This window comes from Daucus carota, chromosome 6 (assembly GCF_001625215.2).
Source record: "Daucus carota subsp. sativus chromosome 6, DH1 v3.0, whole genome shotgun sequence".
Taxonomy (NCBI): domain Eukaryota; kingdom Viridiplantae; phylum Streptophyta; class Magnoliopsida; order Apiales; family Apiaceae; genus Daucus; species Daucus carota.
In genome coordinates, this window is record NC_030386.2 from 29334322 (window position 1) to 29609485 (window position 275164).

The following is a 275164-nucleotide window of genomic DNA, read 5'->3' on the forward strand; positions in this document are numbered from 1 at the left end:
AAACCAAGTAAAAGGTTATGACTTCTAATATTTATGATAATATATTTAGATTTTATCAAGTTTATTTATTATTTATTCTTAATTAAAAAAAATAACTATATAATAAAATATAAATAATAAATAAACTTGATAAAATATAAATATATTATTTTAATTACTAGAAGTCATAACTTTTTAGTTGGTTATGATAACACTAGTTGAAAATCCGCACGTTGCGGCGGCCTATAAAATTATATTAATAATTCAATATTAATATTTGTAGAATGCAATAATTTTGTGGTTGTTTATAAAAAGTATATTAATGATTAAAAATTAATATTTGTAGGATAAAATAAATTTTATATTATAAAAATCTTGATGTAATACAAATACTAATACATAAAATTGCAAAATTGGACTATAATTCATGGTGAAAAAAATGAAAAAAATTCTACACGTAATTAACAATAAAGCACGATGAATCTTAATTTTATTTGTGTTTTTTTAAAAAGTAATCATGTTCTTACATTGTCACATTCCTCCGAATTTTTTTTGGATTGATTGTGCACAAAAACATCTAACTTAAAACCGTGAGATAGCGGTCTATAACTACCTTTGCTTGTAACAACCTTTATTTTTTAATACCTTATGAACAGTCTTCACTTAAAAATTGCTTGAATGGAGCAAATAGATATGAATAATATTTTCCTATGTACAAAGTAAATCATATAAAAATTAACAATAACAAACATGTTCGATGAACAAAACAAATATTATAATAGAATAACCAACAAACATACATCACTAATAGTTAATTTATTGATATCATCCATTAAAGACTATATTCTTCTCCCGTGTTTGGATTTGTCGACTCCCACATAACGGTCTATAACTACCTTTGCTTGCAACAACCATTATTTTTTATAATAACGTATAAATAGCCTTTACTTATTGTTGCAGAAGAACGTCACCACCGATCTAGAAGTTGAGCAAGAGAACTATCACCACAGAGAGGTAGGGTTGTGGTGTTGAGAGAGTAGGTCGTGTTTAGATGATCCAAACCCTACAACCTATAGGCGTATTTATAAGTGTAGAGAGACTTTTGTGTTACTCTTTACCATAATTAAATAATCTGAAATAAAATTTGATTAAAACTTTCAAGCTGCTATATTCCATAAATAATCTGAAACAAAATCAGATTCTGAGCTATTATATTCCATAAATAATCTGAAACAAAATCAGATTCTGAAACTTGTTTCTAATATATCCTAAAGTAAAAAAGGTAGTTCTAATTTTTGATATTTTTCATCCAAAAATTCCAGAAAATTAGAAAAATAGAACGGAACGATGTGAGAGGCGCCACCCACACGCCCCTCGCTTCTCCTTTATATAAGTATGTTGATTTAAAAATAATGTGTAAAACTTTATAAATAATATTTTTACTACTTGAACTCATATTTCAACGTACTTGTTTGATATTTATGGTGACTTTAGTGATCATTTTGATACCGTTTTAAGTTCAGTGACCAATTTAATACATTAAGTCCACTTCAGTGACCAACTTGATAATTAACCCTATTTGTATGTCATGAATAATAAAATCCAATAATATTTCAGCGAATATGAACTCTGGATCATGTTCACTTTATTCGAGTAGGGTTACGAAGGAAAAAGAAAATGAGATTTAAATCTGAACATCTATACCGTTGTTTATAACCAAAATTTTATCTAATCAATGCTTTCTTAATATGCGTAATTTTTTCAAAAGAGACATGTATTGTGGGACGGAGAGAGTATTTGATTGGGGTTTATTTAATTCTCTCAGCTTCCTCCATATCTGGGGGCTTTCATTCAATTTCACCCCGGGAAAGTACCGATTCTTTTTTTTCTATCCTCTTATTTTGAAATCTTATTTTTCATTCAATAAGTTCTCAATTTATTTTCAATTTTGTTAATCTCTTTTTCTTGTGAGAGTTGGTTTGTTGTGCTTTGATATGTTTTAATGTTTTTTATTACTGAGGTTATAGATCGGCACGATTTTCATGATTTTGATTCAAGTTTGAAGATTATTATGGGATCATATCGTCGATTGTTCGGGATAATCAGGTGAAACCAATCGGATGGAAACAAGTACATATATTCAAATCATTTTTAAATCGCTCAGTTGTCTCTCGAATAAGGAAGGTTCAACAGCCATATTTTTCGGCGTCTGTCCAATTTTGACTGTATTTGTAAATGTCGCCTGACTTTTTATTATTGAATATTCTTTTTTATCAAAAAACATAATTAAATTTTCTAAATTTTAAAAAATAAATATTTTAATCAACAGGATCGTAATAATCTTTTATAAATCTAAACTAGCTTCACTTAAAATTTTAAAATCACAAACACATTTCCTAATCAAAACTAAGGGGTATATTCGATAGAGATTTTATAGGATTTTTTATTTATAAATTCGAAGGTTTTTAATTAGGATTGTTTAAAATTCATTAAAATCTTGAAATATTAAATTGAGATTTTAAATCATGTTATGAAATTTGGTGGTATTCAATTCAGATTTTAAATTATGCATAAAAATCCGATGGTATTCAATTAGGATTATTTAAAAATTATTAAAATCTTATAATATTCAAATACTGATGGATTTTTTGAATTTCGTAAAATGATGAATTTTGTGAGATTGTTCGGTGTATATTAAGTTTTTTGAAATTTTACCACAATCTATGAAAAAATTGTGCTAAAATCCTAAAAAGTCTATATCAACTCTGCGACATATTATCACGAATCCATGCAAAATCGAAATCGCATACAATTCATTAAAATTCATAAATTAAAAGAAATCTATTAAAGAAATCTATTATATCAAAATTCGAGTTAAATATGCCCTCAAGTATTTTCAGAGTCAATTTCAAAAAATTAAAAATAAATTCATAATATTAAAATAAGCGTACATCCTGCTGTATGACGCCCAGTACTTTTTACTTCTATGCAAGAAGAGTGAAGACTCATCAACCACCCCAAAAAATATTCATAACAATATCCCGCCAGGCAGGCCGCGCCTCACAATTTTAAAACCCCTCACCCAATTTTTCTTAATTTTGGCCTCACTCACCCCCCACCCCTACTTCCCTCCCAAACTTCCCGCCCACCCCCCTCCCCTCTCTCTCTTAAATCTCCGCCCCCTCCTCCTCTCTGTTCACTCAATCTCTCTTCTCCATCTCTCTCTCTCTCTCTCTCTCTCTCTCTCTCTCTCTCTCTCTCTCTCTTAATCTCTCTCTCCATCTCTCTCCGCCATGAACCGCCGCATCCGCCGCCTCTCAGACGAATCCTACCTCAAATACCTTAAACCCGGCGCCCTCGCCAAACTCAGAGACTCCCGAATCAACGCCAGATCTCACCGAATCAACACCAAGCCCCGCACGCAATCGCTTCCTGCGTCTCCTGTACGTCTCCCAATCGCTCAATTCACATCTGACGTCATCCCTTCATTCGCCGGCAGAATCTACGGCGTCAGATGCCCGCAAAGGAAGAAGCTTGTCGCCGCCAAGTCCTTTTACTTGCCGCCGGCCAGTCCGGTGCTTGATTCCCCCGATCCGATACTCGATCTGTTTACTGCTGATTATTTAGTTGCGCATTGAATCAACTAGTTTTCGATTTTGTAATTTAGATCTTTCTTTTTTTCAATTTGTGGTAGAGATTTGAGACGATTATGTGAAATAGATGTTAATTACAGAGGGTTACATTTTTATATAATAAGAACAAAAAAAATCATTACATGTTCCGTTGATGAGATAGATCTGTTTAATTATATTTCTGCTATTGTTTATACATGTTCTATAAATTCATTTCTCAATTTATAATTGAATTACCAATTATCGTGATAAATTGTTTTACGAGTAATCATTAATCATGATAATTCCCTGCCATATATGTTATTTTAGAACTCTCAAGTAGGCTTGCAAATTTTATTCACTATATAAATTTGTTTGCCTTTAAATCTGTATATATTTTGTGTTAATATCTCGTTTATTGATTGCATATCTATTTGTATATATAATGTAGATGTTAATATTTCTGTTTGTTATAATGAAAACCTTGTTCCATATATGTAATGTTAATTTGTGGCTGTGGCCTGTGGTTGTTATCACTTGCAACTTTGTTGATAGATGTTCCAAGGTGCTCTGTTCTTGGTTCTATTGGAATGGAACACATTTCGAGTCTCAATCTACATTTTTATCTTTACTTCTATGCGGTACATTGCTTACCATGACTTGAATTTTAGACACACTTATTTGTTGTCATGACCAGTATGCTGCTGCTTTTATCGAGTCTCTGTTCTTTGACCAGTACTTGTTGTACTCCCTCCGTCCCCCTCAATTGTTTACATTGGAGGGGGACACGGAGACCAAGACAATGTATGAAAAATGAGTAAAGTTAGATGAAAAGTGGGTAAAGTGATGGGACCCATCAATATTTAATAATAGATTTGAGATAGTGGAGGAAAGTAGTGGGTGTAATAGTAGTTTTTATTGTTAAATATGAGATAGTGGGGGAAGATAGTGGGTGTAATGATTGAAAAAACTTACTATTTATGGTAATGTAAAGAAATGAGAGGGACATCCCAAAATAGTAACTGTAAAGAAATGAGAGGGAAAGAGGGAGTAGTGTTTCCAGACTTATAAGAAGCTTGTCTTCTGGACTCGCCACAATAGACTGTAACTGGGAAGTTTTGAGTGTTTCTCTTACGAGACACATGATTGCTTAATGAGCCTTTGACTTCATCTGATTCATGAGTCATGAGGGTGCTCACCTTGCCTGTTGCCTACTCTGATGACCCTTGTTTGCTTTTTATTGTATCCTGTTCATGCCGGATGTGATCTGAAGTTCCAATTAACCTTCATTGCTGGATCTTTTGCAACTAGACTGGATATCAGCTCTTGGTTAACCGGGCCTGGGAACATGTACTTTTATGAGAAAGGAAAGCTTAGCATAGATTATAAATGTGAGACAGGGTCAAAAACTATCAAGGTAAGACTACAAGATTAAAGCCAGATGATTTAAAGCTTGGGCTAATCTAAATAACACATCTGTTCAAGAGACAACAAAAAATGTATAAATGATCCAGGGGTAATCTCATCAAGGGAGACTTGTTACCAAAGGAGGGAATGTAATACTTAACTCCGACCAATCACTTCATGATGAGATGAAGATGATGCTGTGAGGATGTATTAAAACTTGTCTGTAGAACTGAAGGCCGTATGGTGGTGAATTGCTGCTGCTAGCGCCTAGCAAAGACTTGGTGAAGAGCTCCAGAAGCACGAAAATGTTTCGTGGAGAAAAACTGTGACAGCTAACTTTATAAGGCGTTATCTAGACATACTAAACACCATCCTTAACTGTTAATTTATCCCAACACCATCTGTATGCATGTTCTCCAGAGTAAACCATGGGCCAAAATTATATAAATACATTATACAATGTATTAATAAACATATCTTGGGTTTTTCATTGTATATTACCATTCTTGGCTGAGGCTTATTTATCCTTGGCCTTGTGCTGAATGTATCCTGATCTGCTTGTATTGGCCTTCAAATAATTCTGGTTTATGTTTGAATTGAATCTTCACTTGATAGTGTACACTAGTGGCTAGTAAGTTTTGTAGAGCACCTGGAGGTTGAAGCAATTGTAAAACCTAACTAATTCTATTTAGTATAACCTCCTTAAGGTATCACCTACAATTTCAATCATATAAATGCAGATTGTTTGTTGTGTGTGAGACATACTTAGGTATATGGGTGAATACTTATTGTTGCTAAGAGTGGAGAAAAAGTTTTGAAATTGGGACAATCTTGAATTCTTGATTGTGGTTCCAGCTTCATGACATTCTATCTGTTGAACAAGACATCAACTCCATTTCATAAAGAAGACTTCCCGAGTATAATTCTACAAAGAATGGTCCATCTTTATCTTGCCAAATGACCGCTTAGAATATAATGTAGTAAAGCCTTCTGTCTTGCTACCCTGAGATTCCCCTTCAGTCCTTCACCATATAATTAAATTTATCATAAAAGCTATGCTGAAATCTAAAAACTTTTATCTAATGTGAAAGCAATTTTGCACTGTCCTTGAAATGATTGTGTCGAAAATATGTCATTACTTAGGATTAGAAGTATGTTGATTCTAATATAATTGCCCTAATATGTCAAATGAGTTATGACATTATCACCAAATCAACAATTAGTTACATTAAAACCGAGTTATTGAGTATTGATGATACCTACTACAACACTACAACAAACTGGGCATTTTACAACGGATTTCTTGGTTTTTATTTGCGCGCCGAACTTACGACGGAAAAACTGTATCCGTCGTAAAATATGGTCGTTTTCAGGCAAATATGAGTGAAATATAACAAATTTTTCCCGCTTTTAGTTCCGTCGTAAGTATTCCGTCGGAAGTTAAATATTTTAGATGAATATATGTATTTTTAGAACTGAAAATAAATGAAAAATAAAATGTTTTGAATTCCGTCGGAAGTTAAATATTTTAGATAAATATATGCATTTTTAGAACGGAAAATAAATGAAAAATAAAATGTTTTGAGTTATAGTTAAATAATTAGATAAATATATGCATTTCAGAACAGAAAATAAATAAAAATAACATGTTTTTAGTTCCGTCGTAAGATATTTTAGATAAATATATATATGTGTGTGTGTGTGTGTTTTCAGAACGGAAAATAAAGGAAAAATAAAATGTTTTGAATTCCGTCGGAAGTTAAATAATTTAGATAAATATATGCTTTTTAGAACGAAAAATAAATGAAAAATAACATGTTTTTAGTTACGTCGTAAGTATTCCGTCGGAAATTAAATATTTTAGATAAATATATGTGTTTTCCAAACGGTAAATAAATGAAAATAAAATGTTTTGAGTTCTGCTTTTAGTTAATAGTTTGTTAGGCAATCAATATACTTATATAAAGGAGAAACGAGGGGCGTGTAGGTGGCGCCTCTCACATCGCTCCGTTCTATTTTTCTAATTTTCTGAAATTTTCGGATGAAAAATATCAAAAATTAGAACTGTCTTTTTTAGTTTCGGATATATTAGAATTAGAAGTAAGTTTCAGAATCTGATTTTGTTTCAGATTATTTATGGAATATAGCAACTTGAAAGTTTTAATCTGATTTTGTTTCAGATTATGTTCTATTTTTCTAATTTTCTGAAATTTTCGGATGAAAAATATCAAAAATTAGAACTGTCTTTTTTAGTTTCGGATATATTAGAATTAGAAGTAAGTTTCAGAATCTGATTTTGTTTCAGATTATTTATGGAATATAGCAACTTGAAAGTTTTAATCTGATTTTGTTTCAGATTATTTAATTATGGGAAAGAGTAGCACACAAGTCTCTCTGCACCTATAAATACCCCTATAGGTTGTCGGGTTTTGGATCATCTAAACACAACCCACTCTCTCTCAATACTTCTGGTGATAGTTCTCTTGCTCGATTTCTAACTCGGTGGTGCCGTTCTTCTACAACGATAAGGGAAGGCTGTTTATACGATATTAAAAAAATAAAGGTTGTTGCAAGCAAAGGTAGTTATAGACCGCTATGTGGGAGTCGACAAATCCAAATACGGGATAAGAATATAGTCTTGACATGATATTGATGGATGATATCGATAAATTAACTATTAGTGATGTATGTTTGTTGGTTATTCTTTTATAATATTTATTTTGTTCATTGGACATATTTGTTGTTGTTAATTTTTTATATGATTTACATTGTACACGGGAAATATTATTCATGCATTATCGTTTGCTCCATTCAAGCAACTTTTAAGTGAAGACTGTTCATGCAATATTAAAAAAATAAAGGTTGTTATAATGGAGAGTAGTTATAGACCGCTATATCACGGATTTAAGTTAGATGTTTTTGTGCACAATCAATCCAAAAAAATCGGAGAAAGGTGATAATGTAAGAACATGATTTCTTTTAAAAAAAACACAAATAAAATTAAAATTCGTCGTGTTTTAAATTGTTAATCACGTGTAGAAATTTATTTTCATTTTTTCACCATGAATTATAGTTCAATATTACAATTTTATATATTAGTATTGGTATTACATCAAGATTTTTATAATATAAAATTTATTTAATCCTACAAATATTAATTTTTAATCATTAATATGCTTTTTATAGACCGCCATAATATTATTGCATTCTACAGATATTAATATTGAATCATTAATATAATTTTTATAGGCCGCCGCAACGCGCGGCTTCTCAACTAGTTATCAATAAGCGTAAACTTAAGTAAATTGTAAAAGCTCAAATGCCTACATTAATCTACTTGTCATTGCATAAGTACATGTCATCCCATATATTGTATTCTTAACTTCTCTGAAAATTACCAATGGATTCTGTTGCTCATAAAATAGTTCATCATTTCCTCACTTAATTTGCATTTTATGATCTTTATGTGAATATTTAACACTCAATTTTCTGTACATATCCCTTTAATGATTTAAAGCTCGGTTACTAATTAAGTATGCAAGCTATCTGGTGATATATTGTAGTTACCTTTTCAAGTTGATACACTCTTTCCTTTGAACAACTAGGATAAGCAATTCTGATTCTGCCTTGAAGTTTGCTTTGAAGTTTAGTCCAGATCACATAAAAGAGTACAAGTATCTGTGATTGTATTCTTAGGTTTTCTATTAGTGTAGTTTCATCTATTTGTGGTATTTTTGTATATATGGCTTAAAATTAAATAGCAAAATGATAAACGCGGCTTAGAACTAATCAAGTAAACCTTATGTTCCACTTGAAGCAATGACTTGTTTAGTTTTGTCGTGTTTTTAGGTTACTCCACTGATTTCCATGCATGTGTAAATGGATCATATCTTCCATTATAACCACCATATTCAGTCCAATACCTAAAACTATAGCATAGATTTGTATATGAAAAGAATTATATGTACCATTTTGTAATTTTGATTCTTATATACCGTGGACTACTGGGGATTGAGGATTCAGAATTGTTTGCTGCAGAAAGGAAATAGTGCTTCTGGAGTAAAAGGCTGTAAGCCTGTAAAGAATGGTCTATTTTCATAATTCCAAGTTATGCGCAAGTGCATAAAGTATTGTACCTTCTTTGTCCCTTGCTTTTCTACAAGTTTTCCGACTACTTTGCTCATTCATGATAATTGCAAATGTGCAATGCTTCGCTTCTGGCCGAACAGTTTTTCCCAACATTTTGAACAATAAAGTGGTCTGAATTAATGGAAATTAATCAACAATTTGTTAGCTTCCAAGCCAACTTTATGGGCATGTTCGAACCTGTGCGCCATACATACAGATTAACCCAAACTCATAAGAAATTTGCATAAACAGGCACTCCCTCCGTCGTATACGCGACACACATTTTAATACTCTTATAAAATATAATTATATAACTTATTTTTAAGATTTTTTTAATAAAAATTTAACATTTAAATTTTATTCATAAAAGAAAAATTATAAAAATAAGATACGTAAATGACTGGGACGAGGGAGTAGTGTCTGGAAATTAAGACGTGTCCGGTTTGACATATATGCACTCTTAAGCCTTAACATACAACACCTATTGTCTTTAGCATCAATCAATTATTTTGTTTCAATAATTAGCTGATAATTTTGAAGTTATATACATCAATTACATGGTCAGGGATTAATATATTGCACAAATATACATATATGTTATCATTGAGTCCTTTGGCACTAGCCTTCTTGATCACCATTGCCATTGTGCAAGTAGTTCTTCATATATCTGAGACCAACACCTCCGGTTCTTTTCATACTTGCACCGAGCTTGTCCAATTTTTCATCTGGTAGACTAAAAGTACCAATTTAACTATATCCAAATTCCAAAGTTACAAATGCTGTCAACCAACACCAGAGACGAGTACTAGTACAGAATTAGAACTGATCAAAACTTAATGAATAAAACCATAAGCTCACAATATGTTTAGCGAACATAACATTAGGAAATAAATTATTAATCAAAACATATTGTGCTTATAGTACATATATGTTTCTCCAGTATAATACTTTTTATGTTTTGTAAATAGAACATTAGAATTATATTATTAAGAAAAACATGTTCCGCATGAAGTACATATATAATATCGAATAAAATAATGGTATCTATATGATATCCAGAGAGAGACACACATAAATATATAAATAATAGAGAAGTGAGATATATGAAATCATATCTCCGATCCGTAACAAAAAAATTATATTATATAAAGTATAATTTTTCGATAAAATGTATTAATTTATTTGTTAGCTCGTGCTTTGCACGGGTTAAAAACTAGTATGCTTTTAATATCGAAAATGATCGATGGTTAATCCTTACCGATTGAATAAAATTTAATGAATTAGAGTAACATGTCTTTATTTTAAGGAAAATGCTTGGTGCACATAATTGTGTACAGAAACATGTACATAATGACATGTGGTGGATTTTAATTGGATGGCCCCCCTGCATTTACACCAACCACCCCAATTAAAACCCACCACATCACTTGCCACGTCATTATGTACAAATTTTCTGTACACAATTATGTGCACCTAGCACTACTCTTATTTTAATTAATCAGACTAACATATATCTTTATATGGAACATACTGCGTGAACATGTTGATGAAATTGACAAGAATTTCACTCGAGACATGCTTCCAACGCTGCTGGCCGTGTATTATATGCGCCACATAACATGTTGATGAAATTGACAAGAATTTCATTCGAGACATGCTTCCAACGCTGCTGGCCGTGTATTATATGCGCCACATAATCTTGGGCTTGAGAAAAGGAAGCGACACTTCACTTGTAACAACCGTTTATCAACTTCATTCTGTATATGCAGTTCTATATTATTTGTGAGGAAGGGATCAAGATGTTGTTGAGTGTACATCAATCACCAAATGAGGTATTACGGAGAGCATTTTCGAGATCTGGCATGCGGAAGTATTTGAGAGAACAGTCAGAGACATAGATCCTTCCGGGAAACTTCTCTCGTCAAAAGCCTCTTCTTTGCTATTTAATGTTTTCTTTTAGCCCTGATCATAACTGTCACATGCATACAAAATCTTGTTTTTGGTGATAGAGATTTCACTGACGGTGGTTTGAATGGAAATAACTGCTACTCCTGCAAGATTTCAAGATGTTGCCGCTCACTCCCTCCGTGTTCCTTTCCTTTGTGTGCGGCCAAGATTTAGTATTATGCGTGACAATGGATCATCACGAATGTTAGTTTGTCGAAGGATTTGGCAAGCTTTCACGCAATTCCAAATAGTTTTGGCGCGGTACCCGTATTCTTGTGGTGGGATATTTTGAATTTGTGTCACCATATAATCTGCAATAGTATTACATGGGGGTGGGAGATGGCAAGAACGAGGCTCCGTTGGATTGGTGGCGGTTAGTGTATTGACTGTTGTTACTTTGGCAGCGTAGATGAAGCAGAACCGGATGGATTACACAGGAAGGAATCAAGTTAATTCAAGAAAGTGGGCAAATAGTGGCGATTCTTATCCAGTTTGAAATCTCTGTTTCAGAGCATTGTCACCCATAATCGATAAACGAGAATTGTTTAGGTAAGTCCCGTGTGAAGAAGGCCATGGACTAAGGTATTATATTAATATTATATCACAAACTATTTTATTTATCGTGCACTAAGCCGGGGGTATTCACGAAAACATCCTCTCTACTTTAAGGGTAGGGGCAAGGCTGCGTATATCTTACCCTCCTCAGACCCTGCTCTAAATGGGATATACTGAGTATGTTTGGTTTATATATCTTTATATAAAATATTTATCTGATTGAATTTATAAAAAAATTATTTATGAAATTGATTCATAATAAATAACGAATATTTGAAAATACAATCGTTAAAATTTGAAAATAATAAAATAACATAATTTTAAATATAGCTAATCATTTTAGCTTGTAGGATGAGAGGACATAACTTACCTGTCATCTATAATTACCGGTTCCACGTAACCTCAAGTTAGTATATAACTACAACAACGGTGAAATAAACAAGGACATAGTTTCAATTTTCAATCAATCATGTGTCTCCATCTCAGCCTAAAATCTACTTATCTCTCAAAGAATGTCGGGGACTAGATTTCATGATCCGAGCTATACAGGTCTTTTTTGGGAAAATTAGGACTTATGAACACATACGAGACTTTATTGAAACCTGCACGATCAAATGATGAAGCACAATATGACTTCGTAGAAGTATGCACGATCACATGATGAAGCACAATATCACAGAAAATAAGTCAAGTTGTATTGTACAAATCCATTGATCATCTCACCTTACAAGTTTTTTCACACACTGATCAAACTACTTGTCTTGATTCAAGGTCATGGGGTTATACGCTATGTGTTATTATATAGCCAAATCATATATTTTTTGGAAATAAAAAATAACCTGCAATATCAAAATCAAAGTTATAAGCTTAATACAAAGCAATATTGATATCTGCGGGCACCTTCAAATGATACGACTAGGATTTTTAACATCAAATTCATTGATCAGACATTTATATATTTTCTTGAAATGAAAAACAACCTATAATATCAAAACCAAGGTCAAAATATTAATACAAAGTAATCACAATACAAAACAATCACTACAACAGATCCAACTTATTACGATTGAAGGAATGTTTCTGTCACTTTTCCATCGTAAATTTATAAAATCGTCTGCAGCAAGTAGTTTTTGTTAGAAGTTAGACACAAACTTCGTAAGCCCTTCAAAGTGGGACTACTCTAGAATGTTGTTGATTTTATTAATAATATTTCACCAAGGATAGATATATAGTTGAATGATTTATTTCAAATTTTCCCATAGACGTTGGTATAATTGAGTTATCATTATATTCTATATATTTTGATTCCTTTCGTATCCACAAAAATCAATTTTTATCGTATTATTTTGTTTCAATGGAATGATCTAATTATTTATTAAATTTAAATTAACAATATAAAAGTTTTTGTTGAAATTTTGGATTCATTTAATAAAAAAAAAAAGAAATCGGGAGCATCGGTATCATTCTACATATTTTAGTAATTAAGTTAAAATTAATAGTTATAAAAGTTTTAGTTTAAATCTTAAATTCATTTAAAAATAAATCTGGTGCATTTATATCCTTAAAAATAATTTAGAATTTTTAACTTGTAATATAATCTTTTTAACACCACCTAAATGTTAATTTCATATTAAATACCTTTTTATTATAGTAATTATGTTAAGAAGTTTATAAAAAAAATCTATTTGAAGGATATCAAATATTCTTATATGGAAGTTATATAGTTATGTTTAATTACTATTAGACAATATACAAAATAAGTTGTGAAATTATTATTTTAAAATTAAAAATATTTGAAAGAATCATTTTTTCCTAATTACCCTTCACCAAGCATAGTATATGAATATAGTATTATATATTTTTATAGGGTATAAATGTCTTTTCACAAACTTGCCTTTACACAAACCCTAATTTTTGCGTATATAAGTAACATGTTGTTCTCATCGCCCCACGCCCATCCCCTAAATTGACTAGTTTCATCCCAGAGTCTATCACCATCTTAATCGGGTCCTCTGTCTCAATCTCAAAATTTATAATCATCGGTGTCTCTCAATTCAAATTTTAGGTATTTGTTTAATTGAAATTTTATATATGTGATTCGAATTTTGGGCATTTCTGTTCTAATTCAAATTCTACATAGATCTGTTTCGATCTGAGTGTATCTTAGATATCCCTAGTCTACACTCTTAAGATATCCCTAGTCTAATTCAAATTGTGCGTATATCTGTTTTGATTCGGGCTTTTTCAATCTCAAAATTTACATAGATCTGTGATTGAACTCTTAGTCTCAAATAATAGTGTTTCAAAATTTTACTACATTTCTTTACAAGCGATTTAACTAAAAAAATGTTATTTTTCATGAGTGGTTGTTCCATCCCTATCATTTTTTTATTTTTTATTTTTGTGTGTACACAGGTTAAATTTGTTGCAGCCTCGACACTTCTCCAAGCAGACTTCTCCAGACAGAATTTCATTTTGGTAATTTTACTTTTTATTTTTGACAGAATTTCATTTTGGTAATTTTACTTTTTATTTTTGTGTGTATACATGTTAAATTTGTTGCAGCCCCGACACTTCTCCAAACAGACTTCTCCAGACAGAATTTCATTTTGGTAAGTTTTAGTATATCAACATCTTTTTATCAAAATAAAATTTCAATTTTCTAAGATTGATAAATTATTAATTGACTATCTATGTTTGAGATATAATTTTTTAATTTATTTTTGAATCTTTAAATTTTTTTTTATTATACAGGGGTTGTATTGGTTGGATTTACATATAGTAAATATAAAATGTTTCTTAACAATTTTTTGTAAATATTATTTTATTTAGGCTTTCTAGTTATGTTTCATTCAAATTGGTTTCTCGTAATAATTAAATTTTTTTTATAAATGAATTGTAATGGAGTGTATAAACTCGATCTCTCTAATTATAATTTCCTATGTAGATTATTATTTTTAAAGATCATTATTTAATTAATATATATATATATATATATATATTCATAATTATGCTGGCAAGAGAAATATGTATGTCAACATTTCACTTTTAATATAGTTCTCATTATTTTAGCATTTTAATTTCTAATGTCTATATATTTATATTTTATACTTTTTCCAGCATGATGAAATTAATTATTATCCATATCAAAAACTTTGAAAAATAAGATTTTTGATTTTAATAAATTGAAATATTTTTTTAGTCTATTAACAACCTCAAATATTAATTGAATTAGTAATTAATGATATAATTATAATATAGTGATAAAATATATGTAAAATAATTTATTATACGTTTATTATTGCAACTCAAAACCTTAAAAGAACTTGGCATCACACTATATTCACACTATACAAGAGTGCATATTTCTTTTTCTTTTGACAATATTACAGGATAATGAAACACAAGAGAGATCCCGCATGGAAGCACGGCACTAGTGTTGATGCTCAGGATGGAGCACAGGCCAAGAAGGGAGTAAAGGTCAGGTGCAACTACTGTTTCAAGGTGGTGACCAGCATCACAAGACTAAAATTGCACTTGGCCAAACTAGGTGGAGGTGTTAAGTCTTGCCCATCTGTACCCGAAACGGTGACTGCAGAATTCGTCAGATGCTTTGAAAACCGTCCGTATAGAAGTGCTGTGAAAGCTAGAAGGAATCATGACATGGGAGAGAGTGGTCATGCTGGAGGTCAGTCCAGTGCTCAAGCTGAAGGTGGTGGGAGCCACTACAATGCTGCTTTGCCACTTCAAAATTTTGTGGATTTGGATCCCGAACCTGCAATTCACACTGGAGGTATGCTAGATGCTTACAATTTTTTCTCTTCACCTAATATTACATGGTTGGTGAGTACTGAGTAGGAACTTAGAGATGGGATTAGAGCGGTGATTTTAGCTTTGCTGTCTTCCTATTTAGTTGTTTTGTCTGCTGACTGATTTTTATTAATTTTTGCATTTTCAACATTAACTATTATCGTACCCTCCAGATCTGTAGTGCAAGTATATAACACATTCTTTGATTATGAGCCAGAAACCGTCCAGAAGAATCTTCAGTTGGACGAAAAGGCTTTCAAGGAGTTTCAGGAAAAGGCCAAATCTGAGGAGGAACAATATAAGAAGATTCTGAAGACCACCCAGCAGCAGCTTAAGGAGAAGGCGCAAGAGGTGGCAGAAAAGAACTCTGAGTTGGAGATCCTGCAGGCTAAACTCAACGCCAAAGATCAGGAGTTAATAGCTAAGGATGATGAGATGGATGCGCTCAGAGCAGAAGCCATAGCTGCTGAGGCAAAACGGTACTTTCACGGAAGAAATGAAATCATCATCAAGGCGAAAGAAGTTGGTTTGAACCACAAGCTGCTCCTGCCTTCCTCTTATGACCCTACGGAAAATATGGAGTGATTCTTATTTTCTTCCACCCTTTGTATTGCCATGCAACTGTTTCTCAGAATTTCTGGTTTTTGGTGACTGGCATCAAAAATTTTAGGTAACTACTACAGTTTTTAGTTCTCCTTGCATGCAGTCATTTAGCTGCCTATCTCTAGATACTTTTGCAGTACTATTTGGGTGCCTTCAGGCATATTTTTTCGACTTGCAAGTCTAGAAAAACAGGATTAGACATCACACTTTAGACATCAGTTAGAAATACCCCCGATGTTGAAAGTATTTCTTAGAAGTAAAGGAAGTTTAGAGAATCCTATATTTTTGTTTCTTAAGTACCAGATTTGCTTCTATAATTGTAATAGTCAACTCTGCACTCATTTTTTATTTAAAATATATTGGCTTTTGTATTTATTTTATGAATGTACTTAAGTTTCCACTCATGCAAGGCAATATTATATACTCAACAAATATATATAATTAAGTTAGGGAACCACTGTTTGGATTAACAATTTGTCTATAGTTGGTGGCTTTGTTCATGAGCACACCTTGTGAAGCTTGATTACTAATGTTTGCAATTTGGTCCTATATCATTTCCTGTTTACCACATTATGCTGATATTAAATATGTTTATGATTACAGGAATATACAGACAGGGGGATGTTGGTCAGGGCACATGTTCCCCTGCGGTTTACAAGCCTCCGCACCCCAGTGAGGCAAATGTGTGTACATTTGAATATATATTTGAGGGGGACACAATGGAAGAAGTTTGTGAGAGATCTTTTATAATCAAATTGTATAGAAATTTTTGATCGACATGCTTTGAATATATGTTCTATGCATGTTTTTGTTGGAGATTTTTTAAATCAATGTAGTTTTGATATTGGATGGTTTGGATTATGTAGTTGGTTTTTTTATTTGATGAATTAGATAATATACTTGACTGGTTGAATGCATGTTTTGTTTTGATTTTCATTTTTGTTATATTGCTTTTTCAGTTTTGGTATTTTGGTTTGGTAATATGAGTGTTTTAGTTTTGGAATTTTGGCAGAATACAAAGCAGGTGATTCATGGCTTAAAAATTAATATACATATATACATCGGTTATTTAAAGAAAATGAATTAAAAGACAAACATAGACACCAACCAATATAAAGTAGCTGATGTAAGGTAAGTAAATATACATCAGTTGTTAATAAAGCTGATGTAAAGTATAACTATAGATACCGGTTAAAATAAAGTAACTGATGCTAAAAATGCAATACCACATCAGGTTCTTAATTAGAACCGTTGTGAAAGGTGGTTATAGACATCGGTTAAAAACCGATGTCTAAGACCCCTACCTTTTACATCACATGCGAAGACATCGGTCCTATTTTCAATAGACATCGGTTTTTAGCCGATGTCTAAGCCAGTTTTTGTAGTAGTGTTGAATGATTAATATAAGTATTTTCAATTATTTGTAAGCTTGGCGAGATGATAAGATACAAATTTTACTAGGGTTTGTCTAGTGTGTGCCCATGGGCACATACTAAGCGCAGAATTTTATATGTTTGGAAGATTTTGATTGGTGTGGTTGTTGCATTTGTAGAGGGTCCATCATTATTAAGATACAAAAACCAATCAAAACCTCTCAAACTTATAAAACTCCGCGCTTAGCATGTGCCTATGGGCACGCACTAGAAAAACCGATTTTACTAATTGAACAAGGTGCATAAGAGGCGCAGCAGTAACACAGGTCTATATAAATATATATACTGGAATTGAATCATCTTCGGGATCATATCCTGAGAGGACTAAAGCACCCATAGGAGTTAAAACCTATAACTAACTAATCTTCTTATAAGTTAGTGAAATAAACACTGAAGTTAAAAATAGTTGGTAGATATCACTCTCTTTTTATGATGTAGCTAGATCAAGTATTTTTGGTCAAAGTGAGCATGCATGTATAATATTTTTTAAACTTATGAGAACCAAAAGTAATTGTGTGAATCATTATTTCCTATAATAGTATCACATTTTTGCTTTAAACATTATAACTTTTTTCCATAAACCCTAAACTTTGCATATAAACCTCGCTTCTCTCTTCCTCTCCTAGCTAGGTTGTCTAATTTGATTTTAGAGTCTATCTCAACCTCGAATCTGCCTCAATGTTGAAGATGGGTGTCTCTCCATTCAAATTCTACATATATACTACCTCATAGGGGTGATCGCGGTCCGGTTTGGTTCGGGTTGGAGGTAGAACCGGAACCAAACCATATATTAGCGGTTTTTTAAAATCTGAAACCAACCCGCGACCCACAAACCAATTAACCCGGACCAAGCGGTGCGGTTTTTAATGGTTCGGTTAAGCGGATTGATCGGTTTATGACTAAGGCTTATAATCAGAAATGAGAATTCATGAATAATACTAGAAAATAGAGGATCATTTTGTCTCAATTTACATAATTTCACATAGTTAAATTAAAATACAAATTTTAGTCTAATAAAATGCATAAAGTTGAACCGAAGTCGTGGATTACTGAATTGATATGACACTTAGTTGGTATTGATAAGGTAAGCAACTAAACAACCTAGCAAGTATAAACTAAAAAATTAACATATTTATGTAAAACTAATATTTTGTATATATATAATATTAAATATTTATATTTTATATATATACATGCGGTTCGGTTTTATAACGGGTTGGTTTAATATAAAACCGAAACCAACCCACAAACCACGGTTTTTTAAATTAGTCGAACCGAAACCGTAAACCTCATTGCGGTTTCGGTTTGGATCGGATTAATATCGGATTGGTTTATGCGAATAAAAATACATATAAAGAATTTAAATATCATCTTATATGGGAAAAGAAGAGGTGTACAATAGCATCGTAGTGATATCAAATACCAAAACAATCAAACATGACCACTATATCCTGTTGAAACAACCATATATATGGATGGTAATATGTACACAAGATGCCCATGCTGGAAACGTTATTTTCATGAAGACTCGTGAATTTGTGTATCATAAAAAGGTAGTGATTTATATATACAATATGCATGAACAGAGAGTTGCACATAAATATATTAACAAATAAGTATTGACTTCTGCGATATGAGATCACATATAATAATTAGATTTGATGAGATGAAACCTGGTCTTATGGACTTAATTACACAAAATAATATAAAATAAATTTAGAGAAAGTGAGTATACACCGCTACAAAATAATGCTTAAGAGACGCTGCTTAGATAACGTTTTTATGATGTGTTATGTAAGTTATGTGCTTGCATAACGTTTTTGTGAACAAACACTATGTAAGTATTATAAAAAATACAAATAAAATGAAGAAATAAATTAGTATTAGCGTATGATAAATGAACGCTATGTAAGTATCAATTTCCATAGCGTTTAGTGAAACGATGTAGAAGATTATGTTTTGTAAGTAATTATTGACACTCCAATAGAGTTTTTAGGAAAACGTTGTTTAAGACAGTGTATTATAAGTATCAACTTAGATTTAATAAAACGCTATGGAAGATAATATTTTTTAAATAATGTATATGTATTTTTTAAACATCCTCAAGTTCTTTGACCAAGATGGAGATTTTTTTCTAAAAATGCTAAATTATATGAATATTAATTTTAATTCTGTGTAATTTTGAGTAAACATTTTTTAAGATTTAAAGATTTTTTTTACAGAGGCAGAGTTATATATTTGGCAAATAAACAATAAATCAAGAAAATTTATAGTTTTAAGAAGTAAAAACACTACAAGAAACTAGTTTTTAACGAGCGACTGCATCCTATCACTGAGATTCGTCGCTGAAAGTTGTTGCAGAAAATCTGGTCGCTGATGTGAACTTTTGCGACGACTTTTGGCGACCAAATTGCTAGCTAAGGCTTTCAGCGACCGAATGGATCGCTAATCTGAGTCAACACCGTCTTACACTTATCCACGTTTCCGCGACTAATTCAGCGACCGCAGCCGGTCGCTAAAATTTGCGACCAACTTCAGTGTCTCTAAGTTGCAGTCGGTCGCTAAAATTTGCGACCACTTCAGCGTCTCTAAGTTGTCGCTAATCTGTCGACTAACTTTAGCGACAACAGCCCGTCGATCTATAGAAAGAAAGACAAATGAGTTAGGAACAAGAAGAGGGCAACTGATTTCTGTGACCATTATTTGCGACCGACTGCGTTTGCAAATTTCAGCTACTAATTTTAGCTATTTTGCGACAACTATTGGCAACTATATGTTGTTGCTATTTGTTCTAGGATCATTTTATTTCTTGTGATGGATGTCGGTCGCTGATACCCAATTTTAGAATTTTAATATCTTTTTTATTTCATAGAATTATCAAATATATTAAACACAGAATGAAAATGTAATTACACATTCCATTCACATAATCACATCTTACTGATTGTTTATTTAGTTGAGTAATTAACTAATAAGTACTACTTACTAGTACTACACTACTGCTACATAGTCAAGGTGAAACTTTATATTCGGGGCAAAAGAAGCTCCCAGCCATGCAGTGTACAGTGAGGTAGTAGTTCTGATTTTTTCTTCCTTGATTACTTGCTCTTTTTTAGAATCTATTTCAATTACACTACTCCTTCGCTTTCATCACATTTATGAGAAGAATGAGTTGTTTCTATGCTCACATTTTACAATCAAATAAGTTATTTAGTTATACATATCATTCATATGTATTCATCTGTGAATATCTGAGCAAAGGGAAACAATGTTGCAGAGAGCTGCCAGCAACGCGTATTCGTGGTGGTGGGCTAGCCACATTCGAACCAAACAATCCAAATGGCTCGAACAAAGCCTGCAAGGTAATCAAGATTTTAGATTATGCTAACTTGAATATAGTTTGGATAATTTTACTTTACTGATAATTATTATGGATAATTGTTACGAAGAATGCAATAAATATTCTTCAAGACAGTGATTAATTGAGATATCTGGTTGATTTGTTTTATGTTTTAGAGATGGAAGAGAAGGTGGAGTACATCCTGAAGCTCTTTCAAGAAGATGGAGATTCTTTTATAAAGAAGGCAGAAATGTACTACAAGAGGAGGCCTGAGTTCATAGAATTTGTCGAAGAATCCAGGCATGCCTATCGAGCTTTAGCACAAAGATATGACAAGTTATCTACAGAGTTACAAAATGCCAATACCACTATTGCTACTTGTCTGCCAGATCAAGTTCATTATTCTATGGACGACGATGATGAGGATTATAATGTCAAAGGTCACAAAGCTCCAAAAGGTGTCGGGCCTCCAAAAGGCGTTGAGCCTCCAAAAGGCATCCAACAGAGTGCACCGCCTCCAAATGTGCCCAAAGTTCCTAATGCTCCAATCAAGTCCTTGAAGGGTATTATAAGTGACGCGTCAAAGAAACTGTCTAAGAAACCAACAAAACCAACTTATGCGCAGATTAAGCCTAAGCCTCCTCCCAAGTCTGGTTTGACAGAGGCTGAAGCCTCTGAAGAGGTTGATAAGCTTCAGAAAGATATATTAGCATTGCAGACTATGAAAGAGTTTGTGAAGAGTTCTTATGAAAATGGATTAGAAAAGTTTCGCAAAATTGAGAGTGAGATTATGGAGAAACAGGACAGGGCTAGTAAATTGCAAGATGAATTTGGTATAACAAGCGTGATTGAGAATAACGATGCACGGGATGTGATGGCAAAAACAGCACTCAAGTCTTGTCAGGATACGTTGGCTCAGTTGCAGAGTCAACAAGATAAGTCTAGTGAGGAAGCTGAGGCAGAGACTAAAAGGCTTGAGAAGGCTCGTCTAAGAGTGAAAGAACTCAGAAAAAAGTTTCTCCCTGATGAACCTTCTGATAATGAAACCTCTGATCAGCACGATGATCCAAAGGCACTAGGTGGAGAGTCGACAAGCATAAACCAGGAGGTTGGCCCCCAGCGACAGAAATTGGAGGAAATTATAGAGACCATTAAAAAACTTGATGAATCTAGTGGCTCTATCACAGTGACAGAACTAGCTGAGAAGATAAATGAACTTGTGAATGAGGTGATCCATTTGGAAAGTTCAGTTTCGTCTCAGACTGTTCTAAAGAACAGACTTAAAACAGAAGCGGATGATCTTGAGTCACACATACAGCACTTTGAAGATGAGAAAGAAACCACGAAACATGGACCACCAAATGTGAGTGAGAGAGTGAAAGATTTGGAAAAGAAACTAAAATCAGTTGAGGTTTTAAACCAGAATGTTAAGACTAACAACAATAACTTTCGAACACATTTGTCTGTGGTCCATAGTAGCCTTGATAAAGTATCCGAGAAGCTTCACACTGTAAAATCAGATGAAGAAGGAGAGCAATCACAAGAAGCATCAGATAGCGAAGACAAGGGACCAGAAAAGACTAAAGCACATGACATACCAAAGGTTCAAAGAGAATCACCTGATGAGGTTGAAGGTGGAGATATAAATTCTAATAAACCAACCACTACTGATATATCAAATGAAGATATTGATCCTGATGACGAGGCAAACTTGCCACAATTGCTCTTGAATGGCGTGGAAGATAAAGACAAGATTCTCAAAAAAGAGTACGATACAATTATAAGAAACTACAAAGAAATCAAAAAGAGAATTCTCAATGAGGAGAAGACTAGTGATGCCCTCTTTCAAACAACAGTACAAGTCAGAGTACTGAGGATTGCTGTTGCTAAGAGGGACAAAGAAATTCAAGCTTTGCGCGATAAGTTACAAGAGAATGCACCTGAAGCAGGAGTCGCGACAGTAGGTGAAGATGCACATACTCATCCAGAAGATGAAGTGGAGGAAGAAATCAATAGTTTGATAAATGAATCCAAACCAGAATCACCTTTTGAGAAGAAACTCAAGGATCAGATTGACGGGATCCTGGATGAGAACCTTGATTTCTTCTTACGGTTTAGTACCACATTTCATCAAATACAAAAATTCAAAAACAGTATAACAGATTTACAGGATGAAATCTCCAAATTTAAGGCAAGGGAAGCGAAGAAAGCAGAAGGAAAACCTGATCAACTTGACATTGAATTTAAATCAGATGTACGCGCAGTATTCAGGCATCTCAATGAAATAAAATCCGAATTAAGAGTATGGTTAGAACAGAGTGACTCACTCAAGGAAGAACTTCAAACCAGATTTTCTTCACTATGCAGTATTCAACAAACAATAATAGCAGCTCTGAAGGAAGGTGTTGAAAAAGACGAGATCGCGTTCACCAGTCATCAAGCAGCAAAGTACCAGGGTGAAGTTCTGAACATGAAGCAAGAGAACAAGAAGGTTAATGAGGAGTTGCAAGGAGGAATAGATAATGTAACTTCACTCCAGACTGAATGTGAAGATGCAATAAAAAAATTGGACGAGGCATATGGACTAACAGAAAATGCTGCGAGGAATGTTAACAAGCCTGGAATTCCATTACGCTCATTCATCTTCGGGAATAAAGAAAAGAAGAAGAAGCCTGGACTGCTTTCCTACATGCATCCGAAAAAATGAAATGTAAAGAAATTAAATTATGTGTATGTTTAGCAACAATCCAGGACAATATTTTCAATAGAATTCCGTTTGTACAAAAAGATGTAGCACTCTCTTAGTCAAGAACTTATACAATTCAACAGCTTCTACTAGAGCTTGAGCTAGAATACTAGATGAACATTTTTTTACTCTTTTTTTTTTTGTAAACGAAACAATGTCATTGACAGTAACTTTGGTCTTAACCTCATACGTTTTTAGCTGAATGCTTTTAAGCTAAAACTTGTTCGTCCTCAAATCCGGACTTGCCTGGACCAAGAGGACTTGACTGAAACTACTTTAAGCTCAACTACATTGGTGCATATCAGCAGTGGCGGATCCAGAATTTTAGCTAGGAGGGGGCTTTATTAATATTAAAAAAATTGCCGAAGGGAAGCACTAAAGACTGAGGTTTGGAGGCAGGAGGCAGCAGAGCAAAGAGAGAGCGCAATTTTTTTTAATCTTTTCACTTCACGACATCCAAGTCTCGTATATATAATATATAATGTAAATAATTTAGTTAATGGACTGGGCTCACTGTAAAAATGAATGCACTAATTTTTGTTGGAGCGGGCTCATTGCATAAATAGACAGATTTTAAAAATAAAATGAAGGGGGCATGGACTCAGGGTGGGCTGAAGCCCCCTTCTTTCCCGCCACTGTGCATATGTATCATCACCCCACTCACTCCTCCAGAACACACATGTACAACTGTGTGTTTGGTCACAGAATGGAATGAAAGATGAGTAAATATAAAATAAAATATTATACTTGAGTGAGAAGTTTTGAGGAAAAAATGTCCAAGTGTGTGTTGGGACATGTGGTTATAATTTAGTATTAAAAACTATTTATCTTTTTTTTTCATGTATGTATAGTACAGTATATTATTAGAAAAAATATTTTATATTTAAAATTTAGAAAAAATATATTAGTAAAGCTGTGGATTCGACACTATTTTTAGCCATTTTCCGTATAACGGATCAAGATGTTACAAACACTCCCTTTTGATCGTGGTCGGTGAAGCTTTTGAATCATTTATAACATTCCAAATCCACAATTAAATGTATACCTGTAAAGGTTCAAATATTTATTAACTAATCGGATGTGGGACAGACCGATATCTTGATCCATCGTCGATCACTGAGCTTCAAGTTAGATCTCAAGAATACAAATATGTACAGTATAGTATGCACAATATAATTTCAACGCTGAAGCGACAACTTTCAAATAATCTGACAGTTTAAAACTGCTGAATATACAATCCACTTGTATTATTTATTGCACATAATACAGTATAAAATAAATTGTGTAGACAAATTTCACAGGAGAGTGGTGTCTTGACCTGTCAAGCCAGAATACAGGGACCGTTTGGTTCATGAAAGCAGAAACTGCTTTCTTTTGACCCGTTTGTGTAAAGAAGTAGAAGCACTTTTAAGAAGCTGAAAATGCTAGCTTCTCTCACAGCTTCTGCTTTTTTTCCAAATTCTACTCCACTTCTTTACTATAAGCAAGAAGTCACTTCTTTTAACCTAACTCAAACGGCCCCACAGACTATTGTATCTACTTGCCATCAAAGTCGGATTCACCGATCGATCTAGATGCCTTCGGAATCATGATCTTTTAATTTTAGATCTTGTAATTTTAAACTTAATTTTAATATATTATAATATATATATAACATACCTTTTTACTTAAATTTTTTAAAATAGTAATTTTATATGCACGGTCAGACATATTCTCTCAAAAAATTATGTTTGATAACAAATATTAAATATTAATATTAAACAGAGTACATATGCAAAAACCTTCTATTAAGCCGTATCAATTTTATCTTCTTTTATATATGTGACTTAAAAAAAACTAAATGTTGTTTAATATTTTGAACATAATTTAAAATATTTTTTCGGATTTTTCAGTTACTTTTTTCTAACTAGAGGATATGAACAATAAATTCAAAAATTCAAAAATATTGAATAAAATATATATTTTGCATACTTTACATTTTCTGAAAGTAAAATATTTGGAGGTTTTTGATTGTGTGTAAAATCCCGGCTTCTAGGCTATAAATTAAAAACAACTTATTCGTGTTTGTGTAAAACAACTAGAATATGTTAAATTTTGTTTCACAACTTTTCAAAACAATTTAATAATTTTTTCTATTTTTTTCATTTTAAACTAAAAATCACTTATTTTAGTTTTATCCCAGCGACAGCTAAATATACGAACCGTGTAAATTTGATTATGTAACTACACTAGCTGATGGTCTTCATGAATATCCGTGCTTAAATAGGCTAGTTGTGAACTGAATAGATGTTCTATGAAAGAAAGCAAGGACTTGCAAATTATATGAACTTGGTCCACAATCCAGATAACAAGGTGAGGTTGCGTAGATATATTTAGTTGCAACCTCTATTTACTCAATCTGCTTATAGACTGTGGGACAGTGAAGATGTGTCAGCTAGCAACTAAATTACTACTCTACTCCTATATACAGCTCATACTGTCTCAACATATTGGCAGTGTGCATATTGAGTCGCCATATATAAAACAAAGTCAGTATTTGCATGGTTACAAAAGTTAGTAAATTAAGATTAATCAATGAAAATATTAATTATGAATGAATTGCATGATTAGAAATTAATAATAAAAATAAATCGTATTAAAAATTGGATATATAAAAGCATAATAATATTATTTAATATTTAATCCAATTTATTATATCTTATATTATTTAAGAAGAATTTATCATAATTATCAAATTTTAAAAATTAAATTAAGAAGTTTCTTATACTAAATTGATTTAATATTAATCGACTCCAGCTCGGTAGGTTCACAGGCCTGAAATTTGACGAGACAATTTTAGAACTATGGTATCAGTCTAAACTCTCCATCCGATAACAAATGTACTCCGTTTTATACGTGGTGATTCAAGTGTTTAGAGATTAAAGTGTTTAGAAAAAAAATAAAAATTATGAAATAAAAATTAGTATTTTTAATTTTTTTTATAAGTGTTTCTCGATTTTTTATCCGATATCAGAAGCGGTGTTTAGAAAAACTCTACCCAAACAATCACCTTATATCGTATTTTTTGAAATAAATATGAATTTGGTTAAATCTAGTAATTACATGTGTATCATTTATATTGACCATGTGCACATGGGGATGGGAGCAGCTAGAAGTTGCAGACTTCTGTCTTTAAAAAAGAAAAGCAAAGGTCTCATCTTTGGCCAAGGCACAAATCTTGAGCATCTTTTGCTAGCTCTTTCTCTGTAGATTTGAAGCCTATCTTTGGTTCCACTAGTTAAAGATGGTGGAAGTGACAAGCTGGGTATGGAGTTTAGTGGTGGTTTTGTTGACAGTATTGGCAAATGGAGAAGACCCTTATAGATTTTTTACTTGGAATGTTACTTATGGTGATATTTACCCTCTTGGCGTTAAACAACAGGTTCTTGTACTCTCTCTCTCTCTCTCTCTCCCCCTCTCTCTCTGTGTGTGTCTCTCTCTCCCCCTCCCTCTCCCCCCCTTTCTCCCTCTCCCTCCCTCCCTCTCTCTCTCTCTCTCTCTCTCTCTCTCTCTCTCTCTGATAATGAAATATGGTAGAGCTGATGAATTGATGTGATTTGGTTGTGCAGGGGATTTTGATAAATGGACAATTTCCAGGACCACAGATTGAGGCGGTCACCAATGACAATGTGATTGTGAGTGTTACTAACAGTTTGGACGAACCCTTCCTCATTTCTTGGTTAGTATACACTCTTCCATACCCAAATGTTTATCTTCAAGTGTTGAAACTGTGTCAGTGTGTTCTATTGTTATGTGTAAGAGTGTTATGACAAGTCTGGACTTTGTAAAAATCTTTGCAAATGGTCTGCTAATACTTAACTGTGAAGGAGTATAATGATATCCAGGTTCAGAATTTGGTCGGTGAAATAAATGAGTCGAGAGTTCAAGCTTGACCACGGGCTACCATATATAAGTATTAGGTAATAGGAGTATATGTTATAATCATGGAATTGAGCTATGACACCTACTTTATAAAGTCTAGAAAGCATGATAAAGTAGCAACCACATATGCATGACTTGATTTCGTAGTGATTGGGAGATGGAAGATAATTTTGGAAATATTAACAGGGGATGTGAATTATGTTCAAGTGTTTTGAGATGCACTAGTTTAGTATATGAGATGCACCGACCCTAGATAAGGAAAGAATAATGCCAAAATTATGCTAAGATAAATCTTGAACAGGAATGGAATACAGCAGAGAAGAAACTCATGGCAGGATGGCGTCTATGGCACCAATTGCCCCATCCCTCCTGGCCAAAATTTCACTTACATTCTTCAATTCAAAGATCAGATTGGGAGCTTCTTTTACTTCCCTTCCCTTGCCTTCCACAAGGCTGCAGGCGGCTTTGGTGGCATCAAAATCTATAGCCGTCCTAGAATTCCTGTTCCTTTCCCTCCACCTGCGGGAGATTTCACCATTCTCACCGGTGATTGGTTCAAACAGAACCACACTGTAAGATCATAAAACTTACTTTTAACTGGTATACATCGTTCTAGTTGTGAGTAAATTTCATTTCCTAATTAAAAGTAATCTCCCTGTATTTCATAGGATCTGAAAGCAATATTAGATGGTGGACATGATCTTCCTTTTCCTGATGGACTTCTAATTAATGGTCGTGGATCAAATGCATTCACATTCACAGTAGATCAAGGTAAGTAACTTACCGTTGTAGTTCTTATAACTTGGGTAAACTAAAATATATTGAACATTTCTGTTTGGTGTGAACTCATAATGAACTTTTTTTGCCAGGCAAGACTTACAGATTGAGAATATCAAATGTCGGGCTTACCGCTTCAATCAATTTCAGAATTCAGGGACACAAGATGCTATTGGTTGAAGCAGAAGGGACCCATACTCTCCAAAATACTTACTCCTCACTTGACATCCATTTAGGGCAATCCTACTCTGTATTGGTTACAGCTGATCAACCGGCGCAAGATTACTATATTGTTGTTTCAACTCGTTTCACCTCTCCAGTGCTCACAGCAACATCCATTCTTCATTACAGTAACTCAGCAGGAAGTGTGTCTGGTCCTCCACCAGGTGGCCCGACAATTCAGATTGATTGGTCCCTTAACCAAGCTCGGTCTATTAGACAAAATTTGACAGCCAGTGGACCAAGGCCTAATCCTCAAGGCTCTTATCACTATGGGTTGGTTAACACTACACGTACGATAAGACTAGCCAATTCTGCGCCAATCATCAACGGTAAACAGAGATATGCTGTGAATAGCGTCTCGTTTATTCCTGCGGACACCCCACTTAAGCTGGCAGATTACTTTAACATTCAGGGAGTTTTTAGTCCAGGAACTATTTCTCCAAACCCCACCGGCGGTGGTGGTTATCTCCAGACTTCTGTCATGGCTGCTGATTTTAGAAGTTTTGCCGAAGTTATATTTGAGAATTCAGAAGACACCGTGCAGTCATGGCACATTGATGGGCACTTCTTCTTTGTTGTGGGGTAGGTCTCATTTGCTTCAACCTTTCAGACATCGGGTTTACAAACTTGCTTTATAAACAGATCTAAATACTTCATACATCATGCTTCACACGATAAATTATTTCCCTGTGGTGCCAAGTGCTAACAAATTAAATGTTGAAATATAAAGTCTTGCTTTAACTCATCTATGAACCTAATGCTGTGAACAGGATGGATGGTGGGCAATGGTCAGATTCTAGTAGATTAAGTTACAACTTGAGAGACACGATCTCTCGGTGCACTGTCCAGGTACATTGTGCATCTTTCATATCTAATGTGTTAACTATGTTCTGATTTCAAAAATGTAAATATTTATAATTTATTGGTTGCTTTTATTAGGTATATCCAAAGTCATGGACTGCACTTTACATGCCAATGGACAATGTTGGAATGTGGAACATTAGGTCTGAAAACTGGGCTCGCCAGTACTTAGGCCAGCAATTCTATCTTCGGGTTTATTCACCTGCAAATTCATGGAGAGACGAATATCCTATTCCCAAGAATGCTCTTGTCTGCGGCCGTGCATCTGGACGCAAGACTAGGCCTCTTTAGAAAACATAAAACAAGTTTTGAATTATTCAAGAACCCTATTTTATTCATAGGAACCGCCACGAAAGGGTGACTGGTTCAGTTTATTATGCGACTACAACATGATTCCAGAGAAAATATGCAGCGGCTTAGAAGCTCTACTTGAGCTTCTCTTTAGTTAACATTTACTTTGTTAGAAACATAATTAAACTGGTTTCTCTCCATTGCAAAATGTAACCTTGTTTTTATTACATGTTTTGTGTTTGAGAAGAATGGGCCTGATCAAGTATCATCTTAGCTAGTTGCGGCTGCAAGGTTTTTATATAGTATAAATAGTGAAGGGCCTGAACTAACAAGTTTTTTTAAAGACAACAGCAATGCAGAAAATTCACGAAGTTAAATTGATGATTTTTCTCAACAGTCACAATGTAATGAGGCATGTAAATATAATCAAACCTTTGTTTTCTAAAAGGATGAGTATACGATGATATAGTTTTACTAGTTAAAGGGTCTGTTCGGTTTGGAGAAGCAGAAGTTGCTTCTAGCTTCTGATTTTCTTTACTCGTCTGTGTAAATAAGTAGAAGCACTTCTAAAAATATGAGAATACTAGTTTTTATGTCAGAAATTCGAAATTCTACTTCTTTTTCAAACACTTTATTAACTTATTTACTTATCACTTCTACTCCACCACTTCAATGTAAGTAAAAACTCACTTTTTTAAGATAACCCAAGCAGTCCCGTAATCACACTTGACTTATTTGGAAAAACAGAACGCTGAACGCTTTTGCAAAAATTGTTATTTGTTTGGTCCGATCTTCTTTAGCTTTTTTGGGAGCTTTGTATGAATACTTTAAATCGATAACTTTGACAGGTCACAGCAGGCTTTTGAGAATACAAGTGTTAGCCCAAGTGTGTTGGCGTTTGCTGGATAATGAATTCCCAGCTGCCGAGCTGCGTTCTAATGTAATTTTTTCTTCTGCTAAATAGACACCAAATTTTGTGCTAATTATTCTTGACATGAATTTCTTTTGGTGAACTTTGAAATCATATAAATATACGTTCTTGAAACTTTCTAAATACCTATTAATTTTCAAGTCTTTCAAAAGGTATTAAATATTTCATATATTGTTTTATATATTTCACATATAATGCATTTCTTATAATATAAAGATAATAGTTCACGATGCTTTAATTGCCTACTTTTTCTTAAAACCAAAGAAAAAATTAGTTTAAACTTTAACAATTTTTTTAATATATTCCAAACTTAAATTAAAATGAAAAAAAAAAAGAGAGAAGAATATTACTTAGAAACTGGGTAGATTAAATCATGTTCCCCCTATTCTCCCAACGGTTCCAACTTCCAAACCCAGATCACATGCAAAGGGCAGAAACATGCATGCATGCACCAATTTAATGGCAATTATTGGCAAAGCCCTTATAGTTGGGGGCTATGTAGTTTCAACTTGCGAGCCTAGTGGATCATCGTAGACTCTATATAATGGGCTTCCATTGAATCAGCAGCAGAAACACAACACAACATTATAATCATGAGTACTCTTATTTCACGTAGTAGGGTCTATGTGCTGCTGCTTGTTTTTACCATTGTGTTGGAGTGCTTGAGTGTACAACTTGCACTTGGAGATACTAAGCTACATAAGGCCACATGGGGTGATCAAGATGACTGTGGATACGGAGGGGAATGTGAGTCTAGGCCACTTAGTGGTCGTCATCGCGGTGGTGGGCTTGGTGGGGGTGGACTGGGTGGGGGTGCAGGTGGAGGATTTGGGGGAGGTGGAGGTGCAGGCCTTGGAGGTGGTGCTGGACTAGGTAGAGGGGGAGGACTTGGTGGAGGACTGGGAGGCGGTGGTGGTGCAGGTGGAGGTGGAGGACTTGGAGGCGGTGGTGGTGGAGGACTTGGAGGCGGTGGTGGTGTAGGTGGAGGACTGGGAGGCGGTGGTGCAGGTGGAGGTGGAGGACTGGGTGGCGGTGTTGGTGGTGGTATAGGGGGAGGACTTGGTGGAGGTGGAGCACTTGGAGGCGGTGGTGGTGTAGGTGGAGGACTGGGAGGCGGTGGTGGTGCAGGTGGAGGTGGAGGACTCGGAGGCGGTGTTGGTGCAGGTGGAGGATTTGGAGGCGGTAGTGGTGTAGGTGGAGGGCTTGGAGGCGGTGGTGGTGCAGGGGGAGGGCTTGGTGTTGGTGGAGGACTAGGAGGCGGTGGTGGGCTTGGTGGTGGTGGTGGGCTTGGGGGAGGTGGTGGTTCTGGTGGAGGGTCAGGTCAAGGTGGTGGATTCGGAGCTGGTATAGGTGGGGGAAGTGGGGCTGGACTTGGTCTTGGAGAGGGTGGTGGTGGAGGTTCTGGCGGAGGAGGTGGTAGAGGGATAGGTGGTGGTGGAGTTGGTGTTGCTAGAGGTGGTGGTGGTGGTTTTGGAGCTGGAGGAGGAGGTGGTAGTGAAGGTGGTTATGGTCATGGTCAGGGAGGAGGATTTGGGGCAGGAGGCGGCGTAGGCGGTGGTGTTGGTGGCAATGGTGGAGGTGGAGGAGGAGGCGGTGGTGGGGGGATCCGTGGCGGTGGCTTTGGTTTTGGAGCTGGTGGAGGTTTTGGCGGTGGAAACTGAAATTTGAACTCTTGCATGGGAGCAAGTGAGCAAGTGAGCAACCGGCTGTATTCATCTTGTAGACACCTGCGCTGCACAATAAATAAATTTAATAATAATCACATGTGTTCAAATTTGGTGTACGTAATTATTGTACAAAAATTTGTATATAATGACGTATTATAACTTTTAATTGGAATGGACTGTATTCATATTAACCATCCCAATTAAAGCATTCTAAATCAATTGCCCCGTGATTATATACAAATTTTAAATTTTATATAGACAATTATGTGCACCTACTTTTATCATATTCGGTTTGCATTTATGTTACACGGTAAATCTGAGTTAATTTCTTATGATATTTTTTCAGTAATATTCAATTGATTATATAAAGTCTGTGCAGACTATTATTGGTTAAAAAATTAATGTACATGAATTTTAATTTTTCCTTTTCTAATCCTTGAATTATTTTAGTTGTATATTTTCTTAACTACGAGATATTATATCTGAAACTAATCTCTATATATTTTTGAAAATCTCGACTAATTTATAACAGTTTTAGAAAGAATTACAATATAATATGGTCAAAATCAAGATTTAATGATCAAATAATATGTTTAAGATCAAATAATATATAACACAACACTTCAATGTAAATTAAAATTATATCATAAAATACACATGTGATCTTAGACATACTAGTGTCTATACATATTAAGAAAATAAAAGGACAAGAAATTTCAACCAAACAAAAATGTCATTTTCATCTGAGTTTAAATAAGATAATAATTCTTTCCTTTCTTCAAACGATTTTCTTAACATTGCCAACGAGGTTTTGAAGTCGAAACAGAAATCGATGATGATGTTGCAGGTGAAGATTTTGCTTCTTAAAATCAAGGGCATGCAATTGCAGTTTTATCCAAAAGTTACACCGAACCCTCACTCGCTTTATCTATGTCACCGTGTGTGTGCGCGCCCCGCTATATCCTATATATGTGCGTGTTAGAGCATCTCCAATAAACTTTTTATTTGAGCTCTTAAATTTAAAAATTAAAAATTCATGCCAAATTTTGAGCTCCAAGAGACTCTTAGAGGCTCTTTAAAAACTTAAGAGCCTCTTCTCTCTTCTCAATTGTAGGAGCCACTAGATAGCTCTTAACTAATATTTTATTATAAGTTTGTTCCACTTACGCTCCTTCTTTCCACTTTCTTTTGTCTTTTTATGAGTTCAATGTACTATTGATAATATAAAAATAAATAAATAATGGATATAGGGATGGGCACGGGTCACTTCGGGGGTGGGGAGTGCTATCCCCGACCCCGATACCTGAATTCAATACCCCTACCCGACCCCGTCCCGAACCCCGAACGGGGACTATTTTCCTCCCCGATCCCCGCCCCGAACAGGGAACGGGGATCCCCGCGGGATTTCGGGGAATTTTATTTTTTAATAAAAAATAATAATTTTATAATATATAATATACTTTTTAGTTAAAAAACAACCTACTAACTCCTAATATAGTAATAAAATTAATATTATTTTATATTTTCAACGTCAAATCATATTAAATTTGATTTCTAATATAAATAAACAACAATTTAAATAATAAAATATATTATACTACAATATATTTATAATCAATCAATAAAAATAAAGATTATTTTTTACTTTTAATTATATTGTAAAGTTCATCTATTTCTAGTAATATATTTAGTATAATATATATAAATATATTATTATTTATATATATATATATATATATAATCGGGGTCGGGGATCGGGGTGGGGAGACAACAATCCCCGACCCCCGCTCCGCCCCCGAAAAATTCCCCGAATCCCCGACTTGAACGGGGCGGGGATCGGGTCGGGATCGAGCGGGGCGGAGTAAATGCCCATCCCTAAGTGGATATAAAGAACATTGTTGGAGTACATGTACACTAAATTGCTAAGAGCTAGTAATTTATATTATATTTAAGAGTGATTCTAAGAGTCTATTGGAGATGCTCTTAGTGTGTGCATGCATTGTGTTATTCTTTTTAGCATTATTAAAACATAAATGTAGTCGGTAATATTACGGTGATATAATATGTGCCTCATCTTTGTATGTAGTACTTTATATGTATCCTAGGTAGTTTACCTTGAAGGATGAGAATTTGACACGCATTTTAAATATCCTAAAAGATTTAGTTTCATAAATTTTTTTAATTTTTTTCTGAATAAAAATTTAATGTTTGAATTTTTATACATAAAAAGAAAATCTTAAAATTAAGTTATGGAAATATGTTTCATAAGAAATAGGAACCTTAAAATACGTGCCAAGCGATGAAAAAGAACTATAAAGAAATGAGAATGATGGGGAGTAATAATAACATAAATGAGAGGTAAATCGTGAAGAATTATAATCAGAATTCAAAAAATTCATTAAATCATCAATCTGAAATCAATGATTTCAAACAATTTATCATCTACGATCAATTCTCAATCAAAATCAAGTCAAGTGATACTATATTTTTGTGGAATTTAACCACCAATTTAGATTTCATATAAATCTCAAATCAAAAAATTCTTTGATTGTCTATTGTCTATTTTTATTATAGTATTCGTCCTTATTTTATACAATAGTATAAATAATTACAGATGACATGCATCTAACTTTGATTTTTATGAAACAAATATATAATATCGACAATAGACAATCATAATTTTTATTTTAAAAAAAAATAAAATAGTTTATGAAACTAAATCTTCAAGGAGTCTTAAAATACGTGTCAAACTCTCGTCCTCCAAGTTAGCTACCCAGGGGACCTGTGGAAGACAGACATATATCAGATCACCATAATATTGCAGACTACCTCTATATTTTAATAATGCTAAAAAAATAACATAATGTTAATAATCTAATCCGAACCTATACGGTAGTGACAAAAAAAAATCCGAACCTAACACTAATGACAAAAAGAAAAAAAAATTATAGTTTAGTAGTAAATTTCTAGACACACAATAAGTTAGGTGACGAAAAAATCTATTTTCACATACATACATATATATATATATACATATATATATATATATATATATATATATATTGTATGATAGCTGGTAGGCACCTTCATATGTGAAATACTAGAAATATATAATGCATGACACCTTCATATGTCTGATACACTGGTACATATAATTTTAAAAAACAATAAAAGATATTTATCAATTCTTTCTAGTTTATAAGCGAATTTTTCTATGTGCATTTCTTAATTTATATTGTTGTTATTCTTATATAAAATACTGCAAAATTCTTAGACAGCTGGTAGGCACCTCCGATCATGTGTGAAATTCTAAAATTATACAATGCAAGACAACTCTTACGCACCTTTATATGTCCAATAGACTCCTTCGTCCAATTAAATTAAAAAAAGTAAAAAATATATCTTCCTAACTGCCTTACTTGCTTTTGCACTACACATTCCATTCTTATCTCTTCCGAATACATATCTGTACTTCGCATTTATTAAGATTTTCTAAATTTCATTTTCCATTCTTTCTAGATAATAAGTTTGTTTTTTTTTGTAACTGTATTTCTCAGTTTATATTATCATATAATATTGTAAATTATTATATAAGTACTAGACAGCCGTTAAACTATGGCCTTATTTGGAAGTTAGAGGTTTGAGGTAAAATTAGAGGTTTGAGGTATTTTAGAGGTTTGACCACTAAAATAAGCTAATATTAGTGTTTGGTAGTTAGCGGATTGAAATAGAGGTTTGGATTCAAAAAGCTAATTTTGAAAAAGCTACTTTGAGGAGCTTTTTGGGTTAGCGGTTTTGGTTTGTGTCAGGAAAAGCTAATCAATCAGCTATTTACCAAACAGTTTTACGAGAGACAACTAATTCAATCCGCTAGTCAAAACATCTAATTTAATCAGCTAGTCAAAACAGCTAATTCGATCAGCTAACAGCTAACCGCTAACCGCTAATTCCAAAATAGGGTCATAATAGATGACAGCTGTTAGGCACCTTCATATGTCCAATATACTCCTCAATTATATCAACTAATAAGAATAAAAGATTATTTTTTGCTCACCGTCTCACTTGGTTTTGCATTATACATTCCATTCTTATCTCTTCCGAATACATATTTGTACTTCACATTTATTAAGATTTTCTAAATATGATTATCCATTCTTTCTAGATTATAAGCGTTTTTTTCGTAACTGTATTTCTCAATTTATATTATTGTAAATTATTATATAAAATGCTAGAAATATATATATAATACTAGACAGCTGTTAAACACTTCATATGTAAAATGTTGAAAATTATATAGTAGAAGACAACTGTTCGGCACCTTCATATGTCCAAGACACTCCTCAGTTATATCAATTAATAAGAATAAAAAGTTATATTTTTCTCACCGCCTCACCTGTTTTTGCATTATACATTCCAGTCTTATCTCTTCCGAATACATATTTGTACTTCACATTTATTAAGATTTTCCTCTAGATAATAAGCGTTTTTTTTTTGTAACCGTATTTCTCAATTTATATTATTGTAAATTATTATATAAAATGCTAGAAATATATAATACTAGACAGCTGTTAAACACTCTATATGTGAAATGTTGAAAAATATATAGTAGAAGACAGCTGTTAGGCACCTTCATATGTTCAAGACACTCCTCGGTTATATCAATTAATTAGATTAAAAAGTTATTTTTTTGTAACCGCCTCACTCGTTTTTGCACTATATATTTCCTTGTTATCTTTTCTCAATACATATCTTCACTTCTCATTTTGAACACACCCCTCATACAAAGAAAACCCTAATTCTTCGCTGTCGATTTCAGATCCGATGAAGCGCCATTTATGTGGTTCTGGACTTCCGATCGAAGGCAATTAACTTTTTATATCTGTTATGTTTACTTTTTACTCGTTTTTTGATATCATCTTCGTAGATCCTCTATAATTATTTAATACATAAATGATCTCTATGTGAAAATATGTGATCTATATACTCATACACAAATTTTAATGTTTACATTTTTCCTGTTTGATTCAGTATGTTTCATTTGTTACCATACGTAGATCAAGAATTTTATTTGCTATATGTGTATTTTATGTTAAGTTTATAGTACATCCGTGGGTTATATGTGTTTATTTCATGTTTATATGCATATCCAAATGTTAGATTGTTAATCATGTTAAATATCAAATTAGTCCCTGTGATTGTATTTATTTGTGATTGTATTTATTGATCTCGACAAGGTATAATTTGAATTATTAAAGTCATCAAAAATTGTCAAATATCGAAATATGTATTTGAAAATTAAAATAGTCTTTTGTTGCGTTTTCGCATTTTTTCTTGCTACCAAAATCGAATGAAACGTTGTGAATTTTACTATCCCGAACAATATATTCATATTAAAAAAATATTTACTATTTTTTAAATTTTGATAATTATTTTTCTTTGATTTAATTGAAAAAACATCAAAACCAATTTTTTTATTTTTGCAGGATACCATCTAAGAACAAAAATTTATCTGTAATTTGACTGATCATTATTTCTCATAGATTTTTAATAATTTTCAATATTATTTTATTTTATACTAATTTAAAATTCATAAAATTAATATTTATATAATATAAATTTAATTGATTTAAGTGATACCGCGTCGAGATCTATGACGGATTGATATTTAACCCGTTTTTAACCGGGTGAACGATACTTATATATATTGAATCCGTATGTTTGCGGGGTAGAGAGGTTTGTAACACGAAGCGTCGCTGTGTGTATCTGAATTGTGAAAGCTTTAGGTTTTTGTTTCCCCGAGGTTTTAGTGGTTTCACGAAGTCTTATTTTCACACGAGCCAAACATGCCATTATTCTCTCACACTCTGAAAGCCTAATTCTGGGATTGTAGGGCAGATTATTACTTGTTCATCTTTGCTTGATATATCTCAACTCGAGGCCTCTGATTTGATTAGACGTTTAATGACTTATTTTGATAATAAGTACTTTTCTGTGTTAGTAAGTATTTCAAGTAATTGATTCCTAAAATGTCAAGCGATGAATATGAATTTTCAGGAAGCTCAGAGGACGATAACAACAAGGATCCTGATTATGACGGTGTTAATAGAGCAGGTATAATTTACATACATATAACTTCTCACTTTGTGTTTTTCTTTTTTCTGGTTATTTTCAAGAGTTTTTTTTTTTGTTAACGTTACGTGTTTATCGTTGAAATTGTAATTATGTTTTGCATTTTGTGATATGTAATTAGGGCAACAGTTTAGTGTCTAATGTTGTAGTGGATTTTTGTGAAATAGGTCAAGATTTTTTGAGTATGATAGAGGAGAATGATGATGAGGGTGTGAAGTTAAATCAAGATAGAGAAGGTGTTATTGATTTGAGTGATTATGAAGGCATTGTCTCGGAGTCGGATCCTGATGATGAGGTTTCGAAGAAGAGGAAAAGGGTGGCAAAGAAGAAGGAGGTGGTTAGGAGTCGGAAAAGGGTGGCAAAGAAGAAGGAGGTGTTGGCAGAAGGTAATATGGCGGGCTTAAGCAGTCATGGGGTGCAAGAAGTTCCTGAGCTTGTGGTTGATGGCGCTGTTGAGTATAATATTAGGAGTAGGAGGAAGAAGAAAGGAAAGGATAGGCCAATATTGTTGTGGGAGGTATGGGAGGAGGAACATGAAAGGTGGGTTGCGGCTCATAAAAATGCAGACACTGATTTGGAGAATCAGAACGATGTGGTTGCTGAGACTGTTGAAGGTTCACCTAATTTGATAATTCCTTTGCTGAGATATCAAAAGGAATGGTTAGCTTGGGCGTTAGAGCAAGAAAAATCCGCAGTAAAGGGAGGTATTCTTGCTGACGAGATGGGTATGGGCAAGACAGCCCAAGCAATTGCCCTTGTCCTAGCTAAGCAGGACTATAATCGGACAGTTTGTGAATCAAGTGGAGCTTCATCCCCTCTAAATGCGTCTGAAGGGTTGCCAGAAGTTAAGGCAACCCTTGTGGTATGTCCGCTGGTTGCTGTCATCCAGTGGGTGAACGAGATTAATCGATTCACCTTAAGAGGCAGCAACAAGGTGCTAGTATATCATGGTGCCAATCGGGGAAAGACTCTTTATGAGTTTTCTGACTACGATTTTGTAATTACGACATATTCAATCGTAGAGGCGGAATATAGGAAAAACGTGATGCCTCCTAAACAGAAATGCATTTGGTGTGGAAGATTATTTTATGATCATAAGATTTCTGTTCACCAGAAATATTTTTGTGGTCCAACTGCTGCTAGAACTCATAAGCAGGCAAAACAGATGAAGCTTAAGAATGCTGGACCAGCTGTTAACAGATCAGAGAAAGGCAATGGTACCGAGTCGGTGGATGAAGGAAATGAGACTCTAAAAAAAGGGAAGCAGTACAACAAGGGTAAGGCATTTGGAGCTGGAACTTCTGCCAACAACCCAGAAGGAGCTGAAAATGGAATGTCTAACAGAAAATCTACTCTGCACTCTGTCAAATGGAATCGCATTATATTGGATGAGGTGTGTTGATAATTATTAATGTTAGAAGATATCTCATATTTGGCTTCTTTGATTGCTTATCTTGTGTGTGTATAGTTAATTCTTGTCATCAGTTTTTTCCGCATTGCTCTGAATCCAGATACTGTGGAATGAATTATGATCCACGCAATCATTTTTGACCTAATTCTAGCTTATAGGTGTGTACCTTCTTATCAAACATGTAATCAAGTTTCTGCTTAGGAATCAAATGAAGATGATATATGATCAGTGACCGTTGTTATCTGCATCATGCTAATTCTGCAGGGCAGTAGCCAAGTGACGTTATCCTAATTATGCAAATTGCCCTTAAACTGGAAATGGAAACTATTGCCAGAGCATGATAATGCACCTACTCATGCGAGGGCGAGGAAGTAGGATCATATTATATAAATCACTTATCATGTTTAATTACCTTATATATTCTATGTTCTACTTCTGTAGCTTGTAGCAACTAGGCTGGCAATATTAGCTTGGACATATTATTCTTAACTTACAAGTCTAACTGGACCAGGAGATATACATTGCAAAACTCTCTAAGTTAATCAACCATTACTGCCTTCGTCAGATGGCAGATTTACAGTAGTATCAATATTTCTTGTTATAATGCTATAAAATGTTATAAACTTGAACTTGTGTTAATGATTGCTTGGACATGAGGACGTGATTTGTCAGTCTCTTCATGAGCAAGATCAGTAGTTCTCTTCTATCGGCAACTTGTTGCACAATAATTGTAGGATTTTTATCATTACTTGAACAACTTATGTTACTCGTACAATTTCTGTGCTGTATTTCAAAATTTGACTTTGTTGTTTATGGATTTGAAATAAGTCAAAGTTGAGGAATGTGCTCTTCTACAGGTCTTTTTTGGTTTCTTTGAAGGTGTTCTATAAAAACTTATCCGTTAACTTTTTGAATAAGATGTTTGTATCCTCTGTTACAGGCCCATTATATTAAAGATAGACGCTGTAACACCACAAAAGCTGTTCTTGCCTTGAAGTCCTCCTTCAAATGGGCTTTGAGTGGCACTCCCCTTCAAAATCGTGTTGGGGAACTTTACTCTCTTGTAAGATTCATTTACACAATTTAGCTTGATATAGTATACAGTTACGTTAATACCATCCCCATTTAAATGTAATTAATTTTATTGTTTTTGTTTTGCACAGATCCGCTTCCTCCAGATTAGTCCTTACTCATATTATTTTTGCAAGGACTGTGATTGTCGAACACTTGATTATAGGTATGGTTTAGGATTTAACTGTCTCTCTTACAAGATATGTTGCTATGCTTGTACTCCAGTAGCCCATTTTATCTATCACATTACCCTACCTAGACCATGCATCCTTTAATGATCAAAGTTTGCAGATGCCTCTGAATTGGCAGATTGACAACGTGAAAACATTGATAAACTGATGTCAAATTCTGCTAGTTACAGGAAATTGCAATAAATAAACTTTATACGCTATTATCTTAGTCCATCATATCTTCCTATTCAGCTCAGCTATGAATGTTGCTTTTGCATGCTATTAACTTATAAATAATGGAATGTGTGATGACTATTTACAAAACGTTAATATAAAGTGGTATATAGTATGTGGATACTGGGTAGACATATACATACGCACATATAATTTTATAGACTTCTTTGTTTGATGCAAATCACCAAGTAAATGTAATTGAAGTTACTCTTAGAAGGGTCTTATCAAATTGCATCTGTGTCGGTCTACTACTAATTAGGTCTCTTTTTATATATGTATATACATATGTATACACACATGTAGACATTTTGTTTGTATGTGTATTCAGTTGTCCATGTAGACATTTTGTTTGTATGTGTATTCAGTTGTCTTATATGTTATTTTATAGTGCTTGGTGGTTACCCTCCGCGAAATTTACTATGGGACTAAGGGTCACATGAATTTATGTAGTTTCATTAGACAAGCATTGGAATGCAATTCTGTATTTGTTGCAAGGAATCCTGATAAGAAGCTTAATAATTTACCTTTTTATTTGTAATTAAATTAGTGTTGGTTTCCAACTGAAAATGTATAGTATTCATATATCTCTTCTGTCTTTACTGTTTAAATTGTGGCAAGTCTCATATATTTGTGTTTAAAGTTTAAACTAATGATAAGAGAGAACTTAAACTTGTAAATGCTTTTAATGCTTGATCATGATGGAGCTCTATGCTTCTGTCTTATGTAATCTTATATATGTGTTAAGGTGTTCATGATATCATCTCTTCTATGTCTTGCCTTGCAGTTCGAATACTGACTGTCCAAATTGCCCACATAAATCTATGAGACACTTCTGCTGGTGGAATAAAGTAAGTAACAAAATTTATGTCTCAAATCTTGTCTTTTCATTTCAGAATCTATTGATAACTTTTTTTTTTTAACCTTTTTATCAATATGAAGCATATTGCCACACCAATACAAGCCCAAGGAAATATTGGATCTGGCAGAAATGCCATGATATTGCTGAAGCACAAAATCTTAAAAAGCATTCTCCTTAGACGTACTAAAAAGGGTAGAGCTGCTGATCTCGCACTTCCTCCCAGAATGGTATGTTTTATAAGTTCTTATTACTCTATGCAAGTTCATTTTGATATCATTTTTGCTGTAGTTTCTCATGCGATATTACTTTTTCATTAGATTTCATTGAGAAAGGACTCGTTGGATGTCAAGGAAGAAGATTACTACACAGCATTGTACAATGACAGTCGGGCACAGTTTAACACGTGAGTCAACTGCTTCATTCATAAGTAGTTGAAAAGATATATTTAATGACTTTTAATAGTGCTTCTCTTTTTCAAAATTAGTGGTCATTGGTTATATGTATCATATTCTTAACTTTTTGCACGTCTCATATATTTTGTTTAGTCTGTATTTGACACACAGTGGCAGTTTCCCTGAACCCCCATTTACCCGTGCAAACCATAAGTCTGGATGTCTTGGCATGGCATGGCAAAATAGTGTTACCAGTGTTTGTATAGTGACATCTTTGTTTATACTAACTTCTCCCCGAGTCGTAATATTAGTTAATGAGCTTATCACATGTGCAGATATGTCACAGAAGGAACGGTGATGAATAACTATGCTCATATCTTTGATCTCCTCACACGCTTGCGACAGGTGAAGTATTTACATGTTATTCAAAAGTGAATTTGAGTCTTGTACTTTTCTAATTATATTGTGATAACCAATTACTGATTATAATAACAGCTTTGTTGGATCTCGAATAGTAGGAAGAAGAAAATCATATTATAGGCTTCTTGGCTTATTCATTTCTATTAAGACGATGTATTTGATTGGTTATTTAACTTGTGAGTGTCTTAAGATAATCAGTAACTCTTCCTAATTTACAGAGTAATTCAGAATAATGATTGAGGATTATTATTTACTAACTAATTAATGTTGGTCGAGCAGATTATGTGTTATAGATAGATGTACTTGATCAGTTTCTTTTGTCTTTGGTTGCTTAAGATTTTCAGTTGTTGAATGCAGAGTCACTAAATTTATTCATACACTTGCTTTCATGTTTTTGGTGTGTTAAAAGTCACAAAATTACTTCCTAAGTGGTCTGGTTGACCTTAGGCAATAATTACCTTGTCTTTGGTTACAATTATGAATAAACAACAATTTATGTGTGGGGTGGGGGTGGGGGGGGGGGGGGGGGAGTTTTTTGGTTGAAGTACTTTTCTGGAAGTCCATAGTTTAAGTCATATTGTGTACTGTGTCAATAATTATGTTTTTTGGGGGGTTTTATATCGAAGTGGCCACGATTTTCGTCAAAATATTTTGCATAGCTATTCGATCTTTCCGGGACTCGTCTTGAGTACTCAAATCACTATATATCAATCTGTTAAATTTTGGAAAAAAGATTAACAAGATTGGAGATTTTTTCCTGATAGATATGTTTTAGACATACGCAATTCAGGTTTTCTTGTTTGATCCCTAAAAATCAAGTACAAGAACAAATTCACTTTGGAGGTGTTGAGTGAATTTTGTTTTTAAAAAAAAATTCCATGTTAATATATGTGTGTTCTAACATGCTTCTGCATATATGATTGTGATTTACTTTAATTATATGAGCCACGTGTAGTGCACTTCGTCTTGTGGCTAGGATTTTTCTAATAGTATATTTTCTAGTTTCAGTTTAGTGATATTTATAGTGATTAGAGTGTTTAAAATGAGTCCTCGTTGAGATCGGGTAGCTAGGGGAGATACTTTAGCGAGAACCGTGGCCATTTTGATTTTAAATTCGTTTTGTTTGTTTTATTTAGGTCACTATAAACAGTGAGTTTATTTTCTCAAATATGCATTTGCTATGTTGGTTATATGATTTTGTTAGCCATCTTTCAGTTCTAATCTGTCTTCCTGATTAAATAACAGGCGGTCGACCATCCCTACCTTGTCGTATACTCTAAAACTGCCTTGAGCAAGAATTCAAATGTGGGGAATGCTACTAATGGCGAAGTGAATACAAGTCAGGTGGATGATAATAATGGGGAAGTGATATGCGGACTGTGTCATGATTCAGTAGAAGATCCTGTGGTGAGTTAATGGCATTTTTATGGAATATAATTGTCTTGTGTGCCTATGTATTAATTTGCCTCAACTACATGTACATAGAAAATTTGCAAGTCTACCATCAATTTAGTTTAGAGACACTTCAGTGAGAAACATGTTAGAGAAACAAGAAAATCAGGATGAAAACACTACACAGTTGCTGCAGTTTTGTGTTCTTATAGTTCTATCCTTTCAGTTTCAAGCTATTTATAAGTATGAACTTGAAACAGATCTTCATAGTAAGAGTAGAACTCAATGATGCTTCTTTACACTTGATAGAAGAAAAAAAGATAAAGAAAAGGCTTTTTTTGGTGAATGGGCTGTTTGGTGCCATGACTAAGAGACACTTTAATAAAGAATTGTGGTAAACTGTAAAAAATTTCCATTTTTCTAACTTTTTATAAACTTACAATTTTGTTCTGTGGCCATTTAGAATATATTTCCGATATACATTGGCCCAAGAGCACATTAGGCCTCTGCAGATCTATTTTCTTTTAATTTGCTTATGGTCACTTAAAAAAAAATTTAAATACTCACATGCTCTTCTGAGGAAATTTTTAGTATATTTGTTGTTGCCCTTGTTTTGTTGTTGGTAATAATCTTCTGTCTTCGTATAAAAGTTTATGTGTTAATATCTCCAGGTTACTGCATGTGGACATCCCTTCTGTAAATCATGTTTGATTGGCTTCTCTGCTAGTGTGGGACAAGTCTCATGCCCTGCATGTTCGAAACCACTTACTGTGGATTTCAGTGCAAAAAATGATCATGGAGGACAGGATGCTAAATCAGCCATTAAAGGTTTTAAGCGCTCAAGTATTCTCAACAGAATTCGGCTTAATGACTTTCAGACTAGCACTAAGATAGAAGCTTTGGTAAATTATTCAATCTCTTCTTAAAACATGTCCATTATTCTGTATCGTTTATAACAAATATATTACCCTGTGGTTTTGGTCGTTCAAGAGCCTTCTGGATGAAGTCGTTATAAGCTGCTAGTATATGAATGTATCTAGTCCTCAATTTACATTGTTCATCTTAAATTTAGTTTTCCTATCCATTCGCTACTTCCTGAAGTGATGCTTTAACATGCCCTAAAATATTAGCTTCAATACTTAATCCATTATACTGAAATGCCTGTCCTAATATGTATTTGTTTTTAATGTGTAGAGGGAAGAAATTAGATTTATGGTTGAGAGGGATGGTTCAGCAAAGGGAATTGTTTTTAGCCAGTTTACCTCGTTTTTGGACTTGATACATTATTCCCTGCAAAAGGTGGGTGGTAAATACAAAAGATTTTTTATATGTTTTTTTTTTCAATTTCTGCTTCTTTTATCAAGCAGACTAAAATATTGTTTGATGTTGAAATGTTTTGCAGTCTGGAGTTCAGTGTGTTCAGTTGGATGGATCTATGTCTATGAATGCAAGAGATGCTGCCATCACAAGATTTACTGATGATCCAGGCTGTAGAATATTTCTCATGAGCTTGAAAGCGGGTGGCGTTGCCCTTAATCTCACAGTAGCATCACATGTAAGCAAATCAATTTTTTGCTGAAAATCTAGTTTCACCATTTAGAACTAGAAGCTTAGTACTTTTTTTTTGCTTTGATCCCACTGAAAAGGGAAAGATCAATCTTAATTTTATGAGTGTACGTGCTTTGAAACTTATGAATCAAGTTGCTTGCAATGGTTGATTACACATTAATGCATGTTTTGGTCGTTGGCCCTTGCAGGTATTCTTGATGGACCCTTGGTGGAATCCAGCCGTTGAGCGGCAGGCCCAAGATAGAATACATAGAATAGGACAGTTTAAACCTATCAGGCAAGTTTTTTTGTCTCTGTAGTAGTTCACATTATGACATTAGTCTACTACCGATTTGTTGTTTAACTTTAACAAATATGTTCTTTGGTTTGTAGGGTTGTGAGATTCGTTATAGAAGGTACAATCGAGGAAAGAATTTTGAAGTTGCAAGAAAAAAAGGAATTGGTATTTGAAGGGTAAGATATCTCTTATCACAAAACACACTTAACTTTGTCAAATCAAATCTTTATCTGAATCATATAATTTCATTGTCCTGTATTTTACAGAACTGTGGGTGGCTCGGCAGACGCTTTGGGGAAGTTAACGGAGGCAGACATGAGATTCCTTTTTGTTACATAGATGCTGCAATCACATGGAAGCCTTTTGCATATTTTGCTTAAATTTTACTAGTTACTTCTTTTCTAGTTCTCTAATCGTATAAGAACCAGTCAAACATTTTGTCATAATTATCATCTTTCCGTTTAATACTCTGAGTCTCTGACAATAGCATATCAAATGGATGGAGGTTTTTAAAATATCGTTGAGATTTACTGGAAGCCTTGTTTACTATTAATAGGGAGGTGTCTTCCTTGCTTCTATTCAACTTTCTGCTAGTATTTTATTAAATATGATCGCATTCAGCATCTTTGCCTGGTAACTTTCCAGAATCTTGTCCTAAATGAAATGTTATGATTTACGTTTTACGAAGTGTATTGTTGTCTAGTGAATGTCTTTTGACGTTTGATTCAAAATATTATTGACTTATTAGTTAAATTGAAGTTTATATTCATATTATACATATATTTTTATCACTATTGGGTGTCTGTATATTCTTATATGACTAATCATAGTTGTAATTGCCTAAGTTTGAGTTTTTTTATTTTATTTTATTTAATCTTATTGAAATATTACAACTCAATTTTGTACCTCTTTATATGCATAGAACTTGTTATCATAGTTGTCATTAGTCAAATTTGTTGTCTTTTTTATATTGTCAAATTGTTTTTAATCATTTTTCTTGTTATACAGTCAAAAGTCATATGGTTTGGAGCGAGGAATTGGGTTAAAGGGGTCGTTTGGTTCGCGGAGTGATATGAGTTTGGAGTGAGGAATCGAGGAATCGGGTTAAAGTGTTATGGGTTTAAGTTATCATATCTGATATCATGTGTTTGGTTGATTGCAATTAATATATTCAATTTTTTTAAAAAATTATATTAGTTATTTATATTAATTAAAATATTAATAAAAATTATTTTTGTTATATATTTTTGCATTATTGATTATTTTTATAATGAATATTAATATTTAATTGCTTAAGTGAAGAAAAAAAATGAAATATAAAACTGATACCATATCCTCATTTCATACCCACCTCATTTTTTGGGTATCAAAAACCATACCTTATGGGTTTGGAGAATGAGTTTGAAAATTTGTTTTCTTTCAACCAAACACCAAGTATGTGTTTGGTTTGGAATTGACGAAAACTTCAAATTTGTGTTCTTTTTAACTAAACGAGTTTGGAATGAACGAAACTTCAAATTTGTTTTCTTTCAACCAAACACTATGTATGGTTTTGGAATGGACGAAACCCATACCTCGCCAAATAACCCCTTAGTTTTAATTTTCCATTTGAATTGGTTTTATTATAGTTTATACATAAAACTGGAATCACGCCAAAAACGACTTGATTTGTGAATTTTCATTTTAAGTTCAAAATAATTCTATGAACTTCGTTTTTTCTGATTTTATCGATTTTGAGTTGGTCTAATTTATTTATTCTATTATGTAATTTATTGATTACAATTATTTATACAAAATATTTATCAACTTTAATAATAAGTTTTGTTCAATTTTATTTTGATTTGTACTTAAAATCTAAACTCAATCATTTAAAATTGTCTCAGTTTATAAATTTTCATTTTCACTTCGGCTCGATTTTATGAAATTCAATTTTTTTTATCAAAATTTACAAATATCTGTTTGATTTATATATTTTTGGAATATTACTCATCCATGTTTATTAAAATATTCCCACATTGTTGATTAATCATATAAACTAGTTATTCTCGGTATTTTAATTTGTTTTTTTATTTTTAATATTTTTAAAATCAGATCATAATTTGAAACTTTCTTTCAATAGTTTTGATACTAAAATAGGTAGGTAAATTTTATTTTGATATTTTGAAAAAAAATATTCTGGAACTTGCTTCCAATATATTTGAAACTTAGAAAATGTAGTTTTTATTTTTGATAATTTTCATCTTAAAATTTCAGAAATTAGAAAAATAGAATGGAGGTGTATGAAAAGCGCGGTGCCCCTCGTTTCTTCTCATTTATATAAGTATATGGATATATTGATCGATGATTGTTTTTTGGAGGGTCAAATTTACTAGAATTTGAGCAATATTATATATACATTAATAATTATAAACTAGATAAAATTCATCAATTTGAAAATTCTAATTACTTTTAATTTATTTTAATACTCCCTCCATCCCATTTTAAGTGTCCTGTTTTGATTTTCAACAGTTAAATTGACTAATTTTTGACCAAGTATAAAGAACAAAATCGTTATTGTTTTAAAAAAGTAAAAATTATATTTTATAGTATATTGTATATACTTTATAATGACATAATATTTTTTATTTTTCAAAATTATATTATATGTGTAAATCTCAGTTAGAATTTAATTTGACAATTCAAAAGTTACACTTAAAATGCGACGGAGGGATATATAAGTTTAACTTTTTATGAATTTAAATAATAAAAGAATGATTTGTAATATCTGAGCCAATTACGACAACTAATTACAAGGCAGGTATATCTTTTTCTTTTCCATGACACGAGGTTGTTCTCTCGACATCTGATAAATCTCTCTCCCCCTCCCTCTGTCTCTCTCTCGCTCTCGCTCTCTCTCTCTCTGCTTCTTTATACTAGGAACATAGTGTAGAATCATACATACGATGATAGAGGACGTACTAGGTAAATTGATATTGTTGGAGGCCGCAATCCTTCTCGCGCTTTCTTACAAAACCGTTGTTCGAAAGCCCGTGAAGCGACTTCTAGAAGATGTTGAAGCTGCTCATCTATTACTAATTCCTTTGTTCATCGGCGCCTCTTTATTTCTGGCTTTCACAATCTCAGCTCTTATTAAAAATCATCTCCGGTGGATTGATGAAGCTCCCATTGATCACCAGCTTGTCCAAGCCCATAAATTGCTCCAAGCTTCTCTATTAGGTCAGTTTTAATCCCCATCTCTCTATATTTGTGTATTTTTATTTTTGTTCAGTAACGTTTTTTTATTTCTTAATTGCTGTCGGTGGTCAATTAGAAGATATCGTTAAGTTATGCATCTATGGGATGGATCGTGTAGGCTTGAATATGTTTCCGATTGTTTTGTTAGTACAAGATTAAGGGGGCATTTGCCGAATCTCGACATAGTCACTGATTGTTGATTGAGCTGAGTGAATCGTTGTACTAGTATATAAGCTAAATTAATAATTTGCTCAACTATCTAAGTGATAATTCATGTTGACTTATTTATCTCAGGGGGTTTGAGGAATAACATATATGAGTACGAAAAATCCACTTTGTGTTATCACATGTTTCAAATTTTCTTACTAAATATACTAAATGTAAGAATTACATCTATAACCTATTGTTTTAGAAGTACTGAATTAATTTAAAGTGTATAACCCCACAAGTGCGCTCTAGTAAAGTTTGTTGCATAAATACGTAGCTGTGTGTTTTCATTTATGTATGGTCATAAATATTAGATACAGTGATGTAAGGTAGTTGTTTATGCTAGGAACACGATTGAAATTTATATTAGAATATATAAATTCCTATATATTGAAAACTGGGGGATCCTTTATATTAATCCTTTCTATATATCAGGGGACTTGTATATTAGTTATTCAGTATTGTATCAAAAACATTTATGGATCAGTTACGTGTCTTTGTTATATGTACTATGATCTTTGTTTTTGGACTTGGTTAGAAGTGCCTAACGTGGATGTGTAATGTGTTGGCCTCTACATATTTGAGATTTTAGAAATATTTACCAGTAAGGTTGTTTTGTTTACATATGAGTACCTTGGGACTTGGACTTGTTGGAAATAATCCAAGAGTGTAGTTGTTTGGTTGACGAAAAAGAAGGTGAAAAGGATTGTTTACAATTTGTGGAGAACCAACTTCCCATATGCTAATAAAATCGTTTTCTAATTTCCTAGGAAATTCAGGTAGGCTTCAGACACCAAGGAATTACGACTTCTGATAGAAAATCAATTTCTTTTATGTGACCCAACAAGCACTAAGGTTATCCGGAGTGTAAATGTTCAAGTCCCTTTTGCCCCTATACAATAATCATTAATTATGCATCAAAAGGCTTCAGCCTTGTATTACAAAATATCTACTGGAAGCTTTGCAGAAATGAGAAAGTGTGCGTGCTTAGTATTCTTATCCCTACATTTCTTTTCCTTATTTTTTAATTATGAAATAAAGGTTATATAATAATTAGTCTCATTAGATTAATGGGAAGCTTTTAAGCAATTCACTTTTAGATTTTTAGAGATTCCTGTGATGGAAGAAGATAACAATGGGGATATAACCTAAGTAGATGTGAATTATGGATTAATAACGTGAAGTAAATTTTCAGAAAGATTCTAGCCAATTGTTTTGTTCTAATGATTTATTTAATCTGGAAAACGTTTAGCCAACTGTAATGACTAACTAAATAATCTCATCGACCAAAGAATCCAGTCTAAACCTATATTGCCCATTTCTGAAGTCATATGCCCATTAGAGTCTGTGTTTAGAACTTTTTACATCCAGTAACACAAGCTCTGTAGAGGTTAAAAGAAATATTTGCCTAAATCATACAGTGTCTACAGTTTACTTCCCTGGAGAGATAATAATTGTCTGAGCTCTGTCTTTCTATTGTTTATATTAACTTCTAGTTTTGGTAACTAGTAACTACATTTGGTCACAGTGGTAGTAGAACTTCTAGGATGTTTAAACTTGTTTACAACTTTGGAGATTTTCACATGGCAGAAGAATTTGTTTAATTTTTTATGTATTGTAGCCTTGTAGGTTTATTTCTGTGTGTGTACAAATATAATAGAGAAGAGAAGAAGGATTCAACATGAAATCATATATATAATTATTATAATCAAGTGGTAGGGGTTCATATAATCATCTCTGTCAGCTATGATTTAATATCAAATTTGAGCCTTCATGTTATCCTTCATATGTAATATAATATAGACAATATGTTCTTGTGATGGCAGTTCGTTTTTGTTAACAATACAAATATGATTTGAAGGTGTAAATACCAATTTAAGTGTTACAACAGGTCTAGCCCTGTCTTTGATTATGCTATTATCCATATGGGGCATATGGCTACATTTTCCAACTAACGTTGTACAATATTAAGCTCTGTTCTTATGTCCAAGGTTTGAAAGTTTTACTTTCGGAGTGAGGGACAATAGTGTACGGGTCTTTTTGCTTGTAAAATGTGCAATAGCTTGCAGTCATTTCTCGATACGTTTGTATATAGTCGAAATCTTGAATCACTTGTTGCTTGAGGAAACATGTGTTAATTGAGTGTGTGATTTTTGCCTTGGTACTTTCTGCCTTTCTTTGAGTATCTTATATATAACTAGATATGTTTGAATGATTTCGATTATGATGCGCATGCGCTTATATCTCAAATCTGCATACTTGCACAGCCAGGCTGATATATTCATATACTTTCTTTATTGAATTTGTGAGTATGCTAAGATCATACCCTTGTTTGTTGATAAAGTATCTCATGAATATTCCTAGGAGCAATTCAGGCTGTTTAAGCAACTACTTCTGAAGATGGGGGATTTTAAGAACAAAGAAGTTGTTAGAATAATCATTTTTTTATATATGAACATATCTCTTACATGAAGTTTGAGTGCAGCTTTTTTGTAAATTAGTCCTTCTTTGTTTAATTTCTGTGTTAAGCACGAGTAAGAGGATACCGTGCGGCATATTTCATATGCGGCTTTTAAAGGTGATTTGCTTTTAGACTTTTACAATATATTAGGCATCTCGTTTGAATAGTGACAGTCTTGGTACTATATCATATGCTTAATTGAAGTTGTAGTCTAGAATGTTGCACTAAAACCATCGGAATAACATTTTTGTGTTCTCTTTTACAGACTTATCCAGGTTACTGTAATCATCTATAAATCTTTTCAAAACTTGAAGCCGAAGTTAATATTATTTATATAATTTGCAGGTATGTGTTTATATCTTTCAATGTTGATATACAAATTCAATCATCTTATGAGAGCAAGAACTTCACTTAACAAGGCATTAAAGGTTGAAGAAAAGCAACTCGAGGACTGGAAGCATATCATTGCAGTACGAGCCTATAAATTAGAGTGCAAGGTTGGTAGACTGGAAGCAGGGCTTAAGGAGCTGAAATTCGAATACCTGAGAAAATCTAGGGAGGCTGAGGCTAAAGCAGCTGTTGCGTCAGAGCTGAAAAAACAGTGTGAAGGATTTAACCTCAAGCATGACCGTGAGCTCGAGTACAATCAGACCCTCCGTAACCAGTTGCTGTCAATAGATCAAACATTGTTAGAGGATAAACAAAAAATATCAAGTTGGACTGGTCTGAAAGAGAGCATTTTGCGAGATGGATTGAATCTGTTATCCCCATGGAAAATCCTTGAACCCAGCAACAATGTATCAGAAGAATGTTCGGATAACAATCCGGTGACAACTAACGGATGTTATCAGACTTTACATTCTGGTACTTCTGCGCCATCTTCACCAAGACACCGCCACAGGAGACCAGTCTATCAGACTAGTTACTGATCTATATTACCATGTAACAGAACTCTCTACATAATTCACTCAAAGTCGCTGTCTGCTTCTAGTAAATGTGAACGATGTAAACGGTATTGTGAGCTGTTTGTGTGCCAACAGCCTAACGTTGCAATCTAGTTACAAAAGTAATTATCTGATTAAACAGTCCTTTAAACCTTTCTCACAATAATTATATTTATCCAAAATATTACAACCAAAACATTTATGGTTCTAGATGTCGTTGATGAAATGTTGAAATGTTGTTCATCAGTGACCGGGTCAAGATTTGTTTTAGGAAGAAATTGACTAAAGATCGAATTACGTTAATTATAAAAAATTCAAAATTTAAAATTGCAAATTGCAAATGGTAAATTGAAATTAATTTAACAAAAATGTAAGCACATAGAATGTAGAGTAATGCTTTAGAAGAAAAATTAATCATAAATTTAAGATGGATACTATGAATATTATATTATTTTTTATTAAATCATATAATATCCGATTGTATTTATATGACAACTTAAAACATGATTATCGTTATACCTGGAATAGTTATTATTTTTATATTATTTAGATATGCTATTTTGATTTTTATAAAATCAATAATATAATTGAAAATATAACTATTAAGTTTAAATTTCTAATCACTGATCCAATTAATTATTTGGGTTAGTAATTAATTTCTGAATGTGTCTTTTCACGTGAACACAAGTTATTTTTTATTTTCACGACACTAATATTAAGATGGAAATGAAAATGAAAATAATATGTTCACTTTTTTTTTGACAAAATAATAACCAACATTGAAATAAAATTCAAGAAAAGTGGATTGAAATTGGTGTCGACGGCCATTTAAAGTCTTAAAGGCCCAAACCACGTGTTTACACCAAACCCTTGCACCCAAACACAAAATCAAACCCCGTCGGCAGTGCACAATACACGCTTTATACACACACATAGACTATACTATCTGTACGTATAGATTCTACACATACATCTCAATCTACTAGATTCCTATTTCCAGAATCTATTATTACACATCCTACAAGGCTTATACTAGGGTTAATTTTCCTGTCTTTTGCATCGGGAAGCGTGCAAGACGATAAGTGAAGATGAATCAGTTGTTGTTCTCGTTGGTGCTGTCTGAAATGGCCTCGATTATGCTGCTGTTGTTCAGAAACCCACTTAGGAAGCTCCTGATCATGGGAATCGATCGCGCTAAACGAGGGCGGGCCCCACTGGTTGTGAAATCTGTAGCCGCCACTGTGTTTGTGATAATGATGTACTATGTTTATGCTGTTAGAGAGATGCAGAGCCGGCCTGTGGAGTCTCTGAATCCTACTGATCAGATTCTGCTTGCTAATTATATGCTCCAAGCTTCTCTCATGGGTACTGTTTTTCGTTTTGTTAATTGTGTGTGTGTGGGTTTACTTGTGCTTGTTTGTTTGTTGATGCTTTTATGGAAGTTTTTGTGTTTAGTTAAAAAAAAATAAAATTGAAGTTCTCTAGGGATATTACTAAATGGCCAACTGGATACAAAGTAGACGAGTTATGATTCTTGGTGATCAAAATTCAGATTTGTTTTTTATTTATAGGTGCTAAGAACATCTGCAATGGAGTTGACTATAATGATAGACTAAAATGATAGAAAATGCTAATTATGTTAATTTTGCTAAGCCATTAAGACATTGTGTTTTGATGGAATGACTGTATTGATCGGTTATATTTTAATATTTTACAAATCATATGTTTTTATTATTTTAGGTTGTTATAAATAGAATGTATTATTTGAATATGGTATTAAATGATGTGGAATCGTCTTACAAGTCAATAGAGGTTCGACAAATATAGCCAACATCCGGAGGTTTTTAGTTAAGGGTTATGCTCTAAGGAGTTTGGTGTAATAATGCGGCCTCCTGTATAATCGTCTTTTTAAGAAGTAAATCTTTAACAAACAACAAAATGAGCAAAATTTCCACTTCTATAAATGCGTAAAGGTTTATAGTTTTCGTACGAATTCAAGATTACAGGTTTACAACTAAGACACCTGAATCTGCATCCTAGTCATTACTACTTACTTTACCGCCGAGGTTTACGTCTAAGACATTTGAATCCACATCCTAGGCATTACCACTTACTTTGCCGGTGAGGTTTTTTACTTATTATAGGAGTGATTTGTATTATTTATTACCTCCGAGAATTCTTCATGTTTTCCCTTTCCAACTATTGTACTATCAGTATTGTTCAAGTCAAGTCATATTTTTATTATAAATGTATATAATTACAATGCTCTATGGTTGTTTTCTGTGTTTAAACTGAAGCCAAATTTGAGATGTTCTACATGGCATAATTTTTTTACAAATGCTTGTTGGTGTACGCCGACCCCCTTTACTTCCATTTTTGTTAAACAATAAGTATGGTCTCCTTCCAATATTCATTTTCTACCTGAATTCCAAAAATGACGGATGATATATATATCATTTGTTCCAGTGATGTGTAATTAGTATACAGGAGATTGTTTGCATATATATTTGGATTATTTACTAGCTCAATGCCTTGTCTGGCTAGTAAAATTAAAGGGTTCAAACTTTATGGTGTTTATGTACCAATATTAGGGGAGTATATCCCTTTTGCTAAGTTTTTGAGGTGACATAATATATAGTTATCACTTCAAGTTCCTGGTGGCATAGTTTGACCTTCTTGTTGGAGAAAATGGTGTGAATATATCGTGTTTATATTTTAATCTTTAGTTACCTCAGCTGATCTTTGAAGAGCCGAAAGATCTTTTGAGATAGGAGAACTTGATATTGGAGTAGCGTACTTAACAAAAACAAAACCGGACATTTAGTAGCACATTAAATTAGCGAGGTGCTTCTCTGTTAAAATACGAGTAGATTAGGCCTCACAGCACCAGCCAAACTTTCTGTATGCTGTTCTGTTTTGTGGTATGTCCTATTAATTGGCCATTATCGAATTTTAGCAAAAATACAGTTTAAGGCTATTTAATGAAATTTTGATAGAACCTTATATATATGTTACAAGAAAGTAAGATGATTGATTTATTGTGTTAATTTGTGTTTACAAATATTGACATAGAATTTTCCATGCATGCAGGATTCTCTCTGTTTCTATCTTTTATGATAGATAAGTTACACCATTATATTAGGGAACTTCGCCTCCTTAGAAAAACCATGGAAACCGCAAAGAAACAGTATCGTAGTTTCGATGATAGCAAAAGTGGCGGAGGAGAGGGAGTGCAGGCTTTAGGCGAAGAGATTTCTAATTTGAGGGCAAAGATCAAAGAGCTGGAATTTAAATGTGAAACGAAAGAAAAAGAGGTAAAATCTGCTGAAACAAGTTTAGGGGCCCTCAAAAGTCAATCTGAAGGATTTCTCGAAGAACACGCTCGTTTGCAGGAAGAGAACCAAAACTTTCGGAACCAGCTGCAGTCTATTGATCAAAATTCATCACATTCTGATGGCAAGAAGAACATGTAACTTAAGTTAATACCGTATGGCAAAAAGTGGAGTTCTCTATATCAATGTAACATATATTTAGATTTTGTATTTTGAGACCGCCTGTAACCAAGAATGGAGAGAAATGACTAGCTTTACAGTGAGATTATGTATTTCAGTGCAAAAACTAATGGAGGAAACATTATGATGTTTGTCAATATCAAAGTGGCACAAATCTGCTGAGGTATTATTGTGTGATCAACTTTATATTGCCAATCTCCTTCCAGTTCATATTAATCAGATTATCTGCTTTATTATATGTAGTTTGCTGAGTTCGAATCTTTTATTTCATGTTGTTTTGCCCAACATAAGAAGGAGATTTCTTCAGGGCAAATAATTCTACAAGCATGTTGGGTACACATTCTCTAAACTAACATGTACTACTCTGACAATTACTCTAAACAATACCGGTATTTTGTAAATCCCAAATTTTGTCCTTTATCTTTGACAGTCTATTAAATCACATTTGCATTTTGCATATCCATTCATTGATTGCATACTATTATCATTATTACTCCTATAGCAATGGCCGCCAAGCTCGCTTTGGTATTGCTTGTAGTCGCATCCATATGTTCTCACTCTGAAGCCTCCAAGCTCAGAACTACCACCATGACCTTATACTTCCAGGACTGGTCTGCAGGGCCAAACGCCACTGTGATCCCCATCACGGGCCTCCCCGGTCGCCTCTGGTCCTTCTTCAGCTTCGGAACAGTATTCTGCACTGACGACCCTATCACTGAAGGATTAGACAAGGCGTCCCCTGAAATTGCCAGAGCACAAGGCATATACGTGACTTCTGCATTAGATGGTTCCAACACTCATGTTCTGATCTCAATTGTTTTCACAAACAGTAAATACAACGGGAGTACATTAGAAGTGCAAGGAGCTAGCCGTCAGATTGATAACGTGAGAGAAGTCGCGGTGGTTGCAGGTACGGGGAAATTCAGATATGCAAGAGGATACGCGACGTTTGAGACTGTTTATCTGGACATGTCACTTGCATACTCAGTGATTCAGTGCAATGTTACCGTCAAGCATTACTAGTGCACTACCTGGCATCTTGTAATAAACCTATAAACCAAGTTATGGGGCACTACTGCTCTTATGTGTTTTATGTAATGTTCAATTGCAGAAATTTAAAGCCCTGAAACTCTTAAAATGTTGAATTACATAAAATATCATCTTTATATCCTAGTTCATTGTCATTCCTTTTCACCATTTCCGTGTTTCAGCCACAACTACCAAGTACTAATCCAGCTTGGACTTATTTGTGACCTGATCTCATGAGAATTGCGTGGTACAAGACCAAAATATCATTAGGTGTGAAATGGACTTTTTGGAATGCGCAAGTTACTTATTTCTGAGGTGCCGACACATTTTTACTCATTAGAGATTGATTCATCGATAGTCTCTCGAAACAAAAAAAAAATGTTATGTACATGAGCAAAACCATCACATTTTTTTTCCACACTACTCCTACAGCTAATATTTTTACCTAAGACATTTAATATCCAGTATTAATATCTCCTAGTCCCTAACAATACAACAACTTTCCAGCTCAATTTCATCACCAACCATAGCTGTTCTTGACCCACAAGCTCCTTTTGTCTTCATCTCCATCATTGTTTCCTCTGATTGTGATCCAAGTTTCCTCCCATGTCCACTTCGGCACTCTTGAATTTACCGACAGACGTTCAATTCTCTGATCAGGACATGAATCCAAACACCTTGATTGGACTAAAACTTCTGATTCTTCGTCGATGAAATTCCAGACCCCTTGATCAAGAATGCTTGTTGGAGAGCTCGTATCCAGTTCTTGATCCTGCTTTCTGATTAAGCAGGACTCTTCAAGAAACGGGTGTTTGAGAAGCTGTTGAACCGTCCACCGCTCATTTGAATTTCTCTTTAAACATTTGCTAAGAAAATCTTTTGCTGTTCGAGACAAGACTTCAGGGAAATCCGGAGATTTCCCAGAATATGCAATTTCGTAAAGTACTGACATTGAGTCAGTACTATTAGGCCACGGTGATCCCCCGGTAGCCATTTCAATAATTGTGCAACCAAGTGCCCATATATCAGCCGCAAACCCCTGCTCTTCGCCTCGTGCCACCTCTGGCGCCATAAACATTGGCGTGCCACCAATTGTCGCTCCTACAGCCGAATTTACCCACTTGGCGCAACCAAAATCAGCAATTTTAGCACCCGCCTTGCCTATCAAAACGTTGGCGCCTTTTATATCACAATGTGCCACGCCGCTTGAATGAAGGTACTTTAGGCCTTGTAGTATTTGGTACGTGTAACACTTGATCATCGCCTCGTCTAGCTTACCACCTTTGGTCCGAATCACATCACTAAGCGCTCCGCCTGCAACATACTCCATCTTAAGATTATAAAAGAGCTTATTATTTTCACTAGTAATGTCACACCCCTTGTAGCTCACAATATAAGGACTTGACAAACTGCACAGAATACTCTGCTCTCTCTGCAACAACTCAGATTTTGATAATTCCACCGATTTAACCGCAAAAATGTCGTTACAGCCGCAAGAACTAGCCATCGAGACGGTGGCAGAAGCTCCGCGGCCAATAGTCCGGCCTCTCCTCCAGTCCATTTGTCAGTTCACAGAATATCTGCAGTGAACAGAAGTTTATTTTGAATGAATTGTGTCATAGTAGTTGGTTATAGTAACAAATATAAATAAGAAGAGTGGGCTTGTGTTACCTTTGGTTGGTTGGGTAGGAAGTGTATAGGTGGCCACTCTTACACTTTTGTGGATGATTCTTTTAACGATGTGGCAAATTTTGGTTGGGGAGTTGGAAATTTAGGGAGGGAGTGCTTGGCAAAATGAGAAGTGGACATGTGGTAACATAAAAGTTATTGAGTGTACATTTGTTAGATAGTTTGGTGAGGAGGTTAGATATTGGAGATTGGATTCAATATCTTTTGGATGGTTAACTTGGATCCTTTATATTGGATGGAGTGATCACAGCAAGGATAACATGAGAATCTATTTAGAAGATTGAAGTGGGTTCGATTATTTATTTATTTATAATTTAAATAAAGTGGAGGTGCCATTCTATTGGTTTATTTGAAAAGCTTGTCAAAACTGGTTTTTAAAAAGTTGTTATATATCTCATATACTTTTTTTAAGTGATGAATTTGTTTGCTGGTTTTATGTTTTACGAGCATCTCGGATTGTCTTGACTAAGTTGGACATGTGATAAAATTTATCAAAATGATAAATTATTTTAATTTGATTATATTGATTAAATTGATCAATATATTTAAAAAGTTATAACGATGCCCAGTATGGCCACGAGATATTAGATTTTTTAAAAATTATATATATATTATTTTTCAAGCGCTAATTATATATTTTTAGCCACGAGGGTCAGGAATACTCTTTTTTTTTTTTGCTAATAAATACTATTTTTTTAATATTTAAACAGATATAAAACAGATACTCATTTCATTTATAAGGTATACAAGTTTAAACTGTAGAAAAGAGAATAAATATAAATAAATGGCTAGCACCGTCAAAGTTGCAGATGTTAATCAAGGTTATAGTGCATAAAGGTATGTCGGTAAGCCCACAGAAAAGCAAGATGATACTACTGATTAACAGGGTCCAAGGCACTAAATATGTGATTCGTTTTCCAGAAGGAAAAAGTAATGTGACCAAATCTGTTGAACAGTTGCTATTTCGTGTCTTTCCTTGATCTCTAATTTTAGATGGTGTAATTAGCGTAACATTATGGTTCCAAAATAATCATCAAATTATGCCATTAGTCAACACAAAATCAAGGCATATCAAACACTAAGTTAGACAAGCAAAGAGCGGGAGAGATTTAAGTTGCAACTACTAATCTCCAAACTAATCAACTCCGTTCATATATACCAGATTACTAATACATTCATACTATTCCGGGTATATTTATAATTTTTTGATTAATTCTAAAAATGAATTTCACAAACTTAACGATTATATTTTGATTCGACTAAAAATTATTGATTTATCCGGAAAATTTCCGATAAATTATGAATGATAGGTCAACAAATTACTTCCGATTGTCGATTTCCACGCCTGTGTCTAAAATTGAGGAACGCTCATCAAACATGTTAATTTATGAATATTATTTTCATCGCTTTTCTACTATGTAAGTTCTTTTTTTATTAACTGACCTTGGATATAAAACTTTTTGTTTATATGCGCAATCTTTTCGGGCAAAAATGTGGATTCAAATATTAAAATCTGAGTACGTTTACAATTTTTCAATATTAAAATTTTCAGAAATGTTATGTAAAATTTTAAAATTTTCCGTCCAGTTGAACAACCCAATGTCTATTCAAGATGTGAAATCAACTAACATAGTAACATCAATCAAATCGTAGTTAAAATTACAATTATCACCTACTCCCTCCGTCTCTAAATACTTTTCCTGTTTGTACTTTTCACGTTTGCCAACACACATTTTTAATCGTTAATATCTTTCATTTCGTAGTAGCATTAAAAATAAAAACTTCACTGTATTAAAGTACTCGTGAATACGAATCTAACAAGATCATTCATGACTATATTTAGTTTTATAGATTAGATGTAAATTAGTAATTTGTCTCATGTTATGAACAGTACCGACATCCCAAATAGGAAAAGAATAAAGAGACGGAGGGAGTAACATATAATTATAAACATATTAAAGAACAACCAAGACAGATCAATAATATCTTTATTAATTCCTTTAACTGCAGCTATCAGTTTCTGTTACTCACAAATCACAATAATCTTCATTAGAAACATATACTAAGAGCAACTCCAAGGGGCTCTCTAAACAAGCTCCTAAGTCTAAAATTTAGGAGCAAATCAAAATTTAGTGCTCCAATGGGCTCCTAGATACTCTTTAAAAATTTAGGAGCCTACTCTCTCTCCTTTCTTTTAAAAAGCATCTAGTAGCTCCTAACTCAATATTTTATTATTTTTCCTTCAATCTTCTCTCTCTTTTAGTTAACTTTTTCCTCTCGTTTATATAAAATAAATATAAAATGTGAATAAGGAGCCAAATATAAAGAGTAGCATTGAAGTTCTCACGTTTTCTGATGTATTAACTTACTAGGAGCCACATTTTATATTATTGTTTAGGGAATGATTTAGGAGTACCGTTGGGGATGCTCAAACAATATGCTTGCGGAGAATCTGTGATGCGTGGTTTGTAAGGCAGCTGGTCATCACGAAAAGGTTAAGTCACGTGTCGAATTATAGGCCTTTCCATTTTACGTAATAAACTTGCTTTAATCTTGCTTGCTCATTGGAGCAATATTCTTTACTCAATAATAACTCCACATGTTAAATATAGATACTGTGCCCACATTTTGCATCAGACGCACGCTCTTTCTAGAATAATATACGTGGCTGAAGCACTGATCACTTTACATTTTACACAGCTACTCCCTCCGTCCCAATCAATAGTATACATTGGGGGACGGAGGCGCGACACGGACTTTAATGCTTCAATATAATATAGTTCTATAAATTATTTTTAAGATTTTCTTTTTATGTATAAAAGTATAACATTTATACTTTTATACAAAAAAAGAAAATCTTAAAAATAAGTTGTAGAACTATGTTTTATAAGCGCCTTAAAAAGCGTGTCGAGCAGTGAAAAAGAAACGTATACAATTGACTGGGACAGAGGGAGTACTAATTCTTGTTATTAATCTTTTAAGTTGATTTTGATTTTACATTCTCGTCGGATGCGTTTGGATTGTGGTTTCGATTATATTTAATATTGATTCATGTTATTGTGGGAAAAAATATTGATTTTAATTTAAGATGATTTTAATTCTTTTGATGTTTGGGAATGTGATTCATGTTATGGGCTTTTGCCATGCCCTGAGGCCTGAATATTGGTTGAGCCAACTAGCATCCAATTTAAAAGGGCTTTCAGTTTGGATCTCATTATTCAAACAAGAAAGAACGGAAAAAAATAAAATAAAGAAACGCTCTCTCTCAAGTTTAACCAAAATATTGATCACAAAATGAGCTTTTATGTTAACTTCTCCATTTCTTCAGCGATAACTGAAATGACAAAATAATCAACCCTCATTGATCCTCTAAAAGCTTGGAATGCTAAGTCTAGTGCTGCCATACTTGCTAGTATTGTTGCTACTAGTTACCCTCCATTGTTGTTGCTGGTAGTTGACTGTGACACATTCACATTGCTAGAAGGACTTCCATTTGGATGAGATCCTCCACCAAAGATGGATGAGATGGCCGCGGCTAGAGCTGCAGTAAAATTTGGATCCGTCGTAAGTGCATTGACAGTGTCCGTCAATGAGTGGTCTAGTGGAGGAGCCTGCTGGCCTAATTGCGACGTGCCAGCTTCCATATCCTGAGACATTTGTAGGCCAGAAAATTTTGATTGATTATATAACGCTTGGCCGAATATTTGAGGAAGCAGGGCAGCAGGGGAGACGCCTGACAGGGGATTTTGTTGCGTATTGTTGAAGGGTAATTGGAACTGGTTTTGTGGCTTTTGGAGTTGCAAGGGGTTTGGATTTTGTGTCAAGTCTAGAGTGACTGTTGGAAATGGTGCAGAAGCGGAAATAGTGGCCATGCTACTGGAACAGGGGAGGAGAGTTCTGGCAAGTACATTGGGGTTCATGATACCATCTGCGCTTGGCATTGATCCGGAGAGTAGCATTCGTGCTGCTGATGATGTTGTGGAGGCCATTGCCATCGCGGCTGGAGGCAGAGGGTGGTTGTGATTGCCTTCATATGTTGTTATGAGGATGCTTCTATCTTCAGCACATCTTTGTACCTAAATGCATAGATAACATTATTATTCATTTAAAAGATCGTATCGTAAATTGTAAGTTATGCACAAGTTAAGGCTACCTGCTTTCTAACTGGGCATCCTGCAGCCATGGTACATCTGTAATAAGCTCGAGGGCATGGATTTCCTTTGGCGATTTTTTGCCCATATTTTCTCCATTGACACCCATCCGTCATCTGACATTAAACAATGCACGTATCGTATCGTGATCAATAACATACTTTATAGATAGACAAACTCAGCTTTGGTAGAAAACTACAAGTGCTTACCATAGGTGCTTCTGATCGTGCTCTAACCGAGACTCTAGCTTTCCTTATTGTCGCCTCTGTGGCTTCATCAACGCTTTTGGGAGGATTTAGCCTAGACACTTTATTCCCTCCCATCCACATGTTGTGTGATCCTGGATCCGCATCATCCTCTTTAGACAAATTATCCGTGTTACTTGGATCACCGCGCTCAGGTGAAGAGGCACGATCCGTCTCCCCACTGATTTGGCCTCCTAGTCCCAGATTGATGAATTGTCTAGGTACCATACCAGCACTACTGTTCTGTCTTGCTACTTCAGCTTTGCTATTAGGCTGATGATCACTGAATTGTTCCAGTTCTTGATCAGCTCCTTTCTGACCTTGCTGTTGCGTGATTGTCACCAGATGCATCTGGAGCGTGTTGTAATTGTTTGTCACTTGATTCAGCAAGTCCTTCAGTCGACGATTTTCAATGTTGGTACGTTCCAAATCTGCCTGAAGTGCAGCTACCTACAATAATATCAACAACCTTATATCGCGAATAAAAAAAAACAAATTTGTAAATTTCATGACAAGATCATGGATAGTTAATTACCTCATTTTTCGATCTCTTGTCTTCTGCATTAGGAGATATTCCATCATCCACTACCGAATGATCACTACACGTGTTCGTCGTAAGAAGATGCAGACCAGTCTGTATCCAATGCAACTCATTATCGCAATGTATATTACCAAAAACAAAATTAAAAAATCATGCAAATAAAAATTGTAAGATTACATTGACGTTGGAATCCAAGTCTGCAGGAGGAGAGAAGCCTCTAAGATTATCAGCATCACTCGTGTTATCCGTCACCTTGGACTGCTCATTCTCATCTCGAATTTTATTATTCGCGAAAAAGTCCATCTCATCAGGCCTGTTCTGATGATCAACTGTGGCGCGGTTAATATTAACAGCAAAATGAAAAGTCTCTGCAGGTGGAGACGAGTCCATAACTGACTTGATCAATTTAATTTTCTATGATAAAAAAAAAAAACGAAACTCAGAATGATCAATGGTGAGTCCACTAGCCATTGGCAAGGACAAATTTATAGCAAGAACCAAACAAGTGATAGAATGAGAGTCTTGAAACGGTAGTGCAATGGACTCGGCTAAGAAGGTGGAGACTGAGATGCAGAGAAGACCAAATACAAGGTGAGTGTTTAGATTTGTTTAAGAAAATTATTTGGATTCGGTATTATAAAATGGAGAAACGGGGTCTGATTATTTCTCTTCCTTCTTTTTCTACTTGTTGTGGTCTATTTTACACTACGAGGTCTACACTTTAACTTCGACGACTACGCCTTCCCTTGTCAATCTCTCCTTCACTTTGACTCGAAGAAAATAAGACAATCTCTGATTACATATGCTTTGTTGAGTGCCAGATAAATAGAGTATATGATCAGTGCCCCGGTCTTCTAGTCTTTGCAGTTAGACCTGCTGCTATTTTTTGCAAGACTAGCTATTTATATTTCTAAAAATAGTATAAAGTTTTTACTTATTACTAAAATAAATTAAAGATTTGTTTAAGAGTGCTATTCAAAATTGATGTTCTCTCGGAAAAATGATGGTAACAAAAAGTGTCGTTTAAAATTCTGATAATTGTTTAATTTTTTTTTTGATATTTGTATATTTATTTTTGGTGAGGTTTGATAATATAATTTATGACAATTTTTGATAAAAGGTGGAAAGCAAATTTTTTCAGAAAAGACCTGCAATTATCTGCAGCTCTTTGGAAAATTTAGATTTATCAAATAATCTTTCATTTGCATTGTTGCTCCACTAACATAGTGATTTTTGCGTAATTTTAATGTCCAAATAGCGCATTAATTTTGCATAATCATAGAATATTATACTTGAATCGGTATAATCATAAAATATTATACTTGGATCATATCGATTACGATGATTAGCAATTTTTTAGCAATAGATGTTATAAATTGAACATATTATTTATAATAAATATTAAACGTTATGAAGGACTTGTTTTAGTATTTTACTTTAATAAATTATTTTTTTAAAATGTGTTTTCTCAATATATTTTTTAGAAATTTGTTTTCTTCATATTCTTTGAATATATATGTTAAATGTGTTTTCTTGATATTTTTCGAATATCTTTTTAGAAATCTTATTTTTAAAAATAAAATTAGCAAAACAGTCAAATAAATATAAGAAGTATGTGTCCGACCATGCTCCGGTACCACCCTTGGTTGGCAAAAAAAATCTGAAACCGTAGCCCACCATTTTTTGCATACAATCACTTTAGTTTACTCCCAGTTCAGCTGTTTACCCCTAAAAGAGCTATTTCAATGAAAACAATGTTCAAAATATACAGAAATAGCATATCTCTTTATATTATAGCTCCTGATGCGTGATTTGTACAGTAAAGCCCTGCCTAATTCTTTCACCCCAGACTTCCAGCTTATTACAAAAATGCCACCGCTTTGTTTCAATGCAGCCACGTAAACTACTTACCCCACGTGCTCTCTTGCTGCTGTGTTCTGTATATTTTATTCATTACACCGTACTAACCCGAAGCTTATGTTACAAGCTTAGGTTGTTTTCATGTTTTGTTAAAGATATTTTACTAATTTCAAATTTGAAAACCCAGCCTCCTCCATTGCTGAACTCCACCACGCCACAGACCTGTCTTCGTAAGAGGGAGTTTCTTCTGCAGCTCTGCGCAAGCCATGAACCAGGTTATAGTCGTGTATATGCTGCCTTCTTACTTATTATTTCTTGATCTGTTTTTTAAAGCATTTTGCTTGGTTTACTAGCAGGATGATGATGATCGTTCGCGGCGTTTATTCACTTCTGAGAATATGATACAAGGTTCCGCTACTTCTCTACCGTATTTGTTATAGTTTTTCGCACACACTATAACCTAGCTTCTAACAACGATGTCCGTTTTCAGGTTATATGCCTCTTAAAAAACGAAAAAGAGGCGCGAGGATGCACAAGGATGTTAGACCCCATTATCACTGATGATGGAGTTGATTTCGTCTATACCTGTCTAATAACTTTGATCTATTTTCAGCGGCTGAACTTCGTCCGGAATCTGTTTGATGATTTGCTCAAAAGAACAAGATTGATGAATATATCATTATTCAAGTAACTTTTGTGTGCGACTATGTGAGTTTTGATTAGTAACTAGACTGTTTTGTATATGCTTATACTATGTTTTGGGTATCTCCAGTTTTTAAAATTGATCCATGGAGTTTGGCTTTTTTATGATGGTTGTTACAAGACGTAAGATAGCTATATATATTTTTAATGGGAGTTTGAGTGTGCTTGGCCAAACATGTTGTGTTCATTTTATAATTCATGTTATAGCCTCATATTGTTTGTTAAAGTTTTATTTACTCCACTGCTTCGTGATGCTCTGATTTGTGGATTGTTGCAAGCATTGTGAGCTCTTTTGTCTAACTGCAAGTATTTTCCTATTGTTTCAGGTTGATGCTTTTATGGACCAGTGCTACAAGTTCTTATATGTACATGGATCCATGTATTGAGTTAAGTATTACTTCTGTGACTTATTATTGTTATTAGCAGTCATTCTGATTTTAATTTTTAATATTGTGTGGTGCTTGCATTTGATATTTAAGTACCAATGATGTTTATATTGAAGTTTTGGCGTTGAAAATTATAATGGGAAAGTATTGTGGAGAGTTGATATATTCTGTATGAAATAAAACAATGTAGAGATGTATGCAGCATATTACAGAAGCAAATGTAGTCCTCATGTAACCAACTTTCGAAGCCTCTTCCCGCTTTAGAAAACAGAAACAAAGGAGATGTATGCAGCACATAAAATACAAAAGATGACTTCCCAGGATAGTTAAACAAGGGAAATAAATAAATTATCTTTCACATTTCAGTATGATGCAGATAAATAACCTATGTGATGCATATTGACAAAGTGGTATATTAGAAAGTGTAATTTATTTCTAATTAATTTATGCATCAACAGTTTCACACCATATAATATTTTTGTGGTTTACTAGATATATAGGCACAATAACTAGCATTAGTGACCTGGATTTTGTTTGATGGCCAAACTCTCATTGGCGTTGTGGTAAAGGTTTGTCCATATAAGGAGCAACTATCACAGGTAAAATGACAACATCTAAACTTTTATGAACATATATTTAATATGTACAACTGCAGTTTGTACCTGTTGCCTCACCTTTTTCTCATATATATACTTTGAGAAAATCTGCATCCATCATGCTGTTGAGGATATGTATAAGTCTTTAGATCTGCCCAAGAGTTCAATACTAATAGTTTGTTTGATATAATTATTATGAAAATTTCATGCTCTGTTCTAATGTTTCCCTACTGACACGCGGAAAATTGTTAGTGTGAAAACTAACAGTTGGCATTACTTCCATAGCAATAATGTGCTTACATCAGAGAGGACAGTTGACATCTTGTGATGCGTGAATCACTTGGTTTAATGGCTATTTAATGGTCTTTTGCAGCAAGAATACATTCGAGGAATCAGTGCTTGGAATTTGAACTTGGAGGATTTGAAGAACCAGGCTGCCCTGCTATGCTGGTGGTTCAAGATACTATTATCAACTCACCATAATTGGGCAATAACCTTCTTGAATGTGCCACGTTGTTTGTAGATCCAGGACTATGTTGCCATATTGAACATACAAGGATCCAGTAAAGTGGAAAACAAAAGGATGTGTATGATGAAGTTGGTTTTGCTGTGGATAATCCACCTCCCGGAACAGTTAATCAGCCAGATGTTGCACCTCATTACCAGGTACCATGACTACCTCTCTGTTGCCGGACCTGTTCCTTTTTCCTTTTTTTTATCTACACTTACACATATATGTTGTATTTGGATCATATTAATGTTTGCATTTGGTTTCTGAAAATTTAATATTTTGTCTTTATGTCCTCAGGATGGGCTCAGTGATATCCATACTATGGAAGATTCACTTGCTGCATTCCAATGAAATCTCTACAGGCCCTCAAGTACAGCTTTACCTCTCGCTCGAAGCCTCAAAATTATGATACGCAGCAGCAAAGAGTCCTGTTGCTTGAGATTCACTGTCTTAAAAACTACAGAGATGCACGGCAAAAGTATCCTGTGAAGTCCAAACTTTTACAAAATAAACACGCCTTCATTCATCTCCTCTTACCGGAGATTTCAGTATAAATGGCAAGTGGTGTAGGGCTCCATGATTCTGTGTTGTCCAGACACACCAAAAAATTTGCCTAAACTTGAATGAAGTTCTGTGCTAAAAGAAAATGACCTCTGAAGATGTAAGATATAGACAAGTTAGTTGGACTTTAGGCAAAAGACTTGGGATTGTTAATATTATTTTGTTATTCAGGTGTTTGTCATGTACTTCAATACCTCTTATTGAGTTCACTTGACAAGTAGAGACAAATAAAAAAAATATTGTCTTAACTTTAATATAATGAACACTTGATACAATGTGACCGAAAAAAAAAACACTTGATACAAGCCTTAATCGAGTTTTGACTTTTAATAATTACATTAAACTAAATTTAACCGAGTTTTATGTATAGTATTTAATTAAAAAATGTTTATTATAAGTACAATAACTTTTCTATAAGTTTTTAAATTATACAATAAATTTTTGTTGAATTTCATTTTTATTTTACCACGAAATATACGTAAATTATTATTTATCATAAATTTTTGAACCGTAAATATTTGATTAAAACGTGAATTGTATAATTCTCGAACATAAATTTTATTTAAGCGCCAACCTTTATAAATATTTAAATTATACAATATCTTTTTTGTTCAATTCAACTTTTATTTTTCCGGTAAATTTTATTACATTATACTGTTTTCTTGGAACTACGAAATCTATGTAAATTATTATTGATTATAAAATATTCGATTAAAGTGTCACGCATCACAACTTGGTGACGGCGACGAGTGCTTATAAAAAATAACTTTTATATATTAAAAGATATTACGTAATTGTCAAACATAAATGAATTCTGTTTAAGAATTAAACTTTATAAATATTCAAATTTTACAATAATATTTTGATGAATCTAAGTTTAATTTTAGTAATGAATTGTTAGTACATTATACCTTTTTCTTGAAACTACGAAATATTTAAAAATTATTATAATTTATAATTTTTTAAAATATACATTAAAATACGAGAGTACTTGATAAAAAGGCTTTTTATATATTAAAAGATATTATATTTTTATATACTAAAATATAAATTATTATATTATATTTTATAATTTTATAATTATAAAATATTTGACTAGAGCGTGAGACATCGCCGCTCGGCGACGCCGAGGAGTACTCGATAAAAATCATTTAAAATACAAAAAGATATTATATAACTCTCGAATATAAATGAATTTTATTTAAGAACCAATCTTTTTAAAATATTCAAATTATACAATAATTTTTTGTTGAATTTGATATTTGTTTTAAATGAAATTTTATTACATTATTATTCTCTTGAAACTACGAAATATATTAAATCATTATTGATCATAATTATTTAAATATAACTTATTTCACTGAAATATCAGGCGTCATTTAGCTATTTAATTTATTTTGATCATAAATATTCGATTAAAGTACGAGGGGTCGCAGCTCGACATAGTTGAGAAAAAACACTTTTTATATACTAAAAAAACAAAAGCAAATTATATATATACAAATTAATTATTTAGCTTTATTAAAATTATCATCCAAATATAAGATAATAATTTATTTTTATTGAAAATTTATAAATTTTAAAGGCCCAAGCAAAGCGGGCATAATTTTCTCGATATGCAAGAGTATACATCAACTACAAACACCATGTCGTAGCTCAACTCAGAAAAATGTTAGTGGGTGTTTGGCAACGGCTTAAAAGCCAGCTTCTGGGTTTATAAGTTAGAAGCACTTATTTCGTACCGTTTGTGTAATAAGTCAAGAAGCACTTATAAAAAGCTAGGAATGCTAGCTTTTGTTTCAGGGCTTCTACTTATTTACCAAACACTTTAATCACTTATAAGTTTTAACTTGCTTCTAACTTCTATTCCACTTATTTATTTTAAGCAAGAAGTGCTTATTTTAAGCTCACCCAAACGGCCTCTTAGTATTCCTTTCAATGTCATTTGCATTATGGTGTGCTCTGTTTCCTTCTAATGTATTACATAATAGGCTACAAATTCCTGAGTTTGTTGAGAAAGTCTTTGCTGAAAAGCAAAAAACGGAGATTGCACTGGTGAAAGTTGCTATGATTAAAAAATTTGGGAAGGAATACATCGAGGTCAGCTTCTTCAAACAACTACGCTTTTTTTGCAAGAATTTTTGGTTTATTACTTACAAACATCTTCTCACTATACAGAACAAGGTCTTAACACATGTGAGAATAAAATCTGTCGATGAAACAACAAATTGGTGTTACTTGGCTTGCACTGGATGCAGGAAAGAAATAAAAACGGAAAACTCAGTACACGTTTGTGAGGCTTGCAACAGGTTGGTGCCTTACCCAGAGATAAGGTGAGTTGCCCAAACCAAACATTAAACTCCAATGTTGCAGTACCATATTGGTAATTTATACAACATTATAACCAGTCAACTTCACTATGGGTTGCAGATATCGCATTTCAGTTCTAGCAGAGGATAACACTGATGAGGTACACATAATCCTGGGAGATAGAGAAGTCAGGACACTGATTATGAAGAGAGTTAGGAACCTTTTGGAGGAGGTTAACAAACAAATCTAATAAATTACATAAGTCCTTTTGTGGTTTTTAATATAAATACTAACTTTCATATAAAACTATTTCTAAATTAAAGAATCAGGGAAGAATGGAGATGCCACAAATCTTGAAAGCCTTAGCTGGAAAGGAGTATACAATCTTACTCAACATTAAAGAAATAAACATCTCAAGGTTCTTTCATGTGTACTGGGCATGCCAAATATGCAATGGATTCCTCCACTGGGAAGCCAAAAATGACCATCCGGCAGATCAACAAAATGCAACATCAACCCAGGTAAATTCATACAAAATCATTGTACACTCATTTCCATTAAAAGTTATGGCAATATATCTAAACTCACTTCCTTATTACTCAGGCTACGAACCCTACAATCACTCAAGCCACAGCCTCCACAAACTCGGGACAGCCGGTGTTGGATCTTGACCTCGCATCAAACTAAAACTCCAAAATTTGAAGAATATTAAATTTCAGCATTTTGTTTGTAGCCAGATCATTGATTTTCAATTTGTAATGATTTGACTCTATCGTTTAGGTTATAATTATCTGAAGTGTGCCAAAGTATGCAACCATCTGTATGACTTAAGAACTAATATATGTAACCACCCATGTCGCAAACTTTCTCAAATTGCATTTCATTGTAACCAAACTCTTTAAATAATAATGTGCGACAATGTATGCATAGCAGTACTTCAGTGAAAAAGATAAAGCAAACGAAGGACCTTTGCAGAGCACTGATGCACTCAAACTACATATAGGGTAAACTACCCCTAAAAAAAGTAAAAAATGGCAGGCAAACCACGTTTTATTCACAGACAATTACACTGCAAGTCTGCCGAAAGGTAAATAATAGAGCAAAAGTGACTTAAAGCGAAAAAAATCTCTTCAATTATAGCAACCATCCAAGGAGAAAACAGTAACCACCACTAAGACAGTGAAAGAAATGCACTTAGCCGTGCCTTTAAATTCAGCTCTACTCCAAAGAAAAAATGCACACCAACATGGCTGCACTACCATACCAAATGATCTCAAACCTACGCCCTCAAACAACACTTGCATGGAAACTCAAAATCCGAGTAACGAGATTGTGGCAAGCAATCGATAGCCATGGAGATACACTAGGTATACACTGTATTTTCGTCGATGAACTGGTAAGTAATCTTTTCTTCAGCTAGCAATTAGTCAACCTCCAGTTTTGTTAGCTTGCTTATGCCTCTTATCCACTAACAGGGAGGCCAGATTCATGCATGGATTCCTGCACAAATCATGAATCAAATTCAGAATTTACTTACTGAAGGAGAAACCTATAATGTGCATAATTTTGTTGTTAGGCAATATGGTGCAATGCAAACAGATAGATGCTTTGACAATGATGTGTTCATCCAGCTTTATCATTTGACTGAGATATCGGTTGCTGAAGGTGTGGATTATATCCAACGCCATGTCTTTAACTTCACTGAACTTTCAGCTATAATTGATGATACAAGGGAAAACAAATTTCTAATTGGTAAGTCATTTCTATTCTCCACAAAGAGTTTAATAAAAACCAGTGTAGATTTTCCTAACTGCCCATTTTGTTTTGTAGATGTTGTTGGAATTCTACAACAGAGGCAACCAATCACTAGCTACAGAAACAAATATAATCAGCTAAAACACAGCATTCATTTTACCATCAACGATATGCTGTTTGTGTTCATCTTTCTACGCTTGAATGTTATACAATTCTTGCATGCTTACCACTTGACAAATGTTATCAAACTCTTAACAGCGGCTCTGCAAATGTAATATTCTACGATGAGATGGCACAAGCTTTTGATCAAGGAGTCCGTGATGCTACCCAACATCCTATCATTGTTATCATATCCAGTGCTAAACCTAGATTCATCCAAGGTATCTCTAAAAAACTTACATCTTCCTGTTTTGTAATAAATGTACAGGCCATTGTGACACTAATTTCTTAGGTGAGCCCAAGTTGACAAACTATCCGGCTACAAGATTTTTAATAAATCATTATCATGACGCTGTAGAGGATCTTAGAGACGCATTAAGGCTATTTGCTTCTACTGCATTACATAAAGCAACAGTATAGTCTACGAGCTATTATAAATTTATATCGATTTTACAAAACAGGTTGGCAAATTGGCATTTCCACTGATGTTCTAAAATCAAAGGATGCAAACGAAGGCCTATACTACCTCAAATGTCTTCCAACCCTGCAGATGCTATTTCTATTAGTCGACCATTTCATTCAGCTTATGTAATCTATGGATTTGTAATAACGTTTAGTAACTCTGTACTTTCGAATTGTAACTCTAAATTTGGTCTGCATGCAAGATTAAGATCTCTGTACTACTCATAACAAAGTGGTGCACTCTGTTTTCGTCATTTTATTCTCAAAGAACAAGGCAACCAAAATTTGTTTAATTTCAATTCTACAATTTTAATTGCCCAGCAAGGCGGGCATAAATACTAGTCAATTGATATGCATTCAAATATTGCACGCCAGATGTTCGTTCAATGGCCAAGGCACCTGATTTTTTACTACAAATTAACTCTGTTACTTCATCATTTTTCCCCCTTTCTGGGGATATTTATACTCTCTCTGTTTTTTTTTATATGACACTTTTGACTTGTGCACGTGTCTTTAGGTGGATTGACCGGGTAGTAAAACTTATTATTTTTAACTGTTTTTTTTTGTAAATTAAAATTTTGATTACATATTTTTATTCAGAAAAAGAAAATTTCAAAAATAATACTTTTAACTACCCGGTCAAAACAAAAGTGTGTGCCAAAAAGTCAAACGTCATATATTAAAAAACAGAGGGAGTAGTTGTTTTTTATTGCATAAGGATGGGACCACCGCTATAACATCGAATCTGCGTCAGTTAACTGGTTGTTGGAGTTTTAAAGGATTGTCAGCTCTATGAACTGTGTGCTACATGCTTCATATGCTCATTTGCATTCTAGAGATGAGTGGCTTCTGTTATTATTTGGTCACTCTCCGTATCTATTATTTCTAACAACTTGAATGTACGTACATTATCGTTTTCCCTAACAAACTTTAGGCTATTCAGCTTGAAATTGCTTACTGCCTTTGCGTGATCATCCATCTCAATTTTTCTTATTTTGCCAATGCTATCAGATTACTCAATTATTTATTCAAATCTATGACTACCACCGTGCTAGATCTTACATATTACCACCTCTAACATAATATATTTATATATACATATGTACCTGTATTGGTTGCTAACTTGCTTTTGGTTAATCTCTTCTGTAACTGTTTTTATGTACGTAGGTATCTAAATTTTGAACTACCGAGGACAATTTGATTTCTTCATTGTAGACATTGAAATGTTTATGAGAATTTAATATGAAGAATGAGTATTGTAAATGTTGTTGAACTTTGATTCCTGTGATTTACGAGTGGGATTTTATGTGTACAGCATACAAGTGAACCCTATAGCGTGTCCTTTTCAGGAACGGTGAGATCATCACTTACATCATATTAATTTCGAAATGTTTTAAGCGACATTAGCTTTCGTATTCCCTTCTAGTCCATTCGTACTCACATCTTTCCACTACTCCTAGAGTGGTCCAATATCAATTATTGGCTATAAAACGCCTCACTCATCCAGTCCTAGACATCTTCTAGGTGGGGTGTAAATTTGGAAATGAATACAATCTTTTTGTATATATAAACTCCAGAATCCAACTTTGCTCCTCTAACTTCATTTTTCTGTGTTTGGTTGCTCCACATATAGGCACAAAAGTAATATAGTTGAACAATGGCAAACCAAAGCTCTCTACCACTCTACGAAAGAGTAAACCTTAAAAACAGCAAATTTCAAGCAGTAGAACTTCTGCTCCTCTTCCTTCTCTTCTCGCTCCTCACCTTTCACTTTCTCTCACTAAAACAATATGGGACTCCCGCCCTTATTGCCTTTTTATGCGAGTCCTTCTTTACCTTCAAATGGATTCTCGTTCTCAATATTAAATGGAATCAAATCAAATGCATGGAATATCCTGATCGTCTCTTGAAACAGTTAGTGTAGTATATTGTTTCTGTTATAAGTCATTCTTATTGATTAACTAACAACCTAGCTATAGTGTGTGCATGTGTGTGTGTGTGTGTGTTGCATTTATAGGAGAAAGGTTAAACTTTATGTATTAAAAAGAATACATTTCTATCTTCATGATCTTTATATAAGCTTTAATGCCTTGTAATTATCATCTGTAGGAAAACTGAGCTACCAGCCGTGGACATGTTTGTTACAACTGCCGATGCTGAACTAGAACCACCTATACTGACTATGAACACTATATTATCATTGTTAGCAGTTAATTATCCAGTTGAGAGACTAGCATGCTATATATCAGATGATGGCGCCTCACCTTTAACATATTATGCTCTTGTTGAAACCTCAAAATTCGCCAAGATTTGGCTTCCATTTTGTAAGAAATATGATATCAGTGTTAGGGCTCCTTTTCGATATTTTGCTACCTCCTCCAAACCATCTCAAGAAGATTCCTTCGAGTTTCAGCAGGAATGGAAAATGGTGAAGGTAATAACACATGCATATTCTTTCTTCTTTGAACTAATTTTAGCCATTTATATGCTTGCCTTACTCTTTAACTGTCACTAATACAACAGAGAATGATTTGTGCTAGAGGATTGCATGTACCTTAATATCAATTATTTGAATGCATTGTTTTGTAGGATAAGTATGAACTGTTATGCCAAAAGATTGAGGATGCGTCAACTACGTCTGCTCCTTGTATAGATTTTCCAGAGATGGACAAAAAGAATCACCCTGCCATAGTAAAGGTAATATATCACCATCCACAGACACGCCTATATATATATTCATTCAGCATGACCAGGGAGGGAACTTCATCCGGGCCAAAGGTGGCCATGCCCTTCCCCAGGTTGTCCTATTATCGATATTAACTGTTATATTACAAAAATTGTAACTTGTGGCCCTTGTTGAAGTAAAAATTGGTGGATGACGACTTTCTTGAGCACTGTATGTTTATATCTTTTAAAAGAGAAGCAGTCAAGAGTTTTAGCGCAAAATAAATTATTGATGAATTTCGGTGAATAACTTTATTTTGGATTTCTTATTCATTGCTTTTGTGTATCTGATCCATTGAATACAACACTACTTATGTGTATATATCACAAAAATTTATTTCGGTCCCCTCTATGAAAGAACTCTGGCTTCGTCCCTGAGCATGACTAACCTGTGATTGCAAATATTTTGTAAAAGATAACCTAGCCAGCTTGTAGTTAAATTTTAAAAAAATGAATGTAGTGAACTTAAAATTATAGACCTGGCTGTATGTGTAAACTTGTTATGTTTACTAGTATATAATTGGGACAACATCTCAAAATATGTGAACATTGAAGGATCAGAATAAGTTAGCTTATTGGGTAAACATATTGCGGCTATTTGTATATGGTGAAATTGATAAGAGTAAAATGCAACCCGTGTACCTCTGTTTACACACTCGTGCACTTTGTGTACCTCACGTTTGGAAACTAGCAAAGTGTGTACCTCAGTTTTGAAGATTCTAGCAGATTGTATACTTCTGTTAAAGGATAACTAACTCCGTTAGTTTGCTAGGTATACAGAGATAAAGAGAATGGATCGGTAGTGCAGCTTTGTGAACTGTGGACAGTCATTCAATTCTTTTATATTTTGTTTTCACTTTTACTTTTTTGACATATGTTTCTTCATTGTTTAATTAATTATTTGATTATATATCACGTATTAATGTATTAGTACATATAGATTTTAATCCCGTCCGAATTATGGACGAGTATATAGTTTGAAATTTATTATTTATAATTTTAATTTTAATAACATCTTTTTAATGGTTTAGTATTAATATATTGAAATTGATTAAATTATATTAACTGACTGATTACTCCCTCCGTCCGCCTGAGTAGTATACATTGGGGGACGGGGACGCGACACGGACTTTAATGTTCCTGCAAAGTGTACTTGTGCAATCTATTTTTAAAATTTTTCTTTTCTGAATTAAAGTTTGGATGTTATATTTTTATACTGAAAAAAGAAAATCTCAAAAATAAGTTACGGAACTCTATTTTCTAAGAGCATTGAAATGCGTGTCGAGCGGTTAAAAAGATCCGTATATAATTAAATGGGACAGAGGGAGTATATTTTTTCTTAAAAATTTAGCCTTTTACACTTCGGATCAAACTTCGGATCATTTCGGTAACCCAAATTCAACCCCAAAAATAATTTTTTTTCTGTGTTAATTTTGGTTCAACCCGAATCCAACCCGAACCTGAAAAACTGCATCCTGAATTCCTATTTTACGGATAAAATTCATCGGATTTTCGGATAGGGTCTCATATTGCCCCCTACACGTGAGTATTATTTTTTCAACATATCTATTTTTAGTATTGTTTGATATAACATATCGGAATTTCTAGTTGTCGTCATCGACACACACTAACAACCACATTTTGTTGAGGTGGAGGGCTTTTTTTGGCCAAAACCTCATTAATAATAATGGCCCCCTACAAATGCACAAAAAACATGACCAGTAAAAGTCCTCCACCTCAACAAAAAAGTACTCCCTCCGTCCCCTTTTACTTGTCCCTTTTGAAAAAATAACGCATCTTAAGAAAATATTAGGTGAATATCTTGTTTTCATACATATCCCTAATAAATGTAATGAATTAGATAGAATTGTGTATATATATACTAGTCAAACATTGGAAGTTGTTACATTTTGAAAAAACATACAAAAAGTTGCTTTGAAAAGAGAAGTGGACAAGTAATTTGGGACAAAATTTTTTTTCAAAAAGGACATGTAAAAGGGGACGGAGGGAGTAGTTGTTAGTGTGCCCATGAGCACACACTAGAAAGACCCCTAACATATTTCCGGTATATTCTATTTAGAATTAGAATTGATTTGTATTTTAAAATTTCTTTAAAGTATAGATTCACAAATTATTTTTATTTTTTTACTTTTAAATAAAAATTTAATATTTAAAATATTGTTTAGAAAAAATATTAAAAATAATTTATAAAATTATTTTATATATATCCTAAAATACGTGCAAAATACTAAGAAAAAAGTATAAAAAAATGGGTGAGAGAAAATGAGTATTCCACGGGTTCTAGTATAATTAAATATACTAAACACATGTATATTTACGGTAATATTAAAATAACATAAAATAAAATACTACATAATTATATGTTAATTAAAATTTTAAATAAAAAATATTAAACATATGTATATTTCAAGATAATGTTAAAATAATAATTAGTATCTTACCAAACTACACATTTTTTTTCAATTTACATGCTAATTAAAATTTTAAAACTTGAAGGTCTGTAATTTTTTGAAAAACTAAAAATAGAATGAAGCAGATGAAATCTAATTATTAGCCTAATATTAATCAATACTAGGCTCATTTTGTCTTCGTACAGACACGCAAACCATACTACTAGGGCTGTTTAACGAACCGAGCTGTTCGCGAACAAGCTCGAGCTCGGCTCGTTAAGAGCTCGTTCGGCTCGGCTCGTTAAGTTAACGAGCTCGAGCTCGAACACAAAAAATTGTTCGTTAAGTAAACGAGCTCGAGCCGAGCTTTTAGTATGTTCGGCTCGAGCTCGGCTCGAGCTCGACTCGAGCTCGTTCGGCTCGAGCTCGACTCGTTAAAGCTCGAAAAAAAGTAATATTTTCGTGTTTTTTTTATAATTTATATATGTTATTGAACTCAGAATTCAACATATAATTAATATATATATATATATATATATATATATATATATATATATATATATATATGTATGTATATATATATGGAAAATGTTCCACAACCAAAGGTGGATAACTAGCTTATCCATCCAACTGATCTCTAGCCGTCCAAAATAGGACAATCAACGCACAGAATTCAAAGTAGATCCTGGATAATATGCACACTAAAACAGCGTATACGCAACTTTAAAAAGCGTATACGCTATGTAAAAGAGCGTATACGCTATATAATCTAGCGTAGGGACAGGTTACGCTTTTCAGTAGATCCACATACGCTACATTATATGGCGTCTAGATCCACACAGCTTCAAAAACTAAAAACATGACCTCTTCTTCCTATACACCATTTTTAGAGCATACAAACCCAATACACACAAAATACACAAAATACACCTATATTGGAGCTTATATTCGAGTTTAAAAGCTAGCTTGGATCTTTATTGGAGTTTAAAGCTTGAAATTTGAAGCTTATAGCTTGAAGCTCGGAGCTTGGAGCTTTATTGGACTTCTTTATTAAGGTTAGATTTCATATTTTCATGGCATCTTTCATCTTTTCTAAATTAACATCCCCTAGTAAGCCCATTACACCTAGTAAACCTAGAATTGAGATTGAAGAAGAAAATGATAGTGATGCTAAAAAGACCCCAATAGTGAATGTTGATGATGTTGATGATAGTGATGATGATGTTAAGGAGGTTGTGGAGGAGGTTGGGGATGATGATGTTGAGGAGGTTGGGGGTGAATGTTTTGATGATTTTTGTGACAAACAAAATTCAAAAGATGATGATTTGAATGAGAGTTGTCCTTGTGTTGGTCAATTATTCGATAGCTTAGATGAAGCGGAGATGTTTTATAGGGATTATGGTAGACGTGTTGGTTTTGAGATGATAATTAGAACCACACATAGGCGTGTGAAAAGTAAGAGAATTTGTTCGCGTTTGTATATATGTCGGAAGGGTGGTCGAATAGTAACAAAGTCGTTGGATGAAGAAAAGGATGTTCACAAAAAAAAGAGAAATAGGGATTCTATTGGTAGAACGCATTGCTTGGCGCGGATGTACGTTGTGCATAGGGAAAAATTGAATAAATGGGAAGTGACATCGGTTTATTTAAAACACAATCACACGATGATTTCAAAGGATGAAGTGCTTTTCATGCAACGGCCAAGGAATATAACTCCCGTTATTCGGCAATTGATTATAACATTGAATAAATCGGGTATTGGGCCTTCAAAAACTTTAAACGTGTTAGGGGAGTTAACGGGTGGCTTGGAGAATATTGGATTTGGTAATCAAGATGTTCGGAATGTATTGCGTGATATTCGACATTATGTGTTTGATTCGAGTGATGCTTTAGAGGGTTTGGCATTACTTCGAGAATTGAAACGTAATAGTCAAGGTGAATTTTTCTATAAAGTTGACGTGGACGAGGAAAATCGTGTGCGGGCCATGATGTGGGTTGACCCGAGATCAGTCAATGCCTACAAAAATTTCGGAGATGTTGTTGTTTTTGACTCCACATATCGTACTAATAGGTATTGCATGCCGTTCGTGCCATTTACGGGGGTAAATCACCATTATCAGTCGATTTTGTTCGGATTTGCCCTGATAAGGGATGAGACCGAAGAATCTTACTTATGGGTGTTTAAGAGTTGGTTGGAGGCTATGGGGAACGTGGCTCCACAAACGATCATCACCGATCAAGACATTGCTATTGGAAATGCTATTGCCGAAGTTTTGCCTAACACAAGTCATCTATATTGTACGTGGCATATAAGTACAAAATTTGGTGAAAAATTGTCGCATTTATATGCAAATCATGATCACTTCAAAGAAGATTTCAACTCTTGCATCTACAAGTCACTAACGGTTGCACAATTCGAAGATAGGTGGGAGGCATTAGTTGAAAAATACGATTTGATGAACCATTCTTGGTTACAAGATATGTACTCCGTTCGACACAAGTGGGTCCGGCGTGTTTACACTAAACTGCACTTCACAACCGGGATGACCACTACCTCCAGAAGTGAGTCAATGAATTCTTTCTTCGATGAATTTGTCAATGCTAGTACCGGTTTGAAGGAGTTTATAGAGAATTCACAGAAAGCGTTGGAGAAACAATATTTACGTGAAAGAGAGGCTGATTACGAAACAAAGAACAAGGAAAGATCCAAAATAACATCATCATCATTGGAGAGTCATGCGGCATCTATTTACACAAAAGAAATGTTTAGACGTTTTCAACACGAACTCAAAGAAAGTGGAGCTTATGTCGTGATTGAGAGAGAGAGGAATCCAATTTACAAGCATTACGAGGCATACAAAACAACGGTCCAAGAGGAGTATAGAAAACACTATGCTTTGTTCGTCACCGAGAATGGCAACATAAATTGTGTTTGTCGAAAATTTGAAAGTTCGGGAATGCTTTGCCGTCATATTATTCGATACTTGTATAAGATGCAATGGTCAGAGATTCCAAAGCAGTGCATCACTTTGAGATGGACAATTGAAGGCAATAAAAGAGTTGGAGCCTTACAACACAAGCGTCCTAAAATTGGTAATTTCCTTGAATCACAACCCGCCCGATACAGTACTTTATGCAAAGCATTTCAAGATTTAGCAGCTCGCGGAAGTTGTTCAATAGCGAGATACAATTATCTCATGAGTGTGATTGAAAAAGAATCGAATTTTATTGAAAATTTTCCGAATGAAAGTGGGGAAAAACGTGCGCGTGAGGAAGAAGATGATGCACATGAGTTCGGGGATGACGATGATGACGAAAATTTCAATGATTTGAGAAATCCTATATTATCTCAAACCAAAGGTCGTAAAAAAGAAAGGGTGAAAAGTGGCATAGAGCGCGGCAAAGCGAAAAAAGGTCGAAAATGTAATTTTTGTGGTGCAATTGATGCCCAACATGATTCAAGAAATTGTCCCACAAAATTAGCGACAAATTGCTAATTTTATTTGTATGCCGATGTTTCTTAATTTCTTATGAAAATGTAATTGATATTATGCTTGTTTGCATTTGGTATTTTGTAGAATTTTATTTGTTTGCATTTTGTAATTTTTGTGGTGCAATTGCTAATTTTGTATGATTTTAAGAGTAAACACAGTGCAAATTGCTCTGTTTTTAAGAGTGCACAGTCCCTACGCTATATAATATAGCGTAAACACAGTGCAATTACTCTGTTTTTGTCCCTACGCTATATAATAAAGCGTAGTGGCTGTTTCAAATCCACTTACGCTATATAATGTAGCGTGGTCAAGCATCGGAAATCGATGCTTCGCTTTCCCATGTTTGGGAACTGACTGCTTGACCACCATCTCCATCCTATATAAACCATCCATCTCCATCTCCATCTCCATTTCTCCATCTCCATTTCTCCATTTTCATTTCTCAATCTCCATGGCTACAAAATTCTGTTTTGGTGAAGAGGAAGCTACCAACGAGCACGCTACTAACGAGCATGAAGAGGAAGTAAATATGCTTTTTGCCGAGATGGATATGTGCTTGAAGGAAATAGAGAAAGAAGAAGAAGAAGAAAGGGAGGCTGAAAAGAAGAAAGAAGAAGAAGAAGAGGCTGAGTTTCAAGCCCTTCTCGAGGAAGAAGGGACCACTTACGAAGAAGCCATGGCGGAGTTCCGGGCTAAAATTCAAAGTGTGTTCGATTCTTCCGACGAGGAGGAGAAGTAATTGTAATTGAGGATGAGGAGGAGAGTTATTGTGATCTATTCTAAAAAAAATTCAATAAAGTTTGTTAAATTTGGATAAAGTTATTGTGTTTGATTTCAGTTAGATTTGGTTTTTTAAATTTGGATAAAGTGTATTTTTGTCATGTAGTTAGATTTTGTCTTTTTGTTGTCGGTAGATTTTTTCATGTAGTTTGATTTGGATACGAGTTTGATTTGGTCAGATTTTGGTTTTAAAAATCAGAGGTTGATCTGGGGATGAAACGTGAAGTGAAGTTGTGTGCTGGTTCGCTATATTATATAGCGTAATGCTCTGTTTTCTACGCTACATTATATAGTGACAAAAAAATCAAACTAAAAGCGGATCGTTACCTCGGTAGGGAAGTCCTCGATTGGAGGAATAGGATCCTGACGAGAAATTGGTACATTATAATAATCAGCAAAATCTATTACCGGCCGATAAACAAAATGAGGTGCACTAGGCTCGACATCATGCTGTGCACTGGGCCCAACATCATACTGAGGTGCACTGGGCCCGACATCATACTGTGTAGTCTCGAAAGGAGAACTTGTAGGATGTTCATAGGCTTCGTACTCTTTGAAGAAATCACTCCCAGACGGTTGACTCGATGACTCCGTGGTCCTTCTTGCCTTCCTTTTGGGCAGCACATTCTTGAAGTCGGGCCTCTCATAAGTCGGACCGAAAGTCTCTAACATGAGCTCGTCATAACCCCTGACAAATGTCGGTAATACGGAATCATGGAAAACCGGGGGCATCTCATGCAGACAGAGCTCGCTCATACCTCGAGCAGTCGTGATGATCTATACAGAAAATAATAGAAAGCCACCATTTATCAACATATACACAATGCAATAAACTCAAGATGGCAGTAAAATGGAAATGCGATATTTAAACATACCAAATCCATCGCCTTGGACACGTCGCATTTGTCACGGGCTTGTTGGTACACGGCCGGATTTTTCGTGGCCCTCGATGGCGGTATAATCTTTAGCTTCGTGATATTGTAGTACCAATCCATATAGGCTTCCTCCGAAATCTCATTCTCCGCTGGCTCCACAATACCAACTCCATTTTGGACGAAGTTATTCCACATGTCTACATACTGCTGCCGGTAGAATGGATGCACTTGCATGAAAGGATTGTCATTGGTATACCTCAAACCTCTCATGTCTGCAGGGGGATCTGGAGGTATACACAACGGCATATCGAATTGCCTTGGGACCCTTTCTGGGAGCTGGTACTCTACATCCTCAAAGTAATGGAGTGGTACACGGGCAATGCCGGCAATTAGAGCTCTCTCGAAATGCGCATCAGGCCTCCGATAGAAACGTGCATATGGCCTCCAACGCACCCAATCCAAATAGAAATTATCGAACATACCTCTGTATGCATCGATGTTGTGATGAACGTTGTAGAACTTTGACCTCCCTGCAGAGACTGGAGCAACAGCCCATGCTAATGCCCTAGGCCATATCATCCTCGTATTTTCTGCTATCAAAGGTTGTCCCGGGCGCAACCTCTCACGAGACCATAGCATCAAAACTGTTGTACAACCGGATATGGACCTGACATCCTTTCTACTAGCCTTTTGCAAATTCCTATATAGATATGCAAGAACTGCAGCCCCCCAAGCATATCCATAAATTTTGCTCGGATCCTCTAGAAATAGGATCAATCGAGGGTGGACGACATTGTTGGACTTGGTAGGAAACAGTATTGCCCCACACAAGTAGAGAACATATGCCCGAGTGTATATCACCATCATATCCCGATCTGTACTCGAAGGGCAAGTACCATACTGCGCTCTCAAAAATTTCAACTTCACACCACCACGGTCCAAGGCAGATTTCCTTTGCTCCTCTGTAAGTTCTGGATCGTGCCATCTTCGAAGCCATGTACTCCTATGTGGAATATCATCATCGGATCTAATTGGCTCTCCAACCACTGGTAGACCCATCAACATATATACATCTTCAAGGGTCACAGTCATCTCCCCGAAAGTGAAGTGAAAAGTGTTGGTCTCGGGTCTCCAACGCTCCACTAAAGTTGTGATCAAGCTAACATCATTCTGCATAACCGACTTTGGGTTTACAAACATCCCAAATCCCCATTGCCGCAATAAGTGGACTTGATAATCATGTAAATGCCATTCGCCGAGATTAGATGTACTCTGACGGATTGTTAGCTTTTCTCTTAACCCCCCGTTCCAGATTGTTGTGCTTATGTGATTAGCTTGGTCATAGAGCACAGAATTATCGACTGGGCCACAATAATCATTCGCCATATCTACAAATAAAATTAGATCATGTTATTATTCTCAACGTCAACAAACCAAACTCCAAATTAAATTCCAAATCAAACTAAAATATCCAACTTCATCAAAATCTACACTATCAAACTCAAAATCCAAATAAAATCTAACAAAAAATTCAACATCACCAAATTCTACAATATAAAACTCCAAATCAAAATCAAATTCCAACTTTTCCAAAATCACCACTACTATACTCAAAATCCAACAAAAAATCCAACAAAAAAATTCAACTTCACTAAATTTTACAATATTAAACTCCAAATCAAAATCAAATTCCAACTTTTCCAAAATCACCACTACCATACTCAAAATCCAACAAAAAAATTCATCTTCACCAAACTCTACAATATTAAACTCCAAATCAAAATTAAATTCCAACTTTTCCAATATCACCACTATCATACTCAAAATCTAACAAAAAATTCAACATCACCAAATTCTACAATATTAAACTCCAAATCAAAATCAAATTCCACCTTTTCCAATATCACCACTATCATACTCAAAAATCCAACAAAAAATCCAACAAAAAAATTCAACTTCACCAAATTCTACAATATTAAACTCCAAATCAAAATCAAAATCCAACTTTTCCAAAATCTACACTATCATACTCAAAATCCAACAAAAAATTCAATTATAAAATTCGACTTTACCAAATTCTAAAATATTAAACTCAAAATCAAACTACAAATCCAATTTTACCAACAATCTAACTATCAAACTCAAAATCTAACTATATAACCAACAAATTCGAAATCAAACTATCTAACTAACAAATTCGAAATCAAACATATACACACACATATACACACACATATACAAGAAATACTCACCTTTTGCTGCTAGGATAGCGTCGATTTGGGTTGAATTAGGTTGAATCGCTCTCAAAATCGCCTTCAATCGATCTGGTGGTTGTGTTTTTGAATTAGGTTAAGTTAAGTTTTCATCCACAATACGCTTTACAGTATAACGAGCCCGGTTCCGCTGGAAAAAACCGGTCCGCTCTATTATGTAGCGTACGTTTTGTTGCTCTGGGTTTACGCTACATAATACAGCGTATACGCTGTTTAATATTTTAATCCTTTTTTTAATCTTGACCGTTAGCTGCTTAATGGACGGTTAAAAATGAGGTGGATAAAATTAATAATTTATCCACCTTTGGTTGTTGAACATCCCCCTATATATATATATATATATATATATATATATATATATATATATATATATATATATATATTAGTGATGTAACCAAAATTTCGGAAAATAATAATTTTATATGGTTTGCTATTTTAACAGACAAGTAGAAGGTTAACTAGTACCGCTAACTAGTGTTTAATCCTAATTTAGTGTTTCAATATTTTAAAAAACATTTCTTACCGATCCAACCGTATGGATGTTAATATGATCTATATCACTCATACTAACGGTAGTACACAGTTTGTACAGTTTGTAAAACTACAAGCACACACTTTGCTAGATATCATTTTTGAGGTACATAAAGTGCATCAACCTCAAACTTGAGGTACACACATTGCATATTACTCAATTGATAAATAGAAACATCTTGCAGATAATAGCTGAGGAGGAAGGTATGCCCCATTTGGTGTACATCTCGAGAGAGAAGCGTCCAAAGAAGCCACATCATTTCAAAGCTGGAGCTATGAATGCTCTGGTACATAAAAAACCAAAATTCAAAGCAAGATAGTGTGAATATAAACACACTAAAATCAATCATCTAGCATTCAAATATTATTATTGTCATTTATTTTAGATGTGTGTGTGTGTGTTGTGTGTGTGTATTACACACATGCACAGTCATGAACAATGATATGCATCAAATGCTTTTGCACTCTCCTTTCCATTTAGAACAAAGTTAGTCTTTAGAGGAAATTACTCAATATTATCAAGTTACTTTGATGTCAGCTTTATATTATAAACTTCTACTTCTACAAAAGAAACAAAGAACTTTTTCTTTTGTCAGGAAGAAACAAAGAACTTTAAAATTATAGGAAATGTTGTCTTTTATTCATATGAAATAGAATAATTTTAGTGTTATTCTAGATCAAAATCTTTTTACAATAGCAGCTCAGGAATATCGTATAGTGTTGGGCCTCAGCCCACTAGACTAGAAGCCCATTTACGGGTCCAAGGACATGTGGTCCAAAACACACATAAGTATTAGACAAGTAGTATAAATATAGAACATGTATCCCCAAGAAAGGGGTTGGAATATTTGAGAGTAAAAGGATATGTAAATGGGGAAAACACTATAATCCCCAACATTTGGCGCTAGAAGGAGGGGACTCTAAAGTATTCCAACAGAAGATCGCAACCAAAATATGGCTGGAAGAGAGGAACAACGAAGGAGGAGCTCTAGATCTGCTCCAAAAGCAAAATCGACGAAAGCCATCAGCTCACCTGAAGTCGAGCTGCCTAGTACTTTAAAGCCTAAACAACTGTTCATTGAAGCCACGCCGCAAGGATCTGTTGCCGTTCCGGCATTTTCAGACCCTACGGGTGGTGGAAGGAGGCGCGGTCCCAAGAGAACCGTGGTAACTCCACAAGGCAAGCACGTATTAACAAGTGACGCACGTCTTCACCTGGAAAAAATCAAGGCTCAGCGATTGCGAGCCCAAGCTGAAAAGGCTTACGAGGTGGCTAACCTCGAAGATGAGCTTCTAGCTCTGGACACTAGGAGGCGCATGCTCGCCTCTAGGGTACGTCAACAGAAAGAGATTGCACGTCTGGAGGCGGAGATGGGAACTGCCTCTCAGGAATATCAAACAAGAGATGATGACGAGATCTCATGGAGACCATCAAACAACAGTGAGTACTCGACAAGAGCTGACTCGGCTGGATCATACAGCTCTCGTCACCGTAAGAAGAAGAAGACGCCTGATGAAGAGGAAGAAGCGGAAACAGGATCTAACCCTAAGATGAACGCTGAACTCACCAAACTCAGGAGAGAGGTCGCTCAGTTAAGAGAACAAGTCAAAACAGGCTCAAGTAGTCTCGATGTTCCATCTGAGAGCCCCCTCTCCGAAGAAATTGAGAGTTACATGCTGGACAAGAATCTCAAAATCCCCAATATAGGTCAATTTGACGGGACGACGGCCCCGTCTGACTTTATTAATCAATTTGATGGTAGAATGAGTTATTATGGGCACTCACAGATATCTCGATGCCGCTTCTTCTGCACTTGTCTTAGCGGCACAACCCTCAAGTGGTTCAACAATTTGCTTCCATGCTCTATCGTCTCTCATATTTCATCATCTCATCGGCTCACCAGCTCTAACAGCTCTTGGAGCGTCCAATTTTTGAAGTGCCCCTCTGTGAGGCGTCTCGCCTGTGAGGCGCCCCGCTTGTGAGGCATTTCGCTTATGTTGCGTCTCGCTTATGAGGCGTCTCGCCTCTTCACTCCATCAGCTCTTGGAGCATACAAAAACTCATATCTCCGATCGGAACGCTACTACCGGAAACGAGGATGAGCTCTACAAATCGCCGCCAGATCCGGCGGCGAGAGAGATGCTCCCTGTTCCCGAGAAGCCACGTCTTGCAAACAAAACTTCTCCTTCAAATTTCTTCTCCAGGCGTTTGTTTGATGAAAACGACGAGATGCAGGTCAGTGAGGAAGAAGGCCCGACGGCTTCTGACCCCGCTGGCTGGATAAAATGCCGTTGATCACGACGATGCCATGACCGGAGGAAAGGATGAAGAAATCTGCCGCCGGAGAGAGCACCAACGAGACCTCAACAAAGACATTTGAGATCTCCAATGAAGAAGCTCTGTTCCTGTATGCTCTACATTGCTTGACGATCTGTTTTCAGATACTTTTGTCATTGTTGTTGAACTAGGCGCCACTACGATAGCTGATCTATGCGCTACCACGGTGGGTGATATAAGAGCTGCCAAGCTAAGAGATCCGACGCCACCAAGTTTGATAGAGACTACATGAGGAAAATTAGATCTAAAAGAGGAACTAATATGGAGTGAAGGCTGTTTGGAGTGAATGTTCTCAGATCTGATCGAAAAGGAGGCGTGGAGCCATTGAACCGAGATAGTATTGAAATTTTCAGAAAAGTATCTAGCACAGCCCTCAAGTGGTTCAACGATTGGCCTCCATGCTCTATCGTTTCCCGTAGTTCATCGGCTCATCAGCTCATCGGCTCACCAGCTCATCGCCTGTTCGCTCCATCAGCTCTGGGAGCATACAGAAATTTAAATCCCAACGGGATCCAAAGGAAACAAACATACATCCCGATGGGAATCCAAAAAAAAAAAAAATGACTCTAGAATTCGCCTCTTTGCTCCATCAGCTCTCGGGGCATCCTTGAAAGTAAAAGGCATTGCCTCAAAATGACTCCATATTTCGCCTCTTCGCTCCATCAGCTCTTGGAGCATACAGAAATTTAAATCCCAACGGGATCCAAAGGAAACAAACATACATCCCTATGGGAATCCAAAAAAAAAACAACATGAATCTAGAATTCGACTCTTCGCTCCATCAGCTCTTGGAGCATACAGAAATTTAAATCCCAACGGGATCCAAAGGAAACAAACATACATCCCTATGGGAATCCAAAAAAAAAAAAAAAAACACAAAAAACAACATGAATCTAGAATTCGCCTCTTTGCTCCATCAGCTCTCGGAGCATATTTGAAAGTAAAAGGCATTGCCTCAAAATGACTCCATATTTCGCCTCTTCGCTCCATCAGCTCTTGGAACATCCTTGAAAGTAAAAGGCATAGCCTCAAAATGACTCTATATTTCGCCTCTTCGCTCCATCAGCTCTTGGAGCATCCTTGAAAGTAAAAGGCATAGCCTAAAAATGACTCTATATTTCGCCTCTTCCCTCCATCAGCTCTCGGAGCATCCTTAAAAGTAAAGGCATAGCCTCAAAATGGCTCCATAATTCGGCTCTTCGCTCCAACAGCTCTTGGAGCGTCAAATTTTTGAAGTGCCCCTCTGTGAGGCGTCTCATTTGTGAGGTGTCCTGCCTATGAGGCGCCCCGCTTGTGAGGCGTCTCGCTTATGAGGCGTCCTTAAATACAGCTCTTGGGGCGTTCTTAATGGCTCTTTGATTGTCCAATATATGAAGCATTCTCAATTGCTCATTGAGCGTCCAATTCATGAAGCATCTCAATACAGCTCTTAAAGCATCTAGCTCAGCGAGCGTCCTTCAAATGGTAGACAAAGCCCTACAACGGGTCTTAGGTATCACGCCTCCTCACTGCATTCTTTCACTAGCTCGGCGAGCGTCCTTTAAATGGCAGGCAAAGCCCTACAACAGGTCTCAGGCAAAGCCCTACAACAGGTCTCAAGCATTACGCCTCTTCACTACATCGCTTCACTAGCTCAAAGAGCGTCCTTCGAAGCCCTACAACGGGTCTCCAGTATCACGCTTCCTCACTACATCGCTTCACTAGCTCAGCGAGCGTCCTTCGAATGACATGCAAAGCCCTACAACGGGTCTCGGGTATCACACCTCTTCACTACATCGTCGCTTCACTAGCTCAGCGAGCGTCCTTCAATTGGCAGGCAAAGCCTTACAACGGGTCTCAGGTATCACGCCCTAAGGCTTCATCTGCCCAAGCACATCACCTTCGAGATAAGCCCGCTTTGCGCGCAAACTAGAATGTGAATCAAGGCATCTACATTAACTTCATTATCAGTATGCAATAGTTCACCAATACTTGCTTCCAGCTCCTCAACTTCACAGCTTCTATTGCCTCCCAAGTTCAGTACATGTTTTTCTGCAAATCAACAGTCCTCGCCACAACGGTCACAATCAACCTCATCACCTCATGTGCCTCCTTACAAAAATGGCTCACAGCCTCCACGCCACAATGAACTTGTCAAGCAACAAAAATTACATGCGGTAAAAATGCTTTCTAAAACAATCTAATCCACATCTAAAGATCTGGAACTACTTTGGAGGGGGACTAATGTTGGGCCTCAGCCCACTAGACTAGAAGCCCATTTACGGGTCCAAGGACATGTGGTCCAAAACACACATAAGTATTAGACAAGTAGTATAAATATAGAACATGTATCCCCAAGAAAGGGGTTGGAATATTTGAAAGTAAAAGGATATGTAAATGGGGGAAACACTATAATCCCCAACATATAGTGATATATGAAACGTATTCTTGCTGCACAGACAAGAGTATCAGGATTGATGACAAATGCACCATTTATACTAAACGTAGACTGTGATATGTATGTGAACAATCCACAAGTTATTCTTCATGCTATGTGCATGTTTCTCGGCGTCGACAATGAAAGAGATTGTGCATTTGTTCAATTCCCGCAAGAATTCTATGACGGCATAAAAGATGACCCTTTTGGAAACCAATATGTTGTTTTGGTCAAAGTGAGTACTACTTCATGTCTATAATTTACAGTTTTTTTTTTTTTTTGATTTAGTTTTTTGTTTGCTTTGGCAATTAACTTACATATAGCTTCAGCTTTCTTAAAATTAAATATAAAATAAATTGCTGCACAGAGTTATTAATTATTTTGTATAAACTGTATAGTTTTTAGGGCATGGACTGGCAGGAATTCAAGGACCAATGTACGGGGGAACAAATTGTTTCCATAGAAGAAAAGTTATATACGGGCTTTCACCAGATCATAATATTACCACTGGTATGTAAAATAGGTTGTTGGGGAAGCCACCAATTATTTCTTATATTTTTACATTTGGTCTCATTCCCTTATGCCTTTTCTCTTTATCAAGGTGAACTCAGTGATCTGGACTTGCGAAGAAAGTTTGGAAAGTCAAGTATGATGAAGGTATCAGCTGCCGAGATTCTATCAGTGTCACCATCGTCTAAAGGTGCACTTTCGAGCTTCGTCGAAGATGCACACTGTGTTGCAGGTTGTGACTATGAATATGGTACCTGTTGGGGGCACAGAGGTACTTTAGCTTTTCTCTACAAAATTTCCATTAAGTTCTCACTAAATCAATACTATGCTTAAGATATGCGTGTAAGACATTGCATTTCAAACTCTATACTATTATAAGAAAACTTAATTTGAGAATGATTCATACAATTTCCATAGTATATAAGCATTTGTTTGTCAATATCATGGCTTTAACTTCCTTTTAAATTTACTGTACTATCCTGATTTTAAATCAAATAATAGGTTGGATGGAGATATGGTTCCCAAGCAGAGGATGTCCTAACCGGTCTTGAAATTCATAGAAAAGGATGGAGATCTATGCATTGCACGACTGACCCAGCATCATTTCTGGGATGTGCTCCATCCACTGGACCTGACACAATGATCCAAACAAAAAGATGGGCCACTGGGCTTCTTGAAGTTCTATTCAGCTCTAAGAGCCCAATTACAGCTACCATTAACGGAAACCTTCAATTCAGGCAATGTCTTGCCTACATGTGGGTTTTGAGTTGGGGTTTATGGTCAATTCCTGAGTTAGTCTACTCTCTTCTGCCTGCATATTGTATTATCTCAGGCTCACACTTCTTGCCCGAGGTAAAATTATTTCACAAGCAATATACATATTGATTTGATTTCAAATGGTCCTTCTATTTAATATTTAGGTGTAACTTTGGTGAAAAATATCAGAATCTTAATATTTTATAAATGTTATGACAATGCAGACGTATGAACCGGCTATTGTCATTCCAGTCGCAGTTTTCTTGATAGGTAATATATACACACTGTCTGAGTACCTTAGAATCGGCTTGTGTACTCGTGCATGGTGGAACAACCAACGTATTGCAAGGATAAATTGCACGTCATCGTGGTTGTTTGCACTTTCTACAGTCTTCATGAAGCTCATAGGTTTATCTGAAAGCGCATTTGTACTTACAGCAAAGAACGCAACCACAAACAGTGATGAAGTCGTGATGAATAAAGATGATGGCAAATTCACTTTCAATGAATCTCCAATCTTTTTACCCGGTACCACTATATTGTTAGTTAACTTGACAGCTCTGTTGTTCGGGATAGTAGGTTTCCTAGCGACCACTCCCCACAGCAACGAAGTCAGGATAGGAGAGTTGCTGTGTACTTTATGGGTATTTCTATATTTTTGGGTGTTCTTTAAAGGATTGTATGGGAAAGGGAAATACGGAATTCCATCACTGACTATTCTCAAGTCTGGAGTACTGGCATTAATGTTCACCCACTTCTGCAAATTGTCGGAGAAGGCTTGACAGGCATGAAGTGATAGTTTTTTGTGGGTTATAGATGGTACTATTAAGTACTATTTATGTTTTACAATTTATTAGAGAGTAAAACGGGGAAAAGATTGGTGGCCTTATGAGGACTGAAAGCGTATAAATATATCATTCTGCAAGTAATTGTACTTACTTTCAAGATTTATCTTAGCCGATACTCCTCTGTATAAAAAGGGTCACGAGTTTTGTCTGGATGAGTACTTGCAATTGTAAATGCAATTCCCTGTGACCTGTCTCAGCTTCTGGGCATCTGGCGCTGCAAACAGAGTCTTCTGTTTCGTAATATGCAAAGTAATCTTACTAGCTGGGAACTGATTGCATCTTTATAAAGATTGATGTATTCTGTGTAGGGCATGTAACTAAGCGGCCAATTTTTTCCGTGAATTATATGGAACGGTACGTAGAGACGTCATTGCTTGCATCATCTTGATTCTTAATGAATGCATATCAAGCTCCCTAATGTGTTAATGACTCGATGGATATTGAGCTTTCCTGATGTGTTAATAGGTTGATGCATATTAAGCTTCCTTCTTGACCTCACATATGGATCTCTTTACACTCCTTCACTGTGGTCCATTATCAATAATTGGCTTAGCTCACTTATTGTGACCCTTCTTGAAAGTTGTATAACAATTAATGAGAGTTGAATAAGAGTCTACATTCATTCATTTATTAAGTGGGAAAATATTATCTAATTAATGTTTTCTTAACATGTGTAATTTTTTCAAAAGAGACTTGTATTGTGAGATGGAGGGAGTAGTACTTTTTCCTCCAAATATGCATCACAGATTCACAGGTAATGATCAGGCAATGCCATGTGCACATATTAGAATAATCTCATAATGACTACTATGTGATCTACTAAAATAATATACACTAACCTTCTAGAGCAGAACTATATCTCTGGTAGTCGGTGGTCCTTAGGGCCAGGTTAAAGTATGAAAAATGTGGTGGGCCAGGTAAAATATATAAAAAAAACATAGACTTCCGAATAATAGGATCATGGATAGCATTATAACATGAGTCGCTTGGTATTTCAGGTTGGACCGCTATTACTCCCTTCGTCCCACCCACTTTTTTACATTTGAGTTAGGTACAAAAGTTAAAAGAAGTGTATAAAGTATTGGGAAAGTGTAATAAAAGGTGGGTAAAAGTGGCAGGACTCATAATAATCATGTATGATGAGTTTTAAGAAAAAAAAAATTTAAAAAGACCTTGTGAGAATAAGATCATATATAGTATACAAATAAAATTTTAGGTTCACATATATGATTGAATTTAAGAAGACATTAATTTTTCAAAACAAAATCTGAAATATTATATGACTACACATACTAATTAATAGTTTAATACTATATTTGTAACATAAAAAAAGTATTGTAGTAATTCATACACTTCATGATAAATTTCAATATTTTAAATATATTAATATATAACTATATATAGGCATATATAGGCATATATGTTGTATGAATATATTATAGTTAAACTTGAACAAGATAATAAAATTTGTTCATGAAAAGAGCACAAACCTTTTTAAAGCATACACTTCACTGAGAACATTGTTGATCATTGCATCACCATCACGAACGTCATGAAAGATGGAAAAGAAATTTGGATGTGAGAAGCTACCACATTCATTGTCTTGTATGCTACCCGCTGAGCTAACCAAATTGATTTCAAATGTCTGCCAAATTGAAACTACGTCTGCTCATTGTTATCTTTTTAAGCATTTCTTGAAAGATCTGCACCACTACTTGTGCTTGCAAAATCATTCCAATCATCCCAAGAATCGTTGGGTTTATCAATGATCTTACCGCTTGGTTCATCTCCAGAAAGATTTACAGCGATACTCGAGCTTGTAAAATCATTCCAATCATGTTTGTCAATGATCTTACTACTAGGTTCATCTCCAGAAAGATTTACAGCATTACTTGAGCTTGCAAAATCATTCCAATCATCAGATGAATTGTCAGGTTTATTAATGATCTTACTACCAGGCTGATCACCAGAAGGATTTGCAGCAATACTCGAGCTTGCGAACTCATTCCAATCATCAAAAGAATCATCAGGTTCATCAATCATCTTATTGCTATATTTATCTTCAAAAAGATTTATAGCATTACTTGAGCTTGCAAAATCATTCCAATCATCAGAAGAATCATTCTGTTTATCAATGACCTTATTGCTAGGTTCATAACCAGAAAGCTTTACAGCATTATTTGAGCTTGCAAAATCATTCCAGTCATCAAAAGAATTATCAGGTTCATCACTGATTTTATTGCTAGGTATGTCTCCACGGGGATTTACAGCATTACTTGAACTTGCAAAATCATTCCAATCATCAAAAGAACCCTCAGGTTTACCAATGATCTTATTGCTAGGTACCTCTCCTGAATGATTTACAACAATACTAGAGCTTGCAAAATCAGTCCAATCATCAGAAGAATCATCATGTTTATCAATAATCTTATTGCTAGGCTCACTTGTAATGTCCTTGTGCCACTGGTTATCTATAAACCAATCTACACCTTGAGAAGCCGGATTTTTGGCATTATTTTGTGAGATTCCATCTGTTGCCTCAGCAGTTACACCCAAAGGTACAGAATGCTGAGACACATCAGAGTCTAAATTTTTCCAGAGGTCTCCTCGCATCCAGTCATCAGACACATATTGGGTATGCTGCAAGTCATCCTCAAGCCTTCCACGATTTTCATCCTTTCTAGCTCCAAACACTGAATCAATATGAGAAGAAAGATCAATATTGCAAGCTGCAAAAGGATCATATGACTTTGAACTCCCGTCTTCATTTGCAGATTGAAAGTCTGCTGGCCATCCAGAGAAAGAATCACCCCGGCTATCTTTGAAAGACTTGACAGCCGAGTCTGCAGAGTGATCATTTGAAAATAAAGTAAAATCATCTTGAGCAGAGCCAAAGCCAGAAATAGAGCCTTTGTTTTCTACACTGTTAAGCTGCTTTTCTGTAATTGGTTGTGTAGAAGAATCAGAGTGAACATTCGTTTTCGACCCTAAGAAGACACTGTCCAGATCAGCTCCGCTTAAATTAAAAGAGCTGCTGCTTTGTTCAGATGTCTCAGGTGGTACACTTGCGTCAGGCATTTTTAACTCATCTGGCCCTGTCATTTGTAGATCGTAGAGATGATGCGAAGAAGTTTCTTGGTTTGGTGCAATGTGTCCTCTATTTGATTCAGATTCTACAGAAGGGGGTTCGGCAGTATCCTGCGCCAATTATGATACTGATATGAGAAACAGCAATTCACCAAACCACACAAAATTAGACTTCTTTTTGCTGCTAAATCACAAATTTCAAATTTAATTATTTTTCCATTAATACATATTTATTTTTTAAAGATTTCATATGACGGGATAAAACTTACTCCAATCACAAACAGAAAATTAAGTTAAAATATCAAATAACAGAACCACCAAATATTTGGCCTGCACAGCTGTGCAATTTTGCTCCGAAAAGAGAAAAAACCAACAGAACTCATTAATTATCTTAAACACAATAAGAAATTTTAATTAATGACCAAATGTCAGCTATATAATGGTTACTACAATCTAAAAGGCAAGGCATTTGGTGCAGAAGAAGTCCTCCATAGAGATAGAGACATAGAAGAGCATCATCCTAAAAAATGTATCAAAAACATGACAAAAGAAGCAAAAAATAAAAATGATAAGGCCGAGAACAAACAAGGGCAGTCATGGGGGAGAATCATGTTCAGCACATATGTGGTTACAAGAAATAAAAGCTAATGAGAGGCTCAAGCTTGATTTAGATAACCTCCAAAATAAAAAAAGCTATAATGAATTAAAAGGAACAACATAAAGAGTGAAACATGTGAATTTGCATTTCAACTATTATATGTTAATTCAAGGTGTTTCTACGCATCAAAGATGCAAAATGAAGTCAACGGAATGTTTTATAGCCATTTGTGCCCCAGAGCTTGGGTCCTTAGGCTGTCACATATACGGCCCTAGGTTCCAAGTTACCTTCTTCCTCAAAGAAAGCAAACAAAATTTCAAACAACCAAATGCTCTTCACTATCCTAGTTATCATGAATCCATAAATTCAAGTGATCAACACTACACCACAAACTCATTAAACACTGAAGTAACAACATAGAAATATTGAGATCTCTGCAAGGGACCAGCCCAAAACTTATGCTAGGAGGCCCAAACCCGATAAGGGCAAGAATGTAATTGACTAATCTAAAGAAGGAGCTGGATAATAGAGGAGGAATTAGGGATATGTTTTTTTATGTCTTTTGTGTAATGAAACTCTAGGGCTTGGGGGAGATTGCTAAAGGGCAATACATTAATGGGTTACAGGAAGAAATCAAGTCGGAAATTCGACTACTGGGACCAGTCAGTTTAGACCAGGCCATGGACCTCTCCATTAAAGTAGAGGATAAGTTGCGTGCAACGCAGAGCCGTTCTGGCAAAGGGAATGGGTCCAGTTTTAAGGCCTCGTCATCTATCTACTCAGGTACATTGTTTATCCCTCCTAAGTCACCTTCTAGTTTATATAGTCCATCGTCGCGCTCACTTTCTGTGCAGTCCCAATCTGCCACTTCACCCTCTAGTGGGTTTCCTAAGGACTCAACTAGATTGCCGGTAGCCAAACCATTTGGGGAGGTGCGCCGGCTCACGGATAAAGAGCTCCAGTTAAAAAGACAAAAGGGAGAATGCTTTCGTTGTGATGAGAAGTGGGCGGTTGGGCACAAATGTAAAAAAAAGGAACTCAGTGTCATTTTACTACAAGAGGATGGAGAGGAGGAGGAGGAGTCTCCACGGTTTGATTCTGAGGGTTTCGTAGTTGAGGCAGAAGATGGGCAAGGCAGTGAACATTCGGTGATATCCCTCAATTCGGTTGTAGGCCTGACCACTCCTCAAACCATGAAGTTACGGGGCACGATGTCGGGAACGGAGGTGGTAGTGTTGATTGATCCAGGGGCCTCCCATAACTTCATCTCCATTGATGCAGTGAATAAGTTGGGTATTCCGATCACGTCGACTAAAGCATTTGGGGTGACATTGGGTACGGGCGAGGCGGTGCAAGGGCAAGGTGAGTGCAAGCAAGTGGTTCTGGAACTCCCAAACCTCACTGTGGTGGAGGATTATCTGCCTCTACACCTCAGAAGTTCTGATGTGATTTTGGGGATACAGTGGTTGGAGAAATTAGGTACCATGACAGCTAATTGGAAGACGCAGACACTGGTATGCTCTGTGAATGGCCAGAAAGTAAAGATACAAGGGGAACCATCGCTTAGTCGCACACAGATCTCGCTGAAAGCAATGTTACGTACGCTACGAAAAGAGCGTAATGGATACTTGGTGGAGCTTAATCATATGGGGGTGCAGGGTACAGTTGAGTTGAAGGAGGCAGAAAGAGTGGCGAGTCCTGATTTCCTACAACCAGTGTTGCAGAAGTATGCTCGAGTGTTCGACATGCCCAAAGGCCTTCCACCTTCTAGAGGGTCTGAGCACAAAATTATACTCAAGGAGGGAACGAATCCAGTCAGTGTTCGGCCTTACAGATATCCGCAAGTGCAAAAGGACGAGATCGAATCTTTGGTTCGAGATATGCTCGCTGCTGGAATTATTCAGGTGTCACACAGCCCGTTTTCCAGCCCAGTCCTTGTCAAGAAGAAAGACGGATCCTGGCGCTTCTGTGTTGACTACCGCGCCTTGAACAAAGTCACTATTGCGGATAAATACCCCATTCCAGTCATCGACGAGCTGCTTAACGAGCTTCATGGCTCCAGATTTTTTACCAAGCTTGACCTCAAGTCCGGGTACCACCAGATCAGAGTAAGGGCGGAAGATGTGCCCAAAACAGCATTCCGGACACACGAAGGACACTACGAATTCCTCGTAATGCCTTTCGGGCTAACCAATGCGCCGGCTACATTTCAAGCATTGATGAACACGATTTTCAAGCCGTTCCTTCGGAAGTTTGTCTTGGTTTTCTTTGACGACATCCTCGTCTACAGCCCGACACCTGATTTGCATGTCCAGCAAGTAGAAACTGTGCTCCGATTGTTGGCAGAAAATCAGTTATATGCTAATGCCAAAAAGTGTGATTTTGGCAGAACCGAGCTTTCCTACCTGGGTCACAGAATATCGAGTGAAGGGGTGTCGGTTGACAGCAGTAAAATTCAGGCGATGCAAGATTGGGCCATTCCCAGATCGATTAAAGAACTTAGAGGCTTTCTGGGCCTCACGGGCTACTACCGCAAGTTCATCGCGGGGTATGCTATGATTGCACAACCCCTCACGGAACAACTGAAGAAGGATCAATTCTGTTGGGGGTCTGAGGCGACTGAGGCATTTAACAGATTAAAGTTGGCCATGATGAGTACTCCGGTGTTGGCCATGCCAGACTTCAATAAATCATTTGTGCTAGAAACGGATGCTTCGGGTGTTGGGGTGGGAGCAGTATTACTTCAAGAAGGGCATCCTATATCCTACTTCAGTAAACTATTAGGCCCTCGAGCTCAGTTAAAGGCCATTTATGAAAAAGAGTTAATGGCGATAGTCTTGGCTGTTTTGAAGTGGCGGCATTATCTTTTGGGGCGTCATTTCCTCATCCGCACAGACCAGCAGAGTCTCAAATTTATCATGGAACAACGGGAAATCAACCCGGCCTACCAGAAATGGGTGAGCAAACTACTGGGCTACAACTTTGAGATTCAATACCGGGCTGGTCGAACAAATGTCGTAGCCGACGCCTTGTCCAGAAAAAATCACGAACAGGCAGAGTTGGGGGAGTTGCTAGCATCCAGTGGGGTGCATTGGAGCAAGTTCGAACAGGTCCTCAAGAGTGACCCTTTTATTCTGAAACTCAGCCAGGATTTGACAAACGGGCAGTCAGCTCCGAAAGGGTATTATATGGATCAAGGGGTACTGAAGTACAAAGGCCGTTTAGTGATCCCTAATAGGCCAGAATTGGTGCAACCTCTATTGATGGAATACCATGACTCACCGCTGGGGGGCCACTCCGGCAGCCTCAAGACTTATAAGAGGCTTGCAGCAGAATGGTTTTGGCCGGGGATGCGTCAATCCATCACACAGTATGTTCTGGCCTGTTCAGTTTGTCAACAACAGAAGCATTCAACCCTTAGCCCAGCTGGATTACTTCAGCCACTGCCGATACCAAATCGAGTATGGGAAGACATTTCCCTCGACTTTATTGAGGGCCTTCCGAAATCTGAAGGTTTTGACTCGGTGTTAGTGGTCGTTGATCGACTCACTAAATACGCTCATTTTCTGACTCTTCACCACCCGTTCACAGCCCTCACAGTAGCAGACAAGTTTGTGAAAGAGATAGTACGCCTGCACGGGTTTCCTTCGTCGATAGTGTCTGATCGGGACAAGATATTCTTGAGTGTCTTTTGGAAAGAACTCTTCAAGCTACAAGGAACAGCCTTATGCAAGAGCACCGCGTATCATCCTCAATCGGATGGACAAACGGAGGTTGTGAATAAATGTCTGGAAACCTACCTTCGCTGCTTCATTAATGGGAAACCGAAGAGTTGGGCGAAGTGGATTTCGTGGGCAGAATACTGGTATAATTCCTCTTATCATGTATCTACAGGCTTTACCCCGTTCAAGGCTCTGTACGGGCGTGATCCACCTACTCTGACTCGCCTTTCCAGAGACCAAACTGCAGTCTCAACATTGGAGGATCAGCTGCTTGAACGTGATGCTGTGTTGGATGATTTGAAGGCTAATTTGATTAAGGCCCAACAGAGAATGAAATATCAGGAAGATAGCTCAAGACGGGACCTAGAATTTGCAGTGGGTGAGAAAGTGTTTCTCAAACTTCAACCATATCGACAACAGACGGTGCACCAACGTTCCTGTAACAAGTTAGCAGCCAAGTTTTATGGGCCCTTTACTATTTTGCAGCGGGTTGGTAAGGTGGCATACCGCCTCCAGTTACCAGAATCTTCTAAAATCCATCCCGTGTTCCACATCTCGCAACTGAAGAAAGCCGTGGGAGCCTTTGTGGTGGCAACTACACTTCCCAGGCTTTTGAATGATTCCTTACTGGCCGTGGGTACTCCAGAAAAGGTGCTGGGGATAAGGCATATGTCTGCAGACCGAACAGGAGAGGTTGAAGTGCTGATCAAATGGGAAGGGCTGCCGGAGTATGATTCTACCTGGGAAGCATTTGTTACTTTTGATCAGATGTTCCCGGACTTTCACCTTGAGGACAAGGTGGCTCTTTGGGCCCGTGGTGATGCAAGGGACCAGCCCAAAACTTATGCTAGGAGGCCCAAACCCGATAAGGGCAAGAATGTAATTGACTAATCTAAAGAAGGAGCTGGATAATAGAGGAGGAATTAGGGATATGTTTTTTTATGTCTTTTGTGTAATGAAACTCCAGGGCTTGGGGGAGATCGTCGCTTCTCGAAGTGCGGCACTTATCTTGTAATCGTTATTTTCCGTTTAATCAAATAGTAGTATTTCGTGGGGTTTTGGTGTTGATTCTTAAGTAGTTCATAGCAATCTCTTCGTCAATAAATCATTTATTTTAAAGGTTATGTATTATATGCTCCACTTTAATGCAGCGTATGTCAAATTTGTTCAGTAGTAATTATTACCTGTGGCTGCTTAAAGATAATATGTACTACTTTGTAATTATTACCTGTGGCTGCACAAAAATAATATGTACTCCCTCCGTCCCAATCAATTCTATACAGTTTCCTTTTTGGGACGTCCCATCATTTCTATACATTCCAAATATAGTAACTTTTAATAATATAAAACACTATTACACCCACTTATTTATTCCACTATCTCCATTCTATAATAATATAAACACTATTACACCCACTATTTTCCTCCACTATCTCAAATCTATCATTAAATATAAATGGGTCCCACCACTTTACTCACTTTTCATCTCACTTTACTCACTTTTTACACTTTTTCTTGGTCTCCGTGTCCAAACCAAATGTATACAATCTACCGGGACGGAGGGAGTACTACATTATTGTGAAACGAGAAAAACCGTGTACCACGAGCTGAAATTATTATATTTTTAATCAGATAATATATTGTTCAACATGTGTGGTTTATTTACCATCATAAATATTTTGAGTAACGCAATTCTAGATGGTATTTTAAGGAGATACTATATTGGAACAGCATGTGTATTCACGCATTAAGGTTTGATAATTGATGAGGGTACAGAAGAGAATAGAAATGATTTGTATCCAAAATATGGAATGTAAGGAACTCAAGCACTTGACACAAATAAAAATTAGCACAAATGTATAAAGGTGGTTTCAAATATACTTTGTTACTAATATATAGACACACCTCAGGTAACTCTTTTACATGACTCTGTTCATTGTTGTTCCTGAAAAAGAAGTGAATATGATGTTAATGAAATCTCCAAATGAAAGGAACTCATCAAACAAAACTGACTTTCGGTCAATAGTTATATATCCACTGGAAAAACAATGTAGTGTCAAAACTGAGAGTACATAGCATTTATCATACAACAGTGGTGCAGCATAGATCTAGTCGTAAATGCCTTATTTACGTGAGGAAAGAGGACAGCCTCAGGAAAGGCTGCTTTTAGAACACTAAAAAAAAGTAGCATAGGATACTACTGGTAGACACATACTTAAACTAACAAAATTAACAACAGAAGCACAGACCAAGAGAATAGGTGGCTCAAAAGGTACAATATTCAAACCAACAAGATATAAAAACTTTACTTTTGGTTTTTCAAGTATATACCACAAGAAATGATCATTCTGCAGATTTTGCATTTTCTTTCGGGTGTTTTATTTTCAGATATCAAGAATTTAACTAAATTTCCGTGGGACATCTCTGCATGCCCTCTGCTTAGATGACTTTCATGTATGAAAGAAGCCCTTCCTTTCGGTATTGTATTAAGGTACAACTCATTAATGTGAAAGTTCTTATGACCAAATATATATATATATATATATATAGATAGATACATACATATATCTGTATACATACATACATAGGGGAGGGTTCTGGTACAAACTTACAAACTTACAAACTTTTTTTGTTCAACACATATATAACTTGAGTTCAGCATTTTTTAAGAAATTTTGTTGAACATCGATTAAAATTGTGTTGGAGAAGTACATAAACTAATTTTTTTGTGTACGAACTAAGTTAAAAGTATTATATAACCAATATTTATCTTTCTAGACCCTACCCAAACCCCAGAGGTATAGTTTAAGCATCTCTATAAATATATTCAACACAATGATAATTAATGTTCTACACCCAGTGTTGAACCCCAGTTGCAAATGTGTTGAATGCACGATTTATCTATACGTTATTTTTAAAATTGTGATGTTTTTTCAATAATTTTCAACATAAATACTTTCTATAACTAAGGACTAACAGGTTGGGAGAATAAAAAAAATTCAAAAAAAAAAAATTGTAAGTTTATAACTTAAAAAGTTTTTATTTGATCCTATCCCTACATATGTGTGTGTGTGTGTGTGTGTCATGTACAGCTTTTATTTAAGACTTCAAGCAGTATTATATAATAAGATGAACTCAACACCCCGGAAATCAGCATAAGATGTTATCACGAAGACTACTAGCAACATACTGATCCACATTAAACTATCAAAGCCAAACTATTCAATCATTGGTAGCCAGTCACTAGATTTTGTGGGCCGTATTAAAGTATAAAATACATACTCCCTCCGTCCCAATGAATTGTATACAGTTTCCTTTTTGGGACGTCCCACCAATTGTATACATACCAAAAGTAGTAACTTTTATAATATAAAATAACATTACACCAACTACTTTCTTCCACTATCTCCATTCTATAATAATATAAACACTATTACACCCACTACTTTCCTCCACTATCTCAAATCTATTATTAAATATAAATGGGTCCCACCACTATACTCACTTTTCATCTAACTTTACTCATTTTTTACATTTTTTCTTGGTCTCCGTGTCCCAGCCATTTGTATACAAATGACTGGGACGGAGGGAGTATAGATTAGTTGGCCTTCAAGACTAGGTTATAATAATCAATATCTGGACTTCTAAGAAATCTATGCTAGACTATTGAAGCCGAACTATTACATCTTCGATAGTCAGTGGGCTAAGGTATGAAAGATTTGTTGGGTGGGGTTAACATCATAAACAAATATGGAATTCTAAAATTAAGATACTCTATAGTTATATAATATGGATCGGTTGGTCTTTCGTGTTAGATTAAATATTAAAATTATGGGAACTTAAATAAAAGGATCTAAGAATAGTTGAAAAAATTCCCTTTAAAATAAGATGATAGATGGTATATAAAAAAAATATACGATATAATTTACACTGAATAAAAGAAAGGGATGGATTTTATAAAAATAAAATTCTGATTAGTATAAAATCATATCAAAGACGTACTACACATTGATCATTTTGTAGCTTACAAATTTAAAGTATTTTAAAATCTACTTGTCAGCATGTTTCAGTTTGAATTAAAGTGTTAAATACTGATATACATGACCGTGCGAAGACCTGTGCTTGCATTAATAAGACCGTGAAACTAAAAGGAAGAAATAAAATATTTACATGAAAAGAGCACACACCTTTCTGAAGCATAAACTTCTTTATGGATGTTATCAGTCACTGCATCACCATCATAACCGCCAGGTAAGGCAGAAAACAAATTTGGCTGAGAGAAGCTGCCTAATTCATCGTCTTGTGTATTACCAGTTGAGCTAAACAAATTTTTTTCAGATGTCTGCTCACTTGAAACTGCTTTTTGATGATTGTTATTGCGCAAAGCATTTCCAGAAAGATCTAAATAATTACTAGTGCTTGCAAAATCATTCCAATCATCAAAAGAATCGTCAAACTTATCAATGGTCTTACTCCTAGGCTCATTTCCAGAATGATTTACATCATTACTAGACGCTGCAAATTCATTCCAACCATTAAACGAATCATCAGGTCTATCAATGATCTTATTGCTAGGTTCATCACTCGAAATATTTACAGCATCACTTGAGCTTGCAAAATCATTCCAATCATCAAAAGCATCATCAGGTTTATCAATGACTTTATTGGAAGGTTCACCTCCAGAAAGATTGGCAATATTACTTGAACTTGCAAAATCATTCCAATCATCAAAGGACTCATCAAGTTTATCAATGACCTTACTGCTAGGTTCATCTCCAGAAAGATTTACAGCATTACTTGAGCTTGCAAAATCATTCCAATCATCAAAAGAATCATCAGGATTATCAATGATCTTATTGCCAGGTTCACTTGTAATGTTCTTTTGCCGCTGGTCATCTTCAAACCAATCTGCACCTTCAGAAGCCGTATTTTTGTAATTATCTGGTGAGACTGCAATTGTAGTTTCAGCTGTTGAACTGAAGTGTGAAGCCTGCTGAGACACCTTGGAGTCCACATTTTTCCAGATATCATCTTGCATCCAATCATGAGATGCAGATTGAGCAGGTTGTAAGTCATCTGAAAGCTTTCTGCGATTTACATCTTTGCCTGCTCCAAACACCGAATCAATGTGAGAGGAAAGATCAATATTGGGAGCTACAAAAGAGTCATATGATTTTGAACTCTCTTCTTTATTTGCAGATTGAAAGTCTGCTGCCCATCCAGAAAGGGATTCACCCTGGTTATCTTCGAAAGACTTGACAGCCGAGTCTGCAGAGTGAGCATCTGAAAAAGAAGTGAAATTCTCTTGAACAGAGCCAAAGCCAGAAATAGAGCCTTTGCTTTCTACACCCTCAAGCTGCTGTTCTGTGATTTGTTGTGCAGAAGCATCCGTATCAATATTTCCCTTTGACCCTAAGTACACATTGTCCAGATCAGCTCCACTTAAATGTAAAAAGGTGCTGCTTTCTTCAGATCTCTTGTGTGGCATACTTATTTCAGGTATTTCCAACTCATCTGGCCATGTTATTTGTAAATCTAGGAGATGACGTAAAGAAGTTTCTTGGTATGGTGTAGTGTGTCCTCTGCTTGATCCGTGTTCTACAGTGGAAGGTCCAACAGTTTCCTGCACCAATTATAATAATGATATGAGGATGCAATTCACCAAATTACAAAGATTGGACTTCAAAATTGTTTACATAAAGAAACATTTTATCTTTTCGAAAAAGGTCCCCCGACAAAGAAGTGATTAAAAGCTCTTTATATCATAAATGGATAATTCAAATCTAATATAAAAAACACAAGAAAATAATTAGTTAGAACACCTGTAAAAGTTGAACTCTTGAGGGAAACTAGACACTAACAAAACTTGACATATCTTTAGATTGCAGAAATTAGTTGATTTGGTCAGCATCATAAAAGTAATTACAATCTACAAGTTATTTGGAGTAGAGAAGTCTTTCAGAGAGAGAAAATTTTGAAATACGTTATACAGTAAGGTTAGTCCTAAAACATAGTACACCAATCCCTATGAAAATTCAAGAAAAAATATTTCAAACTGCTCCTAAGAATGAGACCACCAAAAAGCAAAGGATTATAAATAAAGCTAATCATCACTCTTTATTATTCAATTGGAGGGGAACAAAATCTTTTTTAAGAACCTGGGTACCTTTAAGAGTTATATAAAGGGAGAATCATGTTCAGTAAACATGTCCTTCTGAGGTACAAAAGCTAAAGAGAGACGCAAGCTAAATCTAGATAACCTCCAAAATCAGAAATGCTACAAGGAACCAAAAGAAAAGATTGAAAGGCAAGGATCTGCATTCTGCCTTTTTTCTATTAGCTCATACGTTTCTGAGCATCAAAGATGCTATATTAAGTCAAGGGAATGTTATACCATTTGTGCATCAGAGTTCAAGAATTAGGTTGTCTGAATATAGTGTTAACGCATTCTAAGGTACCTTCCACCTCATTGAAGGCGAACAGAATCTCAATCAACGAAATACTCTTCACTGTCCTTGTGATGCAGGACAATGGGTCAAAAAGCCCAAAGAAAATATTTGCGAGCAATACAGAAGGCTTTGTAAGCCCAATAATTAGAATATTCAGAAAGTGTCTATTATTTAGTATTGTTATAGCTGTGATTATTATGCGTCTGGTTGTTTCACAGAAGCAGAAGCTGCTTCTGGCTTCTACTTTCTTCACCCGTTTGTGTAAATAAGTAGAAGCACTTTTAGGAAGTTGAAAATGCTAGCTTCGCTCTCAGTGCTTCTGCTTCTTTTCCAAACACTTCATTAACTTATTTACTTCTAATCCACTTCTTTACTTTAAGGAAGAAGTCACTTTTTTTAAGCTTGCCCAAACGGCCCCTATATCTTCAGGATAAAATTATGATGTATTATCCTTTTGGTACATGCATTTCAATAGGAAAGTAGAATAGGTTTATTTTATATATGATATTAGATTGTAATAGAGGCAGAATTTTATGATTGAATTAATATACTAGGTTGTTTTATGAATATCTCTTGTGAGAGAATTCTCCCATAAACTGTGAGAGAATTCTCCCATAAACCCTAATTATCCCAAGATCAAGCCCAGCCTCCATCACCTTGCAATCTCGAATCCATGGGTTCGAGTAATCAACACCCCACCAAGAGCTTAAACACTATGAGAGTCCAACAATGTCCTAAATTGATGTCCCAAACCAAAATTTAAGGCATTTGGAAAAAATGGGCGCTCCATCAATGTCCTCGTGGCGCCTTTAAACACTAGGACAACCAACAAGTACCTTGATTTTAAAGCACCATTATGTTTGACCTAAACTATTTTTATCAACAAAATATTAGTTTCCCTCCATTTCAATACATCTTTCTTCTTTCATATTTTCCCTTCCCTCCAATGATAATTCAAATATATTACTACTTTCATATTAGTACACGATTAAAAGGCATGTTGTTGGAATTCATATGTCCTAAATTACTAGAACACTATTTTTACTATATTTGTATTTACAAGGCATTTGTTAGGACATTGTTGGACTTGTCCTTAGCGATATAGGACATTATTTTGGTACATGAACTCCAACAACATGTTTATATTTGTGCCTTATTATCAAAATAATAAAATATTTGAATTACTATTAGAAGAAAGGGAAAAGATGAGGGGAGAGAGATGTGTTGAAATGGAGTGGAGCTAATTTTTTATTGATGAAAATGGTTTCGGACATGCATAGTGGTGCCTTAAAAATAAGGCACTTGTTCAATGTCCTAGTATTTTAAGACACCACTAAGACATTGTTGGATCACTCATTTCTTCCAAATGCCTTAAATTTTGAAGTAGGATATTCTTGGACTAGCTCAGTAACAATATAGAGTAAGTCCAACAATGTCCTAGTAAGTGCCTTGCAAATATAATATAACAAAAGATAGTGTCCTAGTGGTTTAGGACATTTTTTGATGTATGAACTCCTATAACATGCCTTATAATTGTGCATTATTATTAAAATAATGATATATTTGAATTACTATTGGAGGACGGAAAAAAAGAGAGATGTGTTAAAATGGAGGGAATGAGTTTTTTATTGATAAAAACGATTTGGGATGTGTATCCTAGTGTTTAAGGCACCAATAGGACATTGTTGGAGCATTTGTTCCAAATTCCTTAAATTTTAGTTTAGGACATCATTTTAAGACATTGTTGGACTTGCTCTCATAGATTATAAATATCTCAGGAGAAGGAAAAGGAGATAATATATCATCAACAACCAAAATATGAAAACTCCATCTTCAACTCCAGTACCATTATGAAGATCATCCAACTCACTCACATCACATATTATAGAAGCAAAGAAAAAAGTGTGAAAACTAACCCATCCCCCCCCCCCCAAACAAACCCAAAAAAGAAACAGAAACGTGATCCTTTACCCTCAAAACCCTCCATATCAGCACCACGCCTTAAAACCCAAGTTACTACAAAAATCAACCTAAACCAAAAACAATAAGGCCAAAATGAAACCCGCCAAAATGCACAAAAACTCCCAGTCAATCTCGATCAATTCACATAATAAACCCATCAAACTCACAAAAATAAACCAAAAGGATAAGATCTTTCGCCACAATCAACTACAACATACATCATAAAATACAACAATAATAAACCCAACACACACACATATACATACATATAGGGTAAATGCTTACAGATTGATCCAAGTCCAAAGAACGAAGCAACCACTGATAGCCAAAAGTGGAAGTAAAAGAAATGGGGTGAGGAGGAAGGTCTTTATTAATCTGTTGTTTGCCACAATATATACAAATCACTGAATCTTCACCTCTCAGAAGCTTGGCTTTACAATTCTTGCATCTCAAGTGCTCAGGGGCAGATGGGTCCACCGCAAAAACAGATGCATCGAAAGAGGGGAGAGATGGGAGAGATGGGTCGTCGGGATTGTAAGCGTTTAGGCCGGCGGCGTTGCGGGCGGCGATCTGAACTTGGTTGATCAGATCGGTTGGGAGCTGAAATGCCATGTTTTTTGTGTTTGTGACACTGAGTTGTGTCTATGTATAATGTGTGTATATCAGTTGAGCACAGTTGCGTTTCGGACCTCTATAACTCTATTCGGGTTTTATGTATATTGGACACTTCACTTTGTATTTATTTTTATCTTTTCTTATACTTTTAATTTTAAAGCTAGAAGTTCATTTTTTTATATCTTATTTTTAAATAATTGAAATTCGTTTCGTGAAATTTTCGTATATTTGTTTATATTTTAGAAATTAAAATTAAATATTACTCCCTCCGTCCCACCAAATTCTTTACAGTTTCCTTTTTGGGATGTCCCATCCAATTCTTTACATTTCAAAACTTACCAAAAATAGTAAATGGGTCCCACCACTTCCCAACTTTTCCTTCCTTTTCACACTACTTTTACTCCCTTTTCACACTACTTTTACTCCACTATCTCTCTTTTATAAATTAAAAATTGATGGGTCCCGCCACTTCACCCACTTTTCTTTCTCTTTTCCACTACTTTATACATATTTCTTAACCTCCGTGCCCAAACCAAACGTAAAGAATTGGCTGGGACGGAGGGAGTAAATTATTCTAAAAAAAATTGACGAATTTCGATCAGAATTTTAAACCTTACTTTAAAATTTAATGAATTCAATTAAGATTATTTGAAATTTATTAAAATATGATAAGGTGTGTACTTATTATCCGAATAATACATTTTAGGGGTTTTTTCATGTATACCCATACTTAAAAAAAATTATAAAAATACTGTTAATTTTTAAAATAAATTGAAACAATACTATATTTCAAGAAAAAATTGCAAAAATACAGTGGTTACATTTGCAAACATATTTGCAACTCCTATCAACCCAACGTGCAATCACAAATGCAAATTTGAAAAAATCTGTTAAAAATTATATTTTAGTTGCATAATGAGTTGCAAATAGTTGCAAAGGTCGAAAAACAACTCCCTCCGCGAGGCCAACATTAATATCACAAACGCAGCCAGAAAAATCAACTAAAAGCAAATCCAAAATCAACCAAAAACAACTAAAACATTATATGTATCTATCTTCTCTACTGTATGACTGCCATTTTCTTCTTTCTCTGCATTTCATTGTTTTCCCGACCCCCACCTGGTTGTTCTTGCCCCGCCTCTTCATCACCATCATGTCATCTCCCAATTATGCATAATCCACTATGTTGCGGATCATTATTGCGCCATCAAATCACTGTCACGACGATTACAACCACAACAACGATGTCGGTGTTGTCAAATTCGGGTAGATTTGACCCAATGAAAGTTTGCGTGTCCTCAAAAATCAGCACTAAGTTGCTATGACCATCACCACATTTTGTGTTGCCTTTATCACCTCCAAAAAAAAAGGAATGGATGTGAAAAGATTTGGACTTCTGTTAATATTCAAAGCACATGGAAGTCCTCTGTACAACTTTAACAAATAATTACCCTTTTTTTGCAAGCGTTTCTATTAGTTTAATAAAACAACCGTATATTTGCAATGGAAACGAAGAACTATATACCTGCAATTAATATGTCAAAGATGGGTAATTATGTATGTGTTCTTTTTATTTTATAGTGTGCATCCATCATGTGGGCACTAGCAGCATGAGGGCATTTCAGAAATAGTAAACCAAAGATCGCTTAATCATGTGAATGTTACATAGTGTACAAATAGATTATGGACTTATAATTTGTAGATATAGATTCGGTTCTTTATAATCAACTTTTGTTCTATGACTTAATTTTTTTTTACAATAGATACTACATAGTATACAAATAGGCCATGGACTTGTAATTTATAGACATAGATCCGGTTCTTAATAATCAACCTTTATTATTTGTGAGAGCAAATATTAAAATAATACGTTCTGTTATTTTCTTAATATCACTGGTGAATAATGACTATTCTAATATAACGATCACAATGTTGTCGTTGATAATCTAGTATCTCAATTCATCATTGTTATGATTACATTTGTTCTTTCCCACCATCACATCCACCATTATTTTAAAGAATTCAACATTCAATCGGTGAAAGTTCAACATCATCATTGACATCGTTAATATCTTCGAACTCGAATTTTTAAAATTTGCCCATCAACAAACATAACTTGTTGTTGATGATTTTTTTAGTACAATCATTTTTATAAATTTTACGGATTTGTATTGAGTTTTTGATGATTTGGGGTCAGAGATGAGATAATGTATTATATGGTTACTCAATAAAATTAGTTATATATATAAATATATTTTGTACAGTTATATATAAATATAAATATTTAATATATCCAAATAAATGTATATGTGTATATATATTCCACAAAATTATACTAACAATATCCTTTGAACATATCGATTACGAAAATTAACTAAATACATAAAATTATGGTAATTAAATGAGTATAAGTTTTATATTAAATACACACGAGTTAAGTTCTATGGAGTACATAAAAACATTGGAGTATTGGAGTACAAATCAAATTATTTTTAGTTTGATCCTATATAATATCTTTGATTATCCAAATTTTGATATAATCTATCATTTATAAGTTGTCTTGCACATAATTGTCAATTAATCATTAATATCTTTCAACTTTAACAAGTATTAAGATTATTGTTCAGCTTATTAGTTATATTGCAGAACATATAGTCCTATGATTTTTAAAAGTAATTATTCTACCATTTGATCACGATGTTTATGTTGCAGAACATAATGTGCAGGTTGTCAAATATTTACAAATATTATTGGACAAAAAAAATTAAAATTTAGATGAGTAGATTACATTTTATCAAATTTTGTACTCCAATACTTCAATTGTTTTTGTACTCCATAGAACTTAACACATTACAAAATTACTCGACTCGGGTCTAGAAAACCCCACGCAAACAAATTGATTGCGGCTGTCGGTGGTGACTGTATTTTAATTAAAAAATGAAAAAAGCAGCAGTGAGTGCAGGCCTAATCGAGTAGTAATAGTGAGTCTCCTCTTCCTCATTTTTCTTCAACTCTGTCTTCTGTTTACACGTTTTCTCATCTCTTTCTCCTTCTTTTCATCAGAGAAACAGAGAGAGAGAGAGAGAGAGAGAGAGGAGATGGCACTGGTTCAGCAAAGATCATCATGCAGGTCTGCAGTGGTTATACAAGTAACATTAGGGGTTTTAGCACTCTGCTTAGCAGGTTACATAGTGGGTCCCCCTCTTTACTGGCATTTCATGGAAGGTGTTGCTGCCATTACACGTTCCTCACCTTCTTCTTATACTTATTCATCATGCCCTCCTTGTCATTGTGATGATTGTTCTTCTCAACCCCTTGTTTCTATTCCCCAAGGTACCTTCTCTCCTGGATCTCTCTTCCTTGTTGCATAATCACACAAAAGCAATTATATTTTATTGAAATTCTGCAATTTAATCATTTGGGTATTAGTATATTACTTCAATTAAATGGGATCTTTTAAATCCAACCAAGAATTTTGCTTTTTCTTGTTTTCTTTTTGAATATTTGATCATATGTTATATCACCATGATTTCCTTTTTACAAGATTTGAAGCAAAGATCCAATTAGCCGATTTTTACTAGGTTGACCTTAAAGTCCAATAGTTATAATGTCAGAACTTTTGCTTCCTACTGTATTCTTGTGCCTAGTTGATCTAATTTATCAGGTTGCTATTTTCGGTGGTTTTAGATTTAATTATAAAATCAATGTATCGCTGATGTCCATGTCATACCGTCATACCTCTTCCTTCTATCTATCTTGTCTGTCGAGCCTGGATCGGTTTTTGATGACATAGCTTCATTTACCTAAATGAAGTATGAGTAGTGGCTCCCATTGATTTATGGCGAGCAGCATTTGTCTTGCTGGAGGATTGACTATAATATACTCAATGTACAACTAATATTAGGTATGACTAATAGGGTGTAGTTAACAATTAATAGATGTCGGACCAAAGCTGAATTGTTTCTTTAGGGTAAGTGGAGGCAAAACCCCTGTGTTTTATGAAACAAAGGCTCATTTGACCAAATTGGAGAAAATCAGTGAAGAGTCAAAAAGTAATGGGCTTTATATATACATATGCTAAATAAAGACTGTATGTGGGAAACTCAGAATGCATCTTATACAATAAATTTTTTAAGAGAGATCCAAAGTACCTCAGTTTTGGAACCATGATTAGCAGGCACCAGTATTAAAAGACAAATTTTAAGTCATGGGGGGAACTGGAAGAGACGCACAGCAGTTTCTGAAAATTAAAACCTGATTTCATCCACCAATTCTCTAAACAATATGGCACAGAAGTTTCCATACTATACCATCTTAATGAACAATCTGGCATTGTCATTCGGTTGAGGAATAAAGCTTATATAGCTTTAACGTCTTCTTGTATGTACATATGACAGTGCTTTCTTCACCTTGCTCTGGAGTTATTTGTGATTGGCCAGGTGCTTCGAAAATAATTGATTGTTTATTATTATTATTTTATTATGCCTATTAGAACAATTGATTTTATTAGTTATAATAATATGCATGAAAATTGTAAATTAATAAAGCTTAATATCCGTCTATGTATTAGCAAATACTTGTATTATTGATTTTTTATGCAGATGTTAATACTGCAGATTAATTTTGTTATCCTGATTATCTCTGTCAGCCTAATAGTCAAATAAGTGCTTAGTTCTGATTTTCTTTACCTGTTGGTTTGCAGGGCTCAGCAACAGTTCATTTACAGGTTAGTTTACGTACATATAGTGTCATAGTTACTTTGTTCCCTTCTTAGTTACATATAGTGTCAGAGTTACTTTGTTTCCTTCTTAGTATATTACTAAGATTTCTTACACAATTTTTATGCTTATATGTTGTGTTCAAAGTGTTGCATATTTCCAAATAGTGAGTTTGCATACTCCTGTCCGACTTAACAAGTGATTCTGAATTTCGGAAAAAAAAACATCATCCTGAGAAAGAAAATTACTTGTATTATTAAGATGATTTGTTTTTTCACAAACCAAACAGTTCAGTAGTTAACAAGCCTTCTGAACAAATCAGATACTGAGAAGTGCAGATTATGTTTGAATCTCTAAACAGTTATCAATTATCGCACCTTTTAGTATTTCTGCAAACAAATTAAATTATTGCAATTTTTCACCATCATGTGGCACTGGCAAAATTCATAGATGCTCAGAAGCAGTTTAACTAGATCAATCTAATATGCTTTGACTTTTTCAAAATTAATCTTCAATTACCTGACCTAGTGAATGAGCTAAGCAATTTCTTAATTTGACATTGGTTTTGGACCAATGGTGCAAGTCTAATAGCTTCTATTCTTCTTGTTTTACCTTTTTTAAAATATGCAGATTGTGCAAAGCATGATCCCTCAGTTAGTGAAGACACGGAAAAGAATTTTGCAGATCTTCTCTCTGAAGAATTAAAGCTACGGGAAGCTGAATCTACAGAAAGTCAGCAGCGTGCAGACATGGCCCTACTTGAGGCCAAAAAGTTAACATCCCAATATCAAAAGGAAGCAGACAAGTGTAATTCCGGCATGGAAACATGTGAAGAAGCCAGGGCAAAGTCTGAAGCTGCTTTATTGGAACAAAAGAAACTGAGTTCAATGTGGGAGCAGAGAGCTCGTCAAAAAGGCTGGAAGGAGGGCGCTGCCAAGTCAGGCACCCAAGCTCAAGGAAAAGTGCAATCTATATGAAACACTTACATCCTGCACATAGAAATGCTGGAGTTTGGTAATATTCAGCGTTATTATCAAATTCCTGGCTCAAAGTACACATGCTTCTTTGCTACAAGTTAATACTGTTTACAGCATAGAGGCCTCTTCCACGGTTTTCTGATTCGGACAGGACATTCTGTGCAAAGAAGCGCAGGTTGCTATTAATTTTCTCTTCTACAGCCTCTTGTTTGAGAGACCTCATTTTATGTTTTGTCTATACCCAAATGAGAACTTAAGATTCAATTGACTTGATTTAAAACGAGTTATAATTTTGCTGAATATATTAATGAATGACAACTATTACAATGTATACTTGGACTTGATTAGTTTACAGTAGTGAAATTGCAGCGCACAACTGTTCTTTTTGTGCATTAGTAATGAGGTGATTCGCCTGGTGTTTGAGCCAAAATAAAGATTACAACAGAAAATCATTCCAAGTTGTACACAGAATGACAGGTGAGTAGCATTGATGTCTTTTTACAGGGGACTAGTTCTTTAAATGGCGCTGATTATTAAGAAGGGGATTCTCATGTGAACTTTTTTGAATTGATTATTCAAAAATGTACCAACTATGTGAGTGTACAATATATGCTGGAAATAAACCACAAATACATATCCAAAAGCATACAATTAATTTGTTTTACATTCTGTCCTGTTTCCAAATCAAATTGTGCAAGTGACCAAAGAGAATAGGAAGTTATCAATCAGAAATTTGCCAATATCAGGGGCACCAAAATATTCACAACTTTGTTCTACTGTCCCTTGTCCTAATTACAGGTTACAATATGACTTTATATACATATATAGATTCTCCAAGCTACAGTTTCCACGACACCCGCCAAAACCAAAGGACATGAGGGCAGCGCAAGGTGGTGGATGCATCTGATATATCATCGCTCTTGTGGAAGGTGGATGCTCAAATCATCCAAACTCTCATTGCCCTGGATACTCAGTCCGTGCTCATTCGCTAGGTGGAGCAAAGATATAAAACACAAGTGTGGTGAGATGTCCTCGAGTGATGCAACTGCCCGGCAGTCATCAGGAAAGGTAGCCAAGGTGTGCTTGAAAGATATCGTATTCCCCTGTGCCTTGAAACAGGAAAAGGATGATGATAATACAGATTTTGCCTACTAATTGATGAGCTGAAAAAAGAAATGCATTGCAAGGACAAGGCAATGGCAAATAACAGAGATAACAGAAGCACGTGCTGACTAATGTGATTTCTCATACTATGCTTTCAGCAAGCAACATATTAACACAGGTCATTTCAGTACATTGCTGAAATACTGTGTTTTCAAACTTGCGCATCTTAAACCCTTTTATTATAGTATATCCTTAAATTATTAGACTTCAGTAATTTGCCTATCATACCATTAATATTAAATTCTTTATATCACCGGAGCTTGTATAATAGTCAAAAAAATGATGCCACATATGCACAGTTATCGAATATAAAAATTAATAAAATTAGCTTGCTTGAACCTACTGCACCTGTGATTGTTGCAGAGACTCCCAAAGAGTTTCTTTTAGTGCCTGAACATCAACTTGTTTGGATCTTCGGTCATACCGAACTTCAATCTTGTTTACCTGTGTTGGAAGGTAATAATATGATTTCATTAGATAAAAAACTAGGGTCGTTGAAATATTATATCTTAACACTCACAGTATCAGACACATGGATATACTGGTCAAATAGTTCGAGAAATAATACAATCACATTTTTATTAAAATTGTTGTTGAGCACAGAAGATGCCAAAGGATTTTAATCAAGTCAGCCAATGTGGATGACTAGAAAAAGAAAAGACGAACTAGGTTATATGAATAACTTTTTAGATCCATAGGATATAAATTGAGAGTACTTTTGTGTGTATTCTTAAAAATGGATGTTTGGTAGAACCGCCATACTTGTTGTCAGTAGATTAAGATAGCTGAAGCAATACTAGAATAGAATATAATGTAAACATACCTGACGAGGCTGAGAGACAAGTGCATTTGAGTCGTCAACGTCACCACCATTATTTTCATCACCAAAATAATCAGCAAAGCCAGTTTCATCATCCCATGATGGCATTTCATTGTAGCCATCCGTTTGATGACTCACTTCAGCTGAAAACACAACAGCATGGATGATCTATATATTAACATTCATCCAGTATCATTTTACAGGTTTGTCAGTGGAACAACAGTGATTGCCTGTTAAAGAGATAATACATGCTCATCTGCTAATGAAAAAGGTAGATTATGCTTTGTGAGCTAGTTCAGACACCGCATTGTAATTCGTAGGGATCAGTAGCCTGCAGATTCTACTACACACAACAACATATACTATCCCATGTGTCATGTTAAAAACTAGCATTATCAATTTATCACATATATGAAGCATGAAATAAGCGGTTTGCAACTATACTGAGATTTAACAGCATGCAATTCATAATGTTGAACAAAAACATGAACCGTAAAGATTAATTGCTTTGGAGATTAGCTATGTAAAAAGACAAAAGGTACCCCCACAGTAGTTAATTTACCTGAAAATTTTCTTCTGCTCCTCCCAAGGCACTATAAGCAGCATCAAAGCAGCATATTAAAATTTATATAATCTACAACAGATAAGGATATTGCAAAACTGGTTATTAGAAAGGAATATATATTACCAGAACATTAGGTAAAAGAAATAACTTGACAAGACTCTCCGGTTGATAGCGACAATCTTCTGGAAGAGTTGTGTTACAAGGTTCCCTATTTGTTGGCAACAGTAGAGCTCTCGGATTCTTAGGAGGGGCAAATACATCTGACATTTCTTTGTCCGATGGTTTAAGAAATTCAATATCAGTGATCGTTTGTTTCTTATTCTTCGGCTTTTTAATTATTACTGGCGATCCAGTTTCCCTCATAACATTGTCCGAACCTGAAGAAGATTGTAAAACTTCTTGCTATGTAAACTGTCTCTTGCTAAATCAGCTTACAAAAATCCTGTAATGAACCCACAAAAGCTTACCTCTAACTTTCCTAAACTTCCAGTGATCAGGACCAGCCCATGCATTTAGTTTCGAAGGAATTCCCAAATTCAAAAATAAATAGGCATCAATCTCGGCAATTCTGTCATCTGTGTCATGGCCATAAGCATCAGTTGTTTCTTTATCCTGCTAAAAATCAGTTGTAGTAAATTAGACATCTTAATTTTTCCATTTGTAAAATTGTAAAAGATTATGCTTGCTAATAAAGAATGGATATGTAAATGAAAGTCAGAAGAAATCTAGCACCTCATAATGACTTGTTAAATTTGGGTCTCCACCATAAGTTCCCTCATTATCCACATTGTTTTGGTCATCGTGATCAAGATTCCATGTCCCCCCAATTTCAAATGTATTTGCACTGAAATCAGTGCTACTGTTGTAAGGTTCATCAACTTGTTCTGCATATTTCTTACCAGGAGAAAAAGTATCTGAAGCTCTTTTATCATCATCATTAAAGAGGTTCACTATATCCCTCAAGCTAGGTGATATCTCAAACTTTTTTGACATGTTCAAAACCATCTCTTCACTGCATTCTATCAAGGAAGAGTAACATCAACACTTCCTGTTATGCAATCACAGAATAGAATAAATTATGCTGTAAGATAAAACAAACCTTGAGCAAAGGAAATATCAATTGTCTCTTTATCATGCGAATTAAAGCATGATGAACACTTTGCTGGAACTTCCAGTGAATCAAAAAGTACCCGACAACCACCATACACTCCCAAATTATTTAATAAAAGACCCTTGGCACCACCTTCATCAAACTGAGCAGATGTTTGATGATAGAGAGGGTCGATAGCAAATGCAGCTAAAAGGGGTAGAAGAAAAAAAAGACAAAGTAAATATATCATATATTGCCTCGCAATAAAAAAATGTCAGACATAGATAGAATGCTACCATCAAATTTCTTCACATTAAGCGCTTCATATGAAGATTCAAGTGTTGATATGGGAGACAACTGCAATAATACACCTTTATTAGTTATGTTTTATATATTGAGATGATGTATGGATCACCAGATAGCGGACCTTTCGATCCTTTTCATTCTTTAATTTGTTTTCCTCTTGCCCAGTGCTAATATCGGAATCTTCCACAGTACCATCTATCATAATAGGCAATCAAAATTTAATTATCAGATAAATAGTCTTGAAAACTATAATTGAGCAATGTAACATATTGCTTTAATTTAGGAGGGTATATGAATGTTGTGGAGTGGAAGTGGAAAGTTTTGTTTAGTTCTTTTAGGCATATTAAGCGTTCAGAAGAGGTACAAATTGCAAACTATATTTTCATAAGAAATAAATTAAGTTAATCAACATACATCAATTTTTTCGGTATAGTTAAATATTTAGTGCGGAAAAAATAGAGCTTTTTATGAATGCAAGTAGAATATCTTATCTAGTGTATACAGCTTGGATTCAAGATATGCATTTCAATTCCCCTTCAAAGATTTGGATGCAATGATAACAGCAGTCTGGTCAAAGAAATTTCTCTTTCTTCAGCTGACACTGCTAAGATATTCTGTATATCACCCTACTAGTGACACAGACATCATACGCATACTATAGACTATTGAGTTCCATTTAAATGGTGTAAGTATAAACCAGGATTTTGAAATTACAATGACTTGGTAACTGACCTTCGTTTCCTTGACCCACACGTTTAATTGCTCCGAGGACCTTATATGCCTCTGAGTGCACTGAGTCTACCCTCATTGAGTATATTTTAACTCCGGCTTCAAGGGTGCAACTTGCCTGCAAGGAATACAAATGACATAAAGAAAGGCTCCTACTGATAGAACGATTACGTCAGTGTACTAGATGGGTTAGTAACCCGAGTTCAAAGCAACATCTTTATCAGAGTCATCCAAGTGTTGTAAATCCTTGTTTTTGGTCTTCAAAGCTTGAATGAGAATTAGCTTTGCCTCAAATTTAACAACACTCATCAAAAGAACTGCTAAATTATGTAGCTATTTGTTAGAACGAATCACTGTGAACAAACATTGCGAAAAAGGAATGCACTAGTCCATTAAGAACACTTAGGAAAGCAATCCCTACAACAACAGAGGCTCCATGATATAAAATATCCAGTATATATCAATTGGATTGGACAAGGTAATAAGATGCCTAATATATGAGCACAAATATCACCCAAGCAGTACCATGGTTATTCAAAAGTGGCCGTTCTCTTTATCAGCTAAATAGAGTCACATATGATAGAACCTCTCATCCCCATATCCAACAATTCTGTAATTGAGTCAATATAGTAATGAATCTAGCTCAAACCCCTATTTTTTAGTATGGTACTCCCTCCGTCTCTTATTACTTTTCCTGTTTCTCTTCGGCACGTTTGCCAATACACACTTTTGATCCTTAATATCATTAATTTCGTATTGGTTTTAAATATAAAACCTTCACTGTATTAAAGTACTCGTGAATACGAATCCAATAAGATCACTCATGACTATATTTAGTCTTATAGATTAGACGTAAATTAGTAATTTGTCTCATGTTATGAACAGTCCCGACATATGAAACGAGAAAAGAATAAAGAAACGGAGGGAGTAACAAAGTTGGAAGTTTTTCGGACAGTTAGCTTAATATATAAATTCTTTATAAGTTCCTCATATTAGTGTAGAAGTAGTCACAAGTAACCTGTACTATTTGCACGTGATTGCGTTTGTCAGTGCTAGTTTCTATAGTATGTGGTCTTTATGAAGATTCATTTCAGAATCCATAATACAATCACAAAGGACTGCTTGCATAAGTTATTGTTTGTTGCTCGCTTGCTTCTATCTCCGCGTAACTACTTAGTACATTGTATTAATATTAAAAAACCACTAGAACATATATAGTAACAAACTAATTATCTATTAAGTATTACTACTATTATCAACTCTCGGTTAAACAAGACCTCAAACAACAAATACCTTTTGGAAATTAGTTTCGACATCATTCTCCACATCGACTTTTATAATATCACAGAGATGATCGATCAAAGTTAGCTCCCACGTATTCTTCTGATTAATTTTCTGCATAGCAAAACACACCACAATTCAAAACCATAACCTAGACGATTATATCACGGTAATCATAATAATTTGTAAGTAACCGACATTTTCGCTGGCAAGCTTGATGCAATTCTGAAACAACTCGAGGATATTTTCCTTATTGAGACAGGGAGAAGAATCGGAAGGCGCGGAGGGAGCAACGACGGTGGTTGCTTTGCGGCGAATAGCGGCGGCACGAGCGATGGCGCGTGCCTGAGCGCGTTCGAGTTGGTCATCGTTGGAGGCTAAGAAGAATGGGCTTCCAGGAGAGAGAATTTGGGGGCGCTGCTTGGGAATGGGATTAGGGCTTAAAGCTCCAGCCATTTTTAGGGACTGGATTGAGACTTTGGAACAGAACAATGAAATTTTCGTTTTTCCCTCCTTTGGTTTGAATTGTTGGGGGGACGATATAATGCAGCTTCGGCCCCTGATATTTTACACTTTTTTTAGTTAGACCCAGTGTTGTAAAAAGCGGGAATCGGACTTAGTCGGTGAAGGCACCGTCCAGCGATTAATCGGATAATCGGAGATTAATCGGAGTGATTAATCGGATCATTAATCGTAATCAATCTAATATTATTTTTTAAATTATATATATTAATATAATTATATATAATATAAATTTATAGTCATATAAAATCAAAAGATTAATGACTTTTTACAACACAAAACATTCCTTTATATACATCTACAAGTCTAGTCATCTCATATATAAACTTGAATTTAATTGAATCTGCGAAGGAAGATATTCAAAATTTATGTAATTAGAGTTTAGGAGCCAATATTGAAAGAGTGAAAGGTAATAAAAATAGTTTTAATTTCTTTATTTTGTCATTTCTGTGCCTTTTGTTTTATTTAAAGTTAAAATTAAAATTTTAATTTTTTTTACTTTTTATTTTTTAATTTTTTTAAATTCACCGATTTTTGACCGACTTTTTCCGATTAGTCCCGACTTTTGACCGATTAATCCCGATTTTGACCGATTTTCTGAAAAAACGATTTTTTCACCGATTAACGCTTAATCGAGACGGTGGCCGACCGAACAGCGATTAATCGCCGATTAATCCCGATTAATCGCCGACTTTTAGAACACTGGACTTAGACCACCATTCATAATTAATACTCCCTCCGTCCCCTTTTACATGTCCATTTCGCTTTTCGAGGAGTCAAATTGACCAATTTTTCACTAAACATTACAAATTATCTATTCATCATTTCTAAAATCTGAAAGTTGCATATTAAAATATATTAAATATACTTTTTAATGATATAATTTTTATTATTTTTCTCAATTATCTGATACATGTAAAGTTCAGTCAAAATATAGTCAATTTGACTGGTCAAAAATCAAAATGGACATGTAAAAAGGGACGGATGGAGTGCTGTAAAGGGAAAATTAATTCTAACATTCCTGAATTATCGGCAATTTTTTTCTAGACCACTGGACGATAAATCAAAATAAATAAATAATTGAACTTTCGAATTTTTATTATAGTCTTTCCGTTAAATTTTAGTAAACGTATGTTCCATTTTGCTGATTTGACAATTTTAAAAATAAATCAAAAATATCTCAGTAAATTAGGGTTTCTCAGTAAATTACAAAAAAGTAATTTTTATGTTTAATATTTTTTTATCAAACATATATTTTTAGAAATTTAATGATAAATTTAAATACAACATATTGTTTATTCGAAAATGATTTTTGTAAAAAAAATTAAAAAAAAAATAAATTGTTCAAAAAAAAAAACACGCTACCATCTTCTGATTTATTTTTTACTTTATAGTTTATCACACAAACATATATTTTTATTTTACAATTAAGCACGACTTCAAATCCGGATTTAAAACCCCGGGTCATTATTCTCCTACAAATAAATTACAGACATGTCAGGTAGTGCAAAAGCAGACATCGAGAAAACTGGTAAATTTAAAAGCAATTCTACACATGAGTTTTTCTCTGAAAAGTCATATCTAGAGAAACTAGAAACTGATCCCCGCTGACACAAGTTTCACAATAAAACCTCACAAAAGCATCAACTTTTTTTATATTACATCTTAAAAAAACACAAACATTAAAATATTATCAAAATGTCATCCGATTTGATTTTTATAAAAACACGGCAACACAACAGGTTTGAAGAGGGTTCACAAAAGGAGCCTTAAATTTAACTTGCTCCTCGTACTCGTGTAAGGCAACATTTGAGTATAGCTTCCAAAACACGAATTTATGTATATTCTATATATGCAATCTTCCAATAGAAAACACAAAAGTTTGTATACAATTCTACAATTGTTTCCAAGAGATGAATTACTGGTAAATTGATCCATAGCTTAACAAATGTGAAATAAATTCTTGAACACTTTGCATTCTTTCTCTTTGATATTCTATGCAGCTATGGCAAATCTATCTCAGCTGAATACAGTAACTGTTTTAGGAACCAATACATATGTGCCCTAGGTGGAGGTGTTCATTAGATATCCTACTATGCATCCTAGAATAGCGCCAGCGAAAACCTGTCAAGGCAATAATGGAATACCATTCAATATATAGCAGTATACAAGGACCTAAATTTTGTTATTAACAATTTTAGTGTTTCAAAATTTGGAAATCCATATTTGCATACTACAATGTGAACATATAGTGATATAGCATAAAATGGTTTCATTTAGATACACAGTTTACTGTTTAGATTCGTACAACAGACCTGAAGTGGTGTGTGCCCAAGAGAATCGCGCAACGGTCTGGATGTCGATAGAGGGTGTTCAGGAGGAAATTCACACACAATTTGGTTCAGCAACTGCATCATAGAGTAGACCAAAGTACAGATAAAGAGGATACTATAATTAGGACCACACCATATGTCAATCAACAGAAATTTCGTTTATTACTTAAACAAAACTCTACTGTTAGGCTCAAAGAGAACCAGAGGGAAACCGTGAAATTCTGATAATTGATTCGAAAATAAACAGAGAAATTGGAAAATAGGGAGAGCTAACATATATGCCAAGGACAGAACAATAATTTTGATCTTATCTTACTTCAGCTTGTCGTCCAGCATGAAGCCTAACACCGGTTGCATCATACATAACCTACAAACATTTCAAACCAAACGATCCTGTATTAGCTATTTTATATGGTCGGAAGTCTATCAAATCACAGCACAATGTTTACCAACAGGGAACTAAAACAAAAAAAGGAAACCTTCCTAGACAAACAAACCAAACTTGTGAGCTCAGAGCAAAATCATTTCCTAATTTAGCAAAATTGAGCATAAAACCACACAGTAGCAACGTAAACTTACAAACAAATACCCGAGACAATTTGGCAGCCGACAGTACATAATCATACGCAGAAATATTAAAGAAGATCGAAACACGAAAGGCACTTACAACACAAGCTAAAACAACGGCGATTGCAAAAGCAGGGGAGGCAGATCCATCTTGTAATCCAACAGACACTACAAGCGCCATTACAGTGGAAGAATGCGAAGACGGCATTCCACCAGAATCAAGCATCTTTTTGGAGTCCCATCTCTTCTCCTTATACCTGAGAATCTAGCATAAACACATATTCCATTAACACAAATATAATCCATTAATTTATCGCGATTAAAAATGTAGCGAGCAAAGAAATCAATTAAAGCACTCGAATAATAGTAGATATAGATATAAAAGTGAAGGATCGAATCGAACCAAGTGGTGAAGAGCTTGAGGAATTGAGCGATGGCGCAGGCGAGAAAAGCGGAGAGAAGAGGGATGTTCACGGGGAGGAGAGAAGCTGGAGAGGCCGGCGAAGAGGAGGTGTTTAAGGTGCTGGACGACGTCGCATCGGCGACGGTCATCACCTCGTTCATTGGGGCTTTTTTCCGTCGGGTCAACGATCCGAATGTAGAGCCCACACCCGGTGATGAGATTTATTAAACAATCAGTTGATGTACACAGACGATATAGAGATAAGAAGAAAGGAATGTGTGTATGTATGTATCTTGATTTGTGTTTTTAGTCAAATTTTTAGACCTATTCTTTCTCATTTTTCCACGTTTAAGTATTTAACTGTAGCAGCAGCAGCAGCAACAAAAAAAAAAAAAAAGTATTTAACTGTAAGTAAAAGGACTGCTTGTTTGTCTGGCTTCTGAATTTTTTTATAATAATTAAATATTTTTTGGTGTTAAAATAAAAACATTTCTACAATAATTATAATTATATTTTGTTCTAAGATTTACTTATATTCCAGGTATCACATATATTTTTAAAAGAAATTTAAGTTTTCACTTTTAACTAACTCTATACCACTAAATAACTACTCTATATCTATTTTCATCTTTTAGTGAGATGACAATTATAGTAGCATCTATTTTTTGTTACATATTCTGAAACATTTAATATTATTTTTATTTTAATATAATAAAATTTGTCAAAAAATTAATAGGACTAGTCGACCTTTGGATTATATTTAATGGAAGCAGGTCCATATGACTGTGGAGTGTGGACCGGTTAACTTAGTACATCCAGCTAAGCCTGTCAATGGATTGGGTTCGGATCGGATCAGCCTTAATCCATATTCATATCCATTTATTTTATCAGATTTGGATTCGGATCGGATCGGGATCGGATTTTTACAGGCCGATCCATATCCGGATCCATTAGGATCACGGATCACGGATCGGATATCCGGATCCGTTTAGTTTTTTTTACTTAGATTTAAAAATATTTTTTTAAAAAAATCATGTCAGTGATTTTTAAAGGAAGGACATGATGAAATGAGACCCTGTGATCCAAATATCTTCTTACATTTTTATTCTATTAAAAATCACAAATTAAGAGGCAAAATACACAAAATGATAGAATTTTCAAGATACCAATACTATTTGCTAGTATAACTTTACAACTCATTCAACTGGTCAATTAAACAATTAGTCAAACACAATCACAACCCACGACTCACATAAATAGTATCCAGGGACTACTATAACTAAAAATAACTACTGCAACTAAAAAATTATAATTTATTTATTTTATTTTTATTTATTTTATTTTTATTATATATATTTATATTTATTTATATATATTCTACCGGATCGGGTCATTAACGGATCGGATCACCTTAAATCCATATCCGTTCCATTTATAATCGGATTTTTCTTATCGGATTAGATTTCGGATCGGATTTTTTTCCGATGAATTCATATCCGCTAAAAAAGCCCTGGATCGGATCGGATCGGAACTCCGCTCCATTGACAGGCCTACATCCAGCGCCTTTAATCGATGGACGGGAAAAATGAACCCGTCCAACGTTTCTTTTTAATCGCTGGACGTATTAAAATGAATATTATAATCCTATACGCCGGATGAATATCCAATGACCAAAAAATTATAGACATGCTATCGATGGCTGTGGACAAAGACCCATATTTAATTAGTTGAATTAATTTTAATTTATTCTCAGGGCAAGTCACATGTCCAGGATTTCGGCTACTTGAATTTGCAACTGCCAGGCCCAGTGTTATCATTTCGGAAACAAAATATTAAAATTTAGCATCCAGATGTAAAGCTGGTTTCAGGCAAACTCCCTCCACAACATGTGGAAGCCTCGGGCTGATTACGAGTATATTTTTCCACATTTCGATGGATGTCAAAAGACCAACAACCTGACAGGTTGTAAAAGTCATGCAAAATTGTCATCTTACATATCTATTGTTATTTTGCTAATATCTACTCTTGGACATGTACAGAGTTCCAGCAACTAGTAGTCATCTCAAGGTTCTAACTATTATATCACGCAGGGGTCATGGAGTTGTGATTCCTTGAGCATCATATAACAGGGGTCCAGCAGAGCCTGAACTCTTTCTGCTAGGGGCTGGAGTATTCTTGCGCGAGATCCGTTTTGTGGGCACCAGAGTAGGTTCCAACTCCACCTCTTCAAACTCTGGATCACTATCACTGTCATCTCCACCCTTGAAGACTGGGTGGAGGTAAGCATTTTGAAGATATTCCTTTAAGTTCAGGCTTGGCTCCCGTGTACGTTCTAGTATATCTTTCATCTTCGCTTCCTGAAAAGTCCACAAAATTATATGGAGGAGGAGAAAGCTTCAACTATGAACAAATAAGTTACAGGTCAAAGTCATGAATTTGATCAAACTATCCCACAGTTTAAAATTACAGATTGTTGTCCAAGTGACTGTAGTAATACTTTATATTTCGGGAATTTCCTTTTACTTGTCTTTTTAAAAGTATAACTCACTTTTAAGTTGAGAAAAAGGTGCTAATTAAAAAATAAATGAAAATTGGTAATATAATATATCTGTGATTCAAAACTTGTATAAAAATAAGAAAAGCTAAAAAAACATATCACGTTGTAAGCTGAAGGAATAGTCTATATGTTTTCCAGGAAAAGGCTAGAATGAAGGGACACATATTCAAACCTGTAATGGATATCTCACAAAAGCAGGCTCATAACGACCTTTGCAGAATCTATGAAAACATATTGTCAGTACTGGGAGTGCTATGAGCAATGGAGTTGACTGAGCGGCACCCTTTGTACTTAACAATCCCATTAAAAGTAATTGTGAAACGACCAATGCCACTATAATGCGCCCATGGACATCAGGCCAGAATGCTGCAGCACTCTCATATTTCTGATTGTAGACATTTATAATCTAAAGGTTTGCAAAAAAGATACCAGAGTTAATTAAAAAGATCACTAATTTGCAAACAGTATTATCTCTTAAAAGAAAATACTTTCCTAATCCATATTTAAGCATTGTACAAATAAAAAACAGTGTATACAATTGGCAGGCAGACAGATTATGCATAACCATTTAACATCTTTTTTTGCTAAGTAACCATTTAACATTTCTACTTCAAACATATATAGTGATTTACGACCTTCTGAAAAAATTAATTTGAGAAGTACCTGATGGCGATAGACAAGGAATGCCAAGGCAAAGAATACGACTATAAAAGGAAGTAGAATAGGGCTCACAACGGCATAGACAAGACCAAGTAAGAAGTAAAGTTGTATTTGAGGTTCTCCGGTATAAAAGTCAATGCTTCCGGGATCCATGGCTTCTTTCCTATCCTTTTCAGTTTTAACCAAGAAGAAATTTTTCAAGTGATACATTATCAGTGGTTTCAATCTTAAAATTTCTCCCGCGACTCCGGCCCATCCATCCACCATGATGTAAGTTATAAAAAAAGTTGCTTTCATGGGGATAGAAACTCCAATAGTTTTTGGGATCCTGCAGATAAACATTTTGCGACAAATGATCATGAAATCAGTGATATAGAAATGGAAACAATGTGCAATAGAGAAACTAATTATGCATAAAGATTCAGCAGACCGATAAGACAGTCAAAGCAAGATTATTCTAACAATCAGTAACTATAGAAACCACTACAAATTAAAAAGACTTACTCATTTGCTGATTGGTGGATGAATTTATTTAGCTGTTGAAATGCAGTTCCTGAGATTATGCTCCCAAGAAACACATTTACAAACTGAAAAACATAATATCTACTAGCAGATCTCCTTTCTAGTTTTGACACGGAGCTAAAGCCTTCAAATTTGGACATCAGCATCAATATTGATGGTAGAAGAATAAGAAAAATTTTCAACGCGATTCCAGGAAGAAAACCTTGTATGAATGATTTCACAGCTTTCCTGCATGCCATAAAAAATTTAAGAAAACTTGAATTTAGTTGCATGGAACGAATATAATGCCTGTGATGATTAATTTCTCAAATTAAGATGTCTGCTTTGTCCAGTAAATTTGGTTGTTTTTCTAAAAAAATTGCGATAACAAAGAAGCCATGGATCCCGGAAGCATATGATGAAGTAATTGAGATAATCAACCTTTATGAAGAAGGTTTAGGGATTTTCTTGATTGACATTGCATAAATTTGGTCAAATCAACTGTAATTATATAGAAACTTGGGGAAATTTACACTAATGAAAATGAAAACTTACGCTTCAATCATAGGCTTTAGGAAAGGCACGGCTTTTTCAATTCCTTCAATATTTGCAAGAGTCTGTACAATTGCGATAGGTATCATGAAGAAGAAAGTAAGAAAGAAGAAAGCAACAGCAACAACAAGCCTTCTTATTGTCAGAGATACATATGGGATTGCCAGGTTATCCCAATACACATCACGAGGCTCAGGCGCCCACTCAGTTAACCAGACAGTTGGATTACTAGATTGTTGAGTTTGTGCACAAACAGCAGCAGCCCATCGTGTTTTGAATGAAACAAATGCAGCCGGCATGATGAACTTTGGATCCTTGGCCATTTTAATTTTTTCTGAAGATATCTACAAATAATACATTTTGAAGAAACTGCAGTAAGCCATAAGCAATGACAAAATCACAATACACTCTTTATACTTAAAAAAAACAGTCAGGGTTGATCAGTTCAAATATTGTATGGAGTCACACAACTCTAAAAGGCTATATTATACATGTGGGAACTTTAACTAAATGACATGGTTCACTCTAAAATAAGCACTTGGAACAGTGAACCATGTCATTTAGTTGATCAGTTCAAATATTGTATGGAGTCACACAACTCTAAAAGGCTATATTATACATGTGGGAACTTTAACTAAATGACATGGTTCACTGTTCCAAAGGCTTATTTTTATTATAAGCCCAGACAGTACAATTTTATTGTTGGCAAGTGAATTATGTGAATTTGCCCAGACAGTACAATTTTTTTGTTGGCAAGTGAAATATGTGAATTTAACAGCTAACAATTAAGTTTGCAATTTCGCAGACAGTCATAATAAACTAGCTAATTTATAGATTTCACCTTGAATAGATTAACTCTCCTAATACTGCTGACACCAAGCTATTATGGAAAGACAATTAAATTTAAACTACTAGTTCCCATTTCCCATTTTTCACTATATATTACAGAAAAAGCTCGACTATCGCATAATACATGTAGCACTGGAACAGTAAGCTGGAAAAGCAAAAAAGTGCTAGTGCAAGTTTAGTCCTTACTTCTTCAGACAGTTTTTCAATTTTGGATGTATAATATTCAATTGCATCCACTTTCTTCCCGTGAAGCCCAAGGAATCCAGTCTGCATTGTAAAATTATTGTTTCAAACATGCTTTGATAAAATCAGGGAAGAAAATTAGAAAACAAAACATCACATTTAATACGTTCCTCCTGGCGTGCTATAAAGATTATCAGTATAAATATTAGTAAAGCAGTTTATTTACCTTAATAATCGGTCTCTTTGACTGATTTCTAGCATACTTCAGTTGATAATAATCAAGCCAATTTTGTTTCTTTTTCTTATCATTGACAAGTCCTGATAATTTGTTGGCATTGCATACAACCTGCACGCCAGTTGTCAAGTCAAGAAAAGTAATGAACACAAATTTGAGAGCATATATTGTCTGGTCTTAGCTGCCTCCCTATAATTTCCTACTATTGGCATAATAAAAAGACAAAAATTTGAACTTCTTGTCACCTAAAAATATTAGAGATAAAACCACCACGAAACATGTTTTTTACAGGTAAAACTATTACCTATTTCCAACAAATAGAGAGAGTAATCTTTGTGTTCTGAAGACATTTATAAAAAATTGAGATGTGTCTCGCTATTCAGGTCACGTTATAGAAATTACCAAATACGATCACACAGGGTCATTAGGAAGAGAAAACCTTTAGCACGAAATAGAAAAAAAGAGGAAGGAAGATGAGCACTTGATACCAAATCTAGTATCTTCACTTGGCAAAATAAAAGGAAAAGAAAACTCTTATCTTCAATTATACCAAAACCAAAAAACTACTATCAGTCTATCACACTTTTCTGTGTTATCATTTGCTATTATTCACTCTCCGCGCACTTGTGCAGGGAGCTGTTGTTTTTAGAAGTAATGTTTTACATCCAAAAGTAGTTTCAACTTCTCAATTTAAATTATGGTGCAGAATAGAAATACGAACCTGCCTGCAGAGATAATGATCTGGATGGTTGACCAAGAAAAAATGCTCCACGAGTTGACCGACTGTTTCATCAGGATCTGGTGGCACATTTCTAACTAAAACCTATTCATAATCACATAGAATTCCAATCAGTAGTAATCATTCTAACCAGTACCTACTCAGAATTATATAAATTTCAAAATTAATAGAAGTCAAGTACTCAGTAGCAAACATATTGACAGGGAGTAGGTGGAAAATCAGGTACCTTTAGTAAAACAGTTCACTTTTAATTCCTCAGATATGAAACAATAATTATGCAATTTTTTTTCTCCAAACTAGCATGTTAAAAAACTACTAAAAACCCAAACACATTATTATTGGCTTCAAGTTTAAGAACTTGTAAGGAGTAGTGGTCATCAGCTCAATCATTCAACCCACATGAGAGAAAACAAGAATAACAGTAAGCTATTAGCTGATTATATCTAAATACATGAAAATAATACAGAGTATCTTCTCAGTCATCTCAAAAAGTATCTCACTGCAAAGACAATTGCGTAATACGTGCATAAATCAACACATGGCATTTAAAACTACAACGCCAATGCATCAAAATTTATCTTACTGTAAATTGATCTGGTCGACGTTGTTCTGATGCAAGGAAATGCAACCTCATTAATGCAACTGTCTCATACTCCTTCTTCAGCACATAGCATGTCCAGAGGGTAAAAACATAGGCCATTACTAAATGGGTCCAGAAGCTGCCAATAATATTTATTAGAAGAAAACAAACATCATTGTGTTCGGTGAAAAAAGCAGTTTCATAGGACTGGAAACATTCTTGACAAATGGTAATTGTGGCAATAAAGTTTGTACCGGTACAATTTAACAAATCTATTTTCACCAAATAAAGGTAAAAATGAGGATGACGTATTGTTGGTGCTATACTCGAGAGATTACAATTGTTATCAACAGTTATTCACAACATCACTCATTGCATTGAAGAAAGTTATTTACTAATATCACTTAACAGAAAAGGTGGTAATCGAGGAGAAGATAGAAAGAATAAAGAAACAAATAGCAACATCAAGGTAAAGCTTTTTCATACCGGTCTGATCCAACTGGAATATTTGAAATAGAAAGTTTGTCTATGTCGCTGTAAGTTAGATCAGACTGCTCAAGAGTGTGATTTGTCCAATTCACAGGAACCATGATTGAAAAGGCAGCCATTGCAATAGGAATGAATATTTTAAGCCTGCGAGGGTAAATAATGTTATTGGAAAGCAGAATATACATACATGTTTTAAGTAAGTAGCAGTCAGTTCCCTAGTATTTTATAAATTATTTAGAAGATAGGAAAAACAAGAAGTTAGTGTGTTATTCTTGCTCTCTCCGACATACCAAAACCACAACCACAATAATTTTTTTATGGTGTGTGGTTTGTGTGTGTGTGGGGGGGGGGGGGGGGGGGGGGTCATCGGTGATAATTTACAATATATATCAAAGTTTATGGGTTTTAACTTACAAAGTATGCTGGATTATATAAAGAATTTAATTCAACACAACGTTAGTCAAGTTTCTTAGGGAATTTCCTGCACACCCTTAAATTATAATGGCAAGTATCCTGTCTTATATGTATGCTAGTAATTTGGACCATAGAAGCTACTATTTTCTCACAATGTCTTCTCGACTAGTGATGTCAGTGTAAATATTTTTTCCTTTAAAAGAGTGTAACCTAGGATAATATGTGGACAACATAACCAGCATCTATAGTACGGATTTTTGTCTAATCATGCTTATGTTAGTTGTAATAGGCATTTCTATGCAGAGTATTGAAGTGTCTAATATAGATAGCATTACCCCGTCAAGTAAATTCTCAAGTAAACTGCAGAATCCAATCCTGCATGATCAATAAGTTCAGGCTGTGGCATTTTCAATGCAACAGGCATCCAGTTCAGAAATCTCAAGTACGATCTCCAATCCAAATTTACAAATTTCTGAACAATTGCACCTGAATGCACTGGATCTTCTCTTACACCCTTTAAGTACCATTTTGGAAAGTACACCCTATCATTAAATGGTTGAATCCGGAGAATGGCAAATGCTATAAAGAATGCTAATGCAGTGAGTATATTTATAGCTGCTGCAACCCCTATATCAGAAAGTGTAGCCATATTTTCACCCCAAAGAGATTTTTACACCTGCCAGAAAGATATAGGAAATTACTTGTGAATTGAAAACCTTGTATCTTATGCGGGAGACAATGACAATGCACATATCACAATATGATAGTAAGAAACTCAGCGCATTCATATCCAGTCAAGAAATGGTACACTATTCCCACTCAAGGCAAATAAGTATATTATAAATTCCACTGTATTAGAAAACAATTATAAAGTTGACTATGAATATTGTCCAGGATTAGGGTAGTGCCTGAAAAAACACACACACAAACTAACATTATTTCTGAATTTCGTCTTTAAATACAGTTAACGCCATGAGTCACCCAATAACCAACAGTAATAATTTTGTAGAAAAACCATTAAACGAGCTCAGATACCTGTAGTTATTAGTAGATGTGCAACATTGTGATAATTAAGTTTGTCTAAATACAGCTGATCTCTCCCTCCCTACCTCTCCTCTCCCCCTCCCCCTCCCCCTCCCCCTCCCCCTCCCTCTCTCTCTCCCTCCCTCCCTCTCCCTCTCCCTCTCTCCCCCTCTCTCTCTCTCTCTCCCCCCCTCTCTCTCTCTCTCTCTCCCCCCATCTGTATATGTAAATAAACTATATGCAATAGACCCACACATTTCGTATAGATTTTAAAATTTCATCTAATAGATCACAATCGCGCAATTTGCAACCTAAATTACAACACGAAATGGAGAAACAATGAATAATCGCAATGTATGCACTAATCAGCTGTATCTGTACAAAATTCTCAGGTGCTACATCAAACAGATATAAAAACTACAGATAAAATCACATAAACAAGTATACACTTCAATAGACATTGAAAATTGAAAGAATTGAAGTGTATAAGCTAAAAGAGATACCTACAGTTTGAGTGTCGAAGCTGGATCAATGTGTTGTAAAATTAAATACAATAGCAACAAAGTTTACTGGTAGTATATGAAGAGACTAGGGGTTGGGTTTTTGTTGCTTGATGCACTCGGACGACACCGTTTCCATCAGTTACTTTCTCTCTCTTCTCATCTGAATTTCAACAAATTGGGGCCTACTAACAGCTGGGATTTATAACGGCTATTTTTGCGACTATAAGTTTTGTTACGTCACGTTGTAATAATAATAATAATAATTTCATTGCTATTATTAATAGGAAAAATACCTGGTATATATAATTGTGAAAAATGACTTTGATCTCATGTATTTTGAAAGTAATGCCCAGAATAACACAGTTAGAAAAAATGATCCTAAATATAAGCGGGACGAAAACGATAGATCGTGTAGCGTTTTGCTGTTTTAACCCTAGCAAAACGCTACACCATGTAGCGTTCTATTAAGATTAACCCAATTAGACACTACACATGATGTAATGTTCTGTTTGACAAAAAATTTGTCCTAAAATTTGATAAAACAAAAAATTGTGAATAGTATTTTTATCGTAAGACAATATTATTTTATTTAATCAAATTTTAATTTAGAAACTTTTTAAAAAATGGTAATTAAGGAAAGGAATTTTAAATTTAAATCAATTAAAATTTATTAAAAATACGAGGAACTCAATGTATTCAACTCATCACTGTTTTGATATCCCAAAAAAAAAAGATTATATGGGACCCGTTTGGCTTAGCTTAACAAAAGTTGCTTTTTGTTTAAAATAGATAAGTGGATTATAAGTGATAAGTGATAATATATTTTTAAGTTAGTTGAGTGTTTGGGTAATGTGATTTATAAGTGCAGAGTGTTTGATGATTTGTACACAAAAACAAAATAAGCTGGAGAACAGAAAAGAAGTTGGCCAGACCAACTTCTTGTTTCAGTGCTTAAACTCCTAAAATAAACCTTCCGACTTATTTACCCAAACACCATCTCAGAAGCTGAAGCAAACTTATAGTGAAAAGAAATCACTTAAAATCTGCGCCAAACACCTGCATGATACCCCTAAATAAGATAAAACTCAATCATACGATAAAAGATCCTTTGTTCGACTATGAACATAAGACTCACGAGCCTCATATTCCAATCTTCAAACGCAGCCATCTAACTGCAAAAGTTGAGCTTTATCTCATTCTTTAGCTTATAATTTGCGGTTCTAAACTTTTGTGATGGTTATGTAAGTTTTGTTTGTGATCATTATGTAGAGAGAGTGTGATTCTTTTTATTTCTGCCCGACAAAGTTACATATTATCTCATATACTCCTCGAGATTAAGAGGGTATTTATGAAGCTACAAAACTTATGATTTCAGTACAAACAAGTTGCAATACAAAATTAGTTACGAAAATCTACAAGTCATCGATAAATGAATATTTTATCGTTTTTTGACATAGATGAGGGAAAAAGACAGGTTATGCGAGCGAGTGATATAGATTATTTATAAGTGATGATACCAGAATACAAGAATGGTTTTGGTCGTGTTCCAAACGTGAGAAGGAGGGTCATAAGATAGTGGGAGAAAGATTCGTGAATCTACTTGCAAGAAAATCAAAAGGGAAAAAGGTGGGAAGATCCAAGACACCCTCAAGCTCACCGACCTAGGAATTCTATTGTCGGCGGCCAGGTTGGTATCAGTCTTTACCGGAGCCTCACACAGATCTTTTCTGTAATTACCAACAGCTTACAGATTGGTACCCTTCTTTACCAGAGCCTCCTACAGATCTTGTTCTGTATTTAGCAAAAGCTTACACGAATTTTATTCTGTGAATTTTCCACCATCTTATTCTGGCATTGAGTTTCTTTTCCAAGGTTCAAGCTCAAGTTTACTTAATCATGTTCATGTTTAATCACACACACACACAAAAAAACCATATTTTAATCTTAACCAAACGTCTTTGCATAAAATATTTCATCACCAAAATCTATAGCTCTTGATTGACATAAGAATGATTAAAAGTTGTACTCCCTGGCATAAGACCGAAACTTCAAATGAACATCCTCCATAGACAGAAAAATAACCATGCAAAGCCTGAATGTTATAGCTTAGATAAAAATTTAGAAAAAGAACAGAATCTTTAACAAGTAATTTAAATTATAAGTCGGACACATGACAACTTGCAGTACATCAGAGTACAGGACACATCATTTGCATAGCTAATTTCATAATCCAGTAGTGCACATTGCAGAAAATACAGTCTTTTAGCGCATTCCTATAAACACATACCCAGACGTGATCAGCCTCTTTGATGAACAGCAATTTGATGAATGTCCATATCTTTTAACATGACTGCACGCCCACAAGAATCACATGGGGCAGTTCTGGAACCACAAACACTCTCATGCTCAGAAAGTCCTCTTAGTCGATCTCGTACATCTGCGGCAGAAGTCCCAGCTTGAACCATGTCCCCACAGAATTTGCAAGTAACCAGGCGCAGTGCGCAGTCTGAAGACTGGTGTTGCACCTACAGCACATAAAAAATGGACACATAAAACTTAATTTGAGGCAGGCTGTATAAAACTTTTTGAGATTGTTTCATACGACATATTGCAGATAAACAGCTGATCTCGCTTAGATAAAAAAAATCCAAAAAGACAGCATGACACATGGTTAAGATGATTTTATATTATAAGGATCCAAACAACAGCAGGAAAAACAAAATCAGCTGCAACCACCAGAACCAATAAGCAGAAAATGTGTGCTTACCATCTGTTCCTTCTCGAGTACAACCCCACAGGGGCACTGAAGTGGTTCGTGAAACACTTTCATGTGCTTCTCAATTTCTCCCCCATGAAAGGCTAATCCGCACTTTTCACAGTGAGTGTGATTTTTTGCATCATCAATTCTGAGAACAACACCACAACCAGCATGCTGACAGATCATATTATGTCTCCTGCAATAGGCCTCATGCAGTGCTATTGTCCTCGAGGGAATATAGTGCCTGCAGTTCCTGCACTCTACAGTATCAGCCTCCATGAATGTTGAGGATGTTGCAACCGCCTGCTGACCCACCTTGCTGTTGCTCCTATCTTGAACAGTCACAGAGAGCTCGTATTTTGTTTTTCCCTTGAAACCATATACACCAATACTATAAGTGCCTTGCGCCAAACTCTGGTCCCTGGAGCTAAGTACCAAAACTTTTGAGCCCACATCGTGAGAGGACCATCCATGTTGATGCCGATTTGGAAATAAGAGGGGGTGCTTGGAAATATACAGATCAGTATCCCCATCTTGTGCCTCCATGTCTATCTTTACCTCAATTTCAGAGTCCCCAGAAGAAATCAATTCCCAGACATCGACATCGATTGAAAATTTGTAATACATATAATTCCCTTCTTCCACCACTCCAAATTCCGACTTCCCAAACATGATTGGTATCAAAACATGCTGATCTGTTTTTTCAGGAGCAGAATCAGGACCTACGATATCAACCTCAATATCTGTGTCAAGGACAGATATGCTGGGAGAGGGTTTTAACTCTAGAACACGAAGATGATATGTAAGTACACCATGATTGACTATGAGCACATCATTTTGAGAAAGAGTTGCATGCTGGCGAAGGCTTGTTTCCAGAACAGCTTTGTGATTGGGTATGTCTGAAAAACCAAATTCAATCGGCTGAAGCTTTGCGTAGGTTCCTTTTGGTAGCCACACATAACGCACTTCAACCAAGGGAACTTCTGGAACAGATTTGGAGAATAAATTATTCCATATATGCGGAGGCAGCCCAACAAAACCCTCTTCTGCAGTGAACTCTAAAACTCCAGCATGAGTTGTTCCTGTGTTTTGACTTTGAGCCCCTTCGGTATTTGAAGAATTTACATGATGCACAAGAGAAAGACAAAAATGCAAAGGTCCCTTGTCAAAGGAACCTTGATCTGATAACTCTGTAAAGCAGGATGGAGGTAATTTAATTTTATCTCCAATACCCGGGTAAGGCACGGCTTCTAATACCCGATTGAACATGATTCCTCTTCCAGCAAGTAAATTTTCTTCCATATGCTGATCTTCCTGAAATTAAATGTGCATACCATGCAAACAATGAACCTCAATTTTAAAATGAATTGTTTGTTAAACTAGAATACAAGTAAACAATGAACATTAATATTACACTGAACTGTTATACTGGCGTGTAACACTAGAGAAAACCTTAAAAACATTGCTGGCATACATTTGTATATTATTTTCCTATAATCACTTCAAAAAAAATTATTACTTTAAACGAGAAGGTAAGTAAGATTAACCTAAACTTTTAGGACACAAAGAGTATATATGAATGAGCAAACCTCAAGGCATAACTATGGAAACACAAGACAAATTAAAAACGTCAAAAGCATACATGTAATTAACTGCCCGAGCATACCTTTGCTGATAATCAATAATCAATTACGAGTATTAGCTAAAGTGACAAAAAAAAAATCATTCCTGTGGATGGGAGGAAACATACATCACATTCATCAACCATTAAAAAGCAATAATTTAAAACTGATGTATTGCCTCAGCATTTACTTCCTTTATTCATTAAATAACACTACGAAAAATCCAAACAAATATAGCAACAAGCAACTTCCTAGGAAGCACAGACTCTTCATTCTAGCTAGCTTACGAGTCTGCCTCTGCTGAGCGCGTGTGGGACTCACCAGGTAGAGAGTGGGCTCAAAAACGGCATTGGACTCGCCACCAACTCGGGGACAACACGCTTCTGACTTGGGCCTTGGCCCAACTAGGAAACACCCAGCCCATTTTCTTTAACCTAATTTTAAAGAGAGCCAACTATATTTTGAGTTTTAATTAGTGTTCCACTTAATTGGAAGAATGAAACTTTCGTCACTTGTTATAGACTTAAGACCCATGCGCAAATCTTAATCTTATCAATCACACACACACACACACCAACACATTGTCGAGTCCCATATCCAAGACTCATTTTTGATTAGCGAACCCCATTATCCCGGTGTCACCGAATCCGAGTCCGTGCTTCATAGGCAACTTCACTTGTTTATTAAGGCTTCAAACTAATTCATCCAAAAAATTTGTGGTAACCTAAGTGGTAAAATTTTATACAGCAATTGCATTTGGCGACTTCCATTTCTAAAAGAGAGAAAACAATCCAAATTGTATTCCCACAAAATAACAATAAAAAACCCTAGTACTCCATCCAGATATGCATCACAAATTTGAAAAATGGCCCCAGATCTCACAATATCTGGAAGTAATGCACAAAATAACAGAGTTGGAAAAAATGGCCCCAAATGCCAATTATTAACATTCTAGCGTTTTCAATTTAGGTTGTTTTAACCCCAACAATGCGCTACACGATGTAGTGTTATGTTAGGGTTAACTTAACAGAACGCTACATAAACCAGCGTTGTTAGGTTAACACTAACAGAACACTAGACGATGCCATTTTTTCGGATCCTGATATTTAGGGCATTAATGATGGATATAGTGATAATGAGGGCCAACGCCCACAAATTTACAGGATACTGGTCCACATTACCTTAACCAATTTTGAGTTTAACTAAGTCATTTACAGAAGTCCTTAACACCAAGGAGGATCACTACATCAAGTCCTAAACGCACCCAGTATTGCAATTATCATTCCGACCGGCAAACAATTCATTAAATTCAAAACACAATTCACTGAAATCCAGATAAGAATTAATAATAACTCCAATTACAAAATGCACAAAATTAAATACTAGCAAGTAATAATTCAGATCAGATATTAATTAGTGTAAAAAAGATATACAAATATAAAAATAAAAAAAATACCTTAAGTTGAGCTTCCATAGCATCGATCCTACGAGATCTCTGAGCGGCTTCAATAGCTTCTCTTTGTCGAATCGCCTCCTGTTTAGCCTTCCTCTCTCTTTCTAATTTCAATCTCGCTTTCTGTTTCCTATCCTTCTGTTCCTTCTCGAGCTTCTCTCTCGCCATCCGTAGTTCAAAATCCATCTTTTCTCTCTACTTCGCTTTCAATTCAACACCAATTATATAAACACGTCGTGCGTTGTATATATAATCAGGGCAAAGCGATTGGGGGATCAGCGATGACGTTGTGTTTTCATGTCTTGACTCTTGAGGAGGAAGGGAGGTTTAAATAAATTGATAAATAAGTAATTATTTTATTTTTTGTAATTTTTTGTAACAAACCTTTTTGGGTCGTCAATATCCGGAAGGTTCTGGCACTTTCGCGTCTCTCTTTTAGTCTAAGACGGCATTCAGCAAACCCCGCGTCGGTTAATCACAGAATGCGAGTCCGTACTCGAATCGAATCCTCATGTCATCCAATAAATTTAGGGGTCATTTGTTAAATCTGAACCACTGATTCTGGATGAGAGGAACATCTGGATGATTAGTCAATCTCAGTATCTGAATGAATGATGTTGTTTGTTAATAATTCTACTAACTTACCTGGATAATGATAATTTACTAATATAACCTGTTAAATAATTAATATTACACTATAATAAGTCAATATAGGTATAATTTGTAGTCCAAACACTAATCATTATGTAACCCTTTATAACTCTAATCTATTACACAATAAATATTATTTTTCATATATACGAAGATATACAAATATATGAAAATTTTGATTTAAAATTATTTGAATAATAACATCAAATATTAATAACATAAAAATATTTATAAATAGATAATAAATTGTAAAAGCTAAATTTACGTGAGGACGTATAATCAGTTGGTTAATATAATTTAATTAAAATTTAATTTATTAATACTAAAATATGAATAAAATGATGTTAAAATTTAAATAATACCCGCTTATAGGCTAGTACTTATTTATAAGGGATAAAAATTAAAATGTCAATGTTTTTATTGAACTTTTATTGCAAAAGCCGTGTTAAGAAAAGGAGACTTGTAAATTGCGGGAAAGGACAATAGTGTATATCAGACTACAGGGAAGAACTGTAAGGCCGAGGGAGAGACGCTCTGGACGATTGAGAGAACATTTTTAGGTCGCGTCGTCCAGCTGATTTTTTGTGTGGTCCAGCCCAAAAAATAGGTAGTCAAATGATCTGAATGGATAGATTTCTGGACGAGCCCATTATTTCAGTCATTCACCTGTTATCAAATGACCCCTTACTAAAATTTTAAGACAGATCCTAACACGGTTTTATATTGTTCATCATGTGAGTTTGGATTATATATTAATCATTATATAATTTAGTCATTTAGATAATAAATATAATCAAACAACAATAATTTTATAACATTATTTCGCCTCTCCGATTCTTTTTCCCTCCAGTCTTTTCTATTCCTTCCGTCGAACAAATCAATCTTTGAATTCATTGAAGTCGTCGTCAACGACATCGTCTAAAACCACCATATCTCACTCGCATGAAAAGGCTGTGTGGTTTACGCGGTTATAAATACAAATAGTTTGTTAAAATTAAATTATAAAATTCGTCAGTAATTGAATATTTTTTGGAGGAAATAAAATATAAAAATACAAATGAAAAAGTGAAAATTAAATCACAAATACATGTTCAGCATAAATTGTTCAACATAATTAAACCGATGCATTTTAGCAAATTATAATGGACCTTAGTTTCTTTGAATTATGATGTTACTATAGAAGAAAACAGGCCCGTGTTAAACATTTGAGGAACATTGTGTTATATAAAAGAATTGGGCACATAATATAATATCAAAACTTTAATATTATGTTAGGAATCATCCACGAGAGGAAAATGGGGTATATAACACAGGTTTATGGTAAATTCACAATAACATTTACCTTTTTAACAGAGTATACAAGATAACTATCACCAAATCTAGGGTTAACGAGTTTACTAAGGTCGTCTTTTGGAGCTGGCTCGTTGAAAACTTTTTCCAACTAAGATTGATGAGAGTAAATTGGATATTAGGGATCTTGAGTTATGATGTGTTATTTTATAACTAACCGCAAGCGCACGGTATCTATCGTAGTGCAGACTGGCAAATGCGGGTCGTATCCTCAAGGAGACAGATGCTATCAATTTTATTCAGTTATATTCAATTGTTTCCGGAACAAAATGATTATTAAATATATTTTAAATAACTAAATTACACTAACTAAAAAGACACTAAAATAATATATTAAAGTCTAGGGCAATCAGGTCCACCATGCTCACACAATGACTGGCTCTAAGCTAAAGCAATTAAAGTGGTCAAATAACAAGAGTATGTTAATCTCTCTCAAGCATCAACACTCTCGAAACATGATTACACGTACAATCACTTTTAGTAATTCAATTAATCAGGCAATTAAAGCAAGGTTAATCTCTCTCGAGTATTAACGCTTTCAGAAATCCAATGATGCTCTCGCACTCAAATTCAATTCTGCTAATTGTATGTGTGCCTCTAGTAGTATATCTCTCGATCATACTCCTATTCGCATAGAATCAATTCATGATATCGGCCGATTACACAAATCAATACTTAAACATATCAATTAGAATTAACCAATCAAACAAATCACTGTAAAATCATGCCAATATCATAGTGCAAACATGGCTTCCCCTTAAACCCTAGAACACACTACTCAATAATAACTAAACAAGTAAAACAACTAGGACAATAAAGAAACATAATAAACTAATAAGGGTAGAGAAGAAAACTATAGATTAAAACCCTTAACCTCCATTGTTGTCACATCCATGGAAGTCACGGCCTCCTCCTAAGTCACTAACCCTAATTCTAATCTAATAGTATATATTGATAAAACTAACAACTATCTCTAATAATATAAAGTCTTTTAATATTTAATAGTAGGGATAAGTTCTATGGAGACCACGTTTTCATTGGAGACTTGGAGACCACTTATGTACTGCAACTAAAATACTTCATAAAAACATTGCAAAACGTATTATTTTTCGAATCATGTTCTACAAAGATCATCATTTTATTAACAATCTTGCAAATTTTATACATTTGGCAAATAAAACACTAAAAAACATATTATTTTACAAAACCATGTTTAGTGTGCGGAACATTTGTTCATCTTGCAGAACATACATGTTCTGCTTGTTTAGCATAGATAATTTTCAACATTTTCAATGAAATAGTGATATTTATCGAATGTGCTTCGCAAAACAATAAATTTGATAGTGTTTTAATTACAGAATATAAGTGGTCTCCAAGGTCTCCGATGAAAACGTGGTCTCCATAGAACCTTTCTCTTTAAAACTAATATACAAATAAAATTCCAAAACCAAGTAGGATTTAGTTTCAAAATTCGTAGCATTCTGTTCTGTCCAGTTTTTGGGCTTTTCCAGTTGGATTTTTCTTGCTGGGCCACTTCTAAATTAAAGAAAATTCCAAGGGCTTCGCGTGGGCTGTAAGATCGTCCAATTCTGACATCCGGAACTCAAGATATGGCCCGAACAGTGAAGAAATCGGGTAAAACCCAATAAATCCGAATTTTCTTAGAATTTAGCTATAAAATAGCTAATTTATCTTCAAATCCTTCTCAACTTGGAATTCTTTATTCCCTACAATAAAACATTAAAATATATTAAATAAATATCCAAATTAGTGCAAAATATAATAAAATATGAGAATAAAATCATATAGAATATATATAAAAATATATTCTATCAAGTTACTTAAGTGTACCAACACTTAAGTGTACACGTTGGTGGACCGCTTCACGCATAGATTATTATGTATACTCGATGATTATACGTTCACTCAAAATTCTAGTGGAAAGTTGAACTTAGTTGGATAAAGAATTTGAGGAGTTGAAGATTACTAAATTAAAGAGATATGAGAAACTAATGATAATGTGGCAATCAATATAACAAAGACTCAACTGAAGTTGGAAATAATCTCAAAAAAATACCTAAATATCCAATTGAGTTGATAGAGTCATGAATAAGCAATCAAACTTACAAGATCAACAGAATGATCATATACAATTTAACTTTTAAATTTTGAATGAGGACCGTCTATTAGAATAAGTCTGTTACCACTTAAAACATATTAGATATTTATAGTGATAAAGAAACGAGAATATTATAATATCGTTTGTACCTTGACACTAACTACTTTCTTTTTATTTTAACTATAATTTATATTAAAATTAGAATTTTAAACTATGCACAAATATTATTATATTACAAAGACACGTCAAAAGGTCAAATTTTTGTCAAAATGAGGTGGATGTAGTAATATTTTCAATATTGATTTATTTTGTCAAATTTAATTATAAGTTATATGTGGAACTATCGACATTTTTTGAGTTTTCTGCAACGCTTAAGTTAGAATTTTGAGTCTATATATAATGAAATTAGTTGGTTAATAATTGTACATCAATCAAAAAAGAGCTCAAAACATTTATCTACACACAATATATTATAGTGATTTTAATTTTTAATTATTGAAGATAGTGAGAAGCATACATATTATAAGATAACAAATTTCAAACATAATCAAAAATTTAGCTATCATCTACATGATGCTTTTCTACAATGTCATTATAGGCATCTGCAGCAGCTCTATTGTATGCAATTGCTTTTTTAGTTTTGTATTCTCCTCTTCCAACATATTTATTTGCTATCATAATTTCTATTTGTCCATTTTCCTGCCATGAATCAATTACTTCAATGTGGAATCCATTTTTTTGACATATTTCAAACAATAGAGTAACCGGATGTCTTGTCATCGTTGATGGAATAATTATAGGTTGCAACAACTTTTTAATGACCTACATTTCATAAAGAAATAATTAAACGACTAACATATATATAATATTTAGTAAAATGAAAAAACATAAGATTTTATAATTGAAAATCTCAACTTAATAGGAGTATATACCTTTGAGGTGATTTCATTACTGTTGTTACAGTCAACGAACACAGCTCCAATAGTAGATTCAACAATGTTAGCAAGAGTCTTGGGTGCATCAATTAATCCCACACAAGATAAAGAATATCTTGAGAAAGTGCTAACAAATTCTTCAATCTATATCACATTTAAAAAATAATGAAATTAAGATAAAATGTATTAAAAATTTAAAAAGAAAATTTATGAAGGAAAAAGATTGTAGGAGGATAGTGAATGCACAAGAATACAAGAGGATATGAATATAATGTATATTTAAATGTAACAGTGACATTCTAAACCATATTAAAGAGATAATTATTTATTTGCAACTATAATAATTGACAAAATATATTATAATAAATTTTTTACAAAAGTGATTTGTTTAGATATAAAACTCACGCAAACCTAATAATAGAACTTTCAAACACACAAATTCTTGATGAAGTCGAAACTAACTACTCCCTCCGTCCCCTTGAGTAGTATATATTGGGGGACGGGGACGCGGCACAGACTTTAATGTTCCTGCAAAGAGTAGTTGTGCAATCTATTTTTAAAATTTTTCTTTTCTGAATTAAAGTTTGGATGTTATATTCTTATACAAAAAAGAAAATTTCAAAAATAAGTTATGTAACTATATTTTATAAAAGTATTGAAATGCGTGTCGCAGTTAAAAAGAAACATATAGAATTAAATGGGACAGAGGGAGTAGTTGATAGCTAACATATGCTCTCGTGATTCTTAGACGGGCTATACCAAAATAAACCATTTTTTCTCATAATGACCTAGGGAGTTGAGGAAATTTTTACTTTAACATGTACATAGATATATGAACTACTAGTAGTAAAACAAAAACACAAGAGTAATCACAAATTCAAATACCAAAACTATGCATATATATGGAAAACTAGGGATGCACAATCAGTCAACTCTTACTCATTTTAGTGAGTTAAGAAATTTTGTTTTATTGAATAATTTTTTTTTGTGTTTATACTTTTTAAAACTAAAATTGGTACATATATTTTTGGTTGTTAATTATTAAATATTTTTTAGGTATGTCTAAATATTTTGTTCAAATTACAAAATGATCTGATGGCAATAATTCAAACAAAAAAAACTTAAATTATTGTTTCAAAAACAAGACTTCTATAAAGTAATAATTTTTTCCCCCTACTAATCAGTCTAATGTAGAAATTTCAATGAATCTCATTTATCATTACCTACTCCTGTATGACTATGACCAACAAATCTAGAAAAACATGCATGTATAAAAAAAGGAAGGTAGGGTTTACTAACTTGAGCACTAAGCAGGGGTTTATCATGCCGCAAGAACCTGTATAAACCATGTTCAGCTGCAGCTCGTGCCAGTTTCTCTGTGCTGACATTGGCAGACCGTAACTGAGTCAGCTCACCCGGCATCAAATCTGGATAGAGACTAAACAGTTCCGTCCCCATGAGAAAATTGAGTACTGTATCTCCTAGAAATTCAAGCCGTTCATAGGAGCTTTTTGGATTCTTTGTATAGGAAGGATCTGTGTAAGCTTCCTCTAACAACCCTTTATTTCTAAAACTGTATCCTATTATTTCCTCCACTTGTTGTAAATTTTCTGAACTCTCTGGGTCAAGTTTTCGAAATTGTTCTGTGATTTCTTCCATGGTCTAGCAAATATGTGATATTTAGTCTTGTGTAGTAAATGAAGATGGATGAGAAAAAAGAAAAGAAAGATCGATGTGATTTTGTGTTGTGATAAGAGAGCAGAAGCTTAGGCGGATGAAGTGTAGGTACAAATCTGTTTATATAGTATACCTAGCTAGGTATTGAAGTTAATGTGACGCGTGGACTGATTTGGATATTGCTAAACAAGTAAGTAAATATTGGATCCGTTGTATCTTTACTATATTTCGTTTTTAGAAATCAGTCATATTTGTTTCAAAAAAAAAGAAATCAGTCGTATATTTCAGAAAAGATATGTGAATGTTTACATTTTTGTGAAACTAAATACTTACTTTTATAAATAAAAAATATCAAAAAAAAATTATAATGACATAATTTTGGAAAATAATACATAAATGCTTAAAATTGACTCAAAACAAGTCATTATTTTATATATATATTTCCTAAATATACTCATGTCTTTAGTTTTTTTAATAATAAGAGGATGTAAATGCTAGTTCCGTGTTGGGGTTTCACATAAACAAACAATATGAATGTCTCTATCCAACATATTTTACATTCGATATTTAATTTTTCAATTTTCAAGATAATATAACAATAATTATTAATTATTCATCAAAATTTGATTATTTTACAAAAAGCCAAACAAATAAATTATGAGTGGGGGAGTATATTATATTATAGACACATACATGCATCAATAATTTAAACAAATGGATACAGTTTTCTTGACAGTTAATGAATTTTGCTTGAATGACCTTTACAATCTCGATTGATATATAGAGCGAGATGGGTATAAGGTATCCATAAAGGATAACAGCAGTTACAAGATGATAAAATCCAGACAAGCTGGCCTTGTTGGGATTAACCATGAAGAAGGAGCTCAAATTGAGCCTTCCAAGTTGTGAAATTTTGACTTCCCTGAAGCTTAATGGGCAGTTGTGATGTGGGATTGAATTGAATGAGTTGTGCAGTTGTTGATATAGTAGAGCTATTTGGATTAGAGACGGCCATGAGGTCTGAGTTGTATGTAAAGCGGAAAAATGTTGGCGATTAGTCCTTATGGCTCTGATACCATAACAATGGTGGAATTAATCTTGTATTTCATTCAATCACTTTACATCAATATATATACACATGGATCCTATTCACAGAATATAGGATAAGTGTTAACAACAGCTATAACATATCTTTACATTCCTATCCTTATCATGACAACCCTAGCAATACCAGATAACTACTATTACGGCAAGATAGGTGTTCCAGAGACTTCACTGATATGAGCCTTATTAGGGATCATATATATAGGCTGGCCCCATCTGGAGGTAAATACCATCAATCTGGCATCTGGTATTCTGTCTTAACAGCAAAACCTACTGAGCTAATTATTGAAATAATTAAGCAGAAGGAATGAGAACAGGATGTAAATAATTTTGTCCATCTGTTTCTCAATTCTGCTCCTTTTTGAAGGAGATGTTGTAGCATTTTGCATGACTTTGCTGTCATGGCCGGTGAAAATCACCACTCCATAGACATAAGCTGTATTTCTTAGCTTTGAGTCTCTTAGGAGGATCCTTTTCTACTTTAATTAAGCACGTCTCCAACCTGAATCTTCTCCCATGGTTCATAAGAAAATTCATTATAAACTTTTAACAAATTCCGGTAATTTGTTTGGTTTATTGACTATGAAAATTTAATTGAAAAGTGAATTATATATTGTTATCATCATCTACTTCTTAAGTTTCACCAGAAACATAAGTAAACTCATATGTCACAAAATAATTATAAAAAAGCAACAAAATAATCCATACAAAAATCCTAGTTTATTACATTTCTTAACCTTAATCTTCAACAAATAACTTTATATATGCATATAAAACTCATTTACAATTAATATGCAAGCAAAATAAAAAATAAAAAATCCTGGAGCTGAGCATCTTAACTTTGGCAGCTTTTATTAGCAGGCTACCAAAACGCAATGCTACCTTCCAGACATCAGATTGACAAGGGCATGGTTTTCATAAAAGGAACCAATATCCCAATCTTCTGTTGACGATGACAGAGTCATTAGTGCAACAACTATTGATCGCATGCTTGGTCGTAGTTGAGGATTCTCTTGTGTGCAGGCTTTAGCAAGCTGAGCCATCTGTCAAGTTCATATATATTTTTCGCGAAAAAGCTATGTTAAGAATTATCCAAGGAAAATGGGGCATGTAACACAGCTTTATGGTAAATACACAGTAACATTTACCTTCCTGACCGAGTCTACTAGGTAACTATCACCAAGCCTAGGGTCAACCAGTTTAGTAAGGTCGTCTTTTGGAGTTGGCTGGTTAAGAACTTCCTCAAACTGTAAAGGATCACAGGCACATAAGATTGTTTAAGAGTCAATTGAATATTAGGGACGCGGAGTTACTTAAGTGTACTGGATGTCAAAGACTTAGAATTGGATTTTGAACAGATGTAGGCTTTCTAAGTAAATCAAAAGTTTTGAAGACAAGCATTGTTTGTTCAAGTCAATTTAATGGCATCATCACTCCTTTGAACAAAGCCAACTTACCAATGCAACAAGTCCTTTTGACTCGGTCATCGAACCATTTGCTTTTACAATAGCATCCTTGGCTGATATAAGTTCATAAAGGACAACCCCGAAAGCATAAACATCAACTTTAGGAGACACATCACCATATTGGGCATATCTGCAGCCAAACATTGTGAATTAATGATTGTAATATATTTGCCACAGAAATGATATAAGCTTGAACCAGTACTTGGGATTTGTCAGTGCTTAATAGTTCTTGAATCCGTAAAGCACTCCACATATTATTATCAGTATGCAATTAGATATGAAAGGAGCATCATACTCTGGTGGCATGTATCCAAATGTGCCAACAAGCCTTGTGGGCATCGATGTACTTCCTACTTCCGTTAGTTTTGTTAAACCAAAATCTGCTACCTACAAGACAGAATTCACACAACTGATGTCAGGGAATCCACTATGAAGACTGTGAGATGTTCAAGCATTTGGTGAGGTTCGTGATGGGTATCAGTTCTTTTATCAAATACAAGCGATGCTTTTCAATTATATTCCTTGTGATGATTATCCAAAGAAAATTATAGATAAGAACATTAATTTTTACAACCTTTCCATGGAAGTTCTTGTCTATCAAAATGTTTGCTGATTTGATATCCCGGTGAATATATACTGGAACAGTATGTTCGTGAATATATTCAAGACCTCTAGCTGAATCCAGAGCAATTTGTACCCTAACAGGCCATGATAATGGTGGTCTGTCTGGAAAGAAGAGAGGTTTAAATAAGGTGGGGGCTAAATTATTTAAATATACATTTAGTGACAGTAATTTTTATGATCTTCTTTCTATAAACATCTCATTTTACCTCCTGAGCCCCTCAGATGTTCACTTAAGTTGCCATTTTCAATGTATTCATATACTAGGAAAAGAGAACCCTCGACACAATAGCCAATCAACCGAACCTGCAGAAAGTACCAATAAGTTGATGATCTTCAGTTTCCAATATTAGTACCATCATAGATTAAAGGAAAACTATAACATAAAGTTGGATCATAGGAACATTAAGCATGAAGCTGCAAAAGGAAACTAAAGCCATCCTCTAATCTCTCGCAATTAAACTGAAAGAGGTGCATAAGAAAGGGGAGGAGTTTGGAAGACAAGACCAGCAATGAGGTGTGTCAAGTATGCAGGAGTACAATATATAATCAACTGACTCTATCTCTACACGCTAATCTATTTACGAGTGAAATAAGATACTTTTACAGATTTGTAACCGTCTGCATATGATAACTTAATTGTCAAAAGTTGTGTGTGTCTCAACCCTAGAGTACCCAAAAATCCAACAGCTGCCAGTGATATGGCTTGAGGTGATTTTTGTTGCACTGCAGTGAATGAACATATTCTATCAACATTTCTCTTATTCAGTATTTAGACCGGAGCTCAACCTCTGTTTCAACTGTGAAGATATTCCCTTTAAAACTAGACCTGTTGAAGGTGCTTATCACCATCATCATGTTTATACATCAATTGGCAGGACCACAACACAAAAAATGTAACCACACAAGGAATGAGGAGAAAAAAGAAGAAGAAGCAAACGTCCACCATAACTAGTAAAAACAAAAGGGGGTATTACCAGGTTCAGATGATGAACATGCGTTAAAACCTTCAATTCAGCAAGAAACTCTCGTGATGCTTGCATATCCATTTTCTTGATTGCAGCTTTCTACATAAAAAGTGACAAGGCAAGTCAATTGATGATCCTACAGATACTTGATGTCTGAGGATAAAAGCCTTAAAAATCATACCAGCAAATCTGTTGGAAAAACTGTTCTTTAAAAATAAATTTAATTTTATTACAAACCTCGCCCCTGAGCTCCGCATAGTAAACAGCACCGAAACCACCTTGTCCAATCTTAAAAGAAATATTGAAATCATTAGTAGCCTTTGCCAACTCTTCATAAGAAAATTCGACAGATTTGTCCACTGTTATGCCTGTAAGACGGGGAGAAGCTGCAACAGTGGAATCTGCATTTTTAGCAAGGTATAATCAGAAGGTTAACTTGGAGGAGATGTGAAATCAGTTGGTAAACTGCTACAATAGCCATCTAGCGCACTGCACCTATGTATAAAATTAACTTGAAAAATTGTAGGATCTGACCAAACTTTTTGTTATTTTCTGGTGGATCATTTACTTAAAACTAGTAGCTGTCCAGTTACCTGAATCTATGACATCATATCACCGTGTCTCTACTAGATCTGTTAAACGTTTAACTGTGTACTGATATAGAATGTATCAAAATCAGTCGCTATTTCAACTATGTAATAAGTCTGGCAAAAAAATGTTGGTTCCTCAGTGTCAAGTCGCATAATGTAATATAATGGGATAAACAGTATACACATGATAAACCATGAAGAATGAGAGCTACCTTGAATAGACTGATCTTCAGCTGCTGGTGAGAGTTCAATCTTCGCGACCCGTCTTTTTCTGTAATATACAACATAGAAGCAGCCTGCAAACAGCAGCAACCCTGCTATTGCTGCTACAGATATGCCAGCTATGCCTCCACTTGAGATTCCTGATTCCATCAAAGAAAGACATAATTAAGCTCAAATAGTACAAAGGCTCGTATCTCTTAGTGAACAGAGAGATAAAGTGAATATCAGCCAACTTAAAGATAAGCCAAGCCCACCTGTGCTGCAAAAAGCAAAATAAATATTGAATCAGATGTTAATTGTTGCATAATACTGAAATGGTTCGATACTAAAGCAAATAGATAGCTCAGTAGTATAAAGAAGTTGATGAATTAACCTGTTTTTTATGGGTGGAAAGCGCCCAGTTTTATCTGCAATGATGGAAAACTTTGGTAAGAACACACTTACTAGCAGGTACTCTGATCTTTTCATGTGTTCTTATGTTTTTGATGTAATTGCTTAATTACCTCATAAACGAGTAAACAGATCTAGCACATCAGCACACAAAATTTAACTCCTTATGACAGAAGGTTCAACTTATTGGAATTAGATTTAAATTAACAGAGTGGTAGGATTGCTGGTTTATATCAGATTTCGGAGATATCAGGAAAAATACACAAAAACACACATTGAAAATTGGAATTGAGCCTTTAGCTCCTATCTGGTTGAATCAGCAAGTTAAAATTATACATTTGATATTAAATCATATAAAAGCCATATACTCAATCGAAAAAACAACTGAAACATGAACAAAAACTAACCTCTTCCCGGAACATAAACGATTCCTCTTCCAGCACTAAAGTTAACACCAGGATTATAACTCTGCAACAAAGTTGAACCAGCTCCTAAATCTAAATTCAGATTCGACTGATTAGCAACCGACACCAAACTATCCCCCACGCGGAGAGGAAAAGTAACAAACAATCCATACTCCTTTGAAACCGCATCACTACCACAAGAACAACTCACAGTCACATTAAGCTTCTCATTAGTATCCGGTATATTATTCGGATCAAAAGTATTAAACCTCTTCAACCACTCCACAGTCGTCAAATTCGAATAATACAAATTGGCTATCCTATCATAAGTATCTCCACTCCTAAGACTATACTTAAAAACATGGCCTAAGAATTCGCCATTAATACAATCACAAGGAAAAGGTATATTGATCCGAATATCGGACTGAACACTGTTCTGATTCGGAATCAGTTGCTTATTGTAACTAACAATCTCTTCGATCCTAATATTCGTAAAATCAGAAATAATTGTCAAATTTGATTCAGGCCACACGTAGTAGGAGCCTAGAGCAAGGCCACAGCCTCGGCTACACTCCGAATGGACCGACACGAAGACAGAGCTGAGGATCAAGAGGCCGAAACACGAAACGGAGAACATGTTTTGCGGGAGATGAGAATGAAGAAAGGGAGTTGATGTAACGGTCGTGAAGATTCGAGCATTGACTGAGTAAAATGGTGGGGAAAATAAAGAAATAAGGAATGATTGGATTGAGTGTTGTTTAGACATAACATTTGGTGGTATCTGAGTTGGTTAGAAACTGAGAATAAAAGGTTGTATATACAATGTTTGTTTTCGTTGTTGTGTAGTTTGCAGGCCTGTTTGTGAAAGACGAGATATTGCCGCCATAAATTATATTCAATTGTTGTTTGTGTCACTGTTCTGTTTGACCTGTTTTTTATTCGTGTATTCCTGGCAAGCCACCTGCAGCTTATAATTATTATTTTTTCACAAATCTCGAATTTATTATTTATATATTATATATGCTTACTTAAATAAAAATATGATAGTTTGAAGCAGTGTTGTAAAAAACGGGAATCAGACTAAATCGGTGAAGTCACGGAACAAAGATTAATCAGAAATTAATTGAATTAATCGGGGATTATTCGGATTGATAGGTGATTAATCGAAGATTTAATCAGTTCGACAAGTTACGGAACAAGGATTAATCGATGATTAATCGTGATTAATCATCGACTTTTTGAACAGAGGTTTGAAGGTTGAAATGGGGGAGGTGCGCTACTCCTACATGCCTACACCAAAATGGAATTATTTGCAGGCCTGGAATGATGAGTTCCCTGTATACTGTTGGCAAAACAAGTTGTGTCACAATAATGCTCCAGTACAGTTACTGGCAAACAATAAAATCTAGTAAATCAGTTGAGGCGTGTTTCGCAGTTGATGCCGCTTTCATGACCGGTTCAAAATATTATTACTTTAATATAATGAAAATATATTTTAAAAGAGTATTAAAAAACGGATTATGATACAACTATCATAGTGGTATGGCCTATATGGGATTTCTGCAATTTTCTCTGTTTTTTTATATGACGTTTTGACTTTTAACACAAGCATGCTTGTATAAAAAAAATAAGAGAGTAACAAATAAAATAGTTAAAGGTTATAATGTTTGTGTTCTTCAGTGCAACTTTTACCAACTCCAATACTTGACAATGTCTTGACAAAAGCTAGCATACTTGTAGTATATTTCACCACTCACACACACATTTAATATAAATTATTTACACAATAAACTCCAATTAGCTCTATTTCTACCCAAGTTGATTTTTACAATATTTGATCCGAAAAGGCCAAAGTATTGAATCCCTTTGTTCTCTTGTTTTTCTTTATATCTTGCCTCCTTTTCCTTGGCACTACTCAGAGCACAGCCAGAGAGCAGCTCCTTTTCCTTCATTTCCTTGATATGAACACCATTTAATGTATAAAAGGTTAATCCATGTATATATTTTGATAGCTGTGTACTCATTTTACAATGAAAGCCTTGATATGTATATCTTTGCTTCCATAATGCTTGTCATTGTCGATCTTTTCCTAAGAAAAGGTCTCAACTACTAGCATACTATTGACAATTGTTATGTTACTAGACGTGAGTGGTAGATTTAACATTAGATATTGCAGGACTCGGATTCTCCGAATGACAGCCAAGCTAACACATCATTACGGACTTTTGCAGGGTGAATTTCCGACCCTGTGGTTTTCTCGTGTAGCAGAGGAAACTGCAGAAAATTATTTCAATGATCGTCGACAGATGAAACATACATTGTAAACTAAAGATTCTGCAACCGAAGAGTTACATGCATTTTAGAGAACGTTTATGAAAGATTCTGGCAAGCAATTAATATGAATCAGTGTCGATATACTTCATTACGACTGTAAGCAAATGTGAGGGATAACAGGCATCAACTCCATCAAATGCAAAATAAAATGTGATCCTTCTCCGAAAGAATACAGCAACTTACTAGCACGTCACAAATGTTCAGATTTACTATATGCCTTTCTGGAGTCTTATTGTGAAGATTAATAATGAAGAGATGGAATATAGTTCTCCAGTAACCTTAGGAACAGGGAGAAAAGAAACTGAAACCCTTTGCATCAATACACAACAAAAGATATGACGCTGAAACATAAAAAAATTTGATTTCCGCTTTCCTGGTTGAACCAGTTTTCTTTTCATACAAAGATTCATGGCTGATACGACAAAAAGGAAAAAGCCAAGAACCCAAGCAAAAAGCAAATTGCAGGGGTAGCCTCATAATTTAAGCTTGCCAACTAACGTGTGGAGTCTGTGGACCTTAGCATCTCCTATTCTCCCTCCCTTGCAGACCCCCTATTTTGGTTACACTAATAAACTAATGATGTTTGTTCCTCAAATTTTCATGAGAGTGCATCTTTAACTACTGGTGATCTTAGGTGAATTTGCGCTAGTAGCTATGGCAAGAGAAGAAGAAAAGTTTGAGACAAGCACCGCCCCATTGCTTGCAGCCTTGGACGCTGCTATATCTTCTAAGCGTTTCCAGATTAATTCCCGCATCTCAAGTCTTTCTTCTTCTTTCGTTTCATCTTCTTGAAACTTAGCTAGGCACTCTTCGAAAAGTGCTTGATCTGCGTCTATAAATATTTTTCTCACATTCAGCGTCAAACTATGAACCGCTTGGTTCCAGTGAATCCTAGTGTTATTCTCCAAGGCTGGGAAGATAATGGGCAGTATGACCTTGCGATTCTGTGTTATCATACTCCTTATATGATCGTTATTCCATAAAAACAATGCACGTTCAGCTACCTACAAACGAAATCAAGTACCATAGAACAAAATAATTAATTATGAGCTTATACAACATAATCACAGACAAAACCAACATCAAAGCAGACTCTTAAGGCTGAATACTTAATGAAGAGTAAGCATAAAAAGAGGGAGGGAGGAGGGGGGTTGGCATTGGCAAAACAAGATGAATTGAGGGGGAAAGGGAAATCATTTACTTAGCTTAGATGGTACTATCTAGCTCATATTTAAATCAAACTAAAGCATGTTACACAAAGTTGAATCAAAATTTTTTAACCAAGATTAAGGATTGACTATAAAAGCTCATCAGATGTTCAGGAGAAACACAAGAGTAGAATATCTGAGTCTTGCACTCAAATAAAATTAGTAGAGAAACAGTTCCAAATTATAGATAGCTACAGAGTATCTCACAGACTCTTATGTTGCATTTGGTTGGAGTGAATGGAATGGAATGGAATGAGCAAACACAAGAGAAAATATAAGAGGTAGGAGGGAGTTTTGTAAAAAAATGAACAAGTGCAAGATTTTAGAACAAATTAGATATAGGAGAGAATGGACCATTCCTTTTCAAAATGGGGGTGTGAACTCTAGTATAGGATGTAAGGAATATAATGGGGGAAGGAAGGAATTTTTTTAACAATTGTTCATTATAGAGTTCAAATTTTATTCCATTCCTTCCAAATTCATTCATCACCCCAACCAAACACAACATTAACAAATTTCTTAATATTTAATATTTGCACTTATTAAGCAATCTTTATCTGAATTATGATAGAAAACTAGCTCACCAAGAGTAAAAAGGGCACACAAGTGTAACATAAGACTTATCAGCAAAGATAATATACGTAGTTCATTACCAACACAAAATACCATGAAAAAGGGCAAGTATAATAGAACAGTATACAAGAAATCACAAGACTAACAAAAAAAGTGATGTCTAATTTTAAAATATACTATATGATCCTCCTAAGCCCCCTAACACCCTGTGAGTAGATTATTAACATGGAACCAGAGCTCTAGTTCCAGTTGGAGGAGGTTCCTTCCTATCACCATAATTATCAATCATCAATTCAAACACTATTAAACTATTTAAGATGGGCACCTAGTGATCCACTCTTGGCCCAATAATGGGCTTTAGAGTGAGAGTAAGGGTGGGTGTTAATACTTAATATACACCATATGATTATGCTAAGCCTTCCTCACACCTTAAGGTTTTGGAGAGTTAGTTACTTAACATGTAAGAACCTCTACAGCGATGATATAGTTACAGAGTTTAGCTTTGAACTTAATGTAGCAAACAGAATCTAGTAGATTGCAATATACCTGGAAGTGTGAGCTGTTGAGACAGCGACCTATCTGACGGAACAGAAGGACCATGCACTTTTGGAATTCTGCAGTCTGGGTGGCTTCCAAAACTTCCTCCAACTCACCAAGAAACATGACTTCTTTTGAGCTATTTGTTATTGGCCAACAATTCAACAGACCTCGAATTACTGTGTCAGCCAGCTTAGCGTCCTTCTCCACAAATTGGGTTATACAATACGATAGTTGTTGGTGATACATTGACAAACTTCCAGGTTTGTGAAGGGGGATGAGTACACGGACAAGAAAAAGTTTGTGTTCCTCTTTTAGAGGTAAAGCAAACCCATTAATTATACTACCCAAAATTTCAAGCAACTCAGCAATCCCATTGTGCCGACCAGTCTCAAATATAAAAGTGTAAAAGATATTGTTGATGGCTTTTCTAATGAATGGGCGGTGCACCATAAACTTCCCATATATACGATGGAGAATTGTCTTCAAATACTCCCTCTCTCGTTGATCATCCGTATCAAAGAGATCAAGTAATCGCAACACAAAGGAATGATCAATGTATCTTTTTCCGAGCTTTGCATCTGTCCCAGAAGAAGCCACAAATCTCAAGAGAAACTCATACACAACCTGTAGATGAGGCCATGACGGCTCCATAGTCGGTTCATCATCCTCTGGGTCATACACATCTGGTAGTCTGTCATCATGATTGGATGGCAAGGCTCGAAAAAGATTTGCAGCTATCATTTTCGTGATCTCCTGCATTGTGACCTCATTAAACTTGGAAGTTACAGACGATATGTAGTCGACAAGTTCAAGCAAAGTCTGTCGCTTTATATCCTTCTCTTTGAGATTCTTCGAAGCATCATTAAAATCAAACAACACAGAACACATATTCAACTTCTTGATAAAAAGGCTGTGCTTTTCAGAGCTAGGAACCTCCCGAAAGCCAGGCAAAGCCTCATAAGCAGCATAACTAATCCCCTGGCCAGCTCGGGCAGCCACAGAACCCGACTGCATCCCTTGATTCGACTTAAGAGTAACACTCGACGATTGTGGACCATGATTACCATTACTAATAATCGAACCTTTCCCAGATAACGAACCACCCTTAGAACTATTATCAGCACCAGCTGAGTTGATTGTATTCATAGATGAAAATGCAGTTTCAGGGTCATTGTTCGAAGACTTATTCGATGTCTTCTTAGGAAGCTTACTAATTAACTGCTTAATCATATCCCCTAAACACTAACTGAAGCTCTAATTATAATTCCACCAAAAGGGTGACACAATTAAAATTAATCACCGTGAAATGTATCATAAATATACAAACTTTATCAAAGAAAACCCAAATCTAAAAATCATACCTTGAAGCTTCATATTACCAGTTTGGAACTAGAAATATTTCAAGATTTTGGCTTTCAAGATGCTCAACTTGAATGTATATTTTGTATGTATATCCGAAGACATGTAAAAAGATTGGGATGGGTGATGCTCATCCGTATAATCGTACAAGTTTGGGGTTCTGAAAAACAAATAAAAACCCTAATTGGTTCCAAATTTTAATTTCGATTTTAATAAAATACAAATTATGAAAAATTAATATTAAATAAATGTGAAAATAAATTTTTTCGCCACCCAACTTATTGTCTATTCAGATACTTACCACTAAACTATAATTTTTTTTCTTTTTGTCACTAATGTTAGGTTCAGATTTTTTTTTACTAACGCTAGGTTTAGATTTGATTGTTAACATTATGTTTTTTTTAGCATTATTAAAACATAGTATTAATCTGCAATATTATGGTGATATAATATATATCTCTATCTTTATATATAGTACTCTCTATGTCTTCTAGGTAATTTACTTTGGAGGTGAGAGTTTGACACGTATTTTAAAACTTCTAAAAGATTTAGTTTTATATATTATTTTATCTTGTTTTTTTGAATAAAAATTATGGTTGCCTATTTTCTATATTCTATATTATTTATAAAAAAAATCAAGGTTAGATGTCATCTGCAATATTTTATGCTATTATACAAAAATAAGAACGAATACTATACTAAAAAAAGACCATAGACACTTGTACAATTTCTTAACTTTGATTTGAGGTTCATATGATATCTAAATTGGTGGTTGAACTCCACAAAAATATAGTATAACTTGACTCAATTTTACTTGAGAATTGATTGTAGACGATAAATTATTTGAATGATTTAATGAATTCTTAGAATTCTAATTATAATTATTCCCGATTTAATCGCTAATTTGTGTTATTATTACTCCTTCCGTCCACTTATTCATTTATTTTCCCACTACTCGGCATGGGCATGTATTTTAAGGTTTCCGCTTCTTATAAAACATATTTTGAAATTTTCTTTTTGTGTATAAAAAATTCAAATTTTAAATTTTTATTCAGGAAAAAAAAATTAAAGTAATTTTCAAAGAGAGAGAGAGAGTCGAGGAGATGAGAGAGAAGCTTGGGTTGTGCGGGCGTGGTGTCCTATGGTGCCTCTGTAGCTACCGAATAATCGGAAAGTTTTAATTGTCGTTCCAATATGATGCTAAGGCTAAATTCTGGAGAAGTTATTTAAGTTGAGTGGAATATTAGGGATGAAGACAGAAGGAGAGGGGTGTCATTTTGAAGCCGAAACAATAAAGTGTTTTCTTTAAGTCGAAACATAGTCAATGGTCTTCACAAAAGATTTAAAATAAAGAATGTGATGAATTTGAAAGTGGAGGATTTGGTGAATTAATTGTGCATTGTGTCAACTACAAATCTGAAAAAGATAGGATTTGTTGGGACATAATATCAGTACGAGTATAAACAGAAACAAGTTTGCAGTTGAGGTAGGCATGAATTAGATATGAATGTATGTGTGGAGAGTGGGTGATCTCTCGAATATCACCCAGTTATTTGTGCATGAGTTTATCAACAACATACATACACACATGCATATATATTATATGTATATGTAATAATCTTACACACATTACATGCATAAAGAGGAGGCCATAACAGGTCCTAATAAAATGCTACCAAATTGGAAAGCCAAATGTATGATTCTACCATCATACACAAATTTGTCAAAACAACTTAGACAAACATAATTGCATTATCAAATAAGACACACGCAACAATTTTTTCCATCCAATTACATTTAGTTTAGCACTACCGAGATTAAAAAAACCAACTAAGTAAACATAAGATGCTGCAGTCAACATACATCTGCACGACCGCTTATCCCAGTATCTAGCAACCAATGGGAAATTTCATCGAATCAAATTTTGCTTAGGGTTCTGCCTTAGCCTCAGTAGAAGGTGCTAGCTGGGATGTCCAATAAGCACCCTCGGCACAAACTAGGATGCACAATCAGCACAAAAGAAATGTTCCAACATCTGAGCTTCATCGTTCGTCATGCCAATACAAGAAGGATGAAACCTGCCAAGTGCATTAAATGTCATAGGGTACAATATAACAGAGGAAGCAGAGAGGAACATAAACATAAACATAAAAAGGAATAGTATGAAAAGAAAAGCCTGCAGATACATTCTTTAGTCTTTACAGTAAGCACATACTAAGTAGAATTTTAGGAAACTATGCTCACCCTTTGTCGATGAAAAATTGAAAGACAAGCTTAGCCTGGTCATTGTGTAAAACATAAATAATTTTTTTTTAATCTTATCACTCATGAGTCATGACCATATATTATGATCTCATCTACTTATATAGAGCATAAAATGTCATACAGTGCCACAAAAGAAAATGCTCCTTATAGATTTAAGAATAAACAACATATAGAGATGTAGGATTGTGTATCATGACCGACTGTTTTTTAGGAAGAGCTGATGATGATAGAAATTTAAGAAGGAATTTCTTGGTTAAAAGAGACCAGTTAATACATTATATAGTAAAAATACCAAACAAATAGCGCAGTGTACACATGGTTTCTGCTATATATACTGCAACATACCAACATCACATATATTGTTAAACACAGTCCACGCCTTGAAAACATAGAAGAATTATTTCATACACTTAGAAGATATTAGTAAATAGTGGTGGTATAAGTAGGTGGAAAGGCTGAGAACTGAACGAGATATAAAGCTAGCAATTTGTTAATCAACATTAACACCACAGAACAACTTCCTAATAAACCATGAACATACTATTTAGATGTCTTTATGAGAACTAAATCAATTCAAATGCAAACTAAATCAATTTATTTTTTAAAGGGGGTATGGTAATGGTCAATTACAAAGTTGGAAATTGAATTAGTGTTTACTGTATAAGAAGAGACTACTAAATCCTGACAAATATGAAGGATACTACAATGACTTGCAGATAGATTTGGTACTGGGCAAGTTTCAGATAAGATAAGGTTTTTTTAAAAAAAATATGTTTTATGTGCATTTGATTCTTTAAATAATCCCAATGTAATTTTACATATTTGCATTCTATTGGTCCTTTCTTAATATAATTAAACAAATTCATATGAACGTGGTTGTTATAAACTTATATTGAATACTAGTTCATCAACTCATAATGAAGTTAAAAGCATGTAAGTTACTTAAGCTATACCTTATGTGAACGAGGGTGACAATACTTCAAGAAAAATACTAGGAACATCCATATAGAAATAGACAAAGCACAGAAACAAACTCCAAAGTAGTTACATATGACTATATGAGAAGGTGCCTGTGTCAAGCAGTATTGCATTTGTTGTTAATGGATTAATGTAGTGAATATGTAATAGTTGTGCCCTGCTTTTATTGTTCAAATACTTTTTAAATTTTAATGTCTTTTTTATACATTTACGATCTGCAATTTTTCAAAAACAGATATCATAAATTTTACAACTCACGTTCCCAGAACCTGATCCTTAAAGGATAAGCTGAACATCAGGAATATCTGAAGAGTAGGCCTGAAAATCCTTATAACTATATTTGCTCCCCTCATACATTACTACTGCTAACAGATCCCAAAGGATAACTACATATCGGTGATAAATCTGAAGAGGCCTCAAAACCCTTATCTCTATATAGGCTCCCATCATACATTACTGCTGCTAACGGATACCATTAACTCAAGCTATCCAAAACCTTTGTCCATTTCCCTCTTTGATTAGACTTTCCATTGACCATCCTGCTCTTACAAAATAAGGCCACACTAGGTTCCTTTCCATTCTTTAACCTTCCATCCTAAATCTTTCAGATTAAAAGTAGCAAGTTCCAGTATTGTTCAATCATAAACCGGAAATATTATACGGGCACATTTGTTTCTCTAATATCACAATCCTACAATATTGGCTTACTTGCTTTATTTTTCTATTATGTTTCATCCTTGAATAAATTTAAATTATGATTATGAGCTAAATTATGACTAAATTTGTATTCAGTTTCATGGTTTCACAAACAGTGGAAGGCTAAGATTAAATTGTCATCTAAAAATGAATTAGGAAGTGATTGAAAGTCGAGATCAGTCAAGGGATTAAGTATTGATAATATGAGAGTACAAACCATAAGCAGTGAAGGGATATAAAGTCCTCTAAATTAAACATATTCTTGAAAGGATGCTTAAAGCATTTTTAGATCATGTTCCTAGGTGTTCTCACTAAATTTTTAATGTAGTGGCCTTATCAAAATATAATCATATCAACCTCACATCACCAAACAAGAACAATACATAAATGAGATGAACGACTCTAGAAAAAAATGACATTAACATACCTTCTTGCCTTTTAAGATTCTTAAACAAAATTTTATACCCCGACTGCAGCATGATTTTTACACTATACATGGAAATTCACTAGATGATCAAAATAATAAAGTCAAGTAGAAAACATATATAATAGCCTGAAAAAAGTAATGGTACATAGATCTATTCAAGTAAATATCCAAACTATGCTGGTGGGGTGTTCCATCCATAAATTTCAAAGTAACTAAAAATGATGATAAAGAAAGTTCATACCAATCCCAGCACCCTTCACACTGGACCATCAAATCATCAGGGTTGTACGGCAACTCACATCTGCAAAAACTTCAAATAAATAGACAACTAATCAATTAAAATTAATCAAAAACATCAACTTCAAAACCAAAAACACAAATTCTTTAATCTACTCACACTACAACCCGCTCCGGCGTAAAGGCTCCATCTTCTGCCCTGTACTTATACCGACAAAAATAATCCTCCGCACCAACACTCTTAAGCTTGGTATACTTCTTAAGGGAATGCACAACACATTTGCCCTCAATAGTAAGAGCACTCTGATCATCATAATGATCAGATAAAAAGAGCTCCTTTGCCCCGTGAAACTGTCTTCTCCCTCCTTTAGCTTCCTCGGGGCGATAGTACCAACGCACTAGGACCTTCACATTGCTCTGACTATCTTCTTCGAGCTTTTCAATTCGTGCAATGTATGGTAACTTATCAGATTCTGATGGTCGCATTGATACAGAATCTCCGGCTACAAAAAATAAATACAATTCAACTCATCACAAAAAATATACATATATGTACGTGTATGTATACATATTAAAGAGTAGAGGAAAGGAGGATTTACTTACGCCTGACAATTATGTTAGTTCCTCTGATTTTGTAATAATCCAGATCTCTATTTCCATTATTTGTCGCCGCCATTAATTGATTTAAATTAGGGTTTTGAGAATTCAACTGGGAAATAGAGTGTTGAGATTTTGGGGGAACGGAGCGGAGCGCAAAGCCCGTAGTAATAAGAGTTTAATTGACAAGAAACAAGATATGTAGATATATAGAATTATAGATTATAAAACTTACTAATTAATGAAAGCTGAACACCGGACTTTTAAGATTTATTACTTGCCTATCTCTTTCTTCATCCCTCCTTCCCCTTTATCCTTTACTTTCTTCGCACAAAATGCTTGTGACCCCCCCGTGTAATTAGACCATATTAGTATATTACCCTCTGACTTTTTCCCACATATGTCTTTACATTAGGTGGGTTGGGCTTGTGAACTGGATTTTCGAGATGCCAGCCTCTAGCATCTCCCTTAAAGAAATATAAGTATTGATTCCCTATCTTTTTATTCATCCATCTTTTTATTTTATCATTTAAATTCATGCGAGCCCTCATTAAAGGTGGCATTTTTTGACACAACCCGAAACCCGACAGGAAAAGAATATACAAATTTGGGTTGGGGGATTTGCATTTCGAGTTCAGATTGGGTGAAAATTTATCTCAGAAAAAGGGTCTGTTTCGTGCCGAACTGACATACCTGAACTCATTCCTAAATTCCTAAAATATTATAATATATAATATTATTAACATAGAACTTCGTTAACAATGTTTTGGACAGAATAATAAAGCTGATGTATATCGATAATGGCTATATTAAGGGGTTAGGGTTTGTAGAAAGTATGTACTGTCATGTGTCGATTTGTCTTGTATATCAGATCCAAGATGTCTCCATACCTATGTTTTTATAGCAACAAGCTCACACAGTTACATTGTCACTGGACTTATCCTAGGAGACTTTAGGACTAAACTAACTTAATTGTGAAATTAATTGAATTTATTTGATATAACCTTTGAATTGTGATACCTTCCTAATTTGGAGGATATCGTTTACAGATATTTTCCGTTTATTTGTTGATTCTTTCCTTGTGTCAAAGAAAAGATATCTTGGGCATTGAATTATTAATTTTAATCTGTAATTAGTATTAGAAATTCGGGGATTATTAGAAATATTTGTATATGCCACTAACTACCCCGAATCTTCAGGGCACTTAGTGGAGATTTAAATATTCTTCAAGCTTCCGAATTTCTTGAGTCGGTGAAAGAACTGAAAGTCAAATATTATTAAACTAGATGGAACACTATAGTGCTCGATTATATGTGTGGATTACATCATGTAAGGAATAATTTAGGATATGCCTTTAACAAATTTTTTATATGTGCAAAAGTCCCGTCAGAAATTTCATTGCTATGTTCTCGCCAAATTACGACCTAAGCATTTGTATATTAACCCGAGTGGCATACGCGCTCTTCAAGCATGTGCAATCACGTAGGATGGAATGCTATCTGATCTTTGTTCAAAATTCATGTACCCGAGAAGAGATTGATCCGACACTATAGGTCTTAATGTGAGTTTACTCCTGGGCTCGTTCGAGAACAGGGCTTTTAATAAGTTTTAGCTATTCTTGGCCTTACTAAGGTTAACCTTCGCAGGGCAAAATCTGGTGGTTGTTGACCACTTTCCTCAAGCATGTAACATAACAGGAGTTTACGAGGGCTACCCTTTTTTGAAAATTTCTATTCAGAAGTTTAAAATACATTTTTGACCATTTATGTATTACCGCAGTAGTATATGCAAAAATATATTTACAAACGCAATCCAAAGCATTGTAAACATGCCTGCTTTAAGATGTTACAATATATACATCTCCAAAAATATGTTATTCTTAAGAAATTTTCGTTTAAAAAGGAAGATAACTTGATTTGATACCATCTTGATTGAAATTACATTTAAAATGTACTTTAATAAAAGGAATAAGAAAAGTAAGGAGTTGGTAAGCTGATGTAGATGAAAGAAAAAGGACACGTGAGACATGCCTTGATTACAAGAACATATTTATATCCCCTTAAAATTTCATACTGAAGTTCCTCCCCGTTTTACATATAATTTTAAAATTTCATTTTCTAATTTACTTACTACTATATATCGGCTAAAATATATATATTTTAATTACAAAAATCAATAACTAAACTATAAAATGTTTATTGAGATATAACTAAAAAGGGATATGGGATCCTAATATCGACCCCCATATCCCATCTAATGGTTCACATACATGATCGGTACCACGTACCCAAAAGGCTGGGGAATCATGAAACACTAGTTAAATTACTATATTAGTAGGAAACATAATTAAAACAATATCACATAGCATCACTCCATACAATGATCAAGATGAAAGGCAGGTATTATAAAAATAATATGCGAAAAGAAAATGAAGACCTATCAAAATATGCAATGTCAATGAACCTATGGATTACGTATAGCTAAAGATCTTAGATTTAAACATAAAGGAGAACAGAATCTTTTAGATTGCACAATACCTGGAAGTGTAGGTTGTTGAAACAGCAACCTATCTGACAGAACGAGACACGAGCACATCTGAAATTCGGCAATCAGGGTAGTTTAAAAACTTTCCTCCAACTAAGCAAGTGACTTCTTTTGAACTATTAGTTATTGGCCATTACTCCAGCAGACCGGAACCACTGTCAGCTAGCTTAGGGTCCTTCTTCACAAATTGGGTAATACGATATAAAAGTTGTTGGTGGCACAGACACACTTTTAGGTTTGTAAAGGTAGGGTGAGTGCAGAAACAAAAGTGTGTTCTTTCAATGGTCAAGCACCCCCATTTAATTATACTCACAAAAATTTCAAGCAATTCAGCAATCTCATTGTGTCGACCAGTCTCAAATATAAAATTCAGAAAGATACTGTTAATGGCCTTCCTAATGAATGGACGGCGCACCATAAACTTTCCATAAATGTGCTAGAGTATTGACTTCGAATACTCCCACGCTCGTTGATCATCTGCGTCAAAGAGATCAAGTAATCACAACATAAAGGAATGATCGATATATTCGCATCTGTTCCGGAAGAGCCACAAATCTCAAAAGAAATCATAAACAATCTGTAGACAAGGCCACGCCTTCCATAGTCGGTTAATCATCCTCCGAGTCCTACACATCTGATAGCCTGTCATCATAATTATAAGGCAACGCTCTCAAAAGACTTTAAGCAATCATTTCCTTGATCTATTTCGATCTCATTGAACATCAAAGTTACGGGTGATATGTAATCAACAATTTCAATTTCAAGCGAAGGCTGTCGCTCTATATCCTTCTCTTTAAAATTCTTCGAAGCAACATTAAAATCAAACAACACACAGCACATATCTAACTTGTTGATAAAAGACGGAGCTTATTAGAGCTAAGGCACCTCACGAAAGCCAGGCAAAAATAGTACACAAACTTAAAGCGAAATCGGAAAATCATACCTTGAAGCTTCAAATCACCAATTGGGAATCACAACGGTGATGGAATGATCGTAAAAACAAACCCTAATTCCTTATCATTTGATTTTGAAACCAAATTAATAACAGTGGGCTGTGTTGGCAGAAAACGATCGTAGAAGCATAGCAGCGCGCACCGTTGGGACTAAATTGCCCTTTTTATCGGAGGAGTTTGGTACTCCCTCTGTCCCATTTAATTGTATACGTTTCTTTCAACTGCTCGACACGCATTTCAACGCTCTTATAAAACATAGTTCCGTAATTTATTTTTGAGATTTTCTTTTTCTAAATAAAAATATAACATCCAAACTTTAATTCAGAAAAAAAAAATTCAAAAATAAATTACACAACTACACTCCACAGGAGCATTAAAGTCCGTGCCGCGTCCCCGTCCCCCAATGTATACAACTCAGGGGGACGGAGGGAGTAATTTTTAATGTATAAAATATTTCACAAAAAACAATATTAGTACATACCTTTGCTCTTATATGTGTCTTAATCTGACTTATTATTATTATTTTATTTGAATTTTAATAGTTATTGTGGACAACAAATACTTGATGGCTATATCTATTAATAATTTTTCTCTGACATTCTTGAATCTCCTAAATTAGCTATCACTATCCACCAGTATGTGGTCAAACCGAACTTTTTTTAAAAATTGTAATCAAAACGAATCTTTTACATTTCGTGTCGAGGCAATCAAATTCGTACTGCTTTTGCACAATTAACCCTATAATTTACTAATTTGCATTACCTTGCATGCCTTTCGATAAAAATATGAATTATTAACAAGTATAAAGGATTCAACTTTGCTTTTAAGATTACAGGGAATTTGATTTAACTTTAAAACGAACAATTATGTGAAAATATATCGATTGGTTGGTGAATGTTGTCAACTTATAAAACAGACGGATACAGTTTACATCATATCGATATTTTTCCTTTCTGTTAAACAATCGTCCATCTTAAAGACAAACTCGTACTGTTATGTACTGTTATTACATAGCATCAAATTCAAGTCCACTGTATCAAGACAATGACAACGATGTAGACTTGAAGGAACTAAAAAAGCAGCCCCTCTTCCCATTCACTCTCCCAGACACCCTATAGGAAACAGAAAATCACTATAAAAAACCTCTCAAGAACCCCCGGCAAACTAGGGCTGACCCGATACCTTGTATTACGGAAGGTACTAAAATTACATTTACTTCAGCAAGAGTACCCAAAAACAGTAAGTGAAGGTCCTAGTGGAACAGAAGATCTACATTACATTTGAAAATCACCCTGGCCAACTACAAGTGTACACATCACAGCAGCAGCTTCAACACTGTTTCTCAATAAATTAGTTTGACAACCTTAATTTAATCTACACGTGGCTAAACATACTAGTTCTAACACTTGTTTGGCACAAAATGTACTCAGGTATGAATGAAGTTCAGTCACTAAGAACTCTAACACACACATCTAACAAATGTCAAGTTAGCTTCCCAAAGCCACCTGTTTGTGCAAGCACAGTTACTTCTTCGCACTGTACAATTCCACAACAGACAACTGCAACAGATACGACAAGAAAATTGAGTATACCTCCATGGCGAGGCATCGCAAGAGTCATCTCTTTCTGCGCTTTGGCTGCACCAAGAAATGGCATACAAAAGAGTGTTCCATTAGAGGGGCAGATACATATTTATTGTCATCAACAGTACAAGCAGAAATGCATGCACTGACTGGAAAATTTCAAATGCAGATTAAATGCAAATGACCCTTGTTTTTCTTTAGGATCCTGGTCCCTGGTCATCAGCCAGGGACTGTTTATGCAGCCAGCTAAATCCCAGCACAAAAAGAAAAATTGTGCTCCCCCTATCAGCAACAAAAAATTTCTGGAAGGTATTTTGGCTTCCAGCAACTTTTTGTGCTGGTAAGAGGGGAGCAGAATTTTTAATCCACGGCTGGGATTTAGCTGGCTCTGTATGTCCCTGGCCACAGGCCCCTTTTCTTTATATTCTTAATAAGATGTACAAGAAAATAAAACAATACACATAACGGATACAGAAGGTATTCTTAATCGTTTGTCACCGAAATTATAATAACCGCAAAGATACTCCAAGGATCTCACTGCTGAAGCACATACACAGAAATTGACAAAATGTTTCCCGTGCATCCAGATAAGAATTCTAAGGATATTCTGACATAAGCATTTTAACTCCACTGATTTGTCAGTTGCAAGCAGTCATATAGGCGAAAAGGCTCCACTGGAGCTTGGGCACAATGTGCAGGACGAGGCATAGACCTCACTAAAAATAAGCACACATGTTATATTGAATTTAACATATCAACAAATATCTAAACTAGTTAAGTACCTAATGAAGCATATATTTTCTAATGAACCAAATCTTACTCAAATAAGGAAAACAAGATATTCCCATAATATAATATGAATATGTTAGAGCAGAAAATCACAATTATTGATACTAATGGGTCGTGCTCAAGAGAGAACCACTCCCTAAAATAGAACCATAGAACCACTAGGGTTCTGCTGCAGAACCCAAAATTTTAAATAGATTTTTAGGATCTAAATCTAAAATACATGTTTTTTTTCATGTTTTTTCATCGTTGTGTGTGTTCAAAAATAATTTAAAAATATAATCCATAGATATTGATATTTTTTTTGTGAAGTTCTGCTGCAGAACCCCAACTAATACTTAAATTCTGCTGCAGAACCCTTAGTTAATAAGGTAAGGGTTCTATGGTTCTCTCTCTAATGGTTCTCTCTGGAACATGACCCTGATACTAATATACTGTAATATGGGTATGTTTTAATTTTAGAAATTACAATTAGAATACCATATTTTTTTTAGAAGTATCATTTCAGTACTTCTAATTTACGTTTATAATTTGTTTTATTAAGTAGTTAACCCTTCAATAAAACTTTGCCCCTACTGCCTAAACTAACACTGTTCAAACAGAGGCGATCTCAACTTCTCACACCTATCTGTGTACATAAGTATACATGCGCCACATCAGAAACTTGTGTAATTTAAATATAACTTGTCAATTTACAAACTATGACAGATAATTGAAATGTGTCCAAGTAAGAATGGCATTTGTAATTCCAATTGCATATTGTGAAAGGGGGAGAGATGCAAAATAACGAGAGAGACTACAGTATTATCACATTTTTGCCTAGTCCAATAATCCAACCTGTTGAATCAATTGGGACTTACCGGTATGAAATCATGAACCGATCAAATAGGTAGAAGTTAGAGACTAACATGTCCTAGGTGACTAGGTCACCAAACGATTGGTGCTTAATCGGAATACTACAGCGTTTTAACAGCTTGCTACTTGTAATGTCTACATCCCACTCCCTTGCACTGGATTGAAGACAAATTACTTATGTAGTAAGTACATCTTGTGTACATATATATAACATTGCTGATAATTTATTGATCATATATTTAAGATTAGTACATAATATAGTGATGTACATACTTATCCCGTTTAAAGAGACCAGGGTGTGAGGAGGTTATAATGTACACAACCATACCCTACTACAGGATATAGGTGGTTTGAGGATCTTCATTAATTGCTGTGTCAATTTATAATGACTTGGCATAATATCACCCCCGTAAAAACATCCCGTGGGATATCGTTATTTTTAGACTTTTAAGGGGCATTTGGATCAAGAGTACTGGAGCCGCTTTATGGTTTGAGAAATTACCTGATTGAGACGGGTAAGGAATTCTCATGATTACTAGACCCATGGAATACAATTTGATTCTCATCCCATCCCCAACCCCCTCAATCCACATTCAAAATTTCTAGGATATATTTGCATCTATCAACGGTATGTTGTGTCGTATATACACTACTATGCTGCATTATTAATATAATATATAATCAACTAACATATGACTAGCCAACTCCTAGTAGGTCATCCAATCAGCTGTCAATTCACTGAAAACAACCTGGGTAATCATCTCAACAAGCTCATGAGTGGCTAAACGGAGATGAATAAGCAGAGAGTCCGAACAACAAAAGATTGCAGAGAAGGACAAAGAACATTGATACATTAGTTGATCTGCAGGAACAATTCACATGAGGTTGAATTTCATCATGTAAATCAGGAGGAAGACAATAAATGCATTCAATATCTTGTACCGGATGACATTGTACTGATCATTTCTAAAAAGTTATAATATTTATTATAAGCAATTTGCAACCTTTGATGATCTGAATTCATCCACCAATTTAATTTTATTGCATCAGTTGTGAGATTTAATTGAAAATGAAAACACTTATCAAATCTCTCTTGTATCCTCCTACCAATCTGTGCAAGCTACGGATCACCTGAACCCCTCACAGAGTTCCACCTCAGTGCAGAATTCCTGTATCCTAAGTCTTAACGTATTCTTACAGTATTAAAAAATCTCCCTGAAGACATTAATTCTAACCCCAGCATATAAGACAAACATTACTGGGATTTTTTCAAAAATATTTCGACAAATATAACTGTGTGATATAACAGGATCACAACACAACTTTTCCATTTAATTATATTTAAATTAGCATTACTAAAAACAGAAAAACCCACCAAGCAACATATGATGCAGCATTCAACACATATCTGCAAATATAATTATCACAGCATCTAGCAACAAATGGGAAATATTATCAAATCAAAGTCTGCTTAGGGTTCTACCTTAGCCTCAGTAGAAGGTTCTGGGACTGGGAATGTGTTCGAGGATCTTTTAGCATCCTCCTCAGATGCACATTCACCACATAAAAACTGCTCCAGCATCTTAGCTTCATCGATCGTCATACCCATACAAGAAGGATGAAACCTACCAAGTACATTGAACGCCTCAGACAATACTACAGAGAAAACAAAGAGGAATGCTAAATACAAAGTGGGGTAGTATAGAAGAAAACCCAGAGATACATTCTTTAGTGTTAACATGTATTAAGCAGAACTTGGGGAAACTATATATCCACTCTTCGGCAATAACAGACATGCTCAGGCCTAACATTGAGTGATATAGAAATAGAAATCTACATAAATTTATCATTCACAACCATTATTTGTTACTTTTTCTACTTCTACAGAGAATTAAATGCAATTCAGTGCTATAATGACTGCCTATAAAGATAAAAAGACTCGTGACATAATGACTGCCTATTTTGATCAAGAAGAAATGACAACAGAAATTGGAGATGAAATTTTTTTAGTTAAGAGAGACCAATTAACAAATTAGATGCCAAAACAACAAGCATAAATAGCACATCTTTGCTATATACAGCAAAATCACATATTTTGTCAAACACTCTCTGGGCCTGAAAACATAAAATACTAATTTTGCAGACATTAGAGTCTAGACAATATATTAAATAGTGGCAGTATAAAAAAGAGGTTCAAAAAGTTGAAATTTGAACGAGCTCGTCACATCATATAAAGTACTAGCAATTAGTTATTCACATAAAGTATTAGAAATAAGTTTTAAACCATCACACAGAATAACTTCCTAATACACCATGAATATGCTTTCAATATTTCCATGCAAACTAAATCAGTTTTTTTTATTGGGAAATGGAATGATCAATTACAAGAAATTTAAATCAATGATAAGATTGATATATAACAATTTTTTAAGTAGGAAAATTATATCGTTTGATCCTAGAAAGCAGGGATACTTCATCTGGGTGAAGAACTGCGTAGGGGATACTTGGGGTGCGGGGGTGCGGCGGGATACGCCACGTGGCGTATCGGTGGAGGCAGTGATGGGGATACGTGGGGGTGCGGGAGTGGCACAAATCGTAATTTTTTACAACTTTTTTTCAAAAAAAAAAAATTAAAATTTGTTGGTCAAAATCATGGAAGCCATGATTATGCTCGATTGAATCACTTAAATTGCAATAATTATTTATGTATTTTAATTGTCAAGACTTAAGGATGATTAATTTAGTCATTCCACTATTTTGTTCTACTTAAATGCATCTTATGAATTATTTAATATTTTAATATTTGCCGTATGGCCCGTATCCCCCCGCACCCGTATCACCATATTTTGGAATTTGACGAATTCCCGTATCCAAGTACCGCGCACCCGCACTCATGCTTCCTAGGTTTGATCATATTTTATGTGTTTTTGATTTTTTATATCTTTACCAATATAATTATCTTTTATATTCTACTGGTCCTCTTCTAATACAATTAACATGTTTATTATATAATAAACTTATACAAACCTGATCAACTGAAATTCACTTATACACTTGTATTAAATACTAATTCATACAATTTAGCAATTAAAATCCATTTAAGTTACTTGATATAACTTATACTAACAAAAGTGGCAACAGTTTAAGAGATATACTTAACAATGAACTGACAAAGCTTAAGCCTTATTTAATTAAATAAGAATATTACGAATATTCATACAGAAATTAGACAAAGCACGCAGCTCAAACTCCAGGATAGTTACATACGACGGAAGGCGTACGTGCCTGCCTGTGTTGACTTTGGGTCATTGTAGTGTTTCAAAAATAGTGTCCTGCTTTTATTTTATTTTTTTGCTAAGCATCCTGCTTTTATTGTTTATATACTTTTTTTTAGATTTATGTCTTTCTGTACTTTTACAATCAGTAATTTTTCTAAAACAATATATTTTACAATTCACGTTCCCATAACCTGATCCCTAAAAGATATACTCATATACTGGATAATAGGGATAAATCTGAAGAGTAGGCCTGGAAATCCTTATCTCTTTATTTTCTCCCTTAGTACGTTACTACTGCTAATGGTTAAAAAATGTAAGGGGATGTTTGTTCCTGTTAGATCATAATATCACTAAAATTAGCTTTACTTGCTCTAATTTTCTATCATATCTCATCCTTAAGTAGTTGATTTATCTCATGAAACAAATTCTCATCAAACAATTTTCCATTTTATTTGAATAATAAACAGTGGGAGGCTAGGATAAATGATCCTGTAAAAATTACTTAGGAAACGAACTGAAGTTGGGATCATTCAAGAAATTAAGTTCAAATAATATGAGTACAACAAATCATTAGTAAATGCGGATATAATGTCCTCAAAATCAAAATAACCTCGAATGGATGGCGAAAGTACTGATCATGTTGTCATGTGTTCATCTCTAGATTTCAATGTTCTGGCCTACATCTATAATATAATTATATTATGTTTACCGCATCAGACAAGTATAATACATGATAGAATTGAACATCTATGGAAAAAACTGACATTAACACACCAGCTTGCCTTTTTAGATAGTTAAACCAAAATTTATCCCCCAACTGCAGCATGATTATTACACTAAACATAGAAATCCACTTAATGATCTAAGTTATTAACTCGGAAAAAGAACATTATATGAGGCTACATAAGTAATGGTAAAATGCTAAATAGTAATTACATCAATGCGAGTAGATAACAGAACTATGCAGGTAAGGTGTTCCATCCATAGATCAGTAACTTTGAAATAACGATAAATAAAGTTATTACCAATCTTTGCACCCTTCACACTGGACCATCAAGTCATCAGGATTGTAGGGCATCTCACACTTACAATACCTACAGATAAAAAGACCGATAAGCAATCCAAACATAATCCTTCCAATCACAATCTAAACCAAAACCGCAAATTCCATAATCTACTCACACTGCCACCCGGTCCGGAGTAAAAGCTCCATTCGCCGCCTTATACTCAAACCGACAAAAATAATCCTCCACACCAACATTCTCGAGCTTCGTGTAGTTCTTAAAGGAATGCACAATGCATTTATCCTCAATAGTATGAGCACTCTGCATATCGTAATGATCAGACAAAAACAGCTCCTTGGCGCCATGGAACTGTCGTCTACCTCCAAGAGACTCCTCGGGGCGATAATACCAACGCACTCGGACCTTGACATTGCTCCGATGATCCGCTTCGAGCTTTTCGACTCGCGCAACGTAGGGTAACTTATCGGACTCTGACGGCCGGAGTAACACACAATCTCCCGCTACAAAAGCACGCAAAAACACTTACACAATTCAATTAATCACAAAATAAATGCACATGTAAGGGAGAGACAGGGGAATTAACTTACGTCTGACGATTTTGTTGGTTCCTTTGATAGTGTAGGTGTCTAGATCTTTCTTTCCAGGCTTTGTTTTGGCCATTAATTGATTGAATTTGAGAGATTAGTTAAGAATTAGAGGGTGAGGGGTGTGTAATTTGGGGGAGAATTCAAGAGTGGAGTGGAGCAGAAAGCCCTAGAAGGAAATAAGATCCATATTCATGTACTGGTGTGTCTGTTTGTGTGGGTCCAGGACACGGAAGCATGCATACATTACATTCAATTTAGATTTAAATACCGGTGTCAAACTAGTCGTCATATATTAGTACTACTCTTATTAGGTGAAGATTCCGCCTAATTAAAGGGGGTCCGTTTTCGAGTTTTTCTGGTATCAGGTATGAGTTTTGTTCATTCCAAACTCATACCTGGTGTTTGGTTGCAAATTTTATTTCATCAAACCCATTTCTCATACCCACAAGGTATGAGATTTTCATAACCAAGGAGAGAGGTGGGTATGAGACATGGGTTTCAAGAAACAATTTTTTTTTCTTTTATTTTCAATTTTCATCTATATTTATATTATTTCATATAAAGTATTAATACAAAATAAATTTCTAACTCAATAATATATATAAGTATTAATTTAATAATATTTTAAATTAATTATATTTATTAACTCATAAAATTTTTAATTCAAATATATTCATTCCATCACTCAACCAAACATATGATATCATAAATGATACCTCAACCCCATACCAGCCTAACCCGATTCCCGATTCCAACCCCGTACTCCCTCCCCAACCAAACGACATTAGTTTTAATGTTTTATTAGAGAAGTCCAATGCAATGTTACAAGTGGTGTCATTTTCATAATTTAAAATCAAATGCTAAAAATCTCAACTCCAAAAGAGTTTTATGCTTGAATGCAAATATGCATATATGCATCTTTGGTTCCAAATTTGAAACCAAAGGTGCATTTATACATTCATGGTTGGTTTTGATCCGGAAACGAAATGAAAATTTGTGTAACTAATTTTATATTCGATTTTTTTAACATTATATAATTTTAAAAGAGTTAAATGTATTCATATTTATAATAAGATAATTTATTTACATTCGAATAAATTAATATAGTTTTTTTATTTAACCATACTATTAATTTTTTAAAATAAATTAACATGTGAATTACATCATAATTTTATTTAATTTATAAAAATAAATTAAAAATTATTTTTAATTTTTAAAAAAATTTATATGATGATCTTTTATTTTTTTTGACTATGCAGGCTTATATGCCTTACAAATTAGTATCTGTTCTAATACTTTTCGGATGAGCCAGAGTCGAACCCGGGTCTACCAGGACAACAGAGGATAAACCCACCAATTGGGGGTGGGGAATGAGTTATGAGTACTATTGGGTAAACCCATTACTAAAAACGGAGAAAGGGAATAACGATTTTTACAAAACAAACACGAATAAAGGGAATCAATCAAGCTGATTATTTTTCCCTTTGCTGAATACCCCTAACCAAACGGGTCCTAAACATACTCACAATTTAATCAAATTGAGTATAAACGAGTCGAGTTGAGCAAGTATACTTATGGACCTAATAATTAAAATTATAAAATTATAATTAATTTTAAAATATTAATTACTTATAATTATAAAGAGTTCGACTTTGAATTGGGCTGAGACGCTGAGTTTTAGTCGAGGTCAATACATACTTTGACTTGTATAATTGATTGAGTTTCGTATATTGAGTGAAGACATCCCTTTTTATGGCCAAAAGCTGATAAAGAAAACCCAGCTTGTTAGAGCAAGGCCAACACTATGCTAAGAGGTTCCCTAAAAATATTATAAAATAATATGTCTGAGTGATTTAGCACAAGATTTAGCACATGAGCTCCAATAGTACTCCCTATATCCATTCCCTATTATTATAATAATATTAAATAGTGGAGGAGAGAGGGAAAAAAATAGAGGCAAATGATGTGGAGGAGAGAGGGAAATGAATATTTTAATGATAAAAATAGTTTAGAAGTGGCTAGCATATTCTAAAAAAAGGGAAGGGGGGGCTTGTACTAGTGATTTAGCACATCACTAGCATAGAGTTGGAGTGCAATTTTATCCCATATTCCTTATTTTTAGATTTAAGACTTGATTTAGCACACTTATTGGACTTGCTCTTAAACGAGTTAAAATCAAGCAAGTTCACGAGTCCTTCAATTTAAAATACAACTTTAATACGAGACAATGATCTACATCTAAACAAATTTTAAGAGATAAAATAATTCAAAAATATATATAAGCACCTTCATATGTATTCTCAAGCTTTATTAAATGTTGAAAATAAGTATTGACTTATATTTTTAGGTATTATATGAATTATATTCTTTAAGTATGTGAGCAAGTAATCAAAGATAATGAAATATTTTTGAAGTACTTTGTGTTAGGGTGGTAATGACTTTGATACAAAATGACTCAATGTTCAACTTGTAAAAAAAATCTAATTTAAATATTTTTATAAACAAGTCAATTTCGAATATAATACCATAAATCGATTTATAGAAGGATCGAATGTGAGTAAAGTGCCGTTTAACTTAATAATTTGTTATTGCGTCTGTGGAAATAGCTTATGAACAAATTTGTGAATAAGTTCGATTAAAAAGTTTGTGGACATCGGATTATTTAGTAGTTACGAACAAGTCCAATAATAATTAATTATGTCACAAAATGATACTCATAAGTTTTTCCCCAAAATTTTCTAATAAAAAGGAAATTTGGATTTAATAATCATTTATTATTTTGACAAGGTGAGTATTCTGTACTGTCTACTCAGCTGGCTCAGCTACCTTGCCCAAGATTTTATAAGATCAAAATTAGGGTTTCAAAGTAGAGAGAGAGAGGGAGAGAGAAATTTGAGGGGAGGGAGAGAGATGGCAAGTGAAGCAAATTCAAACGGGGGATTCAGGGGAAGAATGGAGCACTATCTATATAGCGGAGAGAAGAAACACGTCTTTGCTGGAATCGCAATCATCTCTGTTATCTTTGGTGTTCCTTGGTATCTTTTGAATCGAGGTTCGCTTCTCTCTTCTCTCTTATTAGATGTGGATTACAGTATATATGTTCTCTTTTATCAACCCTTTTATGAACATGTCCAAAACTTGTTGAAAATCATGCCTTTTCACTTTTTTAATGAAATTTTAGGTTTTTCTTGTTTGGATAAGTTTATTTGTTAAGTGCAAAATTTGGTGATCTTGACTACTAAGGATTAACGAAATGTCAAGAAATGTGAATTCAGTCCTTGGATTTACTTTCTGTAATGCTGATGCACTAAACTATCAGCTTTAATGTGTTCTGAGTCGAAATTTTATCTCACTTAAGCTCCGGAGTCCTGATCATATGAGTTTTTGTGGTTTGTTACAACTATGTTCTTTTATTTAGTACTCTCTTTTTCTGCTCAATACTTTATGTAGGTCTGATTTGAACTGTTATAGATGCACGTTTGTATGAGGGGGTGTATTCGATTAAGATTTTAATAGATTGTTTTTAATCTATGAATTTTAACAGATTGTATGTGATTTTGATTCTGTGATTTTTGATAAAATGTCGCAAAGTTGATATAGATTCTTTAGGATTTAAACATAATGCTTCAAAATCTCATGGATATTGGTGGGATTTCAAAAAACTTACGATACACTGAGAAACTCCACAAAATCCACCATTTTATGAAATCCAAAAAAATCTATTAGCATTTGAATACCATCAGATTTTAATAGATTTAAACAATCCCAACTGAATACTATCGGATTTTTAAGCATAATTTAAAAACCTAATTGAATATCACCATATTTTGTAGCATAATTTAAAATCCCAAACAAATACACCATCTTGAATCTATGCTGTTTTCATGGTTCAAATGATAGGAAATATCTTGGCGTCGCATTATAGCATCGATGGAAATAAAGAAATGATAAGAGATTATGAGACTCACATGCACTGTTTTAATAGCTAATTGAATTCTGGCTTAGAAATCCAGAATATGTATGCTAGAGGTCAATAAATTAAGACACTGTGTGTACCGTTTCATGACACTTGCGTGTTTTGATGACTAATTGAATATGGCTTTAAAATCCAGAATAGCTAGATGGCAGGAATAAGATCTTGTAAGTTGTAACTGGTGTGTACTCTGTGTTTCATTACTAGAGTGATTGATCATCTTTGGCTTTAAGTGGCTGCATTTTCTTTAATATAGGCAATGGTCCATATATTTCCATTTATTAAACTGGTGTGAAGGAATATTGATAATTTAGTTATTTCCTTTGAATTGTTTTTGTTTCACTCTGCATTCACAATGTCTGTTTATCTCAGTTTACAAGGCTTTACTGGAAAATTTCTTTTTATTGAAAAAGTGTTGATATTTTGACTCTATTGCAGGCACGAAACAACTGTCGCATCAAGACTATCTGGAAAAAGCGGAGAAAGCTGATAAAGCGCGCAATGCAAGACTTTCTTCAGGTTCATCTTCAGCCAAATGATTGAAGAAATTATAGGATTAAAGAAGACCAGACTGGGCTTTTGAACTCAAATGTCCTCATGTTTATTGGCTTGGTCTTTCTTTTTTATATTAAGGACAATGCTGATTAAGCCATGTCTTAAGTTTGTTTTGTAATCAAGTTATAAAGGATTGCTAATATGAAAATCTTGATTACTAATGCAGAATAATTAATCTGTTTTCCTTGTAAGCAATTCTTTTATGAATTTATGAATTATGCCTTTATCTTAACTCCATGCTACATATTATACATATTGTTCGATGATTTAGAGTTACAGGTAGCCGAGGATGGGAAGTGAAAATTGAACTATGACCTGCCATGTGGAGGGGAAAACTCTGCAATGAATCCTTGGCTGCCCTCCATTTGCTGGGTTCTTGTTGGTAATTGTAAATTTCTAAATTTGATATTTGTGGTACATCTGTTTTGTTAAATTTCATTGCAATACAAATTTCCCAAAAGGAATTTTAATAACATTAAGATAGTTAAGTTAAAAGTACTACTCATACTCCTATCATACAACAATAGGGCCTTGAAGCAAACCAGACTTTCTTCTATTTCCAACTAAACAAAAGGCGTTGCATTCCGCAATTATTTTAATTTTTGGTCCATAATGATTCCCTGAACAAGTTCACACTTGGATCTGGAGTAAAGCCACAAGAAAGTAGTAGTCGTAGAAAACATGACAAACCATTTGATTCCAGTAATAATCAGGATCCCATCCACAATGATTTTTGGGAAGTAGCAACTCCAATTGTTTTAGCTGATTCAGATGTTACCCCGAAGTTGCAAAAGCCAGATTTATACTTACAGAGGAAGTATCGGTTCTGTTTTGATGAAAGCTGCATTGGAGTTGGGAATTTTTCAAAAAACTGAGGGTTCTTCCACTAACCTGTGTCTGGTGAAAATGAGTAGTGCTAGGTACACATAATTGTGTACATAAAATTTGCACATAATGATGTGGCAATTGAGGTGGAGGGTTTTAATTGGGGTGGTTGATGTGAATACAAGGGGCCCATTCCAATTAAAACCTCCCAAATGTCATTATGTATACAATTTTGTATACAATTATGTGCATCAAGCATTTTCCAGTGAGAATATAAGCACAAGGTATGCAAGGCTACAATAATTTTCAGAGTTTAAATTGTGTATCTGAGCCCAATACATTGCCTACTAACGTGGGGAACCTGTGCACATTGAACTGGATTCTAGATTTACTTTCGCAAATTTATTTGGCAAAATATGTAACTTCATCGTCAAAATATGACTGTACAGAGAGCTAAGTTTGAAGATCTAAGCATAAACATGATTAATATAGATAACTAATGATCCACAACTAGAATGTGTTCTGAATAAATATTGGCCAACTTGACATGGAAAAAATAATTTTTTTTAATTATTTATAGGCAATATCTGCCGATGCATTCCAAGTTTCCAACACTATTAACCCCAACCAAAGGGAATAATCTTTCTATCCGGTTCATATTTTCTAGAGGATTATTAGCAAATATATAAAACTGAAACATTATTAAAATAAGCCTCCGAGGACCAAAAGAGAATATCATATCATAGATAAACATAAGCAAAAAATTTCAATGACCAAAAAGCATTGCAAGAATATATCAGTAATTAATAAGTTTTAAACAGTGATTAAAATTTAGTATAGAATATGCAGAAGTAATAAATAAGTTTTAACTACCAAAAGAATAATCCAAGCTTTCTAGAGCTTCTGGATGACAACAGAATTGGCTAAACCAGCCTCTTCAATGGTCTGCTCCAGATTGGTGAGTTGTTTCGGAGGGAACCCCACAGTCTGCAGATGATAGCTTCTTGGCGCAGCAGGTCTGGATGCATCAATAAAGCCACGGATATCTCTAACTGTATGATGAAAATTAAAGCGCGAAACCATGCGTGTACCATCTGCCAACCTGAGCTGAATTGAGGTAGAAGGTAGTGCCTGATCCACAACTAAGCCCATTGATGGTGGTGGGGCACTCTGCAAATTGCTTGGAGCAGTTGTCTCTGCTGGTACTGCATCATCGTTGCTACCTAAAGTTCTTCCCTGGCCCTGAAATGAATTGGGTCGCTTCTTCTGTACCTATATTCAACAGAGAAAATAGCAGTAATAAGAATGACTAAGCTCCTCAAAAAAATCTAAATATGTAAAAAAAAGTCAAAGAGATGCAAGTAACGCACAGGGCATTCTTGTTCCTTCTTCACGAGATTAACATGGACAACAGTCCTACGATCAGCTGGCGCAAGTTCTTGTGGACACTCGGACTTCCTGATACTCTGCATTGCAAAAAAGTTTATATAACTTGTCAGATCTTTATTAAAAGGAAAAATGACAACCATAGTATAAAATAGTTGCTACCAATAATCGTTAAAAGTGCAAATTTTAATCTCATCAATGAACAGTAACTGACACAAACCACAGCCAAATATTATCCTGGATGGCTCATCTGGTACAAATGGTTTGGTGGTTTGAATATTAAACCACATATGACGTCTTAGTATAACTTCATACTTATCCAAAATCAGACCTGCTATGACTTGTTGCAATATACTTTAGGAGCATGTTATTACAATACAATAATATATATAAAGAAATATATATGGGTATTATAACACCTACAACCTAGCAAACAAATTTGTTTTACCCTTAAAACTTAAAGTACCTCTAGGAAGGATGCATTTTCTGGATCATCAATCCTCCGCAAAGGACCATCATCTATTGTGAACCCATTTGTCCAAAAAGTGATAGTATGCGTGACAGTTTCAGGATGTGAAGGAGCAGTTGTAATTGTTTCTCCAGTTAGACGTCTTGCTGTTCCACTAAAACTTCTTGAACTTGAAGACGGCTGAAGGTGATCCCCGTGTCCTTCCACACCTCCTGCCTGTCTAGCTTGATCAAATAAAGCATCTACATCATTGCCTTTCGATGGATCCTGCACAAGCATTCCACTGCAAACGTTGACAAACATCAGCATATTACATCTCGTTGCAGAGTATTATGATAAATAATTCAATTTGTTAATATTAATATGAAACAACACAATGTAGTAAACTGAAAAGCCAAAAATTTATCTAGCAAAACTGTGCAAGGCTTAGCATAATGGATACCCGTCTCCCTTGGTAATAAAGAAATCAAGTGTTAATGAAGAAGTGTATTTGTGTGTCTGAGAGAGAGTATTTAAAGCAATCACATGTAATCCAATACTGTATGAAGACAAGTACAAAGCAACTGGACATGTTGCTTAATAGAAAAGAAAAACATACATTCTAGTAATCCAAAAAATTAGTCTAGTTTGCATTACAAGATAGAATCTTGAATGATGATTTAATTCAAGAACAACAATATTCTTATGATAATTTTTCCCTCCGAAACCATAATAAATCTCACCACCCTAACTGTCCGTTTCCTCACCCATAAATATTTTAAAATTTCAATTTTTGTTCTATACGTGCAATGTACCAGTCTAAAGTCACCAAGTCTCCCCAAATCAATAATTGACTGTCTCACTATAGGGACCCGTTCCAAAGATTTTGAACTATCATTGGCCCTATTCGTAAGTTACAGGTTTGAGGAAAAAAATAGATGTACGGGCCATATTAGATGTTTGACCATGTGAATCATCTAATTCTAGTCTTCGGTAGTTACAGGTTGAAATAGCAGTTTGGACTCAAAAAGCTAAATTTGAAAAAGCTACTTAGATGAGTTTATTCGATTAGAGGCCTCACATGTGTCTAGTTAAAGTACAAAAAACTGATCAAACAACTATTTACCAAAAAGTTTCAAGACAGCTAAATCAATCAGCTAGTCAAAATAGTTAATTCAATCAGCCAATCAAAATAGCTAGTTCAATTCGCTTACAGCTAATTGCCAAACAGGGTTAATTCTTATCATGATCAAGATAAGAAAAAAACATGATTTTAGCATCACATACATTCATCAAAGGAATCTGCCAAATTCACACCAATAGTTCATGGACTGACTGTTCTACTCACAGCATGGCCAATTTATCAACAAAACAGCTAGTTACAAACAGTCAACATAACTATACATACAACTCACTTGCTTCTGCACTTCTAAACAATATATCGCTAATAATGTAAAACTATTATCCATAGAGCGCGACACTATATACATTGAAAATTAACTAGGGTTACCGAATTACCTTTTCTCGCCACCAGTAAAGTACTCCTGAGGCTGCTCATCGCTATCCGAATCATCTCCATCCTTCTTATTAAGATCAGAAAAAGTGTGAATTCTCCCTCCACGACTCCCTGAAGCCTTCTTATCACTCCCCTGCCTCCTCGAACGGAGATTATAAACGCGATCAGATTGCGGCCGCAGAGGCGGCTGCGGCGACGGCGATCTAGACCTGGACGGCGTCGACTCCGGCGACAGAGACTCAGATCGCTCGGCAGCGACGGGAATAGCGGCGTCACCGTCGGCGGCAGCTGCGGTGGAGGTTTCGAAGAAAGTAGAAACGGCGGCGTCGAGATCGAAGTTGTGGCTTTCGAGGAAAAAGATGGCTTCTTGCGGAGAAGAAGAAGTGATTTGCGTGAATGTGTTGATGAGATCGGCGTGGGGATTGCTAGGGTCTGTTTGGTTCTCCATTATCGCAACCTCTTCTTGTTTTTTGTTTGTTCTGATGCTGTGAAGAATAAGATTTATATGTTGGATTGTTGACTACTCTATCACCAGTGTGGATCTGACGTGGTTATTTTGTGATACGAAACTACAAGTTCGGGCCGATACTATAAAGCCCAACTAGTTTTATTGGGCTTTCAGGATTGTATTCGATCGACAAAAAAGATTTTTACTTGGATTTTGAAAAATTTAACCGAATCGTGGGGTGTTGGATTGAGATTTTTAATCATGGGAAAAATAGATTTTTTCGTCATACAACTTATTGTTTGTTTAGAAATTTGTCACTGAATTATAAATTTTTAATTTTTTGTCACTAATATTAGGTTTGGATTATTTTTTTTGTCATTAACATTAGGTTCGGATTTGATTATAAACATTATATTATATTTTTAGTATTATTGAAACATAACGGTAGTCCGGAATATTATGATTATCTAATGTGTGTCTATATCTTTATATGTGGTACTCCATATGTGCCCTAGGTAGTTTACCTTTGAAAGACGAGAATTTGACACATATTTTAAAACTCCTAAAAGATTTAGTTTCATAAATTATTTTAATTTTTTTTGAATGAAAATTTAACATTTGAATTTTTATACACAAAAAAAAAGCTTAAAATTAAATTATAGAACTATGTTTTATAAGAAGTGGGAACCTTAAAATATATGCCAAGCAGTGGAAAAGAACTATAAAAAATGAGGAGAACGGAGGGAGTAATAATAACATAAATGAGCGGTAAAATCGGAAATAATTGTATATCGTCTATTTTTTTATAGAATTGGTCCTTATTTTTGTACAATAGTATAAATAACTAGTGAAAAAAACCGCGCTTCGCGGCGGCGTGATAAATTTTGGTATGAATCAGAATTATAATAGGATAAAAATTATTTTGAGTCATCTTCTCATTAAACATATCACAAATGAAAAATATTATAATTGATATAAAAATTTGTTTGAGTGATCATCCTTTCAAACACAATACTAATAATAAAATTAGTTCGAACCCCCCTCCCGTCAAAGACAATATTAATTCATAATTATTATTTTTATGATAAATTAAATATTATAATTTAGATCAAAATTAGTTTGAGCCGCTCTCTTGTCAAACACAATACTTATAACAAAACATTATAATTTAGATATTAGTTTGAGTCGTTTTACTGTCAAACACAATACTACTAAAAATTATTCTAATTATGACAAAATTAAAGATTATTTTGAATTGTGTAACAAAAAAATATATTATAACATAGATAAAAAATTATTTTAGCGACTTTACCGTCAAACATAATACTAATAGAAAAATTTATTATTATTTGGATAAAAATTAGTTTGGGCCGCCTCCCGTGCCCGTCAAACGAAATACTAATCAAGAACCATTTACATTATCATAAAATCAATATATGATACCTATTTTTTATATATTATTTTATTTGTTAATTATTTTTATTTTTTGATTCCTATTTATTAGTTAAAAATTATTATTCTTTTATAAAAATTATTTTAGCGACTTTCCCGTCAAACATAATACTAATAGAAAATTTATTATTATTTAGATAAAAATTAGTTTGGGCCGCCTCCCGTGCTCGTCAAACACAATACTAATCAAGACCCATTTACATTATCATAAAATTAATATATGATTCCTATTTTTTATATATTATTTTATTTGTTAATTATTTTTATTTTTTGATGCCTATTGATTAGTTAAAAATTATTATTCTTTTATGGTTCTAATTTTTGTTGCTATCAGTTTTTTTAATGATTATTATCTTTACAATCTTTTATTTCCAATTCGAAATTTAAGAAAATTATAAGACTAAATTGATAATAAAAATTGTACGTATTACCTTACAAATCTTAAATATAAATTGTATTTTATCTATAATTTTGTTAGTTTGAATAAATATAATCCTATTTCTATTAGGATTACTAAATAGGAAAAGAATTGTCTCATCTTTAGAATTCAATAAGAAAAACTAAATAAAAAAAGAATTGTATCATATTTAGAATTCGATAAGAAAAGAGTTGTATTACTTTTAGAATTCTTGAACCTGATTTTTTGAATTATAACTATATTTTTTATCCTTCGCGGCGGCGTTATGAATTTTTTATAAATTTAGATAAAATATTGTTTTAGCTACTTTCCCGTCAAACATAATACTAATAAAAACATATTATTATTTAGGTAAAAATTAATTTGGACCGTCCTCCCCTTAAACACAATACTAATAAATAATCTTTTTTATAAATTTTGATACGAAATAATATTATAGTTCCATAAAAGTTATTTTCAGTCGTGTTCCCGTTAAACATATCTTCAATATATTATATATTATCGAAAATAAGAATTGCATATATTACTTTACATAACTTAAATATAAATTGTATTTTATCTATTATTATTAGTTTGAATAAATATAATCCTATTTCTTTTAGGATTACTAAATGAGAAAAGAATTGTATCATCGTTAGAATTCTATAAGAAATACTATTGTATCATCTTTAGAATTTAATAAAAAATACCAAATAAGAAAAGAACTGTATCATCTTTAGAATTAAATAAGAAAAGAATTGTATTACTTTTAGAATTCTTGGACCTGATTTTTTGAATTATAATTATATTTTCTCTCCGAAATTCAAGAAAAATTAGAAGACTGAATCGAACAATTCTGGAGACGCTCGCTATAAAAAATTCTAACGCCGCGCTTCGCGGCGGCGTTAGAATTTTTTATAAATTTAGACACAAAATATTGTTTTAGCTACTTTCCCGTCAAACATAATACTAATAAAAAAAATATTATTATTTAGGTAAAAATTAATTTGGGCCGTCCTCCCCTTAAACACAATACTAATAAATAATCTTTTTTTATAAATTTTGATACGAAATAATATTATAATTCCATAAAAGTTATTTTCAGTCGTGTTCCCGTTAAACATATCTTCAATATATTATATATTATCGAAAATAAGAATTGTATATATTACTTCACATAACTTAAATATAAATTGTATTTTATCTATTATTATTAGTTTGAATAAATATAATCCTGTTTCTTTTAGAATTACTAAATAAGAAAAGAATTGTATCATCGTTAGAATTCTATAAGAAATACTATTGTATCATCTTTAGAATTTAATAAGAAATACCAAATAAGAAAAGAACTGTATCATCTTTAGAATTAAATAAGAAAAGAATTGTATTAATTTTAGAATTCTTGGACCTATTTTTTGAATTATAATTATCTTTTCTCTCCGAAATTTAAGAAAAATCAGAAGACTGAATCGAACAATTCTGGAGACGCCCGCATCCTCCTTTATATATTATTTTAGCGACTTTACCGTCAAACATAATACTAATAGAAAAATTTATTATTATTTGGATAAAAATTAGTTTGGGCCGCCTCCCGTGCCCGTCAAACGAAATACTAATCAAGAACCATTTACATTATCATAAAATCAATATATGATACCTATTTTTTATATATTATTTTATTTGTTAATTATTTTTATTTTTTGATTCCTATTTATTAGTTAAAAATTATTATTCTTTTATAAAAATTATTTTAGCGACTTTCCCGTCAAACATAATACTAATAGAAAATTTATTATTATTTAGATAAAAATTAGTTTGGGCCGCCTCCCGTGCTCGTCAAACACAATACTAATCAAGACCCATTTACATTATCATAAAATTAATATATGATTCCTATTTTTTATATATTATTTTATTTGTTAATTATTTTTATTTTTTGATGCCTATTGATTAGTTAAAAATTATTATTCTTTTATGGTTCTAATTTTTGTTGCTATCAGTTTTTTTAATGATTATTATCTTTACAATCTTTTATTTCCAATTCGAAATTTAAGAAAATTATAAGACTAAATTGATAATAAAAATTGTACGTATTACCTTACAAATCTTAAATATAAATTGTATTTTATCTATAATTTTGTTAGTTTGAATAAATATAATCCTATTTCTATTAGGATTACTAAATAGGAAAAGAATTGTCTCATCTTTAGAATTCAATAAGAAAAACTAAATAAAAAAAGAATTGTATCATATTTAGAATTCGATAAGAAAAGAGTTGTATTACTTTTAGAATTCTTGAACCTGATTTTTTGAATTATAACTATATTTTTTATCCTTCGCGGCGGCGTTATGAATTTTTTATAAATTTAGATAAAATATTGTTTTAGCTACTTTCCCGTCAAACATAATACTAATAAAAACATATTATTATTTAGGTAAAAATTAATTTGGACCGTCCTCCCCTTAAACACAATACTAATAAATAATCTTTTTTATAAATTTTGATACGAAATAATATTATAGTTCCATAAAAGTTATTTTCAGTCGTGTTCCCGTTAAACATATCTTCAATATATTATATATTATCGAAAATAAGAATTGCATATATTACTTTACATAACTTAAATATAAATTGTATTTTATCTATTATTATTAGTTTGAATAAATATAATCCTATTTCTTTTAGGATTACTAAATGAGAAAAGAATTGTATCATCGTTAGAATTCTATAAGAAATACTATTGTATCATCTTTAGAATTTAATAAAAATACCAAATAAGAAAAGAACTGTATCATCTTTAGAATTAAATAAGAAAAGAATTGTATTACTTTTAGAATTCTTGGACCTGATTTTTTGAATTATAATTATATTTTCTCTCCGAAATTCAAGAAAAATTAGAAGACTGAATCGAACAATTCTGGAGACGCTCGCTATAAAAAATTCTAACGCCGCGCTTCGCGGCGGCGTTAGAATTTTTTATAAATTTAGACACAAAATATTGTTTTAGCTACTTTCCCGTCAAACATAATACTAATAAAAAAAATATTATTATTTAGGTAAAAATTAATTTGGGCCGTCCTCCCCTTAAACACAATACTAATAAATAATCTTTTTTTATAAATTTTGATACGAAATAATATTATAATTCCATAAAAGTTATTTTCAGTCGTGTTCCCGTTAAACATATCTTCAATATATTATATATTATCGAAAATAAGAATTGTATATATTACTTCACATAACTTAAATATAAATTGTATTTTATCTATTATTATTAGTTTGAATAAATATAATCCTGTTTCTTTTAGAATTACTAAATAAGAAAAGAATTGTATCATCGTTAGAATTCTATAAGAAATACTATTGTATCATCTTTAGAATTTAATAAGAAATACCAAATAAGAAAAGAACTGTATCATCTTTAGAATTAAATAAGAAAAGAATTGTATTAATTTTAGAATTCTTGGACCTATTTTTTGAATTATAATTATCTTTTCTCTCCGAAATTTAAGAAAAATCAGAAGACTGAATCGAACAATTCTGGAGACGCCCGCATCCTCCTTTATATATATATATTGATTGTAAAAGACATCTAACCTTAATTTTTATGAAACTGTATATAATATATATAATAGACAATCATAACTTTTATTTAGAAAAAAAATTAAAATAATTTATGAAACTAAACCTTTTAAGAGTCTTAAAATACATATCAAACTCTCGTCTCCAAGGTGAGCTATCTAGGGACATATAAAATACTATATACAAATATATAGACATATGTCATATCTTCATAATATATTGCAGGCTATCATTATATTTTAATAATACTAAGAAAAATAACACAATGTTGATAATCAAATCCGAACCTAAGATTAGTGACTAAAAAAATCCGAAACTAATATTAGTGACAAAAAAGAAAAAAATTATAGTTCGGTGACAAATTTCTAAACAAACAATAAGTTGGATGGCGAAAAAATCTACTTCCCCTAAATCATGCTACATAATTTGTTGATATTCAATTTAAATTATGCACAATAATTTGATGTTGGAAATTGTTTAAAATTCATCATAATATGATGGTATTCAAATGTTGATGGATTTTTTTGGATTTTAAAAAAAACGGAATTTGTGAAATTGCCATATGCATTCGGAGTTTTTTGAAATCCCGCCAAAATTAATGAGAATTTGTAGCACTGTACTAAAATTCTAAAAAATCTATATCAATTCTGTCATATTTTATCAAAAATTCACACAAAATTAAAACTATTTATAATTTATCAATTAAAAATAATTCATTAAAATTTGAATAAATACACCCACCTAAATTTTAAGATGTAGTCGTATTTCCTGCTTCGTCTCTAGGTCAAGGGATGAGTTAATATTTAGCGCAAAAAAAATTAAAAAAATTAGATGGGGTGTTATCGACACAAAATGGATGCATGTATATTGATGCAAACAAGTGCGTTGATGTGAAAACATGTTTAGTCATCGGCAATTTGATTGTTCACGGCGGCGTTGCGTTGTTGTTTTCAAGTAAGCTAGCTCTCTTTCGCTTGATTGTACATATCATATGAGTTGGGCTTGTTGCATTGCATTGTGCGTTTATGTGAAAACATGTCTAGTCATCGGCAATTTTATTTAACTTTCTTTATTCCTGTTAATGGTTTCATTCTCTATCGTGACTGTGGCCCTCTAATTATAGATCACCTTAAGCATGAAGATCGGAGTCGGCGATGAAATTATTGTGGAGCTTATGTGAATGTGTATTTTATCAATAGTTTCTATCATATTACCATTTCATAGGTTACTTATTGTCTGCTTTATTGTTAGCAAGTCATCTTCTTAATTCTAGCTGCAGACTGCCAAGTCCATCATTGGCTAGGGGTAATGGGCATTTTTTGTTTTTCTTATAAAGGTGGAACGATTAGGGTATAGGGAGTAACTCTGAGCCAGATGGAGTGATGCAGGGAGCTTGGTGTACTCAAATGGTATCGGCCCTTTTAGTCGGTGAACAGGCAAGTGTCTAAGAGATGGATTTGTGGAGTGTTAGTGACAAAACTATCCTCATATGTAATTCTATGGTGTGACGAAGATAATCATTCTGAATTAGTAACAATAGGCTTTGGTACTACTTTCCTCCATTGTAAATTGGTTGAGGAAAGGATAACCAAAAGTGGCTTACGGGGGCTAACTTGGATATAATTGTGCACCAGGAGCGTCATTAAGCAGGATGGGAGGGAGGGTAGGAGTCTGTATCTCAACATTTTAGCATTACATAAAGATTTAGGTTGAGAGAAGAGGGTGATGCTTAAGGATTTGAAGGTAATTATGGGCGACAAGAACCTACTTCCATCTATACTCAGGCAGGAGTTATGCATCAATCTTTAATTTTTAGAGCACTGCATCTAAGTTTATGCACATGAATAATGAACATGACCTTGATTTTACATATTTCCATGAAATAGATACTTAATTTAGCACTAAAAACACGCACATAAATCTCCCAATGGATGAAAGGATCAGGGTACTTCTTTTTCCACACCCACTGCTTTCTTTTCAATGTCATCAATAAACTCGCCCTCCTGCCAATTGTTTAGTTCTTTTTCCAGACCCTTTGCGGGAACTTCTGACTGCTGAACTTTGTATTGATGTCTTCTTGCAAAGGCAAGAAAAACAATGAAGTTAATGACTCCCAAGACCGCAAGCATCCAATAAAAGTTCTCCAACTTACCTTTGTTAAGGTTGTTCCTAAGCCAACTTTTCCCAGTTGCCGCAACTACCAAAGTTACCAACAAGCTACTGACGAAATACCCCATTGCCAAAGTGCTTAGGAACAATCCTGTGCTCATGGATTTCATCCTTTCCGGTGCTTCTCTAATGAAAAATTCCAGCTGGCCAACATAAGCAAATGCTTCCCCTGCACCAACTATGAAGAACTGGGGGACTAACCAGAAAGCAGTGATTCGGGTGTTCTCGTGGACTGCCATCTCTCTCCTTCTCTTTTCAATGATAGCAGCAGCTACCATACCAGCCACTGAGAAAAGAAGCCCAATTGCTACTCGCTGAAGGCTTGTTAGCCCTTGAGGTTCGTGAGTAATTTTCCGCGCCATAGGGACAATTACTCTTTCGTTTAAGGATGTAAAGAGAAGAATTGTGAGGAACAGGAAAACCGAGAATGAACCTGCAGGGATTTCAAATGAACCAACATTTCGTTTCATGAAAGTTGCTTGCTCAATCGTGAAAGTGTTCATTTGAGAGTATATTGTCCAAAAAAGGATACATGTAGACCATATGGGGATGAGTTGCAGAACCATTTTTACTTCTTCAACTTGCATCACAGTAGAAACCAACCAAGGATTGTTTGTGTTACCACTTGCCACCACTTGATCATCAAGGATTGCTGCCCTGTCTAGACACCTGAGCCTTTGTGTATGTGCAACTTCTGAAGTGTGGTACTCGTTTAAAAAGCTATTCTGAGAAGGAAAGGGAATACTCCGCTTCTTCCAAGCCAAATACACCACTCTCCATATTGTAGTTAATGGACTACCTTGTGGTTTCCTGAAACGATACAATTTCGTTCCACCTAGCAAAACTGCCACTGCCACTATCATTGTCCCTGCCGATATTCCATAGCCCCAACCTCTTCCCACATTATCTTGTATATAAACCAGAATAGTCACAGCAAATAGCGACCCAAGGCTGATGCAAAAATAAAACCTATTGAAGAAGTAAACCATGGCCTTATGCTCCTTGGGGTTCGATGCATCAAACTGATCAGACCCAAAACCAGAGACATTTGATTTTATACCGCCACCTCCCAAAGCAATTGTATAGAGTGCCAGGTAAAGCATTGCTAGCTGGCTTCCATTTGCCTTAATGCAGGTATTTCTTCTTGAATCATCACATGGAGGGGGTTTTAAGCTGGCGATACTTGTGGAAACCGTCAATAGTGCAACTCCCTGTTGGATAAGGTGAATATATAAGTTAAGTCCTTTTACTAATTACTAATCTTCTTTGCTGCATATGTGGAGACTGAATTAGCATGTACAGGTGCAAGGAGGTCTACACAATGGCAATTATTTAGCTAAGCCTCATTTTCATTTAAGGAGTTTGTGATATGCCAATCACACTTATTTCAAGGGAAGGTACAACTGACTATTGTACTTGCTTGCTAGGTTTGGTTGTTGAAGTACTTTTTACGTTGTCGTGGATTAATTGAATTTTTTTATTGGTATTTCAAATATATGTAACATAGTGATAGAGCACGGTTTTGTACTAACCCCCTAATGCTTCAAAGACACTCTAAAGAACATTGATATTACTTTTGATGCAAGATTTACTGCAGAACTGGTTAACTTCCAGCATATATTAGTTAGATGAACTCTTAAACTTAAAAATTAATAACCAAATTTCCAAATGGTCTCTGTTTTAGAAGCCCAGTTAGCAATTGGAGAAATGTGAATCTAAATTTAAATTCAAATATTGGATCTGCTTACGCTGAAATTGTGATGACAATAGCTTAATAAGCCTGAACTTGAAATTCATGTACTATTAGGGGTTAATATGTTTACTTGGGCAGACAGAACTACTTATACTGGTCTCCTGTCAATCTATTTAAAGGATCTACTATCTTTTATTATGGCAGAATAACTATGTACTACGTTAGGAAAGCTTACCAGAGCAGCAATAGATGCAAAGATTGCAACAGTCAAATAACGACCAAGTTTGGCATCTGCCAAAAAACCACCTAGGAGACCAAGGATATTGAGAGTGCCCATAAAGTTTGTCACTATATTTGCAGATTTTGACGAAGATAAATGCATTTCCCCTACTAAATACGTAACCATGTTCATAGATATTCCCATCACGCATATCCTCTCAGAAAGTTCCGTTCCTGCACCAACCCAAATTTAAACTTTACAGTTACCAAAAAACTACTTTATCATTAGTCTATTATGTAATTATACTACAAGGTATCAGTCGAAGGACAAGTGCTGTTTGAGATGTTGAGGTTCTGAGGTAAGAGCACTGGGAGTCGTCCTTACCAGCTCTTCCTAAAGCTAAAACTATCAGACAGAGTTTCAATAAAGCAACAATGCATCTGGGGAGATATCTTTTAATTCTGAGTTCTATTCTGCTCACCATTTTGTCGCAAATACCTTTCTTTAGTAGTATATTAGTATTCTTACCTAGGATGAGGCCTGCAGCCAACCATCCACCTGTTCGCGAATTATCAACAGGATTTCCTTGAAAATCCACTAGAGCTGTTCTATCTTTGTCGCCACTACTACCAACCAAAACCTGTAGACAGAACTATGTTAAACATAAAATCAAGTGTATAACTTAATATGCAGAGGTGACTGGTGAGGTTTGAGTAAGAAACGAATGCTAACCATATCTTAAAGATGAGGGAGATGTGAGAGAGAGTTGATGTAAGTCACGAATATGAGGATATGGAAATTTTATGTGTATGAGAATTGTGCTTTATATATGGGAATGACTGCCAGAAGTGTTAGATACTGTTGTTGATGGGATTTGGTGGGAATTATAATAGTGTCAATATCTCCACATGATGGGGAGAAAGTTGCTACCATGGTGACTCATTGCATCTTTTGTATTGTGAAATCAAGTCCAAAGCAATGAGTATCAATTTCTGAATTATTTTGCTTACAGTCACAACGGGCCTCGATATGTAATGGAGAATGACTTAAATTTGTTCCAGATATTGGATTTATCTTTTTGATGGGACCATTTAATTATCAACTCAGATACGGAACTTTTGCAATTTACAAGCAGCTAATGTTCTTGGACTTGTTCTTGAGTTCATGTATATCCTGTATGTACCGTGTCATCAGCTAGTATTCCATTACTGTTAATCAAGCTTACCTACTTCTATAATTCATCACTGTCATTTGAAAATTGTTCCGTGAATATGTTTGTTTTTATTTCTGAGAAAGAAAATAAGTACAAGTTAAAATTATCAAATCAGTTCTTGGAAAGTCTGAGATTTGATTGTCTTGGCTTTCTATGTTGGAGAATGTTACTATCTAATTTTTTCCTAGAAGAGAATTTAACTATAATCTTTTCTCCCTATTTTCAGCTCCATGCACCGGTGCTATATAGTATGTAGAAAGAAAAAAAAAGGAGCGTTTTGCTTCTGACGTGTTGTTCTCTGGTGTGCTCAACCATACAACTAATTTCAAGAAAACGGAAGACAAAGGCATATACCTGTTTGAATTCCTGATACAGAAAGCTTGATAACAATGCCACCAATATATTCTGCAAACACTAGGTGTCATTTGTTCTTCCTGTATCAGGTGACAAACTTGGATACTATTGTATGATTCTACAATTTCAACTTTACATCAATCTAAAACCTTTGCACCTTCTTATATCTAATGATCTACTTTGACTGCTTCTTAGTTGGATGAGATGGTTGATTATTCTGTCGGGTGGATGAGACTTTAAGTATGATTGACAACTATTGTTCATTGATTAACCTGATTGTATGATTATGCAAGTAACTGTTTGTATCCACAACGTGCCGTGGTCCCTAAATTATTTGGTTTCTTTCACTAATATAGACAAGCATCTTGATTTGTAGTCGTTCATCTTATCACTTTCGTTTTACCTTCCTTTCACTTTTGTTGTTTCAGATATTTTAACCACACAACAAAACACACATATGCTAACTATATTCACACCCAGTAGTATACTTCCGAGAGATGATTATGCTTCCTGCTTTAGGTCTGTTCGAATTACTATTGCCTAAATAGTAATTTGGCCTCATTACTTTGGCTTGTACGAAAGAAATTTCTTCATATTCTCAAAAGGTAAAAGTCTCGAGAGCATTTTTTTTCAGGAATTGGAAGCTACCAACTCAAGTGAAGAACAATCTGGACAGAACACTTCTTCTGTATAAACAAAAGTTTATGACTATCATATTATATGGTATAACAAACATGCACAAGAACATACAAGTTAATTTGAAAGAACCCATAGTAATATCTCTATGTACCACTTATGTGTAATATATCCAACTAATAGGAAGCAATTAAACGTAAATCAGTCAACTGATTCAACTTTGCAAATATACCTACAAGCGGTGCTGTATTATACGTGCAGGCCTCAGTCTGCATATAATTACCTCTATCATCCCTAAAATCATCATCTCTATCAGGCCCTCCAACCAATGCTCCAATAACTACATTAGGATTTGGCTCAGGGCGGCTGTACCAGTCATCATACCCCTGAGTGCACCCGATGAACCCTTTGTTCACTCTGTACGAAGCAATTGATGCGCCTCTATGGTGCACGTGTGTAGGGTACTTAGTACCATAACCAACTAAATAGCTCATATTATTTGGGTTTACTCCCAATATATAATCAACTTGTGATTTAGCTAAGGTAAAAAGGTCCTCAGGAGTCACTGTTGTCCCATGACAGCTGAGGTTTTGGTTTGTGTTTGACAGGAAATCTGAGTATACTGTCAGCAGAAAAACTGCAGACGAAACGTACTGCATGTTATTCCACTGGCGTATGTACAAGAGGCCCCCAGGGGTACGTTCAGTGTTGGTGCCATTGTTTTTGCTCAAACATGAACATATATAGAATTCAGCTTTTGATCTGTACTGTCTGATTATATTTCTGTGTTCTTTGTGTTTCACTTCAGGGAGTAGCTGCAGGGAAGAATAGAATAACTATATCAGTACATCAGCACAACAGATTCGATTGCAGATAATAAATCAGTAAGTTTGACCAAAATATATACTTTTTCTTTCCTTTATAAACTGTGTTGCAAAAAAATAAAATAAAATTTAACTTGTCATTATATATCAGTATATCACCATCTTCCAATTTCTTGTATATTATCTCAGATCACTACCAAAGACCAAGCATGTTTAAGGAAACAGCTCGTCTACTTCAAGAATTACAGGTAAAAATGAAGATACCAGTGAATCTCACTCTTCTTGTACTCTGATTTTGAAATGAGATATACACAAGTTATGCTTGATTTAATTCAATTTGAATTTCTTATTGCTACTGAACAATGAGAATAAGAACTAATCATGAGGTCGTGAATAAGGCTGGTGCGTTTGATGAGATTTGGCGTAAAATCCAAAAGGGCCTATACATATGGGTCAATGTCACAGGACCACAGTTCAAACAGCCTTCACTAAATAGTGGTTCAGACCCCTTGCATGTGAATTATATGTACTATTGTTTAGTTGTTCTTATGATAATCTAGCATTTCACCAATAATAGGAAGATTCATTTTAGCACCATATTTATGAGAGAACCCAAGAATGAATTAAAAAATGATTAACAATTGACTTTTTTGCCATCAAGAACTGATTTGAATGGTTTTTTCTCCAAAATTTATCATTGATAAATGAAGTTCTTAGGTTCTCATGTTAATCTGGTTCCACCACCAATTAAACTATATCTCTCTACCTCTCTCTACATGGCTTTGTATATGCAAATAGGGATTCATTTGTAGACGTCCAGATGTAATACATTCAATAGAACGGGGACAAAGAAGGTTTTATATGGAATGAAACCAAAACAGGTGGGCAATTAAAGATAATCCCCCATTCCCACCCTCTTTTCATGGTCTACTTCATCAGAATCTTGTCTAATGTCTCCTGTTTCTAGATCTAGGAGAGTGCGTTTATAAAGTTGCACAGACAAAGTTCAAATACCACTTACTAATCTCATCAGCTATCGCGATCACTGACTAGCCTTGTGCATTAGTATATGATTGATTACCCTTGTGCTTTAGTGTCTGATTGACTATAAGAGCATGAGATGCTATGTTAGAAACATGAAAGGTGCCTACTTCCTAGAGCCCACAATAAAGCCTTCTAGCAATACCCTTCCATTACTTAAACAAAAGCAGTACTGTATACTTAGCGAAAATAATTAAAGTATTAGTGCATGATTGACAACGGAATATAGGTGCTTACTCCTTAGAGCCTGCTAAGAACACCCAGCGGTGATGCTTAATATACTTTTAAGCGAACTTACCCTTGTCTTTCACAAAAATGCTTGCTTTCCCAGCACGTAAAAAAGTTAAGATTTTTTTGGCTAGTTAATGGGTGATGTAACAAAGTTCATATTCTTCTGCAGCATTGTCCTGAAGATGTATATGATACTACACATATATATTCTTTTACCCCCACATTTCACAATACCTTAACTCTGGCTTACTTATCCCCCCACTAACTTCATAAAGTAAGAACATAATATAAAGCAAGACAAACATCTATCATAAATCAAAAACCAAGGGAACCCCAAAATGTTGAAAAAGGGTTTCAAAGGAGGGGACAAAAGACTAGGAATTCGAAAGTTTGATGGTGAAGTTCTTCAATAGTAGATATATTATATATTACAGTATAAATTTGATCGAGAAAATTACCATAGAGGCCATAATTTGAATTCCGGCATATTTAACATCCCAGCTAAATTCAGAAATAGACCAGCCAATCCCACCAAAATGATGCGCATTATCAATGACGTAACTCAAATAATCCTCATTGTCGGTGGCCTTGTATAGCCACAAAGCTGCCCACAGCAACTCATCCTTGTATCCACTCACTGATGCATAGTAACTCTTCACTACCCCCACACTCATGTCATACTTTCCTCTGTATTTATCTCCAAATTCAAACACCTACACATATTTGACACCACCATTAAGTTAATCACAACTTAATACAAAACAAAATTTAATTAAAGTACCAGTGTCTGCAATCTACCTGTTGGGCATGGTGCAACAGTAGATGAGAATAATGTGGGTTGGTTTCCTTAAACACAATGGAAGCTGCTGCCATTGCTGCTGCCGTCTCCCCTGCTAGATCCGACCCCGGGTTATTCTCATCGATCTTGTGTGCTTGTCGTGAGGTCGTCATGTCTTCTGGGCGTTGCCAGCAGTAATGATCAGTGTCTCCATCCCCCACCTGTTTACCATTACACATAAATAATCACAGCAGTTTCTTTATTTTCTTCCGAGTTCTCACTTAAGCTAGGAAACTTAAGGATCAGAACTGAGTTCATTTCGGTACTTAGAATAGGCATTCAGTACTAGTCCCTAGGTTTAGGATAATTAAGATTGTGCCTCTGTATTACCAGTTACCACTACTAATTATTAAATAAAATAAGTCCGTAATTAATCAAGGTACTATTGTACCTACCTCTGCCCATAACACATTAGGACTAGTGTGTGCTTTAATGAAGTAATCAGTCCCCCATTTTATTGCCTCTAGAGCATGCTCAAACTCTGCAGCACTGGCAATCTCTTCACCGTATTCAATAACTCCCCATGACAACATTGTCACTGTGAATGCCATCGGAAGTCCAAATTTCACGTGGTCACCAGCATCATGGTATCCTCCTACCAAATCAACCTGAACAAAAAGAACAAAATCACATACATTACAAAACTACACAAACTAAACGCAATATTAACCAATAATGTATTCTCTCCAATTTCACCCCTTGTTCTAAACCGTCTGTGAGGCCCGAATGATCACGCCAAGTGACTCTCTGATTATAGGGTAAGCGACCAGAGCGTTGAGCTTCAAAGTACAAGAGTGATTTAGTAAGAGCATCAGCGTAATCCAGAGATTGAGCACTAGTCCTTATAACGAGCAAGAGGAAGACTGAAATGTTTACGCAATGTGGGAGGAGTTGCGTTTTAATCTCCATTGTTTTTCTCATCTTCCAGGAGACTATGGAAGAAGAGAGAGCTAAATGTAGCTCTTGTTATGTTTTTCTGGAGATTTATCGCCTAATTAATGAGTCGACATATAGATTGCTATTTATAAACATACAGGGGAGCTATCAGCTATTTTAAAGGAGGTTACACTAGTGCATGTGTCCTTGTTTTTAAAATATGAGCATTGTCACTTGTATATGTAGTTAGAAGTCTAGAACTCTGGAACAAGTTAAAATAAGCTTTCAAGCTTCAAGAAAGGAATCAATGGTGGTGGTTTGATCTGTATACTTGGAAAAAAATTGGGAATAAATCTTTTATGAGAAGATTCTAACATATGGCCGAATAATTTAAAATTTATTTTTTGAATTTATATACGTAGGATTTGGTAAAATACTACGACAATGTAACAACTGCTGTGGAGAATTGTTGTATTAAACATGTCCTGACTCGTGGGAATTATTATTATTATTCTTATAATAAAAATATATAATGCGTTTAGAGTATCTCCTGTCATGTAAATTTTTTTATTAAAAAATCATTAATATATATTATAAATAAAAAATTATAGAAATTATGTAAACAAACTCAACTCCAATAATACATTCCCTTTTTATATGTATATAGTTAATACTTTTTGTTGAACTTCTACGGACTATGAAATGAATTCGTATCATTTATTATCATGTTGGAGTAATATATTTTAATTATAATAATTTAAAATATTAATAATATATTATTTTCAAAATATATTCAATCAGTATTATTAATATCATCAATTACATTCTCGTTAAATTTTACATGAATATTCTGCTTTGATGATTAAATAGATCAGTCCTCAAGCCTTTAAAGTGCCAGTTTTTTTCTTTTTAAATAATTGAAAACGTACGTCTAACATGTCTCAACAAAATTTGAACTCTGAATAGCTTCCCGTAAAAGAAGAGATATTTTTAAGCAAAATTCTTTGATGTGATAAAATTTGTATGTAGACAAGATAGAGTTATAACAATGACTTTTGTGTTTTTTCTTTCTTTTTATTTAATTAAATTTATAAGTTTACTTTGACAATTTCATAAATTCATTCTCTATTATCTGTATTTGATTAAATATACTATTAGTTTATTAATCGCATATGTAACTATACTTTAATAAATAATCAAGTCATTACTAATAGCCTTTCACACCCACATTACAAACCAATTCAACTTTCTAAATAGAAAACTCTGAACAATACTGTGGGCTGCCGTACAAAGTGTCTTGCCCTGCGGTCACACTGGTATTCGTGATATTTATATGTTCCGAAAACTTCTACAGCAGAAATGATAATATTTTAGGGTAAGTTTAATATTATATATACCCAAAATTTGTTCCAATTATTTATGATTATATTATATCAGAAAATCTTTTATCAATAATAATATACAAAATATAGATTAAATAAAATTTGGAAAATGCTTGGTGCACATAAATGGATACAAAATTTTGTACATAATGACATGTGTTGGATTTTAATTGAAATGAGCCTCCTGTATTTACATCAACCAACCAATTAAAACCCACCACATGCATTGCTACATCATTATGTACAAAAATTCTGTACACAATTTTGTATACTACTCATAAAATTTTGATCGACACAACCACATGTATGTTTGTACTGTTCATAAAAAGGCTAACAATCATATTGTCTCAGCCCGTGGCAATCAGGAACACCAGAAAACCTCACTCATCAGTCAGGATGGCCGAGTGGTCTAAGGCGCCAGACTCAAGTTCTGGTCCTCTAACGAGGGCGTGGGTTCAAATCCCACTTCTGACATTTTTAATAGCTGATTTTCAGTAATTTTATTTTTATCATTAATTTTCGTAAACTAATATTTTTTTCATTTTCATCTTTAAGTTTTGCAACCTTATATTTTTTTGATAAATATTACATTCCTCCGTGGTTCATCTTTTTCAAAATCTTAACATTTTTTTGTAAAATTCCTTCCTCTTTATCTTACGGAACAATCAATTTATGTGTATAACTATAATTAAAGAACAAATATATTTAATGTTAAGTAAATTACGTAACTTGAAACTTGACAAAAGAATGGATGAATAGTTACTTGTTTGAAAAGAAAAAGAGATGGCATGACTTGAGAAAAGTAAATTCAAACAATAAAATTTGAATATTAGTCCTGCCTAATTATACGAGTTTGTAAAGATCAATCAACAAAATCTGTACTTACACTTGAAACGAGAAAACAAGAAACTTGCATTTCACATTTCTTTTTCTGAAATGGAGACTCTATATCTTATATTCATACACATTCTACTAAAATGTTATATTCCACACTACTCCTGAAAACACAGTGCTTAGTATTCTCAACTGCATATACGCGTCACTCAAATCTCCTGAAAACGCTTGACGAGTCAGAAAATCTGACGGAGAAAGATCTGGTGAGGATATCGGGTTCATCGTCCCAGAAACTGGAAGCTCCTTGATCAAAATTCTGACTATAATTGTATTCATCATAAGCTTTAGGATAGTGACCATTACGAGATTGTGACAATATTGAGGTGGTAGTCTCAAGTATCTTCTTTTTCTCTCGTTTGAGCTTCCTCCAAATGATTTTCCACTTGGGCAAGCTATGCGTTGATCTTCCACCATCATCAGCGGATTCTACAAGCGAATTGGCTAGGGGCTCGAACTCATAGCTATTCCTCGGACCAAAATGGATGCTTCTACTTCGCAAGCTTCTACACTTGATCACTTCCATTTACGATAAATTTTGCTGCAAGTTGTGAACTAGCTCTTCGTATATATACTGGTGAGGTGGTTTTTAGTATATGCATCTATGGGACATAGCTGATAGCAATATCTGTGCGTGTTCGTGCTAGTATATCTACTCCGTAAGAAACATAGAAGTCAAAATATGTGCGCCAATAGTACATTGACTGGAGCAATGACGACATGGGGTTATATAGACGGAGAGTTTGGATAGCGTGGGTTATAGAAAAGACCAGATCATTCTATGTTAGCTGCACCCGTACGTATGCTTCACAAGTTAATGTCATGTACTCTAATTCTATTACAATTTTTTTAAATCTATTATAGTAACCGGATGATTTATACATAAATATATAATTCAGTAATCAGTATTATTATTATCATAATATGAGCGAAGCTCATCAAATATTAACAATTGGGATTTGAGGAAAAAAATAATTTTTTTTTGTAGGTATCTAATATTTTCTAAAAATTTTATGCCTCCATCATATGCAAGTGCCCACTTACATAAAATAACTTCTGTATTAAGGTTTTTTTTGTTTTATGCTGAAGAGCCGCACTCACAATATAAATCGGTGATTTTCGGAAACAAGATGGAATTTAAAATAACTTCAGGTTTTTTTTGGTTGAGTTTAAACTTGTAATTAATTTATTCTTTTTTTACATGAGTAATTTATTTACTCAATAAGAGTTTATTTCTCACATATTATTAAAAAATAAAACTTGCAAATTCAGTTATTATCTATCATTTTGTTTTAGTTTTAAAATATGATATCATAAAAAAGTAATATTAATTCAATTCAATGGATAAGTTATCATATCCAGTAATATATTACGAATTTTTATATCTAATCAATCATAAATTACTAGAAAATTGTTTGAATTGATAAATTGAAAAATTATCTTTTTCTTAAATGAAATCGAACGATCCGGTTATTATTGCCTTGAATACTTGGGTATGAATATTTTTTTTACTGGTTTTAAAAATTCATAGGATTGCTATCTCGTATTCTAGATGCCCGACTAACACTTTGACTGTCAAACAAACAGAAGCTTCGAATTTTAGTGATGAGATTCGAATTGGTAGCATAACAATTGTCGGCATTCACACATGTACACGAAATGGTAGCTGAGGAACACACTTTAAAAATTATACACTGAATTCTACATAGATTATACGCCAACGGAAAGCACGTGAACGGGATGAAGCGCATGTTGACATACCAGAGTCCAGCTCCAGGCTACAGCATAACCAGTGTTGAACAGAAAAAACTTATGAATAAAATTGTAAGATTACTTGTTTAACCGAAATCACCTCCCTCACAAATTTCAAAATGGATTATCTTAATTTTGATCTTAAAAGGAATGTTTAAATCATTTTCTTTGAATTTCAGTCCTATCACCCAGAAAGAGAAAGTTCACAGAGACAAATTTGTTGAAAATTAAATATAGATAATTGTGTCAATTTATATTTCTTATAAACTTTATTCCTCATATTTTTTTTCAATTTCAACTAAACTCATATTCATTAATGTAAAGGCTTAAATACCTTCTAGCCATTGAAGTTTGGCTCGTTGTACACACCAACCATGCATGTTTGAAAAAATCCGGTCCAACCATCCAACTTTACTCTTTTGTATATCCTCGCCACAATCGAGCAAAATCAGAAAAACCGGTTGACGTTGCATACCAAACATTTGATATGCGAGTGAGTGGTGGGTGTTTACTGTACACGCGCTCACTTTTTTCCTTTCCAGTTAGAAGATTTAAACTGTAACTAACTTTTATATCATTATCCGAACCTCTAATTTTTGAATATATTTTTATAATATTTATTTATTTTGATTAATAACAATATATTTTTTTAAGAATATTATAATGAATAAAATATTATTATATTATTTTAATATATTCCGATTACTATCGGTTAATCATTTGACTAGTTTGTGAATATATTTTGTGTTATTTATTTATTTTGATTAATCACAACATATTTTTTCAAAGACTAGTATAATAAATTAAATACTATTATATTATTTTAATATATTCCAATTGGTAACTCAATTAATCATTCCGCCTAATTCCTAAATATATTTTGTATCGTTTATTTATTTTGATTAATCACATACTTTTATATAGAGTATTATACTCCCTCTGGTTCTTTATACTTTGCTCATTTCATATGTCGGCACTGTTCATGACACGAGATAAATTACTTATTTACGTCTAATCTATAAGACTAAATATAGTCATGAGTGATCTTGTTAGATTCATATTTACGAGTATTTTAATACAGTGAAGTTTTTATATTTAATACTAATACGAAATTAAAGATATTAATGACCAAAAGTGTGTGTTGGCAAACGTGACAAAGGCAAACGAGAAAAGTATTTAGGGACGGAGGGAGTAATAAATTAAATATTATTATATTATTTTAATATATTACGATTGATAACCCAATTTATCATTTAGCCTAATCCTTGAATAGATTCTGAATCATTTATTTATTTTGATTAATCACGCATTTTTGTAAAGACTAGTATAATAAATTAAATATCATTATAATATATTGATATATTACGTTTAATACCCAATTAATCATTCTAATTAATTTCCGATTATATTATGTATCATTTATTTATTTTGTTTAATCACAATATTTTTTAAAGATTAGTATAATAAATTAAATATAATATGAATATTATCATATTATTTAAATATATTTCAATTATAAACCGATTAATCATTCAAATTAAAACTCCCATATATATATATATATATATATATATATATATATATATATATATATATATATATATATGGTAGCATCTTCAACAAACCCTTTAGCTGTAAGGGTACCCGAAACTGCCTTTATTGGGCAACCTGGGCATAATTTGCATGTAATTAACCTTCATGTGTTATCATTACTCCTGGTCACAACTCACACGTGGATATAAATAAATATATAATAATCGCTTGTCTTTTCTTTCATTTACTCGAGTTTTGATCGTATATTTATAATTATTTTTTTTTAAATTTATTTTATTAAAAATATGACATTAATTTTTTTATTAAAAAAATAATTTTAAAAATAATATTTATAAGTGTATGGTCAAAATTTTTAAAAGTATATAAAAAAATTTATTATGTATTTTGTATTTAGTTATAAACTTTTTTTTTGCACAAAAACGAGCTACCAGTGACTGTTAAAGTGAAAGTTATATGCTTTTTATAAATAGAAAAACTAGATAAATGAAAAATATGACAAAAATAAATAAAAATACACATCCTCGTCCACAATGCAGGTGGTCATGCGCAGATACAGAGAAATGAGGATCAAAAGAAGTTTTTATCCCGAATTATACTCACAGGAAATTCAAAATTGAGAAAGATAAGGAGAAGCAGGTTCACCCTGGCCAAGCCTGGGTCCACCGCATGATGGCACAATATCTGTATTTCCACACGTGCGCTCGACCGCAAGTGACTTGCACTCCCTCCGGTTTTCAGTTCTGCAACTTGGTTATGGTCGAAGTATACATAACTAGAAACATCAGTAGCTGAACCGTACATTTTAAAACTTTGATGGTTCGTGTGTATATTGAGTGAAACTTCGATGGTAAAAATGTATTTAAGCCTAATGTAAACGATCAATGTTTCCTAAATCATAATTTGAATATTTCTTGTTATTTAATCTAAACATGTAAAACCTTTTGAATAAAATTAACTTTCTCAATTTTGTTTTCTTCAGATAGAAATAACATCTCCATTTATACGATATTTCTTCTAGGTATTTCAATAGCATTTAGTTCGTTTATTTTATACAATTTCGTATGAAATAAAATTCTGATCAACATTAGTAGTATCAACAACAAATTATTTAAACCAAAAAGCCTCAGACAGTCGATTTCACATCAATGATTATCAGTCGGTAATTCCAACTTTTCAACAATAATCCTCACTGGCTCCCATTTCATCAAATTCAAGAATAAATGCCTAATTAATGTGAAACAAACTTAATATTACCAAATTATTTACTTAATTTAATCTTGACTCGCAACAAATGTAATCGCAAAAAACGGCTCCGTGAGCGAACGGAAAAATCGATCCACAGGTTCCTATAAAATGCGAAAAAGAATTCACTATTGGTTCAATCATAGCATCGTCGGTCAATGCACTGTGGCTACCGTCGACGTGGCATCGAACCATTTTCAAATCAAAAAACAATAACAAAAGACCTCAGAGTCCCGTTCCAAATCAACCACACAGCGTAGTAGAGCGATTGTTCCACACAACCCGACCAATACTAAAATCAAACCCCCCGGAGAAACAAACGCCGTTAACAAATAACGGGGCTGTTCCAGCAGGGGGCGTGGATGATTACGACTGGTGGATGGGTTGATGTGGGCGCTTTAAAACGCTGTTGTGTAAAGTGTCATACGGCACTTCCTATCTTTTGGGAATTCTTCCTCATCGGTACCATAGATAACTGAAATTTAGAAAAAAATAATAAATAAATAAAACGATTTCAAGTGTGTAGAGACTTGGGGAAGACGATGAATGATATGGAGGGGTATTGAGTGTGTTTATATAGGAAGGACTTAAACCCTAATTCATTCGAATGGGCCTGGTTCATTTTTTATTTGAACCGCTTAGGCCTTCTCTGTTCCAGTGTTGATCCAGTTGGCCCAGTTTTATTATTATACTTCTGTTTTATTTTGAGTTTCTGACTAGCTCTTCACTTTTTATCTATTTGATAGACCTTTAACTTTAGCATTTAAGTTTGGGAAAATAGATTTTTTCGCCACCCAACTTATTGTTTGTGTAAAAATTTGTCACCGAACTATAAATTTTTTCTTTTTTGTCACTAACGTTAGGTTCGGATTATTTTTGTCACTAACGTTAAGTTCAGATTTGATTATTAACATTATATTATTCTTTGTAGCATTATTGAAACATAATGGTAATCCGCAATATTATGGTGATCTAACATGTGTCTATATCTTTATATGTTGTACTACATATGTGTGCCAGGTAGTTTACCTTGGAAGACGAGAATTTGACACGTATTTTGAAACTCCTAAGAGATTTAGTTTCATAAATTATTTTAATTTTTTTTTTAATAAAAATTTAACATTTGAATTTTTATACACTAAAAAGAAAGTCTCAAAATTAAATTATGGAACTATGTTTTATAAGAAGTAGGAACCTTAAAATACGTGCCAAGCAGTGGAAAAGAAATATAAAAAATGAGGAGGACGGAGGGAGTAATAATAACATAATTGAGCGGTAAAATCGGGAATAATTGTATATCGTCTACTTTTTTTTATAGTAGTCGTCCTTATTTTTGTACAGTAGTATAATTAATTGTAGATGGCATCTAATCTTATTTTTTATGAAACTATATATAATATACTCCCTCCGTCCCATTTTATGTGACCCTTATTCCTTTTTGGGACGTCCCAAAAAAAATGAACCTACAATACTTACTATTTTTGAACACTACTTTTCACTATTACACCCACTACTTTCTTCCACTATCTCTTTTCTATAATAATATAAACACTATTACACCTACTATCTTCCTCCACTATCTCAAATCTATTATTAAATATTGGTAGGTCCCACCACTTTACCCACTTTTCAACTAAACTTACTACATTTTTCTTAATCTCCGTGAAAGTCAAACCAGCTCACTCTTTTTGGGACGGAGGGAGTAGACAATAGACAATCATAACTCTTATTTAGAAAAATAAAATAAAATAATTTATGAAACTAAATATTTTAGGAGTCTTAAAATACATGTCAAACTCTTGTCCTCAAAGGTGAACTATCCAGGGGACTTATGAAGTACTATATACAAAGACAAAGATAATAGACATACATTAGATCTTCATAATATATTGCAGACTATCACTATATTTTAATAATACCAAAAAAAATTACATAATGTTAATAATCAAATCCGAACGTAAGGTTAGTGACTAAAAAAAATCCGAACCTAACATCAGTGACAAAAAGGAAAAAAAATTATAGTTCGGTGGCAAATTTCTAAACAAACAATAAGTTGGGTGGCGAAAAAATCTATTTACTACGGGGAATCTTACTCCGCCGATTAATATTATACGTTTTTTTCCGCTACTCGACACATATTACAAAATATAATTTTATAAATTTTACAATAATCTTTTAATATTGTTAGATTATGACAATGATAATTATATAATATTCAATTGAGATTGTCTAACATCCATTAAAAAAATTTGATAATATTCAAATATCGATTGAATTTTTAGGATTTCACTAAATGATGGATTTTGTAGGATTTCTTAATATATTTAACTGCTTTGAAATTTTACCAAAATTCATTAAATTTTGAGACATTTTGCTTAAATTCTAAAGAATTTATATACATTTTATCAAGAATCCGCACAAAACATGATCATGTCGATTAAAATTCATAATTAAAAAATAATATATTAAAATTCTAATCAAATAGCAGACTAGGTTTTTATACTTGAACTTGAGATTTTGGTTGTCCGGGCAGTGAAAATGTAGTCACGAAGTTTGCGAAATTTCGGGCGTTTCTGAACCAACATCAAAGAACACTATGATATAATTAGCGGAAAAGAGAGAAACCAAATGACAAAGAATGAGTGAAACATACGATAAAAAGATGTGGAAGGGAGATGATTCAAGCTCGGTGAATAAAAAGGTTCCAGGAAGAGGCGGAGGGTTTTCTGATGCACTATCTATAGCCGCTGATCTTGGCTTCTCTGTTTCCCCTGCCCCTTCCAAGGTCCTCTTTCTCATTGCATTTCTATATATTTTACGTGTATATTCAACACTGCTATTTAATTTTTTTTTATGCGATATTAGGCTTTTGATGCATTTAGCTCAGTTACAGTTTTATTGGCATTGGTGATCATATTGTTTGCGATTTAGAATCATCGCCTGGTTTTGTATTAGAATGGACACTTAAACACAGACATGCATACACGGGGTCTTGAATTATGAATTTACGTGGAGAGGTATATATCAGGCTGGTATAATATAAACTTGATTAATGTTGTATACTCAAGCTTAAGCAATGCATCTGGTGAAAGGATAAGAAATATGTGCATCTCCCAAGTGGCCCTCATGAATTATCGTATTTTGGGCCTAAGATAAGTAATCTTGGGGGGAAAGGTTCTTCACCTTTTTATATAATACTCCTTCAATCCATAGATGAGCTAGTTGACTTTGGACACACAGCTTAAGATGCATTGGATACCTAGTTTCGTAATTTTTTCATTTTTTTATTTTCATTAGTATACAAAAAATTCATTTTTAAAACTTTTATTTGCAAAAATAAAACTTCGAAAATGAGTTATGTAGCTATGCGGTCAATAGACCTTAAATTGTGTGCCTATAGTCAACCAGCTCATCTAATTTGGGATGGAGGGAGTACTAAATATTTGCTTCATTTAGTTTTTACTTTTAACTCAAGTGCATTATCAAGTATTAGATTAGTATTAAGTCATATGAGGGCCTGCCTGCTAATCACATCTATTTCTTCTTTATTAGGAAGAGGCCCAAAACTTGTACAATGATCTTGAAAAGGGTGATGACTTGATCAGGGTTTTGACAGAACTAACCATTGTTCAAAGGAAAATAGCAGAGTTGAAAGTGGAACTTCAAGGTCGACAGGTAAAATTAGACGACATTAGATCCTAATTCTTGGTGCATATGATAGCTTTTGTCTTTTTTTTGCTAATTGTCTATGGACTTATAATTTTGCTTTATGGATACTTTTACTTGACGATTATATTTCACATTCTCTTTCAGAACCTGGTCTTGATACAAAGAAATCCAGCATCACATGTACTAACCTTCTATAATATGCGTGACAGTATCTCGTCATGTGTTATGTGTATACTTTTGAGGTCGACTAATTTTTTTATTAATGGTCATTTTGGCATGACAACGTTATCAGATTATTCAGAATACGGAACAGGTTTAATCATTATCTGTAGTCCCCAATCCCATAAATGTAGAAAATTAATCATTGGGAATTAAGCTTTAACATGTAGAGTGCCGTTTTAGGTAGCTGCTGATCTGATTACTAAAGATCTGTCTTTTTTCACTATGCCAAAGTATTTAGAATATTTGTAGTCCATCAGGATGTAATATGTAATGACTTGGTGAAATGAAACATCTAATATATGTGTATTCTGCAGGATGATAAGAATGTTGCACATCTGACACATGCAAGAGAAATGGAGAAAAAGATTGAGAGCTTGAGAAGGAGCACCTCCATACTGAAGGATGTTATCCAGAATAAGGTTTTTTTAATATATTTTTTAGGGCCACTTTTCCACATCCCTATTTTGAGTATGGAAGTAAACCAGATACCATCTTTAGATCTCCTTTATATTGCTAGTGAACATCATTCTTGCAGTTGATTAAATGCACAACACCGCTCTCTAAAAATGAATTTTGTTAACGTCCTGAAAACAAACTTTCTTTACTGCTAAATGTCAACTTGTGCTAATTGACAGTGTTCAGAAGCCGCATATCATATATACTATCAAATATTTGTTTTTCTTGTGATACTTTGGTCCGATATTGCAGGGCCGCATCATAACTCGTCTTCAACAACCATATGCGTTGGATTACATTTCGGTGGAAGCAGAATTTCAGGTCAGCAGTGACGAAAAACGTACCCCTATTTCATAATGAGGTTTCCCTATGAGTTATCCTTTTGTTAGAGCAGGTCCAATGCTAAAGCTAAGATGGCTTTAGCTACCTCTAAATTTTGGCACTAAAAGATGTTCTTTGGTGTTAAAATAGAACTTGTACTGCAACGCTTATTCTGAAATGAATATAGCTATATTATATTTAAATTATAACTCATGTACCATAAATATGTCCTCCCCTTTTTTTCTTTAGTGAATGATATGGCAAGGAAGGCTGTGTCCTGGGGCCTTCTTTGGTTCAATGTTTAGAAGCGATTATCCACAGAATGCAATCTTCCCATTAATAATAGCTATGCAGTAGAGTGAGTATTCTGTAAATCTAGTTCTGTATTTCTGCTATGCATTCAGTTCTAGCTATGCATTAGACTTGCTCTTATGTATCGATGCATGAAACCAATTTGTGCTGTACAATAGACTATACGTGGTACTTTTGGTCAGGCAATCAATTTTGCATCTTTTGCTGAGAGAGAAAATAAAGATGCACAGCAGAACAGATGCTGTGGTCTTAAAAGATAGGGTAATAACTTGCCTTTGTATTGAACTTAAAAATTCTTCTGGAAATGAGAAGATTTGGAGAGCAGCGGCCTTACATGTCTACAATAGTCTAAAAGTTATCTCTTTCTCATTCCAATCTGTCAAGTCCAGGGCATACAATGATCCTCTTCCCTTCTCTCTTGTTATCTCCCATTTAAGATTAACAAACTGGTAGATTATCACTGTGCATTGATTTGGATTAAGATTTTGTGTTCTGGCTAAGAAGTTGAATTTTCACGTTTAATGCTTAGTCTTTACAAAGAGTTATATTCTAAACATTCTTACGTTTTCCCGGATATCTACAGAAACAATTTTTCGAACTAATGAAGAAAGCTGCAAGCGATTATGATAGTTTGACAGCATGTGTAGCTGATATCCAGTGGACACAGAACTTCAAAGAACCACCCTCTGTGTGGGGGGTAAGTTGGATGATATATCTATGCTATTTATTTTTTTCGTCTCAAAGAGTAAATAACATGTGCTATCACGGAAAACACTACTAAGAATATACGTATAGTGCAGTGTTGTGTACCTTTATAGTAGAAAGTTAAATCTTATCTATTTATGTTATTACCTGTCCTAATATAAGGATTTCGGTGGTGCTGTAGGTTAATTATCCTTTCGCGGAAGGGTTTCCATAACTTGGTAATGTTAGGTAGTAACTTAAGTGGCTTGTGCAGAATATTAGCTTAACTTCACTTTTCACTGCAGAATATTTATGTGATACTCGTGGACTCAAATAACCGATCAAGAACATATTATAAGTAGCACAACTGGTACCAAAGAAGAGAAGCATAATATTGTCACATTAGTTAATCTAGTTTCATAGTGTATAAGTTTTATAAAATTATACATATTAGTGGTTATGTCGCAAATAATTCAAGTTCAAGTTGGTTACAGTCTTGCAGATATCATCTTGTTTGAGGACTATTTATGTTTCAGTATCGCAGCATTTATTATACTGGTAATATTAGCAAGTCTCCGATACATTTTGTGGAAACTTCATTTTATATATTTATGTTCTACAAATTGCATAGGAGATGCTTCATCCAATTCCAGTTGCTTTGGCATCATGCACCAGATACTTTGAAGCCTTATCATCAACGAGAGAATCATTTGCATATCTTCAAAAACTAAGAGTTGGCCATTCTGATCCGTCGCTGCTCCCATCGCCTACCAGTTCCTCTCAAATAGAACCAGTGGATTCTGATTTTGTACCTTTTCCATGGAGAAACGAATCAATCTTTGAGGACTTATCACCAGGGAAGCTCCAAACGCATGATAGTGAACATTATGAAGCAGATGATAACAGTGATACCAGCAGCTCTTATCAACTTGACATCCGCAGACTCTCATGGCCTGCTTCTGTTAAAAGCAATGATTGGTAAACTAAACTTGTGTTGTATTTCACAGTTTTTTACAAATATGAAAACAATAGATTGTATTCCGCTGTTTTATCTTATGTAAACATTTATTCTGTGGAATACGTATAATCTGGATCCTCCTACCTTTGTAGTACCAATTACCAATCCAGCAATTACAAGCCACTGTTATGTACACATTATTCCCTTAATGCTGAATGCTGTATGCCTGTTTTAGGTGATATTCAAGTATATATTCTACTAACTGAACAAACGTTAACACTCTTTACAAGGTAAAGTAAAGCATTGCACTTTATAGTTAAGAGACAAACTCTCTTGAGGAAATTATTTTCTTTGTTTCTTAAAAAATATTCCGGATTCTACTGTATATGTTTGAACGCTTGAAATATATTTTGGATTTTTCTTTTATATGTTTCACTCTTTGAAAAATACTTTTTACATCTATCTTTAAAGAATTTGTTTGTTTAGTTGATCTTACGAAAATTTAAATATTTCAAGGAGAGGAATTATTTTGATCAAAAGTGATGAATTTCACTTTTTTCTTTTAGAAAAAGGAAAACGATTTTTAACTCACAGATGAAGTCATCTTCTAGGTTATTCATCTTGAAAGACAGAGATGAATTATATTCGAAAAAATATTTTCTTGTAAATTCATTTCAATAAATGAATTTACAACTCGCCCACGTGCCAGCGCGGCAGCGTCCAGCAACGGCACCATGTGTCGCCGTTAGTGTCGCCGTGACATCCGGCCCATGCACCAGTAAACCAATACCACAAGGTATTTAAAGATTTAATTTGCTGAATAGCACAAAATGAAATTTCGCTATTTATAGTAAAATCAAGGGGAAAAAGCAAGCATGAGACATAGTGTTGACTCAATGGACAGATAGGTTGCTGAGTTGCTCTAACCAAATGAGCATACAGAGTTTGATAATGTCATAATCCAAGAACAAAAATCAGTCAAGTTCTTTTCAAAAACATCAACATATGGTAACACTTGTAGTTATTCCGAGCATTTCATGGGAGCAAATGCATCAGCAGAAAAACATAGACCCTGCAACATTATCATGCAGCCTGGGCAGCTCAGGAACAGGGACATTCGCGGCAGATGTGTGGCTTCCATGTCCTGAAGAAGTATCGCTGCTTTCCTCAGACTTTATCAACTTGCCCGCTTGTGTAGCCGCAAGGTGGGCATAGTAGACGGGTGCAACTAGAACGATTTTAAGGCAACAATGGGTAAGTAAATGAAAAAGTACATTAACCAGCACAATCAAGCAAAAAACATTACTGCACAAACTGTCATAAGTAGATGTATGGATACCTATGGAGATTGCGGTAGTACTTCTTTGGTACCTGTAGAGCGCAGAAAAGAAACCAAGTAGCACATTCAAACATTAAGTTTTAAATTTGAACTATTTGAAAAGGAAAAAAATTGTTTCTGGAAACTAACACATATGATAGGGAATGGACGAGATTTTGCATATCATCAGCTGAGAAACCAATTTCATCAATTAAAACATGATAGTGAGCAGGACGAGAAGTTCCCTGCCAGGTCAATAATTAGCAGAGTAAGAAACAAATAATGTAAGTGTTTATTCATCACGCATACAATGAAGAGTTACCAATGGAGTTAATACCTAAGGCATGCATGGTGCTATGAGACTTAAGCGGAAATTCAAAATTTTATTATTTAAGGCAGTTATACAAAACAGGCATATTATTGCATTATACCGTTATTATTTACATATTGAGAGGGTAAAGAAGCGTATTAAAGTTCGCTGTGTGTCTTAGTAAATAGGACTAGGATCTTTACTCACTAGTACTTAACAAAGATTTAGAATATGAATGATTAAAGGAAGAAAAGGCGGTGGCTTACAATCTTCCCTGCCTGAGCACACATGTAAAAATCATAATTTCTTGGGTGCACAATTTCCGTGTCCACAACAGTCCCTGCAAGCTCAGACAAACACAGACAACTTAGAACAGTCCAAGTTACGAATTTAAATTAACAAGTAAAATAGTGCTGACCAGGAGGAACATTCACATGGTCACCGACTGCTTGAAAGAGTTTAGTATGATGATTTTTTTGGGCAACTACCACTGTGAACTTCGGTATATTCGGCTCGCCAAGAAACTGATAAGTCTGCAGAAACAAGAAGGTAATTTATCGTTACAAATTTTGAATATCAATATATAAAGGAGACACGACAAACTCTACAAGGCAAAACCAGCGAGACAAACACATTGACATGTAAGATTTAAGCACAATTAAAGAATAGCTGTTCTGAGAAATACTTGCAAGTCTCGTTTACATAAAAAGAATCGAGGTAGTCTTATTTTAAAACAAATTAAAATGAAGGACAAATATTGGATGAGGAATTGTGGACATACTCTTCAGAAGATATTACTACTCAGATAAAAGGTAAACCAAGTAATATACGATAATAACCTTTATTATCTGATCAATCTCAATGTTCAAAACTTGGCTAAACTGTGATTCACTGACCCCGTCCCTGGGAAAGAGGACACAGATTCCACCAAAGAGATCAACGTTAGTGTACATTAAATGGGGCAATCAATATAATTGTGTAGATCCGTGATACCTGAATACGACGATCTGAGATGGTTTGCGACAACTGGTTGTTTTATAGAATTCCCGAAGCAGTTCCCTTGAGACACAATACAACGAACTATTAAAGACTAATTTGCAGTTTGTATCTTACCAGGAATCAGAAATATTGACAGTCGTCTATGTATTTAGAAAGCATGCTGTTTATCAAAAAGTTTTAAAACCTTGTTGTTGCACTTTGCATCCTCTGACATGATTTCAATCAATTGTCATATTAGAGTGTAAACATCAAGCATATTTGTGTAATTTAGCAACGGAGTATGAAGAAGAGTATTAAAAATATAGCCGGTTCTTAAACATACATTCACTCCATTGTATTATGTTTGTGTATACCCTACTATACTAATCCAGTGACAACGTAAACATCACATATATAAATGTATGTGTACCTCATTATGCCATCATCATCTTTTCCATTTGGCAAAGGTTTGAACAAAGACTCAATCATCTCAGCTTTACGGGATTGTGTTCTAACAGCTGCTCTATACCTTGATATCAATGGCCAGGAATGAGATCCAACAACCTAAATGTTCCAAACAAAAATAGGGTCAAAGGCATCATTTGAATTAATATCCAGAGACGTAAACAAACAAATTTGCTAGTACAATACCGCTGCTATGGATGGGACATCTGATTGGCCAGGAGAGCCATGAGAAACATCCATGCCAAATATCATAGTTGGAGAGTCTCTTATTATAGGTACACGAGAAACAACCTCCAGTGCTAGCAAAGAATTAGTACCCCCAAGCTTTAAAATGAGGGAAAAAAATATCAATAACACAGTTAAAGTCAGATTAAATTAGGATATGAAAATCTAGACTTCTTGTAGTTGAAAAGACTACTACCTGACGTTGGAAACAACATTACCTTTGAATTTATTTTCAAAAGAACATTTGTAAGATACTGGTCATTAACATTCCCAGGAGAAACACATTGTGTGGGGATTCCCCATTCAACCAAACATTTCCTCTTCCATGGTCCTTAAGCACATCAAATCATACTAATCAACTTCCCACCAAAATAGCATTGGTCTGATAAATGACAGCTGAGTTAAAACATACCATAGATAGCAGAATTCTTTCTCTCTGGTAAGACACACAAGATGAAAGGGTACGGGGGAGGTCGATCGAACTTTGACATGATCTGATCAAACATCTTCTCCACTCTTACCAGTGCGCTAGCTCTTCTATATTGGGGCTTTTCCTCAATAAGTGTATTTGGACGTTCAATAACCTGAATACAAAATAGAATGTTAAGGGTCTTCGGTATATATATAATAATCTATTAGATGGACAAAAGTGAAATGTACATACAACCCCTTTGTTCCTTCCACAATTAATCAGCCCTTGTAATAGCTGACTTATATCACGAGCAGAGAAGTTCACTACTGCCCAATAATCTATTTTCATTGGTTTCATAAGTCTCTGAGTGAGGGATAAAACAAGAGGGTAAATCAGATTCAATAACAAGATACTATTTTAATCTACTGGGGAAAGAACATAGAAGCAGTAACAAAGTAATTATATTTCCTAATGATGTTACACTTCACACAACAGCTAAACCAACTCAAGTTTGATTCATGTAGGACAACATTTTCTATATACTGTATACATCACCTTTCTATTAAAATTCCATCTACCATTCTGGGGAATGCAATCTTCATCACCACCGACCTTTAACTGCAATCAGCATTAAAGTGAGATGTAAAAGTATGTATAAAGCCACTTAAATTTTACAAAAGTAAAAAAAAGTACCTTTGGTGCTTCAAGAACACGACCGTCAAACTTCATAAGCTGTTTCTCAATAGAAATGCCACAAGCAGATAAGAGAGGATCTTCATCATACAGATACTTTCCCATAGACTGACATCGAACGTTCATTGATCATTAAAAAGAACAGGATTTTTTTTTTGTTTTTTTGTTTTTATAAGTGATCCAAGGAACTCCAGTGAGAAATAATAACCAATAAAAGAAATAAAAGAAATATTTGATTGTGAGAGAATATTTTACATCAGTGAGAATTTTTTTTCTCTCCTGAGGCTTCACCCTGGATTTTTCCACTAAAGCTACTCTTTGCATAGAAGATAGTGCTTTCGTATACCGCTGAAGAGAGACAAGGCCACAAAGCTATAGAAAAACAGGGGGAAAAAATCAATTTCTTTAAGTGGGTTGCTGAAGAGAGACAAGGCTAGAAAGCTATAGGAAAACAAGAAAAAATATCAAAATTTTGAAGTGAAAGGAAATTGAAAAGGGTAAATCAAGACACTAAAATATGTATAAATATTTCAATAATGATTACAAACCTCCAGTGGGAGATAATTAGGTCTTCTTGGTTTACCGACATCTAGGCACGGAAGGTACGCAGAAGTTTCTAGCTGTAAATTCCGATGTCTTCTAAAGTACTCATAAACTGTGATCTCCTCAGGTTGTTCTTGTCCATGGGTACCATCTCCATATTTCCCTTTCATTAAGAAGCTAAAAACATAAAAGAGGAAGATTTATTACAAAGGGCTCTTCGTTTTGAACATGAAAAAAGAATGAACCAAATAAATAAACGCTTACTATAGCTCATTGCAAGGCTTATCACTCAACCCTATTATCTTGAATTCCTTGTTGGTATGTGCGGCCTTGATCCTCATGTTTTTCAGCATTCTCTTGGCCTGTTGCATTTGTAAAATGACAATTTAATAGTGAAAGAAGGCACAGTGCATATTTTTCAGGTGTAGTTCTAAATTTACCTTCACCCAATCTAAAGCACGAGCATCACTTGTACCCTGATTGACTTTCAGAAACTCAAGTACAGGTCCAGGAGTAAGGATCATGGTTGTCGATACATCTTCACAAACGAATGAGTAAGCATCAGTTAATATAACTGTCTAAGACATATAAGCTAGGATAGGTAGGCAGAAAAATTATGTAGATCTTACCTATATTGAGTGACAAGCCACCATGAGTTGGACGAAAACTAGAATGAAGACCAAAGCACCTAGATATCCCTCCTCCAACATCATCCAACGCCCTTGAATCATCATGGAAAAATGACTGCCTTACCAAAAGGCAACCCCTGCACATTCAATACTCATAAAAGTAAGCAAAAACATCGTGTCAGGGTGGAAGTATCTTAAGAATGGATTCTTCTGGCTTAAGAAAAAAAAAATGGATTGTTCTGGTTCTCTGGATACCTATTAGCCGCTTGCTGTCTTAAAATAATATCAAGCACCCTCAGCACATCTTGAACCTTATCAGTCTCATCTCCATTGAGGGCAAGCAGAACAGACCTCAACGGTATCTTGGTAGCATAGTTGATCTCTACTATGTATGATTTTGAGTGAAAAGATTGCCTAGATCTTTTACTAGGTTCACCAGAGCTCCCTTCTCTTATAGGATTTCGTTGATAAATGAATTAGAGCACATAGTGTTTATTTTTGCATGAAAGTAATATAGTATTCGACTAGAGAAATAAAGAGACTACAAACCTTCTGGCTATGGACTCCTCAAGAACAACTGTGAACTCCTGCTTGTTCCGGGGTAAGGGCCCCACAGTATATAAGGCTTTCTCTCCATCATATGCAAACCTCTTGCCAGCAAGTTCTGAGGAATATGTTTGATAGAGCTTATCAATTATATTTCTTCCAATCCCCTTACTCTCAACAGCTTTCTTATCCTCATAACTAATGGAAACCTGTAGATTATATACAACAGTTAACTTCATTTAATACTTTACATCCAATAAAAATGGCTAAAATCTGACACACGTACACTATACTGGTAAAATATCTCATCTGGAGATTTCACTGAAACTTTGAAGTGGTTCGCCTCTAATTGTATGCGCCTTCCGCTCTTGCCAAAATCTGGCCTACTAATCATAACAAGTTTTGGAGGCTCAACTCGTTCGGGATCCACTCCAGTTGGAATATGTGATGGCGGTGGAGGCAAAGGAGGTGATCCACCTAGATCCTGAATGCCTGTTTTCTCCATGTATTTCCTCAACTTCACGACATAAAATTTTAATACACGTTTTAAAAACCAAAAACCATAACATAACAAGCCTAATCTCTTATTTGGTGGCAACATTTGTGCACAAGGTAAATAAATCTCTATGATAGATGTTACATTCTCAAAGTACCACAACTAATAAAAGCAAATGAAAAGGAAAATTCAACCATAACAATAATGTTACGTCTACGGAATGATATAAAACTAGTCAGGCAGGTATCATTAGTTGAACATAAACTGCTGTTGAAAATTGTTTTACCACCAAATGACTATCATGTTTTTTCCTCCAACTGATTAAGTTATATATTCAGAAATTTTTTTCACTGGAAGAGTAGAAATCAGAGAGTTAATGTATAAACTAATAGCATTTTCACTATGAACATGGCATCAAGGACAAACTGAGCAATTGTAAAGCGAAGGTGATGATTCGATTCTCTTTCGCGACGAAACTCTTAAATTCGATTACAGAGCCTAAGGCCGGTTATAAAATACATGAAAACACACATAATTAACCACATAACATAAGATAAACAATGAGCAACACTTGAACTTTGTTCTAAACTGCAAAATTCTAGCAAGCACATGAAAAGCAACAGATAATGTACGAGGCAGAATATATATTTAGCGGATTCAACAATGAAGTGATCAAGTTGAGATATAGACATAGCGGACCTGTAATATGATCAAGGGTTTTTGCAAAAGGCTAGTTGTGAAAATGGGAGAGCTGAGCGTAGAGTACTTATAAGTGCTGCATAAAGGACTCCTGGCTTTCCAGCACGTGGGTTACAAATGAGAAATGGAGGGAAGGTAAACCGTTTTTGGCAATTCCTTTATTTGCGTTGTCATTAAATTTCGTGACCTCTTATCATTTGTAGGTTGTATTGCGGGGTCTGAATTCAGACAAATGGTGTGCGAGTATCGGTAAACGGGTGGATAATTAGGCTATTTAGTACTCCCTCCTTCCCATTTTAATAGTCCACTTTGCAAAGAAAAAATTTCCCATATTATTTGTCCTACTTCTTTGTCCAATACAATTTTATACAAGTTTCAATGTTAACATTTATTAGCATGTACAATTTTCATGATTTACAATGCAAACTATGTTGACTTTTAACAAAATGAATGAAAATTTAGTACTCCCTCTTTCCCATTTTAATAGTCCACTTTGCAAAGAAAAAATTTCCCATATTATTTGTCCTACTTCTTTGTCCAATACAATTTTATACAAGTTTCAATGTTAACATTTATTAGCATGTACAATTTTCATGATTTACAATGCAAACTATGTTGACTTTTAACAAAATGAATGAAAATTTAGTACTCCCTCTTTCCCATTTTAATAGTCCACTTTGCAAAGAAAAAATTTCCCATATTATTTGTCCTACTTCTTTGTCCAATACAATTTTATACAAGTTTCAATGTTAACATTTATTAGCATGTACAATTTTCATGATTTACAATGCAAACTATGTTGACTTTTAACAAAATGAATGAAAATTTAGTACTCCCTCTTTCCCATTTTAATAGTCCACTTTGCAAAGAAAAAATTTCCCATATTATTTGTCCTACTTCTTTGTCCAATACAATTTTATACAAGTTTCAATGTTAACATTTATTAGCATGTACAATTTTCATGATTTACAATGCAAACTATGTTGACTTTTAACAAAATGAATGAAAATTTAGTACTCCCTCTTTCCCATTTTAATAGTCCACTTTGCAAAGAAAAAATTTCCCATATTATTTGTCCTACTTCTTTGTCCAATACAATTTTATACAAGTTTCAATGTTAACATTTATTAGCATGTACAATTTTCATGATTTACAATGCAAACTATGTTGACTTTTAACAAAATGAATGAAAATTTAGTCGTGTTTTTGTATAATTAATGCATAACAATGATAACAACATATCATATTTAATTTTTCTTAATATGTGTGATTTGAGCAAAGTGGACAATTAAAATGGGAAGGAGGGAGTAGTGTTTTTGTATAATTAATGCATAACAATGATAACAACATATCATATTTAATTTTTCTTAATTTGTGTGTTTTGAGCAAAGTGGACAATTAAAATGGGAAGGATGGAGTATCTCCTAAAATATAATTTAGAAATGATTAATCAATCTTGACAAAAAAAAAAGGAAGTGGCATATTATAAGTCTTAAAGACAGCTACTAGTGTTGGAAATTTATAAGAGACGCACAACTTAACTTATTTGGGATCGGGACTCTTTCATTTAGTAGAAAAAAGAAAAAATGGTATACTCTAGATTTCAGAAATAGTTATCAATATTGGGAATTTATAAGTTATACACAGCCTGGCAGCCTTTGATTCTACAAATTGACCAAATTTTGACTAAACATTACAAATTATCTCTTCATTATTTTTGAAATCTGAAAGTTGCATATTAAAATACACTAAATATACTTTCTAATGATATAATTTTTATTATTTTTTGAATTAAATGATATATGTAAAATTTCAGTCAAAACATAATCAATTTGACTGGTTAAAAATCAAACGGAGGCATGTAAAAAGGGACGGAGGGAGTATGTTCGGAACCTGATTTTGCATGTTATAGGATATTAGTTTAACATTATTTTTTCCCCTGGATTAATTAAACATCGTAATACATAAAATATGTCTTGTTAGAAACTCTAAGCATGGAGTCCTTAATTTTCGAACTTACATCAAACACCATTTCTCATTTTTAAGAATTTTCAGAAGTAATTGTTAATTTGAAACTATGTTTGAAATTTGTTGAGTAGACATTAACAAAAAATTACTCCATTGTGTCTTTTTTTCTTTTTTTATTTGGAATGTCGGGACTGTTCATAACATGAGACAAGTTACTAATTTACGTTAAATATGTAAGACTAAATATAATCGTGAGTGATCTTATTGGCTTCGTATTCATGAGTATTTTAATACGATGAAATTTTTGTATTTAATATCAATACAAAACTAAAGATATTAACGATCAAAAAATATGTATTGGCAAATGTGTCAAAGACAAATAAGAAAAGTATTAAGAGACGGAGGGAGTATAAATTTACATCATTTGTCCTATAATTCAGCGACATGACCAGGATCAATAAAATTTGTTGCTATCTCACTTTTTATTAGTCACATTAGATTTGCGTATTACTCCCTCTGTTTTCAAATAATTGACGTTTGATTTTTGTGCACGCAGTTTTAAGTGCATTGACGGCATAATTAGAATTAATATTTTTAAAATATTCTTTTTGTGAATTAAAGTATAAGATTGATATTTTTATTCCGAAAAAAAAATTTAAAAATAATAATTCTAAGTATGCACTCAAAACTCTTGGAATTGTGTGCCAAAAAGTCAAACGTCAAATATTTGAAAACAGAGGGAGTAGTTTATAGTGTAAAAATGTAAAATCTCTCCCGATTTGAAATTTCCTTTTATTTCTGCTATTTTTTTATTAATTATCAAACGACACCGCATATTGAATGATCTTAATGATGTTTACTGGGATAACACTAGGGCTACATATTTGAAAACGTGAGAAAAGAACTTTCAACAGAGACTAGAAAATATCAATTAATCAATCATTTATGCATATTATACTGATTTATTATTTATGTTTTAAAATCATACATATTTTATATGCATGTGTTGTGTATAATAAATTTATATAATAAAATAAATAATATTAAATATACGAGACATGTATGTCATCTAAATGAACGTCCCATGAGATTGATATGCTTACATACGAATAGTTTAGAATATAACATATCAATTATATAAGTTATATTCCCTCGTATTGGAGTGTATTGATCCTCTCTATTGCAATTTTAAAAAATAACATTTCAAATATCACGTTCTGAAAAATAATCCGAAATATCACATTATACCATTATTTGGTATAACATTTTTAGATCCTACTTCAAAACGTTAGTTTGTTTGACGTTCTCAACCTTTCTAACTCTCAAAACTCAGTTTTGTTGGGTCTAATTTGTCAACTTTCACTAAACGTAATTTTAGCTCGTGTTTTAGATATTTAGTTTTGTTATTGAAAATGCTATATGAAACAGTTCGAATTATAATAAGTGAAAATATTAATATACGAAATTATTTTTCTAGAACCATTCATTTTAATATTAGGGTAGCGGTCTTTGACATATATGCCTGGGATAGTTTAATCAATCCACACTCCCTAAATCGTTGGATGAATATCTCGCGATCAAGATTATAACGTACGTTTAGCATTTTTTAAGCGCTAGATAAGATTTGTCCAGCGTTTAACCGTCAGACGAGTTTTAAAAAATATTAGATATATTAAATTTTTGTTATAATCGTGACCGCCGGATAATAATCCAACAGTCAGGAAATAGTGTGTTGGTCAAGAATCCCATTACGTATGTATGCCACGGAACTTTGATATTATATTCAGGATCTCTTTTTCATATTTCATGTAACCAATATTAATAAATTTTATACCATATCAATTTAACAAGGTAAAGAATATAAGCGGTGCGTGAATGTATGTATGTATATCAAATTGTCAGAGTTCCAAGAAACAATGGTCAATTTTTGCCTGATTTCAACGTCTCGCCGTTGACACCATTTCCGGCGGCACTCATTAATCTATTCATGCATATAAACGCATATGCGTATACGTACAATATACACACAGGACACATGATAAAGAGGCACAGCTTTGTTGTTTCCGTGTTAATTGCGTGTTATGTGAATCAATTTCTCCCGCATTGTTTTCATCTTCTTTTTGCAGGTTATGTCGAATTTCGCTTTTACTCATCTCGTGTTGTTTATTTTGCTTTTCAACTTTTAATTATTTAATTAATCGGCTTAGCGCGCTAACATCTATTCATATATACAGGGGCTAAGCGCGCTATCATATATGGAGAAGGTCAACAATGATCGTTGTGTTTTTCCTTTATCCAGTCTCCAAATTGGGTGAGCATTGATGTTCCTTTGAAGTTATATTGTTTTTTTCAAATACTTTGTTTTGTATAAACAAGGTCAGGTAAATTGGGACGGAGGTAGTTACGATTAATTAATTAATTATTTACGCTAAGGTTGAAACAAAGTTATTTTATGTATCGGTTATCCCTTGGCTGTCATGAATAAATTGTTTGCTAGATAAATGAAGGAATGTTTATGCAGTGTGGTCAAATTGCAGACTACTCATTTTAATCAACTGAAGACTTTGGTAACAGAAGCGAAGCATGCTTAGCATCACAACAAATTTTTCAAAAATAAAATTTGGATGGTAAATTGAGAAATTGCTTCATTATTATTGAATGTAAGTTGTGAATTTAGCGAAATTATTTGGCTGCATCGAGAAGAAACATCTTTGTCTCCATAAAGGGTTTCCGGTTGGGTGGTGATTGTTTTACGCTTGTCGTCATACAAACACACACACAGTGTTGCTTTTAGGCGGTGGGAGCTTGAGCCCCTGTTTGATTAACTACAATGAACTTTGTTTTGAGGTGCATCATTATTTGCTGCCAGAGTAATATTAATTATCAATTGCAATGAGTGTGGTTGATATGAATATAATATGTGGTCTCTTATTGATCACTATAGTCCGTTATGATAATCTAATAAGTTGATCTTGAACTTATGTCTGTTGATATTGATAGACAATAATCACTGTCAAGAATAATTTGCTAAACTGGATGTGAATGAATGGATGAATTGCAATTTGGTATTCCACATCAACAAGAATACTCTTTTTTATGGAATTAATAATAAAATAATTTTGCTTGTTTTCAGAATATTGTGTTTCACAGAAATTAATTGCCATCTTGTGATAGCTCTATATCAAGTGCTAGACATTAGTTGATACAAATTACTACCTATCATGTTTTGTGACTACACGAGAAACTTTTTGGGTATGTAAATAGAGCTGCACTTTGCTGGATTTCTGGATCCACACACACACATAAAGGTTTCAGAGGTTGAAGATTTAGGCAGTCATTTGTGCCGATTTGATCTGTTTTCTCTGGGACAAGTCAATGCAGTGAAGAGTGTTTTATGATACACCTTATGTGTAGTTGGTACGGGGATGAAAACTGTTATTTTTACGGTGATGAAGTATTAATGACATACTACTCATCCCAACAAAAAGAGAGAGAGAGAGATAGAGAGAAACGCATGCCACCATTTTTATTTTAATTGATTTAGAAGCAACTTTATGGATTTGGAATCCATGCAATTCACTTCGATCAATCAGAAATTTGGAGGCTATTATTAGAGAGGGACCACAACTTACTGCATATTGCGTGTTTTTGTGCTCTTATCAATAGTTTGTAAAAATGTTCTGCAGGGACCTGCAATCTTATCTTTCAGACCTTGGCCTTTTCCTGGCTATGGAAAGTAAGAAGTTCTATATCCTGGTGGACAACCGCCCATGGTTGAAAGACCTAGTCTCACGACCCGCACACCTCTGGCAATTGATGGTCACTAAGGTTGTCAAGACTCTCCAGCTATTTACTAATATGTCTAATGGAAATGGTGATATAAAAGTATATTTTTCTGTATACGACCAGTACAGGTTGTCTCCTTTTGCAAACACAAGGAAGCAGAAGGAGGAAAAGGAGACTGGAGGGTTGTTTAATGCTTCCAAACTGAAACCAAGTAAATCCAGAAAATTTAGAAGATGGTTTCATGTGATTGATGCTACAGCAATGTCCACGAAGATGGTTCCTGTCAGGAATCTGAGGACTTCATTTGCTTTAAATAGCAAGTTGCATAGGACCTTGTATGGATTTATTGTTTTTGAAGTATCATGGTCTGATGTACGGGGTATCAACTACTTCAATGAGCTTCAGGTCATCATTTACGTTTAGGCACGAGTTTCTTGTGTTCTATGGCTTGTAAGGTGCCATTAACAGTTATGTACTCTCCATATGCAGACTGATACATATTTGGCTATCGAGTCTAAGTTCATGAAAAAATGGGAATTTGATAGTATTGCTCAAGCTGTTGGATGCATATCGTCTTGGTTTTCAGGGACTCTTGTTGAGAAGGTTTGCTTGAAAGAGCATCTTGATTCTGCAGTAGGTATTTTCTTGCATCTGACTTGTAGGTAGAAAAATGTAACACTAGTTTTCAGTTTATGCAGTTCAAGATCTTACCTGCAAAAAGTAAATATACATATACTTCTTTTGTGTACTCTATCTGTAGCTTCCTTTTGCTTATATGTTTGTGCTGTGCGACTATATTCACTCTTCTATAACTGTTTTCCATATTCTAAAATGTTGGTCACAGTTCTAAATCTAATTCCTCATTTAATCTTTGGGAAATGTTATTTCCCCTTCCTTACTTCTACTTTTGTATTGTCAATCTTCTGTAAAGAGGCACATTTTATTGTTCCCTCTAAACTACCTCCACACTCGAGCCACCTTTAATTGTTAACCAAACTACCTTCAAAATCAAGGCAGGGTGGTGGTCTTCTGGATTGTTTTGTAGATGGTAACACTTCTTTTTGCTATTTTATTATTCTCTTATATGTTGAGTTCAGTTATGAAATAGATAGTTACCCCTATGTTAAAGATAAATATTAATTAACTGTAGTATCTTATCAAGGCCAAAGCCCTCCGGCAAATATCTTTTTTACATTAAGTTTACTGGATTATTTGTGATTTCTACAGGAGATGTTTTTTATGATGCTGAGGATTCCTTTTCCCTAACTACAAATGTTAACAATCATGACCATGTCTCTAATAGTTGGAAGCCTGTTAATGTGGATAATGATAATAGTATCTCTGATAGTAGTCCTGTCACTGTGGACGATGAAGACAACATCTCTGTTTACAGCGGGACTGTTGAAAATGAATCACCACCTTGTAGCTGTTATGGTGTATACTCAGCAGCTACAGAGAACTTATCAGGTGTGCTGCCACACTCACCAACCTCTCAGAATGGGCCCTACAAAAGAAGAAAATTAATGAAATCTTTCAGCACTGGAATTGAGGTTGATATATATTCAGAAGAAACACAGAGTGAAACTAATTATTCACCAATACATCCCCAGACTCCTTATGCAAGTGATTCTGAAGAAGATCTTAAAGATACCCAGTACAAGGATGTTTTGCTGTTATTCCGGTTTAATGACCGTGATCTCCCATTTAAACTAAGAGACATAATTACATCTGATTTGCGGTTGCTTACCTTATTAGAGTGTGGTCTTCCATCTTGGGTCATCTTTCTTCAGTCATACCCAGTGTTTTGCCATTTTTATCGTCCATGGATGTGTCCTCTAGCGAGAACTTTGTATGTGCTGATCTCTGTTGTCACTGTTCTGATTGGATTTTATGATTTATATAAAAATGTTCCTGTTCTCAAGGCAGCTGCATCACGCATTTGCGGGCCTCTCGTAGATTGGATAGAAACATGGGAAATGGTATCAAGAATTAAGTACTTGGGAACAATGCTATTTCTGCACAATTCCCAGAAGGCTCTGGAGTGGTTTTTAACGACTGTGCGAACCATTAGATCATTCTTTCGGGTCCTCACACAGCCGGTAGCAGGTCCTATTGCAGTATGTTGGCAGCTCATCGATCCATTTTGGGACATGTTTGTGCTGGTAGCTAAGAACGTAGGCACACTAGTTTGGGTTGTGGTGGATTCTTCTGCTGACCTACTGGAGATCTTTGCTGGGACAATATTGTTTCCTTTGTGGTTTGCGGTGTCATTCATATGGAATATTGGTTAGTTAATAACTTAATATGCATAACTTTACTTTATAATTATATATGAAAGGCTTTGACTATTTCTATATATGAGATACGTCACTAATAATTTGCACGGTGATGCAGCAACATCTTTTTTCTGGATCATTTGGAACGTACTGTATACTCCATTTAGCTTTTTACAAGGGCTCTCCAGTGTTCTCTTTGTTATAGTTTCGAATGCATATGAGTTGGTTAAAGATATATGCCTTTTTATGAGTAGCATCTTCCAGTTTGCTTCAAGTGCTGATGCCACTGTGAGCTCATATGAGGTTTCTATGTGGCGAACTCTGTCCAAGGATCTTTTTTCCAAGGTTTTAGACTTTTTAATTACTGTAGTTTATTCAAGACTTGAGTAATATGATTTGTCCTCACGACCAATTTTTCTATTTCTGCTCCTAGGTTTTTCGTGCTCTTCGTAGCGTTTTAAATGGCTTTGTTGCATTCTTCATAGCCTGCAACCGGCACCGGCTAAGGTTGAATGTTTTCACTTTGTTTAATAATTATATGTTGGCTTAATCATACACAGAGCACAGATATTAATATTTATATGACTTTTTGATTGTACCAATCTGCTTTGTATATATTGACGCTAAGACTCTTGTAGATGGTAATTCGTAGTGTGAATTGGCATTTGCGTAAAATAGAATTATCAAGCAGCCACAGACTTATACTCTTACCGTTGAAATTATAATTCTCCAGCTACCCATTATAGTATTTTTCTCTTGAGTATCTGAATCATGTTGGTTCTGTAACTAATTCCTTGGCTCTCAAAATTCTTAGTAGTTTTCTTACAAAACCAACATAAATACTGCACCTTCTAAGCTTTTATCGATAGGTAAAGTTACATATATGAAGAACTTTCTCTAATCGACTTCCTTCCCATGCTAACTCAATATTGGTATCACTGTCCAATGCCTAAGTACTTCAGCCAGATCAGTATTGATTAGTCCTGAAGCTTAAAACAGTGAAGTATTTATGTTGATTCTAGGAAATGAGCTTCCTCTGCAGAAATTTTTTGCTAATTTCTGTTTGTACTCTGCTCTATTTGTACTTTTCTGCTTATGGCTGGAGTTCTTAAATATGCTCTTCTAGGTAGATTTGGGCTGCACTTGGGTGAACTGTAATAAGGGTTACTTAATAGTTTATAAATGGCTAGTCTAGTTGATTAGTAGGTAGTTGGTGCCTTTGCTTTCTTGGATGCCATGGATTGAGATTCAGATCAAATACCCCACAACCATGTAACAGCAGCTTTTGGAGTTCTCCTAATGCTCAAGTTCTAAATGAAGCCAATATCTTTCGTCCCATAATATTGACTATATAAACTAAATCATTGTGTTATGCTTTTACCAGTACCACTGCTAGTTCAGTTTAACGATGTCCTTGTACTTTCTTCACAATCGATACATAAGAGTCTCTTGACAGATGTGTGTTATATAATTTTGCATGCTCCTCCCTTGTGTGAAAATCTTTTCCGATAAAAAACCTTTTTCTGCATTCCCAGGCTAAATCAGTGGTTCAAATACTATGTTTTTCCATGTTTGTATGTAGCATATCTTCATGTAATAATTGTTTTCTTTTTTCCAATTTTGTTTGTAGTATATATAATCATATCGTCGACTTATTTCAACGTCTATCTCGAACTTCAGTGAGAATACAACGTACTGATCAAGGTCCAAGAATTCAACTGCGTGAAACTCCAAAGCAGGTAAGTAGCGTAACTACTACTAGCAAAGGATGTTTACAGTTTATTTTTATTTCGGTTGTTGCTTCTTATATAAATTTAGTCTATACCTATCCACAAATTTATGACCTCTTTCTTTTTTTCGGTTGTAGGTAATAGGCCCGGAAGAAAGCTCATCCAGGATGAAGGATAAGAAGCAAAGATGACGTGCCGGCGATTATGAAAGGTTACTTCTTCCGCTCGAATCCGTTTTACCCCTGAGCTTTTATGTCATCTCATACTTGGTTTGTAACTGTATGTAGGCTATTGGGTGTAAGATCTGAATTATGTAATTATGAAACAGTAATGTATTATATAGTTGCCACCTTTGTGAAGATTGCTGATTAGTAAATATGAGTCACTGCACCTGGTAAAAAAAATTATGCCAAAATATCAAACACATTTCGTCTTTCAAGTCCAATTTTATCATGAACATACTTTCCGTCAAGGCCTGGATTGTTGTAGTCTGTATATGTGTATGTTTCTCAGTTCGTTGGCTGAATTAGTATATGCTCACAGGCGTGGGACGTTTTGATAATATTGATTATTGAATATAAAAGCCTGCATATTAGAAATGAAATGCTGTTATTATTTCGAGTTATATGTAGAATATGTTATTTCAATATGAAAATAAATAATATGAAATTTTAAATTATGTTTTGAGAGGTTAAATTAATATAGGCAACATGAAAGAATTATATAGTTGAAGATGCTCTCTATAAATAGCTTAGTAATCTTTATAATTTTATTAATTATGACATGCTACAAATATTTAGTTAAGAAATAAAAGAAAGAGAAGTTTTAACCTGGATTTTATAGATATTTGAATTTAATCAAGAATCGGAAAAAAAAGTATAGTACAAAACCTTATTAAAGTTATATGAATATATGATTATCTTATATATGAAAATTCCAAAGTTTAATACATTGAATGAGTCTCATCAAAATAATAAAAATAAAAAAAGTGGTATAATCGACCAGGCCATTTATATGACATTTAAGATATTACATGATCTTAACATTTTTCTATAGAAAATTACATCAACAGCTAAACTTAAACAGAACGAATATGAATTACTAAATATTAGATTATTTTAACATTTTTCTTAAGAGATCTACTAAATTTAATATATTTAAACAGTATACAGAAAGGAAAAAATGGATATACGAGGCGCCGAAGACTTGTACTAGGACCAAGTTTGGACAGGAAAAACATATTGATTAGTTGTTTCTTCGCATTTGTCGAACATACTTGAAAGATTCAAGATGGTTGCAATATGAGAAGTTTTTTTCAATTATTGACTTTCTTTTGAGTGATAAAGAGAAAAAGCAAGTCACTTTATTGTAATACGAGTAGTAAAGTAGTTCCAACTGAGAAGTCTTCGCTTTAATTTCCCAAAAAAACACTTTGTTGAAATAAAACAAAGTAGTACTGCTGCTAGCTTAGTAAATAATAGTAATAGTGTCATGTATATCGTAAACACTCGAAAGTCAAATGAATACAGCCCTACATTAATACTTGGGAATTCTGGTGCATAGACTTGTACTACTACATGGTCACAATCGCCCCCAGGTAACACCTAGAGAACATGTTAGTTTTGGACTTTGGGTTTGGTTATATACGGCAGAAATTCAATTCGCCTGACCTTCTCAATTTAAAGTATCTGATCAAAATCTAAGCTGTGAGATACAGTTACGCAGATTCGGAGTAAATAAATTAACATTCCGGAGATTGCGATCCATTCCAAAACACATGAAAAGGGTTAAATGAAAACTTAATACTATGTACTGTCTCATTAGGTACTTTACACAACCCGGCAAAGCAAAAGTGGAGGCTGAATACGATATTATTGTGAGAGCATCTCCAACGGTGTTGGCTATAATCGTTGGCTAAATTGGACCTGTAAGACATTACGTAAAATTTGCTGAACCTGTAAGACATTTTGCTTCAATGGTACTGGCTATATTGGTTGGCTATAATTTAAAAATAGTATGTAATTAATATTTTAAATTGTTAAAATAGAATATATCAGTTCAATATGGTAATAAATGATGTACAATCTTCCTACAGATTTTCTTACAGACCTGTAGAGGTTCGACAAATTTAGCCATCCATAGGAGGTTGGCTAAATTTATAGACAACAGCTGAGCATGGTTGGAGTTGGGTTTTTGGAGCTGTTGGCTAAATTTTTTTATTTTAGGTATGCCATCTCACTTTTTAGCCAAGGGTTTTAGATGGTTGGAGATGCTCTGAGCCGAACTGAGGAGAAGTAAATGAGAAGTGTTAAAGTTAGGAATGGGATGATGAAAGTGGGTAGAGACTAGAAACCATTTCTGAGAGAAATAGTGACAGATGAGAGGGGCTTAAAGCTTTACAGCTCGTCCCCTGCAATTGCTTTTAAGGACATTTATCAATTTATCATACCCTCAATAGATATATGTATCAAATATCAATGTGTGTGGGAGCATATAATTGTCCTTTAGCTTTCTTTAGCCGCATCAGATGCGTTTTCACTAGTAGCAGTAATAACAAGTGTAATCCGCAAGCAGCGAAGAGATGGCGTCGTATTCATCACTACAGATGGACCACGCATCAGACATGTATATGTGTAGAAAACCCACCACTATCTAACTCAAGTGCCCCATACATACCCTTAATCTTTCCCTCAACTGCTTGCAACTAAATGCTGATGCTATGATTGCTCATAGCTACCACTATATTTGGCACCAAAAATGATCTTTGTTGTTTTTATTAACTTAGAATTTGATATATGATTTGAAGGAAATGATTAATCTTGCTATCCTGTCATCATTGGTTCTGAATATAAAACCAAGTTTTCATTTTTATTGTAGCACATTTGTACAAGATTCATCATTCTTATATTTACATTCATATTTTGAAGGCATTCGCACTAGATTTGATCTAACATGTGTATATACCTACTTATGTTTTGTAAGACCATCATTACACACTATCTTATATACATATAAGATACATGTTACCACAACATTTGCTGGCTCATATTGTAGGACCTCAAAACTCTTCTCTACTCTTTAACTAAAATTTTGTAATTGTCTTTTTTACTCTAGTCCAGCCAATCCACTCCATCCCTACATCTACGCAAACACCATGGACCTCCCATCTTTAACTTTCCTCAAACTTGGTTTCCCCCCATCATTAGCATTATTAAATTAAAATTTCCCGGGCCTGCGTGATTCAATTTCCTAATTTTTAGAACAAGTTCAATCTTCCGGACATTAGAACCCACAAGTACTCTGTACTCTTAAAACACTTCATGAGCTCTGTGAACTCATTGAATAAGCTGGTCTGGAAGAAGGTGGGTAGAGGGTCCACTCACCACCCCAAAACTTAAAAAAGAGCCAATTCTTTATTTAACACTAGTGAAAATATTGGGAATCAATTCCCACCACCACCAACTGTCTACTACCCATATCCATAAATAAAGGAAAAGTAAAAGTAAAGAAAAATATATAACCTCCTAGATTTCGCAGTAGACTAATGATGTTTATATCATGCTCGCAGTCGATATCACAATGTAAAATTCCCTTCAATTTACAGAATGCACTAACCAAAAGGCGGACAATTGATATATACAACTACGAAATTAAAAACATCAAGTATGAACATCAGAAGATGAGGGCAAACAACAAGAAACTGTTGGCATCCTTTCCAACTACAGCTTAATTAGCCATTACAATAAAACAAACAGCACCCTAGATATACATTATCTAGGAAAACTGAAAAAATTAATAAAATAAAAATAAAAATTGGAGGGAACAGCAAGCTTTAGACTCGCTTACAACTTCACAGAGTCGACCAATTAACGGTGACAGAAAAGAAAAAAGAACAAGGATACTTCCTAAAATCGTATCCATGCTACTAATTTCTAGAATATTTATGATAATCCTCAAACTTTTTTTATGATGATTTATATTTATATTAGTATATATGTAAAACCTGGGTGATACCATATGTGTGTGTTTGGTTGCTGCTTGGCAAGGAAAACAGTTTCCTGCTCGGTTAGCGAAGTCCCAATCAACTTCTGCAAAAGAACCAAGAACGACAATGGCCTTAGTACAAAAACCCACAGATTATCTCTTGCTTTAAATATAAAATGATTTTACTACACCAAACTAAGTTCACATGCTACAATTTTTCAACAAGAAGACAGTAAGATATTATTATTAATATTATTATTATACGAAGCCAGGCAGAATGAATTATGCTAAAATAATTTATTCAGTTTGTTAGGAAGTTGCCACTTTTTATATGGTTTAGTTGGAGAAACAACAAACTCCGACAGTTAGGCACCAACAGTAAAGAACTGCCCACAACTTTGTTCAAAAATTTAAAGCCAAGTTTTTGTAGGTGGAGGTTCTATATCAAAATGGTCAGAATGTGATGGCAAACTAATTTCGTTGTCTTTACATGCGATTAAATTATGAAGACATAACACATGACATGAAGCAGGACTTGTTTTATATATTCATTGCTGATGGATACACTGGCCAATTGCTTAGTTTTCATACAGGCCATTAAACTGACATCTAAGATAATGACATCAAAAACATCATTCGATTCTAATTTAATTACAAATTAGCAGTCTATTATATTCTTAATCACAGATAAAAAGAAAAAAGATTACCTTCGTAGGTGGGGCTTTGGGTTAGTTACTTTTCTGTTAATTCCCTCCATGTTCTAGTGAAGATGGTCTTGAGCCTGTTGCTGGAGAATCTCTGCAGAGCTTTTTTAGCTCCGGCAACTTCCATTTCAGTCAACCTTTGTAAATTGACATAGGCTCCTGCATCCACCAACCTCTTCCGACAATCCTGACTCCATCCTGCCATAATTGCTGCCACCACTGCCACCGGAAATTTTTTGGAAACCGTCTCATTTTTAGGATCCAACATCTTGACCAACCTCATCACATTCTTTTCATCCCTAACAAAATCTTTTCGATTCGATTTAACTGTCAACAGCAATACCAGTGCCTGTGTCGCTTTTTCTTGCATTCCAACTGGCTTTATAACCTCCATTAGCTTCACCAATGAACCCATACATCCACCTATAGCTCGCTTATTTCCTTCGCTCATACTAGACAAATTTGCTAACAAAGAGACTGACAATTGCTGCAGGACTAAAGTTCCGTGCCTTATCAACTCTGACAACTGGATTACAAAACTACTACAGGACGATAACAATTGAGCAGTTGACTCTAAAGCAGAAAGGGAATAAATTGCACGCAATACATGTTCTAGCGTAGAACTATTGGATGACTCATGTAATAAACATAACAACTTTTGCAAACCTCTTTCTTTCAATACCATTTCGCGAAAATAATCACTGGAAGATGCTAAAATTGATACACACTGCGCCGCCTTTTCTTGTGTCTTCTCGTGTCCTGAACTCAATAACTGAACTATAACAGGCACAGCTCCATCTTCCCCCAAACAAACTCGAATCTCTTCAATCGATGCCATATTCGAAATCGCTCCAATAGCATGTGACTGTGCAACAACAGATCCAGATTTACAGACTTCAACAAGAACTGACACACCGCCATAAGCTGAAATAGCCCAGGCATTATCAGGATCAGCTGTAATCGACTCCACAGCCATCACCGCCTTCTCCTTAAACGCTAAAGAACTCGATTCAATTATCCTTAACAACGGCCCCAAAGCTCCTTCCTCAAACACACATTTCCTCGATTTCTCACTCACAGAAGCCAGAATCGAAATCACTAAAACCGCCTGTTCACGAAGCGAAGGATGCGCATTGAGATCAAGCAAATGAATCAAATAACCTACATTTCCCTCCTCCGCTACCAAATTCGCCAACGCCTCATCGTTCTCGAGAAGCTCGAGCAACGACTCCATCGCCTTCTTCTTAAACTCAATTCCCCCAATCTGCAGCCTCGTAAAAAGATCCCGAATAAAAAAACCTAAATCCTCCTCCTCAGAATCCGGCCCCGGCCTCGACAAAACGATGGCGTTTGACTGCTTCAAAACGCCGGATCTGAGCAACAAATCCACATCATGAATCTGTTTCGAGATCCAATTCGTCGCCATATCCAGGTCACTCTGCATCAGAAGCTTCCCGGTAACAAAATTCGGGTCGGAGCATTGGTCGGCGAGATTTTCAATACGGCGGAGAGTGGAGAGAAGATTGGGTAGTAGAGTCAAGAGGAGCTGATTCTCCGACCAGTGAGGCGAGTCGGAGATTTCAGAGACGGAGGATTTGAGGGCGGCGAGTTTTGACCGGAGAATCTGCCAGCGGCCGGTGAAGGATTTGATGGAGAGAGATGAGGGGAGGAGGCGAGAGAGGAGAGATGTGATCTGGTCTAGGGTTTCTGCCGGCGGTGGTGCCACGGTGGAATGCATTGGGAAATGTGCTCAGGTTTAACAGGTATACATACAGCTTTTGTGTGTATAGTTTAATAGAGTGGGAATGTTTAGGCTGGAGGAATCTTCAGTTATCCGCGAGAATGAAAAAGAGGAGTTATAAGTAGTAGCAGTTGTGTTTGCGCGTACGGGAAGTGCGTGTGGGAAATGTGGGGCGGTGTGTATGTAACTGTGTAAGTGTGACATCTAAGCTGAAGCTTCAGAGGCCGTTGGCACGTGGATTTGACCGGGTCGGGTCGAATATGGACCGGGTTTGGAGTACTAGGTCTTGTTCTTCTGGTGTTTCTTTTTTGTTTTTAATGTTTTTGTATTTTGTGTTGTTTGTGGTTGTGGTCTAGAGCCTGGACTCTGGACTCGTTCAGTATCGGTTTCGGACGGTTACTGCAGGTCAACGTTTGAATATAGTGTCTAGTCTTTTTAAAATTGGTTGACCCGAATGATTATATTTTTAAAGGTTAATAATTTATTATTAGATTGACTTGATTCGAATATAGAACTATTAGTGAAATGTAAACTCTCTTGACAGAAAAAAAAAATGTACTCTATTCTATTGGCATGAACTCGCAAGGTTTTCTAACCTGAATCGGTCAGTGATATGCCCCGCAGCCCAAGCCTGTTCGGATATTTCTTACAAGAGCTCTAATTCGAGTCGGTTAAGTAGAGTTTTTCTCCGAACTTGACTCGTAAAATTTCACGGGTCGGATGGAGTTGCGCTCGCTCGTTTAGCTAAACGTGTCGATTTTAACAAGTCGAACGAGCCAGATCGTATAATTTTATACTTAATCGAGTCTAAATCTCTACCCGAACTCATCACGCCTAATTTCACGAGTCGAGTCGAGTCGAGTCAAGCCAGCTCGTTTAATTAAACGAGTTGGAACCTTTGTCCGAAATATGTTGTGCTTTGATTTTGTTGGTTATAATAATCAACTAAATTTTAATAATAGTATGAGTTTTAAGTTGATATTAATAAAATATATATTAGTTTATTACGATAATAAATTACGTATAAGTTCAATATTTCTCCAGAGACTTGACAGATATAATCAATTTAATGAGATTATCTAAATTTTAAGTTAAATTTTCAGATAATAAGAATACATGGTTTGGTTGGAGTCTAAAATATTTTTAGGTGTTTCTTCTAACTTTTTTTTATGATATAATCTGGTTTGCGTCAGGGAATAAGATGGTGGTCGAAGATCAGAACCCAAAATTTGATTAGCATTTCGATCAGGTATATAATGTGGACGGCCCAATCCAAAGTTTTATGGGCCCTTACTAGACTCATTGCTAGGTTCCATTGCATTTTCTTTCTGACCACTGTTTTCTTAAAACAAGCGTCATCTGTGAAACTTCTGTTTGCTGTTTTTAAGATTCTTCACTTTCGGTCTTCAGACATAGCTTGCGAGCAATTAGGTGTTTTTCTTAGCCGAATACAGTGCAAGTCATCAGAGCATCTCGGTTGCCGCATAATTTAATAATTTTTTGTATGTTCTCCCCCCTACACACTACACATCATTTTTAAACAAAAAAAAAAAAAAAACACTTCAACAATAGACACTTATGTCTTATACTCCCTCCGTCCCACCCATTTCTTATCGAATGGGTTGGACACGGAGGTTAAGAAATATATATAAAGTAGTGGAAAAAAGGAAGAAAAGTAGGTAAAGTGGTGCGACCCATTGATTTTTAATATATAAAAAGAAGATAGGGGAGTAAAAGTAGTGTGAAAGGAAAAGAAAAGTGGAGAAGTAGTGGGACCCATTGACTATTTTTGATAAGTTTTGAAATGTAAAGAATTGGGTGGGACATCCCAAAAAAAAAAGTGTAAAGAAATGTGTGGGACGGAGGGAGTACTTATCATTGGGTTCACAAAATAAAAATATCCTATTGAGATGCTAATTTTTGACATCTCAAAATCACCTACTATTACATCATCGAGCACCGTAATAAAATATAAATAATAATGTTTTATCACGTCATGTTACATGAAGTTGACACAACTCTTACATCTATACATCTATTATCGGAGATGTTCTTACCTTAAAATGTTTAGGGGCAATTGTGCCATGAAAAAGCTGTAGATATTTTCTGTATAATAACTCAAATATAGATTTCGGGATAAACTGCATGTTCAAAATATATACTCAAAATTTTCTCTTCATTTTCTCCTTTGACGTTCTAGCATTTATTTTGCTACCTCCCTAGCCAGTAGCTAGATGAGGCAGCCTAAGTTGGTGACAAACAATACCGATGTTATAAACAAGATAAATTCAACTTTTTCTTCAATTTAACTGCTGTCATGTCATGCATCGAACACCCAGCACGCCAAGAACAGAGATCTACTGAGTAAAAGATATCTCCACTAAAAGGCCGCGACTTCAACCAACCTAGCCACTCGCGTGGTTCCTCCACTGTCCTGTTCCATTTATGTTTTGCCAGTTTTAATGAAGCAGTACTTTTAAGTTGCCGGACCATAATAAGACAGTCAGGTCAACATTCTTTTGTTGCTTCCAAAAAACTACTCCCTCAGTCCCGTGGGATTGTTAACGTACACTGTTTGCACGCATTTTGAGGCTCTTATAAAATATAGCAATATAATATTTTTTAAATTTATTTTTTTTCTGAATAAAAGTTTAGACATCAAACTTTTATTCAGAATTTTTTTTATAAAAAAAAACATCATGGAACTATATTTTATTGAGGCCTTAAAAAGCGTGCCAAAAAGTGATGTTAACAATCCAATGGGACGGAGGAAGTACTATTTTATTGTTCTTCACATCACACAGAGTGGTGAAAATTTAAAAGATATAGCCAAATGAATTGAAGAACATGTTCAAAATTAATTTCTAATACTGGAGCCATGTCTAACTGAGCCAACTACCAAAGCAGGAAATTATACCAGATACTCAGAGAGAACTCTTTGAATAAAATAAGAAAAGAAATAGAACTCTTTATTAATCCCACCCTTATGTTCCATAAAAGGGTAATGAATAGCCGTGACCACCGAGAGAACTCTTTAACATTCGCTATAATTCTCACTCTTTACTCTCCCATATTGAGAGACTCTTTAACCCTCACTATAGTTCTCACTCTTTACTCTCCCGCAATCAGGGAGGGAGGCAGGCGGGGTCCTGTGGGGTCCGGGGTCCCCACCAGAATTTTGAAAAAAAATAATTTTTTTTTTAGATATTGAGTATATACTAAGGGTAGAGTATTTTGGTATTGTATTTTTTTAAAATAAAGCCGCGATCCACCAACACAAACAATAGGTTAAAGAAGAACAGCTCCTGGCCAGTACATCTTATTTTGTCATAGCAGATATTGCTTTATCTTTGCATCAGTGATCAGAAAGCTCTTTATCTCCAGCTTCTTTGCATGATATAGTGGGGAAAAAATTCCGCGCTTCGCGCGGAAAGGACCCCTTTAGATATTTGCTCTAGTTCCGTCACTGCCCGCAATGACTGAATTATTCATCATTTTCCTATAACAAAAGCTTCCTACGATGAAAAGGTGAAAACTACACGTGAACTCATGAAGCCGTCAATTTCTTAACGACTAATTAAATTCCCATTGATTGCTCGGACACTGAGGCTAAGGTGCATTAGCATTTAGCACCAACCATAACTTGCCTTCTTTTTTACAGTAACTGCTTGTGGCAATCTCTTTTACAACTTAGTGGGACCAACTACCTTCTTCCGACGTAAATGCAGTATTTACATGGGCAGCATGTGAAACGAAATTTATGCGACAAACTTACCATAATACCTTATTCCTGTCCATTTCCTATAAAGAATCTATACAACTTCATGAACTCAATTAGGTAGCTGCTTTTGCCACCCTGCAAATTATAGCAGGTAAAAGGTAAGTATTTAGAAACACGTACAGTGAGCATTAATAAATAAATTATACGGGCATGTCATAGATCTATATATCTAAATATTTCTGTCTCAATATAATATATAAATGAGGAGCAATTCACAAGTTGCAACGACTAGATGTCTTCCACCATAACATGAAGGGAACCATGCATGTGCGAGACAATTAGGGACCTTTCAGGACTCAAAGAGGACAATCATATAGTGATATAGTACATAATTCACCAGAGCATTCCTTTATTGCACGGAAGCCTAATATCATACTTATCAGAACTTGGATTTAGAACAATATGAACCTGCATGAATTATACCTTTATTTCATCTATTTTATGATGGTAATTTGTCGGTAAAATATACAGCGTCCTGCTTCCCCACAACTAGAAGATTATAAACATATCAAACTGGCAATGTTTATGGAGTAATAAGAAGAGGACCATAATTAAAAGCTGACTCACCATCCTCCATTTACACGTCTCCTTTTTAGTTATTTTATATGATAAAGAGCAATTATATCCCCCATTTATTACCTTTTCATGTCCTTCACTATATGCAACCAAACTTCTCCTCTTACTGCCCTTATGGACAACATTCTTTAAGTGCAAGCTAAATTACAAAAAGTCCAATATGCCCGAGTAGTGTTTTTCAAAGAGAAGAGTATATGTAAAGTCTTAGAAGGCATTAAATACTAACTGAAGTTTAATCGCACATAGGATTCACATGACATGATAAAACTACTTTTTTCCTTCACTTTTAATGGTCAGTTTAAACCTTAAAACCACTGTTCTTCAAGAGTATGTTTTCTTCCAGGTCACTTAAAAGACACTTAGCTGCTAGTAAAATGATACTAGGATGGCCTCAATTTCCCCACGGGTAGTACCAATCAATACAGATGTCATTTTCTCCAGAAAATTTTAAATAAAAAAATGTTGTTAGGCGCCGTTTGACGATGAGCAACAAGGCAGCTTCCTATTATATTATATGTGTATAGTCCTACTCCAGTAGAAACCACTTAAATAAAAACCAAATACAAACCAATGTTATCAAGGAGAATGGGAAGGGTTCTGGGCCACGGGGTGGGATACTACTGCCATTCCTTATAAATAGGATCCCAAACACAGTATACCTCCACAAAAACTCATGTCTTCAACTTACACATACAGTCAAGTAAGGAAGACACTTGGAGGAGAAAGAAAACCAGAAGGTGGAGAGCTCTCCAGTCGTCAATCTGGAGAAGCTGAATGGTGATGAGAGAGCCTCCACAGTGGAGCTCATTAAAGATGCTAGTGAGAATTGGGGTTTCTTTAAGGTAATAATACTATAATTAGTATCTACAACCTCCATAATATCATTTGATCTACCAGAACCCCAAAGTAATTGTCTAGGTCAAACTGACAGTTAATTTGTATCATTGCAACTTGTGAACCATGGCATATCACATGATTGTATGGACACAGTTAAAAGATTGACAAAGAGCATTACAGGAAGTGCATGGAACACAGGTTTAAGGAGATGGTTGCAAGTAAAGATCTGGAGGAGGCCAAGCAGAAGTTACTGATATAGACTGGGACATTACCTTCTTCTTGCGCCATCTCTCTAATTCAAACATATTGGAGATCTCTGACCTGGAAGCAGTGCACATGTTTAAATTAGAACAATTATTTATGCAACAACAGTATAGACATGATAAGAAAAATATTGTAGGTTATAAGTGTCCGATTTGATCCAAAATCATCACATGGTTCCTATATATTTATTTGTATTTATATTTCACGGGAATGTGAAATAGGAATTTACAGTAAAGCTTGAAAAATTAGCAGAGGCGCTTCTGGACTTGCTGTGTGAGAAACTGAGAATCCTGGACTAGAGAAAGGTCACTTAATGAAAGGCTTTCATCAAAGCCAGGGACCTAACTATGGTACCAAGGTTGGCAACCACTCCCCATGTCCCAATCCAGTTTTAATCGTGGGGCTGAGAGCTCACACAAATGCTGGTGGCATTATATCTTACTATTCCAAGATGACAAGGTCAGCAGTCTACAGCTCCTTGAGGAAGGCAAGTGGATTGATTTTCACCAATGCGCCATTCAATCGTGATTAATCTTAGCGATCAAGTAGAGGACAAATGCTTCATATAGTTTCACTAATTCATCTAATTTGTTAATGAGGCGTTAATTATCCATCTAAAATATAGGCTATCAGCCTATCACCAATGAGAATAAAAATAAATAGTTGATCAAATTCTAAAAATCTAAAAATATTTGCTAAAATAGTAGAACTCGGCACCTTTCATTTGGATGCAATACCATTCATAAAAAATGTACGAAATTCAATATATAATACTTTCAGAATTTCGACTAATGATAGAGTGATATTTTTGATACAAATTTTTAAATAAGTAACTCATTTGAGTCACTTTTTCAATCAGTGACCAACTTGAGTCATTGGGTTGCAATGAGTAACCTGATTGATATTTAACCCCTTTGTGAATAATATCAAGTTACTAACTCAGCTAAACGGACAAAATTTTAAATAACTACTGTAACCTGATTTCATGATCATGATTCATGCATACTGATCTAATCTGGAACAATACCATGTATTCCCAACTCGCTGTTTACAACTTACAAGCAACAGAAGTCATAACCTGCTGCTTAAAAGCAACAAACTGTATCTATGTTACTAGTCCTATGCAGTTCTGACCACAAAGATACAAGTACTGCATCTATCTATTATTAAAGTAGGGAGGACAGGATTGAGACTCTGTTTCAATTCTAGTAATCATTGCAACTGCAAAAACGGTAGCTTGAGATTAATCACCAAAAAATCTTATAAAATATACAATTTCCGAACTTTCTTGGCGAAATATGAAATAAAATCACTCGCAAACTATTCCCAAATGGTGGTCCAGCCTCTATTTGCTAGTCTACCTAGTCCGTGAGCCAAAAGTAGTAAATGTTTAAGGAGCCACTAGGTGGTGGCTTCTTTAAATTTGTTTTCATTGACATATATAACCAACAAAGTTGCAGTTTACATAATCACAGATAGGTAAATATATAATACTTGAATATTAAAGCATTTTAAATAAATTTTAAACTAAAAAAATCACTTGCAAAAACAAAATACTAAGCAAGAAGCAAACCTTTTTCTTCGGTTACTAGTGAGCCTGAATTTCGTTCAAAAAGTTCATCGCTGCACCACAGCCAGTAAAAAGAAGTCTCATTAGCCAGAGTAACTGTTTTCTACAGAACATCAAGGACTTCTGCATTTGGGCCCAACTAAAAAAAGAAATTTGCAGTTGAGGTTCACTGTTACAAGTTGTTGAATGCTCTGACTATAATATCGTAAGCTATATTCTGTTAGCACTTAAACAGGATTCCCTTTTATTACTCCCTTTTCTCTGTTTTACAAGGAGAGTTTAACAACAAACTTCCTTCCAAAATTGGCATGGCACATGGGCATCGAATTTCAAGATTTAGGGTGTGAAATTTAAAAAATAACTAATTAATTAGCTGTAGTCATTCAGAAATTATACCAGTAAGAATCCAATATAAACATTAAATGCCGGAAACAATCATGAACATACTAGTGTACAATACTGGTCCAATTATATACTATTTTGCAGATGATTGATGCTACAAGTAAATAATATCTTCTAATAATTCTATTTAAAGCCCCTTCTGCCAAGTTGGCTTCCAATAATCTGTACTATTAGAAGGCATTTTCCTTTCATACTAAGATGCAGTGAAATTCACGACTTGAAACTATCCCAAAAAATATATTTACACTTGACTTTTATAGGTAACATGTTGATTTCAATGGCATCACTTATAAGAGTCATATTTTAGAAGATTGGATATATAGTATAACAATAGGAATAAAGCCTTCTCCATAGATTCCCCCCTAGATTCCATACATTCCCCCCTAAAAGCCTTCTCAACCAAATTCAAAGTCCCCTTCATTTAGGCAATTAAGATATATAAAATTCTCAATCAACAAAAGCCATATAAGCAAGTTGTCATACATAATCTGTCCAAAATGAAATCCTAAATGCATTCTACCAATTTACCATACCCATGACACATAAAAACATAAGGGTCCTATATGCCGGGGACCCCTTAACCAACAATCTGTTTTCTGGCAATTGGATGAATATCCGGCGGTCAGGATTATAACCTACGTTCAGCGCTTAAAAAGCGCTGGAAGAGGCCTGTCCGACGCTTTTTAACCGCTGGACGGGGTTGTTTAACCCTGTCCAGCGGTTAAAAAGCGCTATACATATTAAACTTTTGTTATAATCTTAGCCGCTGGATATTCATCCAAACGCCCAGAAAAGTGTGAGGTGGTTAAGGGGTCCCTGACATACTGACATACGTATGCCAGGGACCTGGACCCAAAACATAAAAGCATTAATTTTCTAAAAAAAGGCAGAACATAAAATAATATATCACAACTTCATGTGTTTCAATATGATGGATACAACTTCTTAAAGGTAGTATTATTTTGGAGCTTGCAACTCTGACAAGGTTTCACGGTAGTACTGTACGTCTTTACTTAAGTATTAATTATAAACACCCTCCGTAAGACTTCTTGAAAAAGAAAAAAAGTTCTTAGCAGTCGTATGCTTATTTTTCATCAACTTAACTGTAAAGATCAATATATACACTGATATGCAGGGGCTCCCTGAGATTTGCGAGGCCTTGGTAAAATTCAGTTTTGGGCCCTAATCTGTATATACTCTGCGTACTGCATACATTTACATATACACGATTCGAAAATTTTGGGGCCCTTAAACTTTGGGGGCCCTAGGCGCAAGTCTTGTCCACCTATAGCCGGGCCACCCCTGCTGATATGCTATGTAGCTATTTGATAGGCCGAGACTTCATCTTCTACAGTTGAAGTAAACAGATGTTTAACTTGCTCTTATATTTATATTAGTATGCTTGAATCTTTCAATTCCTAATAATTTCACTACATTATATCCTGAGAGGCACCAGTAAGGTAGAATTCAAGACCAAAATACGCTTGTTACAGACCTTCTAGTCAGGCTGTGTCAGCAATGACTAGACTGAAACAATACAAAACAAAACATCTGCTATAATTTTGTAATATCTGTGTCAACTTGATACTCCAAGAGAAAGAAAAGCTGCTACTTATTGTCCTCAGAAGGAAAAGAAAACATCATTGTCCTTGGGATAGAAAGAAAACATAGTCCCTTCACAGCTGAAATTCATTCCAATATATCAAGTTTCCCATTTACTGCATCCCAATATAATGACAAGGATATGGTTTCTAATAATCAAAAGAAACAAAGTCTTTCATAATACATAATTCTTTACCTCTTTAGACATGAAAACTCCTTTGGTATATGCTTGAAAGTTGACACGTCAAAGAGCTCCATAAACCTCTGATCAGAAACTCTAGCTTTGACAGCTGCAAAGCGCTGATACTCATCAAAGATTGAGGTCAAACACCATCTCTGCAATTTTCTCAGACACCCCACCACACAACCTGTCCGGTGCTGAAGAAGGGAGTCACAAGAAACACCAGTTAAAATTGGTAACTCTTTAAAATTCATTTATGGTGAAGAGATGCAAATACCAGACTACACAAACCTTGCCTCGTTTGCAATGAATTAATAGCGGGTGATTCCTGATATCTGAAATGTCAGCATGCCAAGGTAATTTATCAAAACACTAGTACATTTTACTGGCATAAATCTCAGTTGACACAGAGTATTAAATTTAGAGAGTACAATACCAATGACGGTTTTAAGTGCTTCACGAATTGTTTCCTCTGGAATATTGACAAAAGGTTCCTACAAACAATGAACAATAGCAAATTACAAAACTCAAAATTGGTCCAATTAAAAGTTATTTACCTCCTAAACACGTAAGCTATTAGTTTTCCCTGTAAAACACAATTGATGTCCATTACTCTATATTACAGATATCTCAATTAACTACATTCCCATAAACACCTGAAAAAGGTTTCAAGTCTTCAATTGGCCAGGTCTACATCATTTTCTTAAATATTATGGTATGGAGAAGGTCGTGATTTGCAGAAGTTTTTTGTTTACCTCTTATTCATCAGGTTATTTATTATACACTAAAAACAGACTCTTTTCAACAACAAAGATATAAAAAAGGACAAAACAGCATTTTACAATTACAATTGGGGCGGTGGCAGGGACTATTGGTATGTTAGATGCTCACACCTGAGAAGAAATCACGTACTCCTATCGTTTAACATCAAGTTGGAAATTAATTGTAAACACAAACATAAATGAAATAAAAGAAAGGGGGGAAAAGCGTGTATATTGTCTTTAGTACATTACTAAGGTAATCAAGCACTTGACCCAACCACTAGCTCATCTGCTACATTCTTAATCTCTACGGAATGCTTACAGCACCGTGAAGATATCAAATTAAACAAGCACCTGGAAAAATCTAGTAGGTATATAAAAGCATCATGACTCTCAACGTACAGAATTCGTGTAAATCCAAATTAACGTTATCAAACAAAACTCATCAGCTTTTTTGTTATTTTTTTCATGCTATATAGTGTGACCACAAATCTCACTGAAGGATTTAAGAGGCATCGTAGCTGGAATTGCAGAATGCAAAGGCTTATTTTCCATTGTTATATGTGATACATCAAGTATCGACAATATAATATATAAATAGTGCATCTGCAGCCTTCATTTATCAATGTATACATGAACAAAACCAATAATACTTTTTTTTTTCTTTTTAAAAAGTTAAACAATAGAGAGAGAGAAATAATAGAAATGGTACTTGTGAGCCCAAATATTACCGTGTACCACCTAAATACACTTTTTGAATGTAATTATGTCTCTTGCCACGTCATTAGTAGCAAATATGTCATAATCCACCCAAGTGTAACAGTCCCTTCCCCCTAAATCTAATGGCTATCAACTAAGGGGGGTGTATTCGATTGGGATTTTAATGGATTGTTTTTAGTCTATGGATTTTAATGGATTGTATGTGATTTTGATTTTGTGCGGATTCTTGATAAAATGTCGTAGAGTTGATGAGATTTAGGTACAATGCTTCAAAATCCCATTGATTTTGATGGGATTTCAAAAAACTTAAAATACACTGAAGAATGCCACAAAATCCATCATTTTATGAAATGAAAAAAAATCCATCAGCATTTGAATACCATCAGATTTTAATGGATTTTAAACAATCCCAATTGAATACCATCGGATTTTAAAGCATAATTTAAAATCCCAATTGAATACCACCAGATTTTGTAGCATAATTTAAAATCCCAATTGAATACCTCAAGATTTTAATGGATTTCAAACAATCTCAATCGAATACCCTCGGATTTCATGAATGTAAAAAAATGCTTTAAAATCCCAATCCAATACACCCCTCTAAATGTTCACCATCACTTGCCTGACCAATATAATACTTCAGAGTTACTAATACCACAACACAAATGCTCTTTCGCCATATATACTGGCCCCCTTTCCCTTTATATCTGCCCCTCTGTTTACATTTATTAATAAAAATTAGTATACCTGGAATGAATAGGATATACGGAATGGCGCATTAAAGGATATTTAATACTCTTGTTACTTTAAACTATTAAGTATGTCTATTAACTCCAAATATCCACTCCTTAAGACCTTACTGAATTAATCAAATAGAGATATTGCACATAAGTGTGTAACTCATTACTCACTAGTTAATTACATACAATTATAGTAATGCAAATTAATAAAGCTTGCTAAATGATGGATATAAAAAATAATATGAATCATACCTTGCTGCCGTCAACTCCAAACTGAAACAAACGAATCCCGTTGGACCTCAAAAACTCGACGTTTGCCTCTGGATATGGCTCTGGGCACAAATATCTGCAAACATTTCAGAAAACCCTAAGATTCTAAATTATACGTGGATAAGTTCTTCTTATCTCGGTAAGCTCAATCACCAGAAATTCAAATACTCACGCACACATTTGTTGAACCCTCGGACTTCTTGAATTTGATACCGAGATTGTACGATAATTAGTCTACTGTGCCAGGGATTGAGAGAGAGAGGGAGGGGGGGGGGGAGAGAGAGAGAGAGACTTACACGATAGAGCGAAGGCCAAGGGTTTGAATGAAGGAGAAGTTAGTAGGGTCAGGAAAACCAGACCTATAGATGCCATGATCAACCATGGCAAAGTTAAAGGGAGGTGTAAACTGTAGATCATCGTCGTAATCTCCGGTGGCCGGAGGTGATTTGGACACGACGGCGACGCCAATCGTTCGACACGTGTCGCTGTCGCCGCTTGGAATTTCAACTGCCTTCATAATCAGTATTTAAGTGCAGATATATATATATGTACGTATAGGATTAACGGAAGGGGAATTGATAGTTGAAGATTCTGAATTCTGATGCTGATTTGGTTGGGTTTTATAGAGGGCAGAGTCAGTGGGGCTGGTGGTTAAAATTGCGCGGGCGCGTTGGGATTGGTGACACTAGTTGTGGCTTTGTTCATGCGTGTGATGCAGAGGAGGGCAGAGCTAAACTCGAATATAAATAGATCGTGATTACGTTTTAGGAAATTATTATAGAGTAAGAAAGTACAAGTAATTGGTTGTAAATTATTTTAAAAAAAATTGGTGAATAATAAATTAATCAGTATTCTGTAATTTATTAAATTGATTAAAATTTTGATTATTAACATTGGATTAATATTTAATGAGTCTAATTAACTTTTTTCCTGTGTGTTCATCGTCTATGTAAAATTATCATTTTTATAACATTATTAGGAGTACATAATTTTAATAATTTACAAAAAAATTATTAATTACTATTTAACATTAATATTTCAAAAAATTTCAAAATTTTTAGAGTATAGAATCCGATCGATTGCGAAAAATCCAAAAAAAATCAAAATTGATCAATATATCTCTCGAAACAAACCAAAAACGCATCGAACTCGTTTCACATCACTCATCCTTTGTACAACGTGCACTAACAAATTTACAAATTCCATATTAACTAAGTTTGTTTGGATTTCTTTAAAAAAAAAAAACTAAGTTTGTTTGGAAGTACCTTAATTTCTATTTATTGACGTTATATTTATTCTTATAAATAGTCACGTAAATTTGAAAATTATTAGCTATATTTTGTTATAGAATAGAGTTTGTGATGGCACCTAATGAGCGTTTCGAGTTGATTTATAAGTCAAAAGAAGACTTAATAATTTCAAGTTCAAATAGCGAATGTTCGATCTTGATAAAATTTTAAGTTTTAAAATGGGTCAAGGTTTTAGGGGTCGTTTGGTTCATGGGTATCAGGAATCAGGTATCGGGTTTGTCCATTCCAAACCCATACCTTGTGTTTGGTTGGAAAAAATAAAATATGAAACCCATACCTTAAACCCCCAAGGTATGGGTTTTTGATACCCAAGTGGGGAGGTGGGTATGAGATGGGGGTATCAGATTCATTCATTTTTTATTTTTTTTGTCTCTGTTTTAGTAATGAAATATTAATATTTGATACAAAATTAAATCAATGATGCAAAAATATATAACTATAATAATTTTATTAATATTTTTAATTAATATAAATTAATAACTAATTTTTTTTACAAAAATTAGATATATTGATTCCAGCACTCAACCAAACACATGATATCATATATGATACCTCAAACCCATACCAACTTAACCCGATTCCTCATTCCAACCCCATACCACTGCTCGAACCAAACGACCCCTTAATGAGCTTAGAATGAAATTGACTCACTTGATTTAGCTAGATAATGTCTTAGTATAATTTAGTAATTAAAATATAATTTTATTGAATAATTTTGATGCGAAAAGTATTGGATTAAACTCTCTTCTAAGGCTACAAAAGTATTTTATTATTTGATCTGAACCCACCTTCAACACAAAGGTGAATGTTTTAGAATCAAAAATAGACAATATTATATTAATATAAAATTAATGATATTGCACGGGTTAAATAATAAGAGAATTTTTGAGGTGAAACTTGGTGAATAATCTAGTCAGAAATTTGTCAATAAAGTGCAAAAAGTGCTGTATTTGTTTTCTCAAAATAAAAAATATTATCAATAAAAGTGCTGCATTTTTGTAAGCCGCTCAAAATAATTTCGTATTCTAATCATGGCGTGATGTGACAAACAAAAAAGGTACGTGGCGCCCCGACCATACAATGCAAACGGACGAGTTTTTTCGCGTCAGCACAACAGCATATTCCTTAGAATGTACTCGGATCCATATAGTTTTGTATTCCGAAATTAGGTTACGGGGCCACAATTTAAACAAACTATCTGCATCAAATATAAAATATACAAAAGGTCGTCTTCATTTTTTCTTTTCTTCGTGAAAGTTTATGTATATATATTCCTTATTTTAATGTTTTTATAAGATATAATTTATAACTTATTTTAAATTTTTTTCTGAATAAAAATCTAGTATTAAAATTTTTGTTAAAAAATACTAAAAAAAAGTTATAAATTTATATTTCACAAAAACATTAAAATGTGCACATCCTCGCTATTGCACAAACTCAAAAACGAGAAACTAACTTGTTCAGTTCTCTCATGTCTCTCTACATGCATAGCTGTCGCGGCACCTAACTAGAAATGTCTCATTTCTCTATACATGCATAGCTGCCGCGCCACTCAACTAGAAACGTTTTAGCACCACAAAGTTACTTAAGTGATTTTAGAACATGGGTAAGCATATTATGAGCTGTTTAGGTGAGGTTAAAATAGATGTTTTCGTTAAAAATAAAGAAGTGAAATATAAATTAAAACAAATTGAGACTTATGCATGATTAAAATATTTGAAAAAGAAACGGAAGTCGTTCCCAACTTTTTACATATACTTATTAACTTTTTACATAAATGATATAAATAAATACTTCTAATTTATAAAATCAAAAATCATGCCTTTAAGACCGGCTAAATACTGTCTAATAGATCAAACCTTTGCTTGGCTTGACAATAATTTCTTTCTTTCTTACTAACCTCTCATATTTTTTAATAGGAACTAAAAAAAAATCAAGTAGAAAATGTAGGGGATCTAATGTTATACAATAGAAGAGAAATCTTGAAGCATGGGTCCATACTCCATAGTAGTGTCAAGTATTTTTATTTTTTTTGAGATCGAGGAGTGTTCGGAGGGATTATCAGAATAACTTTCAAATATATTCTTAACAATGGCTACTGATTTTGTGGGAAGACAGGAAGCAAAGCCCAAAGAAGTGAAAGTGAGGGGAGAGGAAAAAAAAATGTAAAAATATTCGGTTAGAGTTCAAAGCTTAGAAAATTTTGAAAGTTTATGGAGTAGCAAGTATCAGAGCTCTCCAAATTATCACATCTTTGGGGTTTGGAGAGAAATTTGTGAGATTCTTTCCTTGCACATCCTGCATAATAAAACTCGGGACATGGGTTAAGTGGCGTGTGTGATTAATTGTCTTCAATATTTACACTGGTTAAGTGTTATGACCATGTTCAGTTTGAACTGTCAGAGTGGGAATATAAATCTCTAACAATTTTTATTATTAAATCAAATATCGTACTCACATAAAACACTGAGAAAATAATCTCACACACACCGTTGAATAACAAAAATTGAAACCAATCGCAAATTAGAAACGACAAAGTAGTAACCTTAAATTTGCAAATGCGTAATTGAAATACTAACTAAACTAATATAATTTTTTGATCTGGGGAATAAACCTACAAAATAAGATATTTCGGACCACTTTTGAGAATAAAATTACTAAAAAGAACGAGAAACTTTTCCGTTTCGTGGAATTGAGATCTAAGAAAAGAATGTTAAATCGAAAAAGGCTTTCAATCATTTTATCCGGAAAAATAAACTAATTCCAAAATTTAAGAAAAAACAGACCAATCTTACATAATAAGGAAGATTTTTAAGGAAATCAAAATTTTAAAACAAGATTTAATGGAAGAAGGAAGAAAACACGAAATAAATAAAAGGTTTTCGGGTTTCCCACCGGTAGAGTTCCGGTGAAAGCCCCGACAGCGGCTAAACAAAAGAAAAAAGAGAGAAGCGGCTAGAGAGAAGAATATGATTCTTTTTTTCAGCGGTAATCAGGAGATAAATGTTATCATTCTTATTTCATTCGGTGTTTGCAAGACGGAACCAGAAAATTATCCCACCTGGACTACAAAATAAACTGCTAACAATAATATAAACAGTTTGTCTAGTGTGTGCCCATGGGCACATGCTAAGCGCGGAAATTTTTGTATTTGGGAGATTTTGATTGGGGTGGTTGGTGTATTTGCAGGGGGGTCCACCATTATCAAGAGAGAAGAACCAATCAAAATGATCTAAGCACAAAATTTTCCGCGCTTAGCATGTGCCCATGGGCACACCATAGAAAAACCGTAATATAAAATATTTGCTCAGTGACTGTAGATAGCAGTGTGATAAATTAGCGCTCTTGTCTCTTGAACAAGGAGATCAACATTCACACGTCATACAAAAAATTACTACAAACTTTGAAGACGGACAAACGAGCGAATCAACTTTTTAATGTATGCTCTATTTTATTAGTCCAGGGATTCGAATAGATCATGAGTGGTATAATGTTGTACTCTATTCCCAAAATTTTTTAACAGGCCGGGCTTACTCTATAATTTATGGGCTGGTTAATATTTTTTTTTTATTTTTTTTATTTTTTTTGTTTTTACCTTTGCTAGAGCCCACAATAGCCTGGCTCCGCCCATGGCGTTGATGTGGGTATTAAGAGTATCTCCAAAGGTGATAACAAAAGTGTTAGCTAAAATATAATAAAATAATAATTATATAAATTTTTATCTAAAAGAAAGGGTAGACACTCCAATGGTATTATGTATAATATGATAGTTAAAATTATAGTTAAGAGATTTGTTGGTTTAGCAAATATAGTCAATCAAAATATGATTATCTATAATTTTTGCTAAAAGGAATACGGTTGGAATCCAAAACTTTTACATATTCTCTGAAAATTGACATCTAGATGCCACCCATATAGACAATTAGCTATGGGCTTTGTTCCTTTGGAGATGCTCCTAAGTTGTTAGTGTTTGTTTATAATATGTGTTGTGTGTTTGAATATTTAAATTTTGAGCTTCACATCATTTTATTTCATTATATTCAGGGGCATTCCTCATTTTCTATCTTAATTTTTTCTTGCGTGAAACTTTAGTATAAAACGGAAGACACCTTTTAACTCTGACTTGTTTGTTTAATATATTTGTACACTTATATATATATTATTTAAAAGAGTATTCAAAAATATTATTTAATAATACATACAAGTGATTAATTTTTTTGGATAAAGTATTTGAAAAGTATCCCACAGTATTATTTAAAAATTAATTGTTAAACATACATACAAATGATTAATTTTTATGAATAAATTGGTCGCTCGTTTAACATCTAACGGCCTCACGCATCAAAACATTTGCAGACAGCGCACACAATGATAAGACGACACAAAATTTAATGACAAGGCAAACACAAACATATTGCCAAAAACGATTCACATTCCCTCCCATTCTCATTTGTAAACCTCGACCTGGAAAGCCCAGAGTCCCTTTATGCAGCCTTTATAAGTACTCCTCTCTGAACTCTCCCATTTTCACATCTAGCTTTTTAAAAAACCCTTGATCAGATTACAGCTACAGGTGCGCTATCTCCTTATCTCAACTTGATCACTTCATTGTTGAATCCGCTCAATATAAACTCTGCCTCGGACATGATGTGTTGCTTTTCATGTGCTTGCTAGAATTTTGCAGTTGTGAACAAAGTTAAATTGTTGAATTATTGTTTATCTTATGTTATGTGGTTAATTATGTGCGTATGTATTTCATGACCAGCCTTAGGCTCTGTAACTGAATTTACGAGTTTCGTCGCCAAAGAGAATCGAATTATCACCTTCGCTTTACAATTGTTCAGTTTGTCCTTGAATCACTGCAGTTGCCATGTTCATAGTGAATATGCTAGTATTAGTTTATACATTTAACTTACTGATTTCTGCTTGGAAAAAAAAATCTGAAAAATCTGAATCTAAATTCTGCCTCGTACATTACGTGCTGTTTTTCATGTGCTTGCTAGAATTTTGCAGTTGAGAACAAAGTTTAATTGTTGCTTTATTGTTAAACTTATGTTATGTGGTTAGTTATGTGTGTTTTTATGTATTTCATGACCGGCCTTAGGCTCTGTAACCGAATTTACAAGTTTCATCGCGAAAGAGAATCGAATTATCACCTTCGCTTTACAATTGTTCAGTTTGTCCTTGAATCACTTCAGTTGCCATGTTCATAGTGAAAATGCTATTAGTTTATAAATTAACTCTCTGATTTCTTCTCTTCCAGTGCTTTTTTTTTTTCCTGAATATATAACTTAATTAGTTGGAGAAATAAACATGATATTGATAGTCATTTGGTGGTAAAACAATTTTCAGTAGCAGCGTATGCTCAACTAATGATAGACGGAACATTATTGTTATGGTTGAATTTTCTTTTTGATTTGCTTTTATTAGTTGTGGCATTTTGAGAATGTAACATCTATCATACAGATTTATTTATCTTGTGCATAAATAAATCTGTTAAGTTGTTATGGTTTTCGGTTTTTAAAACGTGTAGTAAAACTCTTATGTTGTTATGGTTCGTGGTGAAAATGCTATTAGTTTATACATCAAGTCTCTGATTTCTACTCTTCCAGTGATTTTTTTTTTCTGAATATATAACTTAATCAGTTAGAGAAAAAAAAAACATGATAGCCATTTGGTGGTAAAACAATTTTCAGCAGCAGTTTATGTTCAACTAATGACACCTGCCTGACTAGTTTTTTATCATTCGTGGACGTAACATTCCTTTTGATTGGCTTTTATTAGTTGTGGCGTTTTGGGAATGTAATATCTATCATTGAGATTTATTTACCTTGTGCTTAAATTTTTGCAACCAAATAAGAGATGATGCTTGTTAAGTTGTTATGGTTTTTCGTTTTTAAATGTGTATTAAAACTTTTATGTTGTGAAGTGGAGGCAATACATGGAGAAAACAGGCATTCAGGATGTAGGTGGATCACCGCCTTTGCCTCCACCATCATCACATATTCCAACTGGAGTGGATCCCGAACGAGTTGATCCTCCAAAATATGTTATGATTAGTAGGCCAGATTTTGGCAAGAGTGGAAAGTGCATACAATTAGAGTCGAACCACTTCAAAGTTTCAGTCAACTTCCCAGATAAGATATTTTACCAGTATAGTGTATGTGTGTCAGCTTTCAGACATTTATTATTGGATGTGAAGTATCGAAATGAAGTTAATTGTTGTATGTAATCTACAGGTTTCCATTAGTTATGAAGATAAGAAAGCTGTTGAGAGTAAGGGGATTGGAAGAAAGATAATCTATAAGCTCTACCAAACATATTCCTCAGAACTTGCTGGTAAGAGGTTTGCATATGACGGAGAGAAAACCTTATATACTGTGGGGCCCTTACCCCAGAACAAGCTGGAGTTCACAGTTGTTCTTGAGGAGTCCATAGCAAGAAGGTTTGTAGTCTCTTTATTTCTTTAGTCGAATACTATATTACTTTCATGCAAAAATAAACACTATGTGCTTTAATTCATTTATCAACGAAATCTTATCAGAGAAGGGAGCTCTGGTGAACCTAGTAAAAGATCTAGGCAATCTTTTCACTCAAAATCGTACATAGTAGAGATCAACTATGCTACTAAGATACCGTTGAGGTCTGTTCTGCTTGCCCTAAATGGAGATGAGACTGATAAGGTTCAAGATGTGTTGAGGGTGCTTGATATTATTTTGAGACAGCAAGCAGCTAATAGGTATCCAGAGAACCAGAACAATCCATTCTTCTTCTTTTTCTTAAGCCAGAACAATCCATTCTTAAGATACTTCCACCCTGACATGATGTTTTGCTTACTTTTATGTGTATTGAATGTGCAGGGGTTGCCTTCTGGTAAGGCAGTCATTTTTCCATGATGATGCAAGGGCGTTTGCTGATGTTGGAGGAGGGATATCTGGGTGCCGTGGTCTTCATTCTAGTTTTCGTCCAACTCATGGTGGCTTGTCACTCAATATAGGTAAGATACAACATAATTCTTCTGCGTAGCTATTCTAGCTTATATGTCTTAGACACTTGTTTTAACTGATGCTTTTTCATTCGTTTGTGAAGATGTATCGACAACCATGATCCTTACTCCTGGACCTGTACTTGAGTTTCTGAAAGACAATCAGGGTACAGGAGATGCTCGTGCTTTAGATTGGGTGAAGGTAGATTTAGAACTACACCTCAAAAATTTGCACTGTGCCTTCTTTTTCTATTAAATTGTCCTTTAACAAATGCAACAGGCCAAGAGAATGTTGAAAAACATGAGGATCAAGGCCAGACATACCAACAAGGAATTCAAGATAACAGGGTTGAGTGATAAGCCGTGCAATGAGCTATAGTAAGCGTTTATTTATTTGGTTCATTCTTTTTTCATGTTTAAAACGAAGAGTCCTGTGTAATAAATCTTCCTCTTTATGTTTGTAGCTTCGTAATGAAAGGGAAATATGGAGATGGTACCCATGGACAAGAACAGCCTGAGGAGATTACAGTTTATGAGTACTTCAGAAGACATCGGAATTTACAGCTAGAAACTTCTGCGTACCTTCCCTGCCTAGATGTCGGTAAACCCAGAAGACCTAATTATCTCCCACTGGAGGTTTGTAATCATTATTGACATATTTATACATATTTTAGTGTCTTGATTTACCCTTTTCAATGTTCCTTCCACTTAAATAAATTGATCTTGTTTTCTTGTTTTTTTTAGTTTTGTAGCCTTGAAGAAATTGATCTTTTTTCCTGTTTTTCTATAGCTGTGTAGCCTTGTCTCTCTTCAGCGGTATACAAAAGCACTATCTTCTATGCAAAGGGCATCTTTAGTGGAAAAGTCTAGGCAGAAGCCTCAGGAGAGAAAGAAAGTTCTCACTGATGTAAAATACCCTCTGACATTCAAATATTTCTTTTCTTGGTTATTATTTTTCACTGGAGTTCCTTGCATCACTTGAGAAACAAAAAAACAAAAAAACAAAAAAAATCCTTTTCTTATTATTGATCGATGAACATTCAATGTCAGTCTATGGGAAAGTATCTGTATGATGAAGATCCTCTCTTATCTGCTTGTGGCATTTCTATTGAGAAACAGCTTATGAAATTTGACGGTCGTGTCCTTAAAGCACCAAAGGTACCTTTTGTTACTCTTGTAAAACAAAATTTGAGTGCTTTTATTCATACTTTTACATCTCATTTTAATGCTGATTGCAGTTAAAGGTTGGTGGTGATGAATATTGCAATCCTGAGAATGGTAGATGGAATTTTAATGGAAAGGTGATGTATAGAGTTGGTTTAGCTGTTGTGTGAAGTGAAGTGTGTCATCATTAGGAAATATATATACTCTGTTACTGCTTCTATGTTCTTTTCCAAGTATAGTATAAATAGTATCTTGTTGTTGAATCTGATCTACCTCTTGTTTTATCCCTCATTCAGAGACTTATAAGCCCAATCAAAATAGATTATTGGGCAGTAGTGAACTTCTTTGCTCGTTGTGATATAAATCAGCTATCACGAGGGCTGTTTGATTGTGGAAAGAACAAAGGGATTGTATGTACATATCACTTTTGTCCATCTAATAGATTATTATATATATAATGAAGACCCTTAACATACTATTTTGTTTTCAGGTTATTGAACGTCCATATACACTTATTGAGGAAGAGCCCCAACATAGAAGAGCTAGCGCACTGGTAAGAGTGGAGAAGATGTTTGACCAGATCATGGCAAAGTTCCCTCGACCTCCACCCACATCCTTTCATCTTGTGTGTCCTACCAGAGAGAAAGAATTCTGCTATCTATGGTATGTTTTAACTCAGCTGTCATTAATCCAACCAATGCTATTTTGGTTAGAAGTTGATTAGTATGATTTGATGTGCTTAAGGACCATGGAAGAGGAAATGTTTGATTGAATGGGGAATCCCCACACAATGTGTTTCTCCTGGGAAAGTTAATGACCATTACCTTACAAATGTTCTTTTAAAAATAAATTCAAAGGTAATTTTGTTTCCAACGGCAGGTAGTAGTCTTTTCAACTAAACGAAATCTAGATTTTCATATCCTAATTCAATCTGACTTTAACTGTGTTATTGATATTTTTTCCCTCATTTTTAAAGCTTGGGGGTACTAATTCTTTTCTAGCACTGGAGGTTGGTTCTGGTGTACCCATAATAAAAGACTCTCCAACGATGATACTGGGCATGGATGTTTCTCATGGCCCTCCTGGCCGATCAGATGTCCCAGCCATAGCAGCGGTATTGTACTGGCAAATTTATTTGTTTAGGTCTCTGCATATTAAGTCAAATGATGCCTTTAACCTTAGTTGTGCTTTCGTGATTGGAACTTTTAGGTTGTTGGATCTCATTCCTGGCCATTGATATCAAGGTATAGAGCAGCTGTTAGAACACAATCTCCTAAAGCTGAGATGATAGAGTCTTTGTTTAAGCCTTTGCCAAATGGAAAAGATGATGATGGCATAATGAGGTACATATACATTTATATATGTGTGATGTATCTTAAATTGGCACTGGATTAGTAGGGTATCTAGTATCTACAAACATAATACAATGGTGTGAAAGTATGAACGCAGGCCCGGCCCAGAGGGAGGGCAACCAGGGCGACCGCCCAGGGCCCAAAAAATTTAGGGGCCCAAAATTTATATAATTTATGTATTGTTATTAGTATATATCAATCCAGTAAGCCTATTCTATCCTAAGTGATTAGGTCCGTACCTAAACTAATGGTACTATTAATCATACACTAACAGATAAATGTCATCAAACATTTGTTTAATCTTCTTTTTTTACATCTAGTACACTTTATTGTTAAAACTTGATTGTTTTATAGTTACTTTCTTACGGAAGTGGACTAAAATTTGAGTTTGCATTGCTACAGCCTACAAGGTCATGTTTTTATCAAATTTAATGAAGTAAAAAAAATTAGGGTCCATTTTCTTCTTTCGCCCCTAGGCCCTCAAAAGGTATGGAACGGCCCTGTATGAACGTATGTGTAACAACTGGCTATATATGTATTTATACTTTTCTTTACAATCCGTTGCTAAATTACACAAATATGCATGCTTGATTACACTCTAATCTGACAATGGGTTGAAATCATGTTAGAAGATGCAAAGTTCAAACACAGGGTTTTGAAACTTTTTGGTAAACAGCATTCTTTGTAAATACATAGACGACTCTCAATATTTCAGATTCCTGGTAACATATAAACGTTAATTGTTGGTTGTATTGTGTCTCAAGGGAACTACTTCTGGAATTCTATAAAACAACCGGTGGTCGCAACCATCCCAGATCGTCGTATTCAGGTATTACGGATCTGCACAATTATATTGATTGCCCCATTTAATGTACATTAACGCTGATCTCTTTGGCGGAATCTGTGTCCTCTTTCATAGGGACGGGGTCAGTGAATCGCCGTTTAGCCAAGTTTTGAATATTGAAATTGATCAAATGATAAAGGTGGTTATCCTATATTATATGGTTTACCTTTTATCTGAGTAGTAGTATCTTCTAAAGAGTATGTCACGCATCCAATATTTGTCCTTCATTTTAATTTGTTCTAAATAAAACTACATCGATTCTTTTTATCTTTTTCTGTAAACGAGACTTGCAAGTATTTCTCACAAGTCACAACTGCTAGTTTTTAATTATCCTTTATATACTGATATTTAAAATTTTTAAAGATAATTTACTTCTTTGTTTTTGCGGCTTATCAGTATCTCGACAAAGAGAATATACCCAAGGTAATCACTATTTGGTTTACCTTTTATCTGAGTAGTAGTATCTTCTGAAGAGTATGTCCACATCCAATATCTGTCCTTCATTTTAATTTGTTTTAAAATGAGACTACCTGGATTCTTTTTATGTAAACGAGACTTGCAAGTATTTCTCAGGACAGCTATTCTTTAATTATGCATGCTTGAATCTTACATGTCAATGTGTTTATTGTCTCGCTGGTTCTGCCTGTGTTGAGTTTATAGTGTCTCCTTTATATATTGATATTTAAAATTTGTAAAGATAAATTACCTTCTTGTTTCTGCAGACTTATCAGTTTCATAACGAGCCGAATATACCCAAGTTCACAGTGGTAGTTGCCTAAAAAAATCATCATACTAAACTCTTTCAAGCAGTCGATGGCCATGAGAACGTTCCTCCTGGTCAGCACTATTTTACTTGTTAATTTAAATTCGTAATTAGGACTGTTCTAAGTTGTCTGTGTTTGTGTCTGAGCTTGCAGGGACTGTGGTGGACACGAAAATTGTGCACCCAAGAAATTATGATTTTTACATGTGTGCTCAGGCAGGGAAGATTGTAAGCCACCACCTTTCCTTCCTGCTGAATCAGTTGTATAATATTTCTTTGTTTACAAGTGTAATAAATTCTGAATTTTGCTCGAGTCTAATATAGCACCATGCATGCCTTAGTAATCTCCATTGTTAACTCTTTAGTGTGTGCGAAATGAATAAACAGTTACTACATTATTTAGCAAAGAAAAGAATAAACAGTTACATTATTTGTTTTCTGACTCTGCTAATTATTGACCTGGCAGGGAACTTCTCGTCCTGCTCACTATCATGCTTTAATTGATGAAATTGGTTTCTCAGCTGATAATTTGCAAAATTCCGTCCATGTCCTGTCATATGTGTTAGTTCCAGAACCCAATTTTTTCCATAGTTCAAATTTAAAACTTAATGTGTTAATGTGCTACTGGGTTTCTTTTCTGCCCTCTACAGGTACCAAAGAAGTACTACTGCGATCTCCACAGGTATCGATACATCTACTTATATCATTTTGGACAGTATTGTTTTTTGCTTGATTGTGCTGGTTATGTAGTTTTTCATTAGCTTACACATAATTGCCTTAAAATCGTTGCTAGTTGCACCGGTCTACTATGCCCACCTTGCGGCCAAGTTGATAATGTCTGAGGGAAGCAGTGATGCTTCTTCTGGCGGGAATGTCCCTGTACTTGATCTGCCCAGGCTGCATAATAATGTTGCAGGGTCTATGTTTTTCTGCTGATGCTTTTGCTACCATGAAATGCTCGTAAAAACTACAAGGGTTACGATATGTTGATGTTTTCAAGGAACTTGACTAATTTTTGTTCTTGAAACCTAACATTGTCCAACTCTCTATGCTCATTTGGTCAGAGCAACTCAGCAACCTATCTGTCCATCTAGTTGTATGTCCTATGCTTGCTCTTTTGTCTTGATTTTACTATAAATAGTGAAATTTCATTTTGTGCTATTTAGCAAGATCTTTAAATACCTTGTGGATTGTGGTATTGGTTTATTGGTGCATGGGCCGGGTGTCACGGGGACACAATACCTTTGAAAACAATTACATCAACCCGCCGTCCTGCCCCGTTCTCAAGTACTTTAATAGTTTTATATTTTTTAACTTTTTTCTTCAAAAAACAAAAAATTTATTTATAAGAAAAAGGGTTTTAAAATTATATAATAGACCTATACTTTAGGATAACATTAAAGTAAAGTAAGTGTCGCGTTCAATAATAGGTAAACCTGATGTTTGTAAAATGTTACTAATAGGCAATGTCCAGTGTGTGTGTTAAACGTGATCTATCTCTAATGTAACAAGTAACACCCATCAAATAAATTACACTTAACTTGATTTCAAAACAGTAACATGGTATATTTGATTCTAAATATAGAATCGATATGTTATTAGTTGCTCCAAAAAAAATTCAATATGTTATTAGTACAACATAGATATGGAAGTGGGAAAATGAATAAATATTGTAGATTTGATAACTTTTGTTCATAAATTGAAAAGTTGGAGAAATATAAATTATCTGATATTATTTTAAATCTACCAACAGTATTAAAATTTTACTTTAATATACGAATCACAATTTTAATACTAAAATATATCAAATAATTATAGGTAGCATCTTTAAATAAAGAAAAAGAAAAAACCGTTGGTAGCACCACCTTAGAGCATCTCCAATGGGGTTGGTTAGAGCATCTCCAACCCATCAAAATCCTTAGTTAAAATTCATTAAATTATACCATAAATAAAAATTATAGATAATGTGTGAAATCTGTTCCACTCCAACCATACATTACCCTCGTCTGAAAATATAGCCAACCACCGATTTCCACAATCCCTTTGTTCTTTCCACCCTAAGAGATGCTCTTAGGCTGTTGAGCCTAAAAAATAGTGAACCACCCTAAGAGCATCTCCAACGGCGTTGACTATAATCGCCGGATAAATGAGATCTGTAAGACATTATGTAAAATTTGCTGAACCTGTAAGACATTCTACTTATATCAGTTCAAGATGGTAACAAATGATGTGCAATCTTCCTACAGATTTCTTACAGACCTGTAGAGATTCGACAAATTTAGCCATTCATAGGATGTTGGCTAAATTTATAGACAACAGTTGAGCATGGTTGGAGTTGAGTTTTTCAAGCTGTTGGCTAAATTTTTTATTTTAAGTATGCCAACTCATCTTTTAGCCAACGGCTTTCAGTGATTGGAGATGCTCTTATAATACTTGGCTAAATTGGACCTGTAAGACATTATGTAAAATTTGCTCAAGTTGTAAGTCATTTTGCTTCGATGATATTGGCTATATTGGTTGGTTATAATTTAAAAATAGTATATTATTAATTTTTTAGATTGTTATAAATAGAATCTATCATTTTAATATTGTAATAAATGATGTGTAATATTTTTACAGAATATGATTGGAGTGTCGTTTTTTGAAAACGCCCACTATAATATTTATATTTGTTAGGTCAACTGAGCTTCTTTATGTTTGGAGATGCACTTGACATGATTGTACTAGTACACTAACGTACGCGACGTCTCGATCTCTTTTAAACGTGACTGACACTGTTTTGTACTATACATATACTCCTGTTAGTCGTGAGAGATGAAAATAGTAAAAGTCTGCAAAAAGAAAAAAAACGATGAATCCAAAGATAGAATCCTGCAAAATTTCCACTGCGGGTAAATCGATAAGCTACAGACAGAGGTAGTGCTATAAATTATAATATGATAAATGTAGGGGGTTCAGCGTGGCGGTTACAATTCCCATAAACGACCTTTGTCACCATGAAATAACCACTCAGTAATACTGGCTCCCTCTCATTTCTAACCATTCTATTCAACCACTTTTCAAAAGTAACCAGTTTTTTTTCGAGCTTTCAAAACTAACCAGTCTAAATGAGGGGAGAAAACGCGACCTGAACGAAAAACTTTTTACAGCACGGGTCGCGCTTTGAAACAGCGACCCAAACACAAAAAACCCCATTGGGGTCGCTCTTTCAAAGAGAGACCCATGCTGTAAAAAGTTCCATATGGGTCGCCCTTTGAAAGAGCGACCCATATGGGTTATTTTAAAAAAAAAAATTCAAAAATCGGAAAATATTATTTCAAAGGGCGACCCATATTATTTATATTATAATATTTTATAATATAATTTATATAATGATATAATATAAAAATATTTTATATTATATAGTGATATATATATATATATATATATATTTATATATTTAATTGAAGTTTTAGTAAATATTTATATTATAATATTTTATAATATTATTTATATAATGATATAATATAAAAATATTTTATATTATATAGTGATACATTATTTGTGATATTATATTTTATATTATTATATTATGTAATGATATAATATAATATTATAGATTGTCATATTTAAATATTTAAGCTCATATAGATTGTACTTAAAAGGTAATTCGCATTACATAAACTTAAACGAAACAGAAGCATTACATAAACTGAAGGGAAATTACATATGATTAAAATGAGAACATGACATAAGTTCTCAATCCTGAGTGAGGTCCACAATATAGTCGGAATCATATCCTTCATCATCATCTTCATCGTCCTCAGCGTGAGCATCATCGTCTCCACCATCATCAGCAACACCGCCTTCCACTTCATCTTCATCGACCCACGGGGTAGGCATTTGCACTCGACGGCACTGATAAGTTACATTGTCCACATCTCCCCACTCGGCCCAAAATCTGGCTTCCTGACTTCCCTCGAGTTTAGCCTGCAGTGCGGCGCACTCTTCATCGATTTTAGTCGCATAATACCTCATGCGAGAATCACCAAATGGGATATCCATCTCACCCATCTCACGATGGCGTTGAAAATAGAGTTTGTGAACTTCAGGGAATTTTCTGTTATGGATATCATCTTCCGCCTCCGTCATCACCCAATCTTTGCCCCTTCTAATCCTCCTATAAACATACCTGCAAATATAACGGAAGAGTTTGTTCCACTTCTTCACGTTCTTTTGATGTTCAACCTCGAGACGTCTCTCTTCTCTCGTCTCCTCTATCATTTTCTTGATGTCAAAGTCAGTGCGCATCCGTCCCAACGGTGGCCGAGTTTTCTTTTGTTGCACGACCGGTGGTGCCTTGCTTTTAGGAGCTGGTTTAGGTTGGTTGCTTCGGTTGTTGCGCATCCCTCCCAACACAAGCTCCGGCTGTCTCCTATCTTGTTGCTGTTTGAGGCGTTTTTCGCAGCCGGGGGTCATTGGTGCTTTCCCCTTATCCATTGGTGCCTTGCCCTTATCCATTTTCAGCTTAAGTGATGAGTGAATTTTGTGTTTGTTTAGTTGCTTGTATGTGTATCAACCATAATGAAGACCTATTTATAGGCGAATGGATTATTGTTTAGCTGAATATATTTAAAGGACTTGTCAATTTTTGAATTGACAAGTCCTTTAAATGAGCTGAATCTTTTCTTTCAATGCATGCTATGGTTTGGCAGTATGAAAACGTGGGTCTAATCTATAAAGTGAGAAACTTTGTACAGTCTAATCTTTACAGTGAGGCACTTTACTTTTGCAGAACCTTTACTTTATGACCTACTGTACACCATGTGACCCTCTGCATTATCAGATACTACTGTTGATCATGTGAATATCAGCATTATGAGATACAACTGTTGATCATGTGAATATCAGCATTATGAGATACAACTGTTGATCATGTGAATATGAGCATTATTCCGTTGCTTGCTATGGTTTGCCAGTGTGTAGTCTAATCTATACAGCCTTTCTTTTCACATCACTTTACTTTATTATATATTGTCCTTTAACTGAGCAGAATCTTTTCTTTACAGCCTTTCTTTTGCCAGTGTGTAATATCTTGTCCCGAATGCTTCTGTTTCCTTGAAGTTTATTTATTGCTTCAACACCATTACATTAAATTAATTAACAAAATTGGATTAACAATAAAAAACGAAAGAAAAATACAGAGTAACAATAAAAAACAAGGACTGAAAAGGAAAATACAAATTAACAATTAAAAACAAGGACTAAAAAGAAAATGGCAATTAAATTACACAGTAGGGTCAACATTGTACAATGGACACCTTTTACTACGTCTAGTGTGTCCTTCTTGCTTGCAGCGGCCACATTTGTGACTTGTACGGGAACTGTCCATCTCCGTGCGTATTCTGACGGATTGACCCCTTTCTCCTCGTTTACGCCTTCTCTTTCGCAAGGCCTCGTTCGGTACCACAGTTCCAAACATTCTCCATTGCACTGGCAAATCAATATCCCAATACCCAGTTGCTGGTAATGGATATATCATTGGCTCCCACAATTTCAACAAAGTAGAGTTGTAGTGGAAGTGGCCAATCCACTGTTTCCAGTTTAAGTGATTGTGGTTGCAAGCAGCAATCAAATGTGAACACGGTAGGCGGTGGCAAGCCCATTTCCCGCAAGTGCATGTACGTTGAGTTATGTCAACCACCTGCGTGTTCCCGCCCTTATTGCACCCTTTTACCATGTACCTTTGCGTCTTTACGGAGAACAAACCGGTTCCTCTATTAAATGTCTCGACCCGGTGTGTGTTAGCTTTGGCTGCAATCTTCTCCAACTTATTTCTCGTCCTTAGACAAAGTTCATGACCCTCCCCAATGCCCTCAAGCACTGCGTTCCTCTCCTTATTGACCGTCCTAACAGTTTTATAAAACATGAATTCAATCATTGCGGTCACAGGTAGGTGCCGAGCCACGCGCACGTTACCATTAAAGCTCTCCGTGATGTTTGTGGTAGCTTGGCCGAAACGAGCGTGGCCTGTGTCATGACAAATAGTCCAGAGGGCTGGACTTATCCCTAGCAACCACCTCAAGCCTTGAGGCGAAAGCTCTCCAATCTTCTTCATGTAGGCATCATATTTCCTAATCTGTGGCGTATTGCCGGCTAGCCACATTAACATTTTAAGCTCCTTTCCCGGGAATGCCTTGGAGAAGTTGCTCCTAACATGATGGAGGCAGAATCTGTGATAGCCCATCGGCGGGGTAAAACCACTCGCTTCGTCATTCATTGCAGCAAGGATCCCCGTCGCACGGTCAGATATAATACAAACCCCCAATCTATCTCGGCATACATGTCTACGTAAAAGACGTAGAAACCAAGACCAATTTTCAGTTGTTTCCTCATCAACAAGGGCGAAGCATATGGGATATTGGTGGTTATTAGAGTCGACTCCCACCGCGACCAGCAATTTCCCATTATACTTTCCCTTAAGAAATGTACCATCAATGGAAATAACTGGCCGTGCATACTGCCAACCATCAATCATTGCTTTTAGGCACCAAAATGCACGAACAAATGTCGATGTACCCCTCTCTTTATGATGTGGAACAACCTCAACCACAACTATACTTCCGACATTTGTACTGGCCATGACATTAAGGAACCGAGGGAGCTCGTTGTAGGTTGTCTTCCAGCTTCCATAAACGCTTTCCATGGCGGCCATCTTCCCCCTCCATGCTTTCAAGTAACTAACCAAATGGTGGTACTCATCATTGACCATTGTGATGATGTTGCTTACCTTCAATTGAGGGGTCTGGGAGATCTGTTGAAACAAAATATATTAACATTAACGATGAATAATAAACGATAATATTTAGACATATAATGATATCCAAGGTTGTAGGACTTACGTAGGGAGCAACCACATAGCCAATCATTTTTGCTGAAATTTTGCAGTGGTCCTGCGTGGGTCTATCCAGTAGGCATGTGTGAATCTCTGGACATTTAGTTATTTGAAAAAGGCCGTGGGACTTCTTCTTCGCGGCCCTTAGCTTCCACTTGCAGTTTGAAACCACACATTTAACTTTGTAGACTTGCGTGGAGCTTTTCTCCACGATGAAATTTCGATCTGTACTTATGTGTGCATGTTTCACAGCAGCTATGAGCACTTCCTTGGTAGCAAATAGAGCTCCTTCGGTCAACTCATCGTTGGCGGGATCAAACCCGAGTGACATAACTGCGTCCTTGTTGGACACAATCACAGGCTCGTAATCCTGGGATCCAAACCATGCAGCTCTAGGTTCATGAATAGACAATGCCTGTGTTTGCAAGTGCATGTTTCCCTCTCTTTCTTCATCGGAATCAACCTCCGAAAAATCTTCACTTTCCGGAACATCCTCCTGTGATAGATTCCACTCCGAATCGTCACTGCTGCTTATGGCTCTTTCCGAGCCATACTCTTCATCATCCTCCTGGTTCTCCAGTGCAAGAGCTATAGCTGCACCTCTTTTCGGGGTTTGACGAGCCGGTGATGGCTGTCTACCACTCAAATCGTCCTCGTCCACAACCTCTTCAACAACAAAACGACCCGTATTACTCGAGCCACCACCATACTCTCCAATCGTCCCGTAGTTGTAGCCGCTAGACCACCCTTGCATGCCCTGGCTTTGTCCATAGTTTCCCCCATAATCGCCTCCAAAACTCCCACCGTAGTTTTCAACATAATTTGAAACTTGGCCACCTGCAGCGGTTTGTCCGGTTTGTCCATAGTTCCCCCCATACTCGCCTCCATAGTGTTGGCTGGGTTGAGCAATACTCTCGGCCTCGATAAACAATGATACGTCTCCACCCAAGTGAAATCTCTCGGGGATACTTAACATCCTACGAACATCGTCGTCCGATTTAACAGACTTCACAAAGAACCCCGAAACGAGGTTACTAACCCCGATTCGAGGATATTTCACACTAAGCTTGACATCCCAATGATGCCTACTTATATGCATCAACCCGAACACCATATCTCGTAGTTCTTCAAGTGAGCTGCTCAATTTCACATACATCATTTCTTTCGGATCTAAGGTGTAGAGAACATCGTTATCTTGTTTTATGATTTCACCTCCCCAGAAGAAATTGACGTTTACGTAACCGTCCATCTTTGTTTTGGTTTTTTTGGAGTGGTTTGATTTTGGTGGTTTTGGTTTTCTGATAGCTTGCCAATGAGGTTTTTTCAAGTGATGATGGTTTTGTGGATAGGCAACCACAAATGCTTCAGCTTTTAAGGACGAATTTCAAAGTTAACCACTGTGCTTCAATAGTGCATGCAATTTTTGTGTCCACTTATTGGTATGCAGTCACTCTATCAATGAGCAATAAAGTAATGAATGATTCTCTGAACAAGCTACTGCATAAATCCATTGATATTATTGCATGCTGCACTATGTGTTAAATGTGAGGGATGTGACCATACAAAAAAAGCTGATGCACACTGTTCAAAAACTCATAATTGCATGATTTTAAACGAGCTCATAATTGCAAACAGATGATGCACACTTTCAAAAAATCATAATTGCAAACAGATGATTTGACCATACGTTTTAAATTTTTTTCACACTCTTTAGAAAAATACATTAAATAATATACATATATACACACATATATATAATATATATATATATATATATAAATAAATAAATATATATATATATATATATATTTTTTTTTCAATCTTTAATTTATATATATATTTATTATTTACATTATATATTTTATATTATATAACCGTTAAATTAAATTGAGACTTTTAAGGACGAATTTCAAATGCTTCAGCTTTTAAGGACGAATTTCAAAGTTAACCACTGTGCTTCAATAGTGCATGCAATTTTTGTGTCCACTTATTGGTATGCAGTCAATCTATCAATGAGCAATAAAGTAATGAATGATTCTCTGAACAAGCTACTGCATAAATCCATTGATATTATTGCATGCTGCACTATGTGTTAAATGTGAGGGATGTGACCATACAAAAAAAGCTGATGCACACTGTTCAAAAACTCATAATTGCATGACTTTAAACGAGCTCATAATTGCAAACAGATGATGCACACTTTCAAAAAAATCATAATTGCAAACAGATGATTTGACCATACGTTTTAAATTTTTTTCACACTCTTTAGAAAAATACATTAAATAATATACATATATACACACATATATATAATATATATATATATATATAAATAAATAAATATATATATATATATATATATTTTTCAATCTTTAATTTATATATATATTTATTATTTACATTATATATTTTATATTATATAACCGTTAAATTAAATTGAGACTTTTAAGGACGAATTTCAAATGCTTCAGCTTTTAAGGACGAATTTCAAAGTTAACCACTGTGCTTCAATAGTGCATGCAATTTTTGTGTAAATATTTCCGAATTAAATTAAATTAAAAAATATAATATTACAATCTATAATATTATATTATATCATTACATAATATAATAATATAAAATATAATATCACAAATAATGTATCACTATATAATATAAAATATTTTTATATTATATCATTATATAAATTATATTATAAAATATTATAATATAAATAATATGGGTCGCCCTTTGAAATAATATTTTCCGATTTTTGAATTTTTTTTTTTTAAATAACCCATATGGGTCGCTCTTTCAAAGGGCGACCCATATGGAACTTTTTACAGCATGGGTCTCTCTTTGAAAGAGCGACCCCAATGGGGTTTTTTGTGTTTGGGTCGCTGTTTCAAAGCGCGACCCGTGCTGTAAAAAGTTTTTCGTTCAGGTCGCGTTTTCTCCCCTCATTTAGACTGGTTAGTTTTGAAAACTCGAAAAAAAACTGGTTACTTTTGAAAAGTGGTTGAATAAATTGGTTAGAAATGAGAGGGAGCCCAGTAATACTACTAGCCTGAGGACACTACCCGCATTTTCACTGCGTACATTACACTCACCCATTCTACTCCCATCGTCCCCCTCAATTGTTTACATTGGAGGGGGACACGGAGACCAAGACATGTATGGAAAATGAGTAAAATTAGATGAAAAGTGGGTAAAGTGGTGGGACCCATCAATATTTAATAATAGATTTGAGATAGTGGAGGAAAGTAGTGGGTGTAATAGTAGTTTTTATTGTTAAATATGAGATAGTGGGGGAAGATAGTGGATGTAATGATGGAAAAAACTTACTATTTATAGTAATGTAAAGAAATGAGAGGGACGTCCCAAAACGGTAACTGTAAAGAAATGAGAAGCACAGAGGGAGTAATTAGAACTGTGCATGTCACTCGCCAAAATTGGCTTGAGAACTACAGACTACGCATTTGTGTCCAATTCAACGAACAAACTGAGTTGGCTTAGGAAACGTACCATACGCCAAAATCAAAATCCCACTATTTGATTTTGGTGGTGGAGAGCTATGATCCCATGTGTTGCATGTAAAAACATTGTTTTTTGATACTTTTTGAAATAGAAGTCGCTCGATTTTTTTGCACGCATTTTTAAACCCTTTGACCACAGGTTAAAAATGATTATTTTTGAATTTTTTATTTTTTGAATAAAATATATGATTGATATTATAATTTAGAAAAAGAAAATTTCAAAAACAATGATTTTAAGCGTGCGGTCAAGAGACTTAAAAAAACGTGCAAAAGAGTCAAGCGACTTATATTTCAAAACGGAGAGAGTATGTTTTTCAATTTTATACAACATAATCTAATGACAGGAAAACGTTTTTACGGATCAATGGTGAAAAGTGAATAGTTGAAGATAGGAAATCATTAGATAATACATTTCTTATTAATGAAGAACAACAATACCAAACAGATAGGATATATTTAAGAAATATGATTTTTATTGAAGAAGAATGAAATATAAATGTTCATCAAAAAATAATTCTATGTAAATTGGATCCTCTTTCATAAAATTTTCAAATTCTATGATATTTATTATTTTTTTATCATCTTTCTCTCCATTAATTATATCTTTTCATACATTTATTTATTGTTTAAGTGCTAACATTGAAATCATATTGTTTTTTATTTAGATTGACGTTTGTGTGCATGGTTGTTTATAGAAAAAGAAAACTTTTACTATTGAAAATTGTGATTATAGGTATGTAATAAATATGCTGAGTGCTAATTAAATTTTTTTCAAAACTGAAATTTATAAATTAAAATAATTATTAAATAATTTAATTTAAATTAATGTTTAAAATTTTATAAATAATATTTTAGAACATGTCAAGATAAATTAAATTAAGAAAAAAAATATATTTAATTGATGGTTAAGGTAAAAATATTTGAAACAACGAGAAAACTTATCCTAGAAAAACGTATTTACGGATCAATGTAGAGGAGCAAGGGAATCGTATTTATTAAAAAGATAATCCAACATATAATGGCATATATTAAATTTAGAAATTCATATTATGACATTTCCCAAGCTAGCTATAGATCGCAGGGGTGATTTATTGATTGGAGATGGACCCAAAGGATAGATTCTGGATCCATAAACGATTCGTGTATATTTTATAGAAATATGAAATTAAGGAAGACGATATAGAACGAAAAACATTGAAATAAAAATATAATTATAAATTTTTTGCCTAGACAAGATATGTTTCATTTGCAAGATGAAAGACTTGTTTGATAAAAGGCTCCGACCATTGGGAGTTCACCACTAATGAATATAGAATAGATATTTGAATATTCACTACTTCACTTGGGTTAACAGGGGTCTACTAGACATTACCGAATACATGTTGAAATAAATAAAATTCTTTAATATTATAAAATAATTTTAAAAGGAGGATTAAATGTGTTTTGTATGTTGTGGCGTAAAATATAAGACATAAGAAGAAAGTATTTTAGTCAAAAAAATGTATTTATTGAGAACAACAATTTTGATTTAACTTTCGATTTCATTTCAACTTTTGTTTAAATTACATAAGAACAACGAGTAAAAATATTTCACTAAAAAATATAATTATTTAAAATTCCTTAAAGTAGAATAATTTACTCATATAAGATCAAATTTGTGATATATATTTTTGACTAATCTATACTATACTATTAAAGCCGAAATATTAAAAGTTTGGTCGGTCGGTACGCGGGCTTTTATACGGACTTTTATAATTAGTGTGCTTTTATACGGACTTTTATAATTATTAGCGGGTTTCAAACAAAATTAGTGGGCTTCAAACAAAATATAAACAAATCAAACATAAAACAAATATACGATCAAAACATAAAACAAATATAAAACCTATTTGACTATCTATCTATACTTCTATACTATACTATTAAAGTCGAAATATTAAAAGTTTGGTCGGTCGATACGCGGACTTTTATACGGACTTTTATAATTAGCGGGCTTTTATACGGACTTTTATAATTATTAGCGGGTTTCAAACAAAATTAGTGGGCTTCAAACAAAATATAAACAAATCAAAACATAAAACAAATATACGATCAAAACATAAAACAAATATAAAACCTATTTGACTATACCAAAACTAAAGTCAAACCTTAAAAAATACTATATTATTAAAGCCGAAACATTAAAAATTTGATCGGTCGATACACGAGATTTTATATGGACTTTTATAATTAGCGGCTTCAAACAAAATTAGTGGGTTTCAAACAAATATAAACAAATCAAAACATAAAACAAATATAAGATCAAAACATAAAACAAATATAAGACCTATTTTATTATACCAAAAGTTAAAGTCAAACCTTAAAAAATATATACACATCTATACTATAATATTAAAGCCGAAATATTGAAGTTTCGATCAGTCGGTACTTGGGCCAAAATACAGGCTTATCTACATACTAATTATTCTTTTTAACTAAAATATGTTTTTTTAATATTTTCTAACTAAAAAAACTCCATTATTTAAAATAACATCGAAAAACATAGTAATTACCTTTTAACTAAAACACATTATCTTTTTTATATATTCTGACTAAAAAACGAATCTTCTACAATCAGTGTTATGAAAAGCGCAAATCGGCTCTAGGCGGTGGAAGGACCTTCTAGCGCTTAAGCGGTAAAGCGGACGCTTAAGCGGAATCTTAAGCGGGCCAATAAGCGGATTAATAAAATATAATTAAATATTTAATTTTAATATTAATATATTCAAAAATAATGTTATATTGTGGTAAGAATTTAAATTTATAATAATATATATATATATATATATTTTAATTTTTTAATATAATTATAGTTATATTATATAAAAAAAATATTTTAAAACTGAAAAATTAGCAAGTCAAAATCATTTTGACCGCTTAAGTACCGTTTAATCCGCTTAACGACCGCTTAATCCGCTTAATAGTCCGCTTAATTTTCAAAAACGCTTAAGAACCCGCTTAATACAAAATCGAGGCGTTTTAGGGCCGATTCCGCTTAGGCGGCCGCTTAAGCGGCCGCTTAATGCGCTTTTTAAAACACTGTCTACAATTAACAGGGGCTACATATATCATAATTTTATTCTCACAATAATATTAGTTTATTATACTATTAAAGCCAAAACATTAAAAATTTGATCGATCGGTACTTGGGCCAAATTATGGGCCTACTTATATAATCAATTATCTTTTTAACTAAATTTAATATCTTTTTTTATATG

At 34.4% G+C, this 275164-nt stretch overlaps 32 protein-coding genes, 2 long non-coding RNA genes, 4 other non-coding genes and 2 pseudogenes across 54 annotated transcripts; 17 read left to right on the forward strand and 23 right to left on the reverse strand.

Moving 5' to 3' along the window:
- Positions 1 to 20991: 20991 nt before the first annotated feature.
- On the forward strand, positions 20992 to 23520 carry LOC108226216 (kinase-interacting protein 1). Its single transcript, XM_017401163.2, has one exon. It carries the CDS (start codon positions 20992 to 20994, stop codon positions 23518 to 23520), a length of 2529 nt encoding a protein of 842 aa, XP_017256652.2.
- A 3139-nt stretch (positions 23521 to 26659) lies between these two features.
- Positions 26660 to 29860, forward strand: LOC108224744 (L-ascorbate oxidase homolog). Its single transcript, XM_017399460.2, has 7 exons — positions 26660 to 26980; positions 27168 to 27277; positions 27782 to 28052; positions 28149 to 28251; positions 28350 to 29061; positions 29250 to 29328; positions 29419 to 29860. The coding sequence occupies exons 1-7, from the start codon at positions 26843 to 26845 to the stop codon at positions 29629 to 29631; spliced, it is 1626 nt and encodes a 541-aa protein (XP_017254949.1). The 5' UTR covers positions 26660 to 26842; the 3' UTR covers positions 29632 to 29860.
- Positions 29861 to 31155: 1295 nt separating this feature from the next.
- LOC108226217 (glycine-rich cell wall structural protein 1) lies at positions 31156 to 32223 on the forward strand. The gene has a single exon (XM_017401164.1). The coding sequence runs from the start codon at positions 31156 to 31158 to the stop codon at positions 32221 to 32223; it is 1068 nt and encodes a 355-aa protein (XP_017256653.1).
- Positions 32224 to 36899: 4676 nt separating this feature from the next.
- Positions 36900 to 46790, forward strand: LOC108227495 (DNA repair protein RAD16). Its single transcript, XM_017402660.2, has 16 exons — positions 36900 to 37090; positions 38284 to 38340; positions 38526 to 39751; positions 40710 to 40832; positions 40933 to 41006; positions 42029 to 42092; positions 42184 to 42330; positions 42421 to 42506; positions 42831 to 42900; positions 44161 to 44322; positions 44979 to 45209; positions 45502 to 45606; positions 45710 to 45862; positions 46065 to 46153; positions 46249 to 46329; positions 46420 to 46790. Exons 1-16 carry the CDS (start codon positions 37051 to 37053, stop codon positions 46490 to 46492), a joined length of 2781 nt encoding a protein of 926 aa, XP_017258149.1. The 5' UTR covers positions 36900 to 37050; the 3' UTR covers positions 46493 to 46790.
- A 2138-nt stretch (positions 46791 to 48928) lies between these two features.
- LOC108225138 (uncharacterized) lies at positions 48929 to 53078 on the forward strand. The gene is made up of 2 exons (XM_017399954.2): positions 48929 to 49369; positions 52401 to 53078. Exons 1-2 carry the CDS (start codon positions 49096 to 49098, stop codon positions 52982 to 52984), a joined length of 858 nt encoding a protein of 285 aa, XP_017255443.1. The 5' UTR covers positions 48929 to 49095; the 3' UTR covers positions 52985 to 53078.
- A 764-nt stretch (positions 53079 to 53842) lies between these two features.
- Positions 53843 to 56692, forward strand: LOC108224561 (uncharacterized). The gene is made up of 2 exons (XM_017399224.2): positions 53843 to 54364; positions 56090 to 56692. The coding sequence occupies exons 1-2, from the start codon at positions 54088 to 54090 to the stop codon at positions 56470 to 56472; spliced, it is 660 nt and encodes a 219-aa protein (XP_017254713.1). The 5' UTR covers positions 53843 to 54087; the 3' UTR covers positions 56473 to 56692.
- Positions 56693 to 57015: 323 nt separating this feature from the next.
- Positions 57016 to 57534, forward strand: LOC108226986 (dirigent protein 1). The gene has a single exon (XM_017401981.2). It carries the CDS (start codon positions 57016 to 57018, stop codon positions 57532 to 57534), a length of 519 nt encoding a protein of 172 aa, XP_017257470.1.
- A 370-nt stretch (positions 57535 to 57904) lies between these two features.
- On the reverse strand, positions 57905 to 59452 carry LOC108226686 (mitogen-activated protein kinase kinase kinase 18-like; annotated as a pseudogene).
- Positions 59453 to 62412: 2960 nt separating this feature from the next.
- Positions 62413 to 64622, reverse strand: LOC108226218 (probable WRKY transcription factor 31). The gene is made up of 5 exons (XM_017401165.2): positions 64344 to 64622; positions 64161 to 64259; positions 63590 to 64075; positions 63383 to 63496; positions 62413 to 63305 (listed from the first exon to the last, which is right to left on the reverse strand). The coding sequence occupies exons 1-5, from the start codon at positions 64554 to 64556 to the stop codon at positions 62658 to 62660; spliced, it is 1560 nt and encodes a 519-aa protein (XP_017256654.1). The 5' UTR covers positions 64557 to 64622; the 3' UTR covers positions 62413 to 62657.
- A 1492-nt stretch (positions 64623 to 66114) lies between these two features.
- On the forward strand, positions 66115 to 68952 carry LOC108224834 (uncharacterized). 3 transcript variants are annotated; one of them, XR_010284766.1, is made up of 7 exons: positions 66115 to 66301; positions 66383 to 66434; positions 66517 to 66566; positions 66640 to 66734; positions 67055 to 67713; positions 68084 to 68376; positions 68519 to 68952. It is a non-coding gene; the product is annotated as an uncharacterized LOC108224834 (long non-coding RNA). The 3 variants fall into 3 exon arrangements; XR_010284765.1 differs by having other exon boundaries at positions 66380 to 66434; positions 66517 to 66734; XR_001807479.2 differs by having other exon boundaries at positions 66517 to 66734.
- A 3328-nt stretch (positions 68953 to 72280) lies between these two features.
- On the forward strand, positions 72281 to 73722 carry LOC108226701 (uncharacterized). 2 transcript variants are annotated; one of them, XM_017401696.2, is made up of 5 exons: positions 72281 to 72488; positions 72568 to 72844; positions 72923 to 73022; positions 73106 to 73227; positions 73468 to 73722. In XM_017401696.2, the coding sequence occupies exons 1-5, from the start codon at positions 72327 to 72329 to the stop codon at positions 73596 to 73598; spliced, it is 792 nt and encodes a 263-aa protein (XP_017257185.1). In that variant the 5' UTR covers positions 72281 to 72326; the 3' UTR covers positions 73599 to 73722. The 2 variants fall into 2 exon arrangements, with proteins under 2 accessions (XP_017257185.1, XP_017257187.1); XM_017401698.2 differs by having other exon boundaries at positions 72282 to 72488; positions 72669 to 72844.
- Positions 73723 to 74828: 1106 nt separating this feature from the next.
- Positions 74829 to 93988, forward strand: LOC108226219 (cellulose synthase-like protein H1). Its single transcript, XM_064080171.1, has 9 exons — positions 74829 to 75382; positions 75578 to 75902; positions 76058 to 76165; positions 86742 to 86843; positions 91333 to 91545; positions 91709 to 91820; positions 91912 to 92147; positions 92322 to 92672; positions 92801 to 93988. The coding sequence occupies exons 1-9, from the start codon at positions 75126 to 75128 to the stop codon at positions 93356 to 93358; spliced, it is 2262 nt and encodes a 753-aa protein (XP_063936241.1). The 5' UTR covers positions 74829 to 75125; the 3' UTR covers positions 93359 to 93988.
- Positions 83172 to 85153, reverse strand: LOC135147116 (protein MAIN-LIKE 1-like). The gene is made up of 2 exons (XM_064079782.1): positions 83753 to 85153; positions 83172 to 83654 (listed from the first exon to the last, which is right to left on the reverse strand). The coding sequence occupies exons 1-2, from the start codon at positions 85136 to 85138 to the stop codon at positions 83187 to 83189; spliced, it is 1854 nt and encodes a 617-aa protein (XP_063935852.1). The 5' UTR covers positions 85139 to 85153; the 3' UTR covers positions 83172 to 83186.
- A 775-nt stretch (positions 93989 to 94763) lies between the features above and the next one.
- On the reverse strand, positions 94764 to 109934 carry LOC108227324 (uncharacterized). The gene is made up of 4 exons (XM_017402406.2): positions 109528 to 109934; positions 105019 to 106454; positions 102737 to 102776; positions 94764 to 96622 (listed from the first exon to the last, which is right to left on the reverse strand). Exons 1-4 carry the CDS (start codon positions 109852 to 109854, stop codon positions 95108 to 95110), a joined length of 3318 nt encoding a protein of 1105 aa, XP_017257895.1. The 5' UTR covers positions 109855 to 109934; the 3' UTR covers positions 94764 to 95107.
- A 2880-nt stretch (positions 109935 to 112814) lies between these two features.
- LOC108227947 (uncharacterized) lies at positions 112815 to 115883 on the forward strand. Its single transcript, XM_017403353.2, has 3 exons — positions 112815 to 113190; positions 114560 to 114583; positions 115206 to 115883. Exons 1-3 carry the CDS (start codon positions 112956 to 112958, stop codon positions 115550 to 115552), a joined length of 606 nt encoding a protein of 201 aa, XP_017258842.1. The 5' UTR covers positions 112815 to 112955; the 3' UTR covers positions 115553 to 115883.
- Positions 115884 to 116165: 282 nt separating this feature from the next.
- Positions 116166 to 122040, reverse strand: LOC108227946 (condensin complex subunit 2). Of its 3 annotated transcripts, none has more exons than XM_017403352.2 (13): positions 121706 to 122040; positions 121520 to 121621; positions 120230 to 120344; positions 119619 to 119692; positions 119488 to 119548; positions 119201 to 119398; positions 118834 to 119120; positions 118569 to 118716; positions 118225 to 118478; positions 118099 to 118129; positions 117540 to 117679; positions 117065 to 117160; positions 116166 to 116655 (listed from the first exon to the last, which is right to left on the reverse strand). In XM_017403352.2, the coding sequence occupies exons 1-13, from the start codon at positions 121961 to 121963 to the stop codon at positions 116464 to 116466; spliced, it is 1956 nt and encodes a 651-aa protein (XP_017258841.1). In that variant the 5' UTR covers positions 121964 to 122040; the 3' UTR covers positions 116166 to 116463. The 3 variants fall into 3 exon arrangements, with proteins under 3 accessions (XP_017258841.1, XP_017258838.1, XP_017258840.1); XM_017403349.2 differs by having other exon boundaries at positions 116167 to 116661; XM_017403351.2 differs by having other exon boundaries at positions 116168 to 116661; positions 118569 to 118713.
- A 1805-nt stretch (positions 122041 to 123845) lies between these two features.
- LOC108225239 (uncharacterized) lies at positions 123846 to 125622 on the reverse strand. Its single transcript, XM_017400067.2, has 5 exons — positions 125333 to 125622; positions 125030 to 125186; positions 124679 to 124729; positions 124345 to 124437; positions 123846 to 124153 (listed from the first exon to the last, which is right to left on the reverse strand). Exons 1-5 carry the CDS (start codon positions 125491 to 125493, stop codon positions 124094 to 124096), a joined length of 522 nt encoding a protein of 173 aa, XP_017255556.1. The 5' UTR covers positions 125494 to 125622; the 3' UTR covers positions 123846 to 124093.
- Positions 125623 to 127148: 1526 nt separating this feature from the next.
- On the reverse strand, positions 127149 to 134767 carry LOC108224914 (CSC1-like protein At3g21620). Of its 2 annotated transcripts, none has more exons than XM_017399674.2 (12): positions 134622 to 134767; positions 133427 to 133767; positions 132675 to 132821; positions 132192 to 132327; positions 131591 to 131692; positions 130861 to 130980; positions 130638 to 130718; positions 129606 to 129946; positions 129054 to 129299; positions 128553 to 128877; positions 128062 to 128295; positions 127149 to 127689 (listed from the first exon to the last, which is right to left on the reverse strand). In XM_017399674.2, the coding sequence occupies exons 2-12, from the start codon at positions 133738 to 133740 to the stop codon at positions 127426 to 127428; spliced, it is 2310 nt and encodes a 769-aa protein (XP_017255163.1). In that variant the 5' UTR covers positions 133741 to 133767; positions 134622 to 134767; the 3' UTR covers positions 127149 to 127425. The 2 variants fall into 2 exon arrangements, with proteins under 2 accessions (XP_017255163.1, XP_017255164.1); XM_017399675.2 differs by having other exon boundaries at positions 134618 to 134767.
- A 1928-nt stretch (positions 134768 to 136695) lies between these two features.
- On the reverse strand, positions 136696 to 140939 carry LOC108228125 (uncharacterized). Its single transcript, XM_017403611.2, has 3 exons — positions 140454 to 140939; positions 137385 to 138689; positions 136696 to 137142 (listed from the first exon to the last, which is right to left on the reverse strand). The coding sequence occupies exons 1-3, from the start codon at positions 140634 to 140636 to the stop codon at positions 136915 to 136917; spliced, it is 1716 nt and encodes a 571-aa protein (XP_017259100.1). The 5' UTR covers positions 140637 to 140939; the 3' UTR covers positions 136696 to 136914.
- Positions 140940 to 145125: 4186 nt separating this feature from the next.
- Positions 145126 to 147164, reverse strand: LOC108226220 (ribonuclease 3-like protein 3). Its single transcript, XM_017401167.1, has 3 exons — positions 146805 to 147164; positions 145503 to 145649; positions 145126 to 145392 (listed from the first exon to the last, which is right to left on the reverse strand). The coding sequence occupies exons 1-3, from the start codon at positions 147162 to 147164 to the stop codon at positions 145126 to 145128; spliced, it is 774 nt and encodes a 257-aa protein (XP_017256656.1).
- A 1788-nt stretch (positions 147165 to 148952) lies between these two features.
- Positions 148953 to 153785, reverse strand: LOC108224563 (lysM domain receptor-like kinase 3). Its single transcript, XM_064080267.1, has 12 exons — positions 152951 to 153785; positions 152527 to 152560; positions 152408 to 152412; positions 152118 to 152293; positions 151579 to 151758; positions 151351 to 151440; positions 150583 to 150679; positions 150327 to 150478; positions 150048 to 150139; positions 149744 to 149882; positions 149435 to 149533; positions 148953 to 149329 (listed from the first exon to the last, which is right to left on the reverse strand). Exons 1-12 carry the CDS (start codon positions 153711 to 153713, stop codon positions 149165 to 149167), a joined length of 1992 nt encoding a protein of 663 aa, XP_063936337.1. The 5' UTR covers positions 153714 to 153785; the 3' UTR covers positions 148953 to 149164.
- Positions 153786 to 155617: 1832 nt separating this feature from the next.
- On the reverse strand, positions 155618 to 159121 carry LOC108224564 (serine/threonine protein phosphatase 2A 59 kDa regulatory subunit B' gamma isoform). Its single transcript, XM_017399227.2, has 2 exons — positions 157609 to 159121; positions 155618 to 156285 (listed from the first exon to the last, which is right to left on the reverse strand). The coding sequence occupies exons 1-2, from the start codon at positions 158830 to 158832 to the stop codon at positions 155896 to 155898; spliced, it is 1614 nt and encodes a 537-aa protein (XP_017254716.1). The 5' UTR covers positions 158833 to 159121; the 3' UTR covers positions 155618 to 155895.
- A 1404-nt stretch (positions 159122 to 160525) lies between these two features.
- Positions 160526 to 167824, reverse strand: LOC108192940 (chromatin remodeling protein EBS-like). Of its 3 annotated transcripts, none has more exons than XM_064079074.1 (4): positions 166699 to 167824; positions 163725 to 164067; positions 163569 to 163637; positions 160526 to 161039 (listed from the first exon to the last, which is right to left on the reverse strand). In XM_064079074.1, the coding sequence occupies exons 1-4, from the start codon at positions 166754 to 166756 to the stop codon at positions 160958 to 160960; spliced, it is 552 nt and encodes a 183-aa protein (XP_063935144.1). In that variant the 5' UTR covers positions 166757 to 167824; the 3' UTR covers positions 160526 to 160957. The 3 variants fall into 3 exon arrangements, with proteins under 3 accessions (XP_063935144.1, XP_063935143.1, XP_017214972.1); XM_064079073.1 differs by lacking the exon at positions 166699 to 167824 and adding an exon at positions 164168 to 166678 and having other exon boundaries at positions 163569 to 163628; XM_017359483.2 differs by lacking the exon at positions 166699 to 167824 and adding an exon at positions 164168 to 166670.
- A 755-nt stretch (positions 167825 to 168579) lies between these two features.
- Positions 168580 to 176019, reverse strand: LOC108224773 (chromatin remodeling protein EBS). Of its 3 annotated transcripts, none has more exons than XM_017399496.2 (6): positions 175773 to 176019; positions 175343 to 175685; positions 175186 to 175254; positions 172366 to 172507; positions 169251 to 169295; positions 168580 to 168770 (listed from the first exon to the last, which is right to left on the reverse strand). In XM_017399496.2, the coding sequence occupies exons 1-5, from the start codon at positions 175843 to 175845 to the stop codon at positions 169275 to 169277; spliced, it is 648 nt and encodes a 215-aa protein (XP_017254985.1). In that variant the 5' UTR covers positions 175846 to 176019; the 3' UTR covers positions 168580 to 168770; positions 169251 to 169274. The 3 variants fall into 3 exon arrangements, with proteins under 3 accessions (XP_017254985.1, XP_017254984.1, XP_017254983.1); XM_017399495.2 differs by having other exon boundaries at positions 168580 to 169163; XM_017399494.2 differs by having other exon boundaries at positions 168580 to 169295; positions 175773 to 176018.
- A 2545-nt stretch (positions 176020 to 178564) lies between these two features.
- Positions 178565 to 180532, forward strand: LOC108226460 (uncharacterized). The gene is made up of 2 exons (XM_017401423.2): positions 178565 to 178824; positions 180184 to 180532. Exons 1-2 carry the CDS (start codon positions 178683 to 178685, stop codon positions 180282 to 180284), a joined length of 243 nt encoding a protein of 80 aa, XP_017256912.1. The 5' UTR covers positions 178565 to 178682; the 3' UTR covers positions 180285 to 180532.
- Positions 180533 to 181845: 1313 nt separating this feature from the next.
- Positions 181846 to 184972, reverse strand: LOC108224274 (plant UBX domain-containing protein 4). The gene is made up of 4 exons (XM_064079729.1): positions 184478 to 184972; positions 182978 to 183263; positions 182496 to 182591; positions 181846 to 182397 (listed from the first exon to the last, which is right to left on the reverse strand). Exons 1-4 carry the CDS (start codon positions 184921 to 184923, stop codon positions 182020 to 182022), a joined length of 1206 nt encoding a protein of 401 aa, XP_063935799.1. The 5' UTR covers positions 184924 to 184972; the 3' UTR covers positions 181846 to 182019.
- A 6140-nt stretch (positions 184973 to 191112) lies between these two features.
- Positions 191113 to 196798, forward strand: LOC108224351 (uncharacterized). Its single transcript, XR_001807381.2, has 4 exons — positions 191113 to 191309; positions 191479 to 193747; positions 193827 to 193921; positions 195877 to 196798. It is a non-coding gene; the product is annotated as an uncharacterized LOC108224351 (long non-coding RNA).
- On the reverse strand, positions 192187 to 195442 carry LOC108224350 (protein NRT1/ PTR FAMILY 6.4-like). The gene is made up of 4 exons (XM_017398929.2): positions 195170 to 195442; positions 194966 to 195077; positions 194453 to 194670; positions 192187 to 193735 (listed from the first exon to the last, which is right to left on the reverse strand). Exons 1-4 carry the CDS (start codon positions 195170 to 195172, stop codon positions 192296 to 192298), a joined length of 1773 nt encoding a protein of 590 aa, XP_017254418.1. The 5' UTR covers positions 195173 to 195442; the 3' UTR covers positions 192187 to 192295.
- A 6-nt stretch (positions 196799 to 196804) lies between the features above and the next one.
- Positions 196805 to 200684, reverse strand: LOC108193043 (endoglucanase 11-like). The gene is made up of 5 exons (XM_017359609.2): positions 200271 to 200684; positions 199970 to 200182; positions 199535 to 199735; positions 199195 to 199449; positions 196805 to 197455 (listed from the first exon to the last, which is right to left on the reverse strand). Exons 1-5 carry the CDS (start codon positions 200493 to 200495, stop codon positions 196817 to 196819), a joined length of 1533 nt encoding a protein of 510 aa, XP_017215098.1. The 5' UTR covers positions 200496 to 200684; the 3' UTR covers positions 196805 to 196816.
- Positions 200685 to 202222: 1538 nt separating this feature from the next.
- On the forward strand, positions 202223 to 202306 carry TRNAL-CAA (transfer RNA leucine (anticodon CAA)). Its single transcript has one exon. It is a non-coding gene; the product is annotated as a tRNA-Leu (tRNA).
- A 4838-nt stretch (positions 202307 to 207144) lies between these two features.
- Positions 207145 to 207225, reverse strand: LOC135147457 (small nucleolar RNA snoR77Y). The gene has a single exon (XR_010285031.1). It is a non-coding gene; the product is annotated as a small nucleolar RNA snoR77Y (small nucleolar RNA).
- A 93-nt stretch (positions 207226 to 207318) lies between these two features.
- On the reverse strand, positions 207319 to 207464 carry LOC135147464 (small nucleolar RNA snoR2/U65). Its single transcript, XR_010285038.1, has one exon. It is a non-coding gene; the product is annotated as a small nucleolar RNA snoR2/U65 (small nucleolar RNA).
- A 206-nt stretch (positions 207465 to 207670) lies between these two features.
- LOC135147465 (small nucleolar RNA U49) lies at positions 207671 to 207736 on the reverse strand. Its single transcript, XR_010285039.1, has one exon. It is a non-coding gene; the product is annotated as a small nucleolar RNA U49 (small nucleolar RNA).
- Positions 207737 to 209817: 2081 nt separating this feature from the next.
- On the forward strand, positions 209818 to 214075 carry LOC108226953 (AUGMIN subunit 2). The gene is made up of 6 exons (XM_017401949.2): positions 209818 to 210056; positions 210824 to 210946; positions 211477 to 211581; positions 211871 to 211939; positions 212835 to 212948; positions 213567 to 214075. The coding sequence occupies exons 1-6, from the start codon at positions 209910 to 209912 to the stop codon at positions 213915 to 213917; spliced, it is 909 nt and encodes a 302-aa protein (XP_017257438.1). The 5' UTR covers positions 209818 to 209909; the 3' UTR covers positions 213918 to 214075.
- A 648-nt stretch (positions 214076 to 214723) lies between these two features.
- LOC108226555 (protein argonaute 16) lies at positions 214724 to 221343 on the reverse strand. Of its 2 annotated transcripts, XM_017401527.2 has the most exons (23): positions 221208 to 221343; positions 220299 to 220529; positions 220016 to 220221; positions 219722 to 219916; positions 219467 to 219603; positions 219278 to 219375; positions 219102 to 219199; positions 218843 to 219014; positions 218550 to 218666; positions 218295 to 218402; positions 218157 to 218219; positions 217854 to 217964; positions 217602 to 217773; positions 217408 to 217520; positions 217151 to 217288; positions 216930 to 217063; positions 216515 to 216580; positions 216361 to 216424; positions 215940 to 216054; positions 215788 to 215861; positions 215362 to 215456; positions 215233 to 215264; positions 214724 to 215121 (listed from the first exon to the last, which is right to left on the reverse strand). In XM_017401527.2, exons 2-23 carry the CDS (start codon positions 220515 to 220517, stop codon positions 214946 to 214948), a joined length of 2703 nt encoding a protein of 900 aa, XP_017257016.1. In that variant the 5' UTR covers positions 220518 to 220529; positions 221208 to 221343; the 3' UTR covers positions 214724 to 214945. The 2 variants fall into 2 exon arrangements, with proteins under 2 accessions (XP_017257016.1, XP_017257018.1); XM_017401529.2 differs by lacking the exon at positions 221208 to 221343 and having other exon boundaries at positions 217857 to 217964; positions 220299 to 220588.
- A 3698-nt stretch (positions 221344 to 225041) lies between these two features.
- On the forward strand, positions 225042 to 231326 carry LOC108225481 (uncharacterized). 3 transcript variants are annotated; one of them, XM_017400350.2, is made up of 10 exons: positions 225042 to 225301; positions 225410 to 225486; positions 226862 to 227003; positions 227085 to 227366; positions 227451 to 227598; positions 228189 to 229247; positions 229356 to 229582; positions 229671 to 229744; positions 230868 to 230976; positions 231105 to 231326. In XM_017400350.2, the coding sequence occupies exons 2-10, from the start codon at positions 225431 to 225433 to the stop codon at positions 231156 to 231158; spliced, it is 2151 nt and encodes a 716-aa protein (XP_017255839.1). In that variant the 5' UTR covers positions 225042 to 225301; positions 225410 to 225430; the 3' UTR covers positions 231159 to 231326. The 3 variants fall into 3 exon arrangements, with proteins under 3 accessions (XP_017255839.1, XP_017255840.1, XP_017255841.1); XM_017400351.2 differs by lacking the exon at positions 225042 to 225301 and having other exon boundaries at positions 225313 to 225486; positions 230918 to 230976; XM_017400352.2 differs by lacking the exons at positions 225042 to 225301; positions 225410 to 225486 and having other exon boundaries at positions 226874 to 227003; positions 227090 to 227366.
- Positions 231327 to 234647: 3321 nt separating this feature from the next.
- LOC108192790 (vacuolar protein 8) lies at positions 234648 to 237562 on the reverse strand. Its single transcript, XM_017359277.2, has 2 exons — positions 235659 to 237562; positions 234648 to 235055 (listed from the first exon to the last, which is right to left on the reverse strand). The coding sequence occupies exon 1, from the start codon at positions 237391 to 237393 to the stop codon at positions 235684 to 235686; it is 1710 nt and encodes a 569-aa protein (XP_017214766.1). The 5' UTR covers positions 237394 to 237562; the 3' UTR covers positions 234648 to 235055; positions 235659 to 235683.
- Positions 237563 to 241057: 3495 nt separating this feature from the next.
- On the reverse strand, positions 241058 to 249830 carry LOC108224869 (tyrosine-protein phosphatase DSP1). Of its 4 annotated transcripts, XM_017399614.2 has the most exons (8): positions 249397 to 249830; positions 249083 to 249176; positions 247046 to 247103; positions 246901 to 246944; positions 246625 to 246806; positions 244428 to 244477; positions 242863 to 242911; positions 241058 to 241252 (listed from the first exon to the last, which is right to left on the reverse strand). In XM_017399614.2, the coding sequence occupies exons 1-7, from the start codon at positions 249615 to 249617 to the stop codon at positions 242883 to 242885; spliced, it is 678 nt and encodes a 225-aa protein (XP_017255103.1). In that variant the 5' UTR covers positions 249618 to 249830; the 3' UTR covers positions 241058 to 241252; positions 242863 to 242882. The 4 variants fall into 4 exon arrangements, with proteins under 4 accessions (XP_017255103.1, XP_063934970.1, XP_063934971.1 ...); XM_064078900.1 differs by lacking the exon at positions 242863 to 242911; XM_064078901.1 differs by lacking the exons at positions 241058 to 241252; positions 242863 to 242911; positions 244428 to 244477 and adding an exon at positions 246209 to 246544.
- Positions 249831 to 254769: 4939 nt separating this feature from the next.
- LOC108226558 (protein argonaute 16-like) lies at positions 254770 to 262679 on the forward strand (annotated as a pseudogene).
- Positions 262680 to 266528: 3849 nt separating this feature from the next.
- On the reverse strand, positions 266529 to 269660 carry LOC108207551 (uncharacterized). The gene is made up of 2 exons (XM_017377989.2): positions 268400 to 269660; positions 266529 to 268311 (listed from the first exon to the last, which is right to left on the reverse strand). The coding sequence occupies exons 1-2, from the start codon at positions 269639 to 269641 to the stop codon at positions 266785 to 266787; spliced, it is 2769 nt and encodes a 922-aa protein (XP_017233478.2). The 5' UTR covers positions 269642 to 269660; the 3' UTR covers positions 266529 to 266784.
- Positions 269661 to 275164: the final 5504 nt, after the last annotated feature.

What these genes read in the sequence shown, in the direction of transcription:
- LOC108226216 (XM_017401163.2), top strand. Translation starts at nt 20,992, where the DNA reads ATGGAAGAGAAGGTGGAGTACATCCTGAAGCTCTTTCAAGAAGATGGA.
- LOC108224744 (XM_017399460.2), top strand. Translation starts at nt 26,843, where the DNA reads ATGGTGGAAGTGACAAGCTGGGTATGGAGTTTAGTGGTGGTTTTGTTG. An exon ending in GAACCCTTCCTCATTTCTTG is followed by an intron (nt 27,278 to 27,781) that starts GTTAGTATACAC and finishes AATCTTGAACAG; the next exon opens with GAATGGAATACAGCAGAGAA. An exon ending in CACTTCTTCTTTGTTGTGGG is followed by an intron (nt 29,062 to 29,249) that starts GTAGGTCTCATT and finishes TGCTGTGAACAG; the next exon opens with GATGGATGGTGGGCAATGGT.
- LOC108226217 (XM_017401164.1), top strand. Translation starts at nt 31,156, where the DNA reads ATGAGTACTCTTATTTCACGTAGTAGGGTCTATGTGCTGCTGCTTGTT.
- LOC108227495 (XM_017402660.2), top strand. Translation starts at nt 37,051, where the DNA reads ATGAAGCGCCATTTATGTGGTTCTGGACTTCCGATCGAAG. An exon ending in TGACGGTGTTAATAGAGCAG is followed by an intron (nt 38,341 to 38,525) that starts GTATAATTTACA and finishes TTTGTGAAATAG; the next exon opens with GTCAAGATTTTTTGAGTATG. An exon ending in ATCTCACAGTAGCATCACAT is followed by an intron (nt 45,863 to 46,064) that starts GTAAGCAAATCA and finishes TGGCCCTTGCAG; the next exon opens with GTATTCTTGATGGACCCTTG.
- LOC108225138 (XM_017399954.2), top strand. Translation starts at nt 49,096, where the DNA reads ATGATAGAGGACGTACTAGGTAAATTGATATTGTTGGAGGCCGCAATC. An exon ending in GCTCCAAGCTTCTCTATTAG is followed by an intron (nt 49,370 to 52,400) that starts GTCAGTTTTAAT and finishes TATAATTTGCAG; the next exon opens with GTATGTGTTTATATCTTTCA.
- LOC108224561 (XM_017399224.2), top strand. Translation starts at nt 54,088, where the DNA reads ATGAATCAGTTGTTGTTCTCGTTGGTGCTGTCTGAAATGGCCTCGATT. An exon ending in GCTCCAAGCTTCTCTCATGG is followed by an intron (nt 54,365 to 56,089) that starts GTACTGTTTTTC and finishes CCATGCATGCAG; the next exon opens with GATTCTCTCTGTTTCTATCT.
- LOC108226986 (XM_017401981.2), top strand. Translation starts at nt 57,016, where the DNA reads ATGGCCGCCAAGCTCGCTTTGGTATTGCTTGTAGTCGCATCCATATGT.
- LOC108226218 (XM_017401165.2), bottom strand. Translation starts at nt 64,556, where the DNA reads ATGGACTCGTCTCCACCTGCAGAGACTTTTCATTTTGCTGTTAATATT. An exon ending in ACAAGAGATCGAAAAATGAG is followed by an intron (nt 64,076 to 64,160) that starts GTAATTAACTAT and finishes ATATTATTGTAG; the next exon opens with GTAGCTGCACTTCAGGCAGA. An exon ending in CACGATCAGAAGCACCTATG is followed by an intron (nt 63,497 to 63,589) that starts GTAAGCACTTGT and finishes GTTTAATGTCAG; the next exon opens with ATGACGGATGGGTGTCAATG.
- LOC108226701 (XM_017401696.2), top strand. Translation starts at nt 72,327, where the DNA reads ATGCACACCAACATGGCTGCACTACCATACCAAATGATCTCAAACCTA. An exon ending in GGAAAACAAATTTCTAATTG is followed by an intron (nt 72,845 to 72,922) that starts GTAAGTCATTTC and finishes TTTGTTTTGTAG; the next exon opens with ATGTTGTTGGAATTCTACAA. An exon ending in TTTACCATCAACGATATGCT is followed by an intron (nt 73,023 to 73,105) that starts GTTTGTGTTCAT and finishes AACTCTTAACAG; the next exon opens with CGGCTCTGCAAATGTAATAT.
- LOC108226219 (XM_064080171.1), top strand. Translation starts at nt 75,126, where the DNA reads ATGGCAAACCAAAGCTCTCTACCACTCTACGAAAGAGTAAACCTTAAA. An exon ending in AGGAATGGAAAATGGTGAAG is followed by an intron (nt 75,903 to 76,057) that starts GTAATAACACAT and finishes ATTGTTTTGTAG; the next exon opens with GATAAGTATGAACTGTTATG. An exon ending in AGATCATAATATTACCACTG is followed by an intron (nt 91,821 to 91,911) that starts GTATGTAAAATA and finishes CTCTTTATCAAG; the next exon opens with GTGAACTCAGTGATCTGGAC.
- LOC135147116 (XM_064079782.1), bottom strand. Translation starts at nt 85,138, where the DNA reads ATGGCGAATGATTATTGTGGCCCAGTCGATAATTCTGTGCTCTATGAC. An exon ending in TGTCCAAGGCGATGGATTTG is followed by an intron (nt 83,655 to 83,752) that starts GTATGTTTAAAT and finishes TTTTCTGTATAG; the next exon opens with ATCATCACGACTGCTCGAGG.
- LOC108227324 (XM_017402406.2), bottom strand. Translation starts at nt 109,854, where the DNA reads ATGGCATTTCAGCTCCCAACCGATCTGATCAACCAAGTTCAGATCGCC. An exon ending in CTTTGGACTTGGATCAATCT is followed by an intron (nt 106,455 to 109,527) that starts GTAAGCATTTAC and finishes TAATTGGTGCAG; the next exon opens with GAAACTGTTGGACCTTCCAC. An exon ending in GAAGTTTATGCTTCAGAAAG is followed by an intron (nt 102,777 to 105,018) that starts GTGTGTGCTCTT and finishes CTTCTTTTTCAG; the next exon opens with GAACAACAATGAACAGAGTC.
- LOC108227947 (XM_017403353.2), top strand. Translation starts at nt 112,956, where the DNA reads ATGGCACTGGTTCAGCAAAGATCATCATGCAGGTCTGCAGTGGTTATA. An exon ending in CCTTGTTTCTATTCCCCAAG is followed by an intron (nt 113,191 to 114,559) that starts GTACCTTCTCTC and finishes GTTGGTTTGCAG; the next exon opens with GGCTCAGCAACAGTTCATTT. An exon ending in CAGCAACAGTTCATTTACAG is followed by an intron (nt 114,584 to 115,205) that starts GTTAGTTTACGT and finishes TAAAATATGCAG; the next exon opens with ATTGTGCAAAGCATGATCCC.
- LOC108227946 (XM_017403349.2), bottom strand. Translation starts at nt 121,963, where the DNA reads ATGGCTGGAGCTTTAAGCCCTAATCCCATTCCCAAGCAGCGCCCCCAA. An exon ending in TGTGGGTCAAGGAAACGAAG is followed by an intron (nt 119,693 to 120,229) that starts GTCAGTTACCAA and finishes CTATTATGATAG; the next exon opens with ATGGTACTGTGGAAGATTCC. An exon ending in AGTCTCTGCAACAATCACAG is followed by an intron (nt 116,662 to 117,064) that starts GTGCAGTAGGTT and finishes TCCTGTTTCAAG; the next exon opens with GCACAGGGGAATACGATATC.
- LOC108225239 (XM_017400067.2), bottom strand. Translation starts at nt 125,493, where the DNA reads ATGAACGAGGTGATGACCGTCGCCGATGCGACGTCGTCCAGCACCTTA. An exon ending in CTCAAGCTCTTCACCACTTG is followed by an intron (nt 125,187 to 125,332) that starts GTTCGATTCGAT and finishes CTAGATTCTCAG; the next exon opens with GTATAAGGAGAAGAGATGGG. An exon ending in CCGTTGTTTTAGCTTGTGTT is followed by an intron (nt 124,730 to 125,029) that starts GTAAGTGCCTTT and finishes AAATGTTTGTAG; the next exon opens with GTTATGTATGATGCAACCGG.
- LOC108224914 (XM_017399674.2), bottom strand. Translation starts at nt 133,740, where the DNA reads ATGGCTACACTTTCTGATATAGGGGTTGCAGCAGCTATAAATATACTC. An exon ending in CTAAAGCCTATGATTGAAGC is followed by an intron (nt 129,300 to 129,605) that starts GTAAGTTTTCAT and finishes TATGGCATGCAG; the next exon opens with GAAAGCTGTGAAATCATTCA. An exon ending in TCCTTGTCTATCGCCATCAG is followed by an intron (nt 128,296 to 128,552) that starts GTACTTCTCAAA and finishes GCAAACCTTTAG; the next exon opens with ATTATAAATGTCTACAATCA.
- LOC108228125 (XM_017403611.2), bottom strand. Translation starts at nt 140,636, where the DNA reads ATGGATTTTGAACTACGGATGGCGAGAGAGAAGCTCGAGAAGGAACAG. An exon ending in CTATGGAAGCTCAACTTAAG is followed by an intron (nt 138,690 to 140,453) that starts GTATTTTTTTTA and finishes ATTTAATTTCAG; the next exon opens with GAAGATCAGCATATGGAAGA. An exon ending in TACTCGAGAAGGAACAGATG is followed by an intron (nt 137,143 to 137,384) that starts GTAAGCACACAT and finishes TATGTGCTGTAG; the next exon opens with GTGCAACACCAGTCTTCAGA.
- LOC108226220 (XM_017401167.1), bottom strand. Translation starts at nt 147,164, where the DNA reads ATGGAAGAAATCACAGAACAATTTCGAAAACTTGACCCAGAGAGTTCA. An exon ending in AACCCCTGCTTAGTGCTCAA is followed by an intron (nt 145,650 to 146,804) that starts GTTAGTAAACCC and finishes AATGTGATATAG; the next exon opens with ATTGAAGAATTTGTTAGCAC. An exon ending in GTAATGAAATCACCTCAAAG is followed by an intron (nt 145,393 to 145,502) that starts GTATATACTCCT and finishes TATGAAATGTAG; the next exon opens with GTCATTAAAAAGTTGTTGCA.
- LOC108224563 (XM_064080267.1), bottom strand. Translation starts at nt 153,713, where the DNA reads ATGTCTAAACAACACTCAATCCAATCATTCCTTATTTCTTTATTTTCC. An exon ending in ATGTTCATCATCTGAACCTG is followed by an intron (nt 150,680 to 151,350) that starts GTAATACCCCCT and finishes TACTTTCTGCAG; the next exon opens with GTTCGGTTGATTGGCTATTG. An exon ending in ACATCTGAGGGGCTCAGGAG is followed by an intron (nt 150,479 to 150,582) that starts GTAAAATGAGAT and finishes TCTTCTTTCCAG; the next exon opens with ACAGACCACCATTATCATGG.
- LOC108224564 (XM_017399227.2), bottom strand. Translation starts at nt 158,832, where the DNA reads ATGATTAAGCAGTTAATTAGTAAGCTTCCTAAGAAGACATCGAATAAG. An exon ending in TCAACAGCTCACACTTCCAG is followed by an intron (nt 156,286 to 157,608) that starts GTATATTGCAAT and finishes TTTCGTTTGTAG; the next exon opens with GTAGCTGAACGTGCATTGTT.
- LOC108192940 (XM_017359483.2), bottom strand. Translation starts at nt 164,240, where the DNA reads ATGGCGGCGACAAATAATGGAAATAGAGATCTGGATTATTACAAAATC. An exon ending in ACGCCGGAGCGGGTTGTAGT is followed by an intron (nt 163,638 to 163,724) that starts GTGAGTAGATTA and finishes ATTTATTTGAAG; the next exon opens with TTTTTGCAGATGTGAGTTGC. An exon ending in TGTGAAGGGTGCTGGGATTG is followed by an intron (nt 161,040 to 163,568) that starts GTATGAACTTTC and finishes TGCACTTGGCAG; the next exon opens with GTTTCATCCTTCTTGTATTG.
- LOC108224773 (XM_017399496.2), bottom strand. Translation starts at nt 175,845, where the DNA reads ATGGCCAAAACAAAGCCTGGAAAGAAAGATCTAGACACCTACACTATC. An exon ending in AACCAACAAAATCGTCAGAC is followed by an intron (nt 175,686 to 175,772) that starts GTAAGTTAATTC and finishes GTGCTTTTGTAG; the next exon opens with CGGGAGATTGTGTGTTACTC. An exon ending in TGTGAAGGGTGCAAAGATTG is followed by an intron (nt 172,508 to 175,185) that starts GTAATAACTTTA and finishes TGTACTTGGTAG; the next exon opens with GTTTCATCCTTCTTGTATGG.
- LOC108226460 (XM_017401423.2), top strand. Translation starts at nt 178,683, where the DNA reads ATGGCAAGTGAAGCAAATTCAAACGGGGGATTCAGGGGAAGAATGGAG. An exon ending in TTGGTATCTTTTGAATCGAG is followed by an intron (nt 178,825 to 180,183) that starts GTTCGCTTCTCT and finishes ACTCTATTGCAG; the next exon opens with GCACGAAACAACTGTCGCAT.
- LOC108224274 (XM_064079729.1), bottom strand. Translation starts at nt 184,923, where the DNA reads ATGGAGAACCAAACAGACCCTAGCAATCCCCACGCCGATCTCATCAAC. An exon ending in TTTACTGGTGGCGAGAAAAG is followed by an intron (nt 183,264 to 184,477) that starts GTAATTCGGTAA and finishes CAACGTTTGCAG; the next exon opens with TGGAATGCTTGTGCAGGATC. An exon ending in AGAAGGAACAAGAATGCCCT is followed by an intron (nt 182,398 to 182,495) that starts GTGCGTTACTTG and finishes TGTTGAATATAG; the next exon opens with GTACAGAAGAAGCGACCCAA.
- LOC108224350 (XM_017398929.2), bottom strand. An exon ending in GGCTGCAGGCCTCATCCTAG is followed by an intron (nt 194,671 to 194,965) that starts GTAAGAATACTA and finishes GGGTTGGTGCAG; the next exon opens with GAACGGAACTTTCTGAGAGG. An exon ending in TTGCATCTATTGCTGCTCTG is followed by an intron (nt 193,736 to 194,452) that starts GTAAGCTTTCCT and finishes CTTATCCAACAG; the next exon opens with GGAGTTGCACTATTGACGGT.
- LOC108193043 (XM_017359609.2), bottom strand. Translation starts at nt 200,495, where the DNA reads ATGAGAAAAACAATGGAGATTAAAACGCAACTCCTCCCACATTGCGTA. An exon ending in CAGACGGTTTAGAACAAGGG is followed by an intron (nt 200,183 to 200,270) that starts GTGAAATTGGAG and finishes CTTTTTGTTCAG; the next exon opens with GTTGATTTGGTAGGAGGATA. An exon ending in TTCAAATTATGGCCTCTATG is followed by an intron (nt 197,456 to 199,194) that starts GTAATTTTCTCG and finishes TCTTCCCTGCAG; the next exon opens with CTACTCCCTGAAGTGAAACA.
- LOC108226953 (XM_017401949.2), top strand. Translation starts at nt 209,910, where the DNA reads ATGAGTGAAACATACGATAAAAAGATGTGGAAGGGAGATGATTCAAGC. An exon ending in CGGTGGAAGCAGAATTTCAG is followed by an intron (nt 211,940 to 212,834) that starts GTCAGCAGTGAC and finishes GGATATCTACAG; the next exon opens with AAACAATTTTTCGAACTAAT. An exon ending in AACCACCCTCTGTGTGGGGG is followed by an intron (nt 212,949 to 213,566) that starts GTAAGTTGGATG and finishes CAAATTGCATAG; the next exon opens with GAGATGCTTCATCCAATTCC.
- LOC108226555 (XM_017401527.2), bottom strand. Translation starts at nt 220,517, where the DNA reads ATGGAGAAAACAGGCATTCAGGATCTAGGTGGATCACCTCCTTTGCCT. An exon ending in AAAGAATTCTGCTATCTATG is followed by an intron (nt 217,521 to 217,601) that starts GTATGTTTTAAC and finishes GATGTGCTTAAG; the next exon opens with GACCATGGAAGAGGAAATGT. An exon ending in CCATGTGAATGTTCCTCCTG is followed by an intron (nt 215,862 to 215,939) that starts GTCAGCACTATT and finishes CTGAGCTTGCAG; the next exon opens with GGACTGTTGTGGACACGGAA.
- LOC108225481 (XM_017400350.2), top strand. Translation starts at nt 225,431, where the DNA reads ATGGAGAAGGTCAACAATGATCGTTGTGTTTTTCCTTTATCCAGTCTC. An exon ending in ACTACTTCAATGAGCTTCAG is followed by an intron (nt 227,367 to 227,450) that starts GTCATCATTTAC and finishes CTCCATATGCAG; the next exon opens with ACTGATACATATTTGGCTAT. An exon ending in CCAAGGATCTTTTTTCCAAG is followed by an intron (nt 229,583 to 229,670) that starts GTTTTAGACTTT and finishes TTCTGCTCCTAG; the next exon opens with GTTTTTCGTGCTCTTCGTAG.
- LOC108192790 (XM_017359277.2), bottom strand. Translation starts at nt 237,393, where the DNA reads ATGCATTCCACCGTGGCACCACCGCCGGCAGAAACCCTAGACCAGATC.
- LOC108224869 (XM_017399614.2), bottom strand. Translation starts at nt 249,617, where the DNA reads ATGAAGGCAGTTGAAATTCCAAGCGGCGACAGCGACACGTGTCGAACG. An exon ending in TTCATTGCAAACGAGGCAAG is followed by an intron (nt 246,807 to 246,900) that starts GTTTGTGTAGTC and finishes TCCCTTCTTCAG; the next exon opens with CACCGGACAGGTTGTGTGGT. An exon ending in GAGTTTTCATGTCTAAAGAG is followed by an intron (nt 244,478 to 246,624) that starts GTAAAGAATTAT and finishes GCTGTGGTGCAG; the next exon opens with CGATGAACTTTTTGAACGAA.
- LOC108207551 (XM_017377989.2), bottom strand. Translation starts at nt 269,641, where the DNA reads ATGGACGGTTACGTAAACGTCAATTTCTTCTGGGGAGGTGAAATCATA. An exon ending in GCTATGTGGTTGCTCCCTAC is followed by an intron (nt 268,312 to 268,399) that starts GTAAGTCCTACA and finishes TTGTTTCAACAG; the next exon opens with ATCTCCCAGACCCCTCAATT.